Here is a 288,358-nt window from a genome sequence, read left to right as displayed (position 1 = left end):
TCCTCCTCTCTCCAACATCAGAGAGGTCTCTGTCCAGATGGCTGTCAAGGCAAGTCTCCTGAAAATGATTATTTCCAACTTTAGCTGAATGTTTTGATTATTGATAAACCTCTTCACGTTGATCCAAACCTTAGCTGTTCCTGCCCAAATGTAGCCTCTTAATGAAACAACATTGCTGCCCTGTCAGAGTTGACCGTAGCTGTCCAGTAGTGTTTGGTTTACATTCCATTCTTTGTGGTACATGCATCTGGCTGTTAGTCAATTCTCCACTTTCTGTTTCTTGCTGTAGGTGGTGGAGTATGTCTATGCTAACGGCATGGCGTTCCGCTACCCTGAGCCTGTGGACAAGGACAGCTTTGTACGGTCCACTGTGTGGGACACCAGCTACGACTCCTTCCTGCCAGACACATACGACTGGCCAGGTGTCAGCTTCAGCCCCAAGACCAACTAGAAGTAGAACAGACCCTCACTGTGTCTCAATTTCACCTTTCCTTTGTTTCCCACTTAACTCTCAATCACAGATCTTCAGAGATCATGCAAACATCTGCTTATGAAAAAAGGCAGGAGAAGTTCCATGTTACTGTATTTGCTCTAAATCAGTCTTTTTAGATCTGTGAAAAGGAAGAGTGAAGGTGGCATTTGAATGGACACAACTTATTTTTACTTCACGTCCCAGTTCTTTATCACCTCTGCATCACACCTGAACCTGCACTGCACCAGGAGGACCACCTGGTGGTGGGAAATGGGCAGTGTTTTATTGTTGAGATACATTTTAATGATCTATACAAAAAAAAATCACATTAATAAAATGAATATCACAATGTGGTTTATGGAAGTAAAATACCACTTGAAACCCTGATTGTCAAACAAGCAGAAACCAAAACATTCACTATCTCTTTAATCATAAATGAAAATAATGTAAACTGTTGTTAGGAAATGGCATGTACAATGCTTCTTTATCCTCCTATTTTAACACATGTTGACTTTGATATGATATTTTTTTTTTGTCTACACTCCTGATGCAGAAGTTAGTCCACTTTTAGTAAGCTTCAGATAGCCAAACTCCACTTTAAAAAAAGGTTTTAACATGGAGTTTGGGCACAGTCTTTTTTTCCCCACATCAGATAGGCCTCTGGTGGGTGATCCAACCAAAGCCCGGTTTGAGACGTGGTTAATGACTCTTTTGTTAACCTAGGCTTAAATTGGGTCAGATGGGTTATCAGAGAAGGTGTAGAAGAGCAGAGGGTTAAAGCACTCGGCCTTTGTGATCAAATTTGGAGAGAAAAAGAGGAAGGCATGTTATTCAGGGGAGGAATGGAGTGAATATCTTAAGGCCACAGAATATGAGATTATATGAAGGGAAATTAAATGAACTATATCTAGAAAAAATGATTAAGAAAGTAACGTCCACTCCAGCATTTTTTTTTGTATGAATGCTTTTGACCTATTTTGTTTATTTCTCTGAATTTATTTAATATTTGGGGGTGTATTACCTGTTTTGCCATTATACTGTGTATGCTGTCATCAACACTCCTTTAATGAGTTGTGGTAAGAAGAATCCCTTAAAAATGACCTCTTTGCCTAAATCTAACAATATAAACTGTCCCCTAGATATTTCAGCAAACGATGTGCTGCATCAAATGATTGGATAAACATTATTTTCTATGTAAATTATATTTTGTTAACTGTACATGTCCTTTTGTGGAAACCAGGACTGTTTGCTGAAAGAGTATTTATAAAGTTTTGTGAAGTACATGCATGTGTGTGTGTGTTGGCAGGTTGGTGTGTGGGTTTTGCTCCCTGGAACATTCAACAAGACAACAAATTTATAGGTGCTAGGCTGCGTTTCACAGTTCTGATTGAACATGATCATTAATAATAACAACAGTCGCTTTTCAGCTTTGACTATACTTAGAGATAGAAATTAAGGCTATTCAATAAAAGAGTAAAGTAAGATGGAAGATAAGATAAAGTAGAATAAAACATTAAACCGGTTATAAAGAATTAAAGTGCAGTACAAGATGTGATTTGTTGGTGTGATATGATGACATTTTATTTGATTGCCAGCGGCATAGCAGCAGTCTTAAGCTTTGATCTAAATACTGCACCTCATAATTTGCATTATGGGTCATTCATAATCAACATTATCGGCATAAAAAAATAGTAACCAAAAAGTTCTTCTAAAAGAGGTTACAAAGATCTTGACATCCTGACATTTCGACTTTGTCATCCTCATCACACTGAAAACAGAGTTTTTGCACTGTTAATGAACATCACTTGAGGCTTTAAAGTAATTGTATTTGGATTACTTGTGACTGTCAGTATATAACTCCGCATCAGCTATGTTTAGTGTCGCAATAGAAACTTATCTTTCGACAGAAACGTTCGTCAGAGCATGAGTCAAGTCGGCTTGCTGAGTCAGATCTGTAAGCTACAGTATATTGTTAAATAGTCACAGAGTAGAGACGGCAGCTTCCTCGTGAGATATCCTGTTGACTATATTCCAGTTATATCTTCCAAATATATCACATTGTAATGTACTTCGCATATCTTAGTGTAACTAGTGACAGTCAACGTGTTCTGTCCACAAGATCTTTACATTTTGCTCTCTGCTCTGACAGCCTGGCTGTATTGTATCATGATGAAAGAGCTAATGATCTAAAATTGTCTGTTCAGTGTTAGATGTTGGAACTTGAGAAACCTTGACACAAAAACGTACAGCTAAAATGTGTTTAAGTCTGAGAAATGTACCAGTAATGTTAAAACTACCAACACTGTTGACAAGGGCATTAGAAATCTGTAGGTATCATCCTCACATACTGTATGTCTAAATCTATGTCTCAGGCTGCTGTGTACATTTTAATCTCAGGATGCTATATTTAGGACCTGCTAACCACCTGCAATGAAGTGCCTGCACAATGTTCAATGTCTATTCAGCATCACTTCATGCTCCATTTCCCACATCAAACTATGAATTTAATAGTTTGTTTTGAACAAAGTGGAGTAATTGTGTTGTATTCAATGTGCAGTTTTTTTCTCTCATATGCTGTGCAGCTTCAGGTTGGGAACACAATATAATATATTTTTAAGAAGAGTTTGACCCCATGAAATGTCAGGTCGCGTGTCTGTCCAGCTGTTGTTACTGACTGTAATCGTCCAGTATGAGGTTTAACTATGTTGTGTTAAGAATTCAGTGATCGGTTTGCCCACATCACATTCAAGCAGTGTTGTGTCCATCAAGTCTGTGTTTTCGAAGTGAACTTTTATTAAAGAGTAATATTTCCTCAGTGTTTGTACTCAGAGCAACATGCTTGCTGAAAGCGCAGAATAAAACCAGTTTTTTACCGGCTTCATTGTCTCCTGAAATGTTTAACAGTTTTCTGTGACTGAGAAGCTTTTTTCATCCAAATGCAGCTTTGTTTTATCATTGCTGTTAAAAAAAAATAGGCACGGTCATGTTTCATTTGCTGCTGAAGTACTGTACTTAAGTACAATTTTAAGGTACTTACCACTTTTACTTGAGTTTTCCTTTTTCTGCTACTTTATACTTCCACTCACTTGCATTTCTGAGGCAAATATCTGACATCTTACTTCATAATTTTCACATGTATTTGATAATTTTAGGTATTAGTTACTTTTCAGATTGCATGCTTCATCCGAGCCAAATAAATGATTTCTAAAATGTAATATTGTCTGTATTGGATTTTAAAAATCCACAAAAACACTGATTCTATCATCAGAAAAATGCTGAATTTTGGATCTGATCTGATTTTTGCTTTTCATATGGGTGACTTTCACTTTCACCAACAAAAAGTTTAAAACAATATGTTAACTTTTAGCCAGTATAGACTTCTGTGCACTTTTAACAGACTGGAAGTATTCTTTATGAATTTTAATCGACCATGTTATTAATCTGGAGAAATCCGACATGACGTGAAGGCAACACCGTCGCGGTTTACACGTCATCACCATGGGACGGTTTACAATGAGCATGGCGATGGAGACATACTGCTTCAACTGTAGACAAGTTGAATCAGGTTTCTTGTAACTTCGGAAGGATGAGCATGGACGTGACTTTCCTCGGGACCGGCTCGGCCTACCCGTCACCTCACCGCGGGGCTTCGGCTCTGGTGCTGCGGACAGAAGGGGAGTGTTGGCTGTTCGACTGCGGGGAGGGAACCCAGACACAGCTGATGAAGAGCCAGCTCAGAGCCGGTCAGTCACTGCACCCACTCCCTGCTGCTGCACCTTCTGGGGGACTAAATGAACGGCTTTAAAGTTGTTGAACACCGACATTAAATAAACTTTAATAAATTGTAGCAAACGCCCACGCTTTCATTTGCCATTGTATCATGAAACCACCACCGAGGTGAAGTTAGTTTTAGGTTGGAGATTTGACAGACATTCTCTCCGGAGACACGCAGCGGCGCCTCTGACTCAGTTTAGCCGAGTGTCGGCAGGGGGAGGACGGTTAGCTCGCCTCCCAGAACCTCGCTGACTCAGGGACCTTCAATAAATGACCCTGTTGTTTGTCTGATTTACACAAAAACAATGTTTAGTCATGATGACTTGATGAGTTTAGTGAAAATTGTGAAAAGAAAATAATCCTTTTCACTCGTCTCGACACATGAAACAAATGTATTTTCTCTCAACTTGACACACGAAAAGAAAGGTTTCACCCGTTAACATTTTAAGCCCCAAGCCAATTTTCTAGGGTTAGGGTTAAGGTTATTCACTTCACAAGTTTGATGTTTAGTTGTTTAGTGTTTGAGTCATATAAAACACGTTTTTACACGTTGTAGCCCAGCTTCTGCTGTTTAATTTGATATAAAATATGACTATATTCTTTCATAATTAGTGCAGTAGTGGCTCTGCATGTGTTCTGCATGTGTTAAGCGTTAGGGTTAAAAGAGACAAAAAAAAAATGTTTCCAACCTATGAAGGAACTGATGTGATGTAAGGTCAAACGTCAGAATACTGTAAATAGTTTATTCATTTTTGAGGTGATTCTGAGGTGAGATTTCTCCACATTACTGCAGTGAAATGCAACCAAATGTGTACCTGTCATAGAGGATACATCAGGAAGAAGATGTAAAGACGAATGATGAACTAACCTATAAAGGAACTGATTTGACACAAGGTCAGTACAGGATACTGAGAATAGAGTGTGAGTGTTTTCAATCAGATCAACCCGAGAAAAATGTTTTTCTTTTCCTCAGCTTGACACATGAAATGAAGAGTTTAACCTGTGAATGTTTCACTCGGAGAGAAAAATTTCAGCCTTGAAACTGAAATGTTTTCACTCGTCTTGACACGTGAAAAAAGAAAATGTGAAAACATTTCTTTTTCACGGGTGAAACTTTTCTTTCTTTTCCCAGGAAAAGAAACGCTTTCACTCGAATGCTGTGTTGTAACATGACATTTCAATGAACATTGAACCTTGATCATTTGTTATTATCACTGTCAGAGTCTGTAAGATTACAGACAGCAATAAATGATTGATGTGATGACTAGAAGATATTTTACACTTCTTTTTTAATTTTTTTTTTTTTTTAAACTAAAAATGTCATTTATCCTGTTATTTATCCAGGTCGAATCACCAAGGTTTTCATCTCCCACCTGCATGGAGATCACCTGTTTGGTTTACCTGGTCTCCTCTGCACTGTGAGCCTCAACACCAACCCCGACTCCCAGCAGAGCCCTAACTGTGTGGACATCTACGGGCCTCGGGGCCTCCGGCATTTTCTAAGGGTGACACTTGGCCTCACGGCCTCGCAGCTGCTCTTCCCTTACGCAGGCAGGTTCAGAAGACGTTACCACACTTAGTCTGTTTTATTTCATTCATTCTTTTCTTTTGCTGTTTTATTGTAATATCATATAGCATCCTGTGCTGTCACCTCATCTTTTATATTTGTGTATGTTGATGTAGTGCACGAGCTGGAACCCACAACTGACCAGAGTCCTGAGGAGGGGCAGCTCAGCCCGGAGGTATGTGTCTAATTTTTGGTGTTATTCCTGTTTGGTGAAATCACACCTCAGCTCTCTGTTCAGTAGCGGTGTCCGGATCGATCCGTAAAGCTACTGATACTTCCAATCCCAAATGTTTCTGTTGCAGGATTGGTCCAGTCATTTAGTCATTTTGGTAAAATGTGTGGCCTCATTTTCAGTGTTGTGTTTTGTTTTGTGTCTCAGGCGACAGCAGAGTGCGGCCCTCTGCACCCACAGGAGCAGCCAGGCCGGACGATCTCCCTGGATGGCTCCGGTGACTCTTACCTCCTTTTTGAAGACAAGAAGTTCGTGGTCAAGGCTTTCAGGTTGTTTCACCGCATCCCCTCGTTTGGTTTCTGCATTCAGGAGCACAATCGACCCGGAAGACTGAAGACTGAACTCCTGAAGGAACTAGGTGAGTACTTTTTCTGTTTTTTCTTTATTTAACAGAAATGTGAAGCAGGATAAAAACAGTATGAATTCAAACACACAGTCAGTGATCTCATTTTGTGTCCCCCAGGCCTGAAACCAGGGCCGCTTTACGGCCGTCTGAAAGCTGGAGAGCCAGTAACTCTGGAGGGAGGGCGTGTCGTTCTGCCCAGTGAGGTGTTAGAAGAAACCATTCCTGGGAGAAAAGTCTGCATTTTAGGGGACTGCAGCTCAGTTCTCGGGGACGTGCAGCTGAAATTGTGCAATGGAGCGGACGTTCTGGTTCACGAGGCCACCCTCGGGAACGAGCACCGAGAGAAAGCGGTGGACCACGGACACAGCACGCCTGAAATGGCGGCGGCAGTGGCTCGGGCTTGCTGCGCGCGGAGGCTGGTGCTGTACCACTTCAGTCAGAGGTACAAACCCTGCTCCCTGCAGAAAGAAGGGGACGAAGACGACGTCTTGGAGCTTAAGAGACAGGCTGAAGATGCACTGCGGGACAGTGGTGTTGAAGTGACTCTAGCTGAGGACTTTCTTACACTGAACATTCCTCTCAAGAGATGAAGTTAATAAAGTGATTAAAAACAGTTAGTGTTACATACAGTTACATAAAAAATGATAAATGTCAGCTCATCATCATATCTGCAGAAATGTTCATTTTGTGCCCATGTGCATAAATTTAAAGCCTTTATCAGACGATACCAACGACGTGCCCATATTATCATGCATCCTTAAAGTTAAAGATCTGTTTCCAAATCAAAGAACTGTCTAACTTACTGTGATGACGAGTCAAGTAGGGATGATTAACAGCCATTCTTAATTTTTAAAAAAAGGCCCAAATTTCAATCAGATATTCTCATGGTGAGACTGTGAATAATCACGTCATAGGTTTCAGTTTTACCCACATTTTCTTTCACACTGACCACAATCTTTCCTTATGAATCAGTAAATGTAGAGAATGCATGCGATGAGAAAAGAACGTGCGATCATCTCCCAAACCTTTTCCAGAGCTTTATTTCTGGATCTGTACACAAGGTATTAAAGTACAACAGAAAATACAAAATAATGTTTAACAAAAGAAAAAAAAACAAAAAAAAAGAAACAACTCAATGTTTATGTACAATTCTTATAAACAATAAAGATAGCTTCTTGAACATTTCTCATAGTGAAGTTTTTGATTGTCTATATTTCTGGATATACATTTTTAAGTTTTGTAGGTTTTTTTATTCACAAAGGTGTTTCTGTTTTCATCAAAGGACTCGAGTTTTTTCTTTGTCAAAACCACAACTGCTATAATTTTTTTTTTCCTTTTTAAAACTTCAAAACACAATACAAAATATAAAATAAATTTGCTTAGTGCTTGCTTGCACACACAAGTCTCATACCATGAGATATCAATAAAATATCACATTTTCGAGAGTTCACAGAGTGGTGAAAAAAAACCTACTTCTACTACTTAATGGCCTTTACATTCTGACAGTTTTTCTGAGTCTTTGTACAAACCACAGGTGAAATAAATATCACTGCACTGCTAAAGCTAGAAGAGCTCGGAGGACCTACTGCATTATGCACATTGCATTAAAAGAGAAACTAGCTCTCCACATACTTAGAGCAGCAGCCATCCCTTTACCATCGAGACAAATATAGACAACGACATGGAAAAAAGGTTTGTTTTTTTTTTCGAGGAAAGAAAGATGAGTGTCTTTTACACATGGCTGCAAGTTTTGAATGCAAATCTGCAACACTGAGTCATATCAATACGTCTTTAGGTAAAACCGTTTTCAGTGGTACACTTGAGAAAATGGACACAGCTGGCATGCGTGGTTTCAGCTGGGTCCTGTGGGGCGGGGAGGGGGTTCTGGGTATCATGACTTTTCCAAAGAGAGAAAAAACAAAAATAAAAATTCAAACACCAAGTCAACTGGTAAAATGCAAAACCCAAAATATCTGTACATATCTACAAATTATTGCCTTTTTGACAAGGAATCAAATTAAAACCTTTGTATTAACACAGATTCACAAGTGTAAGAGGTCAGTTAATAGACTTTTTAAAGGCTATTTGCTAATTATTTACATGAAACGCAAAGTGAGTATCTTCTGACGCTGGGCTTAGAACTGAATTACTTAAAAAACAAACAAAAAAAAAACTTAATGATGGTCTATATGCATGGATCCTGTCTGTACACACATGGTGCATAACAAGAATTATGGACATAACAAACATGTTGTACCCCTGAAACAAACTAATTATTCATAGCACAATGCATAGATAAATTAAGTAAACACTACTACTGCATCCAATCAACTGACAATGACCTGCTAAACATTTTACAATTCACAATTAAATGGACTTCAGTCAAGAGAGGAAAGCTCCATTTCTGCTACTACACTCCAAGAAATTGTCAACCAGATTATAGAAGGCATTCTCTCTAGTCAGTACAGGTTAGGCAGAGGTTAAATACAAACACAGAGTGGCTTTAAATAAAGAGATAATACTGCTAGCAGGTTTAACCCAAGCTTGCGAAGTGGTCTGAAATGGCATTACTTAATTTAGGAGCATATCTGAACATTAATTGTCTTTTTTTTACTACAACTAAAAGGACGAATACCGCTAAGCTTGTCTTATAGTAGCATGAATGAAAGCATTAGTTTCAAGGATAAAACAAAATCTCACAACAGGTAAACATATATGCAATAAATACAAACTTTACGGTGCCAGATGATGTCTACATTTATCAACCATTTAACCAATATCTTTGCATTGCAATATTGCTGTTATGGTTCTCTTGTCTCACTGATACCCTCTACGAGAGAAGCAGGATTAAAATTTTAAAAAAAAATCAAAAAAATCCACCTGTAAAACAAGGTGACTCCCATTATGTTACTCTACAAAAGGTGTTCGTAGTCACCCGTTTAAAAAATCCAATAGAAAAACTATGAATCGAGGACTATAATTTGGGACCGACTTAAAATGAAGTGTTGCAAACATTCCCATGTTCCAGTTTGGCAACTTTGAACAGTTGAAAAGTAAACGAGCAGGCAAACTACAGACAAGCTTCCACAGGAGAAAACATTTTATCTTTAAATAAACCAAGCTGGAAGGCCTTAGCAACTGAGGCCAAGACACTTCCTGGTCTCCAAGCTAAATTACGTGCTAGTGTTGCTCTTCATACAATGTCTAGCCGGGTTTATTTGGGGGCAAATAAAACCCGTTTGCACCGGCCTGTTTACTAAAAAAGTACCTGTAAACCAAACACTAATTAAAAACAATGGGAAAAAAAGTACCACTTCAAGCAACAAAGACCAGCAGCTAAATACTAACACTAGAGGCAGAAAACTAAGCCATTTTTGGCAGCTGGAAAGAATGGCAGGTTAACTTAATGTAGCTCTGAAGATGTTGTGTGTTGATGTGAGGGAGGAAGATACACAACTCTCCTACTGCAGCCTCTGGGCCCCACTGTACATGGACGTTATACATCTCAAGACCGCAAAACAAAAATAAAATAAATGGCTATATAAACTCTTGACAGAAATCAAGATTTTAGTTCTATATGATAGACATCACTGATGTCATATTACACAAAAAATGAAAACAAAAGTGTAATATATATATATATATATATATATATATATATATATATATATATATATATATATATATATATATATATATATATATATATATATATATATATATATATATATATATAATTTAAACAAATCAGATTCTCCAGTGAGGTCAGTCTTATGTACACGCTGGATAAGGGATTTTTCAAAAGGGAGAAACAAGGGGAGAAGACGACGAAGATCACTCTGACTGAAGTGCCGCAGTGTGCTGTGTGTGGTGCCGTGCATGTGCTCCCAGAAACCCGTTGGGCTCGTTGCTGCCGGCCAAGCTCCCAAAGTCTGTGACGGACACCGCCATTTTGGCGCCAGTAATTCGGTGGTGATGCGCCGCTGTCCGTCGCGCTTCAAAGTCCACGCCGAGGTTACCCACAGACACGTCATTGATAAAGGAGTCGGGCAGGGCCATCTTGAGTCTCTTGGAGGGCCGCTCACAGTCCTTGTTGACGCACACTCCTCCTAGCTGGCCCAGGTCAGAGTGGTAGAAGCCGGCGTCGAGCATGTTGAGGCAGTCGGGGTCCGCGCCGTTAGAAGGGAACCCAAGGGATTCGTCGTGGTTCAGGGACCCACGATGGAGACTGTCCAGTGGAGGAAAGCTGTAGGAGTCCAGGCAACTAACCTCTGCAGGGCTGCACACTGTGGCTACACTGTTACTCAAAGCTGCAGGGAAACAGGACACACAACCAACATTGAATGATTTGATAAAAATGATGTGACATTAATAAATGCTTCAGATCTTTACTGCAATAACTTGTTGTGTGTTTCTTATTTTGACATTATTCCACATCCCATTACTGACCTGTGAGGTCGCTGGCAGTGATAGAGTTGAGCAGGCTGAGCTGTTGGTCGGCGGTGGTTTCCAGCCGTCCTCCTCCGCCTGCTCCCGAACACACAGAGGAGGAACTGTCCACTGCCAGTCCTTCTGCTTCATCCACCAGCCTGTCCATCAGGTCACTGGATACAAACAAACATGTTCAACATTCCCTCTAAATGATGATTTTCTTTTCAGAGCTCACTGTATTAAACATAAAGCACAATCTTCTCCTGACACTTACGTTACACCGGGATAGCTGCTATACTTTTTCTTCCCAAACCGATTCTGCTGTACAAAAAAGTCGAAGCGCTCCGACTTTTTCCACATGTAGTAAAACGCCACACATTCTGCTACTGTTCGTGTTGTCACCTGAAGGGGGGGGGGGGGGAGAATACGAAGAGTGAGAACATTTCATAGCTAAATACGTGTTGTTCTTTGTGCTTGTGTTGAAACTAAATCTCGTCCACTCATGATATGAGACTTACTTTGTGTTTCTGTATAAGGTGAAAATTCTTGTCATACATCTGTAGTGCGTGTTCAAAGTTCTTGCATTCCTCTTCTGACCACGGAGGTGATTTTCCTGAAATAAAACCAGAAATACATCAATATATTGTTGGTGCGAGATAAAGCAATCCATGTGTAAACAAAAGGTTAGAGCCATCAGGTTTCAAGACTGAATGTGTGTCAAACTTGTCATTTTTTGCCATGACCTTGTCATGATGTGCTGATTACAATCAATTGTGAGGTCACTATTATTATTTTTTTTTTAAAGGATTGTGTATAAAAGGTGGGTCCCACACTCACAAATGGGTGACAAAAACACATTATACCACAACACGTGTCTATATTGTTATTATACTGTTTCTGTACGAAATGGATTTTAATTGCCACATGAAACTCACGCACATGCAAATAAGTGAGCTCAGTCTTCCATGTTAAAAAGTGCATATTTGCATGATATGAAAAGGTCAGCAAAAATAAGGAACGCTTTGCGGGCGAAAACAGTGATTCAACGTGGGCTCAGTGTTAAAAACTCAAATGCTGAAAAGCACACAGTTTACGTCAGAGGCAGGACAGAAATCTCTCACCACATCAAAAGTGGAACATGACAAAGAATGAAAAATGAGAATATGCGTGGGATTGTTATGAAAAGGATGGAATTGACTTACAATTGGGCGGGATACTCATATTGCTGTTAAAAATTATCTTATTCAGGGATATAAATTAGGTATAAATTATCTAAAATGTAAAACAGGAATACATGTTACACTGTATTACTAAATTATACTGGTGTCATAATGGACATTTAACACCATTGCTAAGTTTTAAGAACCCTTTCTAAATGTTTTTACTTGTACTTACTCCAGTAGATAATCTAGTGTGAAAAAAAATGTTCTTCATTAAGAAGGTGTAAAAAAAAAAAAAAAAAACAACCAAAAAGGTGATCTGACCCCCCTTATCTACCCACTTGTTTGTAAGTAACAAGTCTTGAATACAAATAGGTGGATTGGCATAGTGGTTGCTGTGGTCATGGTCGTGATGTGCCTGCCCAGTACAATGTTGACTGTCAAACTAGAGCAGATCACCAAGTTTTAAAGCGCTTCAGAGAAAACTTTTCAGCAGCTGCTCATGGGTTTCTCAGAACATTTGAAAGTGCCACAGCACCTTTGAAAATGCCCAGCTAGCTGTATCATGTTGATTATCATTTGAGCTAAATGCAACAGTTACCTTCAACAGAATAAGATTCTTAAGATTTGTTTTGGGTTGGCTGGCAGCCTGCAATGTTTCTTTTGCTTACCTTTTGAGGACTTTACACGGCTGCAATGTCTTTCTAGTGCTTCACGAGTGTTGTAGTTACACTTGACGAGCTCATTTAAAGCCTATGTGGAAAAAATGAAGTGGTCAAAACAGGAACATTAAGCAAATGATACCCATGCACCATAGAAACAAATTACCTCAAGTATTGAAAGCATTATTGCTATAGGACACAGAGAATGAGATTCAATTCAAAGTAATGCCGACTGCATGTCACACATACAGTGTTCACTGTGTCACAACATGAAAGGACTGAACATTAAGACGTGACTGACCTGTTCATTGTCTCGAACGTGCATCCCTGGTTTGTCACATCCTGTCTTTTCATCTGTTGTCCGTGACAACACGTCGCACAGGAAACTCCTAACCTTGTTCTCTGACAATGTACCTGGGCTCCATAATAACTCGTCTTCATCTTCATAAGCTGCATCAGAAAGTAAATCAAGTAAAATTAGTCACCTGGTGTATATGATCTCATCTCTATTATAGCATTAGAATCACTGTAAGCCATCCCATTAACCAACATGTCAAAAAAATAGTCACCTTTCTCCCCATCTTTGTAGTGACAGAGGCAAGAAGGAACATCTGCTTGGTACTCTGTTCCCACCATTATTTCCTACGATGGAAATCAAACAAAAGTCAATAAAAACAGAATGTTTAACAAAACACTTTATAACACGATATTCAACTTATAACATTAAGTAAACTTCTTCTCTTAAAACGTGTCCCGAAATTAAATGTGCCGTTTACCTTCCTGGAATCCTCTGGGCTTGGGCCATCTTCATCACACTCTGACTCTTTGTCACCATCAGAGATGGCGTTGGCTGATGGAATTTAAAAAAAAAAAAAAAAAAAAAAAAAAGACAATGAAATACTTTGCCACGGACTGAATTCCAGTGGCACCTCATTAGTGCTGACGCCCATTACTTTACCAACCAAACCAGTCTTGGTATTATAATACGCAATTAAAATGCCCACTACAAACTCAATACTTTATGTCACCTGCATGTTTTGGAAAGCTTTTGAACAGAACTAGTTCAAAAATACGCCATTATTGACAAATGTCACAGTGCAACAATTTTTATAATTAATTATTAGCATGAGTATCCAGCAAAACGCCAAAGATTCATGTAAGGTTTTAAATCATTGCTGATTTAATATCTGATCCGCTATATAAATGGAAGTCCATTTAGCATTTTACTATCTGGGACAGACTGTTGGTCTAACAAAATAATTAATTTAAAACATCACACTGGGTTCCAGGAACTTCTGAACATTTTCTCTGTTATTTGCCATTTTAAACACTAGATGATAATCAAATAATAATGAACAGACTTATTAATAATGAAAAGAATCAGTTGCGCCTTTAGCCTAATGTAGTACTCTGTGCTTGACCTTAAGGAAAAGCACTGATTTTTTCAGCAAAAAAAAGTGTATGTTTGAATTTGGTTCAATTATTTCTGCATGACTTGTAGAGCAATGAGTTAACTGAACGGAAAATAACTGACAACTTGTTTTAGAAAAGTAATTTTCACATAAAACTGCTAAACATTCACTCCTCTGAATGCCTGAATTGTAAGGATTTGCTGTAATTACTCTCATGTGAAATTGAAGTGAACTGACAGTCTCAAAGTTTTGGACATTTTCGTTTGGCAAAACAAGACACCAAATGTCAAAGTGAGCTTTAGGAAATTAGGCTTTAGGAAAGTTTACTATATTTGGACATTTGATATACCAAACAATTAACTGATTAATGAAGAAAATAAGCAGGAGATTAGATAGTTATAAAAACAGTTGCTGATGTTTTGATTCTGGTGGTTTATTTGTATTAACACGCGCATGATACTATATCACATTACATGACCAAATCAATACATCCACTGCAATACTCAAGACATTATGTTCAATTATATTTTACATCACACTTACATCGAAGTGTTCTTGGGAAGAAATCCGTCGCCTCATGCGAGGTTACAGAGGGGGTCAGATCATCAGCTGACGACTGGGTTTCCTCCTCATAGTCCCCAGACAACAGGTCTTTAGCTATTTCCTCCTGAGGAGAAAGAACAACATTCATTGTATACTGAAGCCCAATCTTTCAATGGGCTAAATAACATCACCACATAAGAGTCATTATTTACCTTGTCCAGCGTCATGTCTGGCAGCTCATCAGTCAGGTCTCCAGAGGAGCTGTCTATACTGGAGCCTGCTGAGGCTTCGTAGCGATAGATGGCCAAAAGTTCCTCCAAAGGCATGTTCCCCTCCTGGATGAAAAAAAGAGGAAGGTTAAACTCGGCAAACCATAAATTTAGTACAACCACTGTTATATTTTCTGCGTCATCCAAATTACAATAAAATTTTAAAAACTGACAACCCTTATGCTTTTGACCCAATTGTACATCTTCATGCATAACGTTGTTTTTTTAGTCAAAAAAAGTTTAAAGCCAATTAGTGGCTAATGATTTATCGTCACCAAGAGATAATTTATGGATGAACTTTACAGAGTAAACAGTAGACGGACTTGACTTTAGCATTCGCTGCTATAAAAAGAGATGGCTTCCCCATATGATTATATAGGTCACACTAGTAACTGTCAGCTTTTTTTCCCCAGGTGACAGCAAAGTGTCAGCACTTGCAGCCTAACTGCATCTAGGAGACCGTCTCCCTGGATTTTCATTATAAATGATACAAATCTTGCACATGCATAAATGCAAATTCAATTATTTAAAATCATTGTTTTTTGGTGATTTTTTTTTGTTGGCATTTTAATTTGGCATTTTGTACCGTTGTTAATTTACCTTTTCCAGATCTGCAAGCTCAGAGCGGAAATTCCTCCCTCCCTCCAAAGACTCTTCCTCCTCCAGGGTCCTCTCGTCGTCATACTCGTGAACTAACATCTCTGCTGTTGGGTCAAAGTCATGGTCCTCTGACGACAAAGAGCCAACTGAATGAGGAGAAGAAGAAGAATCATCATCAATATTTACGTTTATGGCACAATTAAGCTTTTTTTTTTAAACTCTGAAAATCAAAGATTTGCATTTTTTGAGAAGGAGCATGTAAACAGTTATCATTTTGAAATTAAAAATAAACAGTACATTTTGGCCATTTCAAAGCCCCTTTTCTCTGATAAAGTATACAATAAAACATATAATGTTATCTTCACAGTTCTCTTATACAAAATAATTTCACAAAAAAATGCAGATAAACGTAAATACTAAATAATAAAACTGAGAGGAAACTACTATATTTCAGGGAGATGTTTTCTTACCTGGACTTGAACTCCCTAGGGAAGCCTGCAAAAGAATAAAAGCAGAGCATAAATAAAAACAACAGCTGAAACATGGATTAAAGTGCAACACCGGCGCTTCATCTATACATGTTCTATCAAGCCGAGTGAAAGTAAATGCATTCACAGTTCGTGTTTACGCCACCGTTAACAAGAAAAACTGCATTTACCGCTAACCCTAACGTTACCTGGAATAGGTGGCTAATTCAACGTTAGCCGCAGTTGGACGCCGCACACTGAGGACTGTTTTGAGCAAAAGTGTAGCTCTACAACCACATAATTAAAATGATACCTTTCGTAAGAGACGGTCGAAGTAAAATAAAAGTATAAACGGAGGGCGACAAGACGATTTACGCAGTGTCGGCTTCTGTAACAGTAAAGCTAGCCAGCAAGCTAACCCCCCCAAAGCCTGATGTTAACGTTATGCACCGAAAAATGTAAACACTAATTCTGTTTGCGCGGCACTGCAATCGACAGAGTTAAATGGCCTATACCGTATAGCTGTCGGCAATTTTTCCCGAACGAGAAAAACAAATTACCATTCATAACACACGCGATACAATCTGTTATTTCCTTTAACCAACAAGCTAACGTTAAATTTACGTATCAATTTACACAGCCGCTACACCGAAGCAGCTGAGAGAGCGAAGGCGCAGCGGCCTTGTAGTGAAGGATCAGTCCAGACATTCAAGCATATTTTAGAGGAATAACAATGACAATTATGACACGAAACACGCTATACAGAAGGCAAAAACCATCGTCGCCCCAATCGATAGCGTGGAAATGAAAAATAAAGCACACAAAATTTAAAAATATCGATTTAAGATCGATTGCTTCTCCCCTGTTTTCCCTCTTACCTCCGCCATATTGGTACCTTTAGCTAATGGGCTCGATCTAGCGCAGTACCCGGATCAGCGCTCTGAGCCAATCAGCGATCCAGGTGACCGTTGTAGTCGTGACGCCGTTTCAAACCAACCGCTGGCCAGACTAACGGGAATAATTTACACACGGTGAATGTAAATGGAAGCATGATAAATACAAACATGGATAGAAATACAAAACACCCACGAATTACCGAATATTTATTAATAACTCGTCGTTTATGGCGTTGGTAGCTTACACAATTACATTTTTTTTTTACCAGAACATTCCCAGAGCGTTCTCGGAACATCCCAGCTGATTTCCTGGTCTCCTCAGTACCGTTTTACACAGATGTGGCGTTTCTACAGCTCTGTTTTTAGTTTATTTAACATTTGTCTCACTAAATATCTCCCTAACTTCACTTTGATATGTGGTCGCCTTTAAATGAAATTAGCGAGACTTTTATTTATATTTATTGTTGTTTATTTGTGCTGGCTGTTGCTTTTAAGATGTTATAATGAGATGAGATGTTATAATGAGACTAAGCTGATGACTGTGAGTGTCTTTTAAGAAAAGTAGGCTTATTGAAGTTAGATTGGTAGGCTCCACATGTACACCCACAAGCCCTGTTTGTTTGTTTTTTATTGTTTAGTGGTGTTTCAGTAACGTTTTTAATATCAAATTGCATTTTCCTGCCTGTTCTCTGATAGTCTACTTCATATTGATTTATTCTTACCTGACACTAATCAAAAAAATAGATCTCAAATGTCAAATAGTTTCAACACCATGACCCGTTTGTTATTATTGTCAGTATTATTATTTCATTTTGCTCAGGCAACACTTATTTTTGTTTTAATAAAATTTCACCACTTTCATTTAGACAGTGGTTGGTCTAAATTTCAAACCAGTTCTGGTTTCAAACACTGAATAAACTAGTGGTTTGATGACTGGCCCTGTAAAACAAATATGTTTAATTCTGTTGAAAGCTTTTGAAGATTTTTTTTTTTTTTTTTTGTGAAAAGTGAAAAGTTCTTGACTTACTGAATAATCTCTGCCTGTGGCCTAAGCAAAATTTTATCCATCATATTACAGGTAAGTAGGCCTACTCATGACATATCTCATACTCATAATACTTAATGTAAAGCAAAATTAACAATAATAATAACAAAAAAAAACATCTAACTATCTCTTCAAAGCAAGTTTTGGACATACCACACAATTGCTTAGACTAGGTAGACTTGCTATGAACAATAATCGTTTTTTAGAAATATGTTTGAAATGTGTTGTACAGACCAGCAGAGGGCAAAAGTACCCTTTGAAAGTGTTGCTGCCTCACTCACACAACTTTATATTTCCCTCCTCTTCCCTGCCCTTCCTGTTTTGGCTATGATGACTGTGAAACCCCATGATATTTTTAATCATACAATAAAATGCAAAATCAGATCAGCTGTTGGGATGGAGGAGTAAAGGTGACATGGTGGACTTCACTCCAAATGGACAATTTTGCAAATGTATCTTGTACATTTTGAACATCAGGCTCTTGGCATAGTTATTTTGTGGACAGAAGAAGCTAAAGACACTTAAAGATTTCTACTCCTTCAAGGTGACTCCTGCACCAGCTGCTGCTGGTGGGGGATCTGCATTTGTTTGTGCACAAGACTCAAATGATGAAATGCTTCCCGGCTCATCCAGAAGCAGGACGGGAGGTGGGCATCCTTCCTGCAGCATAACAGAAAGTTGTTTTTTGCCAGACATGGGACTCAAGTCAGTTACTCCGTGTCTTAAGTAAGTCAGACTCCAGTCTTACCTGCAGTATCCAACCTTATAAACATATGAGACAAGGTATGAGTATCTGTCAAATAATTATATTATTGACCAATATATCCAACCTGTTGAATTTGTTTACTGAGATTCAGTGAAATAGATATAATCAAACAGCATTTTTTATAAAAGCTTTCTTAATTTCTTCTAGATTGAAAAAATACCCCCTTCCCACCTCTTTTTAAGTGTAAAACACTGAAATCCAAACAAAAACTAAAAACCTGAAAACATGAATTTAACACAGACAAGATTTATGTCTCCTCATGTCTCAAATCAAGTCACAAGTCTTTCATTTACAAGTCAAAGTCAAATCTCAACTAATTTATTTTCTGTTTTCTGTATTTTCTGTCAGGTTGCAAGTCATTAAAACAGTGATCTGAGTCCTCCCAAATCAACAGAGTTGTACGTGTGACAGACAGGTGAAGGCTGTTTTTGTATAAAGAGCATCACTCTGGTTTGTCTTTTTAAAAAAAAGGGAGTATACACATGCATCTACATACGCTGTTCGTCCACTTTGATTTTGCAGATTGTGTCTGTTAACTAAAAACTTCATGCTCACCCTTTTAATACACGTCCTCAATCAACTACACCAGTGCATATATTAACATGCATGCATAAACATTAGTGGTGAATCTGTAATCGTTCTTGCATAAGCATGAAGACAGAATGCATAACTGTCAGCCGCACTGACTCATGGCTTGCAAGTGGTGAATGTGAAGCTCTTCAGTTTAACTAAAGCAAAGAGTCACAGGCTGTTGTTTATATACCGGTCACATTTAATTTGTTACTGGCTGTTTTTTTGTTTTTGTTTTTTTTTTTCTTCTCTCGTCGCATGTAAACACTTCTGTCTTTGGAAAACAGAGTCCCCCATATTGCGTAGGAGGTGAAACGTGGGCTTTGACTGGAGGAGTCTACAAACAAATGAGTCACCGTGTTGAGACAGTTGAGGAGCACATCCTTCTGCAGGCCACATCTGTTGACCTCTTCACTGAGCCAAGCTGGACCATAAGAAAGAGCCACTGAAGTGGCTAAAGTCTCTTAAACGTGCATTTTGTCATTTAGGGAAGATGTTTTAATCAGAGGAGAAAAAGATCTTTGTTGTCTATTGTTTTTATGCCTAAACAAGCGAAATAAACGAACTCTTCTTGTTTTCATGACTTAATAAACTGAATAAACAAACTGACCTTAAAGGACAAAACAATTTCATCCTGTTTATATGTGGTGGACCCTGCCACAATTCTAGCTTCAAACAGTGTTTTGGGTCCCTTTTTATCCTCTGAGAACAGCTTGTTTATTCAGTTATGGAGAAAATAGATATTTGAATTATTACTACATTATAACTGTAAATGAAAAGAAAGAAAAATATTGGTTCTTCTTCCTCTTCTTCTGCTTCTGCTTCTTCTTCTTCTTCAATCACTCCTATTAAGTGGCGGTTGTGGTGCGCTTTCACAGTTTGTGTGTCCTCGTGCACATATTAAAGCAGTAAAAGCCCTAGTCATCTGTCTCACATCCCTCTTTTCTTCTGGGATAATTTATGATTATTAGAACCATTTGAAAGCCCATTTGAAGCCTGCTGTCCGAGAACAATGTAGTCCGGAAGACGTGGGTTCCTCACCCAATGAGTGAAACTGTCAGGTCAACAAGTTATCCTGTGACGTAGTTTACGGAGAGATGTGTGACAAAGGGTCACCATCCATTGTTGCAGTGTGAAAAGGATGTAGCTCATTAACACTGGCCCACACCTACACCGGTTTTGTGATTGGCCGGCATCAAGCCCACTCAGCTGATGTGCGGTTAGAGCAACCGAGGCGCAGGAACCCCTTTGTAATAATAATTTTGTCTTCATAATTATCAATTATACCTCAGGCCAGATGACACATACGCCGCACACTTATTTTTAATTTGTTTGCTACGTCACTGGAGGGTTTTGAACCTAGTCAACTGCAACTCATAATTGTTGTGGATGGTGTCTGAACATGAATAAACCATTAATTAGCAGTGCATCCCTGCACATCCAAGATGATGAGTCACACCATCAGGAATACACTTGTTGAAATGCTCTTGTCCATATCAGGGTATGCCCGGCTTCATGCACACAAAGACTGGAAAATGATGTGAAACGGTGCCTGTGTGTCGTATAATGATTCAAGAAGTCTCATTTGTCATGTCATTATCCGTAACCGCTTATCCCTTTCCATGGGGTCACGGGGTGTTGCTGCTGGAGCCAATCCCAGCCTTGTCTCAGGGCGAGGGCAGGGTACTCCCTGGACAAGTTGCCAGCTCATCGCAGGGCCCTCACTGAGCAATGTAGGGTTCAGTATCTTGCTCAAAGACACTTCAACATGCAGCTCAGCCTTGCCCTGAGCCGGGATTTGAACTAGCGACCTTTCGATCACTAGTCGACCTGCTCTACCCGCTGAGCTACAGCCGCCCCGAAGTCTCATTTTATTTGCCAAATGTACATTTGTGCGACAGGCATTTAATGAAAAACTGTTTATACTGTGTATTTACAGTGATGTAACGTAACTAAGTACATTGACTTCGGTAGTGAGATTAAGCAAACTTTCAATTTTATGCTACTTTGGAGGGGAATATTGCACATTTCAATCTACTACATTTAACAATAACTTTACTGTTACATGTAACTTTGGAGATTGCAGCACATTTTAATATCAATTTATTCTATCAGCCGTCACAAATAAATCTGAGAAATGCTGAATATCAAAACCAATAGCTGGCACTAAGTTTGCAGTTTAAACACACATGTAAATATATTTTTACTTGTACTATTTATACTTAAATACATGTTTTATCAGATGCTATATTTGAACAAGAAATAGGATCTTTATTTTTACTCAAATATGACTTTTAGGTACCTTAACAACACTGTATTTACATGTATATGTAAATGTAATGTATGTTTTAATGAAGCACTTTTGTAAAAATTGGATAACTAAAGAGATTAAACCACAGCCATCGTATTTGTTTGGATTCCCTCCCTGCACTGAGCTGTTATGAAGTCAGTACCGTGGAATAATTCACCATGCACTTTACACGCACATCACATTTCTAAAGTGTACAAGCCACCAGGTGGCAATGTGTGACAGCTGTGGGTTCTTCATGACTCAGCGATAACATTTTCCATTTCCTCTGTGCTCTAAACACCACCCTCAGTCAGGCTGCAGCAGTGACCAGACCAACAACACACACACACACACACACACACACACACACACACACACACACACACACACACACACACACACTTATGTAAAACAACATGTGCAGTGACACAGATTCTTGGTGTGTGTGCAAGTTACAGTTACAGTTACCGCCTGTATCACTAAACAGTCGGCATCTGTGGAGCAAGTCATGTGGTGTCAACAAACCTCTCTGAAGGGCTTAGTCAGTTTGACGTACACCGATGAGTAACGTAAACGAGCTGTTGCACTTTCTGCAGTTTCCACGAAATCCTCTGAAATGGTGTGCACACATCAACACTTGTATTAAACGCCCGAGACGCATGTAAGCAATTGGCAGCTGTAAAGTAAACCCTGCTCCATCGCCCGTCCTTTCCCATGAGGGTAAACAAATCCAGTTTTTAGATTTACATCACAGAGGAGAAGAAACTAAGGCTGGCTGCTGTGGGGAAACGGGTGCACGACATGGGGAGCAATCATCTGTTAGTGAGCTCCCCTGTGATGCCAGTTACAGCACACACTTCAACAAAGGGGCATTTGAGCAGCAGTCTGAGAGGGAGGCCATGAATTGAATACGTAACAGTCATCACATTTACGTGTTTACTGATAGATATCCTAGAATCCCACCATGGTTAGCGTTGTATTATGGTGAGTTTCATAACATTGACACACTGCGATCCTTTCATAAAATGTGCCAGTATTGACCCTGAAGTCCGGTCTTCTTTTGTGTCCCTGAGTGTTAAGAGTTCTTTTTCTATTACAGCATTAAAGTGAGTCTGTGCTGCTGTACTTTACTTTAACATGACAACGTGTGTCTGTCTCTCTCAGATTTGAGGAGGTTTATTTCAGAGTGACGTTCAGCAGCCATTGCACCGTCGCCACAGCTCCTCCAGCTTTCAATAGCTCAGACTGCAAACTCAACTCAACTAACAGCCAATATGTGTCTCCAAAATATGCATAATGTTAAATAATAAAAAAAAAGGATTGCTAAGTTAAATCTTTAAAGGTTAATTGTCTGACTTTGCATACACCCACTCCCACCACAGGTTTTTCTGTCGTAACCGCAGGTAGGCTGTAAAAAAAAAATCATACAGGAATTGAACTGAATCTACTATACGGATCTTTTCTCATTATCGTAACCTAAATATTCACATTTTCTCCATTTAAAGTTAATTAAACGTAACATTTCTACTTATTAATTTGTTTATGAACGCGAGTTAGTCTAGCTTGAGGCCTTTTTACTTGAAACGGTGACTTAAATCAACGTATTAAAGAAACACAATGAGAAGATTAGCAGACTTCCCAGCATGAATTGTTTGAGGGTAAAATCTCTCCTGAGACTCTTCTTTCTTCATAGTCTGAAGAAAATATATGTTTTGGAAACTTACCGTGCATCTTTAATTGCCTGCATTTCGAGATAAGTCGGGGCTGTTTACTTTTACAAAAACGCAAACATAGTTAACCCCAATGAGGGTTTGTACCAAACTCCCTCGCACTTCTACTCTTTGAAAATATGACTTCATCTTTGTACCAATACCAATTTCAAGACTTTAAAATCAAAACAAAGAGCAAGGAGGGTTTTTCTCACTTGTTTTTGTGTTTTTGCATTGGGCTATTGCTGCAGCAGCTGCAGCTGAAGTGTAATTCTCCATAAAAAAGGATTCCATGGAAGTTAAACTGGTTTTCAATGTACTTTTAATAGCCAGTCTCTCTAAAATGTCTGTTCCCCGTGTGGTGCTGATTCTGCGAAGGACTTCAGGAAGCCTTTAGTGGGATTCAGGGACCGTGGTTTTCTCAAGCGCAGTAAAATGCGTCCTTCCTTTAATTCAGCTTGTAACCTTGCTAAACACTGTGACACATCTGTGAGGACTTGAACTGTTTGGGGAACTGATCTGGTTCCACATGGCGGGCATCGGTGCGCAGTTGGAAAGCAGCAGTGTGTCTGAAACACACAGAAGACACAGAAGAAAAGAGTGCTATGATTTCTTCCACAGGCTCCCTAAATGATTCAAAAAGTCATTTTCAAAATGAACGACTGTTCCCGTAGCTAGACTGCCAACTTTGCACACCACTGGGGTTGTTACAGGAACTGCACAATAATTTCTGCCACCAAACAAAATAATAACAAAAGATGTAGTTTGATGACTTTGTGAAATAGCGTGGAATCATGGGAGTTGTTATTCTTCACAGTTTCAAAGTGGGTCAGTCATGCTAGAGGCATATTTTACTTTATGTGTAGAAAAATAAAAAAATGTCCACTAACATGAAAGCAAGTGAGTGCTAATAGTAAGTGTCCATTGTTTATGTTCATTGTGATAATGCTGGGTGTTTTTTTCATACGTGAATAAGACGTGAGGGAGCTGGATATGTTTAGATGACCAGGCTGTGCTGCACTCACTGTACACAGCCTCTGAGCTGACAAACACGAATCTCCTCAGCGTCCACCCACCGCGACAATTTGCCTCTGTGGCAGCAACAGATTCAATCAGTGACCAACCGAGGAATGTTAGCACACACACACACACACACACACACACACACACACACACACACACACACACACACACACACACACACACACACACACACACACTCTAGAGCAGTAACTGCTGGGCTGGGTGGCCTTTAAGGACTTAAGTATGTTCACGACGGCTATTTTATTTCTTCATTGATTTATTAGACTAAAAAAAATCTTTTGGTTTGGAACATTTGGGATAATGTAAGCACACAACTCAACCAAGTGCTTAACGAGGTCACTGAAGACATTTTAATGCAGATTGTTACACATACCTTTAAGTGCTTGCTTTGAAATGTTGCCCTTTATCATTTGTTCTGTCATGTTCATTTTCTTTTTAGTATTTTATGTGGGCGGGATGTACTCTGAGGACACGTCGTGGAAGATATTACCAACAGATATTTTCAGTTTTCAATATAAGTGGGTCCATATTTCTGTTGTCTGAGCTGTGTGAGAGCATATGCACATTAAAGGATAGTATAGGGAGCTTATTGTGTGTATTATAAAGGGATCTATGTTGTTTCCATTTTACACATTCAGCCTGCAGGTCTTGCGTGTGCCTGTACTGAACTCACAATAAAAACCCTTAAGAGATCAGAGATGGTGTGAATATGATTATGGATCTTGTTAATGGCACCTTGCAGCTACATTCCTTTTATTAGCAGCCATGACAGCAGGTGATGTATTCACCTTGTTAGTCTGTGAGTGTGTCATCATTACAAAATGTGGTCCTGGAGACCGAGAAACACCAGAAAAGTGCTTTGGAGTATTTCTGCTTGGTATTTATATCTGTCTGTGGACAGATTTTTGTCAGAGGGAGACTGTTGCAACAATGCAGTTACACGATGCAGTCACAGGTGTGAGATCAAAATGATGACCAAGTTCAAAGATGGGTGAGCACAACAAGTGGGCCCAAAGTAGAGGTGCACCCCCTACACACATGTTCATGTTTTAGGAGACACCTATCGTAGCAAACTTCACTCGTTAGTGGTCTAGTCTCAGTCAACCACAGGAAATATATCTGATAGAATAGGTACACTTTATTCAGCATTAATAAACTGACAAACTGTAACAAGGTCAAGAGCTTATTCGTTGAAATCAGTTCAAAACGCACGCTATTACTGTGATGCAGCCAATTCGAGCTGGTGCACGAACTTCCCCAGTGTGTTGGGGGTCTGTAATCTCTCTTCAGGTGATGCTGGGGTCTGTGAGTTCGAGAGCATGCAATTACCAGCGGTCTGGGTATTAGCGGTGCTCCTTGTATCCACAGCCCCATGCTGAGCTCTGTATCACAGCACAGCAGAGTCCGCCTCTCTCACTGTCTGACTTAAAGTGACACGGACAAACAGATAGAAAGACACACACATAGCATGTGTCCGTCTGATCTAAAAACTAAACTAAACGCTTGACACACGTCTTTAAATCCATCCCACTACACTGTTTACCAGCACACAGCCAGCGACGGAAATGTTGTATGAATCCTGTAGTAAAAACTTGGCAGTTCAGACTGTACTGTGCTCATTTCTCTAAATGCTGGAACGCTGTGTGGCGAGAGCTCACTTCAAGGCGGAGTAACAGTGAGTGGGCACTGCAATTTCCTCTCTTTCTGTAGTCAGACGCAGTATCTGCTTGTGTAGGTGTTTGTATATATCAGTAACTTGCGTCATGCCGCATGCTCACATGTTTTATCTGAGACTACCTCTTTGAATGACTTGCTGGCAGCAGAAGTGGTGGAAATGCCCATATCTGTGGCGATGACAGAGTAAACGCTTGAACTGTGTGTTTGTGAAGAATTTCCAGCCCCCGAAAAATACAATTTGCATCTACCTGTCTCTCACAAACTGGTGCTGTTCTGCTGGTATGCGCTTAAAGACATCTTTATCCTCTAAATTATAAAAAAAAAAAAAAGAAAAGAAAAAAACTATCTAGCTTGTGGCACTAGCAATAGGCCTATATGATGTCACTCTCCCTACATGTCATGCTTCTTTCAAGAAGATGCATCTTCTTAGTTCATCACATTAAAGGCCAAGCGGAAGAGCCTGCGAGCACGTAGTCCTATCATTCAGAAGCACTTGACACCTGTGACACTTGTCAGAACCACTTATCTTGGCAGGAGTGGTGAAGGTCTTTATTTTTATCAGCTTAGACAGGATGTTCTCCTCTGAAGCTCCTTTGATTCGAGTATCGAGCAGAATTTATGCAAAGCGATGAGCAACGTACCAAATGTGAAGGATAGAGGAAACAGCTGTGTTGTTATGGATAAGAGGCTCCGCGTGACGAGACATGTGGGTGATGCGGTCTCCATGGTTACCGAGGGAGAGAGAACAGAAGATGTAGAGGCTGAAAACTTGGGAGATTCTCACTTCCTTGAGTACACATGAATTCAGATGTCACACATCCAACTCCCATTCCTGCAGAGATGTTCTTACAGTCGCCAAATTACAAAGGAGCGCTGTCGCTCTCTGCCACCCACGCACCGGCTCAGAATATGATAAAGAAAAAGAGACTAGGGTTTTTTTTTATAATCAGTTCATTCACTAGTAAAGCCATTAAAAATGAGACAATCATCTCTTGTTTAAGGACATTGTCAGCTGTCTAACAAGTTAAATGATTTGAATTATTTCCCGTCAGTCCAACGTATGAATAAGACTTTTGTCTTCACTGACCTCTTTCATTTCATCTTTGCTGACATTCAGATTCATCATAATGCAAAACCCAAACTTGTGGATATGAAAAAGGACCAAATTCAAACGACAGTGCACTCTTTTTAACACTTACACACTCAAAGCTGCAAAAGGGAAAGATGTATTATTAACAAAGGCGAAAATCATTATGTAATGTTAAAAACCTGCTCTGCTGTCTTTGCAGCTTTAAGGAGCTTTTTTTAACAGCTTTAATGTTTAGGTTCAGTCTCACAACTCTAATGAGGACTTTTTTTTTAAATTATCACCAAGGGACCATTCTGTACACAGTGTACAATAAAGGAGACTTCTCTCTTTTGCATGTAAATAACCATAAAACCCACCTGACAGCAAAGGTCTTTGAAAAGGTGAACTCAAAATGAACTCGCTAACAGCAATGTAATTTATTAGGTAGGACAAGTACGAGTCTCTTCATAAGATCCTAAGATTCATCTACATAGCAACATATTTGCTGGCCTGATTTAAGCCTCTAGAGAGGCAAAGTCCCGCCTCTTTTTTGTGTGACCCCTGAGAATTTATTCCGGAAACAATTTGTACAGTAATAATTGGGGAGAGACATATATGTTGTGATCAGATTTAACACATGATGTTTGTCATTCTAAAAGATGATCAAAAAAGTCACAGTTAAAATAAAAGAGTAAAATACCACTAAGTTTTGCGCGAAACCGCTCAGTTGGCTTCTTAATATACGTCACCAACTCCAACATGGCCGACAACTCAGGGAAGAAAAAGTCTTAAAAAAGGTGGCATTATAGAACTGCAGTTATGTTAAAGGACAGTTAGTCACTTACACGGCTGTTGTATTGGCCTGTTTATTCTGTTTCATGACAAACTTCAACTTTCTTCTTTTAAATTGACAAACATCCATATGTGTAATACATGGCACAAATGAAATGGGATCAGAAATTGATGTGTCTCTTTCAATTCACTAGCATACATGTTTTTTTTAAATAAGGTCCCATGGTGGTCTACCAGAAGGCTAGCTAGCTTTAGCTTCAGACAGAAATTCTGGCCCACATTCCGTGTTACAGGCTCTCTGATATCAGTGTTGGGAAAGTTAGTCACCAGTACTATTATCCTGCTGTTTTCAGCTGTTAAACCCACTTTTCTCAGACACAAATGGTGAAAACTGTGAGGTGTGTGGGAAGCTAAGACCCAGATATTGTTCCTCAGCAGTTGGTGGAGAGCAAAAAGAGTGAATATTGAACTTCCATTTGCACACAAACACAAAATCAAGATGAGTGCTGATGTTGCACCGTGTCTGCTGGATTTGTAAATACGTTTCCAAAAGCAGTTCTTCAAGGTAATAATTTGTCTTTGTTGTGTTCAGTTTCCTCAGAGCTGCTCCAGAACACTGTTTCATGCAGACTGAATCATGAAAGCATGGCGAAAACAACAAATTGCTCGGAAGTTAGAAAGCCGTCATTATCTATACAGTAAGCAGCACACTTTGTACATTTTAATTCCTTAAGTGCGTCACGTCATGCTTACTGTGGTGCTGCCCTTCGAGGAGAGAGGCTGCTGCGGTCAAAGAAGCATTACTCATCCAGGTGATGTATCATGAAGCTGAAATGATGCAGCTAATGCAAGTGAAGAGTAGCTAACCAAGGAGCGTAATTGCTCTTCTAATGAGGGTGAACTTGTTAAGTCCAGAAAGATTTACATGCTACTTCAGCAAACACAAATACTGGAATCCAGGGTAATCAAATGTTTTCATCAATTTGCTGTCCTATTCCATTAACGGTGTGTTCATGCATCGTGTGCTCTCATTCACAAACGCCGATCCTAATTTCTGTTCTTGATATACAGTCACGTCTGTCACGCAGAAAAGCAAACAATAAGCTTGTTGCCATAACTGTGCACAAAGTGAAAAAACGCATTTATGTGCATGCTGAATGTAACATTTCAAAGTCAGAATATCAGCACTATGACAAAACTGGATAATGATATAAATCGACTGTGATGTTCTCTAATGCTGCTTAAAAACAGCATAAAACTGATTTAGGATGGCGACATGGAAGAGAACATTAGCATCTAATTTTAGCGCGACAATTAGTTCTGGCTGAGTGTTACTTTTGATGTTCTGGCCATCTTAAGATTAGAGCATAAAAGCAGAGAAGACCTTTTTCTTAAAAATAAACTTGATGATGATCATCATTATTGTTCACTAAGACTAATAATGTCTTATGTTTCTGGCACTTGAAAGAATTGTCTTTGGCATTAAAGGAACCAGAAATAATTTCTCCTCTGCTATCATGACTCATTCCATTACATTCAACTTTCGAATCACACTTATCTATACCGAGGGGGGGCTGCCTTTCATCATTATCTCTTCTGAGCTGAATAGGAGGCCAGTTATGTAAAGGGAAAGTTCAGATGTATTCACAGGTGTGTGTCTGGAAGTAAAGCCGTCTGTGAACTGCGATAAGGGCATAGAAAAAAGTCTCTATAACTATTTCCTCACCTGGAAAATTGTATTCCCTCGGCTGAGACGGCGCAGCTATTTCATTATTTCACTCACAAAGATGTCCGATCGTGGGACGATTCTGCTGTGAACGTATCAATTTGATAGGTGACAGAATCTCTCAGCTTCCCTGTCAATCTTTACAAAAGACTTGGAAATTGTGTTTTAAAACTGGCAAAGAAAAGAGTGAGCAAATGTAAAAGGGAAGTTCTTTGCAGCACTCCCAGGACAATAGCTGTGAACATGTGTGAGAATATAACCAGTGGAGATTCTCTTAACTCTGGAGCCCAGGGGGCCGAACAAAAAGATAGAAAATGGTACTAAGATTCCAATTAAGATTCCATCTCCAACTAAGATCTACTATTTTTATAAAAAGCATTTTCTCTCAAAAATAAAACAGCATTTCATATCATAATCATTTAAAGGTGCAATATGTAACATGTATGAGAAGAACTAAGGGGCAACCTTTCACCAGTGTTAGCGCTAAATGCTGCCAGTAGCCACCATTAGATAGTTAGCTCAGTTAGCGATGTGAGCTTGGAGCACCAGGGAGGTGTGGGTGCTTACACCACTAGCACGGGAGCTTTGGACCGGCTGGCCAGTTTAGCATGCTAAGTTCAGTAGGCAACTCCTCAACATGATACTTCACATTCTGTTGATTATTTTAGTTAAATGTGGAATGTTTCTGACTAAAATTCTTACATATTTCACTTTTATATATCTTTTTTTATATATAAACATGGCGGTGGCTTGATTTGAACCTTATGATGGGCCAACTTTGGCCCACGGGCCCACTTTGGGCAGCTCTGCTACTGACTGCAGGGAGACTGAGAGAGAAAACAAAGAACCTGTCATAAAAAAATATATCCATCGTTAAAAAGTCAGCTTTTATAAGCAGCAACTCATTGATAACTCTCAGGAATGAGTGTTTGAAAGTTAGACACAATGTGCCCTCCCACTGTGTTTTTCTAATCCTGCCTTTATGACACTACTGCGTTATCAGGAGTCCGTAGGTGGTTGGGATGGAAAGGGAAAGAAAAAGTGTACGGAAATCTCTGGTGGAGTAGCATTTAGTGGGCATTATGTAAGTGCTCAGTTTTTAAGCTGTGCAGTAACTTGGCCTACTTATTTCCATTGTGCAAAAAATTCCTCTCGGCCCCCATCTCTTCCTCTGCTCCATCGCTAATGCAGCCCCTGGAAATAAAAATGATATACTTAAAATTAGGCACTCTTTCCCAGTTACCATTAATGTCTGTTATTTGAGTCGCAAGGCGCAGAAAGAGTGGCAGATAGGAAAAACAGCTCCTTATCCATCGTCCAAAGGACACATAACAGGCACAGAGCAGATTATTATATCTCTGGGAAGCTAAATATAGCACCCTGTGTAACATCCTGAAAACAAAGACGTAACTGTAAACTTCCATCCTCCGTGCTATTCTGATCGGTTTGGAAACGTGAGAATGCTCAGGACACAGGTCTTTGTTGGCAGAGAGCCCTTGAATTTTCTGTGACATAAAAAGTTGCTGTGGGAGGAGCGTTAGCCAATGTAGGCGATTGTTTTCTGTTGCTGTAATTAGATTTATTGCTTTTCTATGCATTGTTGTGCTTGAATATGCAGATACCTATGCTTCGCTTTAGACGGATATGTGCAGTTTATCTAACTAAACTATCACTATACTGTATATTTATTGTGTCTCAGGAGGAGCATCTGTTGCCATCAAATCTAAACATCAATTACCATACGCTGTCATTCATTGAACATATGGTGTGCTTTTTAAGCTAAAAGGACAATTATTTAATCATTTAAATCATGCTCAAACATGTTTTCATCCATGCACATTATACCTGCCATGGAAACCGCTTCAAATCCGCTTTGAATCCTACACAAAGGCCATAGGATGGAAGGTGTTCCAACACGCGGTTCCTTCAGTAGCAGTGGGACGTGCTCGGCTCACCTCTCTGCCCTCTGATTCACAAGCGCTTCACTCCCTAACCTGGGTGGTGCTGACTTTCACAGCATTGTTCCAGGCCTCCCATACGCCGCCATTTTGTTTCCTGTGGAAGAACAGGAAGTCCTGCCTGCAGCTGTTCCCAGCACTGTGAACTAAAGAGCTTTTGCAGGGCACAAACACAAACACACACACAGACACACAAGACTATACACACATCCTCTTCCTTTTGCTGCTTCCCCTCCAGCCTGCGCTCAGGATGGCCCTCTCTGATGTCAAGATGACCCCAGGGATGATGGGATGAAGCCAGATGCACGTCTGCTTTCCTTTTCAAGATGCAAAACGCCTGCCTGTACTGGAGATACACACGTGTGCAAAAGCATTTCTGGAAGGACGTTGCAACATACAGGTAATTTTGGGGGGTTTTAGCGTATAACAGAAAACATGTAACACCAAAAACATATTCTTTTACTTAGTATCAGATGTATCTTCACGGTTGCAAGGATTATAGTGTTGTCTGTTTCCATACTCACCATGTGGGAACATAAGTGAACCTGTGATTCTTGTTCATAGCCTGGAGGGCCGCTCTTTTCTACGAAGGCAATCATACGAGCGTGAGAAAATACCTAGTGGCCCCATTCATACAGAGGGACTGATGCCCTCATGTCCATGTGTTGAAAGGTTCCTGATAATGAGTATTGATATTGTATGGGCATCAACAATTGCATCACAGATAATACAATTGGCGCGGCAACTTATCCGCGCCGGTTATTGTTCCTGTGCAGTGATCCTGATAATCCCTGGACCTTTTTAGCAGATTCAAAGTCAGCTCAATAGCCACGCAGTCTGCATGCGCTCACAGGGTTGTGGATACGCACAGCACAGTACATGAATCATGTACTTTGTTTCATGCCGATGAATGTTTCCCTGCAGAAACCTATTAAGTTAACACATAATGTAAATGGGGCTAATGCCAATAGTTTGTATGTATTTAGTTTTAAACCAATTAAGTTTTGACCTGATAGATGAAGTCACCAAATGCCACCATCATCTGTAAATCATCTCCCTCCACCTCCTGTGCACTGCTCTCTCCTCTCTTTGGGGATCTGGAAAATATGTTCATGCTTGTAGTTTGTAGTTGTGGTGATGTACAAAATTGTTTAACCACAATCGGTGGTGACCATCGCTTTAAACAGTCCTGTCGTGAACATCATCACCACCAGCCGGCTGTCTAGATATGGTCTCTGACCATCCAGGACTGATTCAACCCCCTTGTAATATACAAAGGGTTTTTCAGATGTATTATTCTATTCCTTACCAAAAATTCCCGATACAAGACTAAATGGAGCTGTCGAGTAGTGACAGTGAATTTGTTGTCTCTCACTTCTTGAACAAAGAGAAAGAAAATAGTGGCTCAGTTCAGTTCTGGATCATGAGAGTTTCACCTGCTGATAAAAGAGCTGCGTAATTAATCTGTTTGCTATCCAAGTGTGTTTCAGGATGTTGGTGGTCTCGTTTGATCCGCTGCTGACTAACCTGGAACCACACTATAAACATTATAAAGCCAACAAAAGCAAAATTGTGCCAATTTCAGGTGAGAGAAATTCACTTGGTGTGCAAGGGCCTTTCAAAATTGTGAGATCACTCTTATACAAACCAAGAAGAATGACAAGCATGTATATAATGCGTCACCTGTAATATCCTGAGAACCAAAGGGAGCTAATGGATCTTTTTTTATGTTCGAGAAGGTCTAAGCAGAAGCCAGAGCAGCTGGAATTCAAAGGGTTTCCGGACACTTGAGCAGTCTGAATGCTTGATACAACACCCCGTTGCCATCTAATCTGCTGCATATTGTCTCTCAAGTTCTCCTGCAAATGCTCACAGTATGCTGGCACCCAGTGGAACTGATTTCCATGATTGAATGCTACATCGATGATTTCACTGTAATTGGTTCTCACTTGGCCCAAGGTCGTAGGCGACTGGAGTTTATCTCAAATGCACTTGGTAGGAGGCAGGAAAACACCCCGGACTTACTGCTGGTCCATCAGGCCGAACATACACCCTCTCATTTACCTGTGGGCAATTTAAAATTGCAGTCCATTGTATCTGGAGTGTGGGAGGAGAGTGAAGGATTTGGAGGGAACCCATGGAAACACAAGGAGAAGCATGAGACATCGAACATTTGCTTTTACATAATTCAAATGATCCCTGTTGGAAATCTCCGTAGGAGTTTTGATTTGAATTAAACTGGCACTATTCTGTCCCTGAAGCGCAATTTTTGGTTACTCATAGACTAAGAAGCTGTAGAAAATAATTTTTTACAGGTTGGTCGATTGGATGACGGTATGATGTAATGCTTATTTAAAGAGCATTTAGCCTACATGCAACTATATGGAGAACAGTAACCGAACGTTGGCGTGGGATTGATCACAAAATATAACTCTCACTTACTTCCCGTGTGCCTTTGCCTGCTGTAGTCTATCCAATATCTGACACAATACAACCATCCTAATTAAACAGAAGCCGTCACGACTGAGAAAACCCTGGCAAGACTAAATATTCAAACTGCAACAAAGTTTCTCTTTTCTTAAGCAATGGTTTAGTACATTTTGCAAATGAACCAGCCCTTCCTGGTGTTATTATAAGATGAGCAACACCAGTGAGTAATGCAATAAAATGACTTTTCAAGTATTCTCACTTTTCTTTTTCATATCTGAAGGAAAACCTATGCCCTCAAGGTATTTAATATTCCTGAAAACACACACAAACGCAGTGTGTATTTATGATACGAGCATACCCCAAAGAATGAAACTGAATCTCTCGCATTCCTGCAATTAATTAGACTTCCTCTGCTTTAGCCTCCGGAGGAGCCGGTTTCCTCTCTCCAACCATCCATATGCTTCCTTTAAGGAAGGATGCCATCACACCTCCTCCTCCACCCTGAAGGTTCCACCCTTTCCTCACTTTAAACCCTTGGCCCAGTCGAGTTCAGTGGAGATTGGGTGTGAAGTAATACTGCACTGTTTCGTACATTAAGTCCTGCACCTATGCATTCTTTGTGTGCATGGATATCGTGTGTGCTTTGTTTGTATGTGTGCAAGTGAAGAAAAATGGAAAGAGTTCCTCAGAATTATTAAAAGAGGATCCCCTCTGAGACAAAGGGGTGACTCAATATTTCTTCGAGCAGCAGCAAATTCTCCTGTTAGCTTATCTTATGCAACATAGCCTGGGTTTTGTTCCGTATCACTAAATTGAATTAATCCAGGGACTGGCACATGTTGTCTAGGAGATTGAACCCGTGCATTCATGTGTGATGATTCCAACTGTGAAACAATCTCTGGTTTTTTGACTCGTGAAGAATGCCAATTTCATATTGCAGACAGTTCACAGCCGACACATTCTGGTTAAAATGAGGACAATGTGAGGAAGCTGTCTTTTTTGCAGGCCTCTTTTCAAGGAGGCTGTTCGAGCCTCATAGTTGCAATAACAGCAGCTGAGCACGGGGGGCACCATCCACCCACACAGGACATCTATATCTGTGGATTCATTTGTGACTCACTGAAAAAAAAAAGAAAAAAAAAGCGCCGCTCTCTGACTAAGGGGCGAAGAGGAGGATGAGTGTGAAATATTGGTCGGAGAGAGAGGAGAGCATAACCAGCTCGAGAGCGAGCAAGTGAACTCGGTGAATCATCGCTGGGATCCCGTGAAAACACAGGGCGGCGGAGCCTCCCCCTTCACAGGAAGCCTCTCCCACAGGGCGAATAGGTGAGGAGAGCCAGGGAACTTCCTCCTGCTGGGGGAACGCTCACCTCTGCGGCAGAAAATCAGGACATCGGGATTTGAAAAAGGCGTGGACAAAGTTGGGGTCACTCGTGTCAAGCAGCAGCGGCTTCCCTAATTGTTGTAAATCACCTGAAGGCTGTGGCCCACTGCCAGCTCGGTCATTAAAAAATAATGCAAGGAGATTTCTCCGCTCAGAGAACCAAGCGTTTGAATTTTAATGGAAAGATACTGGCCTGAAGTCCGACCTTCAGGCTTGTACTGCTCTCTGCAAAGAAAACCAACGCATACACACATTAATCCCATTTATCAAGAGCTACATGACTACATCTACGGCATATTTTAAACACTACTCCATGTCCTTTGCGAGGCTCATGCTGATTTTTCACACTCGGGTGGGAATGTCCCTGAGAATGTGCCGTGGCTTCCACGAGCACAGTACGTGTGAATGCGTAGATTCCACACACCTGTGTATGTCTAGCGAGCCAGAATCTGTAGAAACCCTCCGATGTCACAACCATAATTAGCTGAATTGTGACAGCAGAGGACATCAGGGGGCGAGAGGAGACATCTGAGAACATCAAGGATATGCTTGCGATGCAGCGGGAACATATGGCAAGGAAATACCAGCACAGAAGTAAATGCAATAAATGTGCCAACTATTCAGATGTAAATACAGCAAAGTCACTAGGTTCTGAGGTTCTTGCTAAAGAACATAGATCTGCTTTTTGAATGAGCTCCAGGTGTCACAGGTTTAACAGAATAGCCTTTCATTGAACAGCAGCAGAGGGAGTCACCTTTGAACGGCGTGACTATTGTGTCATCCTGCTGGCATCAGGGTTGTCACATTTTTCACGCTGCGGAATGTTGAAACTGCCATTTCCAACAGGAAGTGTGCTCCCTCCTCTGATTCATAAGCCACTCATAAGAAAAACGCCCCTTCCAACTATTCCAAAGGTGTCTCTTGTGCCTTTAAGATAAAAAAAGACACATTGCAGTTCAAGGAGCATTTAGATTTTGCATTGCAATTCATATTTTCACTGAGAACATCTTAAAGTTCCTGTCCTCAACATGAGCGTCCCAGCTTTGTGCAACCCCTCTGTGAACCTCAAGAAGAAGTAGAGGAGGACATACTTTATTAATCCCCTTGGGGAAATTTGATGTTTTTACTGTGTTGTTATTTTTTCCACACACTGGCCCGTAATACACACATAAAATAACAAAATGTATTAACTGATTGTTATCCAGGTTTGACAGGCTGAGGTCCATGCAAGCCTGCATTGGACGGACAGCTCTGATCCGTCTGAAAGAGGCAGCCGGTCCATCATATCGCGCAAATCCAATTATATTTTGCACCTTGGCGTCCTAAAGTCTGCAGCACAAGAGCTTGCAAATTCCACACAAGGATAATTCTGCAAACTGTCAATTAATCCTGCTCGCTCTTACCACAACATTTACGACGGAGGCATGTCAAGACAGTCACTGAATTACACGTCCCTCTGTGACGCCCACTTCCCCCAGGCTGTCTGAGGTCTGATTCACGAATCGCAACAACAACTGAGGTCAGAAATCCCTGACACAAAACAGGATGAGGATCTGTTCAGTGGAGAGGAAAATGTTTTCCTTGTGAAAGATATATTTTGAAAAACAAAACCAGAGCTACATAATCCTGATGTCGACCCGCGCACGACCAGTTAAATCTGACATGTCGCTCTCGATCATCTCCGTCCAATTTCTTCCAGATTCACAGTCTCTTCTAATGAATAAACTGGATTTCTGTGTGTTTATTTAAGCATGGTCAGTCTCAACATACAGTAGCACCTATAGCCTAAATGATCATAATTCATAGGTTGAGGTAATGCTGTGATTCGGAGCAGTGTTTTCTATCATAAGCACCATGTCATTTCTCTCTGGCTGTTTATAAGACCCAGTCTGAGGTGCACGTCATCCAGTGTGTCAGTGTTCAACGGTGCCTGGGAAACAATGGATGAGGTAACGCTTAGAGGCAAAAAAATAAATAAATAAAAAAAGCTTTTCTTCAAGGCATGTTTTGAGCACTGAGGAAGGGGGGCTGGCGTTGTAAAAAGCAGAGTGGGAGGAGAGGAAGAGGAGGACCTCTCAGGCCTTGGTTCCCACTGACTGTGTGCAGCTGGAGGACAATAATGTGAAACAAACAGTGAAAGGAGTAAACATGACCACTCCCTCAGTAAAGTCCCCGAGGCACCTGCAAGATAACATGACAGGCTTTGTTGTACATGACATCAGAAATCCTGCACTTCAAAGTCAACATTTGTATTAAAGGGCACAGGTTCCTGGAAGGCCAAAGAGCATTTTTATTGTAGATTAGGTTGCCATGGAATTTTATAAAAGACATTCACGGTGTCCAGAGGATAAATCCTTCTCGCTTTGGCGACCCCCTAACTTTTCTGCTAGCAGTTTTAATTGATATCTCGGTGACTCATTTGGTATAGTCATGTTCCCTCAGGATGAAATGCAATAATGTTTGGTTCGACTAGTTCAAAAACATTCAAATGAACCAACATTATTACCAACAACAGTGTTCACATTATGTCAAAGACGTCAATGTGTATTGATGTCTACTGAAGTTAGTCAGCTAGCCCCCCCCAAACTTCGGTTTGGTCAAAATAGACCCTCAATTGATCACGTAAGAAGTGAACTCCTTGTCTCTTCTCTCCCGCTGCGCGCCTCACAAAGGATAGCTAGCAAATAGCAGCAGTTGTTGGTTGCTCTGGTGGTAAACTGCCCCCTATATTTTTGGAACTTCCATCAAATTGCACCTTTAAGAGACGACAACTAAGAGCAATAATCTTAGATTGCTGTGATCATGATAATATGAGCATCCACAATGATGAATGATAAGGTTCTGTAAACAGTGGCACCAAGCATGCTCAGGATAATTAAGTACAGTACAACCAATGGTCAATGACCAAGCTTTATTTACATATATCATCATGTGTTGGGCTGGAGGGGGACAAAAATGACCTGAATAGTGTTTTTCTTTTGCCTGATGAGCTCCACACAGTCCGCCATGTAGAACTGGTGTTCAAAGGTAAAGTCTTCCCACTTTCCCTTCCTCAACCGTACACGTGAGCGAAATCACCGGCTGTTGAAGTTTAGCTTTTTTTATTTTGTTAAAACTCTTCAACAGTCATTATTCTCCTAATCAGCCCTCAGTATAGTAGTTGAGCTTCCAGTGCGCTTTGAGTCATCAGTGGCAGCTACCATTAAGAGAGAGAGCGAGAAGAGGAGGGTAGGGGTGCAATGTTCTTGGCGTCCCGCGGTGAAGAAGTGTAGTTGTTTTTGCTTCGTCATAAGCTCTTATTGTTCCATTCTCTAGAGCCAATCATGCTTATTCATGGGCTTCAACAGATTCAAAAAGGTTTTTTTTTTTACCACCTCATAATGATCTCGTTTTGTTTACAGCATGCAAAAATGAAATTATGTCGCATTGCCTCACTTCTACACTACCACTGGAGACGCTGGTGCAAACAATTATATATGATTAAAAAAATCTAATTTCTTAACAATGAAATTACTCTACTGAATCTAACCAGCTATAAATGAGTTATTCATTAATGAAGTGCTCCCACAGTCATCTTTGTCCTGACTGAAGGGCCAGACAGTGTGAGAGGAAATAACAATGTTTTTAAAGCATGGAGATGAGATATAGATTGGACGTCGCTGTATCGGGACACTCTTGCATTCAGGTTTCTTAGAGTTATTGCAAAAATCTAACATATGTTGCATCATCTATTGAGATGCCTCTCATTTGCATCCTACTCTCAGTGATTGCAGCATGCCAGCATATGAACATCTGCTTACATAGTGCCTCATGGACCAGGCACAGTAGTGCTTAACGCTTTTTTGCTGGATAACCCCGCAGTGGATTACACACAGGCGTCTAATTTTACCCATGCTATTGCCCGCTAATATCTTTGATTAATGACTCAGCTTGTTGGTTTGTAAATGTTTGTCCTCCTACTACACCTGATGCAGCCGGCGTTATCCAGGCCTGCTCCCCGTCGTGTTTACCGGCACACTAGAGAGCAAGACCCAACCGCCTCCGTTCCCTCAAAACATCATCTGGCTCCCACCTCTGTTTACCGAGCTACATGTGTCCTCATTAAGCGCCGAGTGCAGCTATCCAGACAACACTCAGAGGTTTGTTGTCGTGAGCCCTGCGGTTAGTGGAGGAAAGTTCACCACATTAGGAAAGTCCCCGGTTCAGTTAAGGACCACTGACGGTCAACCACACGCCAATTTGCCAGCACGGATACATGTTGAACAGGCTGTAGGAAGCTGGAACGATAACCATTTGGCAGCGGGGCTCGAGACTCACTTGGATGTGAAGGAGAAAACACGATGTGATTCTACCTTCCTGTGTTGTTACTGTGCAGGAAGTGCACTGCAGAGAGGCTTTCAGACGACAGGACAAGAACAAAGATGGAGGAGAGAGGAAAAAAGACAGACCAGAGTGGGTGACCTTTAGCAGACAGGCTGTAGATTAGGAAGAGCAGCACAATCCTTTTCAGGCTCTCTGAAGAGTCACAGAGGATTCTGGGCAGCTTAACTGGTTGTAATTGCATGTTAGTCCATCTGGATGAGAGGACAGAGCAGTCAGCAAGGGCAGTGGGTGGGATCGACTGGGACTGTGTGCTTGTGCAGCTACTGTATCGAAGAAGAAACGTACTGAAAGACAATCAAATGACATAGGCTCATTTAAGAATGTCATATTATAGCTGTGACAACAAGGAAGTATTTTATTTTGTCAAATTGGTATGTTTCAGCATCCATCTGCAAACCATTTCTTCCAGGTAAAATGCTGTCAGTACACCACATTCAGTGCATGAGTTTCAAATTCAGCTTTATTCCTGCAAACTAACCAAAAAGGGACCTGAAACGACCTGAAGCAATGTACTTCGGTAAATGCACTTTACTTCTTTCTACCTTTGTGTGAAGTGTGAACGAGTGTGTCCGTGCGTGGGTGCGAGTGAACAAAAGAGCGAGGCAGAAGGACACACTGTGGATGTGTGTGTGTGCAGCACATCACTGTGAACCTCGCAGTGCGTTCGCGCATGTGTGCATGTGTGTGTGTGCGCGCACGTCGCCGTCAACCCGTGCCCAAAAGTGGTAAGTGACGGCCACATAGGGCGAGGGTGGCTAGTGTTGTGGGTGGTGGTTGAACATGATGGCTTTTGACAGCATGGCTGTGTGTGTGTGTGTGTGTGTGTGTGTCTGTGTGTGTTTTCAGTGTGTGTGTGTGTGTGGCTGTAGGGACAGACGCCTCAGTAGAGCAGACAGTAACTACAAGCTCCGTCACCCCCAGCAATAATGGAGGTTGGTGCACAACCATGTAAACACCGACAACCCCTTGCAAAAGAAAATGTTTACAACATTTCTCAGTATCACTTATGAAATCATAGCCAACCACTGTTGAACTTATAACACTGTCCAAATTATGAACAATAAGATTTTAATAGTCTCCATAAAGATTATCAATGGTTTCTCTTTTTTTATGAAGACGAGCTAAATTTCCTCGCTAACACATTCGAACTCAACAAACTAAATAGAGGTCACCCAAACTCTCACCTGGGCTTTTCTTTCCACATTCTCCTCTGGGTGATGTGGTCATTATTAATCCTTGATTCACAAGCTAACGTGAAAATATTTCTCATTGCTGCAGATGACTGACTCTGTTGCCACTGCGCGCCTTTCCCATGCCCGCCTGCAGTGTCTTGTCATCACCGGTAGGCACTATTTATCCTCCGTAACCTCCGTCGGTCTTGAGTTGGTCGGAGGTCTATGGCCGCTGGCTGCTAAGCTAACTGAGCCATCAGCTTATTCGCTGCTAGCTACTGCCAAGGATAGCTAGCAAAGAGCAGCTAAAGAGCAGCATTCAATTACTAGAGTTATGATCATATGCTACAAATTTCGTATATTGTTCCCTCTTGCCATAATTTGCATATAATCATTATTTCCAACATTTTAATTTTTACTGCATCATGTTCATTATCATCCTCATCTAGAAAGTGTCATTAGCTTACATTACGTCTCCACAGAGGTGTTGTTATCATATTTGAGCGAGGGCTATGATTTAATTTGATTTAATTTCAGTATTAAAAATGCTGCAGCGCCAGCACCAGCAGTGACTCACGTAAGCTAGGGAGGCTGCAGTTGACAGAGGTGACCTTAAGAATAAGACGGTCCTTGAAACATCATCCGTGTGTGTGTCACCATGGATACGGTGACAGGAACCAAGCCAAATCTTAGTTTAGAAATGATGATCTGAAGCAAACGCGCCATGGTGTGGGTTACACTGGCGGAGCTGGTCATGGTAACACGCTCGGCATGATGTGTGGCGAGACAGTACGACATTGTTTGATGGGGTTTTAGATGAGGACTGTGATGGTGAAAAAACTTTTGGCCTTCTATGACAGTACCGCGGCGGACGAGGCAGCTGTGACGGGCGAGGGATTTCTCTGAGACCTCAGAGTTTTTCTTTGCGTGTCATTGATTTCCCTGACAGTTGAAAAACTTTTAGTGGGTTTTTTCTCGGCAAAAAGACAGGCACTGGCCTTTATATTTCTGAGACTGGTGCTTATTGTTTCTCTGAGTAACTGTCTAAACTCAGGCTGAGACTTCATTCTAGATATTCAAATGAAACTACAGCCCATAAGAATCAGTCGCAGCAGAAACAGATACAATAACAATGTCTCCACTGACAACTGATTCAATTGAATGCATTGCCCTCTTAGTCAGGATTATTGACCAGACCAGGCACAGGCCCAGAAGTCTGAAGGGTTGTGAATGAACCTCTTTCTGCTGTGGCCACTATCAACACTTTTAGTTATTATCAGTTCAATGTAATTAGTTATATCACACTTTTGTTCAAATCCTTTTCAGCTGCACACCACAGCAGGGGTTCTCAAAATCAGGGGAAGGCCCAGCTGGGGCCAGCTACGAGCCAGTAACAGGAAAAAAAAAATATGGAGTGAAAGTGAGCTGAATGAGATTGAACAATCTAGCATTTGTTGATGCTATCATGCTGCCCTCTATTTCATAAAAATACAACTTGGATCTTCACTGGTTCCCTTATCCTTGTCCGCCATACCGTTGTCTCAATGTGTTTCCACTTTGAGCAAACATACGCTGAAAGCACTGGAGGCTTTACTGCAAAGCAGGATTTGTGGTATGCGAGGTAACTTGAGGTAACACCTTCTGATCAGTTTTCTTGAAAATGGCGTTGTCATTCAGAGACGATCCTATAGAGGTCGGTGCACAGATGGTGAGAGGTGTACCCGTGTGGGAGGCCGACCTTTTGTCTTCGTCATTGCACTGTTTACCCGTGGGTTGTGAGCAAAGTCAAAACCATTGTGCTTTTTCATAGCAGTATCATCTAACCGAAATGGATTGAAAGCACTTATGAGATATAAAAGCACTGTTTTGAATCGTGTCCTTAGATTTATACGGACATTTCACACTGCAGGGGCTGCAGCTGTGAGAAACTGTCATACACACCCCATGAGATTGCATGTAAGCAACACATTTAATGAACTACACAAATGTAACAATAGTCACATCTACTCATACCGTCATGATGGTGGAACGATATTATAAGACTGTCAATTTACACATTCACACAGTTGGTGATTGTTGTCAGCTGTCATTCCTGCATTTGTCAGCTGTAATTTTGTTGCAAGCTGTCTACCACCCCAGCCAGGACACCAGATGCAGACTGTGTGAAGACGCCCCGAGACAATCCAGCACATAACAGCAGGTTGTAAGATGCTGGTGGGCAGGGCGCACATGGAGCGCCCTAACCAAGTGGCTGGCATATAGGGTACAGGAACATCTGTGCCGAGTATGGGCTGGAAGCCCTTAAGTCAGAATGGGAGACACCTCCGAAAGTGGTGGAAAATCACCAAGCCAAGATCCTGTGGGACTTCCAGATGCAGGCCAGCAAACTGGTGATGGCTGACCAACCGGACATGGTTGTGGTGGACAAACATCAGACGCAGTGGTGACAGATGGAGCAATCCCAAGCGACAGCAACATCCAGAAGACGGAACACGAAACGCCCGAGAAATACCAAGGGCTGAAAGAAGAGCTGGAGAAGATGTGGAGAGTCAAAGTAACAGTGTTCCCCGAGGAACGAGGAGCACTTTGGGCTGTGACCCTGAAACTGGAGAGGTGACTCCAGCAGATGCCAGGAACAACATCCAGGATCTCTGTCCAGACGAGCTCAGTCCTAAGAATAGCTAAGACAATAGCTCGAGCTCCCAGGTGATGGGTCGGATACTGCTAATGCCCCTCTTTTCATGTGAACATGCCATGTGAACAGCTCGTGGCTGGATGTGGAAAACAGGGGCTGACTTATCAAGTTGATCTTCGAATGATCACTTAGCGGGATTGTTATTGTTAGGATTAATGGAGCCAGATAACAGAAAGATACCCTGGGGCTATCGTTCGCTATTATTTTGTCACCGTTATAAAAGAGAAGAAAGAGCACTACGTCAACACCAGCCTCCAATAATGATGAATAACTCAAGATGAATCCTTTGTAGTTCAAGAGGGTGTGATGGTTTTTAATGAATCTGAATTTCAAAGCTCCAGCTGGACATTGGGAGAGACCTCAACAAACAGATCAAGTGGAAGAGAGCAGCCTTCTTTTTTTACTGTACTCCTTTTGAATTGCGTAATGTGTGCCACAGCGATGTAACCTGAAGGGCACGGTCACAAGAGTTGCTATGCAACTCAGACAGATGTCAGAAAACGGGAGTGAAAGGTGCCACATATTCAATCCCAGATGGTTTTTTTTTGGTTTGTTTGTTTTTTTTAATGAAAACTGCATCCCTGTACTTTAATAATAGGGCATAAAATGTCAGGGCAGCCAGAGGAGAATCACCAAAATGTAATCTACCCGTCGCTGACATGAAAGTGTCACCGTGCAAACTCACTGCATGAAAATGGTGGTAATGTCTGGAATGAGTGAACAATGGAAAGTATCTGCTTTGGTATTCAGAGAACGCAGCGCAACAGCTTCACACTGCAGTGATCGGTGATTAAGTGACAAGCTGAAAATGAATGGCATACTAACACTGCTCACACATCACGGGACTGGAGCAGTGAGCATGATGTCATATCCCTGCCTTCCCTCTGCAAACATCCTAACACTATTGGAAGTGACTAGAACAATCCGTCACTTTGTCCCATTATTGAATTGTAAAACTTGGTTTGCATTCAGCGGACGCCCGTGGAGAGTAAATCGAGGAGACGCTGTGAAAAGTGATAAGGCATCAGGATTTGTATTCAGCGCGTAACCTCGGGCTGCGTCTCTCTCCCTTCTCTCTGTTCCCAGACTCTTTCACTGTCACAAGATTTTGTAAAATTTCAGCTATTTTCATGATTCATACCCAGATATTTCAATCTTTTCATTTGCCACGGCAGCCTTCAAAGAAGTACACATTTTAAGATTTGGTTAAAGCAGTCCTTGACCCATCCTGTAAACCTGCAGGAGGGACATGCAAGAGGAATGTAATTCAAAACAAAGACAGAAACTGTGTCAACCTATCGCACCGACCTCGCAGAGAGCCGTATAAACCCCATGAACCCTTGATCCATATTCCGTTTGATGTAGCACCTAGCTCACAAACTCCATTACGGTTACATTAGCTGACTCGAGTGCAGTGATATGTTATTGACGTTGCAGAAGAGACGTGATCCATGTGAGCACGTCTCCCGACTATACCACGCATCACGTCACCACATGACGCTCTGATTGCTGCTCTGCTGGCTCGTATTGTGATTCATGCGTCACCTCCATGACCCTTTTACCTTTTCTTATAGTCTCCTCAGCTTTTAAGGATCTTCCTTTTTCGCCCCTCCCTGTGTTTTTCTCCCTAACACTAGCGTCCTCTTCCTCCCTCGCCTCTACCTTCATCACTCTGTCTCTTCTACCCCCCCGCCGCCGCCTCTCTCTCTCCCTCTCTCTCTCTCTCTCTCTCTCTCTCTCTCTGCCTCCTGTGCACATTAGTATTCTGTTCAGATCCAGTCAGTCTAAGCAGGGAGGCTGTGGATGTCTGCTCCTCTGGTTTGAACCCGCTGGAGTGAGGCACCCCAGCATGGCACAGCGCTTTATTCATCAGGGTGTAATTACTCAGACAGGCACACACTCACACAGACTCACACGTAAGTTCTCTGCTAAATCTCCACCTATCTCTGCAGGCAGAGATTAAGCGTCCCTCTCCTGCATGGTGGTAAGAAGTGCTGCTGCACCCCGAGCCGCCCCTGAGCGCGGTCAGAGCTGACAGGTTTCATTAGAGCTGTGATGCAGGCTGTCTCGGCGTCTGCCTTGATAAGTCCTGCAGGACAACACAGGACCCGAGACATCACGACACAGCGCAACACACAGCGGCGTCCAACGGCACCACGAAACACAGCATGACGAAGCAAAAAAAAAAAAAAAGGATGAAAGGGAAAGCACAGAATGACACATCATCTTGACTGTCACCTTGAAATCGCAGCACAGCTAATCATGGCGGCTTTATTTACTCACTTTAGTACCCCAGCCAAACTATTCCACTGTGATTCTTCATGTGGAATCCACATGCACAATACATACTGCATCCAGGAGGATTGGGCTGTGCTGGACTGAATATCTGCCGTACTGTATCTTAGTAACCCAGATGGCATTTGTAAAGACATTCAAATGTTCAGTGGAGCCGAATATGCTAATTCTCGCTTCAGTGCCAACCCAAGCAAAGCAGGATGCTTCAGCTCCTGCTTGGGGAACATGATAATTTCAGTGCTGCTGCGGGAGCCAAGCCTCCATGTCCTTCACTCTCTGTGCAGTCACGAGTCTGGCGCTGAGAAATGAGAGATCTGACCCCCGGGCCGTCGCTGTGAAGAGTATCAAAGGTCTGATGTTGTCACCAAGATCTGTCCTAGGTCTTGACAATATTTGGTCATGCAGTGCAAACATGGCACACACACACATACGCACACACACACTGGTCCGTTCCTGTTGTCTCGTGAGGCACCAGTTTGCAGCCCGAGGCTCGACCTCTCAGATCTGTCACCACACCAACTGTGTGATCTCGGTCTCAGCCACATATCACTTTCAGGACAGCGCTCTTACGTAACTCGCAAGTCCCTGGTTGGTCAGACTTGACACTTTAATCACTTTAGCTTTGGATCATTATAGTCTTGAAGTGCATTAAAGTGTAATCCTTGGGACTTCCATCATGGTGGATTTGGTGACACCTGTGGTTACTGTGCAGGTTATTGTTACGAGTCCCAGAGAGGGAGGCAAATGTAGCCGTAAGTAAGCAAGTTCTTACCTCAGCCAAGGAGGTTATGTTTTCGATGGCAGATGGGTCTCAGCCCAAAATAGAAATTTTCTCACATTCTTAAAGGTGGCTGTGAGTGAGTACAATTCAATGCAGATCCAAATAAAAGATCAAGCAGAATTAAATGTGTTTTATGTCATGTGATTTGATGACGATGATGCTGGATTTAGTTATAGTGACCTGTTGGGCCTTAGCAGAGGTACTGTATGTGCTCTGCTAAGTGCTGTTCTATTTTTTTTCCCATCATGCTGCGAGCAAGAATCAGCTTTTTGCCTCACATGAGCACGAGTAGTTTCACACAGTGAAGTTGGAAGTGTGCAAAGGACAACAGCCCTGTGTGAAAAATGGGTCCCTGCGAAAGGCAAACTGATCCATTAAAAGAAAATGTTTTTTTAAAAAATGTCATAAAAGGCTCTTTCCTATTTTTGTCGAGGGAATACTGAACAGTGATGCCAGCGTGGAGCCGATGTTTTGTTCCGTGTGAGATTGGCTGGCCCCGATACAGAAAGAGAAACATGTGAACAGATGAAAGATAATCATTGAAGCAACTCAATGAATTTAGAATCTGTGCTCTGTTCACAGTATGAATAAAACGGCTGAACTAAAAACTTGGTTTGATTTCATAATTGAGTTATATAACTTCTAATAATTTGGACTGTGATCTTCACCTGTTCTCTCTGAGGCATAATGTCATTGATTGTCTTCATGGTCATTATCAGACCCACCGCATCAGTTACTCTTTACTTGCTAGAAATCTCTGACTGCTACACAGTTGAATCAATAAGATGAACCTGGCAGGGAACATCACTTAATCTTCCCTGCATTCAGATTGTATGTCACTGAGTTCAAGTGGTGCTTCTGTGCCTTCACGAGCTTGATCACCAAGTTGTCTGAACGGGAAGGCCGACACGGATATAGCACAAAAGACAGGGACGCTCATGTCTGCAGCAGAATCACGCTGGCTCTCTCCACGAGCTGCAGGATCCTGACATTTCCTGTTCGAGACCTTCTTTTAAGGCCTGTATGTCAATTTATCTGGTAGAGAAGCTGTGTGTCTTTTTTCTTACCCTAATGAATCAAAGTCATTGTATTCCCACAAAGCCTTCCAAGCACCGTGACAAAGTAATTTCAAGTGGGTCCTGTGAGAGCCGCAGTGACGTTCCAGGGCAAATCAGACACTGAAATCGTCCCCTGCATGAAGCGTTTGGTTGTAAGCAACACTCTCGGCAGGTCAAATCAATCATTTGTCAGAAAAATGCATAATTTGCTGTTTTTTGTTTGAGGTTTGAAATGTTTCTTATTTGTATAAAAAAGTCAAGATGATCTTTGATCTTTGAAAAGTTACAGCTGGAGCAGCCTCACCTTAAATCTTAATTCAATTCTCTTCCTGCTCTAAAGCTCTGAGTCAACCTTGCTATTGTTGGTATGCCATTGAGCAACTAATGACCGGTATGAACAAGCTGAAGGAATTCAAAGCAGTAATGAAGCTATGGGAGACGAAACTAGATGCTTTGTGTTCGTTTGTGCTCTCTTTTCTGCTTTTTTGTGCATCACTAATAAATCTGCACCTCCTCTCAAAATCGGTTGCCTGAACTCAAGAGAAAACTGCAATCTGTCGCTTAATTGCATTCAAAGTTCTGTGTTTGGGGGGGTTTGATTTGAACCTGCTGAACTCTGACAGAATAAAAGGAGAGGTTCCCAGCAAGACAAAATATGTGAAACCTCTGGGCTTCCTGACAAACAGTTGAGGAATTCATTCTTGCTTTAATTCCAACTAAATGTCTTGCGCGGCCTGTCAGACATGCCCGGACATTTACTGTATAGCTGCAGGAGAATACTGAGTTTCACACATGTAGGTATTGTATTATGCACAACCAGATAGCTCCTGATGTGTTGGAACAGAGTGAAATGTACCCCGAAAATTGAGACCAACAACCTCAACGAACCAGTACGATGATCCGTCTTTAATGCCACAACATCAACATTTTACAACTTGTTTACAAATGTTCACTTTCATATTTTAAGCCAACGGTTCCTGAGGGGAATTAATATTTAATGTCTTCAATTTATAGCCAAGGGTAGTGCAGTCACCATAAGTTAAAATCAACTCAAATTATTTAGTACAGATATAGAAACACGGTGAATCACTGAAATGTGCTACCATGTGGATTTTTACCCCCAATATCCACTTTACTCAAAATATATCAAATTATTTGAATGCTGTTCATGTTCAAAGCACAACAAGAAGCTGAACGCTCAAAACATTAACCTCAGTGAATAGAATGTCAAATAAATCTGTCAGTGACTACAAGTGCGTCATCCAATAGAAATCCCTCTTCACACAAGGACTGCAAAATGATGACATATTGTCAGGAAAATGACACTGTAGTGACATTGTTAATGTGAGTGCATCATCCAGTCGAGACTCACTTTCAGGATGCAGTCTTAAAAGCATAGCCTCCTTTATTATTGCTACCGTTTCCTGTCATCCTCTATATCTTTTGTACTGTGAACACATTCTGACGTCTGAGCACTTGGTGACGTCTGACCCTGACAGGTTCTCCGGATACGAATATACACTGAATTACTTATATTACACCACTGTTGGCGTCTGTGTTGCAGTCAATTTATAAGTGACAGCTGTTCAAAGTGTGCAAAAACAGTATTCTGTACAAAAAAAGTACAACATGTGTTTCAGTACGGAGATTAAGCAAAACTGTATTGCACGATAATGTTCTGTAAATAGAGTCTTTTTCTAGTCCAATGTACAAAAGTTTTTCAAAACTGAATAAATACTGAATAAGATCTGTATCTGAGCCATTGTGTGCTATGGTTCATGGTCATGACTGTGTGATGTGCTTTTATGAATATGTGTTATATGCACTAACTTCCTCCTGCAACCCACCCTATCTCGATGCTACCTTGCACCTCATGTTGATACTGTAAAGATCTTTTAGTTTATGTTGTCTATTTCATTCCATCTGACCTGTTTGTGTGTGTGTGTGTGTGTGTGTGTGTGCAATAACTCCACCTGTCTTAAATTGCTCCCTGAGGACAAATGAAGTACCCTGAATTGAATTGAACTGAAAGTGTAGCTGTATGTTTAAGTTGTGTGTTAACTTCTTGAGCCAAGCTGATTCTAAAACATTCATTTCGGTGTAAAATGACAATAGAGTTGTATCACGATGTTTTGTATAGTATCGTTTCTCATCTTTTCGAATCCTATCGCATCGTGTCATATTGCTGTTTATCATTTTGTGTCGCATCTTGTTGTATCGTATCATACTGTGTCATATCGCGTCACATCGCAGTGTGTTGTACTTGCATGTGAGGGGGTTACAGAATTTCACTGTGATCAAGTTATCTGTGTAAACTAAAGCCTTATTGATCAGTTAATTTAATTTGGTTAATGGTAGAGGTTAAGCATGCACAGGATGCATTGATTGAGAATTGCTTGTAGAAACTGTAGAAACTATACAGCAGCGTTGCCGCGGCACCCAGTATTTCAGCACTGTTTCATGGTCCTTCACTCTCGGTTCGGTGTCATCGTTAACATGAATTAACAGAACACTGCCGTTTTGCTGCAGAGGCACTGTCAGTGTATGCAAAAAGCTGCGGTACACGCCTGTACAGTTCAATCCACAAAACCTTTCCACGCCAAAATATTGTCTAATGTTTGAAAAAACAAACAGAAAGGCCGCGGCACTGTTTCTGTTTTCCTGCTAAAAGGGTGAAGTGCACCTGTCGAGGAAAAGCAGAGACAATGGGGTAAAAGGAGATCATCCATCAACTCCTCTGAGCCCTTCCCATCTCTCTTGCCCTGCTCTCTGTTTCCTGTTGTGCAGGAAGCGTGTCTAAATCCGCTCCACCCACTGGCTGGAGGGTAAACACTGCGTGGGACACAGAGATAGAGAACAAGGGCAAGCGGGCGAGTGGGCCGCTTAATAAATAACCAAGACTGATTACAGCCGAGTGGGGCTCATTGAGCAGATGAACTGGAGTCAACCCTGATTTATTAAACAAAGGCCAAATTAAAAGATCAGCGTGTCAGAAACAGCTTCACCTCTGCTGAACTGCAACACACAAAGTTAGTTCTCTGCAGCTGCACATTTCTATTGTAAAAAGGCAAGCAATGGCTCATTAACTCAGGAAACAGTGTGGCATGAACAGAACTATGGGGTTAATTTAGGCTGCAGGAAGCCTCGTGCTTGGACAGCAGACACTTTCCTGCTGGAAGGAAAGGTGTGATCGCTTACGCACTCACTGATCTGCAGCTGCAGAGCCTCTTATATACCAGCAAACAATCCACAGCTACAGACATTAGTGTAAGAGGAGTAAGGGTTTTTAACATTATAAAGATTATAGTGGTATCATTGGACTCAATGTTTGACTTATTTATGGTTAGTAAGTCTTGAATCATTTAATTTTCTCAATCAGAATTAGCTATTATACTTAAATATAACATTCGGGTTTCTAAGTTTTGAATTAAAAAAGTGACAAATAGTACACCTCTTTTAGATCAGTGCCGTAGGCCAATTGTTAGTGGTGATACATCAACGTAGCAACATTGTGTAACTATTTTACTGCATCAAAACATTTTAATGTGACGGTGACTTTTCAGTGGGTGAATGGTGTCTCTGTCTCAGCTCAGGATCGCAGTACCTCACACACAGCATCAACCATCACTGATTTGGGGGAAAACTGCATTACTCTTGATGAAAAATCTCCCTCCCTCTTACCTCCAGCAATGAAATTACAGATACCACCCTTCACCTGCATTTATCGATGTCGTGTCACTCATGGAGATTAAATGGGCCTGGCTTTCACCCTTGACAGCTGCCTGCAAGCGGTGGTAATCGTTGAGTACAACATTCTGGCATGGATGTGTGGTTACCTGCCTTATCAAAATCATGTCAATCTGTGGTCGCAAAAGTATGCCGTAGTTATGAATGGCACATAAAAGCAGCACATGACTTAAGTGGTGGCGTGTGCCCAAAGTGACAGTTCCACATCTCTCACTTGACCATTTAAAGCAGAAGACAATAAGCAAGTATCAGCTATGCTTGCAGGACCGGCGTGTCCCAGACAGGCAGCGCATAGGAGGAATGACAATTACACCCACTAGTCGCCGCATTGCATTGTTGTTCATAAATTTGTAAAGCGTTGATCAGTGGTGTATCAACCACAGGGAAATAATTCCTGACGACTTACAGGCATGGAAGTATATTTTGAATGCCGCCTCGTTGTCAAATTGAGCGTGATGCTGTGAGAGTGATGCTGCAATGGTGCTTATCAGTTAGATGTCTATTCGGCCTTCATCCCAATCCTGGGCCGTCCAAATGATTCAGCACGAACACGAGAAACAAGCCACTGAAGCTGTGAGGAAGAGTTTAACAGTGGTCTCACGGCTGAATAATGAGCTGTCATTTCTGCTGACGTGCGTCAGCGCCTCGCGAAAGCTGCTCGGCGCTGCACTTTTTGTGAACTTACATCTCCGCCGTCTATTCCAGGAAACAAAAGGAACTTTCTTAACACCGTTATTAGTCAGTTCACAAGGTCTCCTTCACTTTAATGCGTCCCACTTCAGTGAAAAATTTGGCAAGCAAATAGACATGTCATTTGGTTGTGTTTACCTATCAGCGCCGGCCGTCTCAATCTGCCGTTTGTGAGTTCAAGTGCAGAGTATTTTCTGAAGGGCTATTTCTACCTGTCACATGAAGCCAATTTCCCTGACTGAATAATTATTACATTCTTTGACCTCACACAGCTCTTTATATTCTCTCCCATCTTTAGAGAAACACAATCAAGAACCGAGTGACTCACGAGCGTGCACACATACACGTCACCGTGCACACACTTCGCCCTAATTGGCTCACTACAAAGCGTGCAGTTTTCCCCAGTGCCCTGACAGTTGATTGCTAATAAGGCTGAAACGACGGGTCCCGCTGCGAGGCTCCTGCGTCACCTCGTCGTCATTCCAGTCCCTTACCCAGTCGAGGCAATTACAGCCCGCCACCCCCGACCATGTCAACTCCACAACAACTCTACGTGTTCTTTAAGCTGCTTACAGCTCACGGAAAATGACTACACAAACCCTGCTGCTTCACACTGTAGGGAACATGATGTCATTACTCGTTTCAAAACACATGTGAAGCCGGTCAGCGTTACCCTGGTGAAGGTTTTACCTGTTGAGTCAATTACATAGAATTAGATGGTTTTCTGGCTGTCTGAAAACCCTTTACTGAGAAGGAAAGCATCTCCACAAACAGTTTTTAAAAAGGTCAATAGATTTTCTTAAGAAGAAACACACTTCAAGTGACTTTACTACATTGTTCTATATAACATTTATCTATAACATCTGTAACATTTATTTATTTTTTTTGCTCTTTTCTGTAATGTGTACAGTGGTTTTATCTTACTCATGTACCAGACAACTGAGATTTTGTGACAGCTTAAAATAACTCATGCACTTTAAAGCCACGTTTACACAGAAACTTTTAAACCTGTGAGCAAAAATTGTGTATATAGATATCGATATAAATAGTGTATTCGGAGTTACTGTGAAGTAAGACCAAAAAAACAGCACATTGCCCATCTAGAAGTCCTAAAAAAATTACGTAGTGCACCTTTGAAGCTGCTGTAAGCTAGATATTTGTATTAAGATAAAGATTGAGTGGTTCTATAGAGTGTTTGGCGCACCATTATCTGGTATTTATCCAATGGTGATAACGTTTTAGATAAAGTTCAGGAGCAGGAACACACCTCAATCACTCACCTTCCTGTCGTGTGCCCATGTCAGCCTCACCTTCATGCCTGCCTGCTGTCGTTTCCCGTACCCCACCCTCCCTCCCTCCACTTCTTCTGTCTTTCTCTCTCTCTCTTTTTCTCATAGGAGGTCTGTCAGCCTTCTCCACACCGCAGCCGCTGCACACTTAATCAACACTGCACTCGTACTCAATTGCCTTCTTCAACGTCTTCTACTCACATTCCCCTCAATAAGCTGCCAAGTGCATCTCATTGATGGTGCGGCCCCCCTTGCCCGTCAAATCAGGACAGATAAGTCTATAAGAGGCGGTCCTGTTGGTGAAGAGAGCAGCATCCACCTGTTTGCCTCCACGTCTGGTGATGATCGCTGCCCACTCTTGTGTTGATGTAGAGAGGAGAGGAAGGAGGGGATTCATACCTGTGAGACGGACAGGAGGTTAGCAAAAACACACGCGGGTGCTTGACCGCTACAATTTTGATGATATATGTGATTTCAAAACAAGTTAATGGTGAATTCTGAGCACTCAAACATAAAAAAAAAAATGTTGAACTCAAACAAAACTGTTTGTCCATCTGTGTTGCTTTGCTTTGTTTATGAAAAAAACACTCTGGTACCACACACATTTAGTTGAGTAGTCGTTAGGGCTCCAGTTCTGTTCGTGACCGCAGTGGAGCAGAAGGTCTCTGAGTAAATAAAGTAAATATGAGAAAGCAAACTGACTCACCTTATTGTGAGTGAGACCATGGAGACATATATGCTAATCAATCATGAGCAGTGGCTGTAAATGCACTGAGGTACTGTAATGTCCATCTCACTTTCATTTGTCAGAGCGGCTCAAATGCTGGTGGTGTAGCAGCCGATGAGCTTGTGGACTTAGAGGAAACACTACAATACACTGACTGAACACAACATGTTCCCACTGTGTTACATAATCCTTGCGATGTAAAAGCCTAATGTATCTTTAAAAGGCATCGGTCCCCTGAGGGCCCCTGGCAGTTAAATGTCTCCGGCTGAGGCTGTGACACAAACACTGATCCTGAAGTCAGTTTAGTCGTATAGCGACGTCTGGCCCCGATGCGTCAGAGGCGGAGATTTAATGTATTTTGAGTAACAAGGAGGGAGAGCGAGAGACGAGAGAGACATATGTCAGAGACAAACTGTTATACGCCTACAGTTTGATATTTGGGTTGCCAGCTGGAAAATAGCCTGTATCTAATATGATTGGGTGAGCAAACGTGTGATCTGATTTTTTTTTTTTTTTTTTTGTGTGTGTCTCCTAGTGACATCATCTTCATGCAGAAAATCCAGATGCCAGCAAACTTCTTCTTAGAAGAGTGCATGAGGGCTGAGGGAAGAGATAAAAATGCCTGACAGCATCTGAATGAAAATATGCACTGTGACAGCCTGCATTCCCAGGTGGTGAATCAGAGATAACATCACTGAGAATACTCTACCTGAATTAAACTCTTTGTTCCGGTTTCTGCTTGATTTTCTGCAACAGCGACTGAAATAAACTGACAATAATTACGGCGCACGTTCCACCGCTTCTCGCGGCGCTTCCTGACAGCACTTCCGAAGAGTTCGAAAAAGGGCCTCGATGTAATTGCGCGTTTGTGTATCTTTCAGTCACAGTGTGTGTCCCTGTTGACTTCTCTGACTGTAGACACAGATGTATCTGGCTGATAGATATCTAATCCCCCCAGGTCTCACAGGAGATACCTGGCGCCCACCTCGTGATGTCAGACAGACATCTCCGCGTGGAATCTGGGTATTATTATCTTCCTGTGGTTCAGGACAATGGATCCTCACATTAAGAAACATGAGGAACAATGAACAACGGCGCTGAGAAACGGTAGAGGCAGATCGCAGATAAAAACACTGCAAGGCAAAACCATTGCCCAATTACACGAAGTGCCTTCCTCATTCTTGATAAGGGAGGTTTGAGGGATCGACCGAGGCGTGTCTGGACTTGTTCACGCTGTTGCGAAGGCTTGCTTGTGGCAATGATTTCCTACGCAGGACATATCTCTGCTTTTGGAGCGCAGCCAAGGAAAATGTTTTCTGCCACTCTTAGCTGAGAGAGCTGGGAGTGTTCATGCAAGGTGTTTCCAATGTTGGACTGTTTCCAATCAAATCAACAGATTGATCAGGAACAGAAATTCTACAGTTGCCCATCCCTCCTCAGGTCCTCGTGGGGGTCCGCCACAGCATAATGAAAGAAGACAGAGAGGTGAGCTGCCACTCCGAAACTATGTCACAACGCTGTCAGCGCTCCAAAAACACCCACTTCTCTCAGCACAGTCATCCCTGTGTGGATGCACATATTCATTATTATTACATAATAGTGGATGAAATTAAAGTGTCCTCTGAGATAATGTGGATGGAAGGGATGAAGTGGCAAGAAAGTAAAAATCTGCGGGTGAATGAGTACATGTAGTTTGATACTTTTCACAACTTCTTATACACCATGAATCATCCGAGAGAGCTAGCAGACACACACACACACACAGCTATAGTTCAGAGTCTTTTGTTCACAGGAGCTGCATGTCTTTGAACCTGGAGAAGAAAAACCTGTGGGGAAAACCCACACACATAAAAAAAAAAAACATGGAAGCTTCACTGACAAGGCTAAGATTTAAACCCACTGAGCCACTGAGGCGCTGAGCCGCGGTGAACCTGTTTGTGCAAATCCCCGACAGTGCAAATGACACTGCAGATACGTTAAAAAAAAAAAAAAAAAGTTAGTCAAGCCTGGATAGGGTCTACTGGTAAGCTTTTAGCTGACACACACAGATGTACAGACACAACTTGCAATTACAGGCTATCAGCACATCAGGGTGAGTAAAGCTCCTCGTCTGTGTGGCAGCACTTAGCCGGGGGAGTCACACAGGTGAGCTCAGGAGAGCCTCACGTGCAGGATGACACCTGCTCCTCTGCACGGAAAGTGAACTCATCTGGAGCGCAGGCAGCAACAGTCCTTTTATGGATGTTAAATCAGACCCTGCACAGCCAAAACAAACCCCTGTGTTCATATATTTATGAAACCAGGATATATGACATATTGTCAGAAATGCGGTGTGTCAATGGTCATGAAACTGGATAAGTTGATGATTTGATTAAAATTATGTTCTCATGTCCTTGACGCCTTACGTTTGCTAGCATGCCACTGTAGACAGAAACTTAAAATCTCACCTCACATCACCTCTCACCTCCCTTTTTTCTTTATGTGTCTGATACAACCCAAGTTCAAAAATCAATCAGGATCGTACAAAAAGGCCTGCAGTGTGAGTCTAGTTTCAGTCTGTAGAGCCACGAGGCCAGAGCACTGAAGCTACTCTCCCACTGCTGAGCAGAGCAGAGCAGAGCAGAGCAGTGTTCACTATTTCTTAAAAACTGATTCATTTTGAGTTTGTCTCATGTCCAAACTGCACCATATTCAACACTGCACTTCACTGGGTTCCCAGCAACACACCTGCCAAAGGTGAAGTTGATCAGGTGAACCGTTCTCAGGATATTCTACTAACAATGAGACACAGCGACACGTATCTCTTTGAAGGCAATAGAAATAAAAACAAATGGATTAAAAGAATTTATTTTTTCACCAGCCTGTTAATTATCTTGTCAACCTTGACCTTTCTTTGGACCCCTTGAGGGGGACAACTGTCTCACACCATGAAATCAGTCATGACATCAGCTGTTAACACCAGCAGAGCCTCCAGCATGCTGCTGGATTTGAATATATTTTTAGTTTGTCAGTATATTTAACAGCTGTGTTCCATGTTGTTGTTTGGAGTTCCCTTTTATTTGTGCATCAGGCTATATTTAACTTAAATGATTTATGTGGCTGCTTATTAGCTTGTCTCTCCCCATCCACTTGCAAACCCTTGTATTATTTCACTTATTAGTCCTATTATTACACCAGGGTTCTGTTAGAGAAAATAGTCCACTTCTGTCTTCTCCCTCCAGCCCTGAACTCATCTGGCTTATTGTTCCCATCTCATCCGCCGTGCCAAACAGAGGATATCCAGTAGGATGTGTTCCTGTTCGCTTCCCCTGAAAGGAATACAAACAGTGACAACAGCTATTGTCTTGCTGCTTGGTTAACAGTAAATGGGTTGACAGTTTGTCAACAGTTATTGTGTCATATTTGACTAGTTGAAGGTTCATTCAGTCATTCTCAATCAGTTATTAGTGCCGTGGCAGCTCCTGTTGCCCATTATAACAACCAGTGAAACCATGAATATTCAATAATAAGCTTGCACCTCTCAAACAGCTCATTTCCACATTTTGCCTCATGAATTCTAGCTGCTAAGATATTATCAGAGTCACAATTTAACACTGAGACTTTTTTTTATCGCCCTGTTTATATAATTAAATTGATTTTGGTGTTTTTTTAGGCTTTTGAAGCTAATTAATCTATAATATGGTTGTAATAAAATAATGGGAACCTGATGCCAATGTTTATACTACACCTTATTTTTGCAAATGTCTTATCAGGGTGGACACTTCCTGCCTCCTGTTATCTGGAGAGTAACAACGATAGGACTGTAATGCTGGTGCGAAATGAAGCGATAGCGATACATCAGGTAAACCTTGTTTGAAAAAGATAGAGCAGGTCTGAGTTAAGACAGCAAATCACCTCATTTAGACGTGGGAAACGAGAGTCCAAACAGTGCTGACTGTGTTTCAGAACTCATTTAAAGGTGAACAGAAACCTGTAGGCTCAGCAAAAGTATCGAATTCTCAGATGATCTAACCTCTAAAAGCTGTTCTTTATAAAAAAAAAAAATGGATCAAAGATAATGCTCAGCAATTAACATTTCTGCTAACCACAGATACATTTTAAAATGTGTACGTTTCATTGGCTACGTTTGTGTTGGCGCTCCCACAAAGTGTGTCTTATCGTGTTCTCGTCATGTTTGCAGTCTCGCTGTCAGCAGGCGGAAGGGATGATGGTGGTGGAGACGGGAAGAATGTTAGTGGTAACATTCAAAAAATAACTCAACTTTTAAACAGAATGTGGGTAATAAAGGTTTTGATGTGAGGATGTCAATGTATTGTGTCAATATAGAAATATATATAAAGAACAACACTCCAATGCTGCTCTGACCTTCCAGTCCAGACCGCTGGCTGCGCAGCTAACTGAGCTAACTAGCTAATGGCAGCTTCAGTTAGAAGGCCTTTAGTGATTAACAGAGTGATCTGCTGCCCCCTTGTCAGTTTAGAGTATGAATTTGACCGGTGGCCAGTTCTTACATATTGCACATTTACCCCAAAACTATTTTTTTCCCAACCCTAACACCCTTTGTGCCTAATCCTAACCACAGCATATGCACAGTGTTGTGACAAGAAAAAAAGAAAGCTGAGTCCAAAGATGGGTAGAGAGACATGTTGCAACATAAAGAAACTTCTAAGTCACCTGTGGTTTTGCTGAAATGCTCTTGGCCAACATTTGTTCTGGCATTTGACTATAATAAGTGAGATTAAACACACTAACACACACACACAAAAAAAATCTATTTCTCCTATCTGCAGCCATTTCGAAATGAAGGCCGCTGAATGATTCATGTGTGCGTAAAGAGAAACGCCATTCGGTGCTGAATAAAATAACCTGCGTTGCGAATGTTCACGGTGAGACTCGTTCTGCAGTTTTAATGAAATAATACGATCGAAACATTTAACCGAGGAACGCGTGCACGCAGCACAGGATGACTAACAGAGAGCAGCCGGATGAAGTGCAGCTGGATGTTTACGTGCGGGTGAAGATGAGAACGCCAGTTGCCATGGAAACAGTAGTGTGTGTGTCTCCCACTCAGCTCAATGGGAGAGCAAGTGGAGACTGCCGATGTATTCTCAGAGACGATGCATTGATTGGCTCGCTGATGGGGCTGTCAGACGAGGCTCCGGAAACGTTGCCCTACCACGGCCACCTCATGCCAGTCTCTGATGGCGTTTTCCCTTTTTCAGGCAGAGACCTTTCGTGAATGACAACACCCAGGCACACAAAGAGGGCAGGATTATGTTAAAGAGACAGACGTGATTGCAGTGAAGTTGCTTGACTTCACACTCAATCGGTCAGTCAGTAATTCTTAAAGCAGTTTGTGAATGGGAAGTGGGGTTTTTTTGTCTTGCTTTTAGAGAACACAGTCAGCATGTTAAGACCTTTACACACCGGGGATGTGATGGCACAAAAATGCAAAATACTCTCCTGCAAATTAGAGTTAGGATTGATCCACTATTTGGAGTTGTGATTTGACATCTGTTCTACAGAGCATGATTATGCGATGCCTTAAATTACTGTGCAAAAGATCTGGAAAATCAACCACAGTCATCTTCCACTGTTAGAGGTATTTTTGGGGGGGAGTTATTCGTACTCAAAATTTTCAAGCCCCCTGAGGCAGTGTGATTTGTTGTTCTGAGCTATATAAGTGAAACTGATTTGATCATGTAATACTGGCATTCGATGTGTAAGTACTCGTGACAAAAACAGCAGTTTGATGAACTATATCGACATGACAATCAATCTCAGAAATCACCTGTTTGTGAAGGCGTTCAAAAGAAGCCGATGGTTTCTCTGTATCTGTGTGTTTGTCTGCTACATAAAATTCTCAGTTGAACATGAAGTGCTCTTTCAAGAAGTAAAAAAAATAATAAAAAAAATAAAATGCAGTGCCCCCCTGTGTTATTTCTTCAACAGCAGCTGCTGCTTTGAAAATTTTCTTGAAAATGCCAGCCCTCGACAGCGTCTTCAAAGTTCAAGAGTTGGCTGGGTGTTGAGATTCATCTTCCTTTAGCCGACATCCACCCGGCACTGCAGTATATTCATCCACCCCTGCATCTGTCCCGTGCACGCAGGGAGAGTCATCAATTTGGAAAACTTTACCTTTGGTATTTACTGTGCGAAGGCTTGTTCCAGTACTGTGGGCAAAAATGCCAAAGGTGCTTGAGTTACAATCTCTGAAAAAACTTTGTATAAATCAGTAGTCCAAAGTTCTGAAACTGCTTGAAGGTGCATAACAATATGTGATATCTTGTAATGAATACACAGCATTAACTCGGGAGGGTTGATAATATATAGTTGCAGTTGTGACATTGTGGAAGCTGAAACCTTGTATTAAGAATTCTGGATCTGCTAGCAAAGTCTTCTTGTACCTTTCTATTTGAAAATATATGATAATAATAATATAATGTGTTATTGTCACATAGAGCACCTCTGTGTCTGGCAGTGACAACAGAATGTAAAGCACCACCATGAAGCCAAAGAGGAACATTAACATTCTGCTGTTAACTTGTTGAGCAACCCAGCCCCACCTAAATCCACAGGGAGATGGTGTGTGTGTGTGTGTGTGTGTGTGTGTGTGTGTGTGTGTGTGTGTGTGTGTGTGCGCGGTGTGTAGGATTTGCTTTGTCCTTCTATCTCTACAGTGAGTCACAGGATTGAAACGCTGCTTTGAAGCCTCTGGAGTTTCCCCCCTGCACGAGGCAGGGCTGTGCTTTAACACTTGCCACACTTCACAGGTCTTTGCTTAATGCCTTGCTTTCCACGTCAACACGGTTCAACTTGAATAGCCTTTTAAAACCATGTGCCTGCAATAGTTAGCGTGATGGAATGGTGGGAGGACAGCACAGTTTTACTCTGCTAATGGTTACTGTCATGGACAGAGATCAGAGATTTCCCATGATCAAGGTCGCAGGTCATCGGGCGCTACTGGGTGCACCTGTGATGCTCACCTGTTCAGTGGGTTGTGTGTCTCCAGGGAGTCAACGCCATCAGTTGGCTTTGTGTTTGAGAGACTTTCAGATTATACTTTTTGGCCAGTTTCCATACATTTGGTTTCCCCCTCTGTCCAGTGATTCCCCATCGCCACCCTCTACACACTTTCACCCCTTTTGTAATCTGTGCAGTGTTTGTCAAGTTTCCCAACCTATGACTTCCTAGGGAAATGTTTTGTCGGTCGCTTTGGCATCATTAAATAGTTTGTTCACTGCACTAAAACATGGTTTTGAGAAGCCCACTAGGGAGGCACACAAAAATAGGTTGACCTACTGCAAATTGCTCGCTAGTTTGGCATTGCAGTGACAGCAGGAAGCAGGAGAGATGCAGTAAAACAGACGGTGGTGACTTGGTTTGTTGGAGAGACAGATCCTCACTGATTACTCTGAGCCCAAATCTGAATGTGTAGGTGAGGAGGGTGAAAGTGAAGGGGAGGGGGGGAATCTCGCTGAACCTGTTTTTGAAGTGGGGTTAAAAACAGCAAGAGATTAAGCTCAAGATAGGGCAAATTAAGTTTGAGCACATGAGGGTGCAGTTGGCATACCAGGAAGGGCAAGGTGAAAAGGAGTGAGCCATTCGTTTGAGAGAGATGGATCTTGAGGAGCTCCATGTCAAGTCAAGTCAACAGCTTACGCTTGAAGAACTTTGATTTAGCTCTGAACGGCCGGCTTGTGCCCCCACTTCATGAAAGGAGGTGGATGAGTATTTCACTCTCTTCAATTGGGTTGCTTACGCTATGAAGTGGCCAGAGGACTTCAGGCCATTACTACTCCAAAGTGTGTTAATTGCTGTGTTTATGCGCATCTGTCTGTTTCTCAGACTTTCAATTCAAAGACTCTGGAAGAGGCTAGCATTCATTCCCATGAGTTGATACCAGACGCATGTAGGCAGCAGTTCCAAAGGCAAAAAAAAAAAAAAAAACACTGAGCAGGGGAACTGCAACCCCTTTATATAGCCTCCTCAGCTGATTTCATTCAGCTGAGCAAGAACATCACAGGTGAACCCAATAGACCCTGATGACCTGTGATCTAGATCTCCATCCATAACACCCCCCCCCCCACTTAAAAGGCAACAAATCTCACAGGCTTCTTGGCAGAGTGCAAAAACTAATTCCCACTTCGATATAAACTCACAAGGAAATGTTGCCTACAGCAACCAGATGGCTCAAGATGTTAACCCTAACCCCTAACCCTAACCCTAACCCTAACCCCTAACCCTAACCCCTAACCCTAACCCCCCTAACCCTAACCCTAACCCTAACCCTAACCCTATGTCCAAAACACCCAGTGCCATGCAACAGTCCCAAACAAACCTTGAGTACATTTTCATTTTACATCATAGATTTTCTTTTCTTCCTGTCTGAGTGACTTCAACTTCTCCTTTGGTTTGTGGGTCCCATTGTTGATAGAAACCAGCCACAAAAGGCTCTATACTACTTTTATCCCATATGTAGTTGTGCACCCCTTAAATTCACTGTTCTGATGCTAAAATAATATATAAGCACCAGCTAGAGGATTTACAGTTAAAAACAGACAACCCTCTTCCCTAGCAATTCCAAGTGGATTGTTCTAGTGTCCTTTGCAGTAACAGAAATCAACGACACAGAACAAAACAAGAGTTTATTCAGTCATTTAGTCAAAAATTGAGTTGTGAAAACAGATGAAATGAATGTCAGACCGACTGTATCATCAGTGAGTCTTCATTTCGCCAGGAGATTTCATGCCCCGTGGCGGTGAAAACAGTGTTTATAGGGATAAAACCTAAATCCGGGTGGAGTCATTACTCTAAAGCATTTACATTAGGCAATCATAATGATATTTTGAAGCAAAAAACGTGTTTAAATGTAAGATTCAAGCTCTAGGACAAGTTAATGTGACCAACTCCATTGTTGATGAGCAGATAACTGTCAGACAAGTCGAAACTCTGCAATGAAGGAGCACAAGCATGAGAAACCCGACCTATGAAAGTCTCTATAACACACCCTCTCATTTGCTGGTATGGGCGGAATGTAATTTCCACTTTGTTGCAGCTTTACGAAAGACGGGCTTAAAACAGTAATTATCTCCCAACCCAGCGCATTTCAGTGATCATCTAGTAAAACTGCTATGCTATAATGACAGGATGGGGAAGGTTGATGCTGCAGGACTTTTGGACGAGCTCAGGTTCCCGCAGGAATCGCAACCAAAATGCCAAACATTCTCGGGGAGGAGACAGGCTCTGCTGTTGTTTCTGACACCAAGCTATGGATTTATGAACTGAAACATTAATGTTTTATCACCGAGACGCAGATCTGGCCTGAAAACTAAACTGACAAACAGAAGCCTTGCCAATACAGGGGGGAACGGAATTTCACATTAAGTATAGATGAACTGCAGTTGCTCTTCCAGTCTGGTTAACAATGCCACTGAATTTGGCACATTTGTGATTTACATGCTCGTAATTGTTTAGCCGTTATTCTGTGAAATGTTGGTACGTTTTCTGCTCATGTGCACTAGTCCACTGTGTTGGATTTCCTCATGTGGAGCAGTTCTTTCCACTTCAGCCTTATCTTTGCCCTTTATCGGGAGGCTGCCCACACACATGTGATGTTTTTATGAGGGGAGTCAGCAGGTCACTGGCTGCCCCGCTCTGAGGAAGTCACATTCTATCGAGATCACGGAGGAGTTATTATCATAGGCGCTGAAAAAGAAAAGAAAACTAAGTCTTTCAGTCATAATGATCGGCTTGTGATGATCACCCACTGCACATGACAGCCTTTTGCGACAATCCAGCCCCAGCGTGACGCAGGCGGTTCATCTCAGGTCACTACAGCTGATGTATTTGTGTGATTTATGTCTGAATAGATAAAACTTCCCCGCGATTATGCGGCAATTACATGCTTTTAATTTAACATGTGATCCGAACATTTTAAGTACACATCGGAGCTTTGTGCACTTTTTTTTCATTACATTGATTACATCTAGGTATCTCAGTCAGCAGCCTTGACTTGAAGCTTTCATGACAGTACTCGCCTACATACTTCAGTTTGGCTCATGTGATGCTGCAAAATGAATCGGAGCCAGCTTGACACAGACTCTCCCTGAACTCACAAGCCCTCCCTGTCAGGATCCATTTCTTGAAAGAAGTACTCAAAATTCAAAAGCATTTAAATAAATCTAATTGTTTACACAAGTACAGAACTGAGCAGCAGCAGATTTAATGTAGACAGTTTGATGTAGTTTTCAAAAAGATATTCAAACCTCAGACAAGTTATATTAACAATATTACTAAAGGAATAGTACAACCTCAGAAATATGTATTTGTGTATATGTAGTACATGTATCTTTCCATTACTGAATAAACAACACAACACAGTAAAACAGTATGACATTGTGTTGATCTTTGAGCACAGTTTAATTTTCAGGAAATGACTATTTCAGCGTCAGAATTAGGGTCATTATGAATCTTTCATGTCACGATTTTATGCCGTCCAACATAATTGCAATCCACAATAATGTTCCGATAAGCATCTAAATATTCTTAGAATTGCTTTAATCGTACTTCTTCCTGCAAAAAATAAAATGCAAATAAATGGTGGTAAGCGCATCTTCCTGTCCCTGATTTAACTTGTTTTTTTGGGGGGGGGATACAATGTGCAAGCTGTGCCTTTAGCCATGGTGACAGTCTTGGGCGTCAGCGAGCTACTCGTGCGGATATTCATGGTTATTCCACTCTGAAAACTCTGTTTTTGTGTGAGTGTTTTTTTACTGGGATTTGCCACCCCTAATGGGGAAAAAATAAAACATAAATGATATGAAATAGTACCACAAAACAAAAGATGGATGTATACACAAGCAGCAATATGGATCTAAAATTTCTGGTCCCTGTCTTTCTATGTTCCATATTTACTCTTCGTTTGCTGCGTCGGACACACACCTGCTGGTACACTTTGATCCATGAATAAAACAAGAGTTGTCGTAGCAAAGGGTTCTATTTTCAGCCGGGGAGAAAGAAGGTCTATTCAAAGAACTGATTGTAGGAAATTACAGGAATCATTCGAGGGAGCATGAGCGACGCACTACTGAACATTAGTGGCCACTGCACCTCACATGATGACTCATTCTCTGCTTTGGATTATTTGAACACCTGGAAGAGAACCAAATATAGTGAAAGGCGTGCACACACACACACACACACACCTTCTCACATGAGACACTTTCTTGGTATTTGACTAAGTTTTCACTGGCAACTGTACAACTCTGACTGCTGTGCATTGCTCATCTCACACTCGATGCTGTAGGCTACAGGCAGAGAGCGAGGGGCGAAGCTACAACAATCACAGCTTCCTTTACAGTACATCTGTTTTTGTCCACATACTGTAGTAGGAGGAGGAGTGCTGACATTTGATATGCAAAGGCCTTTAAATCCCTGAAGTGCATCCCAGTGTGTGCACATTTAAAGCATGTGTTGTTTTCTTTATTTTTTTATTTTGCTCTGGCAGAATGTGCCTACTATCACTTTTAACACCAAACTGACTCACTCTTCCGCCTGCAGAGGACTTTATGATAGAAGCCGAGGCATAAAGATCCCCGTTGTCACTCCGGCTTAGACTCATTCCGGAGTTAAGTCGGCCCGCACGCACAAAAATTTCTCCCCACTGTCAACGTGGCGTTATGGAGGAGCAGCTTTGTGAGCTTGACACTGACAGCTAGCAGTGTCTTAAGCTATTTTTTTTCCCCCACATGACAGTGACGTTAAGGCCATCAAGTGAACTTAGCTTTTTGAACCCCACAGGGTTTGTCTAATCTGCTCACCTTAGTGTTATGCTCGAGAGAAAATTCCCATGGAACCAATTTGGAGGATGCTGACTCACAGATGAGATCCTGACTCAACCTGAATTTCTGCTTACATTAATCATTATAGGAGCTGAACCTACGTCGGTTTAAGAAATGTTTTAACTCGTTTAACCTCAAGAGAACTCGGTACTTTTCCTCCTGCTTACTTGGAAAGAGCCAGCGGTGTGTTATTAATTTGGTCCAACCCATGGCATCCATGTGATGGTGATGGAGATGCTGCACTTCCATTCAGACATCAGGACCGAGGGTAAAAACGCCTAAAAACTTCACGTCAACAACGGAATCTATTTCTGTCCGACCGAAGAATCCATTCCAGGGGCCATTACTGTCAAAACACACGCACTCAGACCTGGAGGTGTCGTCATGAATAATTCCTGCTCCTTCTCCTTGTACTTCCTGTTCTGCTTCTGTCTGTGTGGGTATGTTTATGCATGAGCCATTCATTATTGAACTCTGAAGAGCACAGATATTCTGAGTGAACATCTAGAGGGATGACTCAAACATCCACGTTTCAACTTCCATCATTACGTAAGCGCGGGAGGTGAAGAGGTGTTCAGCAGACAGCCCGGATCAAACACTCGTGTGGAGAGCCGAGCGGAAAAAGCCAATCAGTGGCGAAAAAAAGAAAAAAAAGTTATTATTTCATGACATGCACTAGGAGCTCCGACTTTCAGCAAAGGATGAGCTGTGCCAGATGACTTTTTACGCAGCCGTCACTGGTTTCCGACTCTTACTAATTTGGTCATTGGCTGCCTGTTGCCATGGCTACAGTCAGTGGATGTGAAATGATGTCCAAGAATGACTGTAGTCGCTTTGCTTCAAAAGCTCTGATGCAATTGCTGACACAATGCGACCAATTCTGTCATTTCACGAGTCTGTCTCTCCTTCCAGCTGCCTCTCGCTGTTTTTTGCAGTCTCTCCCTCAGCATTTCCGACCCACCCAGCTGGCCTATCTGCTCATCAGTGCCCTTGTCTGTATCCAAAGTAACACAGTGCCTGTGTGTGTGTGCTCGTGCGAGACAAGGCCGGCTGTACTGAACAGCCACTCATCTCCATTTATCATGGTGGAAGAAAACTTAGCCTCCCTTGAACCAGAGAATAAACAGCATCCGTGTAAACATGCTTTTTTTTTTTTTTTTTTTTTTTATCACGACCATCACTCTCTGTGCCCATTTCCTGTTGCAGACAACAAGTTTACAGATAAAATACTTGCTTTGACTCGGACTAGTGCACAGATATGAGTGTAATTAAGTTTGAACTGAGACCAGAGTTCATTTTCTGGTTTGCTTAAATGCACTAAAATCGTGTTTTGAATACAACTTAAAGGATGCACTATGTGCTTTTCGGATGAGAAAATGAAAGAAAGGTTATATTTATAACAGGTGCACTGTGTAGTTTGGTGGAAGACATCTTAATCAGAAGAGAAAGATCTTCATTGGCCCATTTTCTTCTGTTTATTTATTTGTTTGTGCCCAAACAAACACTGAATAAACAAACTGACCTTAATCTCATGCTGTTTATAACTCTGTTTATATTTGGCGGACCCTGCCACCTTCTCTAGCTTCAAACAGCATCCTGGGGAGCTTATTTTCCTCCGAGAGCAACTTGTTTACGTAGTGCCCCTTTAATAGGGTAAAATACCAACTCTGAAAATGTGTTCATGTTTCTAGGCAGGTTTCAGGCAGAAAGAGACAACAATAAATGTTTCTTCAAATCAATGAGAAGGACTCAGAAGTGGAATTTCTTTTTAGAAAATGCTCTTTATTATTAAATAAATAAATACTGCACTTTTCTGTCACAATAAGTTATTTAGCACATTTTCTACCAAGGTGATAATGGCTCCATAGGGGTCCTCAGAGGATCCCTGGTACATTTTATTTTTTTTAAATGTCATTCTGTTGTCCTGCCTCGCCCACTCTCCCCTCAGGTCCCCCAGCTCCATGTGCTGAGTCCGTCTGTCAGTAAAGACAACTAATCACAGTTTTAAAAGTTGGTGTGATGGTACGTCCCTCGCACTCACACACACTCTCACATACACACACTCACGCACACACACACTCACTCACTCACTCACATATATACGGCCGAACTGTGGAGCACCTGACACACATTAACAAATCATGTCTGTGACACACACACACTGTACATCATTTACAATAATCCACAGCATCAGTTCATGGATCATCTCTATAAAACAGCCTCGACTATTCTGTACACGTTGTAAGCTGGTGCCAGCCCAGCGTTTGTCTTTACTTTCCCCTCTGAGGTTCACATTCGTACCAACATCCTCATCCCAACAGATCTCAGTCTTTCCTCTCCTCCAACAAATCAACATACAAAACAGCCCTTTTTCCATCCTCTGTCCTTGTGCTACATTTCATTCTCCCCCCCATCCATCCATCTGTGCAGTCTGTCCATATTATTTTTTCACCCGCGCATCTGCCGAGTCACGAAGGTGTGACGGCGTAGGAATGTTAATTGACTTTTCACAGATCCGTCCTCAAAGTCTTCCTTCCCTCGCACAGATGCCCTCCGAGTCCTGGCTCTGCTGCAGCACTGCAGTAAGCACAATGGGTGGGTGTAAATCAGTCCAAACGAGTGGGTGTTTAGCTGCATCTCTGCAGAAGCATGTTCAGGGAGTACACCATGCGTTCGCGCAGGTCTGTGGGGCAGCCGGATGTCAGCAGGGAGCTGAGTTTGAAGGTTTTGGAGACGCGGTCCTCGTTGATGTATGTCAGCATGTACTCATCCCTCTGGCAGCACAGGATGATCTTGGTGTGGTCATGGTAAAAATTGATCTACGGAGAAAAGAACGATTTATTTATTAGATAACACTCACTGGAGGTTGTTTTTTTTTTCTTATTTCCTTCAAATGCATTGCACCTAAACACGGCTCCTCTGAGCATGCCCGGCAACGGCTGTGTTTACCTGGAAAGTGCCGTCGTTAAAGAGCATCATGAGGGCGCGGTCGGACTTGAGCCACTGCAGCAGGTAGAGTCTGGGCATGTGTGCATCCGTCATGCTACCAAGGTCCCCGCCCTGAGAAAGCAAAGGAGAAGAACATCAGGATTAGACAGGCTGCGACATGAGAGATACCATTTCTAATGCTTCAGGGTGTGGGGAGGCACATCAAAGCACAAGAGAAACAGAGGAGAGGGGGAATAGAGATATCCACTTACATCCATGAGGTTCTCCTCCATGTAGTGGGAAAAGTACTTGAGCACGGTCACCTGGCCCACAAAGTGCTCAGGAACCTCGCAAGTGGGGAAGACGGAGCGCTGGCCCAGCTCTGCATAGTAGTGGATGGTCCTGAAGAGGCGGAGGGAGGAAACCAGTCAGAACAAGGAATACTTAACAAGCAACAAGAATCACAGGTGGATTTCTTTCACATGTGCATGTCTGTGTCAAAGAAGAACTATAATGTACTCTAACTTAACAAACCACACCTTCGTTTATCTGAAACCACTAACAGGTTCTTCAAAGTAGCTCTGCACACTCCAGCGTGCTTAAACAAGCCATTTGCATTACATGTAGTGACGAACAGCTTTCAAACTTGAGGGTGGAGTGTTGCGAAAGTGCCGGATGGTGCTTACTTTCTGTCTGGCAGGAGGCTCATGTGAGTGCCGTTGTTGAAGAGAACTCCCACGGTGTGATCAGACAATTGGTAGCCGAAGCCGTACTTGTTGGAGTAGTCCACCCATTTAGTCACCCATTGTAGGCTGCAGCTGTTAGAGCCCTGAGGAATGTCGTCCGCTGTGGGGCGAGAACACAAGAGGAGGAGGATTAGGGCGGAATTAGAGGGATGATTTGAAGAAAAAAAAGAAGAAAAAAAAACGACAGGCACCGACTTTGTTAAGGCACATTAAAGTTATCTCAACAATGAGCTCGGAGGAGGGTGTGTCAACGAAATCAGGGAGCGTCTCTTTAAAGATCAACTCTCTGTTTGGACATTTCAAGGTCAAACACAGAGAACGAGCTTTGACTGTATCACTAGAACTCTGCGTGCGATTATCTGATCACTGACTCCATGAACATCCTCTCAGTGGTCGACTCACCTTTGGGCATGCTCTCCAGACATCCCCTCAACACACTTGCAACAGTCTCGGCCACGCTCCCTGTTGTGCTGTCTTCCAGGCCTGTAGAAACAACAACAACAACAACAACAGGTGAGCATCCATGACACTCTAAAAAAAGGAGCATGATGTCAAATCTAATCACGCGTCTCTGTGCGAAAATGAGGCGCACTCACATTCGCTGCTGCTGCTGCAGCTCCCCAGACTCCCTCTGACGATCAGGCGGATGGTATCTCGCGTCGTCGGGGACTGGCTCTCTGTTGCCGGGGCGACGGGGCTCTCGGCAGATGGCGGAAGTACACTTCCATTCTGAGGTGGGAAACGGTGACGACAGGGAGTTAGAGTCTGCAAGTTTAGATCATCTCTTCCTACTATGACTCAGCAGTCACCCACAGATTCAAAGTGGTTCGGCTTCTAAAGGTTGGAAATAAGTGCTTTTAGTTTGTTCTGCAACTGCAGCTCGTTGTAAAGTTTAGCACAGCGTCAGAGTGACTCATTGGAGTCTCCTCGACATGATACCGCGGATCTACCCATTCACTTAATGGCTCTGCGAATAATGTATTTGCAAAAATCACCTACGCTAGATGTGTTCTGTGTTGAGTAAACAGCCGCTTACCTCGGAAATCTTTTTGCTCTGCTGCTGGCTGATGACTGTTCTCTCCAGGTCGTGCTGCAGCTTGTAGATTTCCTCTTCTTCTTTGGTTAACTTATCTATCATGAATGACAACACACAGAAATCAGAGCATGTTTGAGATTTAAAAAAAAAACAAGCAAGTAACCAATGGTAAAATATAACTGGCTGGAGTGACAGGTGGCATTTTTCTGCAGCACCAGGGTGGCTTGGTGCTTGATGCAATACTCACTCAGAGTCTCGTAGTATTTGACCTTGTCCCTCCTCCCACCGAAGAGCGCAGCGGCAGCTTTCTTGAAGAAGCTCTTAGCAGGACTGGAGACGTGGAAATCTGGTGCCGAATGGCAACAGCTAGGCGGCAGACGCTCTGGACTGAAGCCCTGCGGAGAACAAAAAGTGGGTCAGCGCGCGTCTGGTGGGAAGGGGGTCACTGTTACACTCCTACACGTTGACATTTAGACAGATACAGACGGCCACAGGGAGGACCGGGCAGATATGGAGGTGAAAACTGTGTCTAACCTGCGTGAAGAAGTCGTGCCTCAGAATGTGGTCCAGGTTGGGTCTGTCCTCTGGGATCTTGGCGAGCAGGCTGGCGATTAACTGCTTGGCCTGAGGCGACAGGGAGGAGGGCAGGGAATAACGCGCCTCTCTGATACACCTGTACGTCTCCTTCAAGTTGGTGGTTTCAAATGGTGGTCTGCCCAACAGCATTGTGTACCTGGAGCAGGACAGAGGGGAAAAGTGAGCATATTTCCATCACAAAACCTTTATCAGACAAGTGACTGCAAGAAATAAAACATTCTCAAGTGTCATTTCAAAGCTGATTAATTAAAAATTACTACGCCTAATGGAGAATTTACAGTTTGCCTACTCACATTACACAGCCCAGGGCCCAGATGTCTGATTCGCAGCCGTGGCCCTGCTTGTTGAGCACCTCGGGGGACAGGTAGTTGGGAGTTCCACAGATCGTCTTCCTTCTGTTTCCTGCCGGCTCCAACTTGGCAGCCAGACCAAAGTCCCCGACCTTCAGCTCCATGGACTCGCTCACAAAGAAGTTACCTGTCGGGGGGAAGAAAAAGGAACGGTGGCGATCAGCACTTGATATTCAACCCAGCATGAAAGGCTTAACACGGCAAAGGTTGGTTAAAGACAAAGAAGTGGGGTGGTAAAAAAAAGATTTCTCACCGAGTTTCAGGTCTCTGTGAAGGATCTCTTGTTCGTGCAGGTACCTCAGACCGGACACAATCTGTCTTAGGTAATAACGCACTTCTGGCTCAGTGAGCACTTTGCGAGCCTTCAGGATGTGGGCTAAAGACTGCAGAGAGACAAATCATACAGACGGATCGGTTATAGAGCTGTAAATAATCATGTTTTCCTCTGTGAAGAAAAAAAACCACACTTGATGTTTCTTAATCCAATAAAACTGCATGGACTTCTATACATATATTTGCTGGATCAGAGTGCTCTTATATTGGTGACAGACTGTGAGCACTACATTTGTGCTGCCTCATTGGCTTTAGGTGCAATGCAGGTGTTGCCCAAATTGGAGGCACAAGCAGTGGCAAAGCGTAAAAAAAAGCAAGTTGCTGGAGGACTTACTTTTCTACTGCAGTACTCCAACAGGATGTAGATGTTCTCCTTGTCCTCGAAGTGGTGATAGAAGTGCACAATGTGTTTATGGTGCAACACTCTGTGCAGCTCAATCTCTCTGTCAATCTAGCGGGAGGGAAAGACAACAGCAAGAAAAAAAATCGGTCACAAACTGTATCTGAAGGCTGTTTTGGGGGGAAGAAGACTGTCGGAGCGGTGCGTAAAGACGCGGCTGCGCGCTTACCTTCTCCCGCTGGTGAGGTTTGGAGACGCGCGCGTGTGGGATGATTTTGGCTGCATAAACTTTGCTGGTGGAGAGGTCGGTCATCTCGTAGCATTTAGCAAACCCTCCCTGGAAAGAGGAACAAATTGTGTTAACTGCTGTGTCTTCTGGTTAGGTGGTAAATCCAAACAAAAAGAGAGAGAGATTTTTTTTAAACATTTTTTTTTGGCGCTACCTTGCCCAAAACTTTCCCCCGGCAGTAGCACTTCCCCGTGGCGGGGTCGGTGATAATCCTGGCCATCTCCGAGGGCCCGCTGCGGTCATCCGGCCTCTTTCGGCGGGGCTCGCAGGACCTCGGCTCACACATGCCGCTGCTGTTGTTAATCTGCGGGGGCCCGCTGTTTCTCCGTACTTCCATTAGAGGTGGCTTTTCTCTTACAGTCCCGCACTCCAGAATGCAGCCCGGAGAGTCCGTCTCCGAGCCTTTATACCCTGGCACCCTCCCCACCCCTTCTGTCTGCCGCCCTCTGCCTGACGTCACGGTGTGAAATGAGAGCATGAGGTCTGCTTCATATCGATTACCCTGCATGTACATGGGTGTTACTGACGGCACAGACATGAAATCAAAGGGGTCTGGATTTTTTTTCTTTATGGATTCAGATTAGTATTTTTGCACCAACAGTCGCCAACCAGAACATTAACAGCGAGGAAGCAAGACATGTTCTGTGGTTTAACTAGTGATAAATGGACCTTTAGTAGTTTATTTATTTGTACAATTTGGTGCAAAATATAATTCAAAGTGTTGGAGGTCTGATGCATGAGATCGATATGGAGGTCCACTCTGCAGAGGATAAGCATGATCAGTATTCCGTTCAGGCTCACCTCGTCCTGTGGTTCAGCCACACACTCAGTCTGGAGCAACAGCGCCTTCCGGTGGAGAGTCTGGAGTCTGAAGTGTTGCAACTAGACAGTGACGCGTGACACCTGATTGGGGTGATTAGTGAGGTGTGTGCAGAGGGATGAGTGGGAAGGATGCAGAGGTGGCAACACATCACAGGATTTGTTTTGGTCTAGTTTGCAGAGGCAGTTATGTATTTGTGTGCACTGAGTCAGACAGTGTCACTTCTCAGTATCATTGTATATTCTGCCTTTTATATTTAGTTTTTTCATGAATGCATCTTATTTTATTTTCTGTTAGGCACAGATATCGACACTCTTTGTTGTAAGCCTATTGAGTGTTTGTGTTTTAATCTGATGTGACTGTATTTTTGAGAATTCTCTCGCCCATGAATTTCCATTGGGATTGATACAATTCTACATAATGCACAGTGTCATCCTCCTGTACTCTTGAATAATCATCTCTGAGTCTTCACTTATGACCCAGGAGCAGCGTGTGGCTGCGTCTGCATGACTTGATACCTGATGACTTGAATGACTTGTCTGTGTTCATTTCTTTTTTTTTCTTGTCCTTGTTGATCTTTGATTGAGAAGAAATAACAAGATATTTAAGTTTTGGTTTGATATATATTGAATCGCAACAAAAAATTCAATTCATTAGCATATTTCTTTGAACAGGTTGGACACATTTGAGACTCAACTATGAACTTTACTTGCCGTTTTTACAAACAAAAGATGACAAATTCTGCTTAATATGCCTTTAATAAACTCAGATTTTGACACAAAACCAAAAACGAATGACTTGTTCATTAGCCAACTGTCTAATATTCCAGCAAATTTGACTATTAACAGACACACAAACAGACGGCCGGTTACTTATATAACCACGAAAGTGGTGAAAGTGCTTCTTTCTCTACCCAGTGACATTTTCCATAAGACCCTCACGAGTCAGGTAAAACAGATCATTACCCATCACCTGTGAAGAAGCTGCACACAAGATACAAACACCCGTGTGCAAAAGCCTCAATAGCCGTCTGGGAGACAGAAACGAATCTCAGAATGGCCTTGAGCTGGAGAAACATCCATTCACATAATTTTCTTTTTGGAATAAACACAAGTAAACACAACATCCAAAATCTAATAACACCCCCGACTACAGGGACAAAAAAGCTTTTCAGTCACATCCAAAGAACCCTGCTGCTATACAGGTTTATCAGTGTCGGTGTGGAAATGAAATTATATTACAACTTTATATTTAGGTAAATATGAACCATCGTCAACTTATTTTTAAGCACATTGGTAGCATATTGTCTCTGTGTGAGTCATTATAAAACACATTATTGCCTTATTCTGCACGACCTTATTCTGGGACATTTACTAAGAGTTTTCCCTCAATTCCCCTATTACTGCTTATCTCAGTGCTGGCCTCATAACACTTCTGTTCTTATATAACGAAACATATAACAAGTGTTAATAGTGTGCACACAAATCAAAATTAAGTCTTTATAATGCAGAATAAGTTCCCCTTTCTACAGCGAGGTGTTGCGAATGAATGGCCGATCAGTTGTAGATTATGGTTCTACAGAATAAGGCATTAATTGGTGCTTAGTAAGAACTAATAAACAACCGATATGCTACTGCTATGCATATTAATAAGCATGGTCATGTTTAGTATGTGCCCACTAATATGAAGTGTTACCACCGAGGCCATGGCAGATTAGATGGGAGTGCTGTGATGGTATTTACTAAACAGGAACAGGAGTGACAGTAAAGGTTTGGTCTGTTCTGGCAGTTAATAGATTGGACAAACACCGCAGGGGCGAAGTGATGTCAGAACCATCCTGACATCATTCTTACTCATGGCCCCTCGCATCTCCCCGGCGTTCAATGACGTCCTTCATGGGGATCATCAACTGATTTCTCTGGAGCGTCTCAGTGACTATCTGCTAAGATTTGTTTAGCTTCTTTGCATGGCATTCCTTTAAATGTCACATTGTTCCTCAATTCTGGTTGACGAAAACACAAAAGCCTCTGAAGGATTTAGTGCCGTAGAGAACGACAGTGCTGTGAAACAACATTAACTGTTGACTGGGACTCATCACACAGCCGTGTTTGGTTCTTTTCTCAAGTGTGAACGCACGCTGCCCATGTCATAAGCGAAAGTCTGGTCCAGACCGGAGCCGGCAGATGATTCCTGAGGCCAGTCGGGGAAAGGAAAACGACAAGCGATGACACGCGCATCATCAGGAAGCTCTTTCAACAGCTTCTCACCCAGCACCTCCATCTGTTAACCAATCAGAACAAGGCTAAATGAGTCCCTTGAAATGCTGTGTTTGCTGTGCAGGATGACTTAAAAAGAAACTACCAACCACTCCTGGGGCAAGGAAGGCTGTCACATTGTTGTACGCAGACAAATCAGTCTGTAAAAGAAGGAAAGACACAAACATGATTATATAACAAGTCTGATCAGGATCAGTAAAATAATTATTTTTTTGGGGGGGTCCAACCTTCCAAAAATCTTTGTTCACAAAGGTCGCCTGGCCAGAGGACACTCCTCTCCAGTGGGCTTTGCTCCTGGCATAGGTCACCAAAATGGAGTTGATCTCAAAGCCGGTGCACCGGAAACCGGCGGAAGAGGCTGCGAACACCTGCAAACATCTGGAGATGTGAAATACAATCACACCGTCTCATTTAAGAAACCAAACACAGAAGCACACACGACAAACTAAAACACCAGGAATTTAAAATCATGAAAAGCCGTCAGATGTGCACTGTCAACAGAATAAATGCTGTCAACGTTTCTGCAAAGTTGTGACAATGCTGTGGTAACGCAGCGGTTAGGTTTAGTTACAAAAAGGGAACGCTCTGGCATGTTTTGGCTTAAAAAACTTGCTTTTGTCGCCACAAACCACGTCACCTCAAGCTTAGGGTCCCACAAAATGTCTAATTGTTTCACACTGCACAATTAAAACACAGTCTCAAACTAGTCACAGTCAAACGCTGTCACTGGCTGAGCCCACTTACCACTCTTCCATCTCCAGATCCCAGATCTGCTAAGCGACCTGTTCGTCCTTCAAGCAGCTTCATAATATTCAGAGTCTGATCATTACTGGAGGGCAGATAAGGAACCTGGGCCACAATGCAAACAAACAGTCAGTCAGTACAACTAACAAGTCATATTATCATTATCAGAAGGCTCCCTAGCTATCAAGGCAGTCAATTAGTGCTCTTTGTCTACCTTGCTGATAAGTCATTATTAAATTCTACAGTAGAGAGAGAATTATGAGCTAATATAACCTCCCTGGCAAAGGTATTAAACCTGCAGCTATTCTAATAAGTGTAGCGCTCAAATGAAAAAGCCTACGGAGACATGATTTTGTTATTTTTCTTGTACAAACATCTCTGGATGGGCTTCATATCAAGTTCACCTCTGCTCACAGCAGTCGAGTTGTCTAAGCGCCGACTATAACCTCGAATCTGATGTCATCCTCGCTGTCAGTGGAGCCTTTTCTATAATGTCTGTTCCGGGTGAAACATAAAGCAGGCCTCTTTCTTTAGCTGAGGGTAGACCGGGTCTAATTTGTGATCACGTAAAATTCCACTTTTGAGCATAACATGTTTTTGTGCTTGTGGCTGAGAACAGAACAAAACAAGACAAAGCCTCGTGAATACAGGGCAACAGTGAGGGCAGAAGCAATCGCATTTTGATTATAGTCAGTAAGTATTAGAATTAGTTTTAAGAACACTTGTTTGTGCTTAAAATGCACAAAAATATGCAGATTTCTCGGGAGCAGCCTGTACACATCTTCATTGTTACCTAACCTAACTCATAATCTGCTCCTCATTCTCATGTTTCCTTGTTCATTCTGTACTGACACTGAAGAAGAAAAAAACAAGTACATGATCCATTATGTCATAAAAATAGCTCCCTGCACCAGATGCACTTCAGATTACACACTGCAGCGGATGGGGCTGTTCTCATAATAAAACACAATCACCGTTATAGACTTACCGTTTTCTTCTTTTCCCACATTTGTCCCTCGCACGGAGCACTACGCTCCAAAATAAGCAAATTATCGTTAATGTGCAAGTCATACTGCGCGTCAGCTTTTTTTTTCTCTTCAATTTCACACATGCAGCATCTGATATTTGAAAGACGGCAAAGCAGGCAGGTAAAAACATAGACAGGTAATATCGGGCACCTTGAGTCTCCAGGGGACTCTGCGGAAGCCAGGGGTAGCAAACAGGCTCCATACTCCGTACACGCCTGTGAGCAGGACTCCCAGGCAGGCCGAGAAGGCGGGATGGGGTCTGTCGGTCGAGAGGACCCGGCTGTGGTCTTGAAGAATTACCTCAATGGTGTCTTCCATTGTGAACTGTCACTAATGTTGTTAAAAATACACTGTATGAGAAAAGATATCACTGCAGCCTGCACAAACTGTTCCTATTCTGTAAGAAAATGTGTCTGAAGAGCTCCAGAACTAGCAAACTTGTACATGACTGATACCGGATTACTGAGGTCAAGACTGATATTGATATGAAATGATATTCAAAAATTTGATAACAATATAGCTGTAAATCAAAAAGAAAAAAAAAAACATTTAAAAAAGAAACCGACAACTGTACTGTTCTTCCGTACGATATACTACGGGGGGATGTGGATGTCAGCGGCTACCTAGCTACATTCATGATAAACAGTGAGGGACGTACGGATGAGACTGTACACAACATACAATTTGTTTTAAGTCAACTAAAAAGAAATAGAAATAAAACTTATCTTAAACACAGTGTTTAATTTGAGCACAACGACATCCTGCAGTCAAGTGGGATCATCAGTATCATAACTGTTAAAGCAACCGCCACTGTCAGAAAGACTGGGACGTAAAGAGATAATATCTTAACGTTTTTATGTTACGTTTAGTCACATTTGACGACGTCCTTTCTCACTCTCTGACGTACCATCTGGTATTTCCACAAAAGTTGGATTAACAGGCGCTGAAATGAAACGCACTGTTACCTTGATGAAATGACCGATTTCTCTAGTTGATAACATTTGGAATACCGAACAAAATATATAAATAATGTCTAGTCATTTTAACGTGAATAGTATAGTGAGTAGCATATCACCAAAGAAACCGACAACTGCCGCTCTTTGCTAGCTAGGAAGAGCTAGCTAGAGTTTGCGGGACATCGTCAGAGAGTCGGGCATCTGCAGCGGAGCGAAAACAGTGTGTAGAGCTGGAATATTTTCACACCTTACTCTGTAAATGGAGGGTTTATTTCAACCAGACCAGAACACTGTAGGATGACTGTTCAACGATGGACAAAGACGGCTCAATTGAGTTTAACTCAGAGTATGTGGAGTTTGAATAAAGTGTGTTTTACAGTGAGTAAACGAGCCAAGTAGCTCGTCTTATTCTGGTAAAAGAGAGAAACTTGAATTTATTTCTTGACATTTTGTGGGTTTATTTTGCTCATTCATTATGCTAACAGCTAGCATTATATTTGCTAGCTGTCAATACAAAGTGCAAGACAGGACGGGCTAGGGGCTAGCGGGTTAGCATGCTAACTTCAGTAGACATCTCTGCAAAGACACATGGACATGTTTGGCATTATGTGAACTCGCGGGTTTTTCCTCACTCTGTCGGTAATGTGAGCAAATTTTTAAAAATGTTTTAAACTAAAATACCGGCCACATGTTACAAAGCGCTCCTTTTGATGTGGACATTTTACATATTAAATCTTTAAATTGACACATTTTTGGGGGAAAAAGCAGATTGCTCCTAACAAAAAAAAAGTGAAGGGAAAAGGATGCAGATAAAAACGTGATATTGTTTAGGGATAAAAATGATAACATATACTGAATAAACCAACACTGGCTGTCATATTGGTGTAGCCAATTTATCAGTCAAATGATTATTGGAGTATAAATCAAGGTACTTCAAAGAATCCAGCCTGTCTAATGATTTTTTTATTTTTGTAATGTAGTTTCTGGGCTGTCTTCCTCAAAGGTGTCGGCGTGTAGTATGTTGATAAAAAATTCTGCGGAGGCAAGGCTGGGTGGAATGATAGAGCAATCTTTATTAAAACAGACTTGAGCCTAGCATCCGAACAGAGTGCGGCCACACCTCTGATATTCTCCAATCTAGGGCAAAGTAATGCCAAACGTTTTTGCCCCTTCTTGCCCTATCGGAACTCCTACGCCTTCGCTCTTAGGAATTCTACCAAGTGCCACCCCCCTTTCTCTGGTGTGGGGGCCTTTTTTAAAGTCTGTTCTCCATAACCGCCTACTTGTCCCAATTGGTCACTTTGGTGGGTTCAAGGTACATCTATCCAATGGGAAAGAAGAGAAGGATGGGTCTGCCTCACATCCTCTATGAAATAACTTGTGTGTGTTACTTAACTTTGCTGATGTCAGCTAAAGTGGACAGGATGGTCTCTCTACACTTAAATGACAATGTATACCTTGAGTCAGCTCTTAACCTCCGGTGTGGGCTCCTTCCTGTAACTTATCTCTGAAGCCCACTTCAGGGCTGATCAGGGCTCCTGGTTGTGGGGACCCTCACACTGTCACATTCCCGCAGTTGTCTAAGGGGAGCATCTGGTCCCATCTCATCCTGTCTTCCTCCTATTCACTATTGTCTTAGAGCCCAGGACGTGTAGGAAACACACAGATACTACAGTAATTAAAAATCTGAGGGTGTAATATACAGCACATGCATATCATGTATTTGTCACCTGAATATTTGGAGCTGCTGAATTTTATTTTGGAAAACTGGGCGAGCTTGCGAATAAAAAACAACCAAAAAGAAAAGTCTTTCTTTGTTCAAGATCAAGAAGTTACAGATCAACATGTCGCAACACGTATTTGATTCCTGCCCATATTGGCTTGTTAATCATTAAGCACCTTTTCCCAACAGCAGGTGGTGCCACCGCGACCTCTGCTCGTGCAGAAACATCTAGAAAAAGTTTTTGTTTACCACTACTCCTGTCCTGAAATCATCACAAATTACACCTTGATTCATCAAACAACCACAAGATTTATGTTAAAGAGGAGATCCGCCACTTTGTATTACTCCAACGCAGTATTCAAACAACCGATATTCCCGGATCGTCTGATTCTGGACGAGACAAATCGGTGCTAAATATGAAGTGAATGAACGAACTGGTGAGAAACTTACTCAGGAGCGAGATGCACGCATAAAGTCTGCTGCTCTGCTGCTCTGTGTGAAGTTATAACACCGATCTGTAGAGACGGACGTGTTTGTGCAGCCTACCTTCGTCTGCTGCTGCGCACACAACACACAAACACACACAAACACACGGATCCTCCAGTCAAAGGGCGGTCAGTCAGCACCATATCCCGCCTATAAATCCACACACGTCCTATCAAATGTCTAGCTGCTCAAACTGGCTGATACCAGACTCATGGCAGCGTGAGCCATGGATTGTATCCAGGCTGTGCCACCCCTCCTCCTCCTCTTGAATCTGGTTTATATAATGTGTGTTGTGTCTGGGGCTGCGCTTGCTTGCGTTTTAGCGCACGGTGGATTATTCTGAGCAGCTGTAAGATGAGTAATAGAGGGCAAACAGGAAAAATGAGCCCCCTCCAGCCCTCACTTCCGCAGTTTGTCATTTTGCACCTCTCGCATTAATTATGCAGCTCATATAATCCGCCTGGCAAAAGAAAAAAAGAGGAAGCCGAGGTGATTATAATTGCAAAGGATGCCCCCCCCCCTTTTTTTTTAAATTCACTTCCGCCACTTGCTTCCATTGAAAGGCACATGATAATAATATTCATCAGTGCACACACACACACATACTCAGGCCTCTCTTATTTGCTCAGCCGCCTGCTCTCTGATGCTGGGCTGGATGCATGGATGGATGGATGGGCGGGGGGACGGCTGCAAGACCCGACCCAAGAGTGACGCAAAAAAGGAGAGGCCATTATATTTGCTTCCTGAGGGGAAAAAGAAAAAAAAAAAAAAGATTATGCTGTCCAGCTGGGAGTTTATTATAGCTCCTGGAGTAGAGAGATATCACTGAGGCTAAAAATGGACTTGTATGGAAAGGTAAGCTGCGTTATTTTTGTATTATGAGAGAGAGAGAGAGAGCATCAAGAAAATCACATCAGATTGATATTTAAAGATTTCCAGAGAGAAACACATTTTAGTTTTTATAATATTCTCTTATAGAACGAGGATCGATAGAAGTCTGATACTTTCTTTTCTTTCTTTAAATAAATAATAATAATTAAAAGAGGCCTAACTAAAAAAAAAAAAGGTTTTGTTTTTTTTCTTCCCTGCGCTTCCTCATTAAATCGCACAGCTGTCGGCAGATGCGACGCGCCGCATGCTGGGTAGTGTAGTCGCACCTCCTCGTTTCGCCTCTGCGCTTCCACCGGCCAAAAAACTACAACCCCCGTCTTCTTTAAGGCCACCAACGCCAGCACCAGCACTAAGTGACGTCAGAGACACGCACGAAACACTCTTTCCCCTTTTTTCTTTTTTTCCCTGCTCGTGCTCATCTCACGCGAGCCAGCTCAGGGGCGCGTGCCACATCCGACGCGGAGAAGGGGACAGCTCCCAGGTGCTGAAACTGGTCGGCGCTCCACAGAGAGAGAGAGAGAGGCACACTGAGACACAGAGGGGGGAAGGAAACCGACGCCTGCGTTAGAGACAGTTATTTTAAAAAAGAAAAGAAAGCAAGAAAGAGAGAGAGAGAGAGAAATAGTATCCGTATTCTGCAGAACAGGGGCAGATATACAGATAAAGAGCCGAGGCCTTCAAAAACAGGTTTGTTCACACAACGTCCGTTCATTTATTAATAGTTCTGTGGATGAAATGACCTCCCTGCCCAACAATCGCTCGTCTATAACATTTAGCTGGCGTCTAGCATCGTGTGCTTTCATATTTAGCTCGACTGCTGTTATCATGGTGTGTGTGTTTGTGCGCGTGTGTGTGTGCCAACATTGCACTGATATTTTTCGAAAAGCGGTGTCCTTGCAAATTCTGCCTCTTTTTTTTTCATACACGGAAGCGAACAGAAACCCGGTGCAGGATGTGCAGGATGGAGGTCCGGCATCTTTCTTTCTTGATATAGAGCAGCCACAAGGAGAGAGTGAGAGATAGAGAGAGAGAGCTATAGGCTGTCCATGTTTGGCATTAAAGCGCAGTGGCTTTGTCAAAACATTCACCTTGGGGCAGAGATGACTGTGCTCTTGTCGTCTTGGTTGCACTCGTGTCCTCTTCGGTCGATGGCTTGTACAGGAAAAAAAAAAAAAGATAAAGATAAAGATATGCTCGGTGTAGGTTGTTGAGGTCGAGATTCATCTCAACCATACCCCCTTTTGTGGGCTGTAGTTTTTTAATAAGGAGGATGACCTAACTAGATTGCATTCAGGTTTTTTTCTTCAAATATGAAATAAAATCATCACACACAGAACTAGTAAAGTGAGCATGTGGATGTAAAGTATGACATAAAATAGTTACGTTTTTTTTTTTTTTTTTTTTTTAAAGAATTTAAAGCAGTATTTTGCCCCAACACAGAAAACTACTGTAATATAATATGTAATATAATTTATATTTGTGTTTAATATCAATAATAATCATTTTACTTTCATTAGAGGAGTCATTTTCGAAGCTCAGCTCATTATAAACCCTGCTTATCTAATACTCAATCAATACAACAGCTTGCTGTGTTGGTCATGCTGGTTTGCCTGACACAGCCTTCTGTCACCTCTGATCTGTGGCCTGTTCAACAAGCTCGTGCTGTACTCCGTGAGCAACATTAGCTCTTTTCTTCGATCCCTTAACTTCCTGGACCCTGTGCGACATTAATTAGAAAGTTCTCAAAACAAATAATCTGCTTTTTATTTGTTGCAGACGCTCCACATTCCCTCTGCGTCATGGCTCTGTAAAGCCTCACATTAATTCAAGGTGAAGCGCCTCATGCAATCTTTTGTTGTTTATTTCAGATGGCTGCCACTCAGGATGTGAAGGGGAAGGGGGAGGGAGGGGACCAGAACTTTGACTACATGTTCAAGCTGCTGATCATCGGCAACAGCAGCGTGGGCAAAACGTCTTTCCTGTTCCGCTACGCCGACGACGCCTTCACCTCGGCCTTCGTCAGCACGGTGGGCATCGACTTCAAAGTGAAGACCGTGTACAAGAATGACAAGAGGATTAAACTGCAGATCTGGGTATGAAATATTAACAGCTCCAAGCATTAAACATGTAGAAGTGGGCCTAGAAATCCCTCTGCTTGCAAAGCCAGACTCCATATAGAGTTTCTATATAATCTAAAAATGGAGAATAGAGTGCAAAGCAGCAACAAACAACACACTTCATTTAGGTTTTCCTTCCATGTTCTGTCTGTCATGCCGACCACGCACACATTCCCATTTACTTCACTAAATTCCAGAGCATTTGCATGTTGAAACACTGGAAGAAATCAGTTTTCTGTTGTCCTCCAAGGGCTCCTGGAGGACTACCTAAGCTCTAAGGGGGAAGGGGCTCTTCAGAGTTGCCCCCCCCCCCGCATCTCTCTTGTTCGACTTGTCTTTGCGTTCCTGCAGAGTGACTCCTGTCTGTGAAAGGCTGTCAATCTATGCCCAGAGCCCACTTTCCCTCCGCGACCTCTGCCCCTGTCTTTCTCTGCTGATCAATATGTTTCGAGGACCGTGACAGGAGCTCTGTGCTTAGCAGCGTCCTGCGCACACAGGATCACCTTTGCAGTCATTCGTCATGGTTTGAGCACTTAGGACAGATCATGCTTGCTTGTTAGGCGGGGACATACTTACCTTTACATGTCTGTTTTTATCCAGGTACTTTGCATCGTGTCATGTATGTAAAAGCATAGAATGTAAGCTAATACTACTTACTTTACCATTTGAGCTTGGGCTGGACAAAATATCAACATTACATCATTACTGTTAAATTGTTATATGACGTAAGTGTTGTTTTTTTTCCCTGGTTTTAAAGGCTGCATTACAGTAAAATTATGTATCTTCTGAGCTTACCGGACAGTTTAACTCAATCTTATACTCGTCTTTACCTTCTTAGTCACTATATCCACATTATTGACGATTATTTCATAAAATATCTCACAGACCATATTTGCCATTTTCCCTCTGACATCATGCTCATGGTGGGAGGATTAAACACTGGGATCACACATAACACATTAGCTAACATTAGCATTCAACCATTTTGTAGTGAACATTTGTGTTTGTTTTTATTTTCAGGCTCAGAATATGTCCAAGATGTCTGCTGATATTTAAGAATGATGATTTATGCTTTTCCTGTCCTATTATTATGTGTGTTAAGACTATCAACAGTCAAAATTAGCTGGGAAATGGTTGAATTCTTTTGTTAGTTCTTCTCCTGCGGAAGCTAATGGGTTATCAGATATGTTGGATTACTTTGAAATACATCCCGGTGAAATGATAGCAATTTTTCAGATTTCCTTAATTTGTACGACTTGCAACGTGGAACACAGAGGTATAACATTTAATCCTCACACCCTGAGAGTGATGTCAGAGGAAAATGGCCACCACGTGATCTCTGCAATATATTTGCAACACTGATATCGAGGTATTTGTTTAAAGATAACACAATATGATTTTAAGGCTCAATCGCCCAGCCCAATTTTCAGCTTTGCAGGTATAGATAGGTTTACTTAAAGTTTTATGTCATCACAGATAATCTTGACAACATCAATTCAGACATAAAGGACAATTTCACTCATGAAGCAATGTTTTTCACCATCCCATCAGCCATAATGTAATGTCAGTGATTATATTTCAGCATCTTAATTTGCAACAAAAAACATGTTCAGTTCTTTGTTCCTGGATGAAAACAAGTAGCGCTTCAGCAGCGCGCTTAATTAATTGCAGAAAGCTTCGGGAGAGGTTGTATTGTGTCGTCTTGGTTTGGAGACAGATGTAAGTCTCAACATCACTGACAGGAGACTAGTAAGTGTTAGTTTGGCACACAGTGGGGAAGAAACACAGAAGCAACACCTTCCTCAGAATGTGTGGGAAACCGGAGGATGTCTGAGGCTGTTTTAATTAGGAGTTCTGTGAGCTGTGGAAGCAGTTTGGATCAGAATACCTTTGAGACAGTGGGGAGACACGTATGTAAAAGTTTTTCTCGCTCTCTAGATTTATATCACTTTCTTTTCCCGTCGCCATCTCTCTCTTTCCTCCTTCCTTTCTGTACCACACCAAATGCCAAGTTTCCTTTACAGGCTTTGCTCTCTCTTGTCATAATAGTTGTCTTTTGCAGCAATTAGCCATCCCCAGACATTTGGTTTTCGCTAATCACATAACGAACCAAAGAAGAAGTGCGCCGGCAGGATGTGAAAACTGAATTTGAACAGTCAAATGGCTGGCTAATCGGGGTAATGTGTTTTCATCATTAGCAAAGGCAAGCATATTCAGAGAGAAAAAGGATTGTCTTTGCATCCACATAATTGGCCTGTCCGTTTTAATTAGGCGCAAAGAGAGCTGAGACTTACAGTACCATAAGTGGCCATTTACGGTGATGGCTATTGGCTAATGTCGTTGTGGTAGTCACACCATCAATCTGCAGAGAGATAAAAGTGTCAGAATGCATCACAGAGTCGTCCCCTGTTGTCGTATTTGGCTGAAGTGAATGAAACACACCGCCGAGCGCTGCCAAGACGAATCTCGTGAAAACCCTGATTTTCACTTTATGAAGAAGAGTTGAGGCGAGTGTCGGCCTCCGCTCTACTTGAAGTAGTCAGCTTCTTAGATTGATTTCTGGCGAGCTGCAAGACTACAAGCGAAGCTTTTCAAGGAGCTCCAATTCGCAGGGATCAGCATTTTTTCTTTCTGTCTTTTTTAACGGGGAATAAGCAAAGCGGCTCACTAAAATAGACTGGAAATGCAAAGGTCATTGTCAAGCACGCGGGCAAGAATCAATAGCATACTGAAACGTTTCAGACTGTAAGTTAAAACAGAATGCAGATAATTGTAAATACTTAGCTCATACTATCATGACTTGGCGTATCCACAGTAAATACATCCAGTGAAACATGTTCATCACCTTCTGTTGGTTTGTTCTGAATGTCAGCCCATAAAAAGATGCTATTACCACAACAAACACCCTCTGCTGACATTAAAAATGCACACGTTCACATGCAATATCTGACAAAAGGTCCTAGCCGTGGTGTTAGTGTGTGTGTGTGAGAGCTTGGCAGAATGTGAGCTCTGTCCCTGTGAAGTGAAGGTCAGAGCTGTCCTCTGGCTATAACTGGCACACTGTTGCAACCATGTGCAGACTGATAGAGAGCAAAAAAAAAAAAAAAAACAATGTGGCAGATACAATCCAGTGCAGCCTGTCGGGCGTCTGTTTAACAAGAGCCAAGTGGGGCATCCAGAAGTCCTCCATCATGATTCAGAGAAGGCTGCAAACACACTTGTTGTGGGTGGAACAACAGTGCAGTAAACAGACATTGCAAACATGAGGGACGTCTTTGGGTATTTATTATTATGTAACTTATCTACACAATTTTCAGGGCGGGTAGTTTGAGGGAAAAAGCTCAAACAAACACAAACGCTCACATATCTCTTCCTCGTGGAAACACTCACTGTACAAGCGCATCTTCTGTCTGAATTGGGGATCCATTAGCCTTTTCACTGACATCTGGTAGCAGAAGCTACAGCGGGCACTTGTTTCCAGGGCAGTCTGTGTACAATGTTCTGCTCCTCGAGCACTGTATAATCACTGGCTTGCTCGGCCTGTGAGCAATTTGTTCAGCCTTATCATGAACAGCAAGCAGTTCCCCGTGGCTTTAATCATCCATCCCTCCCTTTTCTAAAAAATGCATGCCATAAGCTGAGCTCTGAATGCCGCACCACCAAGTGTTCAGCACAGCTGAGCAATTATTTTATTGAGGCCGGGAAAGGATCAATCGCCTCAGCCAGAACTGAATCGCTGTTTCGGGCAACCTCATCGATGCAAAGCCAGCGAGGCGATTAGCATAATGATTGTTTCGACATCATGGACACAAATAAACGCAGCCATAAGTAAATGTACATCTTCTGAAATATAGCTCCCTCGATTGCAGCCAAGTATGTAAAAATAGCTACATATTAATAATGCACTTGTCTGCTCACTTCCCACTTGCATGTGCTGTGCAGGGTCATGTCAGTGTGGCTGAGCCTCACAGTGCAGTCAGGCGGCTAACAGAGATGCTAAATCATGTTGTCTGCGTGTAGGACACAGCAGGCCAGGAGCGCTACAGGACCATCACCACAGCCTACTACCGCGGGGCCATGGGCTTCATCCTCATGTACGACATCACCAATGAGGAGTCCTTCGGCGCCGTGCAGGATTGGTGAGTTCAGTTTTTGTATGGCCATATCCACAAATCACAAACCGCTTCCTTTTTCGTGGCTTTAATGCAATAATTTGATATCCTGCACTCTTGACATTGCACATTTTCTCCTCCTTCTGATACAAATCCCCAAAGCTAAACGGTTTACTCCTGACAGCGACAGTATATTCCTTTCGCTCTGATATTTGGCTGTCTTGTTACGTAGCGTGTATTCTTGTATCTCTGTCAGGATCCCAAGGAAAACTTGTCAAGGTCAAGGCTCTTGTCCATTCATGAGTCATGCAAGCGTCTGGAGGCTGAACAGTAGCCAGGGCCCAAATGTCGGTGATTTATGATGATGCATTCTTCATATCTAAAACCGGACTCGGGAGGGGACGTTCAATTGGCTGCAGAAACCAGGTTTCTGGGTTACGATTCTTGCTCCAGAAAAGTGATCGCGTCATCATCAGCGCAAAGAGCCAGGAAAGCCTTGAGTCTCAGCTCCGGAGCTAATTGCGTGCTTTGATTTACATTTTGCTGATCTTTCTCCTTACACCCCGACTCTCTGCAGGTGTTGTGGTGAGAAAATGTCATCCTCCATTTAAGTTACACCCTGCTGTCCTGCACAGTTATCTCTCTCTGCCAGCCCAAAAGAGATTACGGGTGCACAGAATGAGCATTTTCTCGAGAGGGAGAATCAAATGGTCTTGTGATGTCTACTGCAAGGAAAACGATGATATGACTCACACAGACTTGACATAGACGGTGGCGTAGTTTTGCAGTTGACACGTGCATGTGGCTTGCACCCTTTGTAGGACTGTGACAGTCGCTATTAAGGCCAGTGTCTGCTTAGCCCGCATCACTTAGCTAGCAGCGTTTGACAGCTGCTTGAGGAAGCATCTGTCCAGGCCAAAGCAGCTGCATTTAACAAAAGAGAACCTTATTAGGATGCGTTATGTTAAAATGCTTCACATTATCAACCTGATTTGTGTTGGAATACATTTACCATCATTATACAGCAGGAAACACGTCTTCCTTCTAAAGAGGGGTCGGCGCCAGACACACCTATTATTCTTTTAAGGCCGGTCTGACACTTTGATGGAATACTGCAGTCTGAGCGCTGTCTGTGATGGGTGTCTTAATTAATGGAGCCAAGTGTGTCACTGACAGCGACGATCCCTGTTACCTGTGAGCTTACTTAGCAGACTGTGCACAAATCAGTCAGTCAGCCGTGCACAAAGAAAGAGCCTCCCTTTTCTTTTCTTTCTTTTTTTTTTTTTTAAACACCCTTCATATAACCACTATTCTTTCCTCTCTTGCCTTTGCCACCGGCTTTAATTCCACTTTCTCTTTCTCCTGGTTCCTTGTGACAAGGTTGTAGGAAAAAAAAAGAAAAAGTGGGGGTTGCCATGGCAACGGCTCCTTTCCCCCAACTGTGCCTGAATTAAGCTTTGTGACGTGCTCATTTCCTGCCCGTGACAGAGACAAAACAGGGAAATAATGTAACGCTGCAATAAAATGTCAGACTTAAACGATAACACGCTAATTAAACGATTTTATTACAGCATTTACTTTCCTTTATCACCTGTCCTCTCTCCTCCAGAAGCCAAATTGTTTTAAAATCACCGTGTATTAATGCAGACTCTTCATTGCCTGCGTATCTAGCTCTGTTATACGAGATACAAATTGTTTTTTCTCTCAGTGAATCAGCAGCTGGTTTCGAACTGACCCACATCTGAACTGTTATAACAAGTCAGAACTGGACAGAAGGGAGGAGGAGTGCCAACATCATGCTGTTCTCTCTCCTTCTCTCTCTTTTGGAGTCGTTGTTTCTTCCTCTCTTTCTTACTGGCTCCATCTCTCGCTACTGCTTGCAGCCTGTGGTATGATAGCTGGCCTACTTTTAGTCATACAGCAACACCACAGGAGATATTTGTTCCCTAAAATCCCTCTCGAAATGCTTTTTCTGAAGTTAACGCAGCGCGGGCACCTCTCTGTAAGCTCACATTACATTTCTTGTAAATGTTGAAATGGTTGTTTTGCAGGAACTATAACCATGGCTCATGGTGTAAATGATTTGTTAACCTTTAATGTTCACATAGTTAATTTTATCATTTCCTTCACAGCACAAACAGTTCTCGCTGAGCTAAGTACAAATCCAATTTACAAATCGGACAGACCATGAGGCTGCAGCGCATACAGCAACATTTCTTCCAAACATTTAAATGGATGTTTTAAAAAGATAATTAATTAAGAACAATTAAGAAAATAATGAGTATGTAAAATCAAAAATGTTGTCTTTGTTAGGTGTAGGCACAATTCTTTCCCACTTTTTGCTTCCTTAACATACTAAATGTAGTCATTTGTCTTTATGGGGCAATAGTAAAAAAAAGTAGTATAATTTCTTCTACCATTCAAGTTTCAAAGAATTGTAGAAATATTAAATCATTCTCATAGCATCATGACATTATAACATTAAAGGGAAACTCCACTAATTTTACACATTAAAGGTCCCATATTGCAGAAAGTGAGATTTCCTTCAATCAGAGAAATGTAAAATATACCTTTCAAATAAGCTGTCAGAACCTCTGTAGGGTTGTGGTGTCACAACTATACAGCCAATACCAGCAGCAACACCCCCAGCATGGCTGATCCTCTGCAGAAAATACCACCACTGCAACTGAGCTACTGAGTGACATCACTGGAGGTAATCTATCAGATTACACGTAGCATCGCCTGGAGCCACAAAAGGCTTTATACTACTTTTTCCACATATGCGGTGGCACTCTTAAGGACCTGTAAACACACTCCAATGTATAAAAATAGGGGAGTTATCCTGTAATTTGCCCAACACAAGCTAACTTAACTACACATTTGCAAGACGAGCATCTTCTGTATAGTCATCATTTACAGTTTTAAAGGAAAGTATGACAAATATCATTATCTAATGGCTTGAAAATCCTGAGAAAAAAGTGATTGCATGTTTTTCAGTCCTTGCTGAATTGACCCAATTTCCACTGCTGCCATCAGTGACTCAAATATAAAACCATGCCAATCCCACGGTTATGCAATCACTGTTCATGACTGGTCCAAATGGTGAACCAGCTTTACATGTCGTCCTTTGCTCCTGCCATCTTTCACGTTCATTTCCTGTCCAACAAAAAGTGGCACAAAAACAACCCCAACAAGCTTCTCCAGAACGTAGCAACAGCGTTTATTTATTTATTTTTTTAATTGTTTGGTTTTTCTTTTAGTATTTGTTTCTAATTATATCTAACTGTTTTCTAATTAGGTCAACCCAGATAAAAACCTACTCGTGGGATAACGCACAGGTGGTGCTGGCTGGAAATAAGTGCGATATGGAAGAGGAGAGGGTGGTGTCAGTGGATAGTGGCAGACTGCTGGCGGAACAGTTGGGTAAGTCTTTGACCAATATTCATCCTTATGTAATTTCAATTGGATGGTGCTTTTGTGACTTGCTGGTACTTGTGTTGTCTTTTGTCTACGACTGCAACCAACAATCTATTTTCTAGATGATCTGAATGATTGTTTGGTCTATAAGATGTCAGAAAATAGTGAACATATAGATAAAAATGTCCATCTTTCTCAAAGTTACTCAGAGTTCAAGGTGATGCCCTGTTTTGAGCCATTCAGTTTGATATGTTTTAACACAGCAAAGAAGGAAATCTCCATATTTTAGAGGCTGAAAACAGCGTTTTCTTTCAGTTTCGTATGAAAGATTACTTTAATGATTATCAAAATGTTGGAGATTATTCTTCTGAAAACCAGCTCTACATTTGGGATATCATCAGAAATGTAAAAGCAGCTTTGGTCTTAAACTTTGAACGGCAAACATGACTGTCAAAACTTCTCTTAAAAAAGAAATCATGAATATTCATCATTTGCTCGTTGTCTTTGGTCAGCCCTGTCACTTCACGTTACCTGCTCTCCCTCTTCCCAAGGCTTTGAGTTCTTCGAGACCAGCGCCAAGGACAACATCAATGTGAAGCAGACCTTCGAACGTCTCGTTGACCTTATTTGCGACAAGATGTCCGAGAGCTTGGACAGTGATCCGGCCGTCACCACAGGAGCTCCCACTGCCAAACTCACAGACACCGCTCCGCCCCTCCAGCAGCCCGGATGCAACTGTTAGTGACTGATGTCAGGAGGCAAAGGGGAGGGAAGCGCAGGTCCCGTAAGGTGGTAGAGTTGTGTCCTTCCTCAGCGTTATCACTCCTTCTAGTGCTGCTTTCTCTGGACTACAGTTCAAACCCTGTTTAGTGGTAGAATTACAAAATCCAGTCGTTATCTCTCAACTTTATCACCTTATATCAAGAGCAAATAACCAGAAAAAAAAGAGAAATGGCTATTGTAAAATGTGTAACATTACAGGATATCTAGATATCATAGAGACACCATATTCTCATTCTTTAGCTAGTTAGTATGGTTATAAACCAAGTATATTTGATAAGGCTTGAAATAGTCCATAGTCATGATGTACAGTTAATCCTTAAGACCTTTAAAATCTTTAAGACCTAGAATAATTATGAAATGAGGGATAGAGTCAGTGAGTGCTTTAATGATTCTTTTATTCTTGTTTTTTGTACGGTATGTATTTTCCTTTTATAGGATTATTCTGTCTCCTAAAGCTGCCAAATCTATGATTTAGTGCACTATAGGATGTAGCGGCTTTCTTTCATGTAATGAGTGTGTGTGGCTGTGGTGTGATTGTACAGTAAGTGCGCGTGGGTTTGCATGGGTGTGAGTTTTAAGTCGCAAACGAGTGCAACTTAGTCATCTCAAAAAAAAAAAGAAAAAGAAAAAGAAAAAAAATCATCTACCTTGGATAAAAAAAGTGGCCTTTCAGCATCTCCAACACGGCCTCTGTAAGTTCCTTCGTCATGCTTACTTTCAGAATGAATCCAGTACGTATAATGTTGATGTGAGTACTGTTCCATGTTTTTTGCTGTCTGTAGATGTGTGATTTCTCTGATAAGTATACCTGTTAAATCTTAAAAGCAACTATTTCTATGTGCTTAGCCTCTCAGATGACCCTTTATAGTTTGATGCGACGAGCATGCCGCCAACAACAACAAAAAAAGGTCAATCACGTGTTCTGTTTTGTCTAAAGGTAAAACCATCCAAGCAACAACTTCGCTAAATAAAGTCTCACACTGACAAGGCACAGTTCAGTGTATTTAACAAAAACACCTGATTAGCTCTGGCATGGAATAAAACAGCCATATATATATACATATTGTTTAACTTTTGAGTCAGCATGCTAAAAATCCATGTTCGTGCTAAGATGTTAAATCCCTTCAGAAGGACAAATCTCATCATAGACATACAGTAGTTTAACATAGGCAGCATATACAGTACTGTAGTGGTCTTAACGATAATAACTTAAGTCCATATAGTATGAAACATGTTTAAACAAAAATCACGATAGCCTTTCAGTTCTGCAGTTTATAGAAAAAAAATAAATAATGATGTGCCAAACTTTACAATCCCTCCAGCATCGTCAGTTCTTTGTTGCATAGTTGAATAAAAGCTCCAAAAAATTGCATGAAGTCACTCCTGACTTATCTATGTAGATTTATATAATGAGATAGTGTATATATGTCACTCTGTGTTACAGATTTTAGGAGCATTGTCGCGGCACTCGCCGTGAGATGCAATGGGCCAATAAGTGCAATATTTTATGAATGAAACCCTGTACATAGTTTCCTCCCGTCCCTGAGTACGACGACTCTATCTGCAGTATGAATAAAGGAGTGTGCGCATGGTTGCAGCCACTGAATGTGTGATTTAGTGTGTGTGTGTGTGTGTGTGTGTGGGTGGGTGTGTGTGTCTACCTGCCATATTGAACAGACAAATTACGTAATATAGTGTATTGTTTGTGTATACCTTTTGTACAAATGTATTCACGTACTATATGCTGTTCCTGCTAACTGTTGGGTGTTGATTGAACTTGTGTTATCATGTCAAAAATGCAGTGTTATTGTGAACGATAGCCAGGGGGGATAACTTAGTCCACACCACATGCCGTACTGTTGTAATTCCCAGACAAAGGTAAACTCACAAACTGGTTCAAAGACCCTGCTCATATGTGTGCACACGTGCTCTGTGCGTGTGCATCTGTGTATGTGTGTGACGATATCATTTAACGCAAATAGCCATGACAGAAATTATCTTATTGATCCTCCAGTCAAGATTCATTTAATAGAGGAGTAGATACTATATGCAGCAGTTCAGATGCCCAAACCGTCATTCTGGTCAAAATCTCATCTTTAGAAACAGTATGACTTCACATATAACTGAATATATTTGTTTCTCCGAGTGCAAGCAAAGTAAGAAATAATATGTTTTTGAGATTATAGGAAATAAATCAGATTCTATCAGTGGGTGTCTGTGTTTTCTCTCGCTCTCTGCTGACTGGACTGAAGCATGATGGGAGGGGGAATCTGGTGGCTGCTGCCCTCTAACTGAGACCTGGTGTCTCTTCTATCGGTGCAGCTCAGGTGCCTTGGATCATTTCTGGGACTAGTGCACCACCTAGTGTTGGAGAGCTACGCCTGCACCAACATGTCACCGCTGGTGGGGGGGTGTGGAACATTGTGGTGGTCAAATGTGGTACTGGGCAGTACAGTCACTCAACTTTTCTTGATTACTGACAGTTATTGCAACTTTATGTTTATACTTCAGTACATATCAGAGGCAAATATTGTAGTTTTTACTCCATTTATTTATATAACTTGATCACTCGATGCCTATGAACTCAACAGTACATATAAAATAATTAAAACTAACGTCCTCTCAGCTACTACCACATTAAAATGCTTAAAGAGTTTCTGCATAATAATATAATTTTCAATAACATGACAGCAGTGGTGGAAAGTCCCCAAATCTATGTAATTAATGTTGCACAGCACAGGACTTATTTCTGGCACTTGTACCCTGTTTAAGTTTAGTTAACTTTACTATTAATTATGGTTATTATGAAAATGTGACCTATATTGAAGAAATAAATGTTTACTTCTTCCTACTCTTTTTTGAACTTTACGAGAATTTGTTGAGATTTTTTATTCATTTAATTTAATTGTTGTTCTTGTTTTAGTTCTTTAACTTGTTTTAAGTATAATTATTAATAAATGCAAGAGCTCTATAAACTGCACACCACACCTGCTGGCTTTGGTTTGAGACACATATTCCATCCGAAGCAGTCTGTGGGGAGTTACTGACACACAAAGTGTCTGCAGGACGTTTGTTATCTCTCAGGCTGTGATCTCCATCATCAGTAAATGCACAGCGCCTCCATCTCACACTGTGTAAACATCTGAAACAATGACATCAAGAAACCAGTGAGTAGGCAGAATCAACCCATGCTTTTATTTAATCCATTGCATATAAAAACTTTTTTTTCATTCTTTTTTTTGTTTGTTTTTTACATAAAGTTGTATGATCTACAGTGCTATCCAATAAACTGCAATTAACAAGGAATCCATTAAAATAACATTTTTAATTGTCTTGTGAAACTTCCAGACAAGTTGGCATTCTAAAGACATAACCCAAAAAATAATTGTCCTGAAGACCTTTTTTTAAGTTACAGTTTGTGTTTTTCCTTTCATACCATAAAAAATAGAACACATAATGAGAAAAGAACCCACTGTTTCCATTGGTCCAGGGCTGTTTAGAATCTACAGTATGTGTGTCAAAAGAAGAGTCCCTGTTTCGGGACAATGATGCACTCACCCGAGACCCCTATGCCACCCCTCCCAACCCCCCCCAACCCAACCCAACCCTTCACTACAGAAATATACTAAAACCCCTTCTCCTTACCAGGCAGAGAAATGTCAGTGGTTTTGGATATTGCAAGTAATGTGAGTGGAAGTGTGGGCCGAGCATAGATAAGCAACACACCGTCAGTGTTTCAGCCATAATTAATGCAGCAGTGGCTGAACATGCAGATGTGTCTCAAAGCCTCTGTGCTTCGCAGGCCGCGGTCCAGCAGCAACTGGACGCTCCCCCCGTCACACCCCATTCAGTGTTTGCAAGCCGTGACACAACCGGAGGGACGCAGGGACGACGATGCTTCAGCAACTCGGCAAAGTCGCTCCCCAGCATCGTTTGCGTCTGAGCGGTTGTGTCACACCTTTGAGCGTAGTGGCAGGGCGTACAGAAGATGCCAGCTGCTGCGACCGGGTCTACGGCAAAAACGACTCTTGGACATCCGGCTATAGGCCACACATCACTCAGGTAAGTAAATCTATGACTTGTGGTTGACCTGAATCTCTGCAGACAATGTTTTCCAGTGCCATGTTGTTGTTTTTTTTTACTTTTTTTTTCTGGTTTTGTTTTGTTTTGTTTTTTTCCCCGATGTGTTTGGCTGTGATAGTAAAAAGGCAACTTTTTTTTGTTTGTTTCCGAAATTCACAACAGGAGATCAGGGTAACCCGAGCCAAAAGATTCACTAATGCAGCAAAAGAGAACTAGAAAATAATCTAGGAAACAAAAAAAAAGGCTAAAAGTAAATGACATGCGTTGAATTTAAGGCACAGCCCATGGGCCAAGGAACAGTTTCTTTTTAAAAAACAATTTGGCTTTCCCCCCTCTCTTCACTGAGCTAGTTCTCAGATATAAGCGACATGTCGATGGATCATTTTTACACTGAAGCTCATGTGTAATAAACATTCTCTCAACAAGAGGTACGTAATACAGCCACACCATCACCAAAAGGGATGATAAGAATCAACCATTTACAACAAACGGCATTATGATAGTAATAACATTAATAATTATATATTATATACAGCACAATAAATATATGTTTGTAAACAGCGATAAAACCAGAAAATCTGTTTTTTTTTTTATTACAGGTAAGGGCATCGGGTGAGGATAAAAAAAAAAAAGAGAGAGAAAGAGAGAAAAGAAATTTAATCTTGGCACAAAATAAAAGATTAAATAAAAAGTTTTGGAAAATGAAACATAATCAAAACAAGCACTGTCAAAAAAAGCAGTGTGCAGTATTTCAAGTGGGTTTTTTTTATGGTTTTTTTTGTTTTTGTTTTTACATTTGTTGATTTTTCTATATTTTATGTACACAGAGAGGGGAAAAAATAAAGTATATTTGGGTATTGTAACTGGCAAGCCTGTACTGTGGTCTATGCTACAGTGAAATATTTACTGTACCACCTTTATATTGCAAAAACAAACAAATAGAAAAATATACCAATAAATAATAGCATCAGGTGTAAAGTGAAAACGTTTTTAAAAAATGAGGACGAGACTCGTGGGCGAAGGTGTAAGTCACCACTGGTCAAGCCGAAGCATTCGTGAATGTTTTGGCGAGTTTTAAAAACGTAATAAAGTGGTGATATATGAAGGTATCAGTGCATTAGAATATCTAAGTAGAGGACAGTCTTGTCTGATGACTACACGACGGAGCTGATTGTCTTGTCGAAAAACAAAGACAGCAACTGGGTTTGATGTTGTGATGCTGAAATTAAACGGCAACTCCACCCATTCTACTCATGTAAGTGCGTTTACAGGTCTTTGGGTGGAGTACAACTACATGAAAAAGTAGTGTAAAACCTTTTTTGTGGCTCCACTACAGACTACATGTATTCTGATAATTTGCTTTCATTGAGTGGCTAAGCTGCATTGTGGGTAATGTAAGCACCAGGTTTTGAAAAGGAAGAAGAATGGGACAAAAAAAAAAAAAAGGCATTTCTCGCTCTGCTGAATCGATTTTTGATCGTGTGTTCGAACATTTTCCATAAAGACTCTAACAGCGTCATAGGAGCCGACAGCAGTGGATGGCCTTTTCACAAACCTGGTGCCTACATTTACCACAATGCAATGCAACAAAACTGAGTGACATCACTTAAAGGCAATCTATCAGATTACATGCAGCTTCCACTAGAGCCACAAAAAGCTTTCTACTCCTTTTTTCCCCACATATGCAGCACTACTCCCGAGACCCATAAACACCCTGTGCTCTGTAAAATTGGTGGAATTACCCTTTAAATGAAAAATAAACTCCTAAAGCTTAAAAAAACAGGTAAAGAAGAGGCCGACAACAAGCAGGTGTTGGTGACGTGTGCAAGAAAAATAAAAAAGAAAGGATAATAAAAGCTTTCAGAACATTGGTATAAAATCACCCCAGTAGTTTTTTTTTTTCTAACACCGTCACTATTTCTGTATATTTCGGAGCACTAATCAAGCTTCTAAAAAAAAAAGGTGCTTTTTGTTTCAACTACAAAGCATTGCATTGTCTCAGGATGTGTTCAAAAGAACTGCAGGCAACAATAATAAAATTCAAAGGCTTCATCCATGTCACAAACCATTTTTTCAGTGAGAGCAAAGCAACGCCATGCTTCCCTCCCAGTGAAAACGCTCACCAAAACAAGAGTCGTCATGAATCACTTCCAAATCTTCAACTCACAGGACTAACCAAACATGAGCATAGTGGCATGGGAGTAGTAGTATAAATGCTATTGGAGCAAGTGCAAACACCTCAGAACACTCCTAATGTAATGCAGCCTTCAGAACACTGACAACTATTTTTTTTTTCTCCCCATTGGTTTTTCCAAAAGTTCTCTGATCTTCTTTGCTAACAAAAGAAAGCCTAGGATTGCAAAAGTAAATTCTAGAAAATATCTGAATCTTACATACAGTACGATACAAAAATTAAAGAGGTCTAGGACAGCTTCATGGCTGTTAAAATTTGAGCTTTGTATCAGTCAGGTTTTTTTTCAAGGAAGACTTCCGACATCAGAAATGCGTCTCGAAAAGCTCCCCAGTGTGCTGCAGCTTTCATCTCTGCGCCGTCCCGTCGGGGTTTTTCTTTCTTTTTTTTCCAGCGGAACGGCGGCGTAAAGCGCCTCCTAATTCGCAGTGGGGAGGAAATGACCTAAACCGAGGGGGGAGATTCTCCTTGAACACGCCGATAAATGTCTCTGTAGAGTATGGGCACTTGATAAAAACACAGAAACACTGCTAAAACTTTTTTCAGGCGAGGCTGAGACGAAGCGGAGGGAAGGAAACGTGTGATATGAACGGGCACCGAGCAGCCTGAGAAGCCGCTCATCCATGTCCTAAACAGAAGCTTCTTAAAGGGGAGGTGTAAAAGCAAAATAAGGACACACCACTTCAGTACAAACGGGAATGGAAAGGAGTTTTCCTGAGTGCAAAAAAACTTGAAGAAGTACCGGTGGGCATGTTTGGATAAAAGCTGATGGGAGGAGTGGCCAAGGTGGAGAGCAGCGCACGCTTTGGAACCATAAACATAGATGTATAAAAAACACAGACTCCACAAAACCCAAAAAATATTCTATAAATAATCATCTGTCATTACTAAGAAGAACAGTTAATCAGGTGCTGTCTATAAACTGCTATGTGTGTGGGGTTTTCTCCTCCTCCTCCTCTTCCTCCTCCTCTTCCTCTACTACCTCTTCCTCTACGACACACGGTTGTGAGCAAGGTGCCTTCCCCTCCTCCTCCTCCACCACCTCCTCCTCCTCCTCTTCGTCCTCCCCCACCTGTTCGTCCAGAGGAATCTCTGTCGATTCAGAGTCCTGCGTGCAGAGCGTTTTAGAGTCAGTACAGCTGTTTTCCTCCTCTTCCTCCTCCTCCTCCTCCTCCTCCTCCTCCTCCTCAGGCTGGCTGCCGCTGTCTTTCTCAGTGTCCGACTCGCCGTCCTCCTCCAGGGTGAGCTCGAATTGGAACTTGTCCCCTCCCGGGGGTCGAGTGCCGTCTTCAGGCTCGTCCAAAGCAGGAGAGGGGCTTTGGGGGATGGTACTTTGGTACCACTCCCTGTTGTCCTCCAATGTGTCCAGGATGTCCTGGGCGTCCGGGTGGACCAGGTCAGCCCACGTCTCCCACAGAGGGTGAACGATATAGTCTATGAAACCGACCTGTAAGAGCGCGGAGGGACAAGAGGTCACTTAGCGTGCGTCTGTGCACAACTTACATGCACATGTGTGTATGTGTGCGAGTATGTTACCTGGTTCTTTTCTACCGAAGCGTTGTGTTTGTCACACATGGGGCTGATCTCCATGCCCCTCTCCCTCTCTCGGTCACCCTGGCTGAAGAACTCCTCCATGATGCGGTCCGTCCACTGGCGGTACAGCTGGAGGGGCTTCGTGGGGTTGCTCAGGTCTGCACAGTGCACCATGTTCTGGAGAACCTGAACACAACAAATAACAAGCATTACTGTCACTGAAGCATAACTGTGAAATGGGTTGATTAGTGATGGATTGTAACCAGGTACATTTACCTAAGTAGTGTGATTAAGTACAAATCTGAAGTTTTTTTGATGTATTTGAGTGTTCCCATTTTCTGCTACTTTAAACCTCCACTTCATCATTTTTGAAGGCAAATATTGTACTTTTTACTCCCCTCCATTTTTGATAACTTAAGTAACTAGTTACTTCACACACTGCACGCTTGATCAGAGCCAGCATAGTGCACTTTATGGCCTATTGAATAAAAAGCAAAAGAAAATCTTTCATCCAAGTACAATCCACACGGGTGATGGTCACTCTTACCCAAATGATATTTAAACATGGTAGCTGGCCCAAATGCTGTATTTTTCTACTGATATTAAAGGAATGATAAGGTTAAAGGGACAGTTCATGCCAACATTTACACTTTTTCCTCTTACCTGTAGTGCTATGTATCCATCTAGATCGTTTTACTGTGAGTTGCAGACTTTTGGAGATTTTGGCCGCAGAGATGTCAGCCCGCTATCAAATGAAAATGGAACCAGAAAATGGCACGAAAAAATAAACTTTTAAAAACTCAGTAGCAACGTCACTTCCTAGAAGTCACAACCTAGTTAATCAAGGTAATCCACAGACCTTGTTGTCAGCAGTTTCCTGCAGAAACTATTGTCTTTCTACTGAACTACACCTACTAACTGGATCAGTGCACAATGAGAAGCGTGCATCTACTCATGGTCGAGTCCTTCTGCTTGGTGATACTGCTGATGGGTGAGAGAGAAGAGCAGAAAGAAAAACAGTTCCTCCATCAAACTGCTCACAACAAGTTCTGTGGGTTATTTCTAAGTAACCGGGTGATGATTTCTGGAAAGACACCGATGTTCACCGATGTTTTGTTTTTGTGGAACTTTGAGCTCCACAAGCTGAGTGCCATCTTGGTCCATTACATTCAAGAGCAGCAGACGTCTCTACGGCTGATATCACCAAAACTTGGCAATACACAACACAACAGCACTACCGTTAAGAGGATGAACTGTCCCCACTGTGTTACATAATCTTAAAGAGCATCAAGGTTTTTTTTTTATTTTTTCAAATAAACATAACAATTGGCTGAATCCTGGTGATATGGGTCTTGCTGGTCAGCAGCTTTGTTCTGACCTGTATCCTGTCAGAGTAGTTGTCCAGCAGCAGGACACCAGAGCTGGTCACCTTCTTGGTTTCCACCATTGTTTTCAGATCAGCCAGTAGATTCATGTGCTTGGACATATCTGTTGCTAGCACCTAGAAAATAACCAGAACAAACCACAAAAAGTGACTGAATGAACCTTTAAGGGGCTCCACATAACATATTTCTCTGTTACTGCTTTACAGAAGAGATCTTTCTCACTTACGATGTCAATGACCATCTTTCGCAGTGATTGTCTTTGTTTTTTGGTCAAGTTTTGGAAGATGTCACAGTTCTCCTCTTGTAGAAGCTTGAAACCAACTGCTAGATGGTGGTTCTCCAACACCGACGAGTCATTGTACATCAGCGCTAGCTCTGAATCTGCACAGGAGACATGATTGATCATATTAGCCTGTGGAAATGGGTCGTTTTCACATTTTAAATACAGGACATGGAATTCCAAAGTATGTCATGACAGTTGCAACTTAAAGGTAGAACTTTTTAAGACCTTTTCGAGATGAATTTACTCTTTTTTTTTGACAAACTGGCTTTTTCTTATTCAAGCATTGCGTGTGAGTATGAGGGTATGTGGCATTCGGACTATGTGTAGACGTGCAGGAAATGTTTCATGCCTGAATAAGCTCACTGAATTGAACGAGGCTGGTCAGTAATAAGGAAGTGTCAGGTTTAACTATATCCAGATATATATAGAAATCTATCAGACGTGGACTTTGATGCAAAATAGTATGACTCATTTTGAAAAAAATAAATGAAAAAGGTGGATAAATCAATGAATTTCAATGAAGAAATTCAAATAAAACACAATTTAATTACAATTAAGGCCGGATATTTATAGAATGAAATTTAGGACATTGTAAGACTTTTTAAAAGAAAATAAAACTTGAAACGGATAAAAAAACATGACATGAACAGAAAATATGCATGAATACATTTGGAGTTATTGGAGTTCAGTTATTTTGTGAAGGGAACATTAGACCTCCACATCGTCCATGTTTTACATGTGCTGCAGCTACACATGTATCATCCATCCTCTGCAGCGGCTGAAAGCACCGGCATGCTTTCTCCACTGAGAGGTTTCCCCTCTCTGGGTCATCTGAAGGTCCTCTCTCTCTGTATTTAGATTTTCCATTAAGATGCATTAGTCTTGGCCACGGTGGAACCGAGCGGCAGAAGGGAGAAAGGGGATCCTGCTCTGTTGCTCTGTGGCTGACAGAAGATCATTCTGGTGGCTCCTAACTAGGATGACTCACACTGCCTTTACTGCAGGGATTCCCCATTTGGGCTTATGGGAAACACAAAACACACTGTGTGTAAAGCGTGTGAGACCACGCAGTGTCTTTTTCTGCCCTGATAAATTATTACTAATGCTCTTATGCAATGCTCAAATGTGTTATGGTCTCCTGAATGGCTGTTTAAAGCAACACCCAGTGGATATAAACTTTTATTTGTTCGTGTTTTCCTCTAAATTGCCAAATCAAGGCGGTATTTATGAAACCTCCAGCCATGACTGAGTCAGTTGAAGCAGACAGAGAGAGAGCAGGGGTTCAGTCTCTAGCTGGAGGACACTTCACTCCGCAGCACAACACCATGAACCCACTCCCCTTTGGTTGTATCTAGTCATGCAGATGGTTTTGCATTTATTATTCCAGGTTTTGTGATCTGCCTCCACTTCACAAGGGAAGGGAATGGAGTTTGTGTGGTGGTGCTCGCAGCGAAAAAAGAAAAAAAAAAAAACACATTTTAGAAATATCATCACATTACATCGCCTCCTTAACTCGCCGTTGTCATTAATGGGAAAAGAGATGCTGCCGTTGATTCGTTAAACATAATTTTTCAAATGCATTGAAGTTCAATCTTTCTAATTTCTAATCCAATGCCAAAATGGCATCACGTGTGGTCGAGATTAAGGAAGCTACATTGTGCTGCTGCTGAAACAACAACTCCAAGAACGACTGACATGACAAACACAAAGCGCTCCTAGCCACTGCTACCTTGTGCTACCTCGTTTAAAAGGCTAAGTCACTGCTGGTAGTTCAGGGCAAAATTACACCCTCCTCCCAAACAGCAAACAGTTAACAACTGACTGCAAAAATGAAGCAAAAACAAAATGCAGTCTGATGAGCAAGCTAGTTGTAGTTGGGTCACCTGTCATCCTTCCTACTACGTCTTTGGGAGGATATTTTTTTTTCCCTCCCTTTTTTCCCCCTGAGAACATGAATGATGGTGCTACCAGGAAAGAGTAAGACTGAGGACAAATATTGATTTCCTGTTTAAACCCCTCCACCTCGGAATCACATGTCAAAGCCTTCACACCTGACTAAAGAAACACATGCTGCTGAAGATGTGCACGTGTTAAAACACAGAATATCTATATATATATATATGCACTTTTTCTTTATATACAGCAAACATTCATCATATATGTATATACTCATATTCATTTATCTGAGGATAGCTGATTGTTAGTGTGTGTGTGTGTGTGTGTGTGTGTGTGTGTGTGTGTGTGTGTGTGTGTGTGTGTGTGTGTGTGTGTGTGTGTGTGTGTGTGTGCTGGTGAGGACACAGAGCGCAAGTTCCCACCTGGGTATCAGCCTGTGAGTGTGTGTTAGTGTTAGTGAAGATGCACCGATGACACCACCGAGCAGCTGACGTAGCTGCTAAGACAGCGCCGCATTTAGACTCACTGGTGTTGATGAGGAACTGGTTGGAGACTCCAGGATGGTCCACGTCGTGAATTGCACTGGCAAAGATGGCAGCTAGGATCTCAAGGTCTGTGAACACGGCCTGAAGAGAAAACGAACACAGCAGAGAGAGGAGGAGGAGGAGGAGGAGGAGGAGGAGGAGGAGGAGGAGGGGGGGGTGCATTGATGAGAGAAGTAAATCGCTGGACAAAAATATCCTCACAAGTAAGAGCCATTGATTGGACTTTGTGCAGGAGTTTGATTGAAGCTGATTGTGGGAGCGAGGGGCTGTGCGTGTGTGTGTGTGTGTTAGCGTGGTCCATGTGTACACACCTCGAGGGCGGGGGTGGATAGCAGCACGTGAGTTGACTGGGTGACGTCAGCAGCATGGATGTTGTTATGGTAGGCCACATCGCCATGATAATGGTCTTCTAAGGTCATCAGGTATGTTATAAAGGTGTCGAGTGGAATTTTAAACGTTTTTAACAAGTCTCTCTCCTGTGAAAAAAAACCAAAAAAACAGAAAACACAGGAGGGAGGTTACTGTCAGAGAGCATTTTACTTTGTAGCGATAGATTAGGAGAACAAGAAGCAGCTGACAGTCGTTACCTGGAATATCGTATACATCATGACTGTCAGTGGCCGATTCCCAGAGAACTCTGAGATTTTAAAAACGTTAAGGCCCCATTTATTCACATGCTCCAGCTCCTGAAAAAGGGAAAAGGGAGACACTACATATATTAATGTGAACGTGTCATTTATTTTTTGTCGCTGCACAGTCTTTGTCGGGACAGGGAAACACACACCTTAGCGAGTTCATCCTCGGTCTCGGTCTTGACGCCGAAGCGAGGGATGTTAGAGTTTGTGAGGCTGGAGGAGTGTTGCAGCTTTTTCACCCCGCTGATCTGAGACATGGGCTTGTTCTTCTTCTCCTTCTCCTTCTGCGTCTGAGGGGATGGCATCTCCACTTCATGTTGCTTGTCTGTAGTGAGACACAAGTGGAAGGTGAGTATGAGTTTGATGAAGCCTTTTAGAAGACACTTTGTTTCAGAGTTGATTTTGTACTTGTACTCAATCAGATGTGGCTGAATTTGATACGATGGCACATCAATGTCCAAGTTGGTTAACACTTTCACCCACAGGGTTTTAGAAAAAAAGAACATATGTGTGCGTGTGTTTGGTCAGGACACCAACACATTTTTTTTTTTTTCTTCTACTTCTGACCGGTGAGTCCATCTCCCTGTGTCATCACTCACCCAGGAAGGTGCTGGAGATGAACTCAGACACCTGGTTCCCAGAGCGGCTCATCTCTGATAGGTGAGTCAGCTCCCTGTTCAGCATCCTCTTGAACTGAAAGAGGGACACACACACACACACACACACACACACACACACACACACACACACGGATGAATGATTTCTTTTTTTTTTTAACAGTTGTTACTCTGAGGCACCATCATATGTTTAAATAAATGCAGAGAAACACGATTCAAGAACTGAACAAACTCATCTAAAACAGAAAGGTTGAGGCTCCTTTTACGAAACCCTTCTTTTTTTTTAATCAAAACATTTTTAATGATGATGAAATCAACTCAAGGTCTCCTGCTGACTCTTTCCTGGTCACGTAACAGAAGCTGTACCCAGGAATGTCACCATTTGTGGTGTAAGACACGTACATTCAAACACATACTCAGTGGGTCAGAGGGCTGCTGCCAGGATGTGTGTAATCAGTAACCCATTTTTTTCCAGTTTCTTTCCTTCAATTTCACTTTTTTTCCCCACTACAAAGCGGTTGCTTGTAGACTCTGTCTCTCATCTCATTCACTCCTCTCTCTCTCTATCTGGGGCCTAATTGGAGTGGCGGACTCGAATTTAGCCCTGGCTTTTGATTTGATGACCAATCTGATTGATGTGGAGGAGAATGCTTCAAATCAGGTATTTTCCAGTGGTTGCAAAACGAAGAGAGTTACGAAACAGATTGCACAAGAAGAAGAACATCAACAACAACAACAACAAAAAAAAACAACGTCTGGAACAAAGACGCCTGCATTGTCTGATTCGTTCTGGCATCGGTCCAAATGCATAATGTATGTATATTGATTAATTATATAAATCAATATTGATCACTTAAAATAGACCATTACAACACTGCAGAGTGCTTACTGCGCAAGAGGCAAGGAACTATCTGTCGTGTGCTTTTGTCAAGTGAGAGGAGAGCGACAAAAACAAATCTGGTAGAGATATACTGACATGAAACACAATTAATAAAACGAAAAAATTAAATACGGCCTCTGCAAAAATCAAAGAATTTACCGATATATGCCTTTTAAAATTTGCATTCTAGCAAAAGGGTAAAAATCCTCCCTTATTACGTCAGAAAATATGGAGCAACCCAACCACCCAGAGGATTGCTGACCTAAAAAAAGGGTCTTCACAGGGCTCAGAGAGATACTGCGTTATTCTCTCTAGGAGAGCTTTTGTGCCATTAAAAAAAATCTGAAATGACCAACCAAGTATTTAACAATTTACAGATGTAGTTAATGCGTCTGTGTTGTGTCTGCATAAGTTTTTTTTAAGCTGTTTTGACACCTTTGTAAAAAGGACAGTGAAAGCACCACTAGTTCTCCCCGTCTCAGATACATCACAATGACACACCTATGTGTGCAGCATGTTCTCGTTAGTTCTTAGTCAAAATGAGAATTAACAATAAACTACATGAAGAACCCTCACCCTCTGGAAATGAATTTTAAAAAAGGACGTTAAATAGACATAAACACCTGAATAATTAAATGAAATACTCAATAGACAGCAGGTCTTACCTTTATATATCCCCAGGACACAGAGAGCAGATAATTTGCTTCAGGCATTTTGACAAATCAACAAAATAGATCCAGAAGCAGGAAGATACAGGTTTACAGCCGAAGTTCAAGTCAACAATTCAGACGGTGAAAAGCACTAGATGCCAGAGAAACAAAAACAGTCAGCAGCTCTCGACAGTAAAAAGCCCTCAAACTGAAGAGGCTCGATGTGAATCTGCTGAAGCGAGTCCAAAATTGAAGCATCACGTTCCTGCCCTACGAATATCCACAGAAACGAGCCCATGTTCCAGGAAGCAGAGCCGAGAGTCAGACTCTCAGAGAGCAACGGTGGAACGAGGCTCCCCAAAGATCCGATGAGAGCATATCGTGATCACACACACTGTCATACACACTGATGTCCACACACACACACAAACACACACGGATACAGACACACGCTGCTGAGGTCGTGAATAATTGATGATGATGCGGATGCTTGGTAGATGCCAAAGCCACCAGGACAGCAAAAAAATGTTTCTGTCAACAGCTTCCAAACAGGGCTGGCTGCCTGCTTCTCTGTGTGTGTGTTGTGTGCGTGCGTGTTTGTGTGTGACACAAGCTCCCATGTGAAGAGCACAGGCTGCTTCCCTCACTATGTCACACAACTGCAGCGAATCAGGGCCCAGATATGAAAGAAGTGTGAGCTCATCATCACCTCTGATTGGCTTGGATTGGAGCAGAGTTGAGGTCACCTGCTGTGTGATTGGCTGGAACTTAACTCAGTGGAAAATCTACCCCTTCCCTTTCCTTCCATTCCTGCAGTGCAGCGGGATGTGACTGTGTGCGCGTACGTGCACATACAGTGCATACACATGCAGTATAGCGCGCATGCGTATGTACTTACGTGTCGACTGACCCGACCTTCTGTGCAGTGTTGTGTAAAAAAGCACAGGCTACCTCATCCAACACGGCACAATACTGGAAAACTGAGGTCAGCTTTCATGCCAGTATTCATGCGAAGTGAGTCATGGTAACATCGCTCATGAGGTGATGTAAATACACAAAAAAACAATTGATCTTGCTGAGAGAGTGAGCGTCACAGCGAACTGAAGTGGGCTCAGTAGGACAGAGACTGAAAGCAGTGTGTCCCCACAGGCTGCTGTGTGTGTGTGTGTGTGTGTGTGTGTGTGTGTGAGCTCAAGAGGTTCTCTGATCAGTAATAGTACGAGTGGTCCCTTTATACAATTTACTATATTGAAAACAACATGTAATGGTGTACGTAAGAATAAGTTATACAACGTGCTATTTCTATTGCCGCTAACTCAACGCTCGAACCATCAAAACAGAATCGAAACCAAACATCTAGTCAGCTGACTGACAATCACGGGGAATAAAAAACAGTGACGAACAAACAAAACTAGAAAGGCACTCGGTAGAGCGCATACCTCCACCAAGGCCCTACAGTCCCCTGTAATTCAATCAAGTTCAATGTCAAACTTGAAAGCCCTGCATCATTCTAACTCTTAAACTACCAAACAACATTTCAGCTCAACAGATTTAGGATCTGCATCTCACTCATACATACGTTGTCATCAAGATTCTTGCATTTTTTTCCTGAGAAATTAAAAAAAAATGTTGCCCTATCTTACGTTTATGACAGTGAGAAAACCATTTCCTGTATCCGTTCCTTTTTCTGCTAAGACGAGTGAGACGGGATGTCCAAGATCAAGTAATTATGAGAATGTTCTTGTATGGATGGATACTGAGCTTTGATTTTGTTTACTACCAACTGAAATAAGTGTTTAAGTCAAAAGGTAAAAAGAAGTTAAGAACTGACAGCTGGCATGAGCCAATTCTATTCATTCAGCTCAATTCAGTGCAGGGAAACTCAAGGTACTTTATATTGAAGTGACATTCGTCTTCCTCTCGCTTGTGTATGTGAGCGCACATGTGTACACGCATGTGTTGTGTGGTCTGTGACGGTCCGGTGGCTACAAGGATTGAAAAGGGACCAAACCTGTCTCTGCTTACTTTACACCCCACCTCTACAGCCAGCCGGGCGCTGTGAGTAATTTACAGCTACACTGGAGCAGATGAGACAACAGGCTCACTGAGATCCAGCAGCCTTGATTGACTCAGAGCCAAGCAGGCCGCCACAGGCCCATCACACACACACACACACACACACGCACACACACACACACTATACTCCCTGCAGAGGCATATACACAAATATGAAGCCCACCGACGCCTTTCCGTCCACACACTCTCCCTCTCTCCTTCAGACAGATATAGTACACACACATATTGATAGCTTGGCTGGGAGGTGTGAACACAAACTATTGGGTAAAAATTGGAAAGTGTCACATGGAGCTCAGCTGTGGCTTGTGTGTAATTTGTTCTTCAGCGGAGTGACCAAAAATACCCGTTCCCTCCTGTATATAGCCCACGACACCTCCACGTCTCTGTTGCATTTGTGTCTGTTTTTTTTTTTCTTTCTCACGTCGCACATTTATTCTGGTGGCAGACGCCCCCTCTGTACAGAACACAGGGACAGCGGGAACACTCTAATTGGCTCAACTGTTTTCAATGAATGTACCGGCAACTGTCCATTCATGATCGAAACAAAATGTGCAAAAAGTCCCAGTTATTGGAATCTGGGTGTTTTTTTTTTGTTTTTTTTGAGAGACTACAGATAAATAAGATAAAAAAGGGCTATTTTGGGACTGGTGACGAATCAGAATTAGGTGTTTGTAATCTGAATCTGCAAAGTAACTACGAACTAATATGATTGAATAAATGTTGCCAGAGTAAAATGCAGGGTTATACATGTGGATAAGCATGTAAAGTAACGGAACTAGGAAATACTCAAGTAAAATACTTTAACGAACCACAAGGAACTTCTTTATACCTGTCACCAGGTCAGATTCCGACTTGGTTGGCATGAAAACATTTTTTTCTTTGTGTCACCCTCTTCCGCAATAATTAACATAACATCAAAGTCCCCTGTTGTAGCTTTAAGTACAGTACTTGATTAATTACAGTAATTGAAGAAAGTGGCACTGGCTTTTCAAAATTTTGACACCGATTTGGCCTCATTGATTATTAAGTTTCTGTATCGGCCCTGAAAAACATTAGTAAGACAATATCGTTACAGCTAAACCCTTAGTGATAATGAGCAATGCACAAACTAATAACAACAACAAAAAAGAAAAAGGGAAAGAAAGATCTACAAAGATGAAGGCAAAGAGCCATTATTCTTTTCAACATAACCTTCTCAGTTCAGAAAATCCAAAAGAAAAACCTTCCAGAAACGTGTTGAGTTATTGGAGAATGACTCTGACTCGCATGTGATGGACGGAAGAATTTTTTCTAACCAAATGACCAATTCAGGGAAGTCTCCTGGCTGAAGCAGATCCTGCTTCTGAGGACACAACAACACATGAAGTAACTAAAAATACCAGAATGCAACTTTAACATGCCTTATTTTTTTAAATGCTGATATTCCAAAAGATTACTTTTGCTGGGCATGTGAGCAGAGTAAAAAAAAAAAACAAATACTGCTTAAAGTGATTTAAAATACAGTGAAAGAAAATATGATCCTTCCATTTATGAAAAAAATGCAAATCACTAAATTTAGAGAGACATGGGACAACAAGCGTATGAAGTATTGTAATATGGACTAGTAACTAAAGCTGTCACACACGTAGTGGAGGGAAAAAGTACAGTATTTGCCTCTGAGATGTTGTAGATGTCTTAGTTATGGCAGACTACACTGGACGCCACCATCCCATATCAAAATGTCAGTCAGTCAGCCCTATCTGTGCAGGAAAATGGACAGTGTTTCACAAATAATGACAACAGTGATAATAAAGATAAAGACATATGATAATGTCTGTGTGAGGCATGCACTTTATAACCACCCTTCAAATACACCTGCAGCAACAGAGCAGTGCAAGCCCATTCCACTGATTTACTGATCCAGATACCTGTTCAGCCAGTCGCAAAACTCCTCATCAAGAATCTGCCCTCCTGACACGATGGTGTCATGAACATCTGCTTGAGCCAGGCTTCAACAGAGGCTGCCAAAAAATCTGGATCGAGACGGTCAAAATGCTGAGAAGTCTTTGCTCCTGGAGAGAAAGTACTCTTTTGACAATTTCAGGAAATGATCAGAGCATGAGAAAGCATGCTGATCATAGTTGAGAGGCACACACTGTTCCTTAGACAGAGCCAGAGGAAGACCAGCTGCTGATTCACAGAAAACACCTTCACCCACACAAGGGGAAATTTAAGCACAGGAGTATCCTGAACTAGAACCACTGGATAAAGCCAATAGTCTAACAAAGCAATGATTATGTTAATCAGATCACTATGACTCTCCACATAATGTCTTTCATAGTGAACTGAACATAAGCGCTGTTTGTAGTGTGTTTGGGCTAGTGTGAGATCCCTCAGGCACACATCATGTCACCTTGGTTGACTTGCTGTTACAGCAGCCCTTGGGCTTAATATAGGAACTAAGGGAATCCTTATGTTAAGAGGTGACGTGCGTTCTCCTCCCAGGTTATGTCAGAATCTGATAAGAGTCATTACTCAGGGATGTTTGAAGGAGAAAGAGCTGCACTGCTTCAACAAAGCAAACCCAGCACAGCAGCTGCAGGTACACAACGCTACTGCTGCTAAAGCTCCAGCACACGTGATGATTTTCATAAATCATGACATTCACAGTAGATGAGCTGCAGATTGTTTTTCCAGTTTCGTTCCATTTTGTTATCTCTTTTTAAAATCTCAATCTTTGCTTCATTGATGAATTTGTATGTTGAGTGTTGATAAATGAAAGTCTGAAGGATACAGACATAATGTAATGGCTCTGTGAGGGAGACGTAGTGAGTGTGTGTGTGTGTGTGTGTGAGCGTGTGTGTTGCTGAAGTGAAGCTGGTTGGGTTCGTGGCTGTTGCCATGACAACCAGAGATAGCTGTGCTGGTGAGCGATGGTGAGAGCTCAGTGCATTTTACATGTACAGTGAAAAATAAATAAATAAATAAATGTTTTCAATTTTAAATGAGGTCGGTGACCTGGACATGCGTGCGATCGCGGTAACTTCAGCGGGATGAGGAGCGTAGTGCATTTGTGTAATTCCTTTGTCTGTCCGTCCTGCCCGCCTCTCATCTTGGTCCATCCCCTCCTCGTGTGACATCACAGTGCGTGACATCACCAGAGCCCAGAGCTGATCAGCATTCAGAGCAGCATAGCAGCCTCTCTCCACTCACTCACACACATATAAATGCACACAAACACACAGGAGGCGACTGAGCATGCTCACTGCACAGCTCCCTGCCTGCATGACGATGCTATCACTAACACACATAGACAATACAACACAAAGAGTCTAATGTATGCTATGATGGCTGACTGCTGAAAAAGGCATCAAAACGCAAAAATCATACCGCTCACATGACGACCAATAACGATACCTGGCGCTCAAATAGCACATACTACAGGATGGTAAACACTTGACAAATGAACAGGCTTGATTCAGGCAAAGGAGGAGGGCAGGTAACAGTATAGAGCTGCAATGACTAATTGACAAGTTGTAAACTATTAAATCAATGGACAACTATTTTGATAATCGTGATAAAACACAAGGCTCTCCTATTCCTGGTGAGTAAGGTGGATTATTTTCTGCTGTATTTTCACCTCTGTGAGTGTAAATTCATCTTTGGGTTGTGGACAGAGCAAGACATCTGAAGAAGTCGCCTAGCGCTGCAGGAAATCGTCATTTTTCAGACCAAACAACCGATTAATCGAGAAGATAATCAACAGATTAATCACCAGTGATGATCATTAGCTGTAGCCCTAAACTGCACTTAACTTATTTTACTTCTCGTTTTTTTCCCTTTACCCATGAAACACATTACATTTAGTATGTTTTGTTTATCTAATTAATATCTAAAGCTCTATTGTCTTTATTCTGATAAAACTGTGCCCAGCGTGTGACCCTGACCTGGGGAACCCACTGGTTGTTACTGGCTGTACTGGGAGCAATCTCTGGCACAAGAATTAAGTGTGATGGGATATTTTATGTAACAATTAGACATATATACTTGATAATATAAAGCGTTTTGGTAGTGTACAGCAGTTGAGAGAAGTGTAGAATTTACCAAAAGATCTCTCTGTGCATTTATAATTTTTCTTTTATTTATGAAAGTACAGCAGTGCAGTGGGTGTAGAAGGAACTCCAGCAATAAATGTCACACTCAAACCAAAGTTGAGCAGCACATCCTGTTCACATCAGCCAGAGAAACACACACACACACACTTACACACACGCACACACACACTGAATCCTGGGTAGCAGCTTCTGAACATGTTTCTAGAAAATGTGCACGATGCAATCATTTAGAAAGATAAACCCAAAAGCTCAATCAATAGATGCTACAGATGTTGGCCCCCAGGATTACACTACTATAAGATGAAAGTCTCAGCACGTTAAACTTTTTCGGTTGCTCTTACCTTGTTTGAGGCCATCTCACTGACTGAGTGTCTCGTCTGCAGCGTCTCCAGCTGGTCCAGACACCAGTCCAGCTCCTCCAGGGTCTCGGTGGCCAGTTTCTGGTAGGCCTCCTCTGCAGGGGCAAGACAGGAGGGCAAGGGGTCAGTAAGGGCCCGCTTCAAAGGGCTAGTGGACGGTCCAGGCCCGGGGTCTCCCACCCCACATACAGCTAAGCTGGGATACCCCGAGTAGACACATGGGTGACTCTTCATACTGGACAGGTGAGCCAGCTGTGCGGGCCTGGGAGGATGGCCTTGTTGTCCTGTATCCTAACCCACAGATGAGCGGTCACAGGTCAGCTGTGTCAAAGCTTGGAGAAAAAGAAACCTCCAATGCGCTACAGTTCAAAGCACTGGATTCTTCCTGTTTAAGAGCAAGTCAGATACAATCCCAGGGAGAACAGGTGCAGGTAATGGATGGCAAACAGCCACCCTGAGTCTGTTCTGGGAGTCCAAATGGATGTTAAATCACAGCAGAGAATTCAGAGGGATTCCACAGAGCAAAAACTGAAATCTCACACAAACACACTCAGTATCTCCCATACAGAGCACACATATATCACAGTCAGCGATCTAGGTGTATAAGGTTTAAGCTGTCATTCATAAGAGAGATGTAATTCCAGTCATGTAGCAGGATGAACAGCAGTCTGCTTAGCAGGCCCATGTCTGCCATAGGATGGAGGGAAGACAGGGACGGTGGAAAAGAGGATCCAGTGAGAGGCTCAGAACCAGCCAAGATCCATGTCAATACTGTCCATCTCGGAACAAACACCAGATTGTTCACGGCATCCTGACATGGTTGACGGATAAAAAGACATCTCACGGCCACACACACAGACGCGAAACAGACACACACATGCAACACACACACAGTCACTCATACCAGACGAAATGCTAACCATAACACATTATGATTTTGTCTCCTCAGCCTCTCTGCCAATAAAAACATCCATGGTATCCGGGAAAGCAAAGGGTATAATCCGGTGATGTGTGTGTGTGCTGGATAGTGTTTCCTATAGACGCTGTGTGTGTGTGTGTGTGTGTGTGTGTGTGTGTGTATAGGGGATGGGCTGCTATTTCTTCGGCGTCCCTGGTAGCCAAACGTGCTGCTCTCCCCAAGCTGTACCTAAAGCCTGAGAGGACTGCACTGTGGATGGGGAAGGGAGAGCGACAAAACGCGGGCTGGAGTGATGGAGGAGTGGAGCCAGAGCTGGGAGCTCCCTATACAGTGATGTGTGTGCATGCATGCTAATATGTGTTCAGCATGCAAACACATCGAAGCAGAGAGGTAAACAAATAGATGTCTGACGCTGATATGGTGAAGATGGTAGAACTGCTGGCGTCACAAGCCTGATATCAAAGCGTCCAGTGTCTTTTAATTTGAAACCGAAGACATGACCCTCTCAAAGTCAGCCTGTGTTAACAGAAAATGTCACCTTGTCAGAAGCCAATTAATATTGATGCCCTGACTAATTTGGGAAAGCACAGGCATTTAATACTATGTGATCTGTGGTCTGGGAGGGGAGCCGTAATTCAATTACACAGACGGAGAAACAGTGGCAGATTAAAATACACGAGGACCAAATTTAATCACATGATGCCATATCAGATTAACATTTCGGTTAGCATTTAAACTACATAGAAACACTGTGTTGTCTTGACTTAGGCTTGAGTGACTCAAATAAAAATCTGATTATTCCAATTATCTTTCATTTTGGGACAATTCATTTTTTAATGATGCAAAGTTTACAGCATGTGTAGTTTGGACTGATGAATTATAATGTTATATTGTTCACACCATTTGTGTTTCCATGCAGGACCACTGACCGTCTCTCCACCTCTTTTGTCACCTCCTATTCTCAACAATTTCCACCTTCTCCCGCTTCATTGTCTTTGACAAATCTCCCCCTCCCTCCTCCCATTACTCCCCTTCCTCTCCCACACTCTTCGTTTCCTCCGCTGATCTCTGAACATCCTTCCTCCTCCCCTCTTTTGTCTCCTTTCTGTCTCTCTCCTCCTTTCTTTTCTCCCAGTCTCCTTCTCCCTCTCTCTCTCTCCCCCTCTCCCTGGTGTGGTGTCAGTGGCTAGGGCGCTACTCTTTCTGACAGCAACTGCACTGACGTCAATGACATTCTTCTCATGCTTAGTGCGACATCAGACACCGGCGCTCGGAGAGGCCACTCTGCTGCACAGACGCAGGGCTGCAGCCAAACTGTGTACCGGAACAGCTCGACAGTGAAGTCGGACTGTGAGCGGGAGAAGATGAGGAGGAGGAGACGGAGGAGGAGGAAGAGGAGGAAGAATGATGGGGGGGAGGCTGACCTACTATAAATTACACCGATATAGCATCAAATGTTCAGATAATTAATATATGACCTAATTTCTTTATGCATCAGAACAAATGCTTAGATGTTCAGCAGCATATATGACTTTTCAATATTTTACTAAATAAATGTGTAAGATACAGTCTATGGACTACATTCTACTAAACACTAGATGCTGCTTCTTTTTCCCATTTAATAATGTTTAGCTTCCCCTTGATTCATTCCTCATCCTTCTGTTGTTTTATACAAAGGTCACTGTCCCTCTACAAACGGTTGCATTAAGCACTGTTGAGGGACTTTAGGGTGAGTATGTGTAAAAGGAAATACTATATAAAATGACAATATTTGTAACATGTTTATCTATTTGTGACATTCACACTTCACTTCCTATGCCTTGTTGTTTTCAAATGAAGCACAAGATACAATATTAAGAATGGAGGAAAAAGTAGTCGGTATCTATCTAGTATCTATTCATGAACCAAGTTTGAAAGTTTAAGAAAAAGTAACACTGCATGAATGCTAAATGCTAAATGAATATTCTCATAATACATTAAACATTTGTACATTAAAGATTGTTTACAGGTTGTGAGGAGTGCCACTGCATGTGTGGAAAAAAAACTAGAATGAAACATTTTGTGGCTCCAGAGGAAACTGCATGTAAATTGCTTCTGGTGATGTCACTCAGTGGAAAGTTGCATTGTGGGTAATGTGGGCTGCAGGTTTTTGAAAAGCAGTCACACATTACATGCCCCTTACACTGTTAGACTCATTATGGATAGTAAAGTCAAATGATTAAAATCTATACAGTGGAACCTTTTTAATTCTGCGGATTCCTCTTAATTTTCAAAACACTGCCACCTACATTACCCACAATGCAACAAAGTGACATCACTGGAGAGAATCCATCAGATTACATGCAGTTTCCTCTGGAGTCACAAAAGGTTTTTTGACACTTTTTCCATACATGCAGTGTTTCAGTTTGTCCCCCTGTTTGCTCTGCTGAAACTCTCTCTTACACATTAACAAGCATAGGTTACATAAATAGTGATGAACTGGTTTTAAGATTTGACGATTCAAAAATAACTCTCTTTATCTGAACTGTGATTAAGTGACAGATGACAAGAAAAAAGCAAGAGAGGATGACAATGGGACGAGGACTGATGGGGAAGTAGAGAAAGAAGCCTTGAATGCAGCATTTCATTAATTCACTGCCACCCTCTCACTGATTTACTGAGTTACTATTATGCCTACTTCCTTTATTAATTCATGTATTCTTTATCTGCGAGATGACTTAGTCACCGCCTCATTACAAGTAGTCAATACTAAAACAATTATGCTCATGACTCATAGATGTCACCAGTTTATGGCTGTGCACCAGTATGATTGTGTTCTAAATATAGCACAATGCCACCAGTTCTTCATGTTTAAGCAGGTTAGTATCATGAATTGTTTTCTTTTTTGCACTTAAGACATGTTTTTACCCTCCTCACAACATGCATTACTGTGTGTGTTTACGCTGTTCTCTGCCTTAGGGATAATTTCACTAAACAACACAATTATTTATTAACGCTGGAGGTTAAACGGTCTCTCCTGCAAACAACAGTTAGGTTACAGCCATCGATACTGCTAAAAAAGCAAAGTGTCTGTCAAGTCTATTCTAGTCATCTGACTAGACTGTCTGTGTCATGTCCTCCTCGCAACAAAAACTCTTAAAGTGGGCCATAGTGGCCGGCTGTGCAGTCGACACTGTCTGACTATCAGGACTACAGGACAATCCATTAATAAAGTATTGATAAGTCTGTGTTTATGGATAAATGGTTAACACATGGAAGGCAGTGAGCTGGCTGCATATTGGCTTAACAAAAACTAAACACACATACAGAGATAATATTAGTGAAAGACATCGAGTTAGCTTAAAACAAAAAGTTTACCCAAAAATGAAAATAACATCTTTATGAGCTGTATGCAGTATGTTTAGTAGAGATTTTTTAATTTTTTTGTGAACTTATCCTTCAAGGTTTTTAGAAAGACAACTGATTCATTACAAGGCAGCTAATCAAATCGTTTTTTTCCTTTCGTCAGTTATTTTAAGTTCTCCGCAAAATATGTGGTCCATATTTGTATTCTGACCGTGTTGGATACCATGTTCATGTTCTCTGGCTCCCTGCAAAGTGTGTCTGTGTTTGCCAGCCTCTCATCACCAGCATACTGACAACTTACAATAGAATAAAAACAGCACTACAGGAACACCAGCGTCAAATCAGGTTCAATCTATTTACTGCCAATATTTAACTTTTAAGTCCCTTTGCGAAGCATGAATGAAGTTGGGAGCAGATATAAGAACATTTTAAGTATTTATCAAAATTAATAAAACACACACACACACACACACACACACACACACACACACACACACACACACAAGGCATTATGCATTATGCTGCTCTTTCTGTCCACATACCTGTAAAGGTGGTCTTGGTGATGGGTGGTGGCGGGTTGCACATGGGTGATCTCCTGTCACGGAAGAAACAAACGCACAAATTGAGATATTTCCTTCCAAATCGACAATTTGTGTCAAAACACTGTATATAAAAGTCATCTACTGTTCAATAAGGGCGCATCATTATTCCGTCACTTATGTAAAAATCACTGTAACAGAGGGATCTTACAAACTATAGCTTCTGTTGTTGTAGTACTCAATCTGAACAGCAGAGGGCGAGCAAAGCCAGACTGTGAGTGAGCACTGGGCACAGTATGGCTTTAATCACTTGTTCAGAGGAACATCTTAGTCATAAAGTGTTCAAACATTGTGATATGCTGGCATGTTGACCGTTGTTGTCTGTAATGCAGTCACTCCTCCCACTACGACAGATTTCCAAAGCCTGGCAACTTACTTGTTGGATGCTCTGTCTTGCTGTAGATTAGTTAATGCACCAAAGTTGTTTCGTACAGTTCTCAAGCTGGCAAGAACCTGAGGGGGAAACGTGATCGATTAAGACTGGGTCGCACAGGAGTCGTCCATTTATGTGAACGGAAAACATTAAGACAATACAAACCTGTGCAAATGGCGTTACAATCATATCGTCACCATGACTGGAAGACACAAAGAGAGCGGCCTTAACGTCAGATACAGATGTACAGTACATTGGCATTTGACAACAGAGGAGTGTGATCATGATTGGAGAAGGTCAAGGCGGGGAGGGGGAGGAGAGTGTGGGGCTTCACATCAGATTAGTTTCAGCGTCCCTGATGCACTCCATCACAGTGACATGTTTACTCATCACATCAGCTACCAGCTGAGGCCCGCTTCACAATGTGTAACAGTTTCCGGAGCAGTTAAGTGTTTCACTGAGAGAAGTGAGGGGACACGTGGAGGTGAAGCAAGATATTCTCACAGCGAGGAGACAGTAAGCCCTGCAAGACATGATGCTCACACACTCATCTTTCCCTCCCTTTCAATCCCTCCCCTGAACCACATATAAACATATTTATATATATATTTCCCTGAGGCAATCATTGTCATTTTTTTAATCGACTTTAATTTAACTTGTGGAGTCAGCAGAGCATGTTTCTGACTTGGCTTCACTGATTGCCCTCGTGGCTCCTGGAGTAGGTGCAGCCTCAGTGGGCATTGTTGAGGAAAGCGGAGGGGCATTACTCATTCAGTTCCAGCTAAAAAGAATTTAAACCATTAAAAACTTTGAGTCAGAATCCCATTGACCTCCAAGCTACTTCGTGACTGTGAACACTGTCAACATTTACCCAGGTGGAGTGGAGTGTAGACCACATCCACGTCACGTACACACCCACTGGGCACGTGAGCCAACGTGAAAGTGTAAAGAGACGCTGGCATGTCATGTGCTCGTGTTGCAAGACAAATAAAATGTACTGAGGGCAAAAATGACTGGCTTGATACTCTTATAGAATGACGAAAATAATCTTTGCAGAAAGATAAGGGAGGGGACAAGAAAATGTGCCTATTTGAGGCACAAACTGGCTGTTTTGATGATGTCTGTAAAATGATCAGAGAGAAAGCTGGCAAGACAAGTTATCTCCTGCTCTCGAGCGTCCTTGCACGTGCAAATCTCCAAGGAAAAAAACAGATATGATAGAACTAGGCATAAAAGATTAATGAATACTTGTAACAACGGTTTTTAACATGGTAACTGGATAGTGGGCGGAGGTCAAGGAAGGGTCATTGGTGTAATACTCGAGTGCAGTAAGGAGGAAGTCTAAGGTTACTGTAGGACATTATTTTTCTTCCTTTTGTCTATTTGTCTTTCCGTCAGGCAGGATCGAAATGCTACGTTTTCAGTCAATATTTTTTTTTTTCCCAGTAGCACTAAGTGTGCAGCACATGTAACTGGATAGCCACTGTTGTGTGGGAAATGAGGAATGTACTTTCAGCATATACGCTGAGCCTGAAGATTCTGGCTAGTTTGTGCGGAGTGCGTTGTAATACAGTTATCGGGGCAATAAGGAGTAACTTCTACAAAAGATCACATAATTGCAGAACATAAAAACAGACTAAATGCGAGGTTAGAGTCCACCCCATTGTCCTGGGAAAATATCAGAGTCACATAACCTGTGCTTATGGACGTTTTGTGACCGACCACCCTGTTTATGCTACTGGATATGCCTAAGAATAGATGTGACACCACACAATCAGCTGTTGGTCATGCACACCTCCTACCGGGATGGAAGCTATCAGTGTGGCAGCTTTAATATCTGGTCAGTCATGACACTGCGAAGTGGCTCAGAGAGGCCAAAACAAGAAGAACACTTTTAGCACAATAGGGAGCATTTGGTTGTTTTTTCTTCATATAAAGTTTCAGGGGAAGGCAAAAGACATCATGCACTCACATGTCACTGGCGATGGAGGAGTTTCGCGACATAGACTTGGGCGAGAGGTCGTAGTCGCTGTCGGAGCGGTAGAGGAACGACTCTCTCCGTTGGCTGTGGACAAAATTGGCCTGCAGGATGAGGCCTGAGCCCGGGCTGGCCATCGGGTCCAGGGGGCTGCGACCTGATGACGTGCCATTGTCCACATCGAAACTGCATATGGTGAGAAGGAGAGGGAGAAATACAAAAGTATCAGCATATTGATCATGTACAGTTAATTCCAATTGGTATAGAAAATAGAAATAATTTACGAGTTTAAGCATTATTTTGATGATATCTGACGGATAAAGAAAACGCCTGTGATGAGGCTTCAACAATCAACTGAGGCTGATAATCTGTCTATCCCTACAACGTACTATTAAAAATTAGACTTTTTGGTTCTACAGATGTCCTACAGACTGTAAATCATACAGAATGAGGGAACATGATTGTTTGGTACAGACCCCAGCCACAACAACATCATCATTCTTTATTTTTCAGTGAAAACTAAATGCAAAAAAATGACGATTCCCACTAATATAATAACTCATACACCATTAAAATATTTGTCAAATTACTGTTGTTCAGCTCTGTGATCACACTGAACTCACAGATGACACTCCAGTATAAATACTAATGTGCAGACAAACAGCCAACATTGATTTGTGTCATTAGTCAAAAAGTTGATGATCAAGTTTCCTCGAACTCAGTAACAACTGCCTTCTTTTAACAGCAAAAGACGACATTTTCTCTGGTCTTTTTACACAAGAGCCCACCATGCTTGAATTAATAAATTAAGGATCCTCTCTAACAGAGTGCACTTATGGCTGCATGATGTGCCTCCATTATCAGCATCTAAATAAATCACAGGTTTTGCGCAAACATTAATAAAGTCTTGATGACTTCAGAGCTTACTCGCTTACTGATCAAACCCACATGAATATGTATGTTTCTTTTTCCAGTGCAGCAGCATAGGAGCTGCCATGCATTTCCATATGCTGCTCTAAATTGGCTCCACAGTCATGAGCCTTGAAATTCAAAACATGACATGACGTACGTGTGCATGTGGGCGATAAACTAGGCTCTACTGCTGGCTGACGTATACTTGCTCCTGACCATTTTTAACCTGCAATGAGTCACTTCCTCAGTATCTGACTGATGATTGGGTGATTACGATTGGTAGGAGACTAATTGGCACTTGATCAACAGTTAGGACCACTGGCGACATTTGCTTCGGCTAAACTCTGCACAGGGCCACAGGGAATACCTGCGCTCTAATGATGCCACTGAGTCACACTTTTTTAAACCAGTGACACCCTTTCCAACTAGCATGTCACAATGAGCTCCTTAGTCTCCTAGGCGATTGTTCGCCCGGGTGATGACTAACCCCTGTCACCAGGGATATCTGCCCCAACGCCAAGGCTATCGAGCAATCCCATAATCCCGTCTGGCGTGGATGCTAAGGTCAAGGGGCGGGGGGATTCCCCTACGTGTGACACAAAATACGCAAGGGGATGACATCCTCTGTGTCACGATCATCATCATCATCCTCACTATGGAGACAGCTGCACAATCTAATCCAATATCATCTCTCTAGACACCCTGCTCGTGTTAGCATTTCCCTACCAGTATGTTTGCATGCAGACTGAACCGTGTTGTTTGCAAGGCAGGGGCTCCAGGCTGTGACTACTTTGGTCGCACATGTGCCAAAAAATCTGTCGAGTACGCCTTAAAATTCAGCAAGTCAGATTCAAAATAAATGATGAAAATGTTGTTCCTGAAATTTCAAAGACGAGGTGTTTCAGTAGCAGTGTTTTCTGTGGGAGAGAGGAGGTTTTATGACTTTCAGGATCTCTGACACGCACAATGACTGATATAAACAAACAAGGAAAGGCAGAAAAAAAAACGAAAAAGTGAGACAGTTTTTCTTGAACAGTTGTTTCAATTATTCTCTAGGGACCTCAGTTACAAAAGTTAGGTGCACTAGTGCAACCATTGAGTGTTAAAAGTTAAGTCTGGAGCCCTGCATGGTGTAAAAGCACTGGACTAAAACACTCTACCACTACCATGAGAAATAACTGTCATTGCCATCAGTATCCTTCCAGTTTTCCATCTTAAGCTTTGTGTTAAGGGTACTTCACATCCTCAAAAACAGATGATTCAATGACATAAAAGGTGCAAAATATCATATATTGCAAATTTTAGCAAGTTTGGTTTGGGGGTTGTGAGAAAGGAGATTGTAGATTGCGAAGTGTAATTGACACACAGGACATGCCGGACATATTTTCCACAACTAAATGGCTAACCGCTGCGCTATCTCCCTGTGATCTCTGAGAGTAACAGCAAAGTGAGCGCGAGCTTTGGTTGTGGAACTGGATAGTTTGGACGACGGCCTGACGAGGGAGAAAAGGGCAAACATATCGTCCTCACCCCTGTCTTTAACTGGCACCTAGACAAACACAGAGCCAATATGGCAGTCGCAGTGACTCCAGCAACTGTTTTTCACAGTTGTGTTTGACTTGCACACATCACCCCCTGATCCATGTCCTTGAGTCCTCACTCATTCTGTCTCCCTATATTTAGTATTAGAGCAGAGGCATGTCAGCACACACACACACACACACACACACACACACACACCCCACCCTTTTATCTCATCAAACGATTCATATACTGTTTCTTTTTTATTTACTGCAGGTGTGAAACTGAAGACACACATGTGACATACATATCGTCATTACAGGCACAAGTGCGTCCACCCTTTAGCTATTCTTTGTTATAGGTGTGTGTGTTTGTATCGTGTTTGCGAACAAGACAAAGACACCGACACAGATAGAGAGATAGCGAAAAGGGGCGAAACTTAACACCCAGCATATGTTTAACAACTGATTCATTATCACATTGACTCTGACGTCACGGCCTACACAGACTTCCAGCCAAACATCTGACATGCAACTTCACTCTCAGCGTACGTGTGTGTGTGTGTGTGTGTGTGTGTGTGTGTGTGTGTGTGTGTGTGAATCCACAGGCACTCCCTCAGCGGGAATGACATGAATAATCTTCACATCTAGTTTACGGAGGTATTGCACCAGTATTGACATCACAGTGGGAACGTCTGGAATTCTTCCCAAGCTCTGACAGTCTTTGATGAGCAAGCAGGAGTTTAAAAAAAAAAGAAAAGGAAACAAAAAATTTCAACACCCCCATGACTGTGTTGTAAGCGTCAACAAAGAGCACGAGTTCGACTCACAGGGGGGATTACTGTGGAGATGGGAAGTAAATCCAGCGTTACTCAGAGGCGGAGACAATAAGAAACCATAGTTTACACAAAAAGAGAGCGATCCAGAACTGAGATATAAATGGCCAGGAATGCAGGAGGGAAGGAGACGGACACAGAGTGATATTAAACTATGGAAAATTTTGACATTGTGCAGACTGAGAGGAAAAAAATAAATAATGTATCCATCTCCCCAGTTCTCAGAAACCACCTAACCACGTATCCATGTGTGGAGAAAAGTCAGCATGCAGTATTAGCTGCAAAAATATGTTGATAACTGTCCTAAACTAAACCAACTCTACATTTAAGCACATACATGATAAACAGTGTGAATGTTTAAATTGTATTTCTCATTTTGTGATCATCTATGAAGTTTTCTTGTGTAAAATGTAATCATTAAATGTTTATGGCAATAAGACAGAAAGAATGCTTCACTGTAACTGTTTACTGTCCAGTATGTATTGATCAGCATCATCTATTGTCAATATTAAAGCTGCAGTAAGTGTTATTTCCTTACTAAAACAAGAGTTTAATAGTTCTATATTCCAACAGTGTTATAGAGTCTTCAGTAACTCAGTAACCTGAGTCTCGCCTCCTCCTGCTCATGCAGTAAAAGAGAAAATACATTTTCTGGTATCCCTGCCCACTTTATCCAATCAGGACAGAGAGAACCCCACAAAGAGGTGGTCCTGTCTGACTGCGAACACAAACGGATGCTTACCAGCAATGGCGGAACAGGATAAGCTACAAATTCCAGCACTCTAATGCTAAACATGCCACGTAATGAAAACACCTGAAGAAAAGAATGAGGCAAAGAGAGCTGCCTCGCAAGAAGAGCAAGTCGTGCAAGCGTGGGGTCCAGGAGAAGAGGGAGGGGACTGCTAGCAGCAATATGTTTTGGACGTTAGCCAAAAAGACAGTTACAGCAACTTTCATTTGAATGAGAGAATCTAAACCAATGTAAACATATATTAAGTAGAATTTAGGTTATTAGACTGTTCTAGCAATAATGTAACATGGAGACATTGTCACACCTTATTCGGTGCATCTACATAAATGAATCCAGCGCCAAACAAGCCGGCTATTAACTTGATAATCCTGCCAATTACGATAACTTTTCAGCTGCAACTGACAGGTGATTTTGGTGCTATGAACTTCAACAGAAACTCAGAAAATCCAAAAATGAGAGGTTGGTGTTTAAAGCATACAATTTTCTTGAATAATTGGACAATAACAGGAGGGCTGGGGTGCCTGGTAGCTAGTCCTTGTTGTAATCACAGCCCAATATCTGTCTGATGTCCAAAGATTGTCTGCTGAAAAATGAAGCCAGGTAAGTTAAGTTAAAAGTATTACAGTACCCTGAATAGCATTCCCTGCTAAGTAAATCAGCTACAATAGCCCACAGCTACATGAGTAGAGACAATAAGACGCCCTGTGGGGACGGCTTTTCCCACAAGACTAGAGTTTCATGCTCGAGTTTAGAGCTGCGAGGAGCAAAAAAGAGAAAAAAAAGAGGGATTCTTTGTTGCTGGGAAACCTTTCAGCTGCTCAGCATCAGAGGTTAAAACACAAGACATGTACAGTAGTTGTGAGAGCTCTGAGATAGATGAGCAGTGACTTTCTACTGTTTGGTCACATGCATGCCCGAGGACACCGCGCCGCTCTGTTACCCTCTCTGTCTTCTCTCTGTCTGTGACTCTCCATCACTTCTGTCTCCATCTCCATCTGTCTCCCCTTTTCTTTTCAACAAACACACACGTGCACGTACACACTAAATGGCATGGATCAATGACTCATTCATTTTCAGCCCTGGGTCACTTGAGCAATTATAAACACCACAGGAGCTGACGTGACAGCGCTGGGAGGAGACGTACTGGAGGACGAGGTCAGGGCATGAGTGTCTTTGACAAACAATTGGCCGAGGCTCTGTTTTTGTGACGCAACCTTGATATGTTTTCTCTCCTCAAACAAAGTGCAAACAAACACAAGCAACAATAAATGCTTCTATGAAAGATCTGAAAAAAAGAAAAAAATCCCTAAAACTGGGCCAAAAACTGCTAGTTATTGAAAAGTGGAGCAGCGTTGATCAATGTGTTGGAGCAAGCAGAGGGAAGACGACACTCAGATTTATTTTCGAGAGCTGAGAGGACAAAGAGGGGAGCAGGCGGTGGAGGAAGGACAAGGAGAGACATGTCAGAGCGAGAGAGTGTATTCAAGTGTATTTATGAGGACTGTGAGGAGTGTGCATGCGAGTGTCGGTATGTGATCCTCAACGTTTGTCTGGTCAACTTTGGCCATGTTCTTAGTGTGCGACAGCAACCAACGACTGAGAACAGAGAGACCGAGGGTGACACAATCAGAAGAGAGTTGACACAGGTGAAAGCTAAGTTTCAGACTTACTGCACGCAGTGGGAATATGTTGATTTGGTGACACTGCGCCTGTTGTCAGGTCAAAAATAATGGAATCACCACACTTACCACCACCACTGACAAACAATCAGTGCTTATGATTTCGGATGAGCATTGTGGGAATGTCGATGTACCTCGCCTGAAAAATGCTGGAACGTGACCATGTTGTTGGGTAATCTCATTTTATTGGTGTGTTGACAGAATTGTATCCTGCGATTCCAAAGAAGTCGAGACGCTTCGCAAATCATAAATAGAAGCGAATGCGATCATTTACGACATTTGCTCAAAGGAAACTGTACAACGACAGTAATATGTTTTTACCTACATTATGTAAATAGTTTTTTTTGTCACTGATTGCATTTTGTTTACATTTACATTTAACACTGCTTTCCAACTGTATTTGGAGACAGGGTTGTGTATGGGATGTCGTTCGGATCGATTATCTTTATCATACTGACTGAATACGATGAACATGCATGGGTTGCTTATTTAACTCAGGTTCAGAAGTCAAGCTAAGTTCAAATATGGAATATTGTTACCACATCTTCTGTTTTTATTTTGAAAAGAAAACGCACAGTAGTGCCACAGCAAAGGGAACGTGCATTGATAATGGGAGGATTTGAATTAGGCTCCATGTCATCTTTAACTAAACCACCCAACACCACAAATGTGCGGTAACTCCTCTGAATCCATTACCCAGGATAGTTTGAGCGATGATTACATCATCTATTGCAATATTTGGGCGGAACAATATTGTCATATAACATGTTTGGATATCCAAGCCCAAGCCTAACTGTGACTGAATCAGTCATTGTACAAACCCTGTTCTGTGATCTATGGTGGCTCCGTAAAAACTAATGAGAAAGTGATTCTGGACTCTCTTACAATATCACGATGCTCTTGAAGTCAGTATGATATTACACATATACTGTAGGGACTGGCTGTACAGTAAGTATAATAGGCCTGAATGAGTAAACTTAGAATATCTTGTAAGCTTAAAGATAGTCAACCTAATGTTGCAGCTAATTTAATTCCACTGTTAAATGCTCTTTAAATCCTGGCCCAAAAGATTGACTCCATGAGGCGATACGTTAATGCTCATAAACCTCTCATTCTCAGCGCTGTCTTGTATGGAGCGAGCGAAGCAGCACCTGACCACCAAGAAAACATGTGACATGAGACAGACCAGGACAGAAAACAGTTCATAAAGAGGTCAGCAACCACGGGGCAGTCAGGCCACGCAGACAATGATAACGAGACACGTTTTGTCCATACACGCACCCTCACACCCTTTTTCTTCACTGATTTTCAAAACATTTCAAATTCTTTATTTTGCTGTACTAAAAAGCAGTACAGCAATGTAAAAAAAAAAAAATGAAAGAATAAAGCAAATGATTATTTTCAGGATCCAATTTGATTTTGTCGATGTCAGAAAAATTCATATAAATGCTCATCTCAAGTTTCCCAGAGCCCAAACTCGAGTCTTCAAATGACTTCTTTTGTCTGACCGACGGTCCAAAACCCAAAGGCTTCTCACTGACTTTAAGAACAGCAGCAAATCCTCACATTTAAGAAGCTGTAGCCAGCAGATGAAAGGATTAATCAACCATCAAAGCTGGCAATTCATTTTCTTTTGACCGGCTAATCAATTACACAACTAATCATTGCAGCTCTACAGTACATTATGTTGTTTTCGTCTGTTAAAAAAATGATCCTCAGGGGCTCGCGTTATCTGTAAGCTCTCTGTCTCCTTCTGGTTTTTCTTGCCCTGTCAGGTAGAAGCACAGTGAATCCTTCGCTCTCCTCTTGTCACCGCTTTAGTCCTCGCTGTCACTGCGCCATTCAGCGAACTCAGTCAATCATGAGAGACATATAAAGAAATCACCATGGCAATGCAGCAGACGCAGCGTCATCCCAGGTCACGCGGTTCAAAGCAAACCAGTTCTGTTCCTATAGTGGTCCTCTCAACTATGAACCTATTTTCAGTCCTATTCATCGTCTCGGGTCCGGATCGCTAAAGGTCAAATGCAGAATACATGTTAGATAACTTGTGAGTCGTCAGGCCCTGTAAGAGGCCAGATAACCTTCAGCATTTACGGCCCATTTGACATGCTTAACTGGGGACTGACAAAGGCCAGATGCAAACACTTCGAGTTTAAAGTCACACATTCCTCGCTTCTCCACGCTTTATCTCAGCGTGGCGTAACATCACTGTGGGTTTAGAGAGTGTGGGAGAGGTGCTACATTAAGGGCGTGGAGCTCATTCCCTAATTCTCATCTTTCACCTTCCTAAATTCAAGACCAACATGCTGAGGGATACTCAAAAGCCTGTGCACACAAGCCTGCATTCGCACGGCTGGGTGGAGTGGGGCCTGTATGAGTTTGGTTCAGGCCAGGGGGCACGTCAAACACCCAGGACCACGTCACAGCCTTAGATACGCACAAGTAGGCACATGAGTACACAAGCACTCACGCAAGACACTGTCACAAATGTAGAGCTAAGGAACACACACACAGACACTTATGCTTGTGTTTATTGTACTTATCTTGAGGAGAATTAGCAGATTTAGGGATATAACACACCTCTTCCTGCGTTACACACACATACGCTGCGCAAACACACCCACCACAACACAAACAGCTGAATTATCGCCTACAGTTCAGGTGTTTTTTTGTTTTTTTTTTCGAATGACAGCGGCAGTCACATACTGTAAATCTTGTGAGCACAGTTGTGAAAGACAAGGCGAATGACGAGAAGTGCTGAGAGAAGCCTTGATGAAACAGAAGAGAGGAGGGCAGGACAGATGGAGGAGGCGGTATGCTTCATCCAGCTGAGTACTGGCTTTTGGTAGCCATTCAAGAAGATGGCTCATGCAAACCTCACACTGCCAGATTGTCAGCTTTTAGCATTAGGAAGAGCTACATTCTGCAAACGGCTCCAGCACACATATCAGGTTTATGTGCAGCTACATCATGGCTTGTTGCAACCCTCCCTCCTATAAGTTATGTTTGTATATTGTATATATACCTGGAATATGTTCAGAGACAAGTTTGCAGTGGATGGTGGTTGTGGAAAGTCTCGGGTGAAACACATAGTATGCATGTTCTGTCACTGGGGCAGGAAACGGCTAGAGCTAAATCTTTCAGTCAAAACAATGAAAACAAAAGCCAATGAAGTCTTGAAGTAGCGTAAACAACCAACACTGCTGGTGGAAGTCTGTGTGACTGAGGCATCAATGTTCAAAGCTGAAGGCATGTTTTTATGTAATGTTTAGTTTGCTGACTTCCTTCATCACTCAGGTGTATCCTTGGGATTTTAGGCAACCCAAATACCTCTAGGTAGGTTATGGCAACAACAGCAGGGAGCAGGGGCACTGTCGCTGCTCAGAGCTGAATGGAGAGAGAGTTGACCTGAATATGTTTCTTTTAATGCTTAAGCAATCCGGCTGTTTGGGTTGCCGATGATTATTGCATAAGTACAGAAAATAAGCACAAATGATCCCGCGGTCAAACTCCCTTCACTGAAAAGGTAATGTTTTCATGTTTTGTTTATGTTTAGTCCTCGCTGACTTTCCTATTCCATTTCTCTAGGACTGAACATTGTTGGAAACGTTTGTGAAAATGTAGGTACACAAGTGAACAGAGTATATAACAACGGTCTGGTCTTTCTAGGCTTTTTAATGCAGAATTCCAACACATTAACTTTGAAGAAGAACATTTCCTCATGATTTTGATACAAAGAAAATGCGCTGCAATATTGTTTCCTATTGCAAACAAGTCGAATGTACACGTTGCTTCTAAGACACATGTCTGCTTTAACACCTCTCTGCATCAAACTGCTTCACGTACTGTCTGCAATCGGCACCGCTACCCTCAAAGACCTAATTACTACGTCTTCATTTAACACAGGCGGGCAGGTTGAAGAGCAGATTAATGAACTGACAACGTGAGAACAGTATGAACCCTGCAGGGAGGTCCAGCGGGTTTCAAACACATGCTGCTGGGCAACCACCACCCCAGGAATGCTGTGTATTTGTCCAGGGTTGCCCTGATCCATTTACAGCTTTGCCTCAGAATATCGCCATGGAAAAACAAAACAAAACAAAAAAACTGTGAATATATACTTCCAGTGTCAAAGCTACAGGGCAGCTTCTTAGTTGGAAATGAGTGCTGACAGGCAAGGGCAAGTTGAGACAGGAGACAGGAGGGGGAGGGCAATTTGTGCCCCTGGCACTGCTCTCTGCATCCTGCATTTATCTGGAGCCATGTGCAGACAGGAGGACGTATGGAGAGACAACACATTCCTCAATGAATGATGCCTTTGCTGTTCTGCTACCTTGTGTTTCAAACAATTTCACAGGGAGTTCTGATGAGAGCACACCGAGCGTTAGACACCGAGGTCACGACAAGTACAGGAAGTACTATGTTGTTGGTGGGTGATTCTGATGAAGCGCAAAAATATACCGCAGTTGACGACAGAACTAATCTTATCTGACCACAGGACATGTCATGCCCTGCACAGACAAACTGTAACAGACATATCTACGAGGCGCAGGAGGCTGTCGCAGTTTCCCCCAAGAAAGAGGCCGAGAAGTTTTGATCAAGAGGAGAAGGCTGAGAGCTCAAAACACAAAACAAGGACGGCAAACCAACACATAAACGGAAAGGAAGGACTTAGCCGGTGAGGCAGAGGAAAAGTATTTCAGAGAGCAACAAACAGACGGATGGAGAACAATAGGGAAACGCACAAACACACACACACACAAGCACACACCCACCAGGATTAACATGAAAATGGTGCCAATGGGACAAAGTTCTCCCGTCTATTTACCATATTCCCTCCGTGTTCTTCAGCGAGCTGGTAGAGCGCGACCGCGGCTTAAGGATGATACTCATGGTCTGGCTTTCCCTTCCACAGCCACACACATCACATCTGCAAACACACACATATAAAGCCACGCACGCACACACCCCCCTTTCACACCAGCCCTCCGCTGTGGTCTGACCACAGTCCTGACTGGTCTGAAGTGATCCAGTCAGAGGGAGCCTCCTTCCCTCAGCGCGAGGTTAGTGGAGTGGTCAGGTGTGCCGAGCTCTTCCAAGATTAATCCACACTGCTGCTGCTCCTCGAGCTCCGATCGTCTGACAGTAGGTGCTTGTTTAGTCAGCTCTCCTTATCTCTCTCACTGTCACTCACTTGCATGTATCTTTCTTGCCAGATCAGTGTGTGATCTTCCTTTCTTCTAATCCAGCCAGGCACTCTCTCTCTCTCTTTCTCACTCCTCTCACTTTCAGGTCCCCGACTTCTGTCTTTTCTCCTGACTCGTGGAAATAGGATCTCCTCTTCCTCCCACGTTGTGTTTCTGCCCCTCCCTTCTTACCTCTGTCTCTCTTGCTCTCTTTTTTATGACTGTGTCCCTGTCTTTGAGTTACATGACTCTCCTATTCTCTCTCTCTCCCTCTCTCTCTGTTTCCCGGAGCTACAGCTTGGGTACGTCTGGAGTGGGAGGGGTTGTTTTGGTAGTAGTAAGTCCTTGAAGGGCGGGACTTGTATCACCAAGCAATCCCACCAATCGGCTCAAGTGTCAATCACTCGGCTGCCACAGTAACATAAAACCAACAGCTAAAGCGTGCCAATGATCTGAGGACGGCGTGCATGTAAACGTTGTGTATCATTGTTCCCAATAAGAGAAGCAAAATATTGAGAAAACCAGAGATTTAGTGGAAAGCTTGTGCTTTCTTTGGCTGACAAACAGGGGTTAGGAAATGTGTTGGCACGTGGTACGATTATTAGAGCTGAACATACAACGAGTGGGAGGGAGGATATGCAAAAGCAAAAATTGACTAAATTAATTTTACTATTAAATGTAGCAATCAATTCTTAGGATTAAACAGGGATATCTAATGATTTCTCCACTGTAAAGACAAATCAACCTTCTCTACAAGTTATTTTGAAAGAGAATATCTTGTTATCTTAGTTTCCAATTCATCAATTTGTATAACTTATGAATAATCCTTTTAGTTTTAAAAATTCTCCACACCAGCAGAAGCACTTCAGAGCCTGGAAAGTCTGACATCTTTTTAAAGGTCAGCCCTACATTTTTCACCGTCTGCACAAACAGTTCTTAAAATGATGAAGAAGCAACTGAAGAATCTGCTTCTAAGCCTAATTTACGGCATCCAGTCGCGAGTTGTATGACCCCACTGAACCCTTTTCAGCACTCTCATATTATATTCCACCTTAGCAGAATGGCTCTTCTTCTTTTGACACCTGATAACTATTAAATGAGACATATTAAGCAAGTTTACATGCTTTAATGCTCAAAAAACATATTGGTTTTCTCATATTGTCTGGCAGCACCTCATATTTCCATCTGAAACGCTCCGATTTTGGTTTTGTGATTATTTTGACATAAGAAAAAAACATCAGCCATGCCCTGTGCGGAGTGTGGGGCTCAGATGGCGTCAGAGTTCTAGGCAAAAGGAGCTAACATTAGCACTCCACCAGGCAGACAGGTGTGTCATCTGTCTGGCACGTCAATCACACATGAATGAATAAAGTGAAACGAGCTCCCTCACCTCAGTTTGCACCCTGTGTGTGCAGCTTGTAGTGCAGTGGAGGATCATAATGGATGAGTAGGATGGGATGTAAAAGTCTAAATGATACGCCTGCACCCTCACAGCCTCGTATACAGTGAAACACTCACATGCACGCACACATGAATATAAGGATTCTCTGTTGATTCTTGATTTAAGCAGTGCCATTACCACTCGCGTTCAAGCATTATCCTGCATCTCCATATCCTGTGCTAGCACTGCAGACAATTATCTTTGAATTTTATGTAGCCCTCTGTGGTGCAGTTATCTGCAGCAGCATGAAGGGAAAACACAGCACTAAATCAGCAAACACAGTAAAAAAGAAGAAAAGTAGGACACAGCAATCGCTGCGTCTCTTGAAGTAAAAACTTCACACCGGGAGCAACAAACACACAGCATCAGTGTAAGCATTATTCTAGCCCCAAGAATATCTCCAAGTCATCAATGGTGAACTTGAAGACGTAGGTAACGAGAGTGACATCAGTCAGTGGATGCTTCTCCTTTGTTTAGGAAGGGTAAAGGGCTCAAGCGAAAGAAAGAGGCAGAAAAGGGAATGCATCCATCTGCAGCTCTCAGGGTGGAAGAAGAATGAATTGCTCATTGCATCCATTGACAGATGATAGTGATAATACATCCACTTCATGGCTACTGACGCCTCAGTGTGAATTACGTCGATGTGCTTTTATATCAGGGGAGAAAAGACGCAGACCTGAGGAGGGAGCCGGGCTGATGTCATATGCTAATGCTTGTATACGCACATGCAGATGAGACCTCATGCTGAAACGTACAGAAAATAACACATGACCAAACAGACGCATGCTCGCCTTACACGCAGACACCTCTAAGCAAATGGGAACGCAGCAATAACAGACTGACGTGTGATCATGATATTGATTTAGAGGATAGTTTCTCTCCTTCTCACATCACCTCAGTTGTTTTTATGCGGGCAGAGTAGATGGTGGGTATGTTTTGCTCTGTTATACCGATGAAAGTGTTGCCATTAATGGAGCATTTGAAGTGAGCTATAGTTAGTTGAATAGGTAGACAGGCTTTCACGCCTGCTTGGCAGAATAACTTGGTCAAAGTGTTGAAACTAATCCTATTAAAACTGGGCAATCCAGCAGCACTGAAACTGCACAAATGAACACAGCACAGCACTTCACATTATTTCAGCAACAAATGAAAAGTTCAGAACTTGGGTTTTAGTCAAAGAGAGGAAGAAAGCGGTTCTCTTGAGCTTGAGATTCACACTATCGCTTCTCGCATTCCTCTCCCCTCCCATCTCATGTGAAAAGTGCATAATGAGTATTTACTTTTTAGGCTACATGACCGCCATCCTCGGGAAGCGGAGGTGTAAGACCCAAACAAAAATAATGAACCTGGTCCTGCTCAACAGGCATTACTTTTGGAAGACACAAGAATGTTATTTTGCCCCTAAGTCAGGATCAAATTGTATATTCAGTGTAGAATCAATCTAATGTGAGGAGCTGAACAATACATAACTCCCAGAATGCCATACAAGATCAATACCTCAGCCCCTTTTCTTAACACAGTTATTGTTTTTTTCTAACCAGGAAAATTCAGCCAATACCATCATAAATCCAGAGCTACAGTAATTATGTTGAATGTCCATGTATATGTTATTCTTTCCATAACATAATAATTCCACTGATTTCACTTACATACTTTATTTTCATTAAGTGCAGGTATACAGTGTGAGCTGTAATTCAAAAGAAAATTACAATAGTCACACTTTTCTGATGATTTACAGTTAATTTTCTGTTTCTGTTTAATCATTTTAGTTTATATATTTCAATGTCTGTATTGTTAGGCAAAACAAATGGGGATGCACAATATATCTTATCAGACGGATAAATTATCTGCAGAAACTGCACAGTAATTCATCTTATTCCATAGGGTCCAATACTGAAATTATAGCCAATAAACAGAGCTAATAATGCCAAGCCGAACTGCTTTCATTGACTTGAAAAAGTCTATAAGTTTTAGTTTTAACTCTTCTAAGAGCTCTAAAATATTAAAATCATCTATCTTTGCTCACTACATCTGAGTCTTCCTAACCCTCAGGTGTGAATAAACGACAGGTTAGGAACAAAAATGTGGAACTGGTTACCGTATCGGTATTGTCAGTGAGGAGCAGGTAATTATTATTCATCGGTAATGGCTGAAAAAAATACAGTGCATCCCTGGAAAAGAAGCTGTGTTTATGTCATAGAAGGAAACTATGGTTATATTTCTAACAGACACAATCTATTGATTGAATCTATCTAAACGACTTACGAAAACACATGTAGCTCCATCTAATAAGCACCACTTAGTAAGAGTGTAAAACACATTGAATAACTGCTGCATGCAATTTAATGGAACAAGGCTGCCACCCAGTGATCAATGAGTGTATTTCCTGTCGTAAAAAAAAAAAAAAAAAAAAACAGCCGCAAAGATAAAGTGAAGACGGACATTGACAAAATTATTGATTTTGTTTAAAAAAAAAAAAAAAAAAAAAGACCTCTTCCGTAAAACAGGCTCCAGTATATGGTGCAGATAAACACACTCAGCAAATGCTGATATAAATAGCACTGAACTAAGAGGCAGGCGGGGAGCACAGATGGTGGGTTCAAAGTATTGACAAGGCTCCATCCATATCTATGTGTCTACAAACCAGCTACCAGCCATTACTGCTGCTTCATATTCAAATATGTAGAGGCACAAACACACATACACTATTTACTTCTGTGCACCTACACTCCAAGACTACCAAACAGACAAGAGGACACAGATGTAATCAGATGATTGCACTTCTTAGTTTCGGCTGGGGTCGCAGAGTTCATATTTGTCAGTGAAATGCAGTATGAAAATGGCTCTAACCAGGTCTTAAATTTTCTTAGTGAGCTTTAATGGACAGAGAGTGCTCTGATGATTAGCTCACGCTCTACTCTGGTTAGTGAACCAACCTGTCCTCCTGAACACATCGATGCTCTAGATGATGACCAGATGAAAGCAGCTTATTTATCATTTGCACTGCTCTTAGCGCTGTAAAAGCAAAAAAACAAAACAAAAACAAAAAAAACAGATGCTTCTTGTGGAAGTCAGAGAAACAAGCGCACACACACACACAATTATACACATTTCAGGCCGGCACTATAGGTACAGCAGAGCAAACAGCAGAACCGCAGCTTGGACAGAGATCTAACAACACAACCAGCCACTGAGCAACGACCATTTACACAACGCTCGCTCGTTTTGCGAACACGGCTCCAGTTCTGTGTTGTCCAGGTGGAGCTATTCATCAGCTAATGTTCTGATAAGAGAGAGAACACACACGATTTGTGTACATTCACAGGAGTCATACAAACTCGTACATCCACGCATATAAACATCACATAGTTTCCACACACAGAGCAAGAAGGAAGCCTAAACTTTTCACATGCAAGCGTTGGATGTCAGCTACAAAGAAGGAGAAATCCAAGTGGAAGCTGACATTAACAACAGTGATATTTAACTATTCGGAAAGCAAACAACATACTGTAGAAATCATACAAGATAGAAAATGTAGTTTATGGCCCCATTGTCTACACAGTCCAGCCTCTACCCTCCCATAGTTTCAGTCCAAGAGAGCAATCCATACCCCCTCCTGCCACGAGGTTTGATGTCGATGGGCTTGTTGGTGGCGTAGGGCGAGCCGTTGGAGCAGGCGTGGCGGTAGCGGGCTATCCTCTCCAAAGAAAGATAATCTGAGTTCACAGGCAAACTCATTTCGGTGTCAAGACAGAGAGAGAAAGCGAGAGGAAGAATGGAAAGAGTAAGTGAAAAGACAGGAAAGGGCTCGACATAGGTGTGACTTCGATGGGAGAAAGACTGAGAGGGATGGAGAGTGAGAGAGCGAGAGATGCAGGAGAGGGAGGAGCAAAGTGCAGAGGTAGAGCAAACTAATTTGTCTGTTCTCTCTGATGACCATCAACAGCCAGTATTGACAGCAGCGATAATCATGTGTAATCTTGCCTTGACGTTACATAATGACATCATTCTTCTCTCCACCTCAGTTTACGCTCTATGACGAAGAGTCCACATCTAAATTGAAACAACCTCCTACTGCAGCTAATGCTTGAGGTTTTATCTTCCACACTGCCTCCTCATCCGAGCACGCTTCCAGCAGGTAAAATTGAGCCACGAAGGGAGTGCAGGATTCTTGTGCCAATAAATTATTGACTGGTAAATCACAGGGAAATAAATGTGATCAACTATTGGCCAGCAATAAAATTATAGCGAATAAACAGAGCCGATAACCATAAACCAAAGTGAAGGAGGATCAACAACAAGTGCAGTATGCTGTTATTGCGATCATAACATCAAACTGCTGGATCTGAATAAAAGCAACGTTGTGCAGTGCAATTTGCAAAATACAGATATTAAAGAGCATTTTCAGAGCAAATAATAGTGAATTTACCTGATCTCTAAGGTAAGTGTGTGTGGTGTAGTAACGAGGGCATAAAAGGACATGCAGCTAAAATATAATATAATTCACATCCTAAATGAACACAGACAAGCACAAATGATATCAATGGGATAAAGAGAGTCAACGCATGAATCAAGCATGACTATTACTCCAAAAATCTAATAAGAAGACTGAGTCACCGCGTGTCATTCTGACAGATAACTCTTATTTCTGAAGCGCACCAGCTCACTCACCAACCTCGATTATAGCTAATTTCCACCAATAGGGGGAAGCAGAGTACCACAACACACAATCCAGAACCAGTAGTGCAAAACCTTGAATCATGAGAAATACATGTTAACAAGTGCAATCTGAGCAAAGACATGTGTGTGAATTAGTAGAGCAGATATACAGTATGCATAATTATCATAAAAACTGAAGCATGCAGCTGTGTTGGTAGATTCAGTCCCATGATACCAGGATTAATTCAGCTTGAAGATTTATGGTATTTCAAATGAGATTAGCATCATTTGTTATCTTGTGGTAAATTTTTTTTAAAATCTTTTTGACACCGCAACAATATTGAGATAAAAATCTAAATCCCTCCAACCGATTACTGTCTTAAGCAGCTCCCAGCAGCCAGCAGGGTGCAGCCTGCTCTGCGGGGAAAACGCAGACACGAGAGCAGCAACAACCGTCTGCAGCACGAACACACGGAGCCGTGAATCTCTGCGGAGTTACGGCTTCTGCTCAGCTCTGACAGAAGCAGCCAGCATGTGACAACAGCTCCGGGTTGGACGGGCGGGCTGTCAGAGTCACAGATGCAACGACAGACACAACAGGCTTCCACACTCACACTGAACATCTGAACACCACCACATGAGCACACACACACAAACACACACACACACACACAAGTGCTGACTGAGTGCAAGTATTTTCAGCACACACACACATACACAACATGTACAGGAAAATGGCTTTCACACACAATGAAACAGAAACCTCGACTTCACATGCTGCCTTCGCACAACCACATAACCTGTAACACAAGCATAGGTTTGCCTCGCTGATGAGTCGGCCACACACCGTCAGCGGCAGCAACGAGCTGTGACAGAGCACCAGGTGACGGTGCCACTGTCGTCACTCTGCGTCCCTGAGGCTCAGAGCCAGAAAACCAGAACCACTGCATGTTAAATGTTGAAGCGTGTACATACAAGCTTCACCTTCTTTTAAAAACATGAGGAGGTGTGGGAAGACACAGCTCAAGTACATTCTTGTTTTGTATGATGCTGCAAATCATATTTCAAAAAGGATTTAGGTAATGGGAATATGTTGTGATTCAGCCTGGGACAAACCCAGTTATATAACAATGGAACACATCTTTCACACAGTTCAAATGTATTTTACCTGACACAGTCATCCGACAGAGAGCCACAGAACAGACACTATTATTATTAGTAGTAGTATTAGTATTATTATTATTACTACTTCTACAGTGACACAAATCAAGCAAAGCAGGGATGCAGACTCTACAGGTAAAGTATAAAAAAGTGCACAGCTAATTGACATGCTGTGTGCCAGAGAGCGAGGGGGCGGGTTCTCCTCTCTCTCATGACTGGCAGGGTCAGCAACCTCATTAGGGGACTTAGGGACATTGTGGCCTTACAGACTGGTACTGGGACAGAGGCAGGGGGAGGATGGAGATACGAGTGTTAGGTAACTGGCAGCAGAGACACGCTGTGCAAGACACCAGCTGAGTAGCACATAGAGTCGGTGAAACAAGACTAATGGATGACAGAGGATGACGGGGGAGGTACGTCCAGAGCGGGTGTCGGAAATAGCGCTCAGAGAATAAATGAATTTGTAGTTTTTCTCCAAATATGTTTTTTAGATTTAATAAAAGAGAAAAGAGGGTTTTTTTTTGTTTTTTAAGTCCAGAGCTCTCTGGGGTAGGAATGGTTCAGTTCACTTCATTGGCTTGGTAAATGTCCATGATGTGACCGACCCACATTAAATACAGTTTCTCTGCCGTTGTCACTGTCTCTGCCAGGTGTGAGCCTGGAGGGGGTCATGAGTGTGTGCATCTGTCCACAGCTAATCTCACATTCTACTGGACCCGTCAGCTCTAATACCCTTTGTGCACATTCACGACCGTATGCTCGAGGATATCTTGTGGTTGTGGTGACTCACAATTTGTGAAAAACTGATTTTACTAAAAATTGTGTTTTCCACCCCTCACTGAATGCTGACTCCTTAGTCCTCTACCAGTTAGTATCATAAATGATCAACTGTTGCAGTTGTTAAATAATCGACAGCTGCTTCACTTTGACCCCAGACACACCTGGCGGAGATCTGAACTCTACCGAGTGCACTTTTCTTGTTATATATTCAGTTGGTTCCTTTGAGCACCCCAGATGAATCTAGCAAGAAATTTCATTCAACTTCTGTTTTTAGAGCGGCGTAGAAGAAGTTGACTTCAGGTGAGTCAGCCGGCGCTAGCAACATATCAGCTATTTGACTCTGGATAACCCCACCAGTGGAATGCTGACGTGTTCAGTATGCAGGGCTGTAATTTCGAGGGGTGGCACGAGTGTTGCCAATTGAAACACAAGCAGTCTTATAAAGCATTTGAAGCCGCATCACGCGAAGAGCACGATGACTTCACCGAGACAAAGGGGTAAAAGGGTGGACCGAAGGATTTGTCATTTACCCACACAGGGTATCGGTATCGGGAAGGGAAAAATTGTACGTTCCTCTTTTTATGTAGTGACACAGGAGCAGCAGTTGGGATGAAGACAAACTAAGATAGTCTTGATGACATCCATGTTTTTAAATTGTTTCTCACCACACACACAATAACTAAGAGGGACTGTGAGAAATTAAGAGTTACAGGGAGGAGGATGGAAGCTGGCCCTGTGTCCAGAGTCACACACAGTCAGTGAGCAGGAGGGGAAAGATCTGATCCCCACCCATCTGTCGGATTCAAATCTGACCATCCAGAGAGCAGCTCCATGTGAGCTAACTGGATTGTATAAGAAAGAAGACAGGGAGCCGTGTGGTACAGGCCCGATGAAGAATAAAGTACAACTGTGGCTTTAAGACACACGCGCAACTTAGTGCCATGGAAACTGAGCCACCGTCGCAGGGAAATTTAATACAACTGGAATGATTTGATATTTGTTTTCAAGTATGTAAATCAGCAAAGGTGATGTGATTATGAGACAACAATAGAATGGCAGTAGAGATTAATGCGGCACTGTATTTGCGTAAATGGCTCTCAGCCAGTCGTGCCGCTTGAAAACAGCTGTTATTATGTGTGTCAAGGAGCAGTTCTTTCACCTCGGCTAGACTCGCACTTCCTGCCTGCCTTTGCAGTCCCCTGCTAGATTCGTGTTTATAATGGGGTTGCCATGGTGACCCGGCAGAATTCAAAAGGGACAGGTAAGTCCTGACAGCCAATCGGCCCTCAGTTGCTAAGGGCACGACGGCAGATCGTGTAATGAGAAAATGAGAATGACAGCGGGCTACTCGGAGGGTCAAGGACGGGAAGTGGAGTGAAGTGACAGAATTGAAACTGATTGTTTTGTTTCTAGGTTTGAAGGAGTTAACGTAACCTGAAAATGATCAACCTGGACACTTCATTGGCAGGATGTGACTGCAGCGCACGCCAAGAAATTAGCTATTCACAGCAGCCACTTAATATTTCACAGAAGCCATGCATGACTTACCTGTGCTCTATTTATACAGCAATCTGACTCACAGCCTGCAGAGAGGATTTAAGCTATTGTAGCTGAACTATTGTTTGTCTCAGACTCACAAGAGCAAACACACACACACACACACAAACACACGCTCACCTCATCACCACCTTAAAATTTAAAAAATTAAAGTCTGGAAAAAGCGTGACCACTGAAGATAAGACCAACAAAAAGCTCCTGCTTGTGCTTTGCATGTGTGTACTTTCAGTATGTGAGCATCTTGCAGCGTACACTGGCAACGTGAGTGTGTCGTGATGCATTAGCGCTGAAGTGATGCTGGACAGAATGAATGTGAGAACCATGTACTGAGACCAGCATGGAGAAATCTGGCTCAGAGGCACAGAAACACTTGTGTCAGCACAGCTCTCAGACTCTCATCCCCATCAGAAACCTGGCAGAACAAAGACCAGCATTACGCAGGGACTGAAACAAACAGTTCTGGTTTTTATTCTTTTATTACTAATTCATCTAGTAGGACAAATCTATTATTTTTTTGGTCTACAATTCATCAGAAAATTGTAGAAAATGACCATCACATTAGACTTTTGGTCATTTTATTCTGTTTATGTTTTTTTTTTACCTTTTGGGTTAGAAAAATCTCATTTGTAGCATCCCTTCATCTTTCACACATACACACGTCAACAGCTATTTAGTAAACTGAAACACAATTTTCGGTGTTTACGTCTGGACGAGCACAAACTTTTCGGATGAACGATGATACAGACACACGATTATCAGTGTTTGCAGCATCATTGGAAAATGAGATCTTAGAGAATGTGTTAATATATTGAGAAAAACACAAACTGAAAGTTTCTATTATAAAATGATAGAAAATTATGTTTTTTTGCTGACAGGGTTTCCAAGGAGACTTTATGTAGAGTCATGTTCCTCTGCTTCATTCATAGCCTTTTTCTGTAACCAAGCAACCAACCAAAGTATACAATCTGCTTCCTGTTTACAACAGCACACACACTCCCAGTGTACCTGAATGGCCATTGTATATGTGTTTTCAGGCGTGTTATAACGATGGAGATTACTCTGTAATTATTACTTACTGCAGTAAACAGTCAAACAATTGAAAAAATGTCAAACATGCTGGCTCCAGCTTCTTAAATGTGAGGATTTGTTACTCTTTGTCATTTAGTAAATTAAAAGCTTTTGGGTTTTTGACCGTCATTTATTTATTTTTTGCATTTTATAGATAAAATGAACTTGTAAAAATCCTTAGTAGACTAATCAATAAATGAAAATAACAGTTACTTCCAGCTCTAGTGCAGACTTGAGGGTTTGTTTTCTCAGGGATCAAAATTGTGTTGGAGACAGGTGGAAAAATTGAGATAAAAGTCATTGAATGTTACCTCATGGGTAAGTTTTAAAAAACCTGAATGCTTCTAATAATGTACTGAGAGTACATCTGTAAATTGCTTGTTGTCTTCACCAAAAGTCTAAAAAAACACAGATTTTAAATATGTCTTTAATTTGCAAAGTAGAGGAGCAGCACATCGATCAATCATGATTATTTCAGTCCTATCAATGTCCTATGACAACTTCTACTCGGGATGCACATTTTAATTCATTTCTTCAATCGATAGCCGGCTGCCTTAACAATCGATTATCGATTCACCATTAATAATATATGAAATCTGCTGGATCTTTTTTCCATTAGCAAACTGTTTTAACCACTGACATGATCTATGGTTGATGTAAAATCAGAGTGGGCTACATTGGGAGATTAAAGAACAGACAAAGTGAACATAAAGTTACCTGAATAACAAACTACATAACACAATAATTACTGCATTTTAATTAAGGAGCTTCTGTCTATACTTGTCAGCAACTGGCTACAAAATTCCCCAAAAAATCAAAAAAATTCTGTTCGTTCTCAGCTGGGCAGAGTTTTAATAGTTTATCTAATCAAACAAATCATTCTTCAACCAATTCAAACTCGCAATCAAAAGCACCACTGTGGGTGCTGCGACTGTGTACACAGGGGTTGTGTACACATAGAAAGTCACCAGACCACTTGCTCAAACACCAGCAAAAGCAAATGAGATCACACCGTAATCTCCAAAGCAGTGTTGTAAATGAAATCTGTTGAGCCAAGTTCAGGCTTTGAACTGCACAACACAGCCTCACATGAAAAGTCCTCTTTCGTGCCTGTGTGCGACAGTGTGTATACATGAAGAGTGCAAATTGTGTGTGTGCGAGCTGTATTAGTATCATGATATGGGAGTCTAACTGCTTCTCATTATCAGGACTGCCGGGCTGTTTGAAGATCTGCTCTTATCTCCACATCACACAGTATGCTCTCAGTTATGGACATTATAGAGGCAGACGATGCTGGCTCACAAACAGTTATTTGATGGACACTTTAATGGAGAGATGAATGGAAAGATGATAACTGGAGACTCGTGGGCTGCAACAGTTTACGCAATAGGCTCTTGCATATCACACATGGACACACACACATGCACACACACATACACACACACTAGTTCTAGCTGTAGTGCACCGCAAGCACATGGTGAAGCTAATAGGTTTAACTTGGCAGCGGTCCCAGTGATGTCAGAGTAATCCCTCATTAAAACCCTGATGACATCATCACACTGGGGAGTGTGTGAGAGCTGAGACCTCATGCGTATGGAGAAGCTGGACGAGTGTGTGTCTGGATCTGTGCAATATGTGTGTGTGTGTGTGTGTGTGTGTGTGAGAGAGAGAGGGATACCCTGCCATGAACGCAAAGGGTGTCCACGGTGCAGTCCAGGTAATCTGGGTTAAGATGTTCTCCAAAACACACACCGGGAACGCTCCCGTCACACTGACTACCTTAATCATCCTTATATGCAGTTTATTAAGTACACCTCCTCATTCTCACAAACAACTTAAACCTCCAGACAGAGGAGTAAGAAGAGTCCAAGACAAGTTGATAAAAACATGCTGACACTACGTGAAGATGTTTACAGGCTGAAACAATCTTCAGATTATTATTCAGAGTGACATCTATTATTGACTTCAACTTCAAATTTAAAAAAAAAAAAAAAAAAATACACACCTGGAGCTCAGGTTTGTCTTGAAAAGCTCAGCTGCTTCGAGTTGTGTTACTGTGTCAAGTTGTTAAATACAACCCAGATCCCAAAAAACTTGGGACCCCGTCTAAAACTTAAGTAAAAACAGAATGCAATTGTTGCGTTCTCAAGTCCCTTTTAGTGATACTACCGCCTGTTACTAATTAACCTGTGGAATGTTCCAAACTGGTGATTGCTTTTTAAGGGTCTCACTAAAAACTTCTTGGTATTTCACCCAGATGTTGATGGTTTTGCAGGACATAGCTAGTTATTTTCCAACATTTTTTTTATTTGACCTCACGTCTATGTGCATGGGAAGTAATAGTCTGCCTTGTAAGACCGTTTGGGTGTTATATGAGGAAGTTTTCTGCCAGAATGCCTTCAGCTAGTCAGGTGATAGAGGTGTACAAGCTGAAAAGCCTGTTTTTGCCGCAAGTCGTGCTGGATGAAGGGATCTTTCGTATCTGTAGTTAGATCTTTACTCTTATCTAAACTGACTGAGTGAATTTAGTGTTTTCTGGGTTTAAAGATTTTCAGTTTTCATGTGTAGGTTGGTTAGGTTTCAGCAAATAAAACTACTTGGTTAGCCATGGCAACAAAACTACTTGGTAAGGTTTAGGCAGCACAAGTACTTGGTTAGGATTAGGAGACAAAACTACTCAGTTAGGTTTAGGTAACAAAAATAATCGGTTAGCTTCAGGCAACAAAACTACTTGGTTAGGTTTAGGCAACAAAAGTACCTGGTTACAATTAGAAGACAAAACTACTCAGTTAGGTTAAGGTAACAAAACTACTTGGTTAGGTTTAGGCAACAAAAATAATCAGTTTGAGTTTACAAATGACAAGACACCCAATGTAAGCCAATGAGACCGCACATCAGGCACACAGTATTCTGACACGGGACTTTAGGTGCTGCCACTGGGTGAAATACCAAGTTTCTAAGGAATCTGGTTTTTGAGCATTCCACAACTTTTGTTTTTTGCCACTGTCCCAACTTGTTTAAAACATGTTGATGGTATTAGTCATTGTGTATATTATTTTTGTCAACTTTTGTTCAACTGAATATACTGTATGTATTAGCAAACTATCACATTCCGTTCATAGATGTTTTACACAGTGGCCCAGTTTTTTTCTGGTGACAGTGTTGTAGATGCAAGCAATTTAAGTGTAAGTCACCACAAGAGTCTGCATCAACAGTCAGTAATCAGCTGTAGCTGACAGATTGTTCCACATTGCTGTCACAAGTTGTTATTCCATCACTCTAGAAATATTTGCACATCAGGGATTTCACTGCAGTACAGTCTCCAGATATTGCCAAAAGGAGAAAAATATCTACACCCAAAAGAGTTCTTAGAGGAAACAGCACTTACGAGTTCATATGTGAGCCAGAAGTATGCAAATTAATTATTCAAATGATGAACAGGGATTGTCTTGCTAGTATAGCGAAGAGAAAGATGATTCAGTGGGCCCATAAAGGATGTGGTCAAAATGGAAATACTGAAAAGAGAAACACTTGGTCTGACATGGATGGATGACATGGAGGGAATTTAGTGGCAATGGCATGAACTGAACCTGCTGGGTGTCAAAATTGCAGATGTGAGGCTGTTTTTTACACACCTTATGTTCATGCTGTCAAGGTGGCGCAGGAAAAAAAGGTTGACTTTAGCTTACTTTAGAGCCTCTGCAGAACAACCCACCAGGATCCCTGCAGAAGAGTGTCAGTAAAAGACTGCAGCACTACCTATGTGTACCAAATGAAGTGAAAATATTCAGCGTTGTCACAAATGTTCTGTCATTGTCCGTGTTCATTCCCGTCCTGCTGAGAGAGTGTTATTCTACACCCTGCAATGTGAGAGTCTGTCTTACCGGATGGATGAGAAGCGTAACAGTTGGGGTTGTGCAAGTGGGAGTGTATTTCCTCATAGGAAGCACTGTACAATTGCATTCATAATATGCCACCGCATGCAAAAAATACAGAGGAAGGTGAAACATGTAGACTAAACATTGTTTATGAAAAGAGCTTGGATATATGCAGGAAGTCCGACACAAGGCACAAATAAAACTGGACAAAAGAAAAAGAAATATCAAAGAAAACTCTAAACTGTTTGAGGTTTAACAACAGAGTTTTGTGTGAACCCGAACTCTACTGCTCGACTCTGTAATGCAGCATTTTCTTTGCCACAACACTGTAAACAAACACAATCCCAGTCGTCATTCACCTTCTTTTACCCTAACAGGCTTCCTTGCAAGCGTTAGCTGGAATTATAAGACTGCATAAGTCTAATATTTTTAAATCCAGCCAGGTATGTGTGTGTCAGGGGACTCCCTCTCCCAGCCTAAGCCTTTCTAATCTGTTTTCATGCCTCCTCATACACACTGTCGTCATCATGGCAATCCTAATCACCATCATCGTCATGAGCAATTCCCTCCCGAGATGAACACGGTCATCATCATGCTTCCCCGCTAATAAGAGGTAATTCCCATTACGTTTGTGATGTTCCGTGTCTTATGTCTGTAACGCAGGCCACAAGGGAGAGGTGGTTGAACTGTCAGCTGACAGAGTCTGACGCGTAATGAGAGTGAGCGTAACTTTCTTGGACAAGTCAACACACGTTTGGAAATTGAAAAATCTGGAGAGGGATTACCCGTTAAATTGCTGTCTCTCACAGCCAAGAAATGAAAGCCAGATGACCCTCCCCCCACCTCCAAACACACACACACCCAGACAGAGAGCGAGCAGTGACGCATATACCCTTCAGCCTCAGTGTGTCTTGAAGAACACCCCAGGGCTAGGGCTCAGCACTGTTTTCTTTGAAACACCATTCTCCACAACTTTTTGTTTCATTACATCTGTTTGTTTTTTAGCGGTGGTGGGAGTTTATAACAAGCTGCTCTCAGAGAGCCGCTTTGTTCCTGCAGGAAAGGGCCTGGGCATGATAACATCTGTTGGCTCACCGCAGGTTTTGTTTGGGTCAAATAGTGACGTACACAGCTGCTCGGTGGCACTCCAACTCACCAAGGACTAAGTGATCATATTTCCAAATTTCTTTGTTTTTTTTGCCACTGAATCAGCACTGACATTTGAATGTCAGGAACATAGGAAAGACGCTTTGATCCCAGTTTGTATCAACAATTGTGTGTACTGTAAAGGTGAAAGGACACCGACACAGTATTCTGGACGTCATCGGGGATGCAACTAACCCCCATTTACAAATGGGATCTATATCCATTTATGTTATCCAGACAAGAAGTGATCTCATTTTTACACTCGTATTACACCAGTTGTTAATTTTTTCTGATTATGCTCATTGGGTTCAGATTTCTGTCCTGCAAAACACCATGTGACTAAATTCAGGTGGCAGCCAATCAGCCCCAGACTCCCTCGTTGTTGAGTTAAGGGAAAGTATTTGCTCCCCTTTGAAAATCTGGAAAATTGTAATACTTGAGGTGAGTCCTTAATTAAAATATTGGGCCACTTTCCACTCTCGGTGTGTTGTAGAACCAGCATGTAGGCTACTCTGTGACTAGATAAATTATACGCCATGTCAACAACAGATCTGCTGCACAGAGGATTGCCACACACACCATTCTTTCACACTTATTTCTTAATGTGTCTCATTCATTTCCCAGCCATACAGCCTCATTCATGCAACGTTTGGCGTTCTCGTTGCACAGAATAGACGTAGAAGTGTGTATACCGATGCCAGCACATTGTACAGATTATGTTTATATGTATCTAATATCTGAACACAATTCAAGCCAGAACAGCTCCAGATATGGTCAGGCAGATCTCACTACATTCCTGTGACATCACGTCATCTTCAATTAACATGCAATTCTCCTTATCTGGATATTGTGATCCAGATACAGATCGCATTTTCATACCAGGTGTAAATGGGGTGTTACGGTTAATACCTCTACCAAGGAAGTTTTCACCCATGTTCATTTGTTGGTTGGTTTTCTCAGGGGGATTACACAAAAACTACTGAAAGGATTTCCATCAAACTCGGACGGGGGATGGGTCTTGGGCCAGAATAGACCCCATTAACCTTTGGTACATATCTGCGATTTTTATTTTGTCTCTTTCTTTAACATTGTGAGATTTTCCCCATTTCCATTAAAATCTCATGGAAATATGCAAAGATCTTCATGCGCTGGTACCTATGGGTGAGAACAAACTGTCGGGCCTGAGTGGAGGTGTACACTCTACTGAGCTTTTTCCTGTATTCATTATGGCTTAAACCCCAAAGGCATATCTATAACAGACCAAAACCAAAGCTAAGAAGAAATAACTGAATCCAAACATGAGGGACACTGAAATGTGATTTTTGGATCGATCATTTCAGCACTACTGGTCACAAGACAACATCCTCATGATTTATTTTCATGGTCAAACTGATTTTCTGTCAAACTCCACTACCACAGTCATTCAAAAACAGCCAAAAAGCTGAACCACACGTGCTCAAGCAAAATACACATATATTACAATTTGGCTTCTCTTCATTCCTAGTGTTGCGTTTGCACGGGGCAGTCCCAGCTCCCTTTAGCTGGAGCTTTAGCTTGTAACATTTCTATTTGTGATTTACGCTGACTTCATGTGAGCACCTGCAGCTATCCACCCCCCACCCCTCCCGCCTCCAATATGTCTGGCTGCCACGCTGTACTCTTATTGATCTGTCCATCTTCTTGCCTGTGTCCCGGAGATGAACACAAGATTGAATGCCCCTATCTGGCGGCTGCTGTGTGGACAGAGCAGGCCGGGATGAATAAAATTGAAATGAAATGGATATTTAAAACGAATGTGATGTCAGGGCAGTGCCTCCGGGCTTTTCAGCATCGAGGCTCTTGTATGTTCTGTATGTATAATGAAAGTCTGTTATTTCTGTTCTTGCAAGCCAAAACATCAACGCAAAGGCACAAATGAAACGTTATTACCATCTTTATTATAAAATGAGTTACAATATCTTTTTAAATTGCTGAAAGCTGCCCATTAGATAAATTGGCAGCTATGCACCAAGGTTGACTCATTTTTTATTTGTCTGGGTGAGAGCAAAAAAATATGATATGGTCAATTATTTTAGTGATGCTAATAGATCTGAACTGTGCTAGCCTATTGTTGTCTGCCAGTGTGTAAGCGTGTTTTTTTGGCTCCGAGACGCACTAATGACTAATGACCACACTGTCTGGAGATTTTGCTCATTCTGCACCACATCTCATCTGACCTGAGGGGTATGTTTGGTGTTCTGGAAGGTGCGCGTGTGTGCGTGGGTGTGTGCGAAACACACACGAGGTGTTTCTGCAGAACACAGAGAAGAAGGGAGGGAAAGAGGATCAACTGTAAATAAGTGGCAGAATAACACAGTAAGACATCCAAGAGCGGCGATGTGTGACAGAGAAATCGGATGAAACAAGAGAACGGCCCAGATGAGACTGCCGCTGACACTGGGGGATTTGGCTTGTGAGCTCAGACGGACGCACATCGGCAGCAAGACGTCCCGAGAAATAATAACCTGATCATTTAGCTGCTTGAAGGAGGCCGTGATGCAAATACATAGAAAAAAGATAACGAAACAGCGTCAGTAGCAGTGCCACATATGCAGAGAGCCGTTAAAACACGCCTGTCATGCTTTAAGTGACTTCATAATCAATTTAACACTGATGCTGCCTCGTGGGAAAGCTGGGGTAATGACAGATTCGGGCTAATTCACACCGTCAAAGCGTTTATTCACACCCTGTAGACCAGACTTCAACATCGAGTGAAACTGAAACTCTTGAGTGAGACAGTGATCAGTCATGTCTCATTCCAGGTGTGTCACAAGATCTGCGAGAACTGCTCAAGATTAGTCATCGATCTTGTGGTCCGACCGAGCTCTCACACAGACGCACAGATGTTTGGCTGAATTCACAGAGTAGTGAACACTGCAGCTAGCTATCACTTTCAGTTAGAGCTGAGGTCTAATTTAAAAGTTGCACTAAAAAGGTCACCGTAGTTCCTCTCCAAGTCTGTTAGTTTATTGTTTAGGTTTTAGAACTCACAGCTATTTTGGTTCAATGTTCGCTAGAGTTGGGTGTCCATTGGCAACTGAACACATATGGTACCGAAACTAGACCCCGAACTCAGTTACTTTTTCAGCATTTTAATCTTTCTGTGTGAACAATAATGTAACATCAGTTGTCGAATATAAGACGCCAAAACCTATAACAATTGAATTTCTTCAAAATGGAAGCCCGAAGACCTGGAGGCTGTTGGACAAACTGTTTTAAACTAAGAGGTATCAAATCTTCGCACCATTTGAATTGGTATTCTACAGTTTGATGAAATTTTGTTGGTACCCTTAAAAGTGCCAAGTCTACCCAACTGTTCACTGTGTCAGCTTCATTTGCAGACACACCAGGCAGCTGCGTCTTTGCGAAAAAAAGCTTGAAAAGGTCAGCAACAGTAAAAAAATACAAGAAAGTGAAACTAGCTAGAATTCTGTACTGGATGGAGGAGGTGAAATAAAGAATTCTGTGTCCTCAAAATGCTTTTTCGTCTCCTCTCACAGTCTCTCTTCACACAAAACAGCCTGGCCTCTGAGGGAGAATGCAGCCGAGGGAAAGGTGTGAAGAAGAGAGGAGTGTTAGACTGTGTGGTCCTATCAGGGGGAGTGAGTGGAGAGCAGCCCTTAATAAGGCCGAGTACATCAGCATTGCCCCGCACAGTGGGCCGGCAGAGATTGATGCTGCAGGTGAGCTGTGGCTCTGTATTCCACACATACACACAAACTCGGCGCTGGTGGTCCTCCGGGACAACGGTGAGTGATGACTCTGTCTCCTCAAAACTGACAGCAGGTCTCTGCTCCCACCAAAAAGCCCATTTTAAAAGCCTCGCCTCAGTCCCAACAACTTGAAGTGATAGAAAGTAATCTAAAGTTTGGCTGAGATTGACCCGCCAGCACTGGAATCAACGACAGTGTGCAGCAGGGAGAATGCCTCAAAGAAATGAGATAACAATGCCTTGTGTCTTGTTATCTTACTGACAAAGTGTGCTACATCTGAGGTAGGTCCCCGCTGGGGCCGCCGAGAAAGAGGAAAGGAGGTTTACGAGAGTGAAACCTGATGTGCTTTCACACCTTAGCCCGAGAAAAAAAAGCTGAGAAAAGCACAGTGAAATGACACGTTTAAACAGTTTATTATCCTCTGCGTGCACACACACCCTCTAATATTTAGTAGCGAGAGGGAGAGAGAAGTGATGCAGTAATGCATCTCCAATCCTCATTTTCTAAATATAGCCTCATCTTTCCTCTTCCCTCCTGGTCTCTGAGGCGCTGGATTCACTTAATTGGATTACTACACACACTTTTCATTCCTTTTCTGGTTAGACTTTAATGAAGTTTATACAATCATTCATCTCGGCTTATTTATAACACAGCTGAAGGCGACACCCTGCACGTCTAAAAACATAGGAGGAAACGTCGTGGCAATTATTGCATCACCCCTGAGAGTCTCCATCCAGTCGCGATTATGAATGCATGCTGGAAGCATAGATCGATAAAGATGCTGACTGTAACAATAACCTATAATGCAGTGTGACCTGATGAAAGAGAGCATTTGCCTGTCATGCTCCTTCATACACTGTGCGATGGATGTGGAATTTACAAACCCAAATAAATACAACATGAGGACAGTATATGTACATTTGCGTCGCAGTACCCAGATCCATCTTTGTGTAATCTTTATAAGCTCTGCTCCCTCAGTGCTACTCTGCTTGTGCATCACACAGAAGGAAGGGGGACTGGTCCATTATCAACGTACAATGAATAATAAAGATCATCCTGAAAGCTCCTCTGGACTGGTACACACTGGCATACACCATGATGGTGCATAGCTTTACTGTGAAGAGAAAGAGAGCGCAAGGGAGAGAGAGAGAGAGAAAAAAAAAATCCTTGCCTGGGGTTTAAATGGAGTCTGACAGGCTCATCTCCCATTTTCAGAGACTAATGCTCAACTCTGACAGCCATGACAGGCCTGAATTGTTGTTGCAACACTGTCACTAGATGCGCTACATCCATCCAATTCAGCAAACACAATAGACCCGCGCCGACCGTGAATCACATCTTAGTCAGATTTCAAATTAATAAAGGAATTACAGCAACAAGGGAAGACTGTCGAAGCAGATGCGTGTTCAGAGTAACTCTCTCTCGCTCGCTCGCTCTTTACTGCTGTTATGATATTTGTAATGCATTTGCATTTACTATACAGGGATTATGAACTGAATTTATGGCAACAGGAGAGTCACTTGAATCCAGGTTATACACCATTATTTCACTGTAAAACACTAAAATAGTTGCGCTGAGTCCCTCCACAGATGTGGTCTCATGTAATAATGTAGCAATCACTAGTCATGAACATTTCCCTCTGTACTTGCTGTGAAACCTGCAAATTTCTCCGAAGGGGGACCAATAAAGCAACATCTTATCTTATCTTATGTTAATGGAATTGCAAGTTAGTGTGATGCCATCATAAGATAGTTCTGAGATTCTTTTATTGGTCTACAACTTGAGGATTGGTCAATTATCGGCCAACCGTCAGGCCCAATATTCACCACTTTTGTTATTATCCTATCTGTGATTTCTCTTTGAAATTTCCGATACAATAAACTATGAATAATAAAATAAATATGTGCGATGTTAGCTCTGATGCAGCATCCTCTCACACAGTGACCAGTCCACAACAATATCCTATCTAACAGCCTTTAAACAATGAATAATCTAAATCTGCAAAGTGAGGAGTAATTAAATTTATCAAATAAATACTGCAGAGTGGCTGAAAAAAATGGAAATATTCAGGTAAAGTACTTAAACCTAACCTCCTTGATTTCTAGTAATCGATATCAGCCCTGAAAGAGCCATATGGGTCCACCCCATACTACGAATGACTACATGGTCTTGCTCCTGACAGCTCCTGACATCTACCTACTACATCCCTCAGGTCCCTAAGTAGATATTTTTAAGCTGCCTTCAGTACCATCTGGTCTAAGACCCATTGCGAGGCCACTTAGGGCCACTGTAAGTGATACTGTAAGTGTTAAATAGCTCTATATTCCAACAGTGTTCGGTCAGTAACCCATGTCTCTCCTCTCTCCATCATCCAATCAGGATTGGCAAGAAGATCAAGAGGCAATCCTGTCAAGTCAGAGAGACAGGCACTGCTACCTACACCAGCAAAGGTGGAACAGAGACGGCTACCAGTTCCAGCGCTCTCACTGACGGATTATGCTACCGAACAGGCAGAACAATGAGAAGCACTTGAAGAAAAGAAAAAGGCTGCCTTGAAAAAAAGAAAGGCGTAGAGCAAGTATGGTGATGTAGAGAGGAAGGAGGGAACTGCTAACTTCAAAATGGACAGGAAGTCAGCTAAAATGATGACAACGCTGACAGCAGCTTTAAGCTTATGCTCTCTCACTTTTTTCTTGTCAGCACTTGGAGGTGCATTGGATGTATGACTCTTGCTGTATAAATAGAGTTTGACTGATTGATAAAACAGATACTCGGTGTAACTTTGAAGCGTAAAGGGTGTTGTCTGCTGATTAAAACGGTGCCTCACCAAATACAACCTCACTCCTCTGAACTTTCCACTACCTCCGCCTGCAACTGAGTTTATGTTTATACAGTCCGACTGTGCATGATTGAAAGGCCGGCCTTTTTCTTTTGTGTACGCCTGTGTACATGAGTAAGCTGGGTGGACACACTCATGTGTGTCTTTCTTGTGCGCCTTGACATCTGCACAGAGTTCATCTGTTTCCCCGCATTTATTCCACTGTGCCCCATTTACTTCTCCACGGCTCCCTTTCACTGCCTCTGCTTGAAAGGTCAGTTAATGTCCCTCTATTCATTCCAGTCAAAAATCTAACTCACCTTATTAAATGATGTTCAATTCAACACTCAAACCTATTAAATGGTCCCATCAGGGCACATCTGATCCTCTGCAACGCAAGCTGATGTAACAGTTGAATCAGCGGCTGCTACTGATGAGCACAATTTGGGCCCCGATACTGTAGATTGCATTGACAACTGATTCTGGTGCTCACCTTCCACATCCTCCAACCTTTACATGCATCATCCGCCAGAATAAAAGGGAGAGAAGCTATGGAGGAAAGGATGAAATTAAGTGTGCACACAGTATCTGTGCTTAGCTTTAAAACAAAGCACGCAGAACACCCAGAGGCCCAAAGCCTATTGTGACTGAAAAAGTACAAGAAATGTGGTCGAGACTGTCATGTGTAACGTGGCTAGTGTAGCTTGTGTACTGTCGCACAACAAAGAACAATTCATGACAACAAACAGTTGTGATGAACGGCAATATAATCATCCCCTGACACATTTTGCCTGATTAGCATGAAAAGCTCAAATCACTGGGAAAAAAAACACGTTGGAAATACGAGCATTGTTCATATCCCAACAGCCCACTGTGATGACATCACTGACTCTTCTGTGTCCCTCCCAGTTTATAATGTAGCTGGGAGACAACAATTCCCATAAGATACCCAACCTAAGAATGACTAATCAAGACAAGATGGCAGAGAAAGCCGACAAAGCAGCACTTTTGTCAAGACGGTTTTTCCAGCTTGTCTCCATCTCAGCGCCACAGCACAATACCTCGCTTCAGTGTGCTTGCTATTTCTGACCGGCCCTCCCGTTTTGTGGATCGACTTGCGCATTTAGTGTGGGAGAAAATGACAGGAAATGTCTGGCCCATTTAACAATAAATTCCCCTGAATACAGCTGAGCTGAGCTGGGGGGAAAAAAACATACACTGGGCTGGGATAGGCTAGGCTAACCTTAAGGGAGTTCCTAACGTACCACACAAACAACACAGGCGCCCATTTCATGTATCAAAAAATAACTCAAAACCACAATCCTTGAGTGTGTAAACCCAAGGAAAAGACAAAAACATTCTTTAAAAGTAAACAAATTGACATGTATGTTCACCAATACTCACCATATCCAAGAGTGCCTTCTAAAAGGGAAATGGCTGAGGTGCATCATGGATCTGTCAGTGGGAACACCTGGGCATTGTCCAGGCTTCATAACGAAGATTTGTCAGGACTGATCCCTTCCGTGATAACCTTTCACCCTCTAACTAACTAGTTATCTATCTCCAGGTGCTGTCCCAGTGTATCCACAGGCCCCAGCACAAGATATAGTGTCCCATACTGCAGTCCACTGGTGTGATGCACCCATCCAGACCAGTCTCCCAGTAAAGAGCCCTTTCTCAACTTTCAACCTCACTGGTTTGGTCCTAATGCATCACTGCAAAAAATGGCTGTCTTACATCCAACAAGGCAAAAATCAAACTACATATCTGTATAAAATCCACTGAGTTCCTTAGGTGAAATTAAGTGAGACAGTAAAAAAGAAACATGAACTGGAAGCACACTTAAGCCCAGTGTGAACTCTGTCTTTAAGAGTAGGAGAGTCTCAGCAGTACAAGCTCACAGGCGGCCACCCGCCAGCTAGGCTCTCCGGCCGCTGCTCTTTTTTCCGTGGGATTCTTCCTGCAAAGGTTTGGAAATTACTGTCCCACATCCACATGGTGAACCGGTTCAGGGACTCATTCCTCCGGAAAACATTCCTCTTCCTGACAGACAACGATGCCGGTCGGAGAGGCAGCGGTAGTCACACCAGCATGACAGAGCATGTTACACACAGAGTCGCTCACACACTCACATTCGCTTTCATCCCTTCAGCTTTGCCCGTTTTGTTTCTCGTGCTCTGCGCCTCGCTCTCTGTTCGTCCCTTTCGCAACCTCCTAGGGAGGGAAGTGAGGAAATGGGGAGAAAAAAAAACAAAACAAAACAGTGACGCTTCTCTTCAGAATCTCCCCCTCTCTCCGTCTGTCTCGCTCTCGCTCGTCTCTCTCCCCCTCCCTCCGCCTCCTTCCTTGCTCTAGTCAGTGGGATGTCCTGACCCTGTGTAAGGGGTGTGCCTGCTCCTTCAGTATCCAGTCAGCTAAACCTATTGATCCTCTTACCACATGCTGCTCTACTTCATTCAGAGAGGAACAAGTCTGCACAGGAGAGCGTATACTCATGCCAAAAGCCACTACTGTAAAAAGTCATAAGGGCAAAGTGTTGACAGAAGTAATTCCCCTCATTTCCTCCACTTAAATCCATCATCCGCTCTGCCTTTCTTTTCTTAGGTAATGTGTATTTGTGCCTACTACAGCCCTCCTTCGTCATAACAACGCAAGCACTGCTGTTGCCCCGTCACACTGTTTTCTGTTTTTGCTACTCTAAGCACAGCCTCTGTCTGTCTCTGGTGTCTGCATGCACGCCAGTGAACCATGAAATTTCAGACCGCACAACAAATGCCATCTTATTTTCCTCTGCACGGGCGTGTGTTTGTGTGACATACAATTTGTGCGTGCGTTACTGTGGAAGCATGCTGGGGGGCCTCTCAAGGCATGTTTGTTTCAAGAAACTTGTTATACAGGATGTCATTGCCCTTACTGCAGTAGAATGCATTCCTCTGTTCTCACACCAGCTGCTGTGGGCTCCAGACACAGTCTGTGATGCCACCTATAAGCCAAACAGCAATCATAGAGAGTAAATGTCACACTGTCTTTTACATCTGCTGAGTTGAGCGGGTTAAATCACAGCAAATCTACAATTCATCAGATTCATTGGTATTCACAATAGATGTCTGTCTGTTATAGCTGTATCTGCATGCATTTGTAAGAGTGGCTTTGCGTGCCCACTGTCATTCGCACATATGTGTGCAAGTGGTGTTGGCACGGAAGTTATGAGTCGAGGCTGGGGTTAGCACACTAAGGTTGTGTCTGTGTGTGTGTTTTGCATTAAAAGCCATAGCTGTGGCTGAGCTCCAGTTGCTGCGGTCTGAAAAACAGGATCCAGCACTGCTTCTTACACACATCCTGCCCAACACACACGTCAGTAGCCTCTCAACTCCTGCCAAAAGTCAAACCACCTCACAGCCTCTGTGAGCCTGCACCTTCAGCCACAGCAGCCGCTCTTAAATAGGGTGGAGGAGCGCTGAACGCTGAGGAATCTGCTTGCAGGAAAATGAAGACATAAATGCAGCTCTCTGGGGGGCTGTGGGTAGTTTCTGCAGGGAGAGGGTTGACAGTTTAGGCAGCAACAGGGAGACAAAAATTCAATTTAAGAAACTTTGAATGTTAAACAAGGAAGAAGCTAGAAAGCACCTGTTATTCATTACATACACAGAACACTCCTCTCCATCTGTCTCTCAGATTTACTCTTTAAAAAAGGCAGACAGCTCACGTACAAATGGGAGCACTCTAATAATAGAATATACTCTGTTTGTCCTCATGTGTATGTGTCTGCATGTGAGCAGTGTTGCATAATCTCAGTCCCTGCTTTGGGGGCTGCTGGCCCCTGCTCTACTCAACACTGGTGAGCTGTCACGACTTATCCTGCAACGCGAAAGAGCAATACTGGTGGTGAGAGAAGGAAAAAATAAGGAGAGTAAAGGCAGAAAACAAAGAGAAAAGACGAAATAGATAAAAACACAGATTTAGAGAAAGGGTAGGGGGTTGAAGCGGATGCATATGCCAGCATCTTTTGAACAAGAAGGGAAATGGTGATGCGTTTCATCACTTCAGCGCTGCTGCAGTGACACAGCCTTGAAACAACAATATGTGCCTGACAGAAAGCTGACACAATAACATATTACAGCCATAAAGTACTGGCAAAGTATGAACCCATCATCACATTCGACCCCGGCTTGTAAGTGCAACAATCTATTCTCTAGCTTCAAAACATCACATCATATTTGAATCAGCAGGCCGTTTCCATTATATTAGCGGTCCAAGATGGCTCTCTCTGTAGCCGAGGATCTGGGGGGAAGGACACCAGATTACGAAGCACAACTAGTACATATCGATTTCACGTGTACTGACATTTAGCAAAGCACTGTTCTTCATTTATCTGCAGATCGATGTCCAGAGAACACCGGCAGAACAACCATTACAGTCACGTAACAGAGCTGGTCCAACAGCACGGCCCGCCAGTGGCATGACTGCTGTAGCTCCGGGTGTTTTGCAAAATAAAAACAGACATGACGTAACTCCTCAGGTCATAAAACCCGAACAGGACTGTTTGGCACGAGGAAAATCAATAAATGAACTGTGTTGTGTGCTGTCATTAATGCTTACATGCATATTGACATTGCTCCGCCACATTTATCAGTTCGCAAATTAAAACCACGGCAGCACGGACATTTGGTGGTGAAGTTCAATCATCGTATTATTATTTTAAAAAATCCTGAAAGCTTTACATACAAATAGGAAAGCAAATATCTCTAGCGACTGAGAGAAAACTGGGCCCAAACACACGTTTTGTTCCTTTGAGGTAGGCCAGCTGTCCATCACTCCACGTGTCGCTGTGGAAGTGCCCTGGGCCCAGTCCTCCTTCTTGCCATTCACAGACGGTTATGCGGTGGCATTTGAGCAAAGGTTAACTTATTCCCCCTTCGAATCAGATATTTGTAATTAGATTCCTACATCTAATGGGGACACAGAGGCTTCAAGGGCCATTTGCAGAATGTGAAGAATGTTTAAGTGGCCAAAAAAAAGCTCATTCACAGAGCATGGAGGGTTTTCTTTTTTTCAACTCTTTGATTTTAAGGCAGATCAAGAGACAGAAGGGAGGGACTTAATTTACTAGAAAAACGTGAAGGATTACAACGAAAGCAGCAGCTGTAGTCAGTGTGTACTGTGTACTGGGCTGTCTCACAGTAATCAGTTTTTTCACTATCAAGAGGATGAAAACTAGGCCCAATATATTGTCTTAAGTTAACCATGGGTTGAATTATTAATAATAATGATGTGGATGTTCTCATCACTTCCCCCATAAAAAAATTAAATAAATAGGTTTGCACAAAACACGACTCAAATTATGTAGTGTTTTGTTTTGGGTTTACTAAGTGCACCAGGGATGGAACTAAATCAGCCCTCATTCATAAATCTGCTTAATCAGATGGTGGGCCAGACTTCGTGGTTTAAAAGCATTTTGACTATCGGGTTAAAAACCACCATCGTCGACGGTGATGTCTGTTTGGACTGCTTCACGAGGTGGTTTTTCGGAGAGCAGGTACCGATGGGAACATACTGAAATATCAACGGTCCATAACCTCAGGCAATCTCCACTACAGCACCATCTGTTGAGGATGGGTCTCACTAACAGTTGGTGCAATCAACTCTGCTCTTCCCTCTGATACCTTCATTATCCCATTACATTGACAGAAAAAACATCACTCTCCCTATCTTAAGGTGCCAATACCGAAATCCAATGTGACAAGTTGCAAATGCCACACTGTGTACACTGCTGTAAGCAAACACTGTAATTTGTTCCTGGGCACCTGCCAATAAACAATGCACTAACAAGGATGTAACAACTGCCCTTTAACAGTACACCTTTTCTGAAATACTGCCTTTGATATTGCTAAATTCAGTGCAAAAGAGAGACAGCTGACAAGGAAACACATCAACCTGTTAGCTGTAAACATGAGAAGGAAACGCAGGAATGTATTGCTGGCTTTGGTTTTTCCCCTTTGACGTCAAGAGCTGCAGAGGCGTGTTGGCACAAGTGATAAACAGAGTGTGGAGAAGCCACAGATACTGGCAGTTAAAAGTTAAAAATATAGAAATTAAAAAAAATTGTATTCTTATTCGTAGCAATATTCATATTGATCCAATTAGCTATATTAATCTTCATCACTCTGATTAAGTACCTATAGAAGACAGCAATCTCTAAATGTACATTACATTTCTGTGTGTTTTCTATTTCTGTTTTTTTAAACATATGCTGCAGGTTGAACTTTTACAATGCACCTACTTCCAACAAAGCACTAATTAAGACGTGCAGAGCTGCAGGATTTATTGCACGTTCCGGTATTTTGCCTCTTGACGTCAGGATATCCAAAGGTGTGTCTGCACAAGTGAAAAACAAGAGGATGCAACATGTCGCACGCTCTTCCTTGTCAACTTGGAATGTGGCCGATCCGATTAACTGTCGATATGAGAGATGAACATCTTTAGCAATGACAATATTGTCTTTCACTGTCCTGAGAAGAAGAGCAGCCAGCTGTGTAAATAAGGAAGAGCCCAGTCAACACCACACTCTATCAGATGGACCGTAAATACATTCAGTGCCACAGGAATTGTGACTTGTGATAACTATTGGGATGTTTGAATGTAAGTTCCCCCCCCCCCCAAAAAAAATTCCTGATTCATTTTGTGTCACGCATTCATTTTGTGTCTCCCTTAAAGCTAAGATGCATGTGAACACGCAGCTCTTAGGCAGTAAAGCGGTTGAAATTTTCAACATCAAAGGCATTCATGGCAATAAATGTACTATGGAAACAAATGCACTGAATTTGGGTCACATTTAAGTCCCCAACCCTCACAGATCTATGAATACACATGTGCAGGCGAACATTCACAATAGCACTCTTTTAATAGCCAGCATTGTACTTCTGATCTGCTACCATCAGAGTGTAAATAGGACCAATTAAATGCTGCATTGCACATTTCAATGAGAGCTTTGTACCGAGGCCATCGAATTAAGCTTACCAGCTCACCCCAGTGCAGGGCGAATCTTGGAATTGGGTGACAACTGGGACAACTGGAGCAACTGGGGGGGGGGGGGGGGGGGGGCAGTGGTTTCCCAGTAACCTGTGGAGGTTACTGTAATGCTATCAATGAATGTGACTGGTTAACCATTTTTGATCCATCGGTTTTTAATAGAGTAGTTAACAATGTTTAGGAAGGCCGAAGTCCATTTAGTTTTACCTTTTGCTTTTTTAGTAACACCTCTGCTTTTCCTGCTCTGACGAGACAAAATGTCTGCAGTGAAAAAAAACATTACACTATCCTTAGATGCAGGATTTTGACTTTGACTCCACAGCGAACAGTCAAATTTTTTGAAAATATTCTTTCTCAGGTAGATGAAAAGAGGCCTGACTGACAGAAATGTGTGAGCACTGTCAGCTAAATCTTCATCAACCGTCCAAAAACTGGGATTTAAAGTGGTCCAATTTCTGCTACAGTCATTTGCACTCCCAAAATCAAAACTATGCTGTGGTCAATATATTTTGAAACTCGGCAAAGGTCACAGCTGACTTGCACAATATTGAGCAAGCTGAGAGGAAACGTGGGCACTGTGGAGCATTATAAAATCCTAAAAATATATATAACTCTGTGCCGTTAAAACTGACTTAGAATACTACATTGCATTGCCCTCTGACTTGTCAAAGCAGGACCAGCACAGGTGTGACCCATTAAATGTCCAAGAAAGACATGTCAGTGAGTGAATATGCACAATTATCCTGGAACTAAGAGCAGTGCAGCCGTCATCAGTGATATAAATTCCAAGTCAAAATTTCGGCCGTGAAAAGAGACTATTAAATACTCTTTTTAGGCCACTGTGTGTTTTTCTGCAGGCAGACACCGGTGTAATTAGTTTCATGTGATCTGATGTTAACTGTTTGGCTCCAATTCCCTGTTGCATCTGTTGTGGTTTTATACCTGCGAGCCGAGGGGGCAATTATCTAAGCCAAGGTTGTTAAAGACGTAGAGAAGTGACATGGTACATATTGCTCGCAGATGTGCTGATTAAGTGCTTATACAGTAAGTGCTTGCTAATAGTGTATGCTGCTGCCATACACAATCTCACTATTGCAGCTACCTGTTTCTCTGCAAGCCTGTTGTGCAGATCTACAGTTTGCTCCCACTCTCACTCTCACCGCCTAAACATCTGTATCCATCCAATCTGATACTCTCCACACCTCCATTCCCAGCCATGGTGTCGGCTCTGTTGCTCAACCCCCTCCAAAAATAGACTTTTCCTGCATTGCACCAACATTGTGTCACTGTTGTAGCCAAGGCGCTCGACTGGCTCCCCCCCCCCTGCACCGGCTGACTGGTCTGAGCCTTAATCACAGCGCCGGCTGGACTGAGTGTCTATCTGGGTGTGATTAGTTATTCCTCCAAGGGACGATATGACCCGATGATGACCTACGGTGATGCGCTAATTACTGTAGGCTCGGGGGAAAACACGTCTGCCGTTACAATGAATGAGAGAAGAAGTGATCTAAGATCTGTTCAGTGTAGAGTGTCTAATCTGTTATCATGAATGGATTCTCTCCATTTTCTTTGTAATGGCTTTTAATGTGAAACTTAAACTTCTCCAACTTTCTTTGTTCTTTTTTATTCACAGTATATATTTACCATTTCCTGTGATGGTTTTCTAAACACATGTCAGATTGTTTTTAATTGTTTTCAACTTACAGGCTGCCAAAACTGAATTTTGGGACATCTGTCACAAGGTGGAATTTATAGTATTATCATGCATTTAAAACAAGCATGAAAGACAAACTATCAGACAGCTGCACATTGCAATTGCACATGAAAAATTACTTTTCAAAATGTTGGGCTTTTCCATAGATGCCAGTTAAATTTGTATAGAGTGTAAGTCAAATACAAATATATATTCGATCAATAAAATGATGCGCTTCTGATGTAATGCCCTGTTCCAGTTTGCTGCAATTTAAATTTCAAAAAAAGGCCATTAAAAAAGGAAAAAGATATTGCAGTAAACAGTCTTCATGGACCAGAAATCTGCATAACTGATCTGCATGATGTCCGGTAGAGGTTCCTGAACCTCCATGCTCACGTTTATTTTGGCATCAAATACAAAGCAAATACTGTAACGGGATATGATCAAGGACACGTTTTCTCTACAGCTATTTTAGTGGCTCTGTGAGGCTGTACTGCTGTGACTAACGTCATCATGCAAACATGTTTAGTAGGAATGTTTACCATGCTCATGGTGCGTTCCATTTACCTTAGAAGTTGGACGTCACAGAAGGGAATGACATTCCAGTACAACAAGCTGGAATACCAGTTCCAGCTAGGTTAGGGATTGTTAGCTATTTCTTTGACCTCTTGATATAGTTGTAGTAGAAGTTGGACAAAACTGTTGGCAAGACTGAATTAATAAGACACAAATAAGACAGAGGTTTTCACAGCTGTTGATTTGTGAAGCAGCCATCTTGGATTCTGAGATCAGGGTTAGTGAGTTGCAGCTGACTCTCCAAGTCAGAAATCCAAATTCAGTGTGAGTTCCAGTTGAAAATGCTGATGGGGAACTCTTTCTGACTTCCAACTAGGAATGGAATGGAATACATCATCATGATGTTAAGTTAGCATGTTCGAATGCTAACATGTGTCAATTACACACAGAACAAAAACACAGTTTTGTCCCATCAGCCTAAAGTGCAGTTTAGGCTGATGGGACAGTCATTTGCAGATATTTGGTCATGAACTTTTTGGAGATTGGAGATATAACATTGGAGATATTTCAGTAAAGTCTGGCATGGAATGCAACATTTTATGCAATTTGTCCAATAGTTGTCCAGATAGTTCAGTCAATGACAATGTGCTGGAAACAAAACATCATTGACATCTGTGAAGCCATTCTGGTTAAGTCAAGAATAAAGGAAGGGACAAAGAGAAGGAAAATATTCATTCGAGCTTTTAAGATAAACCTGAAAATTGTGAATGACTTAGAAATGTCAATGAGCTATCTTAGAGACAATCTGTCAAATGAATTGCAAAAGCTTTTTTCCTAACATGTTTTTCGGTCTATGCCCCGAAATGCATTAAAGGGCATGATTTATGAAGCAGGAGAGGCATGTAGGAAAGAGCACCGTGGGGGGACTTGTGTGACATTAAACTGTTAAAGTAATTACAGGTTACGAGCAGGCTCGTAGGCTGTAAAATTATCTTACTCTGAAAATGGCTCAGCCTGTGACATTCTGTCTGCAAACTGCGGAGGAAACCGCTGGACGGCACACACCCTACCAAATACTTGCATAATGGGCTCATATTTTGGTTAACATGTACAGAGATGAAACACACGCAAAAGGGGCAGTGTGAATGCAAAAGTTACAAAATGAAACACATGATAAAAAAAATGTCACTCTTCAGGCCTCAAAGGACATTGAAGAGAAAGAGGGGCTTTTTTTTTTATATAATTCAAAGTGACAAACACATTTACATAAAAGATTCAGCAGATACTAAATGGACTTCTGGCTTCTATTTAAAGCTTCCATTTCATTTCAGCCAGTATAATAATGCAGTTTAAAGCGTGACTGATTTTAACTCCTGCCAGCTATTATTGTGTAAATGATCTTGCAAAAATGACTAACCTACTCAGAGGTGTGCTTGTGATTACAAAGCTTTTCTGCAAATGCAATATGTGAAGTGTCACAAGTTTCACAAGACTTTTTCAGCTTGGAACACACTGGAACATTTCCCAATAATACTGAAAATGTCTTGTGTTTCCCCAAAAGACAGTGAGCATTCGTTTTTATGGAGCAGATTCCAATCCAAAACAGTCCGATGCTGGTCCCATTCCACAGAGATATCATCCCTTTTCCTGTCATAATCCAGTATTTCTGTCCACTGAAAATGGGACCTTCTCCACCGAAAAATAGAACAACAAAAAACAAGCAGGTGATGGTACTAAGAAATGATGAAATGTGAAAAGATTAGATAATGAAAGGCTTAAATAAGTCCAGGCATGATGGTTAACCAACAGCAGTTTGTGGCCAGAAAGCGTGGGAGCGAAATGTTGACTGACAATTTACTTGTGGCTTAAAACAAAATATGTGAATATCACTTGGTATTCAGGTTACTGTAACCTATACAACCAGAATGCAGTTTCCCCACGTTTATCATGGCTAGATGTGGCTGCAAAGGCTGAGGAGCAGACAGAAATGGCCTCATAACCCGTGTCTGCTGTCAAGGCTGTCGTGACATTTAAAAGTCAAACTTTCAACCCCCCCACCCCGTCTTTCATTCACACCTCACCATCGCCAAATGAAACCTGTCAGCCAGATAGAAAATCCTGAGCTGGTGGATGGTGGCTTTTAAGTTTAGAAACCAGACCAGAAAAAAAAAAAAAAAAACATAAAACATTCATTCTGTACAGTAAGTCCTGAGAAAAAGAAGAGAAGGAGAATGGAGGGAACATGAAGTGGAGACAGTTGCAGTAAATGTTTTATAAGATGCAGCGTTGTACAACTGCAGATGAGATGGGAGGAGAAACAGAGTTTTAAAGAAGGTTCCGAGAAAGTCGGTGTGGGGAAGCTGACGTGCGAAGAGATCCCCTGCACGTCTTGTTAAATTCGTGTGAAATCTGTGTGAGGCTGGTGCGAGTTAAGGTTAGCAGGATGAACAATTACGACATCCTCCGCTGAGCTGAGAGCAACTTCAGACTCACAGACTTTCTGCACTCTGTCTAAGAAGCACAAGTAGACAAGAAGCAACAACAAAACAAGTAAAACTCTGCTTAATAGCTCTTGAACACCAACAGATGTGAAGTCAAGAAGAGACAGCCCTCGTTAGAGCCCCGACCTGCCCGCATGCCTTTACAGTTTTGCATATGTGAATTTGAGGTAAAAAAAACAAAAACAAAAAAAAAACATGCAAATGCAAAGGACTGTGCATGTTTGCTTGTGTGCACCAGCATATGGATACATCCACTCTGTACATCTGGGTGTGTTTGATGTAGTTACAGGCTCCAACAGGCAGACAAGTACAGAAACATTAACCACAAAAATTTATAAGATGAGATCAAAGGGAAGAAACATGCAGCTTTACGGGAAACTTTGAACCATCTGGTGGATCTTTTGATAAAAAAACACTCACATAAATTTGACTTCTGGGAAAACTGACACAGCGGGCAGGAAGCAAGCTAAAATATCCCCAATTCCACTGGAGGACCCCCCGTCACAGGCAGGTATTCACCCCTAGTGAAGAGACTGCTGAGGAAAAGATTCCACCCTCGGATATATTATATAAATCTCCCTGACGTTCAGTGCATTCGAGGATTACATCATGAAATGGTGAACCAGCTCTCTCACAACCTGCATCATCTACTGCAGTGGATAATTATGTTTCTGTCTAAACTGTACATGAACATAAATATTCAGAATAATTATAGAGCCTGGTCAATATTAAAGGTGTTCGCTATCGGGTTGCAATCTACAACTGCACTGCTAGATGCCACTAAATCAAACACATTGGAGCTTCTTACTTACTACATACAAATGGGACTTATACAATCTGAAGAAAAGACACTGGCTGAATGCAAAGTAAAAGAGAAATTAGGATTTTTTTGTTGTGTCAGTACGAAACACATTTCTCAAAACACACATCCCTTTTGTTGCCCAGGACAAAGATAGTATCGTGACACAGCGATTCTGCAATAATAAATACGTTGGAAGACAATCCTCTACGGACACATCACACTGTCTGTCTAACTGAAGAATACAAAATACTCAAAAAGAGGGAACATGCAGGGATTTTGTATTCATTCACTACATTGCGGTGTTATGGGACCAGAATGGCAACTTGTCCATCTTCATGTGTGCCATCACTCCAGTGTAAAAAAGGCGTAATTGATACAACTATGCCTCATTTAAGTCCTTTCCAATCTGTGTAAATTAAGTTTAAATCACAAGAGGTCATGAAATAGTTATTCTCGTGGGTCAAAACAGTTTATGATACCTGTATGTTCGATGATCTTATTACGGGGATGGGGATGCATTAATTAACAATACCAATATTTTATCTGACCCCCTGAGTAATACTAATTGATGAGTGACAAAGACATAGTGAGCTTCCCCACAGAGATCAACAGAGTATCATGTTACTGCCATCATTAAAATTGTCCACAAAGGTAATGGGTATGCCATGCTGACAAACACCTGCTCCCACTGACTGTAAAACAGCTGCTTCTCATGGCACACGCATGTACAGTGGGTCATCTACTGTCTAAACTCAGCCTGGCGCTGACATCATCCAGTCAGTCAGTTTATTTGGCTTCAGTAACACACATTTAAATCCTTTTGTATTTGAAAACAATGTGTAAAGCAGTGTGCAAACCAAATGAATCCATAAAAAAGATTTACAAGAATACTTCTTCCTAAATCTCACAGATTTAAATTCATCTCTCCCTCATACCTCCTTTTCCAAAACACTCGCTCTGTCTATTTTTCTCCATATAAGAGATGTAATAACTCCCTGGTGTGCATAACTGAATTCTTTTACAAGAGACTGGTATAAAGGGAGTGCTCATAAAAAAATAAAAAATAAAGAAAAAAGTAAAGAAAAAAAAAATCTTGTTTTCTTTTACTGTGACTCCGGCTGCATCACAGGGAGGTGGTGCTGCAGAGAGTGAGTGGGTGGGGATGGGTGCATGGATACACAGAGAATACAGTTACACTACAAGGGAAAAGGCGCAGAATGAAAGAGACAAAGCGAACAGAGCGGAGACAAAATTGGAAATGAGGGAACAAACAGAATACCAATTGGACCTCTACAAGTAGCTGTCTGCTGCATTGTGGCCCGGCATCAGCACACACAAAAAAACAAAAATCCCCTAAATACCACCCAAAAAAAGAAAAAAAATGTTATACTCTGCACATAAAAAAAGAAAAAGCAGTAGAGAGGGATGAGGAGAGAAAGAGACAGATAAAGCGAGTGAGAGAAAGGGCAATAGTGTGAGAACAGCATCGTTACATAACACAGAGAAGCAGCATGGGAGCTACCAAAGGGGAGCTCCTGGGCTTCTGCAAGTCGCAGAATGACGCATTGCCCTAACACACACATTCACACGCACACACACACACACACACACACCACCCTCAATGCAGCAAATGGCACACATTCACATTGATGTGCTCCATCCTGAAAGAAAGCCACTCCCACGCATTTATCATATTCTAGCCGACGGCAGCAGAAGTGACGATACATTCATTACAACGCTCCCCTCACAGCAGAAGAGCAGGAATGCAACGTGTACAATCAATTTAATCCATGAACTATTTAGATGCCGTGAGCTGTGGAGAAGTTCAGAACCATTGTTGTAGCTCAAATATTTAGGAGGAAATGATAAGCAGCCTCAGATCTGCTTTCACTGATATCTTTTCTCTGACTGACCCAGAATGATAAAAAATCATGAAAGCTTTCTTAATGCTGCTGCTGAGTGATACCGAATGGTGAGATTAGGCTGGCTGAGATCAAGTGTCGGATTACCAGTGCTTGATTTTTTTCCTGCAGAGATAGACGGTTGTTGGTACTAAATTAGTAAAATTTGCAGTTAACAAACATTCAAAGGTCCAACAACACAAAGATTAGGACAATATCAAGGTTCACTTTCCACCTAGTGAATATAAACACACATGCATTTGAAAAATTGCTTCAAATAGTGCATAGATACTGTGATTTCTATATGACTCATTAGAAGTGGGAATGCTCATTTTTATGTCATAATTTCAATTTTCACTGGAATGATGATGTGACATCTGATGGGATCTGTACCAAACTAACATGTCCTATTACGTCTAGATCTGTCAGTCAGAGCACTACAGTGCTTCATAATGATCCTTTTGTGTTCACAAATGTTGCCGTTATCAATAGATTGCAGCTTCTGCGATTTCAGTGCAGTCAGCAGGATAAAACGTTAGCGCTTAACATTTCTGCAAACCACAGATACATTCAGCACATTACAGGCAACATACCACACTGACATTTGTACAAAACGTGTCACATCACGTTCAGGCAGAGGGGACGGTGATGGAGCTACTGGTGACATCTCAGCCGGGGGGATTTTTGATGAGGGACCAAGGCGTCTCAACATTTGTTAGTGTGACAACACTGGCCATTTTAAAAGGAGACCTATGGGTTATTTCCTGCAGTGTTTGTGGCAATAAAAAACAGCTATTTTGGACAAGAAGTTGGGCCATCTCAGGCCATGTTTGTTTGGACCAAGGCAGGTATTTTCAGCCATAATACGGTATTTTTCTGAGTCCAACCAAGTAGCTGTTATGCCTAACCTAACAAGAGTATACACCCAACACTGCGACAAGAGAAACATTTAAAATTGGTCATAAAGAAACATTTAAACTTGTCAACATAAGCTAACATTGCAATATTGATAATATTTTGCGTCATGCATCTCTAGTTTGAATCGTTTCGGCATTTGTAAAGATTTTTGCACATGAGGCTTTCCCCTTACGAGAATTTATTGAGGCCTATTGATTGCAACAGTATCACAAGGTTTCAGAGCCTCCGCAGATCAACACCATTTCTCATCAATCAGAAGCGCAGCAGAACAGAGTTCATGCTGTGTTTTTATAGCCCATCTAGAGGAAGAGTGCTAAAACGATGCTAATAGCTTTTTTAATGCCATCCATCTCTCTGTCTTTCTCTCGCACTGCCTCTAAACATAAAACATGCCTCAATAGCAATCAATCTCCTTAGATGCTATTTTTACACCAAGGCATGACTGAAGGCACATAAACACACACACACACTCACACAACAACCCTGAGCTGTGACGGGATCGATTGATGAGCTCGGAGGAAAGCAACCTGCATTCCTCCCATCTGGGAGCGCAGAAGCGGGCTGCTGCAGAGCGCTTCGCACTAAACACAGGAAATCAATATCCTGCAAGTTAATGAGATAGACCCCCTAACCTCAGCATCTGATTAGATAAACAGATTAGCAGCAAAACACAACACTGCCATTAGGGTGAAAGCAGGGCAGACACATACTGCTCATGCCAGTCCCATTAAACAGACCTTACAGTCAGTGATAAAAATAAGCTGAGATTTTATTATGTGGCGGCTGCTGCTGCTGCTGCTGCTGCTGCTGCTGCGTTCGGGAAAAGATAATTCCCTATGTGCTTTTATTACTATTTATCACTACCGCTTCTAAATGTTCCCAGCTCACAGCTACAAAAGGCGAACTTATTATATGAACACAATATCAGAAGTATTAACTAATCAAGTTAAACTGATGCTGAAGTTGGTTTAGTAACATAACCGGGGGTTAATTTTTCAAGCTTTGGACCCACAAAACAGAAACAATGACAATGATCACGTTACCTTTTCGAGGCAGTGCACATTCAGATACAAATCTTGGCTGTTTTGTTACTTACCTAGAAAGAGAAAAGAGATGGAGGGAGACAGAGGGGAGGGTTGGTGGGTGGGAGAGATGGAGAGACATAGAAGTTATCAGGACAATCTATTGAATGCTGTGAGATGTAATTTGTGCTTAAACAAGCATCGGGGCCCATTTTCTATGACTCCTGAAACCCCTTTAACGACACTGCTTACTGGACAAACACACACACACACACACACACACACACACACACACACACACACACACACACGGGAGTAATGAGAAAGGTTGGGAGTGTATATCAATAAACTGCAGCGGTGAGAAAACTGCTCTCTCTTTTTATCTCACTCTCTCTCTTCATCCCAATGCAAGCCTATCGATCGGGAGTCAAGCCTCCCATATTCAGCTCTCCTGTCTCATCTCTCCTCCACGCACCCCTGACCCTTTTGTTATCTACGCGCAGGAAAAAGAAAACGTCTGCAACAATATAACAGTGTCACCGACCATGTCAAAGGAATTTATTAGGGGTGTTGTTGATATGAGATCGAGGCTATGAAAAATGTGGGCACATCGTTACATCAGACGTTACCAAAGCATGTCACTGTCGACTGCTGAGTGACAGTCTGATGGTTCTACTGCAAAGCTTAATGGAGACAGTTTATAGACAACACATACTGTCACATCATATACATTTTCTGCCAGACATTTTGCCACAGTGTCTTTACTGTGCTAACGATCACTGTAGCATCAGTGGAAGCGTCAACACACGGTGGCAAATCACTGAGCAGGACTGCTTTATGCCACATAGTCCATGATATTTAATCACATATAGCTTCAGAAGACTTTATCCTTATTGCCCATTTATTAGAAAACTGTTTTTGGCCACTGACATGATCCACGTTTGATGCAAAATCAGGGAAGCCTACAATCAGTTTTAAAAAAAAACAGAACGTTAACATCAAGTTACTTGAATAATCTGCTAAATAACACAAGATAATGGTCACAATTTTAATCGTCACTGTTCAATAACAGGCTAAAAACAAAAATGCAACCCATATTGTAGCTAGTCTGTTATTTTATTTAGATTTTCTCGTTCCAGTATTTTGTATTTTGGTTTTGATATATTGTATTGAAGTATTTGTAACTGTAAGAAGATACTTTTGATGTATATGTGCAGATCTCTGACTGTTGGTTAAATCCTTTTTAATCAGTTGTTTTCAGCAATTTTCATGGATTCAGAAGTGAGACCTTCCCTTCCCTTGTCTCCCTCCGTTGTCTAAGCCTGTGGACACTTTGTTTAAGTTGGTCGAATTTTCCACAACAATCAAAAGGATGTGACTTTAAGCACACACGTATAACAGCTAATGTCGATGGAGTCCGCCAACATCAACTAATCACCAGCTCACACCGTGACACAGTTACTCACCATTAAGGATTTAAAGGTGCACTGATTAATGACTAATCATTAACATCCCTGTGGTTAATAATATGACTCCTTAGTCGTTCAGGAGTTTAAGTACTACCACACCGCTTTACCTCTCACTTTTTCCATGCCCCACCTGCCTGCATGTCCACTTCCTCCCTTCGTTCTCGCTTGGTCAGACAGGTTGACAACACATTCAGACTAAATGTCAAGACGAACCAGAGTAAATACATATATATAGTGATAAACAAAAAAGCAGATTAAAAGAAAACGCAGCTCAAGTGAGAATCAGCGACACAGATGAAGAGGAAAGGCCGGGCACACTGGTGATGCTAAGCAGTGACTTAATAAAAAAGAGCACAGAGGCGTATAGAAAATGAGTCCCGTGCTCAGTTGGCACGCAGCCAGGAGCAGCCATTAAATTTACACTCCGACTTAAACAGCTACTCTGCCATGTCACTGCTGAAACTCGGAGGGACGGTTCTCACACGATAAAACTGGAGATTTACACATCCTTTGCTATAAAAAAAAAACATAATCTTGATGTTAAGATTATCACTGATTGTAATGCATTAAGTTATTGCACTATATTTAATCAGTTGAGACAAGACACAAATGGAGAACCAACCGTTCATACCGTCCAACTCTTTCATAACCATCCAGTCCACTCTGTCACTCATTATTCAGTTGTTCGATGAGGCAAAAAGCCTTTTAAGAAGACGCTGGCAAAGACGTCATCATCCATCCCCGAATAGCCGGTGGTGACATTTACGGAGAGGTAGCGGGCTGACGAGCAGCGAAGACAACAGCTTTAAAAACACAGGGGATACACGGGCTCTCAGACTCAATGACAGATACCTTAGTTACCTTAACTGCTAAATAAAACTGAGCATAGCACCGATACGAAACCTGTCACTGCAAACCGAATTCTTCGTGTGAACCTGGCCTCATTGAGAGAGCAGGAAGAATAGCATGTTCTCTTATGTCAGCCGTTCTCAAGTCCGTATGTGACCTCTGCAAAAACTCCATGACTCATGCAGCAGAGCATCACCGGGGCCTGTGACCACACACACATGATGAGCTCATGTTATACTTCTCCTACATGCCTTCTGTGCCAAAAGGCTATGCTGAGAGCCACAGTGACTAAGGCTCATTCTGCTCCGGGACTCTGAGCGCACGGGTAAAGGACAGCTCTCTTCGGTTAGCTGGTTCTAATGAGGCCTGTTTCCGTGGTGACTAGATTCTCGGCTGGTGATTTATAGCATCACATAGTCATCACCTCCAAAGCGTCTGGTCCTAGAGTGAAGGACGACAGCTTTTGATGGGGAACAGCTGTGGAAAACAGGTGTGTGCTTCTCATTACGGACACAGCAAGATAATGATGGCTTTTAATCACCGGTCGCAGATAGAGGAGAGTGTGGAGAGTCTTCGTTTCGTCCATTACATGTGTGCGGACGTGTGCACATTTGTTTCGCATGTGCGTTTTTACGCGGTTTCCTACATGGGATTGCGTGCGTGTCTTTGTGAGCGTATTTCTGTATACATTGTGCGTGAGAGAGTCGATGTATAATGAGAGAGAGAAATCAGCAGGGAAATGGGGTGTGTGTGTGTGCGTCTGTGTGTACAAGCAACCTTCCCCGGTAAGCAGACGTGTGTTTTATGGGCAATTCCGCGATGAATTCATCAGAAAAGCAGTGACGCAAAGAGTCCTAGTGCCGCATCCCACTTCACCACAAACTAAAAAAAACACTCTTTGTTTTCTGGCATGGATTAAAACCCTCTTATCCCTTCTTTCCACTCTCCTTTCTATGAGGCATCAGAGGAAGAAAAATGGAAAATACAACAGAGGGGGAGGATGACGTGACGAAGGAGAAAAAAAAAGAAAAAAGGAAGGAGCAGAAGAAGGAATGCAAGTCTGAGGCCTCACCTCCGAGCAGTACTCGCTTAAGAACTTAAGCTCCACAACAAACAAAGATACCAGACCGGAGCTCTACCTAATCATAGCAGCTTATTCTCCATGACTATGTCTACAATTGGGAACCCACCAATAGTTGCTTTCCCACCACTGGCAGACATTTCTGATGCCGACGACTAATGTACTGCAGCTGTGCAAACACATGCACGCATCCAATGCTTACAAACAACTGCAGCCGGACATGTGCAACCATACATACGTAGACAAGCATGTATGAACTTGCTCAGATACAGGCATGCAATTACGTTTTTTTGCCTCTCTATGTCACCTACGACCTGCAACGACATGTCGGCACACCCAGGTCTGCTCATTTCCTGCATTGGTTTCAGCAAATGAGCGCAGTTATCGTCAATAAAATGCAAAAGTGGTTGAGGGGAAGGTACGTAATACCCCCTACAGCACCACTGAGCTGCCAAACAAGAAGGCAGCTGCTATGAAAGAGAAGTGCCTTAATACAAATGTTTACTGACATATACTGTATGTAGTATAGCACCACAATGTAATGTTACACTACACAAAGCCTGAAGGCTGTTTTTAAAGCAGTATTTATCAGCCTGATCAGAATCATGAAAACTTCAAAGGTTTGTCTGGCTGCACAGAGTTGTAAAAATGTTTAACATTTTAATTTTTGTTTCGATCATGAAATTCAGCACAATTGGTCTCGGGTTGGGCAGTCCTTTTTAATTTCATATTGTCCAGTCATGGTTACTCACCAAGGGGCGGTGTAGGGCAAGTTACATCATAACAAGCCAGGGGAATGTTAACGTGGACGATTTTGTCCTTGTGTAGCAGCATCACAGAGAGGTAACGCACACCAACGGCTTCAAAGAGGTGCCGATCACTGACCGCATAGGAAGTAGGAAAGGTGTCACCCACTCTGGCTCCCTATGCAGTTTTCTTTAATTAGATGGCGTTTTGGCCCTCAGGACTTGATTCATAACGTTAACTTCTCTTGTGGATCACAGTGAATAGTTTTGTTGAGCTGGCTGGGTGTCAGATCCTTTTCAGAGAGATGGAAATTAAAGATTGTATAGTCACTCATCGGGAAGACGTTACACTTCTATATGCACAGTGTGGCACAGGTTCTTAGTTCTGACAGTAAGTAAGTTAAAATCTTTCTAATATCCACAAAAAAAAACAAACAGCAATCATGAATAAACACTCTGATCGCCATACGTCACATACTGTATGTCCTACATTGGTCATTGTTCCCATAATACTAACACAAATAATGGTCTGCCATTTGTTACTGAGCTGCATCTGGATAAGGTAAACCAATCTTTTAAGGGGATGAAAAGCCAGCTAGTCCAGATGGGATTAAAAAGAACAGCTTCGATGCAGCATTGAAATCCAGCACTCCAGTACGTAGTAGTATGTATCTTTTGTTAATAAAATGTCAGACATTTGGGTAAAAATGCTAAATATAATTTTCCAATTTTTTTGATCATGGTTCCTGCAGTTTAATCATTGGAGGGAAAGCTGCACTGATGACACCTGTATGTATTGGCAACTGTATGATGAACATCCTGTATCATGGTGTGCACTGAAAACCTGGTGTTTTGTTTGGGTAGGGGCCTTTATCCTTTACTGAAAGAAGGCTTAAATATTCCAGAGTAAATACTGCTGCTTCCAATCCCATAATTGAATTCACTTCTTAAACAGACGATGGGAGAAAGTCTGTAGGAGTAACGCAATCCAACATCATTTAATTTGGGGGAGCAGAAATAAGCATCCAGGGAGGGTAACGATCGAGAGTCGAGAGACATGTGATGATGATTCCCTTGTTCATTTGTATAGTCTAACAAATGAGCAAGGAATGGTTTCACTCCCAAACAGTAAGCAACAAAATTAAAAGAAAAAAATAAAACATTTTGGGACCACAGCCAGGAAAATCCCAGAGGGTGCATCTGAGCACGGTGGCATCTACAGTGAATCTAAGACTTGTGCAATTAGGATAAGATTCATTCCTGTGAATGACCCTGCATGTTCCTTAAACAGAGAAACATGTGCTGCTGTAGGCGGGCGCAGGGGGCCGCAGCCTCATAAAAATCATGCTGGGGATATTTTGTGCTGTCAGTATTCGGCAGCACTCAGTTTATGAATTGCTTTGTATGGTTCACTGTAGGTGCTCGTGTTGTTACACAGCTGTTTGTTTTGTGATGTCAACTGACAACTTGTCACACGCAATTAATTTCTCCCAGGGGACAATAAAGGTATCATCATCATCATCACCTCCACCATCATCATCGAATTATTCTCACAGCTTGTTGCGGCATTTTCCATCCCGATGAATAATGTAAGCCTCCTCTCCTCATGTGGCGGCAGTCTGCGACAACCTACATTATTTATTAGGTCCCTAGAAAATGCTACTTCGAAATCCGTAATTATTTTTTTCCTGATTAGGAAGTGGAATGTATTTTAAATATCACTGTGGGATGACAAAATCAGAGTGTTGCGGAACTTCTGCACCCATTACGTCACATTAAATGCCCCAAGGTGCAATGCTGTTTGCTGTATCATACCTAAACACGCTGGTCAGCAACTTAAGAAAATTGGTCCATGCACTTCAACTTGCTGATGACTGCAAAAATCAAGCGTCTGATTTATGGCAAATCCTCCATCACCTGCTGCATCAGCCCTTATTGGAGATAAACGGGCATGCTTACCTTTGTTTATGTCGCTGCTTAAGATGGAGCAGTTTACAGCACTTTGCATAATAACGGTATTCCTGAAATTATGTTTACCGTGAGGCTGAGGTGAGGGCCGGATCACTCCTTCATTCGGCTCTAACAGCCCTCTAATAGACCTTATATCACCAGTTGCATCATACAGAAGCAGAAAGAAAAAAGGCTTCCCAAAAAAAAAAAGAAAAGAAAAGAAAAAAGACATCTTGTGCATAAACCATCTGGACTATCCCAATCACAAAGAAATCTGGAAATGGAGATGGTAGGTAGAATTACATGCTGCTGTTTTCTGTGATAGAGAGATAAAGAAAACACAGTAATTTCAGTTTGTTGAATACATCAACGGTACTTTAAGAGCAGATGCTCATGCAGCCTGCTACGATTACGGTAAGTACGAGATTGAGGAGAAGCATTTTGTTCCTTGCATCATTTGGATGTCAGGGTACTCACAGACCAACCATCTATTCATCCATTCATGTATTTTTAGCCACATATCTGGGTCAAGGCAGCTGTGGCAGTAAGGTAACAGAGGCATTAAGGGCAGTCACAGGTAGGTGAGGCGATTCTGGAGGACGACAGCTGATTGTTGAGTCTCATTCCTGGGTCACCAAATACCAACCCGTGGGGTAAGAATTTTGGGCTGAATTCCGATCCCAAGCGCATCTCTCAACCTGGGAATGAGAAGTACACTTCTCTTGAATCAAACCCTGGACTTCATTTCAAAATGTTTGTCCGAACCTGGCTCATTTCACCAGGACCCACTGGAACCTGATGTATTTGGGTTTGGTAGATATAAATACTGCAACATGAGTTATAACTAGCAGCATGGCTGATGAGGTGCAGGTTCCAAATAAAGTCCACACAATACTGAATTCAATGGTGCAAAAGGAAAAATTAATGGACTATTTCAGGTCTGGCAATATTTATTTTATAGCCAGATCGCTCTACTTTACCAGACCCCTTTCTCTCAACCACAGTCCATCGGCTTATCCTTGGGGAATCTGAAGGCCATAAGTGATATGTAATCCCACCAGAGTGTATTTCCTCCGATTGGATTTGGCCCAAAAAAAGACCAGGACACGTCCTTAAGATGCCCAAAGCAACTCAACTGCCTCCTTTTAAAGTGAAGGGAGAGTTCTACTCCAAGATCAAACGAAGAGATGTCTCTGCAGCTGTGCTGTCAAATCGTTTTCTGGTGGTTTTATCGTCAGCACAGATTTGTTTTATACTCAACAGTAGCCAATATGCTTCTTTCACTCCAAGGACAAAAGACGACCCCCTGTCTCTGTCACTACTACAGATTAGTTTTATTCATGAGATTGTTCTTTAATATATATTAAACTGTAATCTAACAGAGGAACACATAGACCATAAGCTGTCTTACAGTGGATACAGTGTTGAAAATGGCTTCTCAGTTGGCCTTTCTCCAAAACACAGATTTCCATCCCCTGGATGCTAGTCTCATGCTTCATTCAGTGGAAAAAAAGTTAAGTCTAAACAAAGAAGTCAATGCAGAATCAAGCCACTGATGCAAAAGACACAGATCCAGCTCTCATTTCTCTCCTCCTCTCCCTTCTTCTCCCTCCTGCACCTCCACTCTCCTCCTCTCTGGCTTTTGAGATAAGCTTTCTGTCCAATACCAATTTCAAAAGAAGATTAAGCAGTTCTGGCTCTCAAATCAATTTTACCCCCCAGTGCAACATGAAGACAAGTGCATACGCATACACACCAACACACAAGTTCCAGCAGACACAGACATCAACCCAGGGAAGATGTGGCATCGCGGTGCCTTAATCAAACACACATCAAAAGTAATTAAGAGAAGCTGTGGCATGGTAGCCATTATTTCCTAGGTCAAATATCAAGGCAGATTAGATTCTAAAATTAGCTCTTCATTTCCAGTTACTTATCAATATTACAGCACAGAAAGGTTGGGGTCTTGCAAAGTGGCTGTGTCTTGTCTCTCTCTGCTGACCTGGCTGAGTTGTAACATTTGAAATTTGAGCATAGTTTAATGCAATTAATGGGAAATCCTACCAGTAGGTCCAAAAACAAACAAAGCAATGTCTAAGATCACAAAGACCTTTAGAAAAAGGGGTCTGAAAGAGCCCTGAAACTGAGGTTTTGGCACCCTGGATCAGACACGAGGCATGCAATCAAACCTCATGCCAAGAGGAGTGAAGGCACACAGCGATACAGAAAAGGTCACCTCTCCACAAGTGATTAAACAAAGCAGAACACACAAAGCCTTCCAACATGCTTGGACACACAGCAGTCCCTTAATACTGCTGGAGTTCATATCCAGGTTAGCTGCCTGTTGTCACGGAAACCAATGAGTGTGTTTTAACGAGGCTGGCGGATGGAAGCACATTTTCAAGCAATCCAGATGTCCAAGGTCTTCTGCCGGCTTGAGGTTTGCTGCATCATGATGTACGTACGAGTGTGTGAGATCTCTGGTGGGCCGTGAAGCTTAAGAGGAAACATTAAAAACCAGATCCATACGATTTACCCACAGTGGGTACAAAACATCATAAACATGTTGAAAGCAGGTTGCTGGTGTTGCAAGAGAGTCTCTGCAGGACCAGGTGTTCATGAGTTCATGATGTGTGAGTCACTCTTCCTCACCTATCTATCTATATCTAAATCTATAAATAAATAAATAAATAAATAAATAAATAGACACACACACACACACATTTAAGTGTTTGTAGTGTGTGTGTGTGTGTGCGTGGTGTGTCAAGCTCAGTCTGATTATCACGTCTAAAAATGCCTAGTTTGTGCACTGCTGTGCGCAGCAGCTAATTCACACTTAAAAGCTATTGAGCTCCGCCAAGACGAGCATCTGGAGGGTGTTACCAACCGAGCAGTCCTTACAGAGGCAACACAAAGGTGATGGAAGGTTATAAACAACACTGTAAATATACACAGCAGAGGAATGTATGGAGCAATAGGAGGATGACGCTACCATCAGAGCTCTACAGTAAAAATGGAGCAACACGCCATCCTGTGCTCACGCAGCAGCTTCGAATGGTTTCCTGTTGCACTGGTGCAACTGCAGCTTGAACTAAATCGGATCAATGTATAGTATACAGGTATAGACACAAGCATCTTTTGTTGAGAATATGTTTCCTTTCCAGCTTCAAAGCTGAAAACAAAGACTGTGTTCACCACATTGCGCTGATATCACGTGGATGGCTACAAGTTAAAGCATTGGTCTTTGTATTGTAATGACACTGAACAACTGAATCTGTAAATCTCTTGACATTCATTTATCCAAAGTGGCCACCACTTTCCACCTGTAATGTCATATTGAAACCCTTTAAAAATCCCATGGGATGGACTGACAAAAAGTGTGGGATTAAATCTCTTCGTGAAACTGTCCTAACAGACTACAACGAGGGAATTCAAGTCAAATTCAAAAGCTTGTGAAAACTTGGTCAGCACTACAGGGAAATCTTCCTGTTTATGCATCATAGTTGTTTTTTGTCCCTGATCTTGAATGTTAGCTAGACACTGTGTTCACTCATTTGTGGTGTGTGACAGTGTTGTTAAGTATATTTTGTTTACTATTGCATGTTAGTCTCAATGAGACTTCTACCTGGTTAAATACAGGATGTTCAGTATACATACACCACAGAAACAAAAGGTATATTTGGCTGTGTATCTGCAAATTGTCAGAGTGTGTGCATGCACGTGCGCATCTGTGTTTGTACGTGTTGTGGGGGAAGTGTGATGTAACTGTTTTCCTGTGTGTTTCCTGTTTCCCTGTTTACACTTTGTGTGGGCATTGCTGCAGTGCATGTTGCCAAGCTACTAAGCCTCTGTGACTGAAGAGCAGACATTTTCCAGTTTGCTGAAATACTCAACGGGTAGAAAGAGATGTCCGAAAGCAACAACTGAAGGAAATCGTCACCAAGTAAAAATGCTATACATACACAGCTGAGGAATTAAAGAATTACTTACTTTAATGAGTCACTTTATATGCGATAACAGCTAGTATCTAGGGTGAAAAAGGTGTGTACAATTGGCTTTGAAGAAGATAAACATTTTGGATCATAGAGGGGAAATATCTACTATCGGTTTTCTCAAAATTGTCCCCCAGATCATGGCTTACCCCCCTCCTGAACCCATACCTATGTCTTATCACTCTCCTGTTGTTAGACACCTGCTCTGGCCAAGAGTGTCCATTTAAAACCATGAGAGGGGGTCTGAGGCGGTGATCTGTTTTAAGTACCTGCACTAATCCTTCCACTTCAGGTCAATATCCAGACACTCCCTGAAAGCCGGCAAAAGGACCTTGTTAATGCGGCCAGACACAGCACACAGACCTGGTACTGCACCACACACCACAAATCTAATTCTATAAATAGAAATCTTCAGTGGTGCTGGGGGAGCCATTGGAACGTATCAATACAGAACACAAAAGAACAGGTATCGTGTACAGAACCTCGGCCCATTAAGACAAGCGCTTCTCTTAGCACTCAGGATTTTATATGGACAATTAGATCATTATTAGCCCCCAGAACACGGTGAGATCAGTTTTATATCAGTTTCAACATTTTATTGTTATTGCACATGGGACTGGAAACATCTTGGTATCTTCGCTCTGGGACATGATTACAGAAAACAGTCTCTTTTATGACATGCTAGGATAACAATGAGGTTGTTAACTGCATACAGTTAAATAAACAGTCGTGTACTCTCTTAGTTTTCCCCCTTTTGTCTGGCAGCGCACGCTGTTTTATATTCATTTTATATTAATCATTGTCTGACATTATTGCATACTATTACTATTGACACTAATTAATGAATGGATTTTTAATAAGTAACTTATCATTCTCTAGTCCCAGCTTCTATCAAAAGTGTTGCCGCATATTTTTATTAATGTGTTGAATAGCTCTCGTTCCAACAGCGATCACTGTTATACAGTGTTTGATCAGTGATACATCTCTCTCCTCCCCCTTCTCACACAGTGAAAGAGAAAATACATTTTCTGATATCCCTGCCCACGTTATCCAATCATGGCAGAGAACTCCATAGAGAGGCAGTTCTGTCTGCTCGTGATCGTGCAGAGAGCACGGTCGTCCTGTTTGCTGCTGTCGGGTGATCACCACTGTGCGTTCATGTGGTAAAACGGAGAGAATGGAGGGGACTGCTAACTGTAAAACATACAGAAAGTTAGCTAAAAGATGCCGACACTTACAGCAGCTGTAACTATTTGTAGTCTGAGAATTGTTGTTGGGATAAAACAAAAAAAACAAAAAAAAATGAGGACGCACCTTGAGCTTAAGGAACTATGTATCAAATGATCATGAAAACAAGAATTTGCAGCAACAATGTGTAGACTATGTACGTAAAGTGGAAGGTGCGATTACTGCAGAGAGCTCTCCATTGTCTCCCCTCTCTCTGACAACAAATACACTAGGCAGTCTGGCAGAAAATTACACCGGCCATCCCAGTTCTCCTCATCCACTCAACGCTTCCTCCGCCATGAAACCAACTGTATGGACTTCACGTTCATTCCCCCAAAACCATATCTGCCTGCTCACGGGGGAAACCTGCCACTCAAACATCTGGTCTAAACAGCCCTGTAATTAATTGGTTTGCAATTTAACAACAACAATGCAAATACTGCAAAGTAGTTCTCATGCAAGACATGCCTCTTCCTTTATTATGCCCGTATGTTCCATAATGCAATCTGAACATAATAGCTGTATTGCAGATGGCTGTAAATGAGAAATTAGTTATTATTATTATTATTATTATTATTATTATTATTATTATTATTATTATATCATCATCATCATCATCATCATTATGATTATGATTATTATGATTATTATGATGATTATTATTATATGAGAAACAATTGAGGTCTATCATCCAAAAACACCAGATGGAGATACTCGCCCATGCATGCACACGCACACATGGCGTTTTCTACCTCTGTCTCACTCGCCCTCTTCCTCCTGAGAAACATGAGAAACTAGGCGCAGACCAATTGCCTCGCTCTCAGAGCACGCTGTTCACTTTCTCGTCTGTTAATGCTGCATGCAGAGGCGCTGAATCAATGCAATCAGAGGAGACAGCCCCAGTGGTCAGACAGGCAGACATCAGAAGACTGGTAATCAGGATAGGTACTTACACAAACAAGAACAGACTCACTTGTAAAAAGACACACACACACACGAACACACAGACATGCACACAAACATTAATGTGCAGATGTATTTGCACAGTCTATATTTGCACACACAGACGCACACAAATGCGAGCACACAAAAGATGAAAACACACGCTCATAAAGAGCAGGATATTGGAAGCAGCTGTGAAAGATGATCAAGGGATGACATCAATAACAGGACGCCTCTCACAACACAGGAGGCAGCTGCATCTTAATTGGACACGCAACTCATTAGAACTGCCAGAGGTGGACCGACTGTCTCTGGGCACTGAGGCCCCATTCAGACAGAGAAATTCAAGGTTGGATTGAAGACACTGGGCAGGTGGCAAAAACAGAAACACAGGGGGGAAACGGGTCAACTGCCACTGAACCGTCCTGAAATTGTAGGTGAGAAGACAGATCCCTTTTCACTTACCGATCTCCTGTGGCAGTCTGATAGGTGACTAATGCTGCATCTCCTCAACAGTTGAAATATTCTTCAACATTTTTTCCACTCAGAGACTGTCACAGGGCTCGATTTCAACTTTTTCCTCTTGTCACAACACTGCTTTCTGCTCTGTTTAAGTAAAGGGACATAGAGTGCTTGGTTAGGGTTAGGGAAAACATCTTGTGTTTTGGCTTGAACATTGCCCTCCACCTCCTGACATGAAAGTCAAGTAATAAACGTGAATGTGGCGTAACACGTTCTGTAAAAATCTTGATACGGTACATAGCCTATGACATGTAAGATAAGATAAGATAAGATAAGATAAGACGTTCCTTTATTGATGCCCCTTGGGAGAAATTTGCAGGTAACACAGCAGGACAGAGGGAAACATCTGAACGCATCTGTGGTTTGCAGTAACTTCAACCGTCGATGTTTTTATCCTGGGGGACAAGGCTGCTCAGGAGTCTACGAGTCCTGAGTATGTACTATTTCTACCTCTTCCTGTCCCACATCGTCTTTACAGATGGTGCATTGATGACAAGTTACAGCTTGCCGTGTCATTATACATGTGGCTCCCTACAACTCAAAACTGGACTGGATTCAAAAAGCTGAAATGGGGCCAGAGATCTTGTAAGATGATGAAAGACAACCCCACCTCAGAGGAGTTGTACAAGGTACAATGCCCTCGTATTCGGCCCCTCGGTATCAGACCGAGCCTTGAAACACAGATGATGCAGATGGGAGGTACTGGGTGAGTAGTAGCCGGAGGAAAATGAAGAACGGTGTAAGAAAGGAGCGTATGTGCAAGGACGGACCATCTTCTCTGTTTTTTTTCTTCCGGGCATCAGTTCTTATCCAGAAGTATGAAGTACATCCTTGACCTGATACTTCTCAAACAAGTCTCTCATCTTTGTGTTTTCTCCATGGCTCTACAGTATAGCACATCGTTGGGAATATAAGGTATCAAACCCTGAAGCCTGATTCTCATATATGAGAGGTTTTAATGTTATCTGGAGATAAGATAATTTCATTGGGTTCAACATATTTAGCATAACACATACTCTTTATGAATGCTTTAGGGAAATAATACAAAACAAAATAATGATTGTAATCCAGTTTTTAACAACACCTGTTCATTTTATTACAGTTAAACAATTCAAGTTTTATAAATACAGTTAACGGTAGCCAACAACTCCTTCAGTCTCCAGAGTCCCTTAACAAAAAAAGCTTCCTCCTCGCTTAGTCAGCTTATTTCTTGTCCATGAGTTGATGCTAGCCTCTTCCTGCAAGACCTTGCTGTCGAGTTTTTCAAATGTGTTAAAGCACCATCTAGTTTGGTTATATACGAAAGAAGGCAGACATCTCTACAACTGATGGCTCCGAAATCATCCAGATGAATACACAGGACTACAGTTTAAGAGGAATAATTATTATTTTGTGGAGAACTGACCCTTTAAACGAACTGTGTCCGAGTATAGAAAAACAGGCATTATGACATGAGAGGGTTATACTTTCAATTATCCTTTAATGAGCCGAGCCTGCCGACTATAATCAGACATGACCAATGGATTTACCACAGCCATGCATCATTAATGGATCTCACCTCAGGCTACTAAGGCTCTCACAGAAAATGATAATGAAAGCTTGAGGCCACGTCCATTCATCATTCAAGTCTTTCAGTGATTGGGAGACTCTTCACCAAATGGAGCCTTGGGAGGGGGAAAAAAACTATAGCCACTACCTCTCAGCCTCAAATCAGATATGCACAAAAGTGTGCACGGCCATCTGCAGTCCAAAGATACCCACAGCTATGAGAGAAAAAAAAAAAAACAACTTTGGCAGCCCTCCTCTCAACTCTCTCCATCCTCAGGCTATTCTGCCGAGGCTCCGGTGCAGCTGCGTTTATCAGAGCGGCCCCCTAATCAGTAACTGAATTCTCCCTGAGCAATCAAGTCAAAGTTCTGGTGGTGAAATCAGCAGAAATAAAACACAGCTGAAAATAATGAAGGTGCGAGCAAGACAGAGCGTGAGGGGGGGAAGGCCAAGAAGGAGAGAGACAGTCCACTAATTAGATAGACCTCTGAAACCTGCAGTGACTTCCTCCTGATGAGATCACACTACATTTTTTACCTCACTGGATGAAAAAGAAAAATCCATAGTAAACAAGTGAAATACACTGCCGTTATCCATCTGCTTGTGCATTCAGTGAAGTAAAGTTTACACAAAGGCTTACCAACGTTCATGATTTCCTTTCTGCATTGCAACAAAACTAAGGCCAATAAATAAATATTTAATCATGAAATACATGTGAATAACACAATCAAAAGGAAAAGAAAACAAAAAAAAACACATGAATGGCTGACGTGTGAGAGCAAACACTGACAGAATCTGTCAGCGATTTTTGTTGAATCAAAAAGACATCATCATATCAAAAGGGCTTTGATGAGGCAGCTGTGGCCTCTTCAACTTCATTCTGGTCATCTTTTAATTAAATCTGGTGGTGCAGTAACCACCTCTAACGCACTTTCATGTGTCCAGATGTAAATGATTTTCAATACGCGTGTTACCCTTTATTTCTGTTCAGTGAAGTACTGCCGAGCTAAACTGAGCTGAATGTCACAGGGATCAGCACGCTTCTGGAAAATGACAATCCCATTTAGACTGAGTGGTATCATAACTTTTAACAGGTAAAAAAAAAAAAAAATGATGTGCTCACAGAGCTGAGGGCGGTGTTAGCGTCCCCACTGGGTTTTCAAAAGGGTTATAGAATTTGACATGTAATGGATGTGAGCCTGACTACTTCTGGCATTGCACCGGGCTTGATGATCACGATGTGAAGAAAACGAAAGAGCGGGGGAAGGAGACGGAGCTGAAAAGGCCAGAAGGACTCACAGGAGCTCGGACGGACTCACATGGTTAAATTTGGAAACACCCACTTACGACACTTTTCAAAATCGCAGAGCGCAAACGACCATTTCTTTTTCTGTCTGACACCACATTCAGCAGTCACGGTGAATGCATTACGTTTCCATCCATTACATCATGTCACTTAGGGGCTCATGTTTTACTAATACTACTTTAATATATGTCATATTTGTATCCAGTGCTGCTTTATCTCATCATCTAAGTCACGCACATTTACTTAAATGTGTATTAGACCCTGACCTGAGATCAGGTAAACCAACAGCTGTGATAATCAGATTAGCGCCACAGTGTCAGGGTGGCAGTGCTGAGTAAAAAGATTGACTCACTGGCCCAATAATAAGAAAAACTGCACCAAAAAGATTAAAGTCAACGTTTAAATGTGGTTAGTCTGATTATATCCTGATTTGATTTCAGGAAGTGTGGAAAATTTCTGATTTCTTGCAGATGCATCTCGGTTTGGACGCCTGGTCACTCGCAATACAACACACTATACGACATACGATAACGTCCAATCTGGAGTCACAGAGGTGCATCAGAGCAGCTGAGCAGTAACCACGCCACTACTAGCAGAGCAGACACCGTGATGCTCTGGAGGGAGAGATGATGGATTACCATTCCTCATCCTGCTGTGTCGGAAAGCCACATCACCAGCATACGTAGTTACCATAGCAATCCATGCAGGTATATCAGTGATGTCTGGACCCCAGAATCCGATCTGATTACTCGCAAATGACAGTGCGGACGCTCCGTCTTTTGGATCTGATTTGAGAGACAAATTGTTTGTTCCTGCTGTAGCTCTGATGTTACTAACGTGGTGGTGTTATCTCTAAAACTGTTACGGAATGAAAGCTGATGTACTGTTAATGCAGAGTTAGTTATTTAAAGCTGAAAAATAACAACACATGTATTGAAAACCGCAGTCTTGGTACTTCCAAAGGTTGTGTGTTTATTTTGGTTTGAATGCTGTATACTTCACAATCTATGACATCTGTCATTCAGGTCAGTCAATGACCACTACACTAACAATAACCCAGAGTAGGACTCCTATTTATAACGCTGCAGTGTGGCGCTGATGAAATCCCAAATGAATCCAGCGCTGTTGTTTAACATTATATTAAATGTGATAATTGCATTACAGCAGTGGCTCCAGGGGGCTTCTTCATTTTTCAAGTGACATATTACTGTTGCTGGGATCTTAGATACACCACCAGCATGTAAAAACCACTCCTTCTATATCCCTCTCTACCCGCCCCATCACTCATCCTTCTGTCTTCCACAGTCTCTTCCAGTCACATTGTTATATAATCTTGGCTTTCTTATTCATCTCAGCTAACACTGACTCGGCCACTTGCTCAGAATACTAAGTCAAATCTGAGTCATACAACCAGGGTCCTGCTTAATCTCTAACAGTGGGAGAATCACACAGATACAGCATGTTCGTCTCCATTAGTGTATGTTTGTGTGCATGTATGCAAAACCCTGTGTATGTGATCTCATTGATCGGTTCGAATCTGCCCGTCTTTACAAATGAAAAGCTTGTACTCTGCTGATGTGTCAGCAACAGCGGCGCTGCTCAAATGCTAATATGTATGCAAATCACAGGCGCTCTATTCTCCCGGGTGGAGAGCAGTGTTTGGGCTGATAAAACCTGGAGAATCCTGCTTGCTGCGCCGCACGATGGCAGCTGCAATCCAACGCCAACGCAAAAGGAATAGAAGGTAATTACTTAAGCTGAGCTACACCCTGAAAACAATAAATATTAAGAAGGTACGGACCACAAACTGGGAGGCTCACAGTACAAAAGAACAACAGGCAAAATGGCGCTGACATTTATTATCTAAAGCCAGAACCAGCAACAGCTATAGAGCCATATTTCACCTGGATTACACACTCAGCGATGGCTGCGAACGCACTGAGGAGGCAGTAAGAGGGCTTGAGTTGTAAAAGGCGTAAACACATCAGTTCAGCTTTCAGGAGTAAAAATAACCTCCCCATCAGCTCATCAACTGAGGAGCAGAAACATGCTTCTGCCAGTCAGTGTTGAATTCAACCATCTGAACTAGCTCATATTTAATTTGTATTTACCAGAAGGGGTGACAGACAAGTACATTTTCAGTTTCATCTGCTAGGGCAGTTGGGAATCTAGGGCTTTGCTGAAGGGCATTTTATTACAGAACTGCGTTAATTATTCATTCACCCTGAACACATTTGGACTAATCTTGCAAAGTAAATATTTTAAAATCAGCTTTTCATTAGCTTTCACAAGAAATATTCTTTTGATTAAGGCTGAAAACATTCATTTTCATTAATCAAACATTTTGTCTGAAAAAATTACCATCATCATGTCCAAGAGAACTACATTTTTGAACGTGCATGTTTTCTTTTTTTTTTTTTTTTGCTTTTTTTTTTTTTGCAAAACATCAAAACAATCACTTATCCAGTTTGTTTGAGTTTGGGTTTCTGTCGCTCATCTAATCAACAACTGTGTCCATACAATATTATTAAGCTTAATAAGCACAGAAAATATTTGACAGCAAACGTCTGCCATTTGTCTGGGACACTGAATGCTTCCAGGACAGCTGGACCTGACCCATTTCTAACAGAAACCCTGGATATTACTCTCATGTCTGTATGAGTAATACAACGCAACAACACTACAGCGAGTAGCAGAATAGATTAGAGTTGTGTAAAGTCTAGAAACAGGGAGAAACAGCTAGCCTATAAAATTGCATTTTTTCCTTGTGAATGTTGAAAAACAAGTCCTCACAATGTAAACGAAAGTGGGAAAAAAATCCTGGATCTATCCCTTTTTTCTGGACCCACCACAAAAGTTAAATTTATTCTGGGCTGAACCCATCCTCCATCCAAGTTTTGTGAGAATCTGTTCAGCAGTTTTCGTGCATTCCTGCTGATCAACCAACCAGCGAACAGACATTAGTGAAAATGCCTTGGCAGAGGTAATTATTGTTTTGTAACATTCCAACCGTAAGTCATATGACTTGTAAACAATTGCGACCTTGACCAACAATTATTGTAGGAACTCCATTAGCTGCCTTAAGGAAAGACACGGCACAGAGAGATGAGAGCGAACGCGGGAAAGACATGCAGAGAGAGATGATATAACCGAGTGAGAAGTGGAGAGAGTCATGCTCTGCTTAGATTAGCACCACTGTGTTTAGCTCGAGGTCCTACTCCCACACTCTCCCTCACTTCTGCTCTGCCTCTTTCCCTCCATCCCACCCATCCTGCATTCACCCAACCATCAATCATCAATCATTTATCCAGCAATCCTTCAATCCATCATTCATCTGTCCACATCTGTCCAACCCTCCGCCCGTTTCCAACTCCATTCCAGTCCGGCCATATGAGAAGCACTAGCATCAGCGCCACCAGTCGGAGCCACCTGTTCTCCACTCGCTGAATTCCCCCTCTCCTGTTACATAAAGAGACACTTGCACTGTTGCAATGCAGCATCAGACGCTGTTGTGCAACAGCATTAAAAATACCTCAGGGTCAGGGAGGAGGAAAGTTGAAAACAGGATATCAACAGAGTTATTCAGATGGAGAGAACAAAAAAATAAGTCATGTTGGCCTATCCATCGCATTTTGCTCTCAGCTTCACAAATATATATACACATATATTTAGACAGACAGACAGACAGACAGATAGACAGATAGACAGATAGACAGATAGATAGATAGATAGATAGATAGATAGATAGATAGACATTGTGAGAGAATTTTGCTATCATGCCTTCTCACATACGCAGAGGCATACATTTAACAAAAGCAATGTTATCATTATGAAGCAGATGTGACTTTTGAAAGCAATTAACCTGCTGTCATACTGTCCAAACATGTGCAGCAAGCATATAGGCAAATAACAGAATGTCCTGTCTGTTTGTAATGAATGTGTCAGCTTATAAGGCAGACAGATGCACATACATACAGATCCACAGAAGGCATCATATCAACTGCCCTCCACTCAGTCTTCACACACCTCATCAAAACGGCGTTTGTTGACTTCAGCTCTGCGTTTAATACAATCTCAGCCATGAAGCTGCCCCATTATTAACAACGATGAGGGTTCTTATCGGGAGGAAATCAACAATCTTCTTCTTCGAGTTCTGTACAGAGAACAATCTGCAGCTAAACTTAAGAAGGCTAAATTCTGGAGACCAACTCTTGTTCATGGTTCGTGTACAGTCGCTGATTAAATCCGCTCACAACATCATTGGCTTCCATCAAGGTGCCTCGACCTCAAATGTGCTTTACAACCCTGCCGTTGTTAATTGATAAATTAATGTAATATTGTAACCTTGTAACAAACTAAACATTAAAAAAAATGTCATGTACATTGAAAGTGAAGGAATCACTAGCAACTGCATATCTTGAACGACTGCAGTGCTAATGTGCCTTTGCTTTTGTGAAAAACAACTCAGATCCTAAACATATCCCCTCATAGCCAGGTACAATGTAATACTGAGTCTTTAGTCTGCTGTCAACACACCCAGTTCTTCAGATACTCTTTTAATTCCATACAGAAAGCCATCCTAATGCTCCTGCTGCTGCTGGATAGCAGTGCTGAAGCTTAGCATGTAATTATACCGGCAACAATCGAGTAAGACCCACCACACTCCGCTTAAAATCCCCTCAGCCCATCTCAAATATTTACATCTTTCAAATTTTCATTACACCATTTTGTCAACAACTGGGACTGTACAATGACCAAATCCCATGTGTGCAATTCACTACGTTCCATTAAATACTGAAAAGTACCTTTGGTTCGTCTTTGCAAATACTACGACAGTCGATAAAATTCACTTAGAGCAGAGAAGCTGATCGGCAATGCAAGTATGTAAATATTCTCAAAGCGACTGTAAAACAATACGCGAATGGTTTTCCCAGTGTCGTGCCCGTTAGAAAGAGCGAAGCAGTACATCAGGCCAATCGGTCGATGGAGAAGGATTGTCTTGTTAATGAAGTGTGGAGTGGAGCCACTGAGGGCTGTGTATGTCACTGGATTTACAGCGCAGCGGCCCCGTGATTCCCTGCAGCTGTAAAACAATGAGGAGGTGATTGGAGTAAATTGGACTGCAGTTGTCAACCTCCGGACTGCTTACAGCCATTTGATGGTGTCTCTCTCGCTGACAAATTGTCTCTCTCCCGTGCCCTTGCTCACACGTGTTCGCACAAACATGGCAATTTTGTCTCCTAACCTCCCACACTCTCTTTATCTCTGTCTGATATTCAGTCTGCCACTTGATTTTTTTCATAAGCCAAGGCACACATATAGACGACCACCAAGTAGCACAGTGATCAAGTAGCCATTGGTGTCTTTTCTGCTCTTGTTCCACTCTCACCCAGGAAGTCATGATGCAAAGACCAGCTTCGAACAAAACGCCCATTTTATTCCGAGATCACAAAGACAAGTGGAAGCAAACACATTCCTCCTCTCTATCTCATACACAGAGATGTTTCTGCAGCACACTTAGGTGAAGGCCAAACACTGACTGTGAAGAATGTGTGAGCGGAAACCAGAAAAGTGTTTTATAAAAATTCTGTACCGAGGATAAATGCCAGAATGAGTGTTGGCTGTGAATTTAAAAAAAAAGTACGACTGACATTTTAAAAAGGTTCTAATGGTGACTTTCTTTTACGCTGAAGATTTCTATTGCAAAATCCACAGATAAGAATAAAAACGAGCCAGAAAATTGTCCGTAGGTATTTACTCAAGTACCACACAAGAGGTACTTAGTATCTAGCTTACCTAGCTTTCAACTATTTGCAAATTCAAATTATGAATACAAAATATAGTCAACTCATAACATTGTATCACAATAGAATTAACAACTCAACAATACCAAAATAGTTACATTTAGCCCCACGTTTAAACAGATGCAGAAACCAATACTTATAATCCAATGATGTATATGTATACGCAACTCTGAAGAGAACATTTTGCAAATAAGTCCTTTATACTTTTGGTAAGTCAACTATATTTTGATGCAATACAGTGAATGAATAAAAACACATTTTAAAAAGCCTGGCTGTTGTAATCTATTCTGGAGAGTAGCTCTGTGTCAGGATGTCACCGAACATGCTTCGGGACACAGTTTCAATATGGCTATTTTATGTGTTTTTAATATTCATTGCACTGCAGCAGCATTCAGTGGCCCAGGGACATCTATTCTTCATCAGGATTTGACTGCATGGACGATACAAAACCAAATAAATTCACTGATGGTTTTCATGGGATTTCTGATGATAAAAGATGTTGCTTGCTACAAAGTACGGGGAATTAATAGCACAGGCAAATGTATTCGTCTGCACTTACATCCCTAGTAATGCCAGATTAGGATTTTGGATGGGTTGTGATTGTTTTGGCTACTTTATGTACCATTTAGGCGATTTTCACAAATAAGATAGTTTGGATATGTTCCAATAAATCCATCGCTCTGAGCTATTTTTCTAATGATTGGGCAGGTTCAAGCTCCCCCTGTGCGAATCTTTGTCAATCTAATCTGGCAACCCAGTATAGAGCAAGGGTCTGTAGGTTGTAAGAAAGGATAGGAAACTCATGGTTACTTAAAAAGGTGATTACAATTCCAACATAACTGGATATAACAACATCTTGCAAAAGAACACACCGACAGTAGACCTTAAAAAAGGGGAGCAGGTGTGAATCTTTGATTAGACAGCAGTCTCAATGATTAGATGGAGAAAATTCAAAATTGATCCCCCCTCATAAAATAATGATGGTTCCCTCCATGCCCATACTGAGTGTCAACTGAGCATCATAATGTAATATGCTGAGCAACATTTCATCCAAATATTTCAGCTCACATTTGGTGTTTTTTGTTTTGTTAAATCACAGATATTTTTCATATCTATAATGAATGCATCGCCCTGCCGACAGTGCCATTTGCTCTTTTCGCCCATGCTGTTCTAATCAGTTGCAGACTTTTCATTCTGATGACAAGGCTGACCGTCACAGCCGAACAGGGAAAATCCATTGCAAGACTGAGAGTGTTTCTGCTTCTTAATATGGAACTGTGAGAAATAGCTTTCTACTTAAAGTGGGCACATGGGAGAACGATGGCGGTGGTGTGTAAAATTACATAATCTGAATTAACAGCCACACACAAGCCACATTTGCACGTACACACACAAGACACAGTTGAATTTTGCACAGACATAATTAATTCATAAAATTTGAATTATACAGACACACAGGAAGCAGTGAGCCTCTGAAATAGAAAAAAAATAAACTATAGGAGCCATGAGATGCTGTATGTCTCCCTGAGCTATTAACGGCATCAGTTGTAAGAAGCTAAGGGAACGGGGAGAGAAGAAAGAAGCAGGGAAGAGAGATGATGGATGCAATAGGATGAATGAAAGATAAATTAAAGAAGAGAGAAAAATGGGAGATTAAAAATGGAGAGAGCGAAACAAGTGAACATGAAAGGAAACTCAAAATGCAACTGCCTGCCATAAAAAGATACAACACTGCTCGAGGTAGAAAAGCAAAGAGGGAAATAAAAGACAGAAGTGGGAAGTAGCAGAGCAAAGAATTTCAGATATGTGTGAATTTTGTGAGTTACGTCATGTGCCCCGATCCAGATGCCTGAAGGGTGGTGCCTAAGTGGAAAAAAAAAAAAAATGAGAGTGGGGGGGAGGCGCGAGGTACAGGGGGCGAGATCGAATGGGGAATAGATATGAGACGGAGGGAGGGGATGAGGCGTGGGCGAGTGCAACGGAGGCTGATAGACAGCCAGGAATAGAAGACTAATTAATAGTCAAAAACTGCAGGCACGCAGGTGTGGAGAGAGAAAACCACAGCAGGAGGGGAAGAAATGTAGTGATGGATGGCTCTACCTGCCTAAAAAGACAGCCAGCGTTTGGGTTTATCTCATCATCTTCACATATCGCACTATTGTATATCACACAGGAGGTAAAAGCAGAGACAGCATGGGAAGAGGGGGGAGCATGGATGAAGATAGGGGGAGTAAGAGGAGTAATAGGGGTAAAAGACACACACACACACACACACACACACACACACACATACACAAAGGAGAGAAAGAGAGAGATAGAAACAGAGATTAAGCTGGACAGAGATGAGGAGTGAGAGGGAAACTCATTATCTGAGGTGAGAAGAGGGTTTCCTAGGAGATTTAACATGAATATCCTGCGAGGGGAGATTTGCTCGCGCACGCTCCTGCCATTTCTCCGTGAGATGAAAGCATTCAAGTTAAACCGCAAACAAAGTTTAATTACTCAAATGGCTTATCACACACGGCAACCCTAAACGCACACAATGTTCGACAAACAGTCCCGACCTTGAAAGTTTGCCATGGGTGCGGTTTAGACCACATGCTGTCCGACAAAAGACAAATACACACATGCACTTTATGCGCCTGTGCAGTGATAAAAGCTTCCCAATCCTCTCTCGGTCTCACCATGTGTGTGCGACAGTGAAGCGCCTCTGTTTGTGGATGTTGTTGTTGAGCAGCATGCGGCGAAGCAGCCGCGGCGAGTTGCGGGGAGACAGGCGGGGGGAGATGGAGGAGGGGGACCGCCGGTGTCCTCTTGGCCTCTCCGGCTGCAGCAGGTTCTCCCGCAGGATCTTCACCAGGTCTTCATTCAGGCCGGAATGTTTGGGCATGGGGGGCACTGCCAGGGTGTCCTGGTGGGTCACCCCCATGCCTGCCTGCTGGGCCATGCCTGCCCCCGGCTTCACCGCCACCCCCGCCACCAGCACCGGCTGAGTGAATGGACAGTAAAGGCAGCAAAGATATATCAGAGAAAAAGCAAAAGAGACACTAAAACGTTTAGCTTCTCCCCTGTCAGAGTCCGAGGATTTCCTCAAAATTAAGGGAAATCGGGGAAAAAAAATTAAATAAAAAAATAAACATCCAAAAATCCTCTGGATGATGAACTAAAAATCTCTGCTGGTAATTCCTCACACCAGCGGCTCCCTCTGTGCAAAAGCAGGGGATATAAAAAGAGAAGAAAAATCCCTGTTCTTTTTCTCCCTTGCCGTCTTTTAAGGAGCCAGCAGATGAACAGAAGCACTGAGGGCTGCTGCCTTTGTCTGCTCTGCAACACTGGATGTCTGCTGTGGAAGTGCAAGAGAGAAGATGAGGGAGGATGGAAGGAAAGAGGGAGGGCGGGATGCAAAAAAAAAAAAAAAAAAAAAAAAGCAGGGAATTCCGTCTATTCCAGCTCTTTCTCCCCCAGGCCTGCAGGGGAACTCAATACAGTCCAGTGAAATGGAGCCCAGTTAGAGTTTAGCTGAACTAATTCAGTCCTTTCAGTCTCAGAACAGCCAAGCCCTGTTCTGTTCGGTAAAAGCCTACAGGGAACCCATGTTGGTCACTGTTGAACCAACACGGTGACTCAGTCCAGCACGGCTCAATTGTTCAGATCTCTTCTATCCAGTCGAAGCAAGCAATTTATCCTTCCTTCCTCTCCATACACAGAGAGACTGACTGCTGACTGCAGCCAGTTTATAAGCTACTGATCCTCTGGAGCTGAGCGGAGTGTGAGCATGTGTGAGAGAGTGTTTGAGCAAACGTGCGTGTGTGTGTACACAATAGAGAGGGGAAAAAACAGGGAGGCATGGCGAGAGAGATATGGTAAGCTTGAGTAACACTGGGCAAAAATGTTGTATGCATGAATGTGCCGGAGAGTCGAGGCACATGCATCTGTGAGGGTGGGTTATTCTCGATGCAGCAGACCGCACTAAAAGCACCCATTAGTTATTGAGTAACCCCCCAATCCAGAGTCGGCTTGAGAGGACATCCCTAGGAACAGCAAACGGTGCCATGTGTGTGCTTGCATGCGCACAAATTAGCATACACATTTTAACTAGAATTTGCACCTAGGTGACAGATACATGCAGCCATCTCTGCACCAGATTCTGCCACTCCCTCTCACTGTATTTGATGCTTAAACATTGTCTGCCACTGAATGCAATATGCTACCACCTAGCCTTCGCAACCAGCAGCTTATCTGGAATCCAGAGCCTACTTGCCTCAAACCAGCATTCACTCACTCACATTTAACATTCAACAAGTAGACATCCTTAAAAACATACCTCTAGGTATAAAGAAAAATTGACTGTCCTGTTCTTATGAATACAGCTTTTACTAGTGCCCGGCAGCACCCACACCACCTAATTCTTCAGCAGGCAACAGGGCTACCTTTAACACGTAGGCTACTCTGAAGCAATACAGGTTTCAGTACTTTTCAGTGTCTGATCATTGTGACAGAAATACGCATTCAAATGAACCTTTAGTTTCCCTTGGGCTGTTCTCACAGGACTAATTACGCGCCAACTTAACATACATTTGAATGCTCCCCATTAATGCATTCCAGACATGCCGTGACAAAAAACGTAAAAATACAGACCAAAAACATAATCAGGGATCTCTGGCTACAGTCCACATTCCTGAGATTAAGGGGAAAATGAGCTACACGAACGGCTGTACACAGCAGTTGCACCGTGTTGTTGTGACCTACATGCTAAAGTCAGCATTGCAACATGTATACTTTAAGTATAATGTTTACGTCATCATTTTCACTTCACTCTCAACCAATAATGTCAAGCTGCAAGAAAGCTCAGTTATTAGGTTTCATCATTTGGGATCCATGAACGTGGGTTCCAAATTTTGCACCAATTTGTCTCAACGATGTGAAGAGATTTCACAACATGATTCAGAACCTTAACCTGCTGGTGGCAAATGATGAAAAACACGTCAGTCAGTCATCAATCAAAGTCCTTTGGATTCTTCCTCTGGAGATCATGAGTGTCTATAATGCATTTCCTGACAATCCAACAATTGTCATGTCCATACAGTCAAACTACTGGATTGGAAAAACAGAGAACTCTCCACCATTTTGGGGCATTTACTTCTTTCGACACATCCTCACACCTGATCAGTTTCCAAAAAACATGAGAATTGCTGTGTAACAGTGACACATGCTCTGGAAAACCCAATTTGGTTACGTCAAAACTACTTGTTTAGGTTTAGGAAAGCATTATGGTTTCGTTTAAAACAACTGCAGTTCGTTACCAAAGTAACTTGTGTTACCTACCCTGTTACTGTTTAATCCAACCATCCATCCCCAACCTCCTCCCTATACAGACTTTTCACTCGCTGTACTACTTCTCCTGACTTCCCCCTTTGCAGCGGTCAGGCTCAGTTTTTCCTGCAACCATCAAAATACTCAGATGTGTCTTGTGTTATATTTAGAGCAATATGTAGAAATATGATAGACATTTGTTGTAGACATCTCATGAAACCAATAAGAAAAAATACTTATATCTAGTGTATATATATATATATATATATATATATATATATATATATATATATATATATATATATATATATATATATATATATATATATATATATATATATATATATATATATATATATATATATATATATATATATATATATATATATATATATACATATATATATATATATATACACACACACATATACATATATATATATAGTCATTATACAATGAAAACTTGATTTCAAACTCCTCATGAGTGCAGGTAAAATATACAACTCATGACGTATGCAGCCTAGCAACCATCCAGCAGCACTCCAACAAACCACGCAAGCAAAAACCCTGGCAACCACTTGGCAGCATGCTAGCAACACCTTGGATCCACCCCAGGCAACCATCTAACAACGGCTCAGCGACAACTTTGAATGCCCTTCAATCACCCAGGAAAATACATTTTTTTAAACACGATGTCTGAACCATCACACCACATCACGCAGGACAGACTGTGGACCATCATACTGAACAAAACTGCCATGTGATGCACATCAAAACTGTTTTCTTACTGGCTGTATTGTGTCTGACGTATAAAGCTTCAACGGGTTCGGTGCGAGCTGGTGGATGATGGTTCAAGTCAAGATCCTGGCACTTACGACACTATAGTTCCAAAGAAACTAATGTACTAAGGAACTCACAAGAATACTAGATTTGAATGGGAAAACATTAAGCCTATAGAATGTACCATGTGCCTTAGACAGGCCAGTACAAAGGATGGTGGGTTTTGGGGTTTCCCTTCCCTTGCTGACATCCTTTGAAAAGGCTAGAACGCTGCTTTACAGTCTAAAAAATTATTACAAATTTGGATTCATAAAGCCTTTCGAAGCAGTAATGGCTGGTGTCTTTGGACTGTCAACATCACCAAAATGCAACCATCAGTGAACGGCAAGCTGCGGTAGTCACTCAGACACTTTCAGCCATGACAGCAACGGAGAGCTGCTGGCCTTCGTTTGACAGCTTGCAATTCATCATCACTTTGAGACAGTCAAAAGGAGATGAATGCCATTCTTTGAGCAAATATTTGATTTGTTTTTCTCTCGCGCGATGAACACACACATCATTACTGTCATTCTTTCCCAATCCTTGTCCTCTCTTGTGCTTATTTCTTTCTGCCGCTGCCTTCCCGTTACCTGTCTTACTGCCCGTCTATTTTTTTCTCCTTTCTCTTTTGTAAAACATTTTTTTTCTTAACCCCTCCCCGTTGCTGTGCGTGACATCGTTGTGAATATCCCCCTGGTTACCAGGGGCAACATGGATGTAGAGGGACAAGTGGATTTGTCAAGAACTAAAGGCTGGAGGAACAAAAGCAAGAAAAGGGAAAAAAAATCTGCAGGGCAGAACAGGAGGATGTGCAGACACTCAGAAGTATCGCTGACACACAAACAGGCTAGCAAGCGACGAGAATGCAAACAAAAAGAATGATCTGCACCTCGCATAGGTCTGACTACAGACTACAGGAGTTTCTTTTGCATAAATGCAAGAAAACCTCACACAAATGTTATCAAACAGCCTTCAAAGAAATACTTAATCCAATAATAATAATCCTATAATGCAATGTAGTTCGACAATAACTGACCTGAAGAAATTAACATATACAAGTGTTTTGCCAGTGAATTTCAAGACCAGCTAGGCCTATTTTTGTATGTATTTTTAAGACATAAGTATAGCAAGCCACTGTAATGAACAACTCATTGTACAGGTTGTGTGCTTTACAAGTCGAGTTGAGAGAGAGGAAGACACAGTACTTGTGTGACTGCAGGTATGAACTTTGCATTAACATTAAAGCCGTGAACATCGCAGAGCAGCGGTTCTACAGTTTTTCTGTCAGTGAGTGAATGCTACAACTCCTCAAGAACTTGGCCAAGATCCCGGGCTTTTCTTTGCACCTACTGATTAAAGAGAAAGGGTTAGCCTCAGAGTTAGCGACACCTTTGACCCAGGCTCACTTAACGTGGGTCAATTATTCTCATTTGTGTGACAAGCTGCTGCCCCCCCCCCAAAAAAGGCACTTAACCTCTGGGTGTAAGAATCTGTGTGCAAATCCTGCACAGAGGTGAATCGACATGTCTGAGAGTCTCAACAAAAACTGATGACAGGCTTCACTATCGCAACATTTTGTGTAGGTGTTGATGATATAGTCTCAAGCCTTGTGCATTATGCACCAGCCTGCAGGATGCATAACAGATGTATGATTCATACCCGATCAGCAGACAGTAAGATAAGCAGATACTGTGACTTCACCATATACAGTACAATGCCCTCGCCGCTTCCCTGATGCATACCGATGGAAACTGAACACCGGAGTCTTTAGTTTTGTTTGCATCTACCGTCATACATAATTCATCTTCTGCCTCAATTTTTGACAAATGTTTTGTCTTAATGCTTTAATTTGCCCATTTCTCTTCCTTGTAAAACAAAACCCCCAGTGAAAAACGAGCGGCGCACACTGTCCGCTCAAATAAAGCATCAAATCTGTGTGCAAATCTGAGCTCATCGCACACAAGCTCCTCACAAAATATTGTTTAATATTGACAGATTGGATGCCTTTCTTTTGGCAGCATGCAGCATGCCGTCACCTTGCGGAGCACAGTCTAGAGCTTAGCTTGTTATTGGCAAAGGGTTCTCAGTGTGACACTTGACTATCAATCCGTGCACTTAAGTTCACATTTTGTCCAAGGATGTCTAAGATGACGAGGGTTTATCACATGGGACTGTTGCCATAGTTACCATTTACATGAAACATGCAATTGGTAACTGCAACAGTGCTGAAATGGTATTTAACAGAGAAGGAGAGGGGGATGGGTCCTGAAAAGGATGACTGAAACAATGGTTTCTTTACAGTTCAATGTATACCCAAGTCTGTACAAGCCATTAGACTACTATCAGACACAATGCATCTAGACCCTTAATGCAGCTCTGCCTCCCTCAAGTGGACATCTTCTACCAGTGTGAGATTCACTGACTCATCCAAAATATAGGAAAACTGTATTTTCCTTTTTTTTTTTTTTTTTTTTAATTGTGCTGTGCTTTTTATACATTGATATTTAGCATATGCTTTCATCTAGAAATATTAATACTGCTGCTTTGCATTCATGGTTGAGTCATTATCAGTAAATCAAATGGAGAACATTTGGGCACAATCACATGCAACGTACATTTTAAAAAAGGCACTGCAGAGATGATAAAAAGAAAATAAAAACAGCACTGAAAGGATAAGCTCTTCTGAATCCTGCGTACAGAGTGTTGTTTAGGATTGAAAAGATATTTTGCCAAAAACTTATTCAAGTGAAAAATGGATTATTTATTTTCAGCAAAACATCAACTTCTGCAAATAAAATGATATATTTGTGTTAGTAAATGACAAAAAAGAAGTACATTGGGAAAATGAGTAGTATTTAAGAGTATGGGGTAAAATGTATTCACACTGAGATTTCACAACACGATAACCATCTCACTAAATGTTGTGTCACACTCTCATCATTCACACTGACACATTACATACGTAACAAAATTGTCCCCAGTGATCATTTGTACACATTTGGGTAAAAGGCCAACGCTCAACATGTTCAGGAAATGTGCCAGAATATACATATCATGCAGATCAAGCACAGGGATTCCTTTCACATCTATGACCAATAGATGGCAGCATTTGATTACCAATACTTTCCAGTGACTAGAACAGCATCAGAGGGATGCAGAGCCACACTACATTACAGCTGATATGAACCACACAGGGGCAGGTTAGTGTGTCCTTAGCCTACTGGGACTAGCAGTAATGTGGCTGTTTATACAGCTATTAGTCTTCAATATGACATCCATTTTATTCAGGGCTCATCTCCATCTTAGGCCATATGGGGTCACTACCGCTTTAGCTCCCAGAAGATCTCATGCATTAGCTGTCATCTTTAATGTGGCTGTGCAGTGCTGTTAAAAGAGTGCAGTGTTTTCCTCCCTTTGAGCGCTGACATTTTTCTTTATAGTTTTAACATTTAAGGAGCTCTCGCCTCGCATGACTCACAGCCCGCGGTGAAAGCTGTGTGCGGCCTTGTGAATGCAAAATGGAGTCGGTCCACTCCTCAAAGAAAAGAAGAAAAAAATATATGTGGTAAACAAACTGTGGAGTGTGTGTGAATCATTTTACAAAAGGACACAACGCGGGTGCAACAAAATGACAAGATGTGGCACGGCCGTCAAGCGAAGCCTTGGTTGTGCATCAGTGCTCGGCTCCCTCACAAATAAGCCAGTGCCGCCTCGCAAGAAAGAACTGAATACTGAGGGGAGCAAAACAAAACCTGCTTGTGAGTGTAACATCAAAATAAAACCCTTTGAAACACAAAAGCAGTGCTGCGTTTGGAATACAGTATACCTTCCTTTAGTGGACTGCTCTTCATCTTTATTCATGAAGCTGAGGGATCTGGTTTTGTTTTGAAACTCTGATCCGCAACCACATCGTATATATTAACTTAAAACAGATTATTTCACCTACTATTCCTGTAGGTTTCAGCCTTCATATTCCAACCTGTGATGCCTCCCCTCCCTAAATAAGATAGTACATCTTCCTGTCGACCTGTACAGCTGGTCTCTCAGCCTCTCTGAGGTTATCTCAGGGACAGTTAGCTTCCTAGCACAGCTGTCACAGTGACCCTGACAGGGACTGTGGTCCAATTCCCCTCTCTCCCACTAGCGGTCAAAGGTCGCAGCCTCTCCACTGGAGGCCTAACAGCACACACACAGGCTCACACATTGTGGCACATACATAATGATGAATTACAGCTGACAGTGTTGCTGTGGTAGAGCAGTAAATAATAGGCAGCCAGCATTACAGTCTGAGATGTGGAAATCAGATTGGTAATTAGGCTCCTTCTGCCTGTGGGAAATAAATAAGATCTGGGTTGTGTTTTTCACATTCATCATTAATGAAATCAAGTGTACGTCTAAAACAAGCAACAGAATTTTAAAAGGCTCATATTCAACACTAACCCCAACGGGTCAAGACCACCAGTCAGGAGAAAAAGGGAAAATAATGGAGCAACAAAGAAGTAAGATTTAAAAAACAACTTCTGCTGTTGCTATTAATTTGATTCTCAAAACACTAACGAGTCCAAGCAAATGTTCCTCAAGAAGACTGAATGACACAGTAAGCTCAAAACTTCAGGGAGTCTTCGGTTATTACAGTGTTCACTGCCAAGGAAAGAAGCAATATAGACCTCAGCCAAGATCCAGCAGAATACTCCGCTGGAACATTTGATTAAGCGCGTGCAGACGTGCACACCGCTGAATGGCAGCTTTTGTGCATCCGTCTCATGTTCGGCTGCATTTATTTCGAAGCGCGGCAGTAGTTGTTATTTATTGAGCTTCAGCCTGCAGTGATGAGCAAGCAAATGGGCAGGGGAGAGGCGGTGCAGAGGGATGGAGGAGAGCTAGGGAGGAAAAAAGCGAGCGGAGCTGCTTGCAAAGCGAGCGAGAAGCTCAGAGCAGCTGTAAGAGCTGTAACTGACGCGGGGTGACAGTACATGAAAGTGGATGAATACAAATGACCACAGGGATCAGGAAGAGAGGGGGTTATGAGGAGGGGGTTGAGGAGGACAGGGCTGCTCAAGAAGTAGCCCGTGGTTGTCAACATGGTGGACCTGGTGCCTGTGGATGCATGTGTTACCATGTTCCCTGTTTATTGTGCGCGCCAGTTAATGTGATTATGTGCTTCTTTGCATTAGCAGATGCCGATGGGGGTTGGTGGCTGTGTTTGTGTGTGCGTGTGTGAGAAAGAGAGAGAGAGAGAGAGAGAGATGAGAGGTATGAAAGGGAGGGGGGTCCAGGTAGATCACCTACGATCAAATCAGTTCAGTGGATTTACGATGGTGGGCCACGCTAATAATACCAGTAACCTTGTTCCTTCCTCATCTGGCGCTCAATTCTAATAAAGGATGACGTGTTTTACACCTCATTGGTGGAACTTCATAAAATATCTAAACCACTCCTCATAGTACAAGGACCCTACTGCACCTATCCAATCCACACAGAGGATGCATCGCAGGTGAACACAAATAAATGACTACGCTCATTACGAATAATCTAATAAATGAAGTTAGAGTGAGTTTATGATGTTAGGAGGGGGATATTAGCGGTACGACATGGGTGTGGAGTTGGCCGCTGATGCGTGACGAGAGTGAAATTAGCCCTCAAAATTGACACTGAATAATTAATGAGAACCACATGCTCAGCTCGACTCTTCAGCGTAATGGGTTTCAGTGGGTGATTCTCCGGAGCTGCTGAAGAATGTTCACTAGACTTCAAGAGTGGAACCTTTGAAAGTGATACGGCCACAATTATGGTAAAGAAAATAATAAATGGATCCAATAAAGAGACCTCATAACAAAAAGGCAGAGAATGGTGGCAGTTACATCATAGTCTATGAACACGTTGCTGCATCAGGACAATACAACAATACAACGATGGGACACCAGTGGCTGCAGAAAGCCGAAGCACAGAGGTAGTATAGATACATTAAGTGAGTACTCATATGGCATTGTTTTCCTTATTACATGCAGCTGAAGCAGAGAGTGGTGTTCTTCCTTTACCTAACGTAGTGTCTACATTTCCCAAAATGCAACTCAACCATCAACAGTTTGACGGCGACACAAGGTTCAAGCAGGATGGAGGAGCAGGCCCAGGGACATCACTTGAGTCAATACATCGGACTTGACATAACTCTCTCTGGAGCCACCAAAGGCTTTTTACAACTATTTTTAGATAGTAGACAGGAATGCTCCCAAAGGCTAGTAGGCCTTGTTCACGGGAGAAATCCTGATTTTTCATAGTAGGAGAAGCATTGTGCAAGTAATGAAATAATGCTTTCTGAATTCTGTTTAGCTGCGTCATAGTCCTAGAAGCGTGCCTCACTATCATAACTTTTAAAGTCTAAGGCTGGGTATCATTAAAAGATACTTGACTTCAATACCACTTACCACAATACCACATCAATTTCATGAAAACCATTTCAACAAAAGATAACATGACAAATACATGTGGTGAGCCCCGTCTCAGGGTGTAAGCTGGTCTTTATCTTGCATGCCTTGAGACAGCCAATCACCAGCACTCAGTTAGATCTTGAGTTCTTCAATATTCTTCAGTAACGAGGCATTGCGGTCAGTGCCATAAAGTGTCTGAGGTCGATACCCAGCCCAGATTAAGACTGAGTAAAACTGTGCAGTTGTTAATGTTATCATTACAACATTTGTGCTTTTCTCCTTATGATAAATAAAATTCTCTGCTGTGACAAAGATCTATTATGACAATGGTTTGTTGGTTGGTTCAGCAGGAATTAACAAAAAACTACTGAACACATTTCAAATTTTAAACTGGTTGCTGTTGTGAGAGATGGTGGACATTCATGATGTCCAGATTGAGAAGTTCCATCCCTTTCTAGCCTAAATAACTGAATAGAAAATATTGGTAATTATATAATAGTCTATAGAATAAAACTTGTTGATACCGTCAGCAAGTTTTCAACCTAAGCTAATGATGGAAAGTCGTTCCAGTGGTCAGGAAAAGAAGCCAGAAGTGCCGTTTCCAAGCTCAGAGCCAATCAGTGTTGAGTTGGTTCTCACTGCCCTGTGAATTACATGAGAATTTCCACATAACTCTGCTGTTTGAGCTCGTGGAGTGAACTGGAACATCATTTAAACGCGGCTGACATTTCCCTGAGATGCAGGCCCGGTACGATTACGAAGCAAGAATTGGACATGCAGTCTAAAAAATAATATTATTCATCCATAACAACAACAACAGATGAAGCATAGTATTACTATTTTCCTGGAACACTGGATGTTTCCATGCTGTGTTTTCACAGCTAAAGCTATTTTATGCAAATTTGCTGACAAGAGACAAATGGTGAAAATGAATACCACCTCGAAGAAAAAAAAAACGACAACACCTTATGGCACACCACAAAAGATAATTAAACCTTTAAACCAACTGGCACACTTTATAAGGATTGGAAATGCAGGGAGGAATGATGGGAAGGGTTGAAGCATTTTTTTAAAAAAAACACAACAACACAGAGATTATACAATCCACAGCAGTATGACCAAAATAATATCTACTGTCAAATCTACACAGTCCAGCATTTTGTATTTGTTTTGTACCTATCATTTTGATTAAATCTGTACTTTGAAGATAACAGACCTTATCTTAAATCAATCCGTGTTCATTTCAATAGATAGATAATCTTTTCGTGTCTAATAAAATCAATTTGTCATTGTTCATAAAGAGCACCCTCTTCTGCAAACAATCTAATCTGATGTTATCCCTCCGTAGACTACAGGTCTGGAAATAAAGTAAACCAACCCTCAACAAGTAGACCGTTACACTGCTAAACTAATGACACATCAGGCTGGTTTGGTTCCGATTCAAACCTCACAAAGTTTTACTGCCCACTTCATCCAGCAGCTCCTCAGTGCCTCTTACTTCTTCCAGTTTACAGACAGAGAGAGAGAGAGAAAGCTTTGAATCTCAAGCAAACATATTAATCTTTCACATGCCTACGCAATGGCGTGGCACATGTTTTGACACCAGCCAAAGAAAAAAAAAAACACTTCCATCGACAGTTTCCAAGCCACACTGGCATAACAAAGAGCACAGTGGAAGACCGCAGGAAACTGCTATGCGGTGAGAAAGAATAGAGAGCGAGGCGAACGGGAAAATAAAAGTTCAAAGATATTTTATTTCTGCTGATCTCATCGCGACAGGGGAAAATGAGGGCAGTCGAAGAGACCAACACCAATTTAATGTTATTCCCCCGGAGACTTTCTTATTACTCATTTTTATTATGTCACTTCACTTTATCATTGCTTTAGTTCAGTTTATTTTATTTCTTCAAGCCTATTTTTTCTGTCATTTACTGGATTTTTATTGAAAACATCATCATCATCTGTTCCTTTAAGTTCCAGATATGACAATTCATCACTCCTTGCGACCTCTCTGATTGCTTTTTTTAATAATCTGAAAATATACAACAACACAGTGTGGATGTAAAAGGGATCTCGTTGGCTGAGGTAGCTATTGGTTCTATGCAAGACTGAAACCGTTCTGTCACTGTTCATGTGTCTATTGTTATAATCTGTAATGTGTTATTAATGGCACTAATTTCCTGCGACAGACGATGGACTTCAATATGAAATATGTTGCCTTGATCGGGGAAGAGGAGCCAGTAAAGATTAACTGAAAACTGTGGTTAACCTGTTGTTTCTTGTAAAAAAAAAAACAAAAAAAAAACCACTAAATACCGAACAAAGCACCTGTGGTATTATGTTTTCCATTGTTTTATCACACCAATTATTTCCATAACTTGGTGAAGAATGCAATTTAGTGCGATTGTAATGTTGTCAGCCGGTTGGAAGCAGGAGCCATTTTAATTTAGACGCTGATCATTAAGTCTTTTGTGTGTGCAAGTCCTGTGGCAATGTAATCATGTTGAATCAATTTCTACAAAAGCGATAATGCAGGGACCTACAGCATGAGAACTATATATTTTTCCCCATTCTTTATTCATTATCTCCAATTACTGAAAGAGAAAATGTCATCTTATTTACTAAACACATTCCCCGCCAGCAAGAAAGGAACACAAATGTTGAATATGCCGACTGACAATCATCATTTTGTTTTCTCTTGCCAAATGAGACAACAGAAACAGAAAATTTTAATTTTCTACATCATTTGAAGATTTGTGAGCAGAGCTCCGGCTCTTAATACATGAAAAGCCCTCATGCAGACTGTACAAATAGCAAAGATGCCTGAGGTTGAACAAAAAACTGAATGTTGCCAAAATATGATATTTTGTGCTTCTGAATAATACAGTGTGGTTAAGAGACAGGCCGTGTAAACATGTAGGACCTCAGGGGGCCGGAAAGGAGGATGTTTTACAGATCGAGTAACCAAATTCGGTTCGAGGTTGCGATTTTATTTTAATCTATCCAACATACTCAACTTCCTCTACCAAACTGTCAGCTGAAATGTTTCTTGGCATGCTTAACTTAGAAATTCTAACAAGAAGTGGCACATTCATCATTGCAAACATCTGAATGAGATGGTGTACTTTCCACACCTTGGCGCTGTACAATGTGATGCCGTCCATTACGCGCTTTTGCCACTGCACCGGGTTAACTCTTGCACACAACATTCCAAAAAATGATGAATGTAAATGTAAATAGCATAGAAAAATCGGGTGATAGAACTAACTTTGGTTCTTGTAATAAACAGGAGAAAAAAAACCACCAGTCGCACAAACTCAGAGCACACTGATTATCAGTTTCCCAAAAAACAAAAAAAAAAAAGGCTGCACTGAGATCAAGACGTGTCACATGGGATGGTCTCAGATCTCAGAAAATAATTAATCACCTAGAGATGAGCTGTCTTGGTGCTGTTCTAAACTCTACTGCAATCTCTACAACGGGGCGGCGTAGGTAGGTGTCCCCTGGTGTTCGGCGTGGTGCTCTGGCAGCACTTAAAAGCATATGCAGTGCTTTTTTTAAAAAAAATGTGGCATTACATAAACCCGAGCGCTTAAAGCCCAGTAGAATAACATGAATAAAAAAGTAAGTGACCTGTTTTTTCCAATTCAAATCCTACTTAATACTCACATTTAAATGTTTATATTAGTGCTTAAATATTAACATGCATGCTGTCTAGTGGAGGTTGGAGTTTGTGTACTATTAAAAGTCACGAGGGACTGTGCGAATACGAGTAGCAAATTAAGCATACGGGGCTTTCACTTAATTAATATTCCACATGTCTTGTACCTGCATATATTAATTGACGTGTTTTTTTCTAGAGGAGAGAGGTCTTTGTAGAGGTGCTGGTGCTCTGGCTCATAAAGCACAGCCCTGCAGAGAGGTTTCCATGATGACATTTTATAATTGTGTATTTTTCTGCTGAGTACACTGCAAAATTAGTCTTTGTGTAAGACGTGCTTTGGCTGTCAACAAGACGGCAATTTGCAATAAAACAGAGAGCAATTTGCTGTGTTTTAAAGTTCACAGCTATTATCGTATCTTCAATTTGTTCCCCATTATACTCCTCACTGACTTTTTTCATGACACACTTGCTCAGAAATGTGTTCGTTTTTCGGAATGAATAGTGAATAAACAAAGACTATCTATGCTTGTTTTTATTATTTTAGCTGCGGTGGCAGCTGAAATAATCGATGACAATCGATGGTGTGTGTTATTCCTGCTGTCATAAGAAGATAATCCATGAAATGAGTGTGTTGGCTGTGCTGCCTTAAAGAAAACAGGTTTTCTTCCACCCACTTTAGACCATCAGAATTCTCCTGAGGCAGAAATTTAACTCTTCTAGGATACTATTCCATATATGAGACTATCTTAGAGGCAATATAAGCATTTTAATCTAATTCTTCTAACCACACACATGCTCACTGCAGTAATATCTTTGTAACAGCTATCCTCACAGCACCGTGTTAGTTTTCTGTAGCTGTATCTTTTCAGCAGAGCTCTGTAATATGTGCTGTGGCCCCTGACTCTTCAGAGTCTCAGAGTGCAGCCTCATCCACTCTGCCTCCCACTGTTCATCTCCAATTCCTTCCATCCCCTTTTTCCTGCCTGACGTGCCCTCTGTCGTCTCTGTGGCCTCAGTGGACGTGGTTGGTGTGACCCTGTCCGAGCCCGATGGTGGTGAAGTGGGATGGGAGGGGTGCAGGGCTCTTTGTCCTCGCCGCTGTCCACTCCTCGGTGCTCCCTTCGGGAGACACTCTCAGTGCCTCCATGCATGCCCTCTCTCTCTTCTCACTTCTGTGCACAAGCCGTCCACAAGCACCAGAAAATGACCATGTACCTGCTGTGCTCTTTTGCTTTCAAGCTGGACTAGTGTTTGTTGTGGTACCATTGTTTTGAAATTGGTAAGTGACAATGACATTTTTTTTTTACTTTTTAATATGCTGAAAATGGTCAATGCTGCTGAAACAAACAAACAAGAAAAAAAGATTCATGATTTCTGAATGTGTTTCCTTGAAAATAGTCAAAGAGAGTAGCAATGCGAACATGGCAGATAAATATGAAAAGCATCAAAATTATTAACAGATTGGATAAAAAAAACGATCACCAGCAGTTTGCTGCATGTATTTGGACTGCGATGTTTTAACTTGTAAGCACCAGCACATGTGCACCACAGTTTGATGGAGAAATTAACCAGGCAGGTACGTCAGCAGAAATCAGCTTATTTGAACTACTTTGTATAGTGTGGGTATATCTTGGCTGATGAGTGAAAAGAAATAGTACAAATATGTTAAATATAAGGTTTAGGCCGATAGACTATGCCATCGTCCATCAGTAGGTCAGAATGACAACAGGAAACGGTCGACTGCAGCAATTTAGAAACTCTGACGACAATAATGTCATTGTCCTTCACAATGTTTCACTGTGGACATGTGTCATTTTCCCATCACATCACATCTGCCAGTCTGTCTCTACTTGTTTTGACTCAGCATGGCAGCCTGACGCCAGGCTGGGATTTAGCATTTCCACCACAAATTGGCTAACTTTTGAACGTGTGTCTTAAACCAACGACGCGCTTCTCCCTATCCTCTGGGTACTATCAAAGAATCACCGCCAACAAAGTGGCTCCGCTAATTCACTTCCAAACACCTTTCATTCCCTCTAACTTCTTCACAACAAAAGCTGAGAGCGAACACGATGAAACAGTAGAAGCTAAAGAGATTCTGTTAGAAGCTACTACGAAGTACTTTGAGCTTAACTCAGACGTCTTCTATGAGGTTTCCTGCACAGACGAGCGTTGAGTATCAATTTGAGGGGGAGATGGGTGCTTGTCACGGGTTGGCTGCAGGCACAAGTCGTCACCACGGCTATTAAAGTCACTAGTCTGGAGCAGGTCAGTCTCTAGCACTGCTCAACTCACCGCGGTAAAACTGGTAATGGAAAAGCAAACTCAATGCTTGTTGTTGTGTGCAGAAGTTAAATGAAGCTGTGGCTCAGCTGTGGCACTACATATTACATTACTTCATTGTTCTTTTACTACAGCATTCTTAATAGACTATAAAAAAAAATCAATACAATATCCCACTGATTAATAAATAAATCACGTTTAAAAAATCTAAAACTGTCTGCAAATTCAACCATTTTTCTAGTCCAACAGGTCCCCAAGTACCTCCGTGGAATTTCCAAGTTTTGCAGCTTTTTTTAAATCAAATATTAAAATCATGCCAAATATGCATTTTGGCCGCTAAAATATTATTCTTGGCCGGCAGATTATTTTTGTCTGCCAGTCCTCTTGGCTGGTGAGCCCAAGACAAAGACACAAACACATACACCCCAAGTCAACCCCTGATTGCGTGTCACACATTGTAATTGAATTACTGCATTTAAAAGGAATAAAACATATCTATTCCTTCCTGCCAGGAGTGAAGTGAAGATGGGAGAAGCCAGAGAGGGACATAATAATTATTAATAATTAATGTTCTCTAATTACTTATTGCTTTCCAATCACTTAGTTTGAGCTCTGAGTTAAACAGTCTGTTGTTTTTGGAGTGAGAAGACTGCTTTCAAATGCCCAGTCTCTCGTTCTGTGGTCGTACAGACAGCTATTCCAAAAGAGAATGTAATTAAATATCAAAACGCATATTAATACGGTCAGTAAATTGAAGTTCAGTGCTTGCTAGGTCAGTGAAGAGCAATTTCCTTTATCCCCCAGGATCAGCACCTTGGACAGTGATTATGATCCACATATAAAGGCAGGACACCACTATTATCTGTTACTATTATTTAACATCAGCGGGGCATTCAGAAGCCTGTGGGCAGGTGAAGTCACAGTAACCAGAAGTGGACAGTAAAAAAAACACACAGGAGATAAGGGGGTCGATGTCACAGGACTTTGAGGACATTCCCCAACAACATCATAAGATACAGGACATTTCCAAATGAGGCAGAGCTTGAAAGCAGCTGTTTCCCCGGCTTCCAGTCTTTACGCGAGGCTAACTGGAATAATCATCTGCAGCAAAAGCAAAAGCATGCAGAGGTCTTTGCTATAGATATGCCTCCTGTCGCTCTGAGGTTTCAAAGACCCTCTCAAGTTCTCCTGGAAACACTAATAAGAGCTGTTTTCTCTTGACCCTCCAGTGGTCAAATTGTTCTTCCCTACTAGGAAAAGCTCTTTAATCCTTCTCGGTAGAAGTCTGAGTGGCCACCCAGAGCTACAGAAACTTTAAAATAAGAGCTACGCCCTGAATTACTTAATATTTCATTTGAGATTCAAAGTCCTAAACGGAAACTACTCCTCCAGCTCAATTAAAAGTTATAGGCAAAATTAAAGTTGAAGTAGTATGAGTAAGACAAGGCAAGACGAGCTTGAGAAGATGACATAAAATCAAAGTACAAAAGAGCAAAGCAAGAAAGTGAGAGTGAGAGGTTGTAACTTCACAGGCAGGGAAAGTCGAGTGCTCACTCTCATGTTGCATAGAGAAACACTACAGGCTCAAACTCACCCTGCTCTTTCTCCCTGCTTGTTACTGAAGAGTCACTTAGGGCTCTGAGCTCTGCTCCACTTTCATCTCTTCTGGTGTATCACACATTTAGCTGTCTCTCCCCACTTCAAATAACAACTGCATCTCTCAATGGGCCTCTCACTGCCTCTCTGATGTACAGCCTATTAGTACATCCATGTACAGTAGGCGAGATTCAGCAGGGTCATAACTTATTCATATGATTTGCTCGTAGCCCCCTTGGTGAATATTCTGTGCTAGCAGACGTCTCCCACACATATACTCACGTTGTTTCTGACTGATTCTTTCATAATTTCATTTCTTGGGTGATTATATTAAAACGCAGCAAATTAAATTTGCATGGTTCAAGTGAAAGTACAAAATTCTGCTTAAGTTTCAGATCACGGAAAAGCCTCAGTCAGACAATTTCCATATTTTAACAAAAAGCATCTGCAATAATTATTGGTTTAATATGCCTCTGGTCCTTTGATTATGGGCAGCTCTTCTGGGCATATTTGACTTAAAAACCAAAGACCAAGATATGAAACCAAAACATGTAGAAATTCTACATTAAAATGTTAAAAATGACTAGGTCTTTGTTATATAGTTTGTTGAATTGTGTACACACATTATACATTATTAATAATCTGAGCAGTATCTCCTCCCTACAGAACTTTCCGCAGATATCTGTTCCCCTAACGACAGAAATTACTTATCTTATATTTAAGTGCCTTGTTCAAAAGCATATCAACAATATCTGTTGAGAAAAAACACAGGACATTTTGTTGTACATTGTTCTCCAATCAGACTGTGCCGACGTGTCTAGAATTCAAGCCAATCACAAGTATATTTGTTCAGTCACTCGGCTAGACTTGGGGCTGTGCCCCCCTGTCACCCTCACACATCAAACTGTATAAAAAACTAGAACAGAAAGAGCAGAAGTAAAAGCTGCAGCAGCTATACTGTATGTGTGGTGGTCGGAGAAAAGGAAAGCATTTCAGCAGACAGAAAATAAATGCTTATTTCATTATCCACTGAAAGGCTGTGGAAGACGACCACTGAGTGAATGCCTAGGTGCTTGGCAGATGGTGAGTCACCTGACAAGCAGCTTGCTGACTGAATGCATGTTTGGTCAGGTGGCTAGCGGTTGTTTCTGCTCTCTTCTAGGCTGGGGAATCAGTTATGTGTCTGCCTGGGTATTTACTGACTGGTTGGCTGGCCCACCTTCTGTTTCCAAGAGGACGGAGCCACACACACACACACACACACACACACACACACACACACACACACACATTTAACCTTCTTTCTCCTTTGATACGCTCTGTGTATACATCAGCTCCCCAGGGTGCTGTTATTAATGAGCGCCCTGGAGAGATGTTGCAGTAGATATATTCACTCTCAGGAGGATATACACACACCAATGTCACTGCTTCCCGTGTTAATGTTTGCTTTGACAAACTAAACGAGATGAAGAAAAATCTAAATCACTGACGACGTGTGAAACGTTTACGTCTCTGTTTTCACGTTGCTGAAACAACCGGGCTCGGTTCAGCAAAAACACCGAGAGCAACGAGCCATCCATTTAGCTGGAGTCGACAGAGAAAGTCTGAGTGCTCAGGCAGCCCTAACACAATCACGAGCCACAATTGATCTGTGTTGGTCAGAGAAACACTATTACAGCTCACACAGCTTTGATAAACATCACCCGTAAGCACAGAGCTTGCCCGACCTCCACGAACGACCCCAGCCGACCTCAATACCACGCGCCATCTCTATACAATATCCCCTTTGTATAGAGAGGACATGCACATTTTCAACTCTCAGCCAACCCTCACAGGACAACCTCTACAAAGCCATTATCCCCGCACGTGTCTACATCCCTCTATTCATCTCTTAACATTTGAGAATGTCACCTTCCCCCCGAGATATGAGCTAATACAAAGTAAAGCCAGTGTGCGCGTGCAGTGAGCGACCAGCGCTTTTCCCTCCGAAGATTTCATTTTCATCCCTGTTGTCGAGTGGCTCCGACTATTAGAAGGAAAAAACATATTCAACATGAAATAGACCATGACGTGAGGAACTAGAATGGCTCTCAGAAGAGTGCATACCACTGCCAAGGCTCAACAGTCACCTTTAAGTTAATGAAGCCTTATCCAGTATCACATAAGACAATATTTAAAATCTGCGAGATCTGAGTTTTTATTTAAATGCATATCTTATTGATCCTTTACAGGAAATTGCATTTAAGGCTCAGACAACACATTCAACACTGAAATATAACGCTAATCTATACTAGGCACACGGTACTAGAAAAAAAAAAATTGTACCAAAAATACAAAATACAAAATACATACAAAAATATGTTTGCAAATTAAACAGTCTGATAAGAGACATGCTGCATTTGTATCCACGTCAAATTATACCTGACCAGCCACTAAAATACGTCTGACCAATACTGGATTTCTGGGGCAAAATCAATATATGTTAATTTGATAAGTGTGTGCAAATGTCAAATTGGAAATTTAAATATCCAGCTTTAACCTGTTGGTGCTTATTCGTCAACATAAATGCAGATAGCGATATATACTGATGTAACTGGAATAGGTCTGTATCAGTCAATAATATTGGCAGGCTGATATATTGATTGGGCTCGATAAAGACCAGCATAAGTTAAGTATTTTTTGGTATTTGGACAAGAGAGAGTCTTAATTCAGCCAATTGTCCAATTGTGTGCACAAGTTTCGTTCTTGTAAAGCCTGCTCATTCAGATTAATTAGCAACTTTTCCCAGGGAAAGTTTAATGCATTTGCCAAACATCTTTCACTGAGATGGATGCAATTAAATTATTGATTTTAATGCATTGTTTTCCCCAATAATGGCTGAAAGGAAACAGAGAAGACTAATTGCACTGTTGTGTTTGTTAGCAAAACGCTGGCTTTTTAGAAAACCCAACCAGCTTTCAGCCCCACAGCTTCCTCTGACAACAGCATCTAACAACGATATCCCACACGGGATTAAATCTATAACTGTAGCCCCCGAGGTATCTGTCGGGCTCACAACAAAATCAACAACAGTCTGTAACAAAGCAATAACAGACAGCTGAGGTCACCAGCTGAAGGTAAAGCTGGTGTGCGATTGGCTGCCTGTTTACGTGGGCCTACAATTAAATCAGGAACTCTGTTTGCATCTGCGCTGTACCGTAAACAAATCCATCGAACATTACACAAGTGCTGTACAATGCTGAGCTGTACACAAAGTAATTATCCACTAAGAAAGGGACTTACTGTAGGTGATATCAAGGAATAATTGTGCTGTACAGTTCAGTAACCAGAACACTGCAGCATGACTTATCCATGTGATTTAGAGCCATGTGGAGCAAAGCACATCACAGAGACTCAGTGCATGTAAGATTATCCCCTTGTGTCTTAGTAGTTAAAAAGGACAAAATAGGTCCACAATGCGTTCGTTATCCAGATTTGAAACAATCCAGCGAGGCTCCAAACTTTGGTAGCCCTCTCATTAGTGCAGCAGGCAAATCAGGTAACAGACATCTGCAGAAGAGTGAACCTCGTAACACTTCAACTACTCAAGCCAGATGGCTGAGACAGGATGAACCCCACAGGGACCACTTAAACAGCAAAATATGTCACACATTACCTGTCGGGATTCAGTTGTCCTGCGGTGGGCTTAAAAAACACGAGGTTGTTTATCAGGAAAATTCTCGAATAGCGAGTAGATGCCTCTCTAGGTGATAAAGACAGTAAAAATCCACTGCTGAAGGTGTGGAATATTAAATGTATTTAATAAGGTATTCAACTTAAAGTGAAGCTCTCGTACTTTCGTTTTCGTTAAGATCATTTTCTCAGTGCAAGGGGCACTTTTACGATAAAAGTGCCCCTTGCACTGAGAAAGTGAGCTTGACCCGAAAATGAAAATGCGGTACATCTTAAAAGTGCCTCTTTCATCGTAATTATGCTCTTACACTAAGGTTTGACTCATATACATTCACAAAAAATGCCTAGGTTGCATCTTGGCGAGAGTTTCATTTTAAAACATCAGCGTTCAATTACATGAAAACATAACAATGATAATAACCCCACCATGCTCTATGCCCTGTACTCTGCAGTATCTTTCAAAGCCACAAGGGCATTTTTGAATAATGTGCCAAAAGGTTACTGTGACATTTTAAATGTCATTAAGCAGTCTGTCCTTGGATCCCATAAAAAAAATAGAACATTTAATTAAATTAAATTCACAGTGGCTTCTAGATTCCCTGGGATTGAAACAAATTGGCCTCATTCTTTATAATTCAGTATCAACGACAACCAATCAGACTGGAGTATTTCCAAGAAGCTCTTTGAGAAACTTTGAAGGACGAAACATCCGTGTTTCTTTATCCAGTATGATTTACCAAGTCACAATATGAAGTGTGCGATTCAAAAGTGCACACAAGAAAACAATGATTCACCAAAAGCAGCTTCATACACTGTCAGGTCTGTGTCTCCTTCCCTCTGTGGAACAAAACCACTGACAAGGCAGATTCCAATTATAGAAGCCAGCAGACACTCATCAGGAGGAGGAAGTCTCACTGTTTCCCTGAGCCCCTCCAGTGGCACCTTCACTTTGCCGACACCGCAAACACTTTTTATTGCTGTCGGTTTTCATACGCAACCACATTTCCGGAAGGGTTCGGCTCTCGGAGCTTGGGACCATTCGCTGCTGCTAAGAAACGCCGCCATTCACCTTTTCTGTGAATGAAGCAGCTTGTGTGGCTTCAACCTTAAAAAACGATCTCATTAAAGTAATTCTGAGAGACGTTTGGATAAGTAATTTGATCAGTTGATTGATCGGTTGATTGATCGGTTGATTGATCGGCGACTTTGGTCTAAACGGAGTATCGACAGCTATTGGATGGATTAGCATGATATTTTGTAGTGAAATTAATGGTCACCAGATGATGAATCCTACTGAATTTTCCTCTCGCATCTTACCATTTTCGGTGTTAAGAGATGTTTAAGCTATTTACAATAACTTTGATCATCCACCAACTGCAGGTCAAAATATCAATTTGTCTGATATTTGGTATACGAGAAAAATACCTAACTACTGTACATTGTCTTCATCATTTACTCAAAGTAGGCTACACTAAGATGGCAGACCTGGTAAATGTGACCTTTCTAAAAATCAACATGTCCACATTGTTAGTGTGATGGCATGCTAATGTTAGCATTTAGCTCAGAGCTCTGCCTAAGTACAGCCTCACAAATTCACTGAGGTCACAGAATGGTTTCCATTTCTGGTAGGTTTTATTTGTTTTCTTTGTGGTCATTTCCCAACATTGTTGTACAGTACACGCTGAGTATCTTATTTTGAAAATGTGCTACATGCACTAGGCCATAGACAGCCCAAGCCACGCCCATTCTGGTTTCCCCTATGAGCCTTTATGCGGAAAACTTTACATGGTAGGGAATGGAGAAACTAACATCATATACTATGTGCGCTTCATGGCTCAATTCAAGTGGGACTGAAGAATTATTTCACATTCTCCATTCGCAACCATACAAAGTATTTTTTTCTGAAAATAAAGGTCCCAGGGGGCAAACCGGAAGGGGCATGAGTTCAGCTCTGTATTCCAGTGTCTGACTTGCAGCCGGGCTCAATCTGCTCTGTGCAGCTTCAAGTGACTTCTGTATTCTTCCATCAGAAAAATGGCAGACTTGGCATTTGCATTCAGTTTTTCACACCATAATATGTTTACAATTGTAAAACTCCACTAATGCAGACAAGGTGTGAGACAAGAGGGTGGCACGTTCTCTGACAGCTCACCAAATTAATCCTGGTTAAAGGACATGAAAAGGTCATTTGGATTTGGACTTGGATTAGATCTCAGACAACCATTTTTAAATTTTGCTTTTATGAAAACAAAACAAAAAAAACCTCAAGATGAGGCCTCCTCTGCTGGAACTGAAATGCAGGAAAGCATAAAAGGTTGTTTTCTACAAAATACTGGCGATGCTTGAGAGGATTTAATTACTTCAGTAACCCACACGATGGCCTTTGCTTAATAACTCGACATGCCTCAAATTAGAGGCTGCAGACGGGCCGCATGTATCACTCCTGCTGCTGCGTGATGGCTAACACGGTTAAAGCTAAAAAGAAAAAAACCTGCCATTAAACATCCTGAGGGCAGCTGTGAAAGACATTACTGGGAAGCATCACCCAATAATCTAAGATATGGCTCGAACTAAGGATTAATCTGGCGGTTCTTTCTCCATCGATTTGTCTCTAAACTAAGAGAACAATGTCCCAGACTTCAAGGTGAAGTCTTCAAATTTTAACAGCATTATTATAACAAGAGAGAAAGACAAGCACTCACTCGAGAAGCTGGAACTTAGGGAGGTGTTGGGCATGGTTTCAGATTCTTGACAGCAAAAAAAAATTTTCAGTTGAGAATTTTAATCTGTACTAGATGAAAGGATATACGCATCAAAGTTAAAAACAAAAATGAAAGGGGGACTGAGGTAAGGTTCTGAGTGAGTGCCTTCAATAGCAAAAGCTACAGTAGTGGTGCTTTGCAGTTAATTAGAGGTATATAATAAGCCAGTGTGTAACAACGCTGCCCTGCATTAAATGATTTGCATTAACAGAAACTCAACCGTCCTACTCCAGCTACACCCACCTCACCAAAACAGACGCTGCACCAGCGAACAAAAGAGCGTCAGTTAAACATTTTTATTTTATTTTTTTTAAGACTGCCTCGAATATATAAAGCATTATATTCATGCCATTTTAAAGCCTGGCAAACTGTTCACATTCAGCCAGGCCCACATTGCTATTCAATACATCAGGAGGAGGACAATTTCTTCACCTTCATTTTGGCTTCAATGGATCTTGGTTATGTGGCAGCGTAGGGACAGTGGTTTATAGCCTCTGCTTATTCGGTGCGGTTTAAATCCTGACTTCTTTTCAGATCTGTGGAGCTCTATTCATCACCAGAGAATACACAAGGGAGGCAGAGACACACGGATACTGGGGGGGAAATTATGTATACACAACTGCTCTCTCGGGAGGATGTGAGACACTCACAGAGACTGTGAGAGGGAGACGGGGGAGAAACAGAAGTCAGGCGCTTTGAGAGAAAGCTTTAGAGAGTCGGTAAATATCAGCGAGTGAAACACTGAGTGGGGTCTACAGAAGAAGTATCAAGCACCATTATTAGCACTTAAATAAATTCCACAGCAAAAAAAGGCTGTTAAAGAAAAAAAAAGTTATGACCTACAGTAACTCCTGGCTTGCAATTCCACAAACACCAAGCAAATTGCACTTTCAAAACAAGGACAGAAAATATAAATATGACAAAATGCACCTAATCGCCAGGATGAAATGAAGGCAGTTAGCATTTTTGGCAAACCACAGATGCAGCTGTATGTACACTATGTAGCACAGTGACATTTGTATGAAGCGCAACATATCACTTTCACATTACCTCTTTATTAACCGTCTGTATCTGACTGTTTCTGCATTTGTCAGCAAGAGACCATTGGATTGGGCGTCTGTGGCTCAGGGGTAGAGCCAGTGTCTTGTTATCAGAAGGTCGCTGGTTTGTTTTCCCCTGGTCTGCATGTCAAAGTGTCCTTGGGCAAGATATTGAACCCCAAACTGCTCCTGATGTGCTGGTTGGCACCCTGCATGGCAGCAACCATTGGCGTATGAATCTATGTTTGAATTACTGTGAATCGCTTTGGACAAAAGCATCTGCTAAATGCCCTAAATGGAAATGGATATTTTTAAGGCAACCTCAGGACAATTTCCAGCCGTGTTTGGGGTGACCTAAACAGGTACTGTAAGCCAACCCATGATGTTTTCCAAACCCTAACCAGCGTATAAGCACGACAGTGTGACAAGAGACATGTGATATTTAACCTAAAAGAAATGTAAAGTTGCAACATAAAGAAATGTCAGTTTTTTACTTCTATGTGGTTTTGCAGGAATATTCTTTCTGGACATTTATTCTGTCCACTCAAGGCAAGATTAAAAAAGCAGAATTAATATATATCTATGCAACCATGTTATATTCTGAGCTCAGTGAATCTCAAACCATCGTCAAAGTGTGTGCACATCCGTGTGACTGCCACTTAAGCAATTAGTCATAAATACTGTGTGGGTACTATTCTTTCCCCCAACTTGAATCACAATACATTACCTATTTGTGCAAAAAGAGAAAAACAAGCGCACAAAGACCGGCACTTCAAAAGCATAATTAATCTCTGGCTCATTAACTACCAATCAGCAGCTGCCATAGCTACTAATTGGAACAAACATGCCGTGCAATAAAACCAGATTTCACCACAGTATAAAAAGGTAACATCACATCCTTCACGGCAAAATAAGTCAAACAGCGTTTTGCCTTATATCTCAGTTACCAGAGACCACTTCTCACATCTCTAGTTTTTCGATTCCACTGCTGAATTGTATCTACTGAGTGAAAGGCAGCAAATAAGAGGAGCTCACTTCATGGTCGTAGCTCCTCGTTGTGAGGGAGGTGGTGAAAAGTTCATGTTTTTAATTGTGATTTACAGGTGTTTGAATCATTGTCTCACTGCCCACACAGACACACAGACACACACACACACACACACACACACACACACACACAGGGACAGACCAAAGAATCTTGTAGCAGTTACAGTTTATAGCATACAGATAGTAAAGAGTAAAGTCGCTGCCAATGGTAGACTGAAAAAGTAAATAAATAACACTCTGAGCATGAAAAGAAATAAGATCCCATCGTAGGTGTTAACAGGCCAGATGACTCATGAAGGGGTATGTTTGGTTAAATGGCACACACCTTCTCAGAGTCACCATTCTAAAAAAGAAAAAATGATAAACTCCATTTATGTAGCTCTCTTATAACATGTTAACAAAGGCTTTACAAAAAAAAAGAGAACATCATCGTGTGATCTGGACGCCACAAGGACAAACTGTCAAGACTACTATCAGGTTTCCTTTTCGTTCATTCACACCATGGCCACACTGAAGAGGAGTTCCACAGTACAGCTTTCAACACAGTGACAAAGTCCTTTGGAACAGGAGCGTGACCCAGTTATAGTGTATATAGTGTCAAAGAAGGAACTGGTCTAGGACAAGAAGACAAACAGGGATTCAGTATGATGGACGGACCTGCAGTCTCATTACACACTGACTCAGGGGAGATATGCTGGAGGGCATACCTCACTCATTACAGCGCACACGTGCTATGGCGTGCTCCTGCGCCGCGCAACTCAATTTTTAAAGCCACTCTTCCAAATTAAAGGTGCAGCATTGTTGCAGGGAGCATGTGCACCATATTACACAGCAGATACTGCCAAGAGCTCCCGTGCTTATATCTATTTTAATGAACCCTGATGAAAATGCTATTCTCTTTTAAATGAAATGTTTTCTTCAACAGCGTGACCATATCAAAATTAATTTCCTCTCCCTCTCCACCGCTTCCTCTTTAAAACTTCAACACTGCCCATCTGTAGCTAGTGCAAAGTCCGGACAGTTGGCGCGTATGATAAATGGAGCGAGACAAGGGAAGATAAATGGGTTAAGATGCCGATGAGATTTCAGTCCCTGATGGTGCACACACTGGATGGGGATAGCGTGAGCTTCGGAGTGCCAGCAGGCTGTGGCGTTTGAGATTAAAAACAGTGAAGAATGGTGAGTATGAGTGTACAGTAGCAAAGTCCAAGAGGTAACTTACTGCGAGGGGCATTTTCAAGTGATATCAACCCTGTGCGATTAAGTCTTCATTTAAGTAGTAGCATTATTGTTGTAGGGCATTATTATCAGTGTCCAGAACCACAGCAAAGAAGTCTGAAACCTCGTGAATTCTGAGTAACTGTGTCTCAAATGGTGAAGATACAATTTTTTTTTTATTTCCAACTTTACTTCCCCAGACCTTGCAGCCCTTTGCTATATGAATTTCTGATACGTTACAGTTGAGCCATGAGTCATCTTGGGCTAAATGATGCAGATGAACAGAGGCAGGTAGGGCTTTCCCGAGGGAAAGGATGGAAGTAGGGCACAGCTATTCAGTGCTCCAAGATGTCCTGCAGACACATCACATTTTTTTTTTATCACTCCTGCATGGGGAATAAAAAATAGATAAAGTGTAACGGACTATCGCATTTTCCCTCACCCTGCCTAGCTGTCTGCACATATAACCAAATGAAAAAAGTATGAGAGAAATATAACAGGGTCACTACAACTATTGTATTCACCATGTGAGGCACTGAACCCTTTCATGCACAAAATCTACTGCCAGACAGGTTTTCCTTGACATGAATCTAACAAATATCAGACTGAATCATTACCAAGTATGGTATCAGTAATCCTAAAGTGGAAGGAGGGGAATAAAAACAACGTTTCATAATTCCAGCTTTATTATCAGAACACAATTGTCACATCTCTCTCTCCTCTTCCTTACTTCCAGTTACATATTTGTATTGAATGGTAGTCTTGCCAGTCTAATGAATCCAAATCAAAAGCTGTCCTGTGGAGTTTTTTAGAATAACAAAGTTGTTTACATCATTCCTTTCCTGTTCATGCATTGCTATACCTCTTTGCATGTACATACAATTAGTGAAATTTGGTACAAATGGCAGACAAAACAGGCAAGAACACTGTATCGTGCCAGGTGTTCTAAATCTCCAAACGGTAACTTAAATTTAAGTTTTTGCCAGTGAACTGCTTTGACTAATTTTCTCTGTAACCCTGCCAGTGGAGAAAAATGAACGCCTGACACGTGCATAATTCTGAAATGCTTTGATGGAAGACGTGTCAAGGCTGCATAAGAAAAATCATTCCGTCAGTTGCAGTCCAGACACAAACAGGCCACACATTTAGAGATTCATTTTATAAACAGCTATGACCGTTCCACGGTTGAATATTTTCAAAAACTGAGGACCTACTAGATGGAAAAGTGCTGTAGACGAGAAGTTTCCCATCTTCTCGTGCTCTCTTCTCTTTCCTGCACTCGCTGCTTACTGTCCTCAAAGCATCCTCATGAGATCTCATCACTAATGAAATCAGTGCACCCCTCTAACTAATGTAGCCATGGCGACTATTTCCCAAATGAGCAAGGTGACCTTCTGCGAAATGCATTCAGGGGAAATGCAAGCAGATTATGATTCACCTCAAACAGGATGGATCTATTTCATAGTGAATAAATCTAATTTATTGTACAACTGCCTGTAATGTTGTGCCATGTAAATGAACAGTACAAACCAAGGTGTGGATGGAATTGTTACAGGGGAATTTCTGTATTTTTCAACCTGGACCCTTTTGTCCTATTTTTTTTTGGGGGGGGGTCTAAGTAACAATAGCGCCGCAGCCAGCAGTGGTGAAACAGGCTGCAGGTAGTCCTTTAGGGATACTGCACATCACCATCACCAGGGTCAGATTTATGTGTGTCTAAAAACATTATGGAAAGAGCCCACTGAGAAATAAAATGTGTCTCTTAAACATTTCCCATTCCCAAACCTGTTTGTTATGGTGTCTGTCTATGTAAATCTCAAGGAGCAACCTCAATCAAAAGTTTCACAAGAGTTGATGCAGAAAGACATTGGTGAAAATGTCAGAGAGAGCTGGAGAAAAGAGTGCGCCGAGGAGACTGTTGTTTTGGAATACAGAAAGTGAAGCTTTCCAAAAGCAATGGTTCATGTCTGCGCATTTCTAAAATCATGCCAACATAATGTCAAGGAACACTTTGTACATTATTCAAACTGCCTATTGCTGGAACAGCACACACTGAAGTTGTGGCAAGTTGTGCTACAAATGGATGAACACTTCTGTCCATAAATTGCATTCGCCATTTTTGACTAGGATGACGACTGCCAGACAAGAAACAAGAAGAAATCGAGCTCTGAAAAGCTGCTGAATGTGGGCTGACAAGAACGATATTCTATGGAAGTGAATTTCTTTCTTTTTTTATCTTAACGGCCAAATATCTATATTTCCAGTCAGACTTCAAGGTCAAGGTGGAGCGGTTTTGAATGCTTCTATGAATATCTCAATGATTTAATCCACTGTGAAAATCAGTTAGATCTTAAAAGGTATTATTTTCCATGAATGTTATAGGACCTAGAGTTACTGCCTCGCGGCCGAACGCCTCTGACCACCAGTCAAGTTGCATTGTACATCCACGTCCATCCAGAGTAATACAGCCACAGTGAGCTTTGTGTTGCTTGCTACTGCTGTTTTTTAATTGAGAGAAACAAAAAAAAACTGACAAACTACTTATGTGTCCACACGTTTGGATGCTTCACAAACATCTTCAACCAGAAGATTTAACCTATCGTAACAGTTTCAAGGTGGGCACATAAGATCAATGTCACCAATTCAGTATTCGACAACATGTGAAATATGGTCCCTGAGTTATGGCACTGAATAAAGTATTTTTGCAGAACTTTATGAAGCCACAGTGAAGTGGACCTTTGACATTTCGGATATAAAATGCCATCACTTCATCATTTTATCTGATTAGACATTTGTGATTTGTCCTTTTCTCTGTCGGCTCAAAAGACGTTCTGAATGTTGGGCGCGACTGCTTGATCTGCGATTTTGTGGTGGAGACAGGTCATATGTAGGCACAACTCTGATTCTGATTTCCCCCCGACGGGACATGGCCAGGAGCAGCCTTAAATCCAAGCTGGATTAACATGACTCTTATCACAACTCCTTTCCTCTCCTCCCTTGGGCAGTCCATCTGGTCAAGTTGGATGGCAAAAAAGAAGCCCTGGGTAGTGAAATTTTCAAAGTCCACTGCTCTTAGCCCAAAACCCACACTTTGTTTTCCACTGGTGATGAATGTATTCCTATCAGAGGTGTTTCTACGATAAAGGCAACAAAAATTAACAGATTAAAAAGAAAAATGTAGCAAAGTTTGAAGGAGCTGTGTACCTGAATTGAAAGGGGAAAGGCGGAGCTGGAGCATCGTAATGGGCCAGATCTAACTTGTGTACAACAGATCGGTCTCTAATGATGATGTAATTACAAACACTGGTAGACAATCTGAAGGGTTCTACTAATGGCTCTGTAATAGGAGCCATCAAGACCAGCCTCTCCATTCTCCCCCATGGGTCTGCTATGAAATCCATCTCCTGTTAATAAGCAAATGGTTCTGGGCCGATTTATTAGCCAGTCATATCCCCATAGTGACATGAAAACAGCTCATGAGTCAAGGTTGTAAACTGCTGCTCCATCTGCATCTTTTCAATATCAAATACACACACCCCGTGGGCTTGTAAGTTAGCAGTAAAAGATTGTGACGTCCTTCACAGAGAGCGTCAGAGTTGACTACAGCAAAAAAAGGGTCCACAATATCCCTTTAAACTTCTCAACTTCTTTTGAATTTAAGTAGGTACATAGATTTTTTTTTTCCTTCTGTATAATCACAAGGATTTCACTGAAAGGTCTGTTGATGTCTTTATGACACATTCAAAAAAATTAAAAAGGAAAATTATTATAAATCAATATGATGCTCTAGCTTGGCCTTTAGTTTCATGCACGTTCACTTATAATTTCTAAGACTGTCAATTGATATAAGCTGTCACATCCAGCCAATAACCCAGCAACACACCCACACGGTTCACCTCACATTTTGTTGCTGTCTTTCGAAATACGATTGTCCATTTACCCTTGGTTCATCCCTTCTGTCTTCCATGCTCAGTCTTTACAGACTCACCAGGCTCATTTCATCAATCTATTGGTCTCAACAGATTCATCCACCACCGCCAACACCATTGTGTGGAGTCCATTCAGGGATTGTCCTTGCTGCTGCTCAGGGTAGAGGGCCCCATGATGACGAGATCCCCCCTCTGCACCAAGGACTTTCTGATAAGACTTGACTATCACATTTAATCTGCGGTCATAAACATTATCTTTACTTCATTTGCTTGTCTCTCCTGATTGAAACCTGATTAAGTATGTTAAAATCATTTTCAAGCACTGTTAATCTACAAAGGCACTGATGGGCCATTAATTATTCATGACTGTTTTCTGATGAGCTGCATTTGTCTCAAGGAAACATGCAAATTGCAGATGACCTTCTGTTTCTACAGGGAAGTTATACTGTTGCCCTCAAAAGTCATGGCAAACCTGCTGGCAACCCTCAACATTCAATGATTTGTTAGTACCACAATAATTAGCTTTAAGTTAAATTGCTTTTCCTTGATTACACATTTGATTTAATTTACTTCATGACTATCCAAACACCAAAGCTGTAATCCACTGTATACCAAAGGGCAGAGAAACTTCAACCCAAACCAAAGCACGTTGTCTCATTACTTTCAAGATATTACTTCCCCGCAGCCAAGAGGCAAGAAGGGTTTGCGTCATGTTAATGTGGTCATCTGCCCACGTCGACAAGGGTCTGGATGCAACCTGACATTTATTACCAAGCCGTCTGTCTGAGATTCGAGTGCATTACAAGTGCTCCTTTGGCCCTCAGAACAGAGTTACAAAGTGTAGTGGTTGAAGTCTTCCCCTATGACATGGAACAACCCTTCAGGACCCCATACATCATCAGTCGATCGACGGTCAACATGGTGTTCAAGTTACGACCGGATATTTGTAGTATGGCATCCTTCAGCTGTGACCATTTCTCTTGTGATCCAGAGGCAGTGCTGCTTCATGCTATTAACCATGTCACTGAATGAAAAAGGGAAACTGCTTTGTTACTGGCGATTCTTGATAGGATAGGTTTATATTTTGCACTGATATGAGAGAAGTGGTACCAATGGCTGCAACTTGCCCTGCTGGACTTAAGTTAAATTTAGAGCATGCATCATCTTCTTGTTGCTACATATTTCATACATTGTGGCTCCCTGTGAGTTGGGGGTGGATGGCAATTTTCCTGGTTCAAGTACAGCGAGGGACCTTTGTCATTTCTCATCTTGCTCTCTCTACCCTGAATTCCTTTCTCACATAAACTGGAGTTCTAAACTTTGGCTTGGTATCCTTGGAAAAATATCCGGGCCCCTTTACTTTGCCAAATGTTTGACTTTCTACCCTTCATTTCTCTCAGAAATTTGGGCAGTTGGGGAGTTGCTTGTCTTAGCTTTCAACCTGAGAATTGCAGCCTATATAAACAAATATCACTTTGCTTTTTTTGGGATGGGAAAACCAAGCAGATGAGCAAAAAGCAGCCTCAAATCTGCACAGATCTGCATTCATTCAGTGTTCAATGGCTGTAATAGGTATGGAAAATTGCTTAGGCTATTAATCTATTAAGATTTCTTTAACACAGATGTAAAGCAGGAGGACGGCTGTTCTATGAGTGGTGGGGATGCAATCCGCTGCAGGGAATCCTTCATGTTTCTTGACCAGAGCAGGCTGGTTTAAATGTGTGCGTGGCAGGTCATCAGATGAGAGCTGACAGATGCGGCAGGAGACATGTGGGCCTAAAAGGCAAATCATTCAGCAACCAAGATGCTCAAAGAGGAAAGGGAATCAATAGCCATAAACAGCATGTGTGAGAGCAAAAGGGAGACAGGAAAAGACAACAGCACAGATGGAAGGAAAAGATTTAAACATGAGAAGTCACTGTATTTCATTATGTATGTTATTTGTGAGTGTGCTGCGAATCAGAAATTTGGAGATGGAGAAGATTCATGTGTCAAGACTACGCACTCATTGACAGAGAAAGAAAGAAAATTTCCAAAAAAAAGGAAAAAATAATCAAACCCAGACGGGAGTCATCTGTGAATCATGCATTGGGTATTAAAGCCGAGCATGACTGACAGTTCCCACAACAACTGCCTTTATAACAGTGCGGTTTATGAACCCTGATCATGTTCAGGGAGCCTGCAACTTGCCATCAGGTTAATTGTTAGTCGATTTCTTCCAGCATTTGGTCTGCAATAGCTGCCGCCCCACTATCCATTCTGTGTGGCCTATAAAAGCCACTGGATGAGATCATATGTTTTCATTGTGATATGACTGGATGTGAGGGAATATGTTGCTCCCAAATGTGTTCTACTCGATCAGCATGTGAGCGAGGTTTGCACAAGACGGTTGTTTCAATCTCCATCCGTTTCCACTGAGAAGCCATCCCACTACCAGCTGCTTTGCGGGAGAATCTGATCGCCACTGCCTGAAATACATTTATACACGAAAAACAGTCTGCCCAGTCCCTCCTATGGGGAAAATAAGACAAAAGAAGTCCTTTTATTTCACGTTTTTCTGTAAGAATTTTTCATTACATTTTCCTTGCTACAACCCTGAGTCCAATGAAGCATTATCCTACATACAGTCAGGTGTTTCACAAAGGATTGAATCTCGCCTCATCCTTATTTGTGAGCAACTGAGCCAATCGAAGATACGCCTTTCTAAGTAGCTCCTGTTATTGATTGACCTGTTTACCTGAGGAATGTCCCAACAGGTGTTTTGTTGAGCGTTCCACACCTCGCGTGAAATGTGTTGCTGGTATCAACTTCAGAGTCAGTATATACTTCAATCAATGAACTATATATTACTATATATTAGATTTCCAATCAGATAAAACCATATATACTAAATATGTTAGCTTTGTACTGTTTTCAATTGAGAATATGTCAAAAATTATAAGATGATGACATTATGTTTTATATATGGTTTACACAGCATCACAAGTATGTTGGAATAATTGGGGTTGTATCTAATAAGCCTCCTTTCCATAATTTATCTGTAAATTGAACATTAACCTGCCATTATGGAGACATTATAAAAACATCAAGTATCAGTTGGACTTTGCAATCAGTTTTCAAGTAGCAAAAATATTTAATGAATTCTTTGGAAGTGTGTATGCCGTCACAATGATGCAACATTGATGGCTATGAAACATGATGCAAGCAGTGGAGCTGCCATATCAAGACCATGTGCCTTGTATAGAGCAATGAATGCTGACAGTAATTTCTGTTTTCATAGTTCTCTCCATAGCTTTGATACAGATATCCTGACAATTTAATTATCACTAATTCATACGTATGTATGGTCCCTTTCAAAGCTATCAGCAGACCCAAGACCAGACCAGTCACTAGCCCAGCTAGAGTCTTTATCACCCTGTGGCGTGTAATAGGATCAGTCCAGCACAGCCAGCCAAGAGCACAGGGAATCACCCTGCATCAAGCAAGGAGTCTAGAGAGGCTTTGGCTTGTAGCCTGATACAAGGCTGTCCTTCAAAAATGGTTTTCATGCATTTTATTAGCCTCGCAGATGACCAGTGAGGACACAGAGCCAGGGGGAGCAATGAAAACAAATGCCTGTTTCCTGCTGGTAAAAATTAGATGACCAGTCCCCTCTGCTTCACAAACGCTGTTGGAGCTCTGTTTTCTATTGTGACATTGCCATTTCAACACAGCTCCTCGCTTTTATGAAGCAATAATGTTATCCTATAGGGACAGTCACACACAGTGGCCTGCAGTCCCTGCTGGACACCCAATATGTTCCCTTAGCAGGATCCCACTTTACTTGTCTGCTTGCAGTGTCGTACAAGACCAGATGTGTACATTTAAAATACATTTGCCTGTCTTTGAGCTTTACTCTGTTACAATTTCCCTATCATACAAAACTGTGTTTTTTTTCCCTTTTTGCACAGTTTTGACTGGAAGTGTTACGTAATGATCACAGTAAATTGTCTGACCTGACATGAAGAAAGCGATTCCATCCACCGCTTTCTTTGTTGTGACACTAAAATTGATGGCAATCAATGGAATAGATTTGTGTTGTCACTTCACGCTCCGCAGGACAGCAGCAGAGAGTGTTTAACTGTCACTGAATTCTCATCTGAGTGTGCCAGTGAGCAGAATGTGAGGGCTCAATCATACAGTACATGCTGTATTGCGTACACCTAGTCAACACAGTATGGTTGCATCATCATAGCATATACCAACATTTTTAGAAACACTAAAAAAAAGAATATCGTCTCGATAGCCTCTAGACTAGTATCTTACACCTCAGGTTCACAATGTAATAAATGGTTAGATAAGAACCAACAAAAGAAAGCACACACACACACACACACACACACACACACACACACACACACACACACACACACACACACACACACACACACTAGTCTTAGAAGATTAGTCTTCTTAAGGAGTGTACCCTCGTGTTTTAGATGGAGATGAGGTCACTGAATCATTGAATTACAGTTTGAGAACATCATCATATAATTTGGGAGAGACCCGGCTGGGGCAGGGCCTTTCTGCAGGGAGTTTACATGTTCTCCCTGTGTCTGCATGGGTTTCCAGTGCCTTGCAAAAATTCAGGTTAATCTGTTACTCTAAACTGTCCGCAAGTGTGCGCGAGTGTGAATGGTTGTTTTTCCTGATATGTCAGCCCTGTGATGAACAGGTGACTTATCCCGGGTGTACCCCTCCGCTCGCCCCAATGTCAGCTGGGATCAGCTCCAGCCCCCCCGACCCTGAAAAGGATAAGCGGTTACAGACAAGGGATGGAGGGATGGACGACATATCTGGTTTACAGACAAGGCTGACAGGCAGACTGACTGAAACTGTGACTGTTATTATATAGACTCACTAATGGATCCTGAGTAGCTGTTATGTAGCCTGGGTTTTTTATGGTTCCCTGTGAGTGTTTTTGGTTATAATCCATCCACTTAGTGAATGGAATGCAACCATATTCCACCCACTTCTATGCGTGCCTTTTTTAAGGATAGGCCATTTGGCGATTTTTAGATCATGATCGATTTAAAAAGGCGTCCACAGTCACTTTTTAAGGTAAATCCTTAAGATCTTAGTGTTTAATCTCCTTTTACCTTTGTTTTCAAGCTTGCTACAACTACAACTTCTTGTAAGACACGCACCGTGAGGTATAGCTAGCAGCATGGCAGATGAGGGGCTTCCCCCAAAAATTACAATCTTGATTGCCATGGTGTGTTGTGATGGTGCAGATGGTGAAATTCATGGGCTCATTGCAAAAAAAAAAAAATGTTAATATTGGGTTGGTATATCTTTGTGGTAGTTTTTTCAAATCGGCATTGGTATCAGCCCCAAAAATCAGCATTAGTCAGACTCTAATATCCATTACCATGACCCTTTTATAACATAACAGGAAGCTTCTAGCCTCGGCTTTACTCAGTGTTTGACTAACCACCTCAATGTGTCTGCATCAGTAACTTCCTAATGCACACCCTCTCATCTTTCAAAGCCTGGTTAAGTCACAGGGACTCATCTGAAGAACATACTCAATATAGCTTTAATTTCTGCCTGAGTGAACAGGTCAATAACACCCAGACAAGGGTTTGACATTCACATAATTATCAGCTCTGCCTGCCTTTCGTACTGTGACATTAGACAAAACTCTCACAGAATTTAGAAAAATTAGCACTCAAGCCATTTCGTTACCCAACCTATGTGAAATTTAATGGTGATCTCTGCTAATTGAAAGGTTTTTTTTTTTTTTTTCTTGTCTGCAGTGTGTTCATTAGCACATTCTGTACATGTTTCACATGCCTGGGAGTACAGCCATACAGGAGATGAGCATTGTGCCAGTTCTGTAGCTGTCTATGCAGCATGATTGTGGCTGTGACTGGGGGTTATATATAGCCATGTACCCAGTGGCAGGGGTTGCTATTAGGTACAGCTACCCAATAGCAGTTCCTGCTCTCTAACACCCTTGGGATTTAACGACACAACCAGGGGGGTTATGCTTTACACCGGCTAAAACCCTCAATCTGACGCCGACATTCACAGTAGGGAGGATGACTAGTTGGAGACAGATCAACAACCGCTAAATACAGCGTAGAGTGAGAGGGAAGCAGTTCGCTTTCCAATTTGCTGCTTCTGAGGGGAAGACATGTCCAGATGGAACACCTTCCATCCCTCCCCTCCTTACTAGTTTCATCCTCTCTTGTTATGACATTTTCTTTTCCACCCAGTGAATTGCCAAATCTCGATTGCAGTTTGACAGAGAGAAGAGAAATCATGGTCCTCCTCTTCACTGACATCTCGACAGATAAAGAAAACCCCTTCGTGCAACATCCCCATGGCAGGGACAGGCAAGCAGTAGGGGAGAAACGGGAGAAATGCCATCCCCTCATCAAAGGATGCTCCAGATTCTTTCTGAGGTCTCACAAAGGCCTTGAGCAGCTCATAGGCTCAGGCTAGATTGTGACACATTTGGTGATGTGTTTTACTTCGGGGCTGCTGGACCTTGCGCAGAGAAAGCCGTTCAGGCACACACAGCAACATCTGCAGTCCTCTGAGGAAAGACTTGCTGTCTCTCTCTATCCGTATGACTGATATCAGCTGTATGTGTTGAGCAAGTAGCTGGCTCTTCTTATTAGTTTCCAACAGAGGCAATGCCTAAGAAGTTGTTTATATCTGCCTGTTCTAATCAGGAAATATGTCTTGTGTATCTGACTTGCAGCAGCAACTTGATTGCCGAGTTGTTCATGATACGTGTGCGGCTGCTGCTTTGACAATTTAAAAAAGTCAATAAAGCGCATGACTTGAAACCCAAACACATGCATCATATACAAGTGTCTGAAGAGCCCGGCTGTATGCTAAAAAGCTTTCAAGCCAAGAGGAGGAGGTAGCCATCATAGCTAGGCTGCATGTTCACAAAGGCTGTTGAAAGGATTTTAAAGGAATCCAATAAATGCCAGGAGGGCAAACTCACTGATGTTTGGACGAAACAATCAATATGGCAACATGCTAAGGGATGCCGTTTTCATGAAAAAAAAAATGGAACAGGAATTTAAAAATATCTATTTACAGGGCTCCAGGGTGCCACTATTTTGGTTGCACCTGCACTCAAAAACCTGTCGAGCACGACTAAACAATCTGATTGGTCGCACCAGTTGCGTATGAGATTTTGGTTGTTTTATTGTGTTTTTTCTTTGATTGAGATTATCGCAATATCTTGTTGCATGTGATTAAAAAAACCTTCCAGTTCCACTTTTTTAACTGTTGAGTCAAAATAATTATTTGGACCTTTGCACCTCAATTAAAAAAAATGCTGAAAAACTGAAAAACTGTCAAAACACATTAGTCTGGCACCCTAATTTAAAGGTGCCATATGTTGCTACTGTAAGCCAGTTACCTCAATTAGCCATGCAGCTAGCCAGACTACCAGAGGAGTTTTGGTGTTTAGATCTCTCGCACCGGAGCTTTGGGCTGCAGTTTTCAGGCATCAGGGATATTTTTGACACAACTTTAAACCTGTTTTGTCATCACATTCTGTTGGTGAATTGTTTTACTAAAGTTCTAACATGTTGCACCTTTAAATGTCTCTTTTTTTATATATACTCACGTGTCGTTTTTAGCTTTAATTCAAATGTAAATCACACTGAATTTAAACAACCAACTTAAGCTGTGGTTGTTTTACTTTTAACACAATGTCTGCAATCTGTGGTGCGTCACATAATCACTTGAAATGTTACTGTGAAGAACACATAACTGGAAGATTGAATGATCCCCATCTCTCAAACAAACAACGATGTGTTCATTTAATGACATCCAAACCAGACGAAGTCCTCTGCAAGTCACAGTGGCAGAAGGCATGCAACTCAATGGATCCGCTTGAACACCGCATCAAATGACCCTATTGACCGGCTGCGCATAATGGCATGCTGGGGGGTTAAATCTTGATTTGGTCTGGCGTGAGCGTTCCTGTATATGTGCTAGACTGCACTCTGCTCTTATGCAATCAGCCATCTGTCTAAAACTTGATTTGTTTGGGTTCATTTATGTGTAATTATCCTCCTGAAGCAGATGTGAAATGTGCTTGACTGGTCTCCGACTGCAGCTGCATTGCATGAACGTCGCCTGGTAAATTTCACAGGCGGTAGAATAAAAGTATGAGTTTAGTGCAACATTTTAACAGCACATGGGTGATTTTGGTCCAGCACACCACTCTGCAATGTCACTTCCATCTGTGCTCTCCCTTCCTCCTTCACTCCCTCCCTCCCTCTCTCTGGCTTCTCCTCCATGTGACTGTTCTGCCACTGTGACAGGGACCGTTCTGTCTGTCGGCCAGACGAGCCAGTGCGCTTCCTATAGTTGACTGCTGAGTGGTCCTGCAGGCCAGTATCACTCATGTCTAAACAAAAATGTTTTGGGGGTTTTAGGAAGGCATAAAGAGCCGAGACAGCAATCTGCTTGAGAGAAAAAACATACAGAACAGTCACTTTAAGCCAGGGAGCTGAGGTGACCTTCTCAGATTTCATTTTTAGTTGCCTTTTTTTTTTTTCTCCCTCCCTCCTTCCCAGAACAAGTGAGTAATTAGAGCAGAAAGATTTCCCCACACACCCAGGCTGTCTGAGTGCAAGGACTGCCTTTATGTCCGTCAAGGCGGGCTTCACCGAAAACTGCTGTTACTGCAAACACCACGGCCGTCTTTTTTTTTTTTTTTTTTTTTACATTACGGCGGCTTGCGTTGCAAGCAACATCCAGAAAGACCTGGCACTTGTCATGCGTGGACTAATATTATCCAGGTTGCCGTGTGCAAGTGAGTCAGATTACTGCGAGTGTCATCTCAGAGGATGCGCTCTCCACGCATTAGTGATGATGTAAAGCCCTCTTAGCGTATATAGGAGCACACAGCTTGTAAGTGGCATGGATCCCTGAAGATCCCAAGATCACTGATCTTAAAAATGATACAAGAAGGCTGCATTGTACGTGGTGCGCTCAGGGCACCTATTCATCCATCCTGTGACCTGCCTTTTGGTCAACGCCTACCTTTCATTTCCATTTCATCTATCTCTCTAGACTGTCTGCCTAAAGTGACAGATACATAAGAACTAACAAACATGAGCTAAAATGAGTAGTCACCTCTCTTCTCTTTTGACTTTACTACTTTTTTTCCCCTCCATCTATATCGAGAAATTAACCCATCTTTCCCAGGCGCACACACCCCCTGACCAAAATTACAAGAGGTAACAGTAAAAAACACTACACAGACAGACGTTGTGGATGAGGGTTAAGTGTGGAAAGTAGCATGACCGCGATGCTCTCGTGGCACTAAATGTCCGCCTGTTTCTTTCTTTTGTCACCTTTTTTTTCCGCCGTCGACAGACTTTATCCGTCCTCTTTTATCTTTTTACCGCCACAGCCATGCTCATAGTAAAAACGCATTCGACAGCGTGCCACGAAAAAAAAGTGATGCGGAACAGAGGTCGAGCAAAAGGCACCGGTGAAGAAATTAAAATGGTTTAAAAATACAGTATAACACAAAGTTCGGACTAAATACGAGCCGGTACACTTATCCTCTCCCGCGCGTCTGTCACACACACATACACACACATACACAACGCCCATGCTCAGGAAATTAGAAAGAGACACACAAGATGAAGAAAAAAACAGTTTCCCTGTCTGCCTGTCTCTCTCTCTCTTCCTCTTTTTGTCCTTACCGTCGAAGACCTTGAAAAGACGACGGCCACGACATCCTGGATTTCTTCAGCCCGGGTCGGTGCCCCGTGTCCACTGCGTAAGTCCGGTCCATGTTCCTCGGGTTGAGGTATCTCTCGGTGTCCGAAAAGCCTCTTTGTCTCACTCGGTCGTTCTTGCGCACTACCAGCGCGTGGTGGTGGAGCGGAGAGAGCGCTGCCTGGTTTTGCTGCCTCCACAGATGTTTGGGCGCCTTCGCACTCACGCCGGTTCCGCCGCCACCGCCGGTGACCAAGGACGCCGTCCCCACTTTCCCGCAGGCAGGGTCCATCCTCCCCTCGCCAAAGTTGGTCTTAAAAATATCCTCTCTCGGCGAGATTAACACTTTGGGAGCATTCAAATAGAAGAGGGTGGCGGATTGTTTGATTACACTGCGAGTTCAGGTGTTATAGAATTATATTTTTTAAAATAATAATAACAAAAATCTTTTTTTTTTTTTAATTTTTTTTTTTTTTAAGGCAGAATTATCACCCTCGTCGTAACTGAGACAACTTTTTTAGTCACAGTCTGGGCTGCTTCACTTCCAGTTTGTTTTTAGGTTCAACTCCATTAACTTTATCCTCGCCGCCTTGCAGAAACACAAACATGAATCCATTTACGCATCACGAGAGAAAATGTCGATAACTGAGGTTTGGAGATGGAGGTCGCGGAGGGGGTGGGGGTAGGGGGGGGAGTTGCCCCCGAGTGAAGCTACGAGGAGTAAAACTCTCAATTGCTCTCCAAGTAGTGTTGCCCGCTCTGTCCGCACACGCCCATCTTCAGCAAGGTGCTGCAGCCGAGGAGGTGGTGTGAGAGGTCCAGTCCGGCGCAGGACAGTCCACCACACGGGCGGATGCTTCTGTCCACAATATCACGCAGAAACTTCTGCGAAGCCCCCCAGCGGTTGTACTTCATTGGACGTGCGTAAAAAAAAAAAAACCTTAAAAAAAAAAACCCAAACAACAACCGTCCAGGACACTTCCTCCCTCCGCCTGCAGGAACCAGCGGCGACGGGATATAGGGAACAGGATAATGCATTAAACATGAGGGGGACCCACCCAAAGCACCTCCCCTGTGAGTGACAAGCAGGAGGTGGGAGTGGGCAGAGAGCCAGGTTGCAGTGAACCAGCAGTCCAGATTCATCACCAAGATATATATGTTTGTTTTGTAAGATAGAATTCCCCAAATGAGGAACTTCTTAATAACAGCAGGCTTTGAACGCACCACAGGTGAAAGAAAAAAAAAAGCTCACCCTCACAGTAATTAATAACACTGGGTTATTGCAGGGTGTGTGTGTGTGTGTGTGTGTGTGTGTGTGTGTGTGATGTCCGCGGGGTACGGAGCAGTGCAAACATCCAGCCACCTTGTTAAATCTCTCCTCTCCCTGCACTGTTTGTCATCATTTCCAGGGAAACAGGACTTTCAGGCAAGGCCCGTTTTCTTTCTTTTTCTTTCTGCCTTCCCCTCTTTCCCTCTCTACCCTCGCAGCAGTATGGGTAATATAATCTCTGCTGCTCCAACAGCAGAAGTGTAATCTCGTCCGAAAACAAGGCGACTTGAGGCAGAAGTGGCAGGTAAGTGTGGCGGTGGCGGGAGAGCACACGGAGAGGAGATGCACATGCACGCACACGCGAGCAGCTCGGGTGTCAGGCCACCTTCACCTGCTGGTGTTAACCGTGGCCCATGCTGAGAGCTGATTGGACACTCCATTTAGTTTTTTTGGGGGGGGCGTTGCTGTTGTTTTTTTTTTTCCTAACAATTTCATGGCGGCAATTGCATCCCAGCATGCAGCGGGAGTCACCGTTGTTTGTCACTTGGATTCGGTCATCAAACATCTGTTGAAATCTATATCTGCCAGGAGAAAATATAGCACGAGCTCTTCAAGCCTCTCCGTCAGCGTGATGAAAATACTGTATCATTATGAGACAATGACCGAGATAACTCTCAGTGAAGCCGGTAATTACTGATCCCACCTGACTGTATCTGCGCCAGCACTGACCGCGTTTGACAGAGCAGGTTATCAGCCAAAACTGAGCAGGAGTTTCTTGGTCTCAACACAATTTTATGGACCTAGAAGAAAAATCTAACCATCTCTGCTTACATTTAAAAAGACAGTTGCAGTCTCACCTTACAATATACACAGGAGAATAAACTCAGCCAGCTCCACTCAGTGGGCTACACAGATTGTTAATTGAAAAAGGTTAAAACAGCACAGCTATCGGATTACTACACACGTCAACCAATACACTGAGTGAAGATGTAGAAAATTGGTATCAGGAGAGAACAAGTCGGATCTGTGCATGTGTATCTATGATCTCTGCTGTGAGGTGTTTGGAGAAATAAAGAAAGAAAAAACTCATTTCCAATTGACATATGACTCCTGGGAGGACATTTTGGAAATCAATGCACTGATAGCTTTGTTTGATCCCACTTTTAACCAATATCCGATACAACTGTTACCTCTACTAAGGAAGCTGTATTTTCACCTGTGTAATGTTTGCTGGTTTGTCAGCAGGATAGCACAAAAATTACAAAACGAATCTCCACGAAACTTGAATGGAGGATGGGTCCCGGCCCAGAATCTGCAGCCCATGACCTGTTGGTTTGGATCCGGACAAAGGGATGGATCCAGAAATTTGTCCTCACTGTCTTCAAAATCGAGAGACAGGGCCTTGTTCGACATTTTACTCCATCTCTCAGGCGTATTAGATTCTACGAGCAAGTAAAATCTGGTCCTAGATCTGGTGGGCTCAGATTATGGTTAAGCAGTTATGGGTGGTTTAAAATTTAGAGTGATATGGAGCCATCAAATTTGATGTAGGATCAAAAGGGTGCTTTTGGCAGAGGTATGCAATATGCAGAGTGCCATTCTAGTTAATATGGTGCAGCCTTTGATGGCATACATTCATATCTGCACACTAATAACGCAGTGAAAGTGTGTTGGTTCGCGTTTCTGTCAGTATTCGTTGATGTCTTGGCGTCTGTGATTCATCAAAGGTACAGTCTTTGCACTTAAAGACGATGATGTACTTTCATGTGTTCATCTCACAGAGCAAATTCCCTTTTATGTTGTTATTTATAGCACAGTAGAGTCGCAGATCAGGCTCTGTTGGGATTCTAGCACTATAAAAATCACGTAGAACTGGCTTTGCTATGCATTAAATCTGTCATAATGTACAGTAGATTGAAAAACACTGGTTCTGTTTAATGGGCAAATCATCATTTTTGTATTCGCATTATTAGTGCGTCTAATGGAAAAGTGTTGCGCTGCTTCATGCCACTCTCCGGAATTAATCCTCCAGACAGCCTCATTTAGCCTGCGCAACAAAGTCAATGACACTTAATTCAGTCAAAAGTTTGCAGTTGGAGCGTTTTAGTGCTGTACGTCTTCTGTCCTTAGTGCTTCACATTTGTGTATTTCTTCCTCACCGCTGTTGCTGAATTATACATGAACAGAGCTGGAAGCAAAGTTAAGATGTATGGGCTTTATTAAAATTCTCCCCATCAACCGTTTTTTTCTCCAGTCCATTTTTTATTTTAATTTTAAATTGTGCATACTTAGCAGCTTCTGTTATGAAAGCAGTCAAATTTGCTTGATGCTGGTGTTAACATAGTGTGTGGTTCAACTGGAAAAAAGGGCCAAGTTATGATAGACCGGTACATTGCCGAGCATGTACTGGTCGATATAACACAACGAAACTCTTTGAGTTCACATCAGAGTTGATTCTTTTGTTGCTGCAGGCAAAAGTTCTGAAAAATAAGACAGACGAACTTTAGACTTTGAAGTTTTCCCTCCAAGGAAAGATAGTGACATTATTGAAAATGGACGATACAACCATCTGAAGTAGCGGATGAGAGACGGTGACAGGCCTGTCCTGCCCTTTTCCCCCCCTCAAATAATCACACAACCTCCCTTGAAATCACCCCAGTCTTTATCCAGACAATGAGACGTGGTTTTCAAAGCGTGGTCGGTCGAAACACACTTGGAAAAGCATTTGCCCTTTTCTTGAAGTTCCCATAAAAAGTTTGCTGACAATTACTCAGGAAGAATGGGTCCGCCTCGACGTCTTAATGCCTGGCACTTTTTTGGCATTACCAAAAGACTGTGGGTAAATTATTCAGCATCGACTATGCATTTTCATCACGGGTGGCAGTTTTTGTCAGTGATATAGTAAAAGAAAATGTTGTGAACAATGTAGAAATGTGACACGCCGAGCTACGAACAAAAGATAACTGCATTTCTGGACTGTTCTTGATACTTAGGCAAGAAATACTTAAGCTGAAGAAGCTATTTCAGCACTGCTGCGCATGAGAGCTGCCAAGGAAATTGCACTGCCTGCCTGAAAATGTCGTTTAGAGCCAAAAGACACCAGATCTTCTCGTCTCGTCCCTATAAAGAAGTCCAGAAGTCAATAAAACTTTCTTTCTTGTTTAAAGTCTCTCCACAAGGTCTGCTGAAAGCATTCTCAAATTAAAGCTGTTTTAACGAGCTTGGGCTTTATTAATACGCAGTACCTCGCTACTCTGCAGGCCCCATCATCTTTGGCAAAGAGAAACAGAGAGAGGAGGACAAGAAAGGAACAATTAGAGGGGAAAAAAAGTATAAGCTGGCGTATCCTCCATCTCATCTGGCATATGACAAGCCACTAAGCTGTGTTATACAGGTAACACAATGTTGACGAGTCAGATAGAGGGTCTTCTGAAGCATGCCATCGCGGTAAAAGACAAATCAGTGGAGCGTTGCTTCCTCTTTGATCGACAAGTTAACTCTGTCACCTGTCTCCGCGTGCAACGCTAACCCAGGGCAATGGGATTTCAGACTGACAGATGGATGTATATACGCCTTTTCCCCAACTGTGCGGATGTGTTTTCGGACCAGTAACATCACGTATAGCCATCCATAATACAGAATGTTGTTTGGTACGTTCGTCAGCCACCTGCCCCCTGGAGAATAAGGCTGGTCGGGGACGCTGTGTCTGTCTCTGCCAAACCTCATTTCATCTTAACCACTCTGATACATTTTCCAGCATCCTCCGGACAGGGTGTGATTCTTCTCTCAGTTGTTGTTTGGCGATGTTTTTCCAAGCACGAGAGATTGTGAGCGGATAAAACTGAATATTCGTCACATACCCTCTGAGGTCAGCAGCCTGTACGGTACGTGCCACAAAATGCCAAACAAAAATGAAGATAATCAGAGTCAAAAGCAAAGCCTGATGCACAAGACTGCTGCGCTGACTTATCCAAACCACAACAAGAAGCTGCGCGCCGTCACTGGAATTTTCCAAGAGGTGGCTTTTATCTTGTTTACCATGATTCAAATGTTGATTTACATTCCCTCTTGTGAGATTAGTAAGTGAGCGCGGTGACGAAAATAAATCTATTAGGCCCAGTTATTTGATGAGTCACACTCCTCAGAGCATGTAGCCTGTCTGGGATCCGTTAAACACCAGCGGTTTGCATGTTATTCAAGCATACTTTGTATTCCTGCCAACTGATTTTGACCTCAGACAGCCACTGGGTTTTTGAGAGTTGAGAGTTGTGTGGGAGCGGTTAGCCATCACAGCTAACATTCTGTCACCGACGTATGTATTTTCAGTTTTTATGTCACCTTAAGAAGAGAGGGTTTGATCCTACGGCAGCTGTAACCAAGGAGAGATTAGTAAGTCGTCTTGGAGCTGTTGCTTCAGCACACTCAGACATCTGCAAAGTGAGTCTTTACTGTTGATTTAGCATTAATGTGCATGTTAATGGTGTAATCTGCACTTCAGCTGCCAAAACGACACAAGTCCTGTTTGCATATTGTCAGTCCTCAGACAAATTATAGGGTCGTTTTCACAAAAATAGACTATAACTAGTTCTTAGATCTATATAATATATAATAATATTTTTACATGACCAGGGGAACGGGCCATGGTTTTTTTTGCTCTATAGATGCGTGCATACCCAAATGCACATAACACACCATCTGGCAGATTTTAGGGATTTTTACTGGCAAAAGTTGAGGGGGACTCTGAGCGCAGGCAAAAGTTAACCATTGTTGGTTTGGACAGCATACTAGTCGCACGAGATACAAAATCATCAAACCACCCAACAACCTAAACTTTTCTCCCTTCTGGAATGATCCAGCTTCAAGGACATTGCAAGCACGTAGATAACACATATTTAAAAAACACATTTCAGCCTTTATACACAGTGTCACGTAGTTAGCGAGTGATGTGTCCTCATTTGCTTCAAACAAATTCTATATTGATCCACCAAACCACTCCACTCCACTCTGCTCGCACCCGTCTATAATTACCCAGCCACCGAAAGACATTTGTGAAAAGACAAAGATACAAATCGACACCGTCCTACCTGCTGGTGTCAGCTGAGGTGATGGCGATGAGGGGCGGGGTGCGCAGCGGCAGTGTCGTGGGCCGCGGCGGAACTGTGACGGTGTCCGACTCCGGCTTGCGATCAAAGTAGTACTGTTCTGCCTGCCTAAAGGCCAAAGGGGGCAACTGGACGGTACGGCAAGACAGCCTCCGCACCAGGAAGGGCTCCATGCAGGTGACTGGCCCCGGCTCCGGGGAGTCTGATGAATCATCAGACACCTTGAATGAGGAGGAAAGAAGGGTGTGTGAATCTGCTGAGAACATAGGCCAGACTGGAATCAGAATAAGAAAGTGTACAGAAACTGACTGAAACGATGACAAAAAGACTTCAAGCACTAAACAGTAAAATGTCCAGTGTATGGGGGGGTTTTTTGTCCAAAGTTAAAGGTTCTTCTAGTTGAAATGTGAAAAATGAAAAGCCCATTAAAATTTAGAAGACCTCATGTGATACATTATACTGAACCGCACTTGAAATAGAAGGATTTAATGGTTTTTAGTCACCTCTCAGACCTCTAATCTGGCATCTCACTCTCAGGAAGAAGATTTCAATTGACCATTTGTCAACTGAAGAAACTTTTTGTGGAAAAGACTGTTGACATTGTGCTTCAGGAAAGATGTTGATTAGGTATCCAATTTGTGGACAATTGATTGTTGAATCTCATTCCCAACTCCTCAGATACTGACACTTTGGGCTGTTAGGTCGGGCCAGGAAGCGACCAGAACTGTCCGTATTTGACGAGGTGGGAATGAGGCTCAACAATCGACTAGCTTTCAAATTGGACCTTTAAAGCAGAATGTCACAGTCATTATGATCTCTAGCGCATTGTTAAGTTGTAAAAGAAAAAAAGTTCACTCAGTTGCCAGTCGTATTGCAAAAAATCCCGCTTTCATGAAAGTTACGAAGCTCAGTTGTTCTAATTGTCCACCCCAGTGAGGGTAGGATAAACAACTCTTAAACAACTCAAGCTACAGTTTCAACAAAAAGTGAACATTATCTTAATGAACGCAGAATTTATGGTATTAGGTTTAGCTCTCAGTGTTCCCTAACAAATAGGTAACTGAAGAGTATATATCATCATGTACGAGGTAAAAAAAAAAAAAAAAAAGAGCCAAAGAGCAGATGCTAAATGGGACAGATTTATCTTTGTATTCCTTCAGGGATGTTGTTTCCAGATGGGCGACAATGTGCTTCATAGTTCGCTCCAGTGAAGCTCAAAAGCAATCCAAGAAACCCAATACGGCAAACATTTGCTTATTGGGATGTAGTTTTGATTTTGGAGTAAATAACAGTCGAACAGAGAAAAAGCTGTGATTAAAAAAAAACAAAAAAAAAAAACAAAATCTTGGCACATTTCAAGGTGAACATAGCAAAACAGTTAAAGACTCTGGTGTGTTTCTCAAGACTTCATACCTGAACACAGAATGAGAATTAACATTTGACTTACATGTGCCAAATGATAAGAAATACAGTGGGGCTCCAAATTGATGCTGTCGTTGCTCTTTGACTGCCTGATGTGTAAATATGCAGCTGTCGGCTCCGACGTTAGCCAACAACTTCACACCCACACGTGTGTTTTCACTTGACGTGACTGATTAGACCACAAAGCTGTAACTTCTCCCACTCTCTGCAGCCAGCACAGTCCTGCGACGGGTCCAACCAGGCAAAGAAAGTGAGAACATCCGTGTGAGGAGGGAAAGTGATTTAATGCTGTCTTTACTATTTGATGATTTTCACTTATTAAATGCATTTGTCTGTTTCATGGCGGTTTTCTTTCTCTTCACAAGGAGCGCTAACACAAATCTGCAGATATGTTTCATAATGAACACATAATGGCATAGTGGCAATCCGGACGATCAGGTGCCGGCCCATGAATCTGCGCGAACCAGCCCGCAGATTATTCTGAGCAGCTGTGAGACGTACGCGGCTGGCCCTTGGGCTCATGGAAATAATTGGAAATGGGTTTATCCAGTGAAGAGATTGCAGGTCAGGTCTCTTTACAGAAATGCAGGGGGATAAATGAGCAGCCCCTGCTCTAATGGCATGACCCTACAGGATAATGACATACGTCAGACAGAGAGCTAGCGAGCAAGTTCAAGGAAAAGTACGGGATTTTTGACAGTCGAAGGATTTGTGTGGTTGTTTGTTGTTTTACACATGGAAGGCAAGAAGAAAAAGGAGAAGAAGAAGCGGATGCTGGAGGGGGATGCATCAAAGTGCATTCAATTACGGATTTATTCCAAAATCAAGTATAAACGAGCGCTGCAAGTGAATTGACAGATTTGGTTGGTCCGGGTACAAAATCTCCCTAAACAGGAGGTGGAAGAGTCTAAGAGATATACTTTCTTTCATATTATGGCTGCTTTGATTATCCTATGTCCTGTAACAGTGTCACGCTTTCTCCTCGTCCCTCTCCCGGAGACCCCTCTTCTCTACGCCCAAACAGTGACAGAAAGTTGACACTGCCAAAAAATAACTTTAGAAAAAACTTGTCAGTGAAAAAAGACAGACATGAAAAGAAAAACCTCAGACAAGAGACAAGACAGAAGAATCCAAAGAAATGTCAAAACCACAACAACTTCAATGTGACTTTTTTCAGTGCCAAATATTAAGGGACCTGTGGTTTCTTATAAATGTTCTGTATTTTCCTATTGCTAATTATTTTATGCATTCCAATATTTAAGTTAACAAAGTTAAATTAAAGTTAGATTAAGTAAAATTAATGGTTATATATGACTGGAGTCATTAGGGCTTCTAGTCAGTTGTGTTTGTGCGTTTGCAATTTATTTGACTGTATTTGCATTTTAATCCTCTGAGAATGGTATATTTTAACATTTGCAATTTGCATCCAAATTTACCAACTGCGTGTGTCTCTATGAATAGTTAATGTACTCCTCATTTCTGTATGCATCACAACAACATCAGTGATTAATAAAGACAGAATATTCAGGGATGAGTCAGGTGAGAATCTGAAAGTGTTATTAACAGGATTACATTGCTTTTACCAGGAGCGATGTCCAGGGACACGTAATAAAATAAACTACAGACAATTTCTAAGCAGACTTCTAAGTAGTCAAATATAAATTATTATGTGATTACTCAGTACTCATGGGTTGGACTGCACCCATCTTTGTACTCAGCCTTTATTTTAATCTCAACTACACTCCTGTGAAGTTGTGTGACTGTATATTGCATGGTTGTGATGCTATTATGCTGACAAAAGTCCATCCACAGACAGATAAACACCCTGCAAAATACTCAAAGTCCTGCTTCTGTGGTCATCCCATATAACTCTGTGGTAGGTGCACGTTTACACTGTTTCTCCTGAGTACTTGGTAAAGGCAAACAGAAAGTCCCATTAAGTAACCCTGAAAAACTGAAAGCTCAGAGTCAAAATGACACATCACAGCGGGTCAAGCAAGGAGAGCAAAAAAAATCAAATTACAAGGATTTCGCTGAAAGGCAAGAGCCATCTGAAAAGCTCAGACTGTGTGCTTCTGAGGTGAGGCGAGTGTGAGAGGGGAGAAACTCATTCTGAAACACAAAGTTACGCTGGAAGAAACACATCAGGTGGTCAATACATCATTAAGTGGTGGAGGGGCGGCAGCAGGGCCTCTACTTTCGAAACGACTGCTCCGAGGCAAGGTCTCCTACATCGACCCAGACTCATCAATCGTGTACAAACAACACAACTTGTACACCTTCAAATTGCGTGCAAAAAAATATTTTTTTTCACTAAAACATGATGGAAATGAGGGCGTATCACCTGCACACAAATCTGTGGTATTCATACGCAGACTGAAGCCACTGGGGCTGCCTACATTATAATCAAACTTTTTTTACTGCATTAATGCGCCTGGAAATCCATTAGCAGTTACCGCTCTCCTTTTCATACACCAAACAAATTACTTGATGCAAATTACTATTTTTAATATGCAAATTGATATGTTTTGTTGCTTTGTATTGGCCTCCAGCACAAGGGACTATTTTTTTTTCCTTTACCTAAACACACAACCATAACTCGTATAGCAGAAGATGGACTTTGTGTTGTTTTGCTTGGCACACTGTCCTTCGGGACAGCACAGAGGTATATTTGTGTATTGAGTGGTTCCAGGACTATCTTTGATTCAGGACTGCACCTAATTGCAGAGGTGCACACACATATGGAGCGAGCTGCCGAGGCAGCATGATGAATTGAGGCAGATTCTGTGCCATTAATCTTGCCACAAACCGTGAGGAGTTTTCATTTGTTCTGCATGAGTAACAAGGCTTCCCCCTGTTAAGCGAGGGTCAACCATTAACATTCAACATTACTCATCGCTCTTAAGATCACGGCCAGGGTTAATCGGTAAGGGGTCCTGGGAGAAAAGTGCTGTTGGGTCCCAACTACAGCTATTTATGCAATGTGATTGCCTGTACGATCCCATTATGGAAACAGTGCTCTTAAGATAGATTCATACCAATGTGCTTAGCTGATATTGGATTTTAAAGATGACCCATTAAGATTTTAAATTATTCTCCAGTGTGTTATATACATATACATATATACATATAAGTTCTTGTGCATGTAAATAGTCTTGAAAGTTAAGCCCAAGCCACCAGGAGCTCCTCTCTCCCACAGAAAACACTGCTCCTGAAGTACCCTAAACAGCTGTCACATGCATGTCACATGTTTGAATAACTGATGCCTAGATTCATGATAGAAGTGAAGCTAACTGGAGGCTGAAAACACAACTGGGCCGAGACATGGTGAGCGTTGCGTGCATGAGCTGACCAATAAGAGCAGAGGTGCCATGAAGAGACAGGACCGATGTGTTTTTTAAGCATTAAAGCATGTAAACCTGAGCACAACATGCCTCCTTTACTGATGAAAATAGCCATTTCATTATATTTTTCACATGCAGTGTTCTTGGCGCATCATAATAAGCCTTACTCGCAATAATCTATAAACACTACCATCTGAAAAGTGATCCCTTACCCCCTTATTCCCTTATTTCAATCTACTTGGTGTGTTGCAGGTTTTCACCCAGCTGATTGATTTGCTGTGCCAAACAGTGCTACGCGGCGCATGCGTGGCCCAAGGCAGCCTGCTGAATAAAAACACCTATTCGCCCTCCAAGTGCAAACACATGCATTATCCTGGCAGTTAGCACTACACAGCATTATACATCTCTATCAGACCAGAAGGACCTCTCGGAGCACTGACTTGTGTGTGCGCCTGTCTCCCCTTCCGCACCCCCCCACCCCCACCCCCACCCTCTGTCGTGACTGTATTGCCTCGCCCTCCCCTCCATTGTAAACCCCCTCAGCCCCCGCTGCATCCATCAAGATGCCAATCTTCATCCAAGAATCAAGTGAGCGTTTCATTCCTACATAATTACCTGCATTAGACTCATTGTGAGAGACGGTGGTTCACGAAGGGGAACGAGGGAGCCAACATGATTAACCCTCACTTTTCAGCCGGCTGAGGGTAAAGCAGACGGATGATGGATGTAATGAGTCAGCAAAGTTAAGTCATCGAAGCCAACCACGAACTCTTTTGACTGACAATATATTCGGAGACTTCAAGACAATTTATGTAACGGCCCTTCGCACTTTTCGTCACTCTTTTGTCCCTGTTACGTTGACATACAGGGCATTGCTTTTATCCCCTACACTTCACTTTAGGCCATTAGATCACTCCTTGAAAGCTTTATGCACTTCATTATTGCAAAGCCTCTCTGTATTCTGAATTGATTTTATGGCTGTACATTTGTCACCAAAGGCAGAAATACCCGAATCTTCAGAGAAGTAGCAAAAAGAGCATTCACCTTCTTTTTGAACCTTAAACCTTTAAACATTCTCCTTTACAGCAGCCCTTTAAAATAAATATTTCAAAATCAACTTAGTCGGTTTGTGTCCTGAGGCTTCTCTCTTCCTTGATCTATCCTTGACATTTGTGGAAAGTCAAATTCAATAAATGAATAGTTAGTAAGTAATGAAAGCATCTCCCGATGAAATGTGAAACGTTTTTCTCCCGCCTAACATCATGGCCGAGAAGCACGACACAAGAGACCTCCAACCGTGTGTGTGTGTGTGTGTGTGTGTGTGTGTGTGTGTGTGTGTGAGTATAGATTATGCACACCGTCCTTCATTTTCACTCACTTACGCTGTCGTTTCTAATGCCTGAAGTGGCCCTTTATGATAAGTGGGATCAGTGAAAGGTTAATTGGTCTGCTGTGACTCTTCTGTGCTCTCTGTGTACTTTATGTGCCAATCCACTGGTGGTTCGGTCAAACGGTTTGGGCAGGGGTGTGCCATGGGTCAGATTGGATCAAATCAACAGGCAGCCTTGCTACACAATTACCGTGTTGCGAATTTTTGAAATGTTTGTTTATTTTGCAGAGAGACGTTACTAAAGGAGGAGAATGTTTTGTATGGTGGTTATCAAACCTGACTGGTCACTAAAACCCCGCCTTGTCAGTAACCGTCACTACAGCTGGAAGGCTTTCAGTTCTTGCACTTCATAACGTGTCCATCATCTTATTTTGGAGGACTTCAGACGTAGATTGAAAAAAGTAGCTTCTCATTTGTAGCCAGAGACAAAGCTCAGGTTTGGCAAAGATGCTATATTCTATATATTAAAATGTTTTTTATTCACATGTGCAACTTTACACCTGAACGCTTATTCACCCATTTCCTCTCACACTGACCCAAACTTCATGGTTAAAACAACATATTTCATAATCCATTAGCTGTGAGGCAGCATTATTGCTAGCCTTCCTAGCTAACATTAGCTTTTAATAATGTTACATGAAAAAGTAAGAAACATATAAATCAATTCTGACACATCAACACACACCTTGGACAAGCGTGTTTATGTATAGACATGGATAGCGTAGATAGAGCGGCCACTGAAGTTCCATATGTAACATATCATTATGATTATTTCAACCAGTAGCTAGAAATCTAATCAGGAAGTTTCTGTGCCATAACCCAACAACGCCTTGGTACGCTCCAACAGTCATGTTTCAGTAGTGACTGGCAATCGACCTATTCAGTCGTTTAGGCAGCAGGATGTGCTGGCGAAAGAGACGACGCGGGGATCAAACGGACAACCCTGGGATTAATGGACAATCTGCGCCGCAGCCACCCCGAAAGCATCCCCAATAAAGCGACACTTTAGGTCTATAAACCGTTTAACGTCATGGTGAGGAAATGCTTCATTCGCTTTAGAAATAAGTGGTTTCACTGTGCATTTAATTTGGTTTGGGCGGCTGAAGGAGTGAATAAATCAATGCAAAATGGGACCCGTCCTGACCCTGAACCAACATGTGTTTACGCAACCCTTTGGAGAAAATCTGAGAAAAACAGGAGCTAGTGCAGAAACAAAGTTTGTTTAAACAGCCTGAGGATACCTTCACCGTGACAGCACATCAGTGTGTATTACCAGGAGAAATCTCTGCACCCATTTTATAAAATAGGTGCTTAGCAGTTTTGGGGACCAGTAAGTACACAAGACTTTAAGACTCTGAATTTACCACCTCCAACCCAACAGGGGCTGTAGGGATCTTGGGTGTAAGACTCTCCACATGAGGCTTCTTAGACATGCAGACGGATCAATACCGGCTCCAGTCAGGTATTCTTCTCACATGCAGATCTCATTAATTCATGTCAGGACTGACAAGTGTCCACATCTTTCGCTCTATTACAATCCCTTCATCCAAATTCAGACCTCTTCTACTTTGACTTTCTGAGTGAGCAGAGCAATCTGGACTCCTTCTAACGGTCCTTTCGCAAATCAAACATCTCTGTTTACCATCATCTCCATCTCCGCTCTATATCACGGGGGGATCAAACGACGTATGACGTAGGGATCTGCTTTCAAAGCTGCTCAAAGTGACTCATGCATGATTTATTAATAAATTCATATCAATTAGACCATTTTGTCGGCAAACAGGAAGAAGCCATCCCTAGCGCCATCCTTTTCTGTTGACCTTTTAGGAGATTAAGATTGCACCGAACATCACGCACGTGATGCTTGGCCTTTCAATTTTTTGTACAAGTTCACGGTGGAAACAGCATTTAGACAAGACCTCAGCCCTGACAGCTTCACGATAATTATGCTCGGATAGAAAAGTATTTTGTAGAAAATGAAATCATCAGAATGTAAGGAAGAACACGCTTCCTTGATTCTTCTTTCTTTATCCTTTGGCAGCATATCCTGCAGACGCCATCTGCTGAGAAGGGTTTGAAGCGTAACCTGAAGCTAGCTGAGAGGCATTCCCTCACGTTTGTGATGACATAATATCCATTTTTGTTACATCGTTTTCCATTCCGCTGCAAAAACTTGGTGTTTTTCTGACATAAACTATTCAACAAGACAGCTGTGATCACAAAATGCTTCAAGAGTCAGAATGAAAAAACAGGACTCTCTTCTGGCCTTGGGGAAACTTGCACCATACTCAGTATGTGCAACCCTCCAGCGTCAGCACCATCATTTATCTCGGCGCTCTGAATTCAGCGAGTGATTTTTTATCAGAGAATGAATCTTAAATGGATTCTGGGTAAAGCCCGGGAGCAACGAGCGAGAGCGGTGGCTGGGAGAGAAGTTAAGACAGACAAAAGGGAGGATGAGAGACGGGGAAGGAGGGAGGGGAGATGAAAAAGAGAGACTGATATTGGAGGAGAAGCAGTAAATCACCAGGTTGAAAAAACAATTTGGTCCATCCATTTGTCTGGCGGTACATAGGCAGCGCTCCGCTTTCTGGAACCAAACACTATATATGAAACCAAGGGGAGAGAAGTTATCGTTATCTACGAGCTCACTTTATTGATAGCCTCCTTGGATGTGAAGAGAGCACATGGTGTATGCAACCTGATTGATTTCGGCAAACTTGATATCGACGGCTCATGTTGCTCTGCAGTCAGTCGCGGCTTTCTGTTTGGCACATGCCGTCTTGGTAAAAGGGTTGCCTCAACAACACGGGCTATCAGTCGCCTCATGGAGAGACTTACTGGTATTTATGACCAGGATGTGTGTGTGTGTGTGTGTGTGTGTGTGTGTGTGTGTGTGTGTGTGTGTGTGTGTTCTTTGCTGCTCGATCTGGTGGATCAGGGAGTTGTAAAACAGACCAACCCGTGGGGTAATAAAAAAAAAATAACTCACTTCCTCTCTTTCGGTACACAGTGCTCACAGCTTCAGGATGAATTGAAGAAGGGTGGTGAGCTGGGATTGGGAATATTCCACTGTTTAAGTCGTCTGTACTCTGTGGACCCACGTTATGAATAATTCCACCGACACAGGTTCATGATGGTTCATTGTGTCCATACATAGGAATGGTTTTGCATGGGCGACGCAGCCTACTGCTTGAATAAAACATACTGCGGTGTGGCCTCCGATCTGGTCTGGGAAATACACGGCAAAACAGTGACTTTAGATATTAATTTCAGCTCCTATACTGTAGTTAGCATTTTATGTGGATTTGCATCAGTCTTGTGAAGAAAATAACATGTGGCAATTCGTAGATATGTTTTATTACACAGTACACAGAACAGAGGCGTTTCTGGAAGCTTTACTTGCCGCTAAAGGTCTTAACTCCCCATCTGTCATCGGGATACCTCAGCTCCGTGACACATTAACTGAGCGAGATATAGTGCGTGCTTGCAGCAGCACCACATGTGGCAGTAATTGTGAATTCCACCGTTCCTTCCTTGTATTTACGTCAGCTGTGGGAAATATCAAACACCTCCTCGCATCCACTAGGTATCGGCTGCTACTGTTATATGCAAATTGCCTTTCTATTCTTAGACATTCATGGCATACATGAAGCAACATGATTACCCCCCCGCCCCTTTTTTCTTCCCCATCTCAAGTGCATTTTCCATTCGTTACAGCGTTCTCAGTTGAGCTGCAAAATATGTATGCTTCTAACAAGGTTGTGAAAAGCGTATAGATATTGCAGGTTAAGGCAAAGCAGGCACAGAGGGCACTATAACGGCGTACATCCTCTGGTTTCCTGTTTATCTCTGCGGCAAAAGTGAGAAAAACGAGACGTGAGAAAAAGATTAATTGCGAGAAAGCAAGCTGATAAAGAAGTAACAGCGGCGTCCTGAAGTGTCATACTGGAGGTGTTGAGGGAGATGAATCAATTTGATTCAAAGAGCCCCCCTCTAGTAGCCTAGGAGGCAGAGAAGAAATGCCTGGCAGGGACATGACCCGGAGTCTTCCTCGGCTTGAGGCATTGCTTTGTGTGCGGCGAAATGAGATGAAACACTCTCGAAGCGCCTCAAACCTACAGGGAGGGGAAAGGCTCTGCGGCAGATGCAGAAAACAATACTAAAACAATGATACGCGGCTGATGGGATACAGTCACTTAAGAGGCACAACACATTTCGTCTTATTTTTCTCATCTTCACCAAGGGTTGGGGTCACTGCACTGCGATATAAAGATAAAAACACAAAGCCCACTCGCAATCTCTTGTATCTACAGACAAGCGAGCTGCTTTGAAGATAAAGCATCGGCGTCTCGACTGTTTTGTAATGGGAAAGTGAGAAGGAAGCACGCCGCATGTGTCATCCAGGAATTGAATCTGCTTAAACTGTGACACTAACAGGGCAGCAGATTAATCACTCCATGAATCCTCCATGTCGACCCACCCGGGGCCAAGTTCACACACACACGCGGCTCCTCATGCATCAGCCCCACGTCCGCGCCGAGATGTGCCGCCAAACACCTTATGCAAGATTAATCACACTTTAAACGCAGTCAACAGGCTGTGAAATGAGAGCGGCGAGTGGCTGGTAATGTTTCTTTACACGAGGATAAATAAATATCCAGCCCGGGCCTACCTCTCCACCTGCGTGTGCGGGGATTGTGCACGAGGCTGCCTTCGACATGCAGACAGACCCTGACAAACACACGGGCACCGGCTTAGATAAAAACAAACCTCCACGGGTCGAGTTTTGGCAGGCCTGGAGGGTAAAAAACATACAATTTCCCTGAGTGCCTGAGTATGCCCTCTATGCATGGAGCAGCCGGCTAATCTAATTAAATGTTTCAAATATGCAGTAGATTGCTCTACTCGCTCATAAATAAATAAGCAGGTAGATAAGCATTCGCTCCACAACAATTAACATTGTTTGCTCTGGGCCTGTCAAATCAGTGATAAGAAGACCGCAATTATCAGCTCTATCAGAACAATGACCTTCACTGCGTTCGAAGCAGTAAAATGTTCATTTGGATGAAAAAGCAGATGGTGGATTACGAGGACAGATGAAGAGCCTCCTCATCCCTGAGACGAGATAATTAAAAAAAAAAACATTTCTCGGCGTTATTGTTCGCGATAAGTGGTACCCGTCTTTAATGTGTCTCTCAAATCCTGAAGGGAATTCCAACAAGTGTTAAGGGCTAGAGCAACGGCTTTTTGGGAATTGATCAGCGCAAAGTGGCACTTCGGAGCATTGTTGCTTTTGGTAAGATGTCTGTACGAGAGGTTAGGGAAAAAATCATTACATGTTGTCCCAGCCCTTTATTCCATTACACCATGTCCACTCCCTTTATTTGATGTCCTGCAGCTGTCCCTTGTCCTGCTCATCCTTCAGTCACTTTCCGCCCCTCTGATAATGTTCCCCTCCTCTGATCCCGTTCAATCTAATTTCCCCCGCTCTTTTCATTTAATATCTTGTCATCCACTTCCCCTCTCATCTCATCCTGCCAGCCCCTCACCTGTATGTTGCCGTGTGAACTGGCTGTCCTGACGAATAACCTGATTTAAAGTCGGTAAATAATTCAAGCCTTAATTCAGATCATCTCCTCCTTTGCACTCCTCCCATGCGCTACATCTTTACCATATCCCCCGGTCCATTCACCTCAATCATAACCTTCCTCCCTATCCTTGTGGCCGGAGAGGCCCGAAACACATGGCCTGGATGCTCCCCTGCCGGGCTCTAATTGGTGATCAAGATGTGCGCGGGAAGAAGACGGAGCGGCGTTCAGCCCATTTCCATTCCCTCATCACATTCACAGGGCCACAGTCACATCTGCGTAACCATGGTGATGCTGATAAGGTGACTCATGACTATTCATCAATGGCGCCGCCTGATTGGACAGCCCCCAGAGCCTTGCGAAGCGTATTCATCAGCGCAGCCTGTGTCCCTGCTCTACCTCAGTACGCCCTTCAGGAGGATGAGGGAGAATCTCTGCTGCGCTCGGTTTCTTTTTCACACTCACCTCTTGTCTTAACCTCACCCTGCACCTCGCCTCTCTTCCCTCTAATTACCTGTCCCCTCGTGACGTCCCACCCATTTCTCTCGGCACTTGTCTCTCCTCTCCAGCCCCTCTGCCCGCTCCCGTCTTAATTGATGAAGACATTAATCACAGGCACGCGAGACATCAGCGGTTGCTCATCTGGCCGTATCTCTGCACGGTCACATATCCTGCTCGTATCTCACAGTTAAGATTACATGTGAAAGTGGATTGCAGTAGTCACTTCAGATTCTTTTTCAAACAGCTTAACGAAGGAAGAAAAAAAAAATGATTATGTTTCCACAGGACCCTTTTTTTTGTAATGTACAGTGTGTAATTTTAAAATTCATCACCTCCTAAGAGACAGAAAAAGTGAATCATCAGTTTTTGTTCCATTAGTAGTGGTTTTATACCATTTTAAAGGTCATTTGTTCCTGTTGTTATCCATTTTTTAAATAACCATTTATATTTGTTCTGCTCTTTTTTTTTTTTTTTTGTTATAATGTGCCAGTGGGACTACATGCTCTTTGTTCTAATGTAATGTTGTGCGTCAGTTTGAACAGCCCCAGGAGTTCATTAGCATCAGCATCCATTTAGATTTTCAGTTTACAGTACAGCACTGTTTAATAGATGCTATTTAAAGGTTCAGTGTGTAAGACAGCTGTTGAAGGGAGCTCCACAAAGATAGGGGGCAGCATATTATCAGTGTTGCTGCCTACTGATGCTCATGATCCACAAGCTTCCTTGGAGGCCACTGGGCAAACTATTATGGGCTATACTTGTGTTTCTTTGCAAAACTACTGTAAGTAAGTATCATGATAACTGGTACATGGATAACCCTTTTCAAGGCTTGAGAAGTGTTATCTTATGGGTACAAGCAACAATAATAATGGAGGAAAATATTCACTCAATAAAGTCACTCACCTAGAACATCATGAATGAATGAAAAAGTTGGTTTATAGTTGCACATGTGCTCTACACAGAATGTAAGGTGTAACCTGTCCAGGTGACCTGTGCTGTACTTTACCCGGTAAACACACCAACCCCCTCGCAGGTGTCTCTGGGCTAGGTACGGTGGACAGGCAGAGTGTCCACAGGGACAGCTGCCCTTCTATGACCTGAGAAGTGCAGCAAGCTAACATCCATCGGGGACTTTAAAATCAGAAGAGGTCAGTGTGTTTACAGAGGAAGCTACATGTTACAGTCCCTGGTTTTATCAATTTCCGCTTCACCAGAGGAGAAGCTGGGAAATGTGATGCTACCAAGCGGACCAAAAGTTACATTATTGAAGAGGTGCACATCAGGCTGCAGTGTAAGCTATAGCGTATGACATGTATCTATGCAGCTACAGTGCAAATTCAGTGCACAACTAAATAAATAAAGATAGATTGGAAAACAGCAGTGAGAGTGACGGCATGTACTGGAAGTCATGCCCACAATGTGAACAAAGAAAATAGGTGGGTTTCTTTTTCTAATGTATCTTTGTAGCTACTAGCAGCAAGCTGTGCAGCTTATGGCATTATTAGCTGACAAGAGTTTGCCTGGACTGTGACTTTGGATCATGCGGGAGTCGCAGGTTTACACTCAACATATGATGATAAGCTTGAAGATTAAAATGACATTTTTTTCTTTCCAACACATATACAGCGCAAGGGCATCTTCCGCAATTTTACAGCAAAGCGCACTCAGTGCGTTGAAGCTGTTGAGCAAATAATAACATGGTTCCTATACACATCAAGATAAAGTGGAAAAGTGCGGAGAACTCAGCACCGGGCTGTAATGGCTTATTTGACATTTCTGTCTCATCTTTCACTATGACTCATATAGAAAAGTGGACCACGTGGCAAACTTACAGCAGGAGGGAAACAGATTTTATTTTTTTTCATTTTCTTTTTAAATCCGTCATTTGTATTTTGGCCGAGATCCCCACGAGCTTCTTTTCAAGTGAAGTTTTTCTATTTGCATACTCGATGTATTTCCTCTTTGGTGTCAGCCCATTTGTAAGACTGGCACACCGGCCCTACGCTTGAACTTCAACTCAAGGTCAACAACTGTAGAGTATGATTGAATATCTTATTCATGCACGGAGGGAGGGGATAAGCCTGATAGTGTCTGCTGCCACTCTATCCGAGCTCCATCTCTGGTTGAATGCGGCAGCTCTGACCTCTCTACTTGTTTGTTAGGATTTCCAGGAACCTGCCTATCAAATCCAGATGGATGGTGGTGGGTGACGGACAGCTCGCACACAACACCATGTGAGAGCGCTGATACAGTGTACGAGCTGTGGGGGATGGGTGATAAAAGAGATACGCAATGAAATTAACACTCCAGTTTTTAAATAAATAAATAATAGCCTAAATAAAAGCCTGTATGGGCATTTCTTGTTAAGAATTAACCATGGCAAAGATGTGCAGCATCTACCTTGTCATGTTGTGTTATTTACTGTGTCACATAAAGCCAATAGTGTCATCACTCATCACAACATGGACTTATAAGAAACCAAAAAATATGGTCGCAGAAGTGAAACACTTCAGAACAAACCTTTAAAACAAATGCAAAAAAGGTTTACAAAAAAATAGTCCCGAAATCATTATACAATGAATGATAAGAACACACAATTCATCTTCAGTCCCACCCGAATCACTTAATGAACACAGCCCTCCTTTTCAGGGAAAACCATTAAAACTACCTGCTTTGAGACATAGCTAATGTTGTGTCCCTGAGGGTGCATTACCATGTTTGCATTCCACTTCATATAAGCCGTTTCACTGAGACGATATGTTGGTATTCCGGTTTAGCCATCAAACATCAAGGGACATCTCCCCGTCTGCATAAAAATGAATTTGCCGCGAGCATCTTCAATACCAGACTTTGATCCGTTATGAAACATGTATAATAATCAAAGACAATAAATATTTCACCTCACTAATCCAGGGATGTCTTTACAGAGATGCTAGTTGTAGATCAGAGCTCTGGTTTGTTTTATTTGAATAATCTAAACATTAGCTGTATGCATTACATTCATGTAAACGTACGATAGGGTTATTACAATAAAACAATATTGCAGTATTTATAGGCTATATCAAATATGACAGTCTTTTTCTCCAAATACCCCGACAGTGATGTTGTAGGAATGAGGGTATATTCAGTACATTCAGAAAGTATTTACACTATAAGACTTTTGATAAATGATAATCAGTAACATGGATATAATGACTAAGTGAGTCCAAATCCATCCATCCATCCATCCATCCATCCATGCAACATAAACTCTCTAACACATGTTCTCTGATCATTCTGTACATTTGAATTTTATCTACTAATGCCAGCTGAAATTTGACAAACAGCTACAACAGAAAGACACAACACAAGAATTTAGCAACAGACAGATCACACAATTCAAAATGAGGTGAAGAAAGAAGAAAGTGTCAGGGCCTTTGATTCTAGCACTTCCCATCATCTGATAATTGCGTGAACAGCGAAATACTGGGGTTCCCTGAGAGGGAGTACATCATTTTCCTCTGTATTGGAAGGTAAATGCATACAAAGTGCTGCTATGGAAATAAAAAAACTCACTCATTACTAGCTGTAAAGCACATATTGCAATAATAATGTGTGGTGTCGCCACACTAAGACCATATAGTCTCACGTGGTGATAGCGTATAGTATTGATATATTGCCCAGCCCTAATTTACATTATACCAGGCCCTTATTTAATTGCATGAATAATGACGTACAATAGAAAGAAATTAGAATGGTTTTGCCATACGAAGGAGGGAAATGAAGACTTTTTAAAGATTTAAAGATGAAAGATTACAAAAAAGGGATGTAAAAAAGGATGTAAAATGAATGCAGACAAAAAGACAAAAAGCTGGTCTTCACTTACACTCTCCCGCTGGTTGTCGTCCCCGGACCGGTCATTCTTTTGCATGGTGCGTGCCACCCCTGAAAACAGGCAGGCTTCAGTCAGAAACGAGACAAATCAACAAATTAATGAAGAGCATCGATGACGAGGCACCTCATCTCATCTAATTCCCCCCCCAAAAAAACTGGTTATGTAAATTTTAAAGATCACTTTTTTTTTTCTTTTTTTTTTTAAATATCTTCTGGCTTCTTCATGTAACGTTTAGCATTAATAAACAAACAAAACACATACACATATTGCACAAATCTGTGAACAATGTGTGTTCTTTTTTAAAAATGTGTTCTTTCCTATTTGCGTGTAAGACAGCGATGAGCTGAACGGCAGAGGTGCATTTAAACCTCCAGGGGCTGATTTGTTTTGAGAAAAAGAAAGCTTTGATCTCCAGGACAACCAGGTACCTGTGGGTTCGTGTGTCGTGTGTGTGTGTGTGTGTGTGTGTGTGTGTGTGTGTGTGTGTGTGTGTGGTGTGTGTGTGGTAGAGAAACGGAGCCATGCTGGGATCCACTGGCCTATTAGGATGCATTAGAGTGTAAAAGGTAAAGGTCAGTGAATTATCAGCCAGAGTTACACAACCCTGTTCTGTTTACCTGGCCTAATAACCCCGAGCCTACACCTGCCTCTCCCTCTTCCCTGTCTTTGTCTCACCCTCTGTCACTCACACACACACACACACACACACAAACACATGCGCAAACACACTTGGCCGAGACAAACTGTACTGAACAAGATGTCCACAGACGTTTGCGGAGCGTAAGAAAGCATTGTGGCACATGCGGATGTAAATAATCGAACTTTTGTGGTGTTTTATTGGCGCGTTCAAGGACTGTTTATTTGTGTTCCATCACTCCTGTCACGTCTCGAGTCGACTTTCTCCCCGGTTGTTATCAACCTGCATGAAAATATCAAGAGAACGGGCAGACAATTCAGGAATCCTCATCTTCCTCTGCACTTTTAAAACAACTCCTGCTGTCCTCTCTGTATATTACTATCAAATTTAGCGCAGATGTATATATGCAGTGCATGAATAATGTATTTTCCCCCTGCGACTTGCTTTATGGCTGTCTGTGTTCCGTGTTAGTGCTCACAATTCATTTTTCTCGGCCCATCCCATGCAAAGCAACACATACCTGCATGTCACTCGCCATTTACCACACAGTCCTTCATTTCCATGGTCCACGAGCTTAGCAAAACAACACCAACTCGGCTCTGTCCCTCTCTAACCAGTCTCATCAACAGCACTGGATGTACTTTGAATGAGAGATCAGTCAAATGGGTCACACATTATCCAACCACTCCGGTCCTTTAAGCTCCGGCCCCTCTCCGCTAAACAGATGTGGAGTGACAGGATGGCCAGGTAATTACCACACAGACGGAAAAACAGACAGAGCCGGCAGGACAGTCTCCATCGATTAGGTTCCAGAGGAGAGGAGAGGAGAGGAGAGGAGAGGAGAGGAGAGGAGAGGAGAGGAGAGGAGAGGAGAGGAGAGGAGAGGAGAGGAGAGGAGAGGGATATTTATGAAATGGTGACAAGGCTTCATATAATGCTGCCTTTGGGACAAATAAACTGATTTTGTCTGTCATAACTCTGAGGACAGAGGACAGAACATGTGCACTATATCAAGCATTCGCATATAATAAACACAAAATGACTTCCTTTTAGAGTTAAGGTTTTTTTTTTTTTGCATACGCTCGTTCACTCTTTTCATCAGTGGAATCCAACTGGGACAATTAATTTTTTTTTTTTTTCTTTCAGACGAATCGCGTTTGAAGCACCATCGAAATATTCAAACCCTCAGTTTTGTCAATTTGGGCCGGGGAGCACAGTCCCACTCAGACTGCGGGGTGCACCGAATGATCGCAGCGTGACAGATGTGAAAATGTCGATTTGGTCCTCGTTTACTGTAAGCGGACGAGGGTACAGTGGGGACTGATACAGCCGGAGTCAGGGTGACTTCATGTGGGTCTGCACAGTATGTTCATCCCTTGTCCCTGTGTCCCACATATATAGAGTCAACGTCCCACATTTTCACTGGCTAGTTTTCAATAGTCAAACCGCTGCAGCACAGATGCTTCTGACACACTTTCCTAAAATCTGGCTTTCATCCAGCAGCTGTGTGTTTCGTTTTATGCATAATGAATAAACATGGGTGAAAAAAGTTGACTTTAATTGGTAATTGTATACAAATTACCTCTCTGCATTGGTAATCTACAGCACTGCACTACATCAACGCACTCAACACACTATTTGTTCCGCATTCGGTTTTGCTGCAATCTGGTAGTCTAATCTTGAAAAGGCTATGTTTCATGGCAGAAGGCACACGAGGCAGATAATCATGAGCACAGAGAGCAAGATAACCTCGGGGCAAAGCCGCAGCCTTGACCTATGCTCACATTCTGCTATTTTTTGCAAGTGTTAACTGCGACAAACCATCGCGCTCCGCCACAGTTACGGGCTTTGGAATCAGAGCCGATTTGTCTCAAAGAAGTCTCAGTGCGGAGAACATGTAAATGTTCAGTCCAAACATTTCCTGGCAGCTCACATTTAACTGTCCCTCCGCCGTCACTAACTGTTACGAGAATGCGCGTCCTGATGGTTGTGCCGTCTGCAAAAGCATTGGCTGTGTGCTGAACTGGATGCATTTTACACAATTGCACTTGCATTGCAAAAAAAAACCCTGTCAATTATTTTCAATTCGTCTAGACTGCAGTTTCGAAAAGATAAACAGATATTTTAGTCAGTGCCGGCCTTCCTCTGGTTGTATACGGCTGTCGGCGCAGCCTGTCAAGGCTGAGAAACCTCATATTATACCAGACAGGCAGAGGGATACTAACTTCTCCTTAACATGGCGGCGCAATTGGCATTTCTCAGCTGTCAGGGGGCTAAGCTTCTCAGTGCACACTGTCTCGTCATTAACAGTGACTCTAAGTCAGCTGAAAGGTCCACCAGGGCTTGAATTAATCAGAAGGAGCTGCTCAGATGACCGAGATAGACTCTCCCTTCCATCTCTTCGCTCTCTCTCTTTCTCTCTCTTCGGGGTGGACCTTGAGCCCAAACCGTGATGACTCTTCAAAGCAACGTGGATTTCAGCCTTGAAAGCACAAGAATAATTTAGCAACGGGGGGAAAGAAAAATAAAAAACACAACAAAAACCGAATCAGCAGGAGACATGGCGCGGATACAAAGTACACAGAGGGAGAAACAGAAGGATAAGCAACATCACGCGCTCGATTCCCAGCCAGCAATTACTATTCACCTTGTTATACATGCTCCTGAAAGACACGTTAAGATACATCTTTGAACGCGCAGAATTCTCAATTAAAGGGGCAGCCAATGACTGCGCCAGCTTCCCTTCAGGGATCTGGGTTGTAAAGACTGCTCGTGCTCTGTGACACGAATACATTTTTAGACTGAACAACTGGTCACGTGACGCTCTCCTTCTTTCAGACAGTCTCTTCAGTGACAGTCAGCAGCACCAGTTTCTGCACTAAAGACAAACACACACCCAGTCCTGCTTTTGTTGAGAAGGCAGGCGCCTCTTATTGTTCGTGTGTCTAGTGTGTGTGTGTGTGTGTGTGTGCGATGGAGCAGACTGGCAGGGTGTGTGCCGACAGTGCAACCGCAGGGGGCTGATTTCTGTCTGGGCTCGAGCATGAGTTGAGGTGTGATTAGACCTACAGCCCCCCCCTCCATAGAGAGTTCCAGATACAGTACATATAGAAAAACTCTGTTTGCAGATTGCTATCCACCACCACCACCCCCGTCCCTTTGATACATCCTCTGCTGGCTTTTTCAATTAACTTCCTGCCATCTTTGGGAGAGCGATGACAGTTTATCCTGTGTGATCACATTAAAGCGAGTGGGCAAAAAAAAAAAAAAAAAAACTGAGCTGAGCTATGACTTCTCCTCGCCCCAGCAGCAGAAGGTCACGGCTGTCTAATGTCCTCTAAATTTTCCAAGCTGCCGCGTGAAACATCTCTTTTTTTTTTCCACTTGTCGAGCTCCCCACAGCTGCTTATTGAATAATCTCTCAAAAGTATCTCTCGCCCTTTTTATTGTAGCCATTCAATCAGCTGGGATGAGCGAAGCAGGCGGCAGCGGCTCTGCTGAAGTAGCCGGTCACTTTGTATTCTCTTTGTTAGGCTGATTAATCAAGTGTGCCTTTTGTGTGTGTGTGTGTTCAATTTGCCAAGCTAATATTTTGGAGAAAGGAGATTAAACATTGCTGACATTGATCGCCGAGCTCAGACGGTGAAATCAATCAACAAATCAGTCAAAAGCTGCTGAAAAGGGTCCATCTCAGACTCTTTAAATTAAAATAAATTACAACTCATTACACGGCACACATCAGTGTTTCTCAGGGTAAATAGCAGCAGCGCTTGTTTGACGCTCACTTAAAGCGGCCCATGTACTATCCAATCAGTCTCATTTCTCAGCTATTGACTGAAGTGGATTTTTTTTTTTTCCCCCACCTCGTGAAGTTCCCCCACTCAGAGAAGCAAAAATATTATCCTATTGATTCAGTAATTGTATTACAGTCGCTGATTGCAGTTTTAAGATCACCGCTGAAGCGTTTCTGTGGCGAGGATGGGCTCTCGTTGGGAGGAATAAATGAAGAGAGGAGTCTCTGCTCTCGGCGTTTGAAGCTGCAGCCGAAACATAGCAGTGGCTCCTCCAAGTGGCGCCGCGCTGTCTGGACACGGTGAGCGATGTTAAGAAAGATGGGTCCCAACAGTGTGTGGAGGGACACACCTCCATTGTTTGGCTCACCTTGTCCTGTCCTTCACACCGAGGACAACCATTACCCACTGCAGCAATCCCTCCATCCATCCCTCCATCCCTCCATAAATCAACTGCCATCAAAAGCACTGGACGGCTGTCACCTCCTTGTAATACAATCACACTCAAACTCAAAGGCATGCCAGCACATTGTACATGTGGGCACAAGCACCCTTGAACGCAACCTGCTGAATGATGAATGTGTGCCGTCACTTGGTACAGAGTGTCTATTTTAGGAGAGATAAGGAAAGTCCTCGTTCTATACTCCAGAACTCCACACTTCATCACTGTGTGCGGTGACTGCAGAGGCTCCAATTCACTTTCAAGTGTGGACAAATGGAGAGCAGCTGCTATTAAGCCATATCTGACAAAACAGCTCAATTTCCTTTCCATTCATTCCAGCAGCACTTTGTTGACAGTGATGAGCCCTTTGTAGAGGCTCGAAACAATTTCACAGCGAGTGGACCGCGGATGAAAATACAATAACATTTACTTGAAATGTAAATGAGCCCGCGCACCTCGAGCTCCTCGAAAATAATTGTCTTATATTCCACCTATTGTCCCGCAGACCAAAGTATGAGTCACACGGTTGCTATTATTTGCTTTTTGTGCTGTGAAATTGAGGTCATCGGATGTGGGAGTATTTTGAAAACAGCTTGATTTCCAACTGTGCTTCGGCAATAAAAGTCTGTCTGATTGAAATTACTCCTATTCCAGGGTCTTCACTCTTCAGACAATTTGTTTGGCTCACTCGGCGCTCAGAGATGGACTGCCTGTCTATAATTTCACTAATAGTTAGAAAAACAAACACAACAATGAAACTGTTTCGCCATAAGAACTTCTTAGATGATAGTCATCTAAACGTCCTTTAAATGTTAATACTATGCCTGCCTTTAAAGGTAAAATAATAGGATTTGCTCTGAAGATGAATGATCTGATGAACTGATCGCGTGTACAAACTGTGCACTGTGTTTGACTCTGTCCCTCAGCTGAGCCCTGCAGGAACAGGTGATGATCTACACAGACATCTGCTGCGACCGAACAAAGAGTAACCTTCCACTTTGTTTTCAAATTTAAACTCTAGTAAAAAACGGTTTTGCATCATCTGCACTTTGTCATTTTCAAAATGGGATGTGATACTAATCCAGACTATGGACTCACCAACAAATGCAACTTCTGCTGTCAAATGTAGAAATGTACAGTTATATATTGGCCAGATGTTTGAAAATGTATAAAATATATGTCAGTATTGGTGAAATTATAGCAGAACAGTGGAGTGGATTATATGAAACCAAATAGCATACACTGACTTAACAAGCATGGCATGTACACACTCCAGTACAGTAGGTGGTGGTATGCACCTTCACAGCTTTGCTATAAATAAGCAGTGAAGAGAAGAAGAAGAAGAAGAAGAAGAAGAAGAAGAAGAAGAAGAAGAAGAAGAAGAAGAAGAAGAAGAAGAAGAAGCAGAAGAAGAAGAAGAAGAAGAAGAGAACATCCTGCTGTCGCACTCATGACGTCAAAATGTTGCACCCGGTTAGAGCCAAACAGTGTTCAGTAGTAAAACTGTAAATATGTTGTCATTGGTGTTGATCTTTTTTTTTTTTTTTTTTCAATTTCAGAGGAAGACAGACTGCCAGCTGCCTCCTGCAAGTCCCTCAACTTAATGGAAGAGCAACACAAAATCAGTGGTGTGCCCCTTTTAAATATCATTTTCATAACTTAATAAATGTTTAAAAAATGACAAATTCTTCTGCCAAAGTGTTGTGTTCATGTGGATTTTATGGTCATTTAAAAAATGCATAAGTTTACCATTTCATTTATTCTTTATGTCAGTGAACAGCAGCATAACTGCTGCAGGTCTTTCAGCTCAGCGTTTTGAATTAACAGTGAGCGGCTCAACCGTTTGCTCTCATCGATCTTTGTTTCGAGCCACCGAAGACAGCTGTTTTCCAAAAATAAATGCCCAGATGGACCTTTAGTTACCTACGAACTGGTGAACGCAGTGGAGCAACTGGCAGCTAAAGAGATGAACTCTCCCCAGGAGCTGGTTGACAGCTCAAAAGAATAATGTTCTATATCAGATTAATGTGTGACTAAAAGTTGATTTGCAAAAAAATAAAAAAATAAAGTCATCAAATTAAAGTTATTTTGTTTGAAATCTTGTTATTTTTTTGTTTGTTTATTTTTTTCTTGTGCACTTCAGGGAATATCTATATAATTAATCTTGGCCATGAAGTAAACATCCTATTTTACAGTAACGTCTTTTAAGAGCCAATTAAGAGGGTCACCAGAGGACAGAAACTGTTGTGGCCTTTGAAACTGTAATCTGTAGAATTCCTTTCATTTTTAATGCTGACTGACATTTCAGTCAACCTACGTGTCAGCACCAGTTTATGGCCCGCTGCAGGCCGGTTAAACCAGGTAAAGCCTCCAGTGAATGGCTACTGAGTCAGCAGCAGTGACAGTCCATGTTGTTGCCCACAAAGAGTAGAATGCAGATGAGCATTAGACAAAATAACATTTGATGCATTTAGATCTAACTACTTTGTAGGGATCATGAAACAGTGCTGCTCTGCCCTGAGCTGCCAGCAGAGGTCCCCAGAGAGCTATTATTCTCAGCTTTAACGTCTCACATCCCTTCTGATGCCCTCAAACAGAAAACATACAATAAGATATATCTTAAATCCACAGTAAATATCTTCACATATATATTTACAAAGCAGCTAGCACTATACAGCACATCCACTGCCTCTGCTCTTGTGAAATTACACAATTCTACGCTGATGTTTCTGTTTGTGTCCTGACCCGACAGCCCTCTTTTTCCAGCCCTCTCACGCACAACAAGGCATTGTCTCCTCTCCGATTTCTCTCGTACACACGGCCCACTACCGCCTCATGACATCACCGACCCAAGGCGTAAAGTAGGGCCCTGCAGAGCCACAGATGAGTCACTCCTATCTGTGCAGCCCAGCAGTAAAACAGCAGGCACGCAGCGGTGAGCTGAATCTCCCCGCCTGCATCTCCCCCCCCCACACCTCCATCAGATGTGATTCAATATGGCCACTGATGACTGACTGAAGAATGCCTCTTAATGTCAAGGTCGCAAAAGTGCTTTCCTCCCCATCTAATGACCCAGCTAGTTAGAGAATGACTGGCAGCAGTGTAATTAACGCTGGGTGCCTCGCCAGTCCTTTTCCATATGTTAACACACAGGCTTGGGAAGATACACCAAACAAAGCACGGACGCAGAGGCTGATTTATGTCCGGGGCCGGCACCGCGATCTGCTTCGAACATGATGAGCAGCATCAAAGTGTATGAAATAAGCGAGGCTTGCTTTCATGTATACTGCAAATCAAACTTGAATACATGATTGCACCACAATAATTAAAGCTTCATTTACCCTCCATTTTATTGTTCGCTTATTGTGAAGCTCACTCTTAACACTGCTACGATGAGAGGTTTGTTGCATGAACACACACACACACACACACACACACACACACACACACACAGAATATGAACCCTGACCCTGCGTCCAGCCACATTAGAACATTTTCACCCGAGGCGCGACACGGTTTTTCCCCTTGGCACAATAGCTTCAGCGCCTGTGAACGCATCACGCCTTTTCTCTCCCACAATATTTTAATAAGGTAGAACATTTTCCATGCAAGCGCTCACACAATACTGCAGAGCATCTCGACTTTTACATTTCAGCAGCCTATAATACATTCATTTTGAATAAAGAAAATGATGCACTGTATATGTCTACAACAATTTTTAATAATCCACCTTGAACTGTTTTTAGTTTGGTGTTCTGCTGCTGCAGACCACAGTTAGGACCGGGTCACATGCAGACTGTCTCCTTGCTACTAGGGGACCCAGGTGGCGAGGGAAATCAACACACATATTTTCAATGTCCTCAAATCTTTAAAAAAAAAAAAAAAAAAACTTAATCCAAAACCTTCTTTAAATGTTTACATATTGGTGTGTTTGATTGATTTTTCTCTTCAATCTTACACAACTTTAGTCTTGTCAATCTGCAGGAAAAAGTGATTTTCTCCAGTGGCTTCGCCTCATAAAATGTGTAAATGTAAGTTTTCCATTTCAAAATGTAATCTGAATAAGTAAACACACACATCAAAAGGAAATGTGCCATGCAAATAACTGAAATGAAATGCAGAGCTGTACTTGACTAACTAACTGCATATGAATACTGAAGTACTAACATATGCTAACAAACATCCCTAACAAAATGAATTATCATAAAAATAATCATGTGGCAGTTAAGTCATCTTGTTTGTTTCTCAGATATCAAAATGTACAGGTTTTTCTTTTCTAGCTTTGCTAAGTAACACACAATTTGAAATAACTTAAACTTCAACATGTTGGAAGTAGTTTTTGTCTTACCAGCAGATGTGTTAGCTTGACGCAGGTGAGGCTGTTAGCTTACGTCCACAGAGGAGGATTACGCCTCCTTCCCACGAGCACCAAAGCTGTCTAATGAGCTACATTCTTAGCAGACTTGTTAACATTTGCCACTGGTTAGCACACATTCTCCTAGAGTTAGCTAGGTAGACAGTGGACCTCACAGAGGGACAGTAGTACAGTGCGCAGTTAGCTACACGTGCAGCTAACATTAAACCAGCTCATGTCAATAAAAGACTAAAAAAACTAAAACACAGCTCCTTTCTGAAGATCATGAATTAGTATCTTCTCCTTCCCTTACAAGACTGCTGCGTCTAAAGTCGCCAGCCCTGAGTTTTGGCAGCACTTTCCTGCACGGAAAACAAAACCACAGTAACCTAAACTTTTTCATTTGGTCGTGTTGCTAAAATCCAATGCAAATACAAGGAGTTCAAATCAGCTGAGCTGTCCTCGAGCATGGTTCACAGAAACGACGGTGGCATATGCAGTGAATGCTTTTCGTCGGTGGAGGAGCTTCCTCCCCTGGGCAGGTTGTGCGAACGCTGCACTGGGTTACGCAAGTCAAAAGGGAAGGTAGTGTAAGGTGAGCAAAGCGGACGAACCAATCAACTGAGGAAAAGACTGCCAAAACTCTGCTGCTGTGAGGTGACATGTCATTTCAGATTTCTAGTTATGTTATGTAAAAGGAAGGCCCAACCCTCTGAGGCTCGGTTTGACCTCGGATTACACGGAGGCGAGCCAGAAAGCTGATTAAATGTCCGTAATCTTATTTTTATAAAAACATTTCCAGTGGCAGGAATACAAGGAGATCAGGGCCTATTTTTCCAGTGAAACCCTGCGATGGCCAGATTTGATCGTTTGAAACAGCATCAAACTCCCAGTGTGCTGGATGCTGTCTACATAAAAACCAAATATTTTCCAGGAGATAATGCCTCTCTAACTCGTTGGTGCAGAGACAACATGTTTTGTGATTAGCACTGAGCGGGGACCAAGTAAACCAGCAGAAAATCAAATTCATCATGGACTCTCGACTTCGCTTGGTTATTGTATGGAACTGGGGCATCCTCAAGTTCACACATGTCACCACTGGCTGTGGTGCCCATTTCAGTGGAAACTGCATCAGCTCACCATAGCACTCAGCAAAGCACACAGTTCATGTACGCATTCAGTAAAGTAATGCATCTTATGTATCCATTAGCACAACTCGTTTGGTCAAAGCCCTGCAACTGCATAACCTGATCATTTGTCTCACTGATTTATGAGACGGAGCCGACTGCAAACCCCATGCTGCAGATCAACATGTTTAGGAATGATATTAATTTAGGCCCGAGGCTTGTGAGCCGACATCCTTAGATGGTCACATAGGATTAGACCCCACGAATTCACTGAACACTCCTCCAGCCGCCGCAGCGACAGAGACGGAGAGTAGGACTGTGAACGGAAAAATGGAAAGCGACGTTTTACTACAGAAAGCATCCATCCAGTTTGGAACACTAAACGAACGAAAACCAGGGGAAGGAAAAACAACGTCGCGCTGTTCTTTACGCGAGGGTTTTCGCTCCACTAATTGCTTTTTCCTTTACGAGGGAGCATTTAGTTTATCTGCGCGCTGTTCCATCTCACATCCGTGTTCGGATAAATGACACATAAATGGGATTATGAGGAGGACAAGATATCTGATGATGGGCGGTTATTAGCCCTGTGCAGATGACATCTCGGCTTTGGCATTTAAAAAAAAAAAACACAAAAAATTGTGTCCATGTCAGTGGACCGGTGCACAAAAAGGGAAACAGAAAAAGAAAGGGAAGGACAACGCAGCGTTTCTGTCGCTGTAGTATCCATGATTTCACCCCTTTGGTGCAGTTTCTCATTATTTTTACCTTATTCAGCCTCTTCGCCAGTACCAACTTTTTATCAGACATATTCTAGATAAGAAGCCAGACTGGTGTCCAAAAACTGTTGCTTAATGATAACAACGGGTTGTATATCAGCAGAGAGGTATTTCCTTTTACCCTGCCACAGAATATACAAGCTTTTTGGCTGAGACACAGGAGACGTGAGGCCACGCAGCAGTCCGTCTTCATCACTGCTAGTTCTCTGATGTGAGTGCGGCGTGTCGGGGCATTGACGTGCGAGCAAAACCTCCCTTAGCTAATGTTAACTACCTGGCTTCGGTCCATTCGTGGACATATCAGGGTTGTTATCAGACCTGATAATAACAGGGCACGTGACCGACTGCCTTTGTTTCAACACACTGTAGCCAACTTGCAAGAAAAAAACACATATGTAGTTCATGTCATTTAGAAGGAAGGTGGAGCCTCAAAGTAAATATCAAGAATAAGCTCAAACAAATCCTTTCTGGTTCTGTTGCAGGAAAAGAAGGGGAAAAAAAGAAGAAAAAAACAAGTCAAATAATCCATGTGCCGCCCCCCCTCCCATGTTTATTCAACCATTCCTTGCACAAACACTGGCTGTCAAAGGCCCTTAACTCCAATTACTCTGCGGTGTGTGCTCACTCCAAGCAATGCAATCAGTTCTCAGTCAGAGACAAGTTGATATGTTACAGAGCAACTCTATCCAGTCGTTTGACTCAGCAGCAGGCGCTGTGGTGAGACTGGAGCACTCATTATGTGCTGGATGCTCTCTGTAAGAAAAAAAATGCGTTCTTATTCCACTATTGCATGTTAAACTATCATCTTATACTGATAGTCATAAGGGTAGTGTTGGGCAGACTGGCTGTGTGTGAGTGTGTGAGTGTGTGAGGAAACAAAACAAAACAAAACAAAGGAGTTGGGTTTCAAGGAAAATATTCCCCCCAGTCAGCAGAAGCACGAAGCCTTTCATGTGTATTAGAGCTACACTGACCCCACGCCGTCTAAACATAGAAGATGTCAACAGTTGTTTACGGAAAGTTTTTTTCTGCAGCTCCGGCAAAAAAAAACAAAAGTATTCTCTTATTTGTCCAGCGAGGAACCGGGATGTGCCGTGCGAGAGATGACCAAAAGATGACCAGCGCATACCACCACTCTCTTGAGATGTTATAAAGCCCCCCCGATCATCACGCACATCCCCTTCATAATCCAGGCCAGGGCCGATGCGAAACCGCTAACCGCGCGTCTGTAAAAGTACATCGCGCTGCTACTCCTCATTTTAAAAAAAGCCAACAAACACAATGACAGGACTTCCAGTGTGAAACAAGAGGAAAGGGAAGTACAAGTGAACCCGTGGCCCCCAGCTGTTTCTCTCTTCTTCTTCTTCTTCCACTCCTCCTCCTCCTCCTCCTCTCTCAGCATGTCCCTCGGAGGTCATTCCTCCTGCCTAACGTAACAGAGTCATCACGCACAGACGCAGCAGCCGAGGTAGAGATCCGTCATCGGTTTCGTCAGGCTGCACTCATGTCGATCTCCGTGACATCAATTAGAGGCTAAATCTGCGCTAACTGCTGACCATAACATTGTGGCTCAAGAGTGAGATGTGGCATTGTGGCTCTCTTGATAACATCCAGCTGTGCTCAAGGTCAGTGTTTACTGGGCTCTACTACAGAGAGAGAGAGCCGGGGGATAAATGCATCCATCTTTTTCCTGTATGGCTCTTTTGGACATGCCTGTTGAACTCATCATGTGACATGACTGAGACGGTCTCGAGGCAGGCATATGGCGCTGCCTTGTAAGGGCATGCAAACGGAGAGGACTCCTTTTGAAGGTTCAAAAGTCACGCCTGTCCTTGGGTCTCTTATCAAGCAACGCGTTCATCACCGGATTCGTGACGATTTTTTGCCACACATCTGGAGACAGGGAAGCGGCAAACCATCTCTGAGTCGGGAACCTGTTTCCTGTCCCTTTGAAGTTCGCATAAAAACAGATAAATATACTTTCCAAGGCATCTGTTTAAAAGGACTGGACTTCAGCAATCAATCAAGCCCCGTTAATGTTATGTTCAACTCAGCAAAGACCCTGAATGACCCGTAAAAAAGCCTGAAGCACGCAGAGATTTCCTGCTCATTGTTATGGGAACAGAGTTTCCAATAAAAAGATACTTAAATGCCTCTGGCAATGCTTGCTTGTTCTGTGTGTATGTATGCATATTGCGGCCCTTCCGCACAAGAGCTTTAGAGGACTTCTGCATGCTCTCCCTTGCCAAGAGGACGGAAGAAAACAAACACGGCCTTTATTACAGTAATGAATATGCTTTGGGAAGCAAATGATATAATTTTCCATTAACTCCAGCACATAAAATGCCAAGAGTGGCTCCGGGAAACCTGTGACATTTGACTTCGCTGGCACCAAACACTGCGGTCCACTGCTGGTTGCCTGACCCCTGAACCTTCACCTCTGGATACTCATAATAGCTACAACAATAACTATGTCACTCATAGCTGCCTCGGCGAAACAGAGGCGCCTGGGTAGAGCAAAGTGTGACCAACACTTGAGTGGACATCGTAGCTTTAAGTTCAGGTCTTACAGATCATCAGCAGAGAGGCTAATGGAGGTTTTTGTGCACATATAGCACGTGCAGACACACACACACACACACACAGCTGCAGCGAGTGATACTAAAAGATCAGCAGCAGTGCAGATGCTTTTTGTCCCTGTACAGTACGCACAAAGTACATCGAGCCAAGCTCATTACTCTGCGCTCCCATTCACTCACACCGGCAAGCAGCAACACTCATTCAGAAAAGAGACCTTGGGGCAACATTACAACAAAAGGTACAAAGTTTTCCGGAATAAAAATTGAATTGGTGCTCCATAATAACATTGTCGAGTCAGCCATCCATTAGTCAGCCCGGTCTGACTTTGTCTGAACTCTGCACAGTCGATGCTCCGTCGCTGAGGAGGAGAGGACAAGGTCCAGGGGAGGACGAGCTCTCTCAGCCTCTTGACGACAGCCTCTATCGCAGAACTCAGGTGATGCGCAGGTGAAACAATGGGCCCAGTGTGTCGCTCCCATCTCACAGATTCATCCACGTGGAGATGGAGTGCAGCGCTGGCTGGCAGGCTGGCAGGCTGACAGTATATATTTGCATAGTAGAGGTCAGGTACAACACAAGGCTCCCTGTGTTCTACACTGTCATAAAGGGGCTCTGAGACAAGCGGGCTGACGGACAGGTGGATATTGGAAGCTGTGGGCTCCGAAGCGAGGAAGGAAAGGAGGAGGCAGCTTGTTAGGATCCAGTTTTCAAGCCTCTCCTACTATTTATCTTCAGACGGCTTCAAACTAAGTAACACAAAATGAAAATGTGGATGGAAGAGCTATGGTGGCAAGCTGTTTTACTTTTTTTGTTTTCTTTTTTTTTTTTTCTTATGAAACACTACGTCATTCGAGTCACGGCCTCCACCTGTGAGCCAGGCCAGGATATGAAACATAAACAGCTCCATATGTTTGTTAGCCAGTCAGCTGGCTCAATGCAAAAATCCCCCTGGGTCCGATTTGTGTGTAATCACATGATGTAACTTTTAGAAACTCACTCTTCCTGCGTCCATTCACATCGCCACGAGACGCGGCGCCGCTCCTTGTATGGACTGCGGCGTTATGTAGAGCCGCGCGCTTCACGCTGTGGCAATCTGCTTTGACTAGTAACTTGATAAGAAGCACGTCAATGGAAATCAAGGGAGTTGTTCTTGAGGCGAGGCGATAACCCTGCTCAGAGGGAACTGTGCAGAGTTGCTGGCTATTGCTCCGCCACATGTGGCAGTTTAAGCGAAGGAAAACTCTGACACATGCAAACACTTTGCACACAATTACATCCACACACTCAGGACATCCTGACAGACACACACTGACCGACACATGCTGTCACCTTCTGTCCGCTTCTATTTTCTCTCCTTGCTGTCTGTCTCCTGCCATTGTTCCCATTATAATCTTTTAGTAGAACAAGGGTTATGCTCTTTAATTCTTATACTGGAGTCAAGTTACATTTCTGTTGCTGCTTAGAGGAGTGTGCGCTCCGGGACTCAAACACAAACAGTGACTGTGTCATTTCTTGTTCCCTTTGAATTTATGTGTGACTGCAGTACAATTTGGAGCAGGCCTATTTATAGCCGACTACAGCTACCACCACCACCACCACCACCCTGCAGCCTGAAAGTCACACCGGGAGATTTTGGGAGGGGAGTCCTTGAGCTCCTCTGTCAATGCGAAGCATTGCAGTGACAGGTTTGCTGATGAGGTTGGTCACTGTGAAGTCGCACTGCACCGTTTCCTGCCCTGACACACCAAGGCTGCATCCTTCCATCCACAGACACAGACTGTGAGTACATACCTCCAGTAATCCAACTAAGTGCACACACACACACACACACACACACACACACACACACACACACACACACACACATGCATGTAGAGGCAAACACAAACACTCGTGCACATGTTCACACACTTGCACATGGACAACTTCTAATTTCAGAATATATAAGCTGCAGTAGACAGTTTGTGTTAGTGTATCTGTAGCATGTGTGCACTGTATTACATTTTCCTGTGATGTCTCACTTTTTCTCCCACAGCAAGAACAGCAACTGTGCTACAGTTCTGGCTATCCATAGAGGAGTAACAGGAAGGGAAATATGGTAATAAAAGGAACTTACTTTAAATCTTTTGAGAAAGTTCCAGAAGCAGTTTATCTGTCCAGTCCGAGCTACCGTACACTGTCTTCTGTCTGCTCTCTGGGAGTCCCAATCAGAGAAACCAAAACAAACAAAAGTATCTGGTGTGCATCTCCAACACAGCAAGTCCCACTCCGCTGCTCACTGATGCTCTCTGGAATAAGGAGGGAACTCTGCTCACAGCTCCCGGGCCCACAGCCAATCATGTCAAAGTGGTTCCTGCCTCTCGGCCAATCACGTGCCTCTCGTGCTCCAGCCTCCCACCCCTCCTCCTCCTGATGAAAGTTCCCATGGTTGTGGACAAACTCCAAAGGAGAGGAGAGGAGAGGAGAGGAGAGGAGAGGGGTTTATAAACGGAGAGGAGTCTGACAGTGAGAGGAATCGCTGTAGTATTTACAGTCAGGGGGAGAGCTGAACAGCTGTGGAAACATTTCCCATCAGGAAAGAGTGACAAGCAGAGAGACAAGAATCACTCTCCCTCACTCATTATTGGATCATTCAAGTTTGTCAAGTTTAAATGTCAATTTATGAGTTTTCTATGGTTTAACGTAATAACATGGTGCTTTTGTTCCTTTATTTTGAGGTGGCAGTTACGCTAATATGTCTGACACTTTATGACTTCCTATATCAAGATACTGTCCATATATTTAAGGACTGGTTAAATACCACTGTCACATCTGTTCATTAAAGGTCCAGTGCGCAGGATTTGAGGGGATGTACTAGGATCTGTTGGCTGAAATGGAAAATGATATTCATATATCTTTTATCATTTTAAAGTTTCGTACAGAAGTGGCTCTAGTAATTATAATGACAGCAAAGGCATAAAGTCAGGTGAAACAGAATAAAGAGCGTGAAACTGCTCATAGGACTTGGGGGAATTGGTTGGTAAAACTTCAATCATAGTAAACCTATGGACATGATGTTTTCCTGAACTGTAAAGTCACATGGGTGGTGTACTAGTTTAAACCCAAACCACACTTTTTCCTAAACCTAGCATAGTGACCGTATGATGAAGTTCTGGAACTATTTGTCTGGTTTGGTAGGTGGATTTTGTTACCTTTGGACGCAGCCAGGCTAGTTGTGTCCCCTTGGTTCCACTCATTATGCTGCGCTAAGCTAACTGTCTCTCAGCTCCAGCTTACACTGACATGAGAGTGGTATGCCCTCTAAACTAACCAACAGCAGGAAAGCAAATAATATGTATTTCCAAAATGTCTAAAAATGACAGACCAGTAAATCTTCCAATTATTTTCTTGTCCAGCTTTCCGGATCTTTTCACAAGGAAAAAAAAAGTCAGACTGTGACATTCACAGCGACAGAGATATAATTTGTTTTGACATGTTTTGCCAAGTAGCGCACAGATTGATGCAATTCACAGAGATGATGTGACTCTCTCTTGCGTCACTGACCACGGAGAATGCAGCGTACACCGAGAGGGCCATGGAGCGAATACGTTGGCTGTATGTAATAACACCTTGATAAGAGAGATATGGCTTGTGCTGCCGTGCCAATGAACGTGTGCTCCCCTTGCATACTGCTGAAGCAGCCTCTGTCGTATTTGTTTAGGCTCTGCAGCTATCAGTGACACACGCTGACGCACACATTCACACACACTCAGACACCTTTCTTTTTGCCCGCGGAGGGTCTCGAGCTGCGGCGTTTGGTCGACAGAGATTCTCACCTCAGCCGTGAGGTGAACTCAGCCGGGGCGGGACTTTGAGCCGCCGCCTGGCTATCTCGAACATTTGGATAAGAAACCGAGATAAAAACATTTGTGCGCAAAACATTTGTTTGCATATCTTATTTGGACAATGATGATGGCATTGTGATGTGCATAGAGTGGGAGTGATCAGAGCTCTGTGGCACATGAGGCATTCGTTGTATTTTATTAGTGAGCCTTAAAAGTGCAGATAGATGGACTTTGTTAGCATTTGATGCAGTCGGTTAGCGGTTTCCCTCCTGTGTCAAGTCTTTGTGTTAACTCAAGGCTGTCGGCAGAAGCTTCATATTGAATGGACAGATATGAGAGCGGCACCAAGATCCTCAGCTAACTCTGACAGATAGCATGTAAGTGTCTCAACCAAAATGTTGAACTTTGTTTTAAAGGCGCAATATGTAAGAAGTGGTGAAAAAATCAGCTGGAATCATTGCCACAAACTGCTGCTAGCACACAGCTAGCTGCTGGTAGCTAGTAAGCTCAGTCAACTGTTCAGCTAACAGACGTATTAGCTGACAGCAGCTGTGGATCTCCACAGGTAATCAGGACCTAAAAGTTATAGTAACCTCTGGATTGGGAAAATCTGATCACATGCTCCAAGACACACGAACAGCTTGAAGGCCCCCCGCAGAGTGCAAAGCAGAACCTATGCAATAACTCTATGAATAGCAAACATCAGGAATAATAACATCAAATCAAAATGTGTACATTATCTGAGGCGCCTCTGGACATCTGTTGCCAGATATGTCTCCAGGCAATTCTTACATGTCTGAAACATGTTCAGCTCAGGGTTCTTATCTGGACAAACAGCTTAAAAACATTTCATTACTCACTTATCATGCGGATTCCCGCGGCTGCGCTTTTTCCAACGCTCCCTCCATTTTCACACTGTTAAACTAAAAATGCTGGCAGGCAGCAGCCAGCAAATAACAAGGATGAACGAAGCTCACAGAGTCCATAAAACCTCACAAAAACGCTCAGACGGACGAGATAACAGCAAACAGCATCCAGCAAATGTAGCTGAGCCGCTGTTGCTTTTGAGAATTTTCTGAGAACACATTTTGAGGTATAACGTTCTTGTTGCTCCGCAAGACTCATAAATACACACAGAAGGCAATGAACCTCTTCCTTCATCCAAATATTGACTAGGAGCCCGAGCAGCTGTAACCGCCAGCCCTTTTTCACACAGTGGATAGTAGTAATGACATTTGAGTCCTTTGCAGAAAAATTCAGTAATGTTCCCTTTCAAGTTTGATTCGGGTCACATGTTTTAATTCATCATACCAGACTGTGTGTTGCCTGAATGTGACACAAGTTAAGATAACAATAAATAGTTTCGGCGAGGGCTATTAGAAGAGCCATATCACTCAAATCTGTCCTTTAAATATGAAGCTTGAGCCAACAGACAATTAAGGGTCCAGATGTCAGCGTCTTTGAAAGCTCACGGATACGAAACTTTAGCAGTTCCTCTGGTAGACGCGGGGCAGTGTAGCCAGTTGTTCTAGTCAGACACAACCATGGGTCAAGAGGAAAAATGAGGAAAAACGAAATTGGTGCAGCTTTTAGAGGAGAGGTATCTGAGTTGGTGTGATGTTTAAACACCAGTATGGTGTTACTTCACCCATGAACAGACACAAAGGAGTTACAACAGAACAGCCGGGAGGAAATTGCACAGGAATTATACGTGAGTTGAGCGGTGGCAAATAAAAAAATTGGAGGTCCGTGAGGGACTGATTTAATTGTAGGCTGTGACGGTAACATTGTATATGTTTTTGCAAGTAAAGGGGGAACAAATGAGCCCCGAGCCTTATGAATAAAAGTTTAATATCTTGTTTATTTAATTGATTTTACTGGAGGGTTAAGTGAAGTGACTGCTGTTTCCAGGAGCAGTGGATTCCTGTTTAGTTTTTGTTTTTTTCATTAGAAGAGCTACTCTTGGAGGTTAATTCCCATAAAACAGCTTTTTATTTAAATAATTAATTCTTTCAATGGATTAAACGTGAATGTGTTCATTTCTGAGGTTTAAAGATATCCCTCCCCCCCCCTTTTTAAGTCTCCATGCTAATCCAAGATAACCATCCTCTGACTTAATTATAAGACGGAGATGACAAAATATTTCTTTGAAGTGCAACTCTGCAACAAATATCTCAACGGTGAATTCAGTTTTTCCAAGAAGAGAGACAGTCAGACGGGCAGAGGACAGTAGGCAGGCCCTCTGGGAACATCCAGGCAAACAGGCATGCAGGACTGGGATTCAGCAAAGCAAGCAAGAAGAGTGCTAGTGTATGAGGCTGTCTGGCCCCAAGGCTCAGCAAAGTCACAGGAGTGGAAGGGTTATGCTAATACCATGCAAAGGGTGTACACTGTGTTCCTCTGTGGTACTGCAGCATGGAAACATCATACACTGGGATAAACAACAGAAACATGAATACATATTTGCATCTGTAATTTGTTGTAGTGGTTTAGTCTTTTATCTGTAAACACCGAAGGATGCACAGCTCTCATGCTTTGGAAACACATGGAAAATGTCAGCGCGCGCTACACAAATAGCCTCTCACCGCCGCCCGTCCTTAAACAGATATGACAGCTTACAGCCACGGAGGCAGCAGCTGACACACATGGCAGACCGCGCTCACTCCACCGGGGCCTTGTTACAAGACAAGGCGGCGATCAATAAGTCGGCTTTGGGACAAATATACTGCAGCGGGGGTAGGTAAGTACCTGGAAAACCTCCCTCGGTCCGAAACAGACCGGATTTGTTCCACTGCTGCGCGCCCAGAGTTACTGCAAAAGCTGTTGACAGCACTGTCACAGAGGGGGGGGCAGAGATGTTCTTCATGGTGTGAGGTGTGGGGACTCGGTGTTCTGTAAAGGTTTGCCCAAAGGGATAAACACACGGTTAATATTACACATCTAGAGATGTAAAAAAGCGCAGGTGCACAGAGAGCCCATGCAGCTGACTGAGTTGAATGAAAATTGTTTGCTAAAAATATTTAGAAAATTCTTGAATGTGAGGATTTGCTGCTTTCACTTTGTCCCTGACAGGCGGTGGACGAATCAAGACGCTTTGAATGAAACGATTTTGAGGAGTGGCAGTTTTTAGGGATGGGTGTAAACAACTGCACTATAACTTATTCAACAAAATTATGACACGAAGTTACAATAAATACAGTAACGAGGTACAGTTTAATCTTAAAGGTGCCCTATTTAAGAAACTGCCACCTGCTGAATTCAAATAGCAAACGATTGTGGTGCAGCAGATCACCAGAGTTAACTGATGCTAACTTTAGGCAGTATTAGCCAGTTAGCTCGGTTGGCTGTGCAGTTAGCAGTAATGGGCACCAGAACAGGAGCCACACTAGCTGAGCACGGAACAGGGCTCAGCAGCCTCCTGGTAAGCACAACCTCACAGTGGTATGATGTAAGATTGTCACTAATAAGCTCATAACAACACCAGCCTTACGGATAAAAGATGCTCGCTGTCTGTAGAGCGCTGTATTAGCTTACTGCTAATGCAAACCGAACATTTCCTGCTGCTGCAGCTTCACATTGAAAGCTTTTAACCAGTGAAACACAAGGTGACGACAGGCTGCACACCTTCAACTTCTCAGTGAGGTAACCAACTCTTTCTCCCTCATTAACATCACCAGGCTCCCCGTCAGCATTGGGTTCAAATCTGCGGTTTTAAATGTGTTGCTTTTGCTTCATACTTTGAGAGCAAGTCCTCCGCCATCACTGTAGGTCAACTCTCCTTACACTCCCTTCAAGTGATGAGAATGCAAATCAATGTACAACCTGCAAATGAAATTGTAACGTTAGTGTCATTATAAAAGTATTGATTGTTTTGAAAAAAGCAACTGTGGGGGCAGTGGGCAACTTATGTAATTGGTGTATGCCCGACCACAGTGTAACACCGGTAACACCATGAAAAGAGAGATACCAGCTGTTCTGTCAGGCTATCACCTCGTGAGCTATCTCATTACTTTCTGTTGATAATTTCTCTTAAGCAAAAATTCTTTCATATTACACATTTACAGACTTGTTGTGGCTGATTATTGGTTTGTGGCGACTGACATAAAGCCCATACATTTCAACGAAAGCTCTCTTCATCTAGTGACAAAAAAATACGAGACCAAGCTTCACTTTTAAGAAGCATACAAAACCCTAATCGGACTGTGTTAAGATGGCACACTGGAAGCAGCACACTGGCAAGCACGTCACTTTTCTGCTAACCCCAATCATGAGTTTCCATTATTTAAATTTTAAGCCGAATCACACTTATTCTTCCTCTCTCCCACTGAAGAGCTCTTAATGGGAGGAGAAAGAAAGACAGAGATGGGCCAGAGGAAGATTAGATTGTTATTAGGGGCAACCAAAATACCCACAATTATCTAAAACACCAATGATTATTCTCAGAGAGCCATCTGCTCTCCGCCGACAGACTTGGTTCCCTGCTCCTCGCTCTCGTTATCGTGGGACCACCTGGGTGACACTTTGCTCTGACTAAATTCACCCGCATAATCACATTTGAAGAGGTTCAAGAGATGCGACCGAGCAAAATTAGATTCACCTTCATCGAGCTTCTGCTCATTGCCATGCGTTTCCACGTCTCAGAGGTTTTACATGAAGTTCATAGTGGAACAGATGTATTAAGTCTGACATTTTGCGTCCTCTCCTTTTGTTTATCCGTGTTTTTTTTTTTTCACCCCTTGTGGCCTCTCCTCCCCCCCTGCAGCACCCTCTTCTTTCTCCCACACAGTCAGCACTTTTGTTGTCCTTCACCGGAAAGTTTCCAGGGTGCTGCCACCCTTTCTAAGTGACAGAGAATCAGGAGGCACGTCGAGGAGGTCTGTGGTCCCGAGTCACGACCGCTGATGTTAAAACCAGCAAAAACCAGTCAAACTGCTGTCGCACGCGATGGCGCCACTGCCTGGAAGTCGTGATCTGGAAAATTACAGCAAAGAAAAGCAATTACCTTTAATTTGTTTCTTTCCCTTATCTGCAATAGCCTCTCCTCCTGTGACTGTGTGTAGCGTGACTCTGCCATTTTAGAAAAGAAGAGTCCTCCTGACAGTCACAGTGGAAGGAGGCAGCACACGACATTCTGAGACGTTGTTGCGTGTCGTGCCAGCTTTGACTGTGGCGTAGTGTGACAGCCGCGGCCTCCTGTTGGACTCTGGGAGTTCCCTGCTGCGTTTTAGCATCCTTAATTTCATTGTTTCAGTGTTCCAGCCAGCAGGTTAACTGTCTGGCTCAAAGAAAGGATTTGATGGCTAAAGAGACAGATAATTATCTTGTGAGCTGGTGGAGAGTGACTTACATCTGTTTCCTGATTGGTGCTCAGAAGTACGTGACATCGACTTTTCCTCAGCTGGTCCATGTCAAACCAGCAAGGAAAGCAAAAACACAAACGCAGATATCTCTCGCGTGGCATTAGCAAAACTCCTTCAATTCTTTGGCAGCAAATTTTACTTTCAAAAATCTATCTTCTCTTTTTGGGGAGGGGGTCGTGACACTTCTACAGATGCTTTCAGGGTGACTAGATGTTCCACTTACACGGACGACATGCCGTTATACAAATTAAACTCTACTTTAACACTACAGATGGTCGATTTAACGTTCAAGCAGCTATATGAAGGCAGGATAAATGTCACTGCACAAACGATTAAGGGTCCATTAAACTCATTTATGGAATCGCTGACACTTTTTAGATCTAATTGAGACTGAAGTTGTGACACATCCATGTAATGAGTTACAGTCGGCAGTAGGGAAATGTCCAGATTTAATTGGACGTATCAGGAACTCTTATTAACACCAAGTGTGGGTATGGCAGAAGTGCACAATTAGCCTGATTATCGTTTGGCCACTTGAGGAGAAATGTTCTTCGCAATGTGCAAATATGAACACTGAAACAAAAGCACAAGAAAAAATAAGATAAAGGCATTTTAAAAACATCACATGTCTTGTAGTGAGGGGCCCCGAACAAACCCTGCCCGCTGACTCACCTCGTTTGTGTTACACATATTTGCAGTGATGAGTCGTCTCACACATCCAGCCTGATTATGACCTAGTTATCCCAGCCCTCTTCCTCTTAGTTAAACCAGAGTGGACCTGCGAGGGTGGCTCGGAGACAGACGGGTTGTTGGAACTCATCATGGTGGAGCAGATCATCAATGCCCTGCGAGGGATCTGCTGTCCCGTCACCTGCCCTCATCTCTGCTTGTGTTCAGTCGGTCAGATTCAGAACTCATTAACCGCGACGCATTTACATGGAAAAAGGCAGCAAACTTGAAATCATTCCCGTCACTTGTAATCGTACTGATGTCAGCTGTTTTGAAAAGCTCTCATGTTTGCCATGACAACAGCTGAGTGTTACTCAATAAAGAGTTCAGGGGCTGTTGGTTGGTGGTGCTATCATTATGTGCCACTTCAGAGCAGAAGGACGTTCTAATATCTAACAGACAGGTCAGTGTGCTCTCTCCAGTCAGCTGGATGGGATCGTGTGTGTGTGTGTGTGTGTGTGTGTGTGTGTGTGTGTGTGTGTGTGTGTGTGATGGAGTGTGAAGTGTGAGGAAGTGTGAATGCTGGACAGAAAAAGAGCTGTGTAAAATACATACCGTTCTATGTCTGAAATGATATATAGAGGATGTATATAAAAAAAAGTTTTCATCACCATTTAATTAGCTTACAAAACTGAATCAAATATGGCTCTTTTTTAAAAGTTCATCAACAGAAAAACAAACCTATGAAGTCAAAGTGAAAACAGATTTGAATGATCTAATATAAAAAATAAAAACGCTTGCGTAAGAATTCTCGCCCTAAAAGTCTGTTTTTAATGGGTACATCCTTGGCAGCAGTTCTATTCTTCACAGGTCTCCACCAGGGGACAACATCTGGGCACTGATTCTTCGAATAAAAATCCTTTTCCAAGTCCAGTCAGAGTGCATATGTTCCTCTACAGGTTAAGAAAAATGCATTTATTGTGACGAAAATCATCAAAAAGTCGAGAACTTGCAGCTCATTATCCTGGAAACACAGAACCACATCGAGGTATAGTCAATTTTAAGTGGATTAGAATGGAGTGTTGCTAAATAACACGTTCCACCGGATGACTAACAGCAGAGGAAGCCAGACTTTTTCATAAAGGTGAAATTAATTGCATCTGTTACACGTGGTGATCCATTTTGCTGTAATGCTCTGAATCTTGTACACAGCGAACCACCTCTAGTCTGTAGAACAGCATCTCCTACTGGAGAAAATAGCTCATTGACGTCAGGTCTGAGCTTCAATTAACTTTAAATAGGAAAATGAAAAAGCCAGTTTATTAAATGTTTATAGAGAAGAAAATGTGTGATGAAATACATTTATTGCCAAGCACAAGGTTAAACAGAAAAGAATTATTTCAAACTACACGTGGTTCCTGGTTTTCCCTTTAAATAAAAACACCTCCACTCCAACATGCTTCCAAAAGAGAAAGTACAGATAACCTGCAGGTTTATTTACTAGTAGATTGGAGGTTAACGGCTTTGTTTTAGCAATGCAGCCCAAATGAAGCTGCACCAAAACTCTAAGTGGTTGCATTAATTTTTTTTATGCAAGAAGTTTCAATATTCAGTGTTTATCCTGCATGTCTCACAAGTTCCCCTGCTCCAACACATCTGATAGCTCATCAAGCTCTGAAGCCTGATAATGGTTATTTGAATCAGGTGTGTTGGGGGAGGGATACTTCTAAAATGATGCGACCAGAATGGAAAAACACTGGTTTAATTGCAGCAGATGTCAGTTTCCTGCAAACCTTCCTATAACTACACAATTTTGACTGCTACTGGGGAAATGGAGGGTTAACTGGCACTCTTTTTATCTTTAAAATAGAATAATGACTGAGTAATCTCACATTTTGACCTGTGTCATCATCTGAAAAAACACTTGAGAATGACCATAACTCAGATAAAAAAAGCTAAATGACACTGCGTCAGAGTACATTGATCATTTATTTTCATATAAATACATATAAAATACAATAAACATTTCATGTCACATCATTGCTTACAGTATTACTTTCTTGAACGATAAAGGAATCTGACAAGGAAATGAACATCTGTAAATCTTTAGTGTTTTTGGGCTTACCCTGAATAAAAAATAAAAAAGAGAAGTGGAACTCTTTCCACCCCTATGCGAAGCTCAATCCTGTGTCCTCAATCACCAAAAAGGAACAGAGTGTTACATTCACTTTTCACTTAAGATCATCATAACTATATATAAAAACTACTCCACAGACCTCAGTCTGAAGACACTGCCTGACTCCAGCCATCTGAAGGCCCTGTTACAGAGCGTCGACACATGAAGCGAAATACTTGAAAGCCAGCAAAGGGAGGCTGCTAACGTTTTTTCGGCTGGCTAAATGATTCAATGCAGTTGTGCGTATATGGTCCTGTGAAACTGTTGCATTGGACCTCAGTAAGGAAGTAGCAAAACTGTAGTTCTGTTCTGGATCCTACGAGAACCTCGTCGGGCCGTCAGCCCTCCTCTCTGGTTATCTCTGTCACACCAATGCTTCATAGGATGATGATTGTTAAGTCAGGAGAACCCACTGTGAGAACACTGAACATACGTACCATCAGCAGTGGTTGTGACTCAAACCATAGAAAGGTGGGCATGTATTTGTGATCACAGCTAAAAAACACCCTGTTCTGCATGCATTAACCATTTATCATGTGTATTTTGAACACCACATTGACTCAGAACAGTCAACATCATTTTAGGTCAAGTGAAATAAACAACCGTTAACTTTTTTTTTTCAGTGCGCAGCTTTAAACACAAAACAAAAAACTGGATTTCCTAAAAGCCTTCAGACAAGATCAAATCAAGCATAAAAACATGATCTTAGCATTAGAACCTTTTTAAAGAGACCCAGCTTGACTGTACAGTGAGGGTCCGACAGGTTTAAAGCCCTTATTCAGTGTGAATAGTGAAGCTGATTTCTGACAAGTAATATTTTTCCTTCAACCTTACTGTAGCAGAAAGAGGGACATTTGGAAACATCCACAGAGGAACTTTACCTTCAGTGTAAACAAAACAATAAAAAAAAAAAAAAAAGGAAAAAAACAAAACAAAAACAAAAAAAACCTACATTTGGGTCAATATACCTCTTAAATATAACTTTGGTCATAATTTAAAGATTGTCTGTCGCTGTTGCAAGTAGAAAAGCAAATAAAAAAAAAAAAAAAAAAATCATAGTCCAAACAAACAGGGGTTGAACCCTAATCTGCAGTGGTTTGTCTACGTACATGAGGTCAACCCTGAAACCTCCTGATGAGCCCACGCTTGCGTCACTCGTCTTTTTCATGACTGGCGTTTCCATTCATGACACCGTTGGTGTGGTGTGCCCATGTCTGAGCCTGCAGCACTTTAGGCAGCCTCTTGCCCTTGGTGTAGGCGTGGTACCAGAAGTTGAGGAAGAGGAACAGGAAAATCATGCCGTACAGCCCGATGATGTAGACGAAGATCGGGAACTGGTAGGGGCAGTCCGACATGAAGAAATACTGGGAGATGTGGGTGGTCACCATAACAAACTGGATCTGGGAAGCAACAAGGAAAAAGAAGGGTTGATTCTATTGCCAGGATTCACTATGTGTTTTTACAAAGTTTGAACTTTGAGGACATAAAAGTTAATATGTATATAAAAATGAACACTGGACATACCAGCTGAATGGTAGTGAGGTATTTCTTCCACCACAGGTACTTCTGGTAGTTGGGGCCCATGGCAGTCAGGCCATAGTAAGAGTACATGATAACATGGACGACACAGTTAAGCAGGGCGTGGAACGTCCCCATACCACCTGGAAAAATATATTAAAAAAAAAAAAAAAAAAAAGGGGGGGAGTGTCATTAATAATAGCCACAAAATGTTAACAGTAATGAGAGAAAGTATTGCTTGCACCATTAAGTTGACATTACAAAAAAACTGTCTAATTTCTATCCTAATCTCAAACTATTGATTACAAGGAACTTTGTTGGTCATCATTTTTTTTTTTACTTGTCTTTGAAGTGGCACATCTGATCCTGCGAAGAGGAAATCCTACCTGCTGCGAACCGAACTCCAAACCACCATGTGAAGGGCATGATTGAGTGGTGATAGACATGAAGAAATGTCACCTGGCTATTCTTCTTCCTCAGCACAAAGAAGACCTGGAAAGGGACACTAGGTTAGTTTGTCATTTGGTGAGCAGATTTACTGCAACACGATACACAAGGAAGTGTTTCTAACTCGCATCTGACAAGTATTTTTGTGGCTTACCGTGTCCAACATCTCAATGAACTTTGAGAAGTAGTACAGCCAGCATGTTGCTGCCATCTAGAGGAGACAGAACAGAACACTTCAGCGCTGATTCAAAAAATAAATAAAATCCAGATCTTATACTGCAGTTGTAGTGCCAAATTTAAAATTGTGCAAAACATCTCGATGTGGCTTACCCTTATAGCCTGTGGCGAATCGGAGTAGTTGACCAGGTCGCAGTGAAACGAGTATCCTGTTCCCCATCCTGACATTATAAACTGAAGAGAAGATCAGAACAGAATGTGGTTAGTCAACACTGTGCCTTCAAAAACTAATGTGTAGATGAAAGTTTTCCTTATTCCATTAGAAATGTTGCTGGTTACTTAACGTTTGACTGCCGTACACACTAGAGCTACACCATGTGTTACAGGAAATTGATTGTGCATTGATAAATGGTAACAAAAAAAATTAAAAAAAAGAATTCTAGTCATGTCATGCAGTTCTGAGGAAACATACAGACTACACCTGCCGATCTGGTTCAACATCAACAACAGTCAAAGTTGTTTAAAACAGCCCTTGAACACGAGTATTTCACAATACTGCCGGTGTCATGTGTCACTGCTTTGTCAAAGCAAAAGAGGTCACTCACTTCATAGATCATGTAGAGTGAGAGCGCCACCACGCTGAAGTTGTAGACTATGAGGACTCCTTTGAGGTCGAAGGCCTTACGGTTCTCCATTATCCGAGGCCCCAGCGACGTGACGAAGTAAATGTAGGCTGCGATGATGAGCGTCTGGGGGAGAGGGGACGACATGAGGGGCCATTGCTCCGTCCGCGAGTCTGTAACAGAGGGACGTGGACAGGTCGGTGAGATCGACGACGTTCATGCACAAGAAACAAACCCAAAAGCAATGACAGTTTGAGTGTTCCGAGACTCACCTGCGTTTTGGATGAACTCATCATAAATGAGGGCGGCTGAGGACTTTATACTGTCAAACTCCATCTTCCAGGCAAGATCCCAGCAATTGACCTAGAACAGCAAAAGGTTAGGAAGTTAGTTTGGACGGGACAAGAGTTCACCAGCGTCTGGGTAAGAAGCACCAAGTCAGCAAAAAAAGCTCTCACACATCCAAACGCTGCCAAATACACTGAACAGCAAGTTTTAATGTTGAGGAACTATCAAGGTTGCCAAACAGCTACAACTTCCTCCACGCTGATGATGAACGTCGAACAGGAAGGCTACCCAACAACCAAAAAACAAGTCTGACCTGAGCTAGTCATCTGAAACTAACCGCACTAAGTATCACTTGTTCCACAACTGGTATCTGATAAGATCTCAAACATTTTGTCATTGTAGTTGTACTTGAACAGCACCACCGCAGCGGCTGAAAGAATGGACTGTATTGGGCGGGGAGGGAAGGGGGGAGGGTCACCCGGCCATTCTTCGCTGCCCCTTTGAGCGGACAAAGCCAAGAGTGTACGGGCAGTACAATGGGTGGCAGTCAGTGTCTCAGAAAGAACAACAGTGAGACTAGAAATTATTCAAGAAAATGTACACATGGCTACGGTAGAAATTATCTGTTGGTCTGTTGTCATGATGATCCGGGTGTGACACATTTTTAAAAGTATGATGTGTAGCCTAAAAAAGAAAAAAGAAAAAAAAGGCTCACAGGACAAAGGCAAGTCACACTGTGTGAGGCCTAAAATTGTCCAATTTTATAAACTGAAGATTAAATGGGAATACATCCCCCCAGTGATCCTGGTGACTGTGCTGCAGCCATTATATGTCAATGGTTTGTATAAATAAAATGTACCATATAAATAAGTGTTTTACATGGGCTAATGGCTGGCACAGTGTCACAGGGTGCATACTGACTCTGGTGGGGAAAGTTACACAATGACAGGCTTGACTGGTTCATGAAAGATGCCTCAAAAAGTATGGGAACGAAGCCAAGAGGGACCTCTCTTTCACTCACTCACAGACAGACAGACAGACAGACAGACAGACACTCAAATAAAATCCACATTAAAACTTAAAAACTAAATGTTAAATAATTTTTTTTTTCTTTTTTTTTTTAAAAAAGAAAAAGAAAAAGGAAAAAAAAACAACACATCAAGCCAAGGTCTGTTCGGGTTTCAGGGGACATAACCCTACATGACAGGTTTTCAAGGTGTGTCAACTGGAACTTGAACAAGGCATAGGTAAGTCACTGGGTGAACCGCGAAAGAAGGCATGGCGGAGTCTGGAGTCTGAACACTAATGAAGGAGACCTGGCAAGCCTTGACACGCCAATTAACGTTGGAGCCGGGGATGTGAAGAGCTGCTACTCCCATGGCACACCTCGCCATTTTGTGTCTGCAGCGATGCGACCTCCCAGGGTGTTCACAGAAAAAGTTTTGAGTACTACATTTACAACAGCTCATGTTAGCACATGAAGTTATTTAAGGTTTAAAATAATAATAATAAAAAAAATAATAATAAAAAAATAACACAAGTGACCACTTAAGGAATTAAAATGAATAAGTTTTGCTTGTTTTCTTTCTTTTTTTTTTTTTTTTATCCAAAAATAGCTATTTTTTTGTAAAATCATCAACAAGGGGCCACGCTGATGCGAACTAGATGAAGCAACTGATGGAAAAACCAGTCCGGCAGCTCCCATCCTCTTCTCACATACAGGAAATGTTTCTGTGGTCACGTTTCTGCGTCGACGCCCCGCTGTTCTCTGACCTTTCTCATCAGGTACTTTTAAAATTGTTTATCCATCAGTTAAAGAAGTTAAATTACTCACCCGTAGCGCTGCTGCTGCCGCTGACTCTCAAGGAAGAAAAAAAAATCACTTCGCGCAGTCAAAACGTGTCTGTATCCAACCTCCGGGCTCACCTGCGGATCCTCGCGACAGGTGTGTTTCCTGTTCTGTTCACGAGCTGACAGAGCGCGCTCCTTATGGCAGCCATCGGGGGGGCGTGGTCCGAACTCCACGCAAGCCTCCTCGCTCGCTGATTGGCCGGTTTCCTGCCCGACAGAGACCGATTCTCGTTCATTCTTCAGCGATGCCTCATCGAAAAGACTCCTCAACAATAAAGTATCCTCCTCCGACGTCATTGCTCAACGGTTTCAGAAAAAAAGGGTGATTAGAATAAGTGCTGTTTTTTTCCACAG

The 288,358-nt window shown here is 42.2% G+C and overlaps 8 protein-coding genes and 4 long non-coding RNA genes across 26 annotated transcripts in view; 6 read left to right on the top strand and 6 right to left on the bottom strand.

The window, feature by feature from the left end:
* The window catches only part of me2 (malic enzyme 2, NAD(+)-dependent, mitochondrial), a 15,581-nt gene extending 12,232 nt beyond the window's left edge, over positions 1–3,349 (top strand). For both annotated transcript variants that reach the window (XM_037098430.1, XM_037098429.1), the window contains exons 14-15: positions 1–49; positions 290–3,349. The exon at positions 1–49 is cut by the window's left edge and continues 50 nt beyond it. In XM_037098430.1, the coding sequence (XP_036954325.1) occupies positions 1–49; positions 290–451 (211 nt within the window). In that variant the 3' untranslated portion in view covers positions 452–3,349. The remainder of the gene's footprint in view (positions 50–289) is intronic.
* A 598-nt stretch (positions 3,350–3,947) lies between these two features.
* On the top strand, positions 3,948–7,046 carry elac1 (elaC ribonuclease Z 1). Its single transcript, XM_037098338.1, has 5 exons — positions 3,948–4,215; positions 5,591–5,797; positions 5,930–5,988; positions 6,193–6,403; positions 6,509–7,046. Exons 1-5 carry the CDS (start codon positions 4,059–4,061, stop codon positions 6,979–6,981), a joined length of 1,107 nt encoding a protein of 368 aa, XP_036954233.1. The 5' UTR covers positions 3,948–4,058; the 3' UTR covers positions 6,982–7,046.
* Positions 7,047–7,725: 679 nt separating this feature from the next.
* Positions 7,726–16,931, bottom strand: mier3b (mesoderm induction early response 1, family member 3 b). Of its 2 annotated transcripts, none has more exons than XM_037098336.1 (13): positions 16,814–16,931; positions 15,939–15,963; positions 15,469–15,614; positions 14,812–14,934; positions 14,600–14,723; positions 13,421–13,494; positions 13,214–13,286; positions 12,946–13,094; positions 12,654–12,735; positions 11,341–11,435; positions 11,097–11,224; positions 10,841–10,995; positions 7,726–10,701 (listed from the first exon to the last, which is right to left on the bottom strand). In XM_037098336.1, exons 1-13 carry the CDS (start codon positions 16,820–16,822, stop codon positions 10,226–10,228), a joined length of 1,659 nt encoding a protein of 552 aa, XP_036954231.1. In that variant the 5' UTR covers positions 16,823–16,931; the 3' UTR covers positions 7,726–10,225. The 2 variants fall into 2 exon arrangements, with proteins under 2 accessions (XP_036954231.1, XP_036954232.1); XM_037098337.1 differs by lacking the exon at positions 16,814–16,931 and adding an exon at positions 16,145–16,786.
* A 1,047-nt stretch (positions 16,932–17,978) lies between these two features.
* Positions 17,979–19,649, top strand: LOC119019994. Its single transcript, XR_005075204.1, has 3 exons — positions 17,979–18,602; positions 18,991–19,057; positions 19,500–19,649. It is a non-coding gene; the product is annotated as an uncharacterized LOC119019994 (long non-coding RNA).
* Positions 19,650–59,763: 40,114 nt separating this feature from the next.
* Positions 59,764–62,045, bottom strand: LOC119019794. Its single transcript, XR_005075156.1, has 2 exons — positions 61,702–62,045; positions 59,764–60,301 (listed from the first exon to the last, which is right to left on the bottom strand). It is a non-coding gene; the product is annotated as an uncharacterized LOC119019794 (long non-coding RNA).
* A 5,682-nt stretch (positions 62,046–67,727) lies between these two features.
* plk2b (polo-like kinase 2b (Drosophila)) lies at positions 67,728–73,119 on the bottom strand. The gene is made up of 14 exons (XM_037099094.1): positions 72,745–73,119; positions 72,531–72,638; positions 72,296–72,412; positions 71,882–72,011; positions 71,572–71,755; positions 71,216–71,414; positions 70,929–71,076; positions 70,682–70,776; positions 70,242–70,374; positions 70,048–70,128; positions 69,586–69,745; positions 69,172–69,301; positions 68,921–69,031; positions 67,728–68,790 (listed from the first exon to the last, which is right to left on the bottom strand). Exons 1-14 carry the CDS (start codon positions 73,102–73,104, stop codon positions 68,599–68,601), a joined length of 2,148 nt encoding a protein of 715 aa, XP_036954989.1. The 5' UTR covers positions 73,105–73,119; the 3' UTR covers positions 67,728–68,598.
* Positions 73,120–74,149: 1,030 nt separating this feature from the next.
* si:dkey-190g11.3 (uncharacterized protein LOC567059 homolog) lies at positions 74,150–80,834 on the bottom strand. 4 transcript variants are annotated; one of them, XM_037099100.1, is made up of 6 exons: positions 80,684–80,834; positions 77,609–77,788; positions 76,431–76,535; positions 75,914–76,054; positions 75,776–75,826; positions 74,150–75,690 (listed from the first exon to the last, which is right to left on the bottom strand). In XM_037099100.1, the coding sequence occupies exons 2-6, from the start codon at positions 77,774–77,776 to the stop codon at positions 75,505–75,507; spliced, it is 651 nt and encodes a 216-aa protein (XP_036954995.1). In that variant the 5' UTR covers positions 77,777–77,788; positions 80,684–80,834; the 3' UTR covers positions 74,150–75,504. The 4 variants fall into 4 exon arrangements, 3 of the variants coding, with proteins under 3 accessions (XP_036954995.1, XP_036954993.1, XP_036954994.1); XM_037099098.1 differs by having other exon boundaries at positions 80,588–80,832; XM_037099099.1 differs by lacking the exon at positions 80,684–80,834 and adding an exon at positions 78,366–79,669.
* A 1,082-nt stretch (positions 80,835–81,916) lies between these two features.
* rab3c (RAB3C, member RAS oncogene family) lies at positions 81,917–94,155 on the top strand. Its single transcript, XM_037099095.1, has 5 exons — positions 81,917–82,201; positions 83,383–83,607; positions 87,652–87,770; positions 91,042–91,166; positions 91,712–94,155. The coding sequence occupies exons 2-5, from the start codon at positions 83,383–83,385 to the stop codon at positions 91,900–91,902; spliced, it is 660 nt and encodes a 219-aa protein (XP_036954990.1). The 5' UTR covers positions 81,917–82,201; the 3' UTR covers positions 91,903–94,155.
* A 2,643-nt stretch (positions 94,156–96,798) lies between these two features.
* Positions 96,799–273,339, bottom strand: pde4d (phosphodiesterase 4D, cAMP-specific). Of its 10 annotated transcripts, none has more exons than XM_037099085.1 (17): positions 273,188–273,339; positions 257,356–257,414; positions 241,225–241,463; positions 120,379–120,570; positions 118,572–118,608; positions 118,410–118,486; positions 117,977–118,029; positions 113,153–113,265; positions 105,094–105,187; positions 104,644–104,819; positions 104,447–104,545; positions 104,171–104,335; positions 103,841–103,940; positions 101,362–101,516; positions 101,129–101,251; positions 99,754–99,936; positions 96,799–99,664 (listed from the first exon to the last, which is right to left on the bottom strand). In XM_037099085.1, exons 2-17 carry the CDS (start codon positions 257,398–257,400, stop codon positions 99,143–99,145), a joined length of 2,373 nt encoding a protein of 790 aa, XP_036954980.1. In that variant the 5' UTR covers positions 257,401–257,414; positions 273,188–273,339; the 3' UTR covers positions 96,799–99,142. The 10 variants fall into 10 exon arrangements, with proteins under 10 accessions (XP_036954980.1, XP_036954981.1, XP_036954979.1 ...); XM_037099086.1 differs by having other exon boundaries at positions 257,356–257,429; positions 273,188–273,334; XM_037099084.1 differs by lacking the exon at positions 273,188–273,339 and adding an exon at positions 266,583–267,088.
* Positions 131,095–153,547, top strand: LOC119020030. Its single transcript, XR_005075216.1, has 3 exons — positions 131,095–131,230; positions 150,501–150,683; positions 153,093–153,547. It is a non-coding gene; the product is annotated as an uncharacterized LOC119020030 (long non-coding RNA).
* LOC119020029 lies at positions 263,632–264,311 on the top strand. The gene is made up of 3 exons (XR_005075215.1): positions 263,632–263,707; positions 263,794–263,862; positions 264,008–264,311. It is a non-coding gene; the product is annotated as an uncharacterized LOC119020029 (long non-coding RNA).
* Positions 273,340–282,894: 9,555 nt separating the features above from the next.
* elovl7a (ELOVL fatty acid elongase 7a) lies at positions 282,895–288,140 on the bottom strand. The gene is made up of 8 exons (XM_037099339.1): positions 287,988–288,140; positions 286,138–286,228; positions 285,848–286,038; positions 285,396–285,476; positions 285,220–285,276; positions 285,005–285,110; positions 284,625–284,761; positions 282,895–284,500 (listed from the first exon to the last, which is right to left on the bottom strand). Exons 2-8 carry the CDS (start codon positions 286,199–286,201, stop codon positions 284,252–284,254), a joined length of 885 nt encoding a protein of 294 aa, XP_036955234.1. The 5' UTR covers positions 286,202–286,228; positions 287,988–288,140; the 3' UTR covers positions 282,895–284,251.
* Positions 288,141–288,358: the final 218 nt, after the last annotated feature.

This window comes from Acanthopagrus latus, chromosome 5, assembly GCF_904848185.1.
Source record: "Acanthopagrus latus isolate v.2019 chromosome 5, fAcaLat1.1, whole genome shotgun sequence".
In the NCBI taxonomy this organism is placed as follows: Eukaryota; Metazoa; Chordata; class Actinopteri; order Spariformes; family Sparidae; genus Acanthopagrus; species Acanthopagrus latus.
The sequence above is the reverse complement of the archived record's forward strand: the minus strand, read 5'-3'. Positions and strand labels throughout refer to the sequence as shown.

Coding starts and splice junctions, on each gene's coding strand:
- elac1 (XM_037098338.1), top strand. CDS start 4,059: ATGAGCATGGACGTGACTTTCCTCGGGACCGGCTCGGCCTACCCGTCA. Junction 4,216..5,590: donor GAAGAGCCAGCTCAGAGCCG/GTCAGTCACTGC, acceptor TTATTTATCCAG/GTCGAATCACCAAGGTTTTC. Junction 5,798..5,929: donor GCTGCTCTTCCCTTACGCAG/GCAGGTTCAGAA, acceptor ATGTTGATGTAG/TGCACGAGCTGGAACCCACA.
- mier3b (XM_037098336.1), bottom strand. Junction 13,495..14,599: donor CTTCCCAAGAACACTTCGAT/GTAAGTGTGATG, acceptor AAATTCCATCAG/CCAACGCCATCTCTGATGGT. Junction 13,287..13,420: donor GCCCAGAGGATTCCAGGAAG/GTAAACGGCACA, acceptor TTTCCATCGTAG/GAAATAATGGTGGGAACAGA.
- plk2b (XM_037099094.1), bottom strand. CDS start 73,104: ATGTACATGCAGGGTAATCGATATGAAGCAGACCTCATGCTCTCATTT. Junction 72,413..72,530: donor AACCTCACCAGCGGGAGAAG/GTAAGCGCGCAG, acceptor CCCTCCCGCTAG/ATTGACAGAGAGATTGAGCT. Junction 72,012..72,295: donor TGGAGTACTGCAGTAGAAAA/GTAAGTCCTCCA, acceptor GTCTCTCTGCAG/TCTTTAGCCCACATCCTGAA.
- si:dkey-190g11.3 (XM_037099100.1), bottom strand. CDS start 77,776: ATGGAAGACACCATTGAGGTAATTCTTCAAGACCACAGCCGGGTCCTC. Junction 76,055..76,430: donor GATCTGGAGATGGAAGAGTG/GTAAGTGGGCTC, acceptor AGATGTTTGCAG/GTGTTCGCAGCCTCTTCCGC. Junction 75,827..75,913: donor TGAACAAAGATTTTTGGAAG/GTTGGACCCCCC, acceptor CTTCTTTTACAG/ACTGATTTGTCTGCGTACAA.
- rab3c (XM_037099095.1), top strand. CDS start 83,383: ATGGCTGCCACTCAGGATGTGAAGGGGAAGGGGGAGGGAGGGGACCAG. Junction 87,771..91,041: donor TTCGGCGCCGTGCAGGATTG/GTGAGTTCAGTT, acceptor TTTTCTAATTAG/GTCAACCCAGATAAAAACCT. Junction 91,167..91,711: donor ACTGCTGGCGGAACAGTTGG/GTAAGTCTTTGA, acceptor CCTCTTCCCAAG/GCTTTGAGTTCTTCGAGACC.
- pde4d (XM_037099083.1), bottom strand. CDS start 235,162: ATGGACCCTGCCTGCGGGAAAGTGGGGACGGCGTCCTTGGTCACCGGC. Junction 113,266..117,976: donor CACCAAGACCACCTTTACAG/GTATGTGGACAG, acceptor TTGCCCCTGCAG/AGGAGGCCTACCAGAAACTG. Junction 104,336..104,446: donor TGATGTATACGATATTCCAG/GTAACGACTGTC, acceptor TTTTTTTCACAG/GAGAGAGACTTGTTAAAAAC.
- elovl7a (XM_037099339.1), bottom strand. CDS start 286,201: ATGGAGTTTGACAGTATAAAGTCCTCAGCCGCCCTCATTTATGATGAG. Junction 286,039..286,137: donor TGAGTTCATCCAAAACGCAG/GTGAGTCTCGGA, acceptor CCTCTGTTACAG/ACTCGCGGACGGAGCAATGG. Junction 285,111..285,219: donor TCATTGAGATGTTGGACACG/GTAAGCCACAAA, acceptor GTCCCTTTCCAG/GTCTTCTTTGTGCTGAGGAA.